This window comes from Macaca nemestrina, chromosome 14, assembly GCF_043159975.1.
Source record: "Macaca nemestrina isolate mMacNem1 chromosome 14, mMacNem.hap1, whole genome shotgun sequence".
In the NCBI taxonomy this organism is placed as follows: domain Eukaryota; kingdom Metazoa; phylum Chordata; class Mammalia; order Primates; family Cercopithecidae; genus Macaca; species Macaca nemestrina.
Genome location: NC_092138.1, coordinates 34,521,307 through 34,809,664, shown reverse-complemented (window position 1 = coordinate 34,809,664; position 288,358 = coordinate 34,521,307). Strand labels below are relative to the sequence as shown.

The following is a 288,358-nucleotide window of genomic DNA, read 5'->3' as shown; positions in this document are numbered from 1 at the left end:
GCTTCTCTAGTTCTTTTAATTGCAATGTTAGGGTGTCGATTTTAGATCTTTCCTCCTTTCTCCTGTGGGCATTTAGTGCTATAAATATCCCTGCACACACTGCTTTAAATGTGTCCCAGAGATTCCAGTACATTGTGTCTTTGCTCTCATTGGTTTCAAAGAACATCTTTACTTCTGCCTTCATTTCGTTATTTACCCAATAGTCATTCAAGAGCAGGTTGTTCAGCTTCCATGTAGTTGTGTGGTTTTGAGTGAGTTTGTTAATCCTGAGTTCTAATTTGATTGCACTGTGGTCTGAGAGACAGTTTGCTGTGATTTCTGTTCTTTTACATTTGCTGAGGAGTGCTTTACTTCCAACTATGCGGTAAATTTTGGAGTAAGTGCAAGGTGGAGCTGAGAAGAATGTATATTCTGTTGAGATGGGGTGGAGAGTTCTGTAGATGCCTATTAGGTCTGCTTGATGCAGAGCTGAGTTCAAGTCCTGGATATCCTTGTTAACCTTCTGTCTCGTTGATCTAATATTGACAGTGGGGTGTTAAAGTCTCCCACTATTATTGTATGGGAGTCTCTTTGTAGGTCTCCAAGGACTTGCTTTATGAATCTGGGTGCTCCTGTATTGGAAGCATATGTATTTAGGATAGTTATCTCTTCTTGTTGAATTGATCCCTTTACCATTATGTAATGGCCTTTTTTGTCTCTTTGATCTTTGTTGGTTTAAAGTCTGTTTTATCAGAGACCAGGATTGCAACCCCTCCTTTTTTCGCTTTCCATTTGCTTGATAGTTCTTCCTCCATCCCTTTATTTTGAGCGAGCCTATGTGTGCCTCTACACATGAGATGGGTTTCCTGAATACAGCACACTGATGTGTCTTGACTCTTTTTCCAATTTGCCAGTCTGTGTCTTTTAATTGGGGCATTTAGCCTATTTACATTTAAGGTTAATATTGTTATGTGTGAATTTGATCCTGTCATTATGATGTTAGCTGGTTATTTTGCCCGTTAGTTGATGCAGTTGCTTCCTAGCATCCATGGTCTTTACTATTTGGCATGTTTTTGCAGTGGCTGGTACTGGTTGTTCCTTTCCATGTTTAGTGCTTCCTTCAGGGGCTCTTGTAAGACCTGGTAGTGACAAAATCTCTCAGCATTTGCTTGTCTGTAAAGGATTTTATTTCTCCTTCACTTATGAAACTTAGTTTGGCTGGATATGAAATTCTAGGTTGAAAATTCTTTTCTTTAAGAATGTTGAACAATGGCCCCCACTCTCTTCTGGCTTGTAGAGTTTCTGCAGAGAGATCCACTGTTAGTCTGATGGGTTTCCATTGGTGGGAAATCCGACCTTTCTCTCTGGCTGCCCTTAACATTTTTTCCTTCGTTTCAACCTTGGTGAATCTGATAATTATATGTCTTGAGGTTGCTCTTCTCGAGGAGTATCTTTGTGGTATTCTCTGTATTTCCTGAATTTGAATGTTGACCTGCCTTGCTAGGTTGGGAAAGTTCTCCTGGATAATATCTTGAAGTGTTTTCCAGGTTGGTTCCATTCTCCCCCTCACTTTCAGGTACACCAATCAAACGTAGATTTGGTTTTCTCACATAGTCCCGTATTTCTTGGAGGCTTTGTTTCTTTTTCCTCTTTTTTCTCTAAACTTCTGGCTTCATTTCATTCATTTGATCTTCAATCACTGGTACCCTTTCTTCCACTTGATTGAATCAGCTACTGAAGGTTGTGCATTTGTCACATAGTTCTCGTGCCATGGTTTTCAGCTCCATCAGGTCATTTCAGGTCTTCTCTACACTGTTTATTCTAGTTAGCCATTCGTCTAATCTTTTTTTCCAGGCTTTTAGTTTCCTTGCAATGGGTTCAAACATTCTCCTTTAGCTCACAGAAGTTTGTCATTACTGACTTTCTGAAGCCTACTTCTGTCAACTCATCAAAGTCATTTTCCATCCAGTTTTGTTCCATTGCTGACAAGGAGCTGTGATCCTTTGGAGGAGAAAGGGTGCTCTGGTTTTTAGAATTTTCAGCTTTTCTTCTCCAGTCTCTCCCCATCTTTGTGGTTTTATCTACCTTTGGTCTTTGACAATGGTGACCTACAGATGAGGTTTTGGTGTGGATGTCCTTTTTGTTGATGTTGATGGTATTCCTTTCTGTTTGTTGGTTTTCCTTCCAAAAGTCAGGTCCCTCAGCTGCAGGTCTGTTGGAGTTTGCTGTAGGTCCATTCCAGACCCTGTTTGCCTGGGTATCACCAGCGGAGGCTGCAGAACAGCAAATATTGCTGCCTGATCCTTCCTCTGGAAGCTTCGTCTTAGAGGGGCACCCAACTGTATGAGGTGTCAGTTGGCTACTACTGGGAGGTGTCTCCAAGTTAGGCTACACGGGGGTCAGGGACCCACTTAAGGAAGCAGTCTGTCCATTCTCAGAGCTCAAACACCATGCTGGGAGAACCACTGCTCTCTTCAGAGCTGTCAGTCAGGGATGTTTAAGTCTGTAGAAGTTTCTGCTGCCTTTTGTTCAGCTATGCCCTGCCTCCAGAAGTGGAGTCTACAGATGCAAGTGGGACTCTTGAGCTGCAGCGGGCTCCACCCAGTTCGAGCTTCCTGGCTGCTTTGTTTACTAACTCAAGCCTTGGCAATGGTGGATGCCCCTTCCCTAACCAGGCTTGTGGCCTTGCAGTTCGATCTCAGACTGCTGAGTTAGCAGTGAGCAAGGCTCCGTGGGCATGGGACCCGGTGAGCCAGGCATGGGATATAATCTCCTGGTATACTGTTTGCTAAGACCATTGGAAAAGTGCAGTATTTAGGTGGCAGTGTCCTGATTTTCCCAGTACAGTATGTCACAGCTTCCTTTGGCTAGGAAAGGGAAATCTACCAACCCCTTGCACTTCCCAGGTGAGGTGATGCCCCGCCCTGCTTTGTCTCATCTTCTGTGGGCTGCACCCACAGTCTGACCAGTCCCAATGAGATGAACCCGGTACCTCAGTTGGAAATGCAGAAATCACTTGTCTTCCGTGTCCATCATGCTGGGAGCTGCAGACTGGAGCTGTTCATATTTGGCCATCTTGCCCTTCTTTGTATTTTTTAACTGCTTTGGCTTTAAAGTTTGTTTTGTCTGATATAAGAATAGCTACTCCTGCTCACTTTTTGTGTCCATTTGAATGAAATGTCTTTTTCCACCCCTTTACGTGAGTCCTTATGTGAGTTTATGTGAATCCTTATGTGTTAGGTGAGTCTCTTGAAGGCAGCAGATGCTTGGAGGTGAATTCTTATCCTTTCTGCAATTCTGTATCTTTTAAGTGGAGCATTTAGGCCGTTTACATTCAATGTTAGTATTAAGGTGTGAGGTACTATTCTATTCATCGTGCTATTTGTTGCCAGTATACCTTGGTTTTGTTTTCGGTTTTTTTTTGTATTTTTTAAAGGTTCTGTGAGATTTATGCTTTAAAGAGCTTCTGTTTTGATGCATTTCCAGGATTTGTTTCAAGATTTAGAGCTCCTTTTCATAGTTTTTATAGTGCTCTCTTGGTAGCAGCGAATTCTCTCAGCATTTGTTTGTCTGAAAATGACTATCCTTCCTTCATTTATGAAGCTTAGTTTCACTGAATATAAAGTTCTTGGCTGATAATTGTTTTGTTTAAGTAGGCTGAAGACAGGGCCCCAATCTATTCTAGCTGATAGGGTTTTTCTGAGAAACCTTCTGTTAATCTGATAGGTTTTTCTTTATAGGTTACCTGTTGCTTTTGCCTCAGACCTCTTATGATTCTTTCCTTCATCTTGACTTTAGATAACCTGATGACAATAGGCCTAGGCAATGATCTTTTTGTGATTAATTTCCCAGGTGTTATTTGAGCTTCTTGTATTTGAATGTCTAGTTCTCTAGCAAGGTCAGTGAAGATTTCCTTGATTATTCCCTCAAATATATTTCCCAAACTTTTAGATTCCTTTTCTGCCTCAGGAATGCCAATTATTCTTAGGTTTTGTCATTTACCATAATCTCAAACTTCTTGGAGGCTTTATTCATTTTTTGAAATTCCTTTTTCTTTGTCTTGGATTGAGTTAATTCAAAAACCTTGTTTTTGAGCTCTGAGGTTCTTTCTTCTTATGGTTTGATTCTATTGCTGAGACTATCCAGATCATTTTGCATTTCTCTAAATGTGTCCTTTAATTCCTGAAGTTGTGATTGTTTTTTATTTATGCTATCTATTTCATTGAAGATTTATTCCCTCATTTCTTTGATTTCTTGAAATTGGACTTCACATTTTTCTGGTGCCTCCTTGATTAGCTGAATAATCGACCCTCTGAATTCTTTTTCAGGTAAATCAGAGATTTCTTCTAGGTTTGGATCTATTGCTGGTGAGCTAGTGTGATTTTGGGGGTGAGTGTTAAATAACCTTGTTTTGTCATATTACTAGAATTGTCTTTCTGGTTCCTTCTCATTTGGATAGGCTATGTCAGAGGGAGGATCTGGGGCTCAAGACTGCTGTTCAGATTCTTTTGTCTCACAGGGTGTTCTCTTGATGTAGTACTCTCCCCCTTTTCCTAGGCATGTGGCTTCCTGAGAGCTGAGTTGTAGTGATTATTATTTCTCTTCTGAATCTAGTCACCGAGCAAGGCTGCCAGGCTCCAGGCTAGTAGGCTCCAGGCTAGTACTACGAGTTGTCTTTACAGAGTCCTCTGATGTGAACTATCTTCAGATCTCTCAGTCCTGGATTCAGCACCTGCACCAATGGAGGTGGAGTATTTAAACTGTCTCTTGGGTTCTGCAGGAGCAATCAATTTCCTTCAGGGAGTCTGTGGATTCTCTTGGCTTTTCTGGTATATTTCTGCAGTAGTTCTGGAGCAAAAGTTCATGATGTGAGTCTCCACACGCTGATCTGTCCGTCTGGGTAAAAATTTATTTTTTAAATGAGCATATTCTGAATGAATATTGTTTTAGTTCTGTTGCTTATAACAGAACACCTGAAATTGGGTAATTTATAAAGAAAATAAATTTACGTCTTACAACTTAGGAGGCTAGGAAGTGCCAGGGCATGTCCTGGCCTCTCCTGAGGACCTTCTTTCTGGTGACGATTCTCTTCATGGTCTTGAGGTGGTGCAGAGTGTCACACAGCAAAGGCTAGAGCACACTAATATGCTTGCTGAGGTTCCTTTTCCTCTTGTTATAAAGCTACCAATTTCACTCCTATGATAATCCACCAGTCCTTTAATTCATGAAAGGGTTAATCCAGTTATGAGAGAACAGCTGTCATGATCCAATCACCACTTAAAGGCTCCACCTTTTGATACCCTAATATCAAAACTGGATTAACAAATTACAGGAAAAAAGCTGCAGACCAAAATATCTCATGAATGTAGACACAAAAATTCTCAACAAAATATTAGCAGATTGAATTTGATAATATGTAAAAAGAATTGTACACCACTACTAAGAGAGATTTATCCAAGATATGTGAGTCTGATTCAACATTTGGAAATCAATTCATGCAAATTTTCATATCAACAGGCTAGAGAAGAAACATTACATAATCATATCAATAGATGCACAAGAATGTTTTGAACAAATCCAATACTCATTAATAATAAAAACGCTCAGCAAATTAAGAATAAAGGGGAACTTCCTCAATTGATAAAGAATCTCTACCATAAAGCTACAGATACTATCATACTTAATGGAGGGATAGTAGGAAGTTTCCTGCTAAGATAAGGAACAAACCAAGGATATTCTCTCTCATCATTTATTGTCTATATTATACTGAAAATGATACCTAATGTAATAAGACAAGAATATAATATAAAAGATACATTGATTGGGAAGAAAGATTTAAAACTGTCTTTGTTCACAGATGACATGACTTCTATATAGAAACTCTCAGCATTCCTTCTTATTTCTTTTATCATCATTGTCATTCATTTCACTTACACATAAGCATATCTAAGCATGAATATATCCATAATTCAATACAGTTTTCTATTATTATTTCTCTTAGATTAAGAATGAGAAAAATAAAATGCTAATTTCGTTTTCATTTATTTTTTCTCCAATGCTCTTTCTTTATAGAGATCTGAGTTTCCAATCTATATTATTCATCTTTCCGAAGGTTTCATTTGACATTTCTTGCAAGGCAGTTCTGCTGGTAATAACTGCCATCAACTTATTGTTCATTTGAGAAAGTCTTTATTTATCCTTCATTTTGAAAAATAACTTCACAGGTTACAGAATTGTACGTGGATTGTTTTATTCTCTCAACATTTTAAGTATTTTATTCCACTTTCTCCTTACTTGTGTGGTATCTGTAGAGAAGTCTAATGTAATTCTTACCTTTGCTTCTCCAGATGGCAAGGTGTTTTGTTTTTTTTTTTCCACTAGATACTTCCCATATTTTTTCTATGATTTTCTATGATTAAAATATGACATGCTTAGGTATAGTTTTTTTTGTTGTTGTTTGTTTGTTTGTTTGTTTGTCATTGGTATTCTCTGAGCTCCTTGGATCCATGGCTTTTTACCTGACATTAATTTGTGAAAAATCTCAGTCATTCATGCTTCAAATATTTCTTCTGCTGTTTTCTCATTCTTCTCCTTCTTGTATAGCCATTATGAAAAACTATACCTTTTATAGTTATCTCAGAAATCTTCCATATAATGTTCTGTTTTTTTTCAATCTTTTTTCTCCTTGTTCCTCAGACTTGGAGGTTTGTATTGAGATACACTCAAGCTCATAGAAAAATTTCCCAACTCTGTCTAGTCTATTAATGAACTGTGAAAGACATTTTTCATTTCTTTACATTTAATGTATAGAATTTCTATTATTTTTTCCCCAGAATTTCTATCTCTGTGCTTACATTGCCCATCTGTTTAAAAACCCTATGTATTTAATTGTTTTCTTTGTCTAAATTTATGGGTGCAAGTATTGCAGGAACCTTGGGATGTCACTTTTCTGGACAGAAACCTGTGGCCAGTGGTGCCTTTGCCTGAGTTTTGCTTGGGCCCACTGGGCTCCTTGTGCCCACTCAGCCTGGCAAGCTGTGCTCAGCTCACACTACCAGCCTGGATCCCAAGCTTCCAAGGGCAACTGCTGGAGAGTGAGCAGCAGCCTTCATAAGCTGGAGCTCCTTGCTTTTATTCAGTACAGACATAATGCCAAAAGCCTGGAGCCAATATAATCTGTGGGTAATTAACATTATTGTTCCCCCTTTCTGGGAGCAGTTGCACCGATGATCAAAGATGTGTTCCTGGTTAACGTAAGTAAACAAGCCTGTTTACACTCAATTCCCCTTCCTTGTACCTACTCCTTGCCCTCTGCCTCAGGGTAAGAGAAGAGCTGCCTTCAGCTTATTCTCCACTGAAGCTTTGCAGAGCCTTCTGACCTTTCAAAAGGCCTGCTTCTTTCCTTATAGCTTTTCCCACCACTCTGACCAATCCCCCACTGCTCAGGTCTGGGTGGGGGCAGCAGGTTGGGGAGTCCAGTTCTAGTGCCAGAGGCTGGAGTGCATGTTATGCTGACTTCTTAGTTCTGGTGCAGAGCCCCACTCCTGCTCACGACTGAGTTCCACAAACTGCAGCCCAAGTCTCCCTAATACCAGAATGGCACTGCTAGTTTTCAGGACGGCCCACAGTTTGTGGGACCTAGGATTGAGAATGGCATCTTAGTGCTTCTGCTTAGACCTGAGAGACTGCATTGGACACTCCCTGGAGAGGTTCTTTTTCACACTCTGAGGCTGCTCCCTAAGTTAGATTCAGGACTTGTGAGAACCAAGGTGCTCTCCTGTGGCCTGAATTGTATGATTCCCCAGTGGAAAAGTGTACCTCAAAAAGATACTCATGCAATCTCTTCTATGTTGGGGATTCTCTCCCAGTTTTCTTTTTGGTTGGTCTTGGTCACATGTGCTGCTTGTTTTCCTTCTCCCTCCCAGAATTTGAAGTTTCCTTTCACTTTTCTGTGAACTCCTGTGTTCCATCTTGGGTAATGAATTTAAAGTGTGATTATCTGCATGCTATTTTGGTTCTTCTAAGTTGATGAGGCCAGCTGGAAATGCTTCTAGTCAGCCATCCTGGAAAAACAAAAATCCTATGTACTTTATTTATTGGAGCCAGGCATATTAATCATGGTTATGTAATTTTTTCCAGCTTAACTTAAGCTCATATTAAGGGAGGAGACCACCCCTCACATTGTCTTATGCCCAATTTCTGCCCCAAAGAAAGAAGTAAAAACTAAAAGGTAGAAATGAAATCCATAGGCAGACAGCCTGGCGCCTTGCCCTGGACCTGGTAGTTAAGGATGACCTGACCTAACTGGTTATGTTATCTGTAGATTCCAGACATTGTATGGAAAAGCACTGTAAAAATCCCTGTCCTGTTCTGTTTCGTTCTGATTACCGGTGCATGCAGCCCCCAGTCATGTACCCCCTGCTTGCTCAATAAATCAGGACCCTCTAACGTGGACCCCCTTAGAGTTATGAGCCCTTAAAAGGGACAGGAATTGCTCACTCGGGGAACTCAGCTCTTGAGACAGGAGTCTTGCCTGATGCTCCCGGCAGAACAAACCCCTTCTTTCTTTAACTTGGTATCTGAGGAGTTTTGTCTGCAGCTCATCCTGCTACAATATAGTTACATTAAATTTCCAATCTGTTAATTCCAACATTTCTGCCATATCTGGGTCAAGTTCTAATGGTTGGTATGTCACTTCAATTATGTTTTTGCCTTTTGTCTTGTAATTTCTTCTGGATTGTCAGACTGGGTAAAAGAAACTATAGTAAATTGTAAGAATTGTGGTGGTAAGGTGTCAGGGGAGGGGAAGCATTGTATGGTTCCATGATTAGTTTCAGTCTCTTAGCAAGCCTGTGCCTCTAGACTGTGAACTTCACAGGTGCTGTTCAATTACCTCCTTCCCTCTTAGGTGTGACCAGATGGATAGAATGGGCTGGAGTTGAGTATTTCCCTTCCCCCTGATCAATTAGACTCTGGGGAGAAAAACCCAATAGATTAGGCTCTTGTACTATAATTTCTTTTGAGAGCAGGCTTTGTTAAGAGAACAGAATGTTCTGGCATCTTTTAAAAGGCTACATTTCTTCTCCTCCAGCCAAAAGCACAAGATTTTTCACTGATGTTCACAGTGGAGTCCTGGCTGAGCTCTTGGAAGTAATGATGTATAAAGTGTGCAATACTCCCTAAAACTAAGATCCCTTGGAGCTCTTAATTCTCACACTTGTGCACACTGAACCTCCAGCAATTCTTCAATTAAAGTTGAGGTTTCCTACCCTAATACCAGTTCCCCTGGAGGTGTCTGCTCATGGGTTTCTCCTGTAGTAAGTTAGTAAGTAGTTAGTAAGTTAATCTCTATATTTGCCTATCAGTCTCTCCACTTCTGGGAGATAGCAGTTTGTTCTGTAATCTCACTACTCTGACAGATCTAAGAGGAGTAGCTTTTTCAATGTCTTTGTTTTTTTTTTTTTTACTTGTTCTAAGGATGGAAGGATGACTTCCCAGCTCCTTATATGCCAAACCAAACACTGGAAATCTCCAAAAAGAATTTCTTAAAAAACAATTTTAATATAAAATGGAGATTTACTTGGAAATTCAGTTTTAAATACGTAATCGTTTGTTATTCAAGGTTAGTCACTCCTTGTAAATACCATGCAAACCTCAACTCTGAGAAGCCTCTCCCAAATACGGAAAATATCCAAAAGCACTGACTCCAACCATCCCCTAGATAAGACAAGTACTTAAAGAGTTACATGAGGCCCAGGGTTTGTCAAATGACGACAAGGCCCTCTTCCAAGTTGCTGAAACTACGTGGTAGTTTTAATTTGGAACTCAAGGTATTTACTAGTTTATTTCAAAAGTGCTTGGTTACATCAGGTTCTAGGGCTTCCCTGAGGGAACAGAACAAATATGACTAGATTTTGAACACAACGAATCAAGTTATAAACATGTGATCTTATTTGCAATTAAAAGTTCAGTGCATAATTTCATAGTTATCTACAGGGACCATTGCCTAGAAACCTGTATTAATTTGTTTACAATTGTTGAAACAATAAAAATTTATTCTCACATGCACACAAAAAACAAAAAGAATACAGGAAAGTGATTATAAATGTATTAATTATTTTGAAAGAACATATGTTACCAATATACTCTCTGCAGATTGTGGGATTCTACTGCTTTTTGCTTTACAATGACTGTGTGTGTGTGTGTGTGTGTGTGTGTGTGTGTTTTCTGTTTCTAGAGATACAGAATACAATCTCAAATTAAAATATTCATGTGCTAACAATCAGCCATTCATCCAGAGGAGTGAAAGAGTGAAAGAAATGTAAGTAATTGGTAGAAACTGAAAAAATCTGATATCCCACCACTGTAAGAAACCTATAGTTAGTGCTCTCTGAAGACATGTGCAGCAACCATAGAGGATCCTGAGTTTTCTCATCTTTGTCAGGATCTCTGGAGAGCAGATATAAGTACCAACATTTACAGTTTCCACTAAGCTTAAGGTTCCAGTTCTGCGGTATTGAATGGGACAGTGTGGTGTAAATTTAAACTTTATTATGTGACCCTAAAGTGATGTTATTGGGAACTTTAATATTTTTTGCAGGGTGTGATTCAAACATCATCAGTTTTCTTTTTATTTAGCAAAAAATTTATCAGTTCACCCAACTCAATATTATGAATGAATACATCAGGTACTATATGAGTGTAATTATAATCTCTTAATGTTTTGAAGAAATATAAGTAAATGTAAGAAGAGTCAAAGGAAGAAACAGAAGTTTATACAGTAAGTATTAACCAAGATAAACTCTAGAAGTATAAAATTTGTTATTTTTATAACAAAATTATATAAAAATCAGATTTATATTTGTTCACCTATATTTTCTATAATAACAATGTCATACTTTTGAGATTTAAAAAAAAAAGCTCCCAAAAGATACAAATATTTGAGTAATCACAAAAATATTTGTAGTGGGGGAAAGGCCTGGGAAAAGAAGGCAATTCAAACTTTAATACAAGCAAAGAGTAGAAGAACATTGGGAGCATGAAGGGACATGGGACGTGAAACTGGAGTCCTGAGGGAAAATACAGCCGAGGGAAAACATTCTGTGGAGGTAGGTGCGAAAGGGGTGAGCTGGGACCATTGACTCAGGAGCTGACTGCTAGCCCAAGGGATATACAAGTCTCATTGAGCCAGGTAGGGGAAGCAGCCTCAGGTCCAGGATAGGCACACAGGCTCAGGTTGATAGGCAACAGCAGCAGTAGTCCCCAGAGAAAGGCTGAAAAGCCCAGAGCAGGAGAGACCAGGCCCTGGATACAGCTCCTGTTCTTGTCCAACCTGCTAGGAGTCTTGCTGCAGCTGAGCCACTCCCCAGTGAGACCTCAGCAAGCTCTAAAACGTCAGCCTAAATGCTTATTTAATGACTTGATTGTCAGTAGCCTAGAATCCCTCTGCAGGAAAGTCAGGAGGATTTCCAAAGTCCAGGACGAACTCTCACTGGAACCTGTACCACTCTCAGATGAGAGCTCCCACTGCCCAGGTCATGTTGCACTTCCCATTGGTTGTCATCAGAACCACTGCTCACAGGCTCAACTAGGTATCTCATTGGCTGCCAGCTTTCAGTTCCCAGTCTGCTGTGGCTGGTGCCCAAAAGTTTAGACTTTTCCTTTGTAACTTGCCTTTAACATTTAAAAAACATTTTTGTGGGTACCTGGTAGGTATATATATTTATGGGATACCTGAGATGTTTTGACACAGTCATACAATGCGTAATAATCACATCATGTAAAATGGGGTATCCGTCCCTTCAAGCATTTATCCTTTGTGTTACGAACAATCCAATTATACTCTTTTAGTGGTGTTAAAATGTAGAATTGAGCTATTATTGGCTATAGTCACCCTGTTGTGCTATCAAATACTAGGTTTTATTCATTCTAACTATTTTGTTGTACCCATTAACCAACCCCACCTACCCGCTCACCTTCCTACTACCCTTCCCAGCCTGTCATAGCCATCCTTCTACTCTCTATCTCCATGAGTTCAATTATTTTGATTTTTAGATCCCACAAATAAGTGAGAACATGTGATGTTTGTCTTTCTGCAACTGGCTTATATCATTTAATATAATGACCTCCAGTTCCATCCATGTTGTTGCAAATGACAGGATCTCATCCTTTTTATGGCTAAATAGTACTCCATTGTGTATAAACATCAAATTCTTGTTATACTTTCATCAGTTGATGGATACTTAGGTTACTTCCAAATTTTGGCTATTTATTTATTTATTTAGAGACAGAGTCTTGCTCTGTCACTAGGCGGGAGTGCAGTGGGGTGATCCTGGTTCACTGCAATCTCCACCTCCCAGGTTCAAGTGATTCTACTGCCTCAGTCTCCCGAGTAGCTGGGATTACAGGTGTGTGCCACAACACCCAGCTAATTTTTGTATTTTTAGTAGAGACGGGATTTTAACATGTTGGCCAGGATGGTCTCTATCTCCTGACCTCGTGATCTGCCCTGACCTCTCCTGACCTTGTGATCTGCTTGCCTGGGCCTCCCAACCAAATTATGGATATTGTGAACAGTGCTGCAACAAACATGTCTCTTTGATATTACTGATCTCCTTTATTTTGGGAATATATCCAGCAGTGGAATGGCTGGATCACATGGTAGCTCTACTTTTAGTTTTTTAAGGAACCTCCAAACTGTTCTCCATAGTGGTTATACTAATTTACATTCTCACCATCAGTGTATGAAGGTTCCCGTTTCTCCACATCCTTGCCAGTATTTGTTATTGCCTATCTTTCAGGTATGAGCCATTTTAACTGAGGTGAGATAATATCTCATTGTAGTTTGGATGTGCATTTCTCTGATGATCAATGATGTTGAGCACTATTTCATATGCCTATTTACCATTTGTATGTCTTCTTTAAAGAATGTCTACTCAACTATTTTGCCCATTTTAAAATCAGATTAGATTTTTTTCCTATAGAAAAATCTATGTTTGAGCTCCTTGTATATTAATTCCTTGTCAGATGGATAGTTTGCAAATATTGTCTCACATTCTGTGGGTTGTCTCTTCACTTTGTTGATTGTTTCCTTTGTTGTGCATTAGCTTTTTAATTTGATGTGATCCCATTTGTCCATTTTTGCTTTGGTTGCCTGTGCGTATTGGGTATCACTTAAGAAATTTTTGCCCAGTCCAATGTCCTGGATATTTTCTCCAATGTTTTCTTCTAGTAGTTTAATAGTTTAAGGTCTTATATTTAAGTCTTTGATCCATTTTTATTTGATTTTTGTATATGGTAAGAGGGATCAAGTTTCTTCTGCATATGGATATCCAGTTTTTCAGCACCATTTATTGAAGAGACTGTATTTTCCCCAACATATTTTCTTGGCATATTTGTCGAAAATGAGTTTACTGTAAGTGTGTGTATTTCTTTCTGGGTTCTCTATTCTGTTCCACTGGTTATGTGTCTTTTCTTATGCCAGTACCATGCTGTTTTGGTTACTATAGCTCTGTAATATAATTTAAAATCAGGTAATGTGATTCTGTCTGTTTTGTTTTTGTTTTTATTTTTTGGCTTAGGACAGTTTTTTGGCTATTCTGGGTCTTTTGTGGTTCTATATAAATTTTAGGGTTTTTTTTTTTCTTCTATTTCTGTGAAGAATGTTATTGCATTGAATCTGTAGATTGCTTTGGGTAGTATGTACATTTTAACAATATTGATTCTTCCAATCCATGAACATGGAATATCTTTCCTTTTTTTTTTGTTTGTTTTCTTCAATTTCCTTCATCGGTGTTTTATAGTTTTCTTTGAAGATCTTTCACTTGTTTGGTTAATTCCTAGGTATTTATTTTATTTGTGGCTATTGTAAATGGGATTTTAAAAAATGTCTTCAGATTGTTCACTGTTGGCATAAAGGAATGCTACTGATTTTTGTATGTTGATTTTGTGTCCTGCAACTTTACTGAATTGGTTTATCAGTTCTATAGGTTTTTTTTGTGGAGACTTTAATTTCTTCCAAATACAAGATCATATCAATTGCAAACAAAACAACAGCCTAAATGTCTGCTTTCTTTTCCTTTAGATGTCCTTTATTTCTTTCTCTTGTCTGATTGCTCTAGCTAGGGCTTCCACTACTATACTGAATAACAGTGGTGAAAATGGGCTTTGTGGTGTTCCAGATCTTAGAAGAAAGGCTTCCAGTTTTTCCCTATTCTGTAACTTACTTTTATTGGAAGAGTCTCACTGAGAATGTCATCAGAGGGAGAGAGAGAAAACACTGCTGAAATAGCAAACAACCTCACTTGACAGGCCCTTCCCACTTAGTAGCCAGGACAACAGGGTGGAGTAAATGGAAAAGCATCAGAAGACATGATACTATACAAAGGCCTGCAGGAGGCACTCTGCTGTCCTGCACTGTTTTGATGTTGCATTATATTGAGGGAATGCTGTCATTTTTAAATATGAAAACATAATTTTCCTGACTCTCCTTGACATTAATACTTTTTTCACACCTATTTCCCCCTCACTTTTTTAACCTAACAGAATTCCTGTAATCCTCCATCCACAAAAATGCAGAAGCCATAAATATTTTGGTGGAATTCATTCCTAATTTGCCACAGGAAATTAATATACTTTATGACAGCCAGTTATTATTGAGGAACCTGTAATATTCAAGGGGATTTCTGCCTTTTCTTCTCCCATTTGGTTTAATTTTCTGTACAGTAAATTGTGTCAGAAATTTTAAAAATAAATTATGTAATGATAATTCATCATAGTAATTATTGATTTCTTATATATTTTCCCTTTGCAATCTCTATTATACTTTGCGTGACATCCAAGTCAGTCGCCACAGGTTATTAGAAATATGAAAAATCAAACCTACTGTTTGCATTTTCATTTTTCTGTAGGAAACAGTTTTCCCCAAAGCATAATTTGTATCAACACTTTTTGCTGTAGTTTTATCTTTTTAATTAAATGGTACAGTGACCTTAATCATTTTTAATTATATTTACTTAAAATAATTATAAAGTCTTTACCACATTAACCAATATAACTTTTATACACCTAACACCAGGTACATAAAATGGAACAAAATTATTTCATGGACCTTTTGAATTTAGACCATATGGACATAAAACTACAAATCTTGCAATTTTCTACTTGAGTTAGATACATGGTGTTATTCACATATTCTTTGCAAACAATCAGGTTGGACAGAAAATCTATTTCCTTTGGATTTTGTGCCCAAGTAAACATGATTGTCAAAATAGAATTCTTTTATGCGTCTAAGAGATCCAGATATGCATTTTAAGTGATAAACTGATTAGTCCCAACAGAGTATTTCTGTGTGTAATAAGCATGAATTTATTAGCAAAGTCTCTGCTGTGCAAAATAAAAATAAAAATTCTACTTCTTCATTTTTAACAAATGAACAAATACGAAACTCTGCCACTAAATGGGAAATTAATTCACAGAGATTATTTTATTACAGTTATTCCTTTTGAGCTGTATGTTGAATCCTGGGGTCTTAGCACCAAAGCATCAAAGCTCTCAGGGCCCATAGTGCTCAACGGTTCCTACTGCAACACACTGAGGGCTAGTCTGCATGGTCCTCTCATTTGCGGCTTTCTCTTCCTGGGTGCAGGGAAATTTTGCCAAAAGTTGCCATCTATTCTCTAGGGTACTACACATCTCCCACCCTGGAGTCTTCAACTCTCAATGGCACCACCACTGAGCAGTGTACAGCGGAAACCAAGACCTGAACTAGATATAGATATAGATATAGATAGAAAAATCAATCCCTTTATCTGTACTCTCTCTTCCTCTCTTTTTCTTATATCTTGTTAGAGATACTTGGATAACCTTTTGGCTTATCAAGTGTTTGTAAATGATGGGAAAAGTAGCTTTAAGAAGATTCTCTTTGACTGCTCTGTGTTAGTTTGCCCATTTGTGCTAATGATTGGTGTATGTATAAAGGTTGTAACTTTATCAATTCTTGAGAGATGTATAGGCAACAAAAACAATTGAAGTACTCTTAATACATTGCAATGGGGTCATTGGGCTGTGGCTGTGCATTGGCTTTTTGACTTTCAGTGTACTGGAGACAACTGGGGATCTTTCAAAATAATGATGTCTGTCTCTGACACCAGGACATAATGATTTGATTATTTTGGAATGCAACAAAGGCATTGGGATTTTGTTAAAAGCTTCTCGGGGAATCTAATGTGCTGTAACACTGGAGAATTCCCTGGGCGGGAGTAGTGCTTAGTATGGGAGGGGGGACAATGGACCACTGAGGAAGAGTGTCCAGGTTCACAGGATGGCCTTTACTATTTTGTTTCTAACAAATAATTGTGGATCAAAAATCCGGTGAGTCATTCAACAAACTGTTATATCCATATCATGGAATGGTAGTCAGTGATTAAAAAAAAAGTAACCAATTAATTAACCAACTAATACACACAACTTGGGAGAACCAACATAGAATTGGCTGAGTGAAAAAAGCCAGTCCTCAAAGGTTACATATTTTATGATTGCTTTACAAACTAGTATTCAAATAAAACATTTTAGAATTAGAGAACATTTTTGCCATGGGTTAAGGCTAGAGGATGGAGCATGGGAATGAAGTGAGTGTGACTATGAAGATTCTTGTGGTATTAGGATGGTTTTATATCATGGTTATCATTGTCAATAACCCAGTTGTTATATTTTAGTAAGTTATCATTAGCAAAAAACAGGTAAAGCATAGATATGATTATTTTGCATTATTCCAGATCTTCACATGTGTGATTCTACCTTATCTTAAAATTCAAAAATTAATTTCAAAACTTCCTCAAAGTCCTAAGAGGCACTGGGATTAGGTGTTGGTTAATTGCTGTTGGCAGTCACATAATATAGTAGGAATTCATACGAGATATGAGGTAGTTGGAGAGATATTAATTGTGACATAAAAAAGAGAAGCATACTCACTCTTTAGAACATAAAATTCAAGTGCTACTAAACTATGCCTAAGACTGTCACAAGAAACTGATACGTGTAAGCTTAATTTATTTCACATATAAAACCCCACCATTACCATAACTCTCAATGATGAAGAACTGAAAGCTTATCCCCTCAGATCAGAAACAGGGCAAAGGTGTTCACTTTAACCACTTCTATTCATATAGTATTGGAAGTCATAGTCAGACAAACTAATTAACCAATTAATAAGAAAACATACGAAAATTAGAGAGAAAAAGTAAAATACTGTCTGCCTTCAGATGATATAAACTTATATGTGAAAAGAACAAAGGCTTTGAAAACAAGTGTTAGAACTAATAAATAATTTCTGTAAAGAAGCAAAATAAAAAATCAGCATGCAAAATTGATTGCCAATGAACATCCAGAAACAAAATTAAGAAAACAATTTTATTTTTAATAGCATTAAAAACAATAAGATACTTAGGAATATACTTAAGGAGAACCTACAATGTATTGCTGGAACATACTAAAGAAGACATAAATAGCAGAAAACAGATATATTCACAGATTTTCCTGAATTAAATGACTTAATATTGTTAAGATGTCAATACTACCCAAAGCAATGTACAAAATTAATGTTATCCACATCAAAATTCCAGGGATGTTTTTCTGTAAAAATAGGAAAACCCTTCCTAATATTAATGTGCAATCTCAAGAGACTCCTAAAGAACCAAAACCATCTTGATAAAAAAAGAATAAAGTTGGAGAACTCACCCTTTCTGTTTTCAAAACTTTCTACAAAGATCCAGTAATCAAAAGAATGAACTATTGGCATGAGGACAATTATATAGACCAATGGAATAGAACAGAGAGAATAGAAATTAGTCGCTGTTATTTAGTAAAATGATTTTTGAGAAGGATGTCAACACCATTATGGGAAAAGAACAGTTTTTCAACAAGTGGTGCTGGGAAAACTGGATATACACACACAAAAGAAGGACTTGATCCTTACCTCACACCATATATAACTTTAACTTAAACTGTATCAAAGACAAAATGTAAAAGCTAAAAATAAACTTCTTAGAAGACACCATAAAGGAAAATTATCCTGACATTGGATTTGTCAATGATTTCATGAATATGACATGAAAAGACCAGGAAATAAAAGAAAACATACATATTTGACAGTGTCAAAATTTAAAACTTTTGTGTCAAAGGATACTACCAAAGAGTAAAATGAAAATTTACAAAATGGTGAGAAATAATCATAAATTATATCCTGGAGAAAGGTTGAATATACTGCACATATAAAATAGAAAATAATTTTTAGAAAGGAATAATATGAGACACCTAGAAATTCATTTTTATGTAATCCATTATGTTGTAGAACAGCATTGCACATAGAGTATTCTCCAAAGTTCATCAATCTGTATAAAGAAATGTGAAACACCAGTTTTGAGAAGCCTCTTGCAAGCACCTTTTCTTAGTGAAAACACAGCTAAAATCACTTATTCTGACCATCGTGTAGTCCTAGCAGGTGTTGTTTGAAGAGTTATATAACATCAGTGTTTGATGGGTAATGATTGAGACTTCCTCCAATATGAGGAGCATAGATCATGTTTTTTATTGAGAAGAAAGAGGATTTATTAATTTATTTCCAAAATACCATAGTGTCCATCAATCCCTCAGGCTTACTTGAATAGAACAGATCTGGTCTGACTAGGTTTTGTTTTCAAACAATGCATATAATCAAGTGGTACTATTTGCATTTAATATTTACCAATACTTTGAGAGTTTTCTAATAAGCTGATTGCCCCAAAATTGTGTTGACTTGTTTTTAAATTTAAAAAATAAAATTTCTGTTCATGAATTACCACACACAGAGTATGTAGTAAATCAATCATAGAGATAAATTTTTGTGCATGAAAATGTGTATCAGTAATAATTAGATTATCAAATTAAAATATTTAGATAACCAAAACAATTCACCAATCACCAAGAGAGTTCAAAGAAATAAATTGGTAGAAACAGTCCAATTTTCCCCAACTTTAAGAAGACTTCCATAGGTGCTCTCCCAAGACTTAACAGTCAAGCCTCTATGGTCTCTGTGTTTTCTCAGCCTTGACAGGATTTCTAGAGGGTAGATAAAAGTATGGATCTTTGAAATTCCCTGTAAGTTGAAATCTTAAAGTTTATCCACAGTGAGATGCCATCTCAACCAGTCAAAATGATGATTACTAAAAAGTCAAAATACAACACGTGTTGGTGAGGCTGCAGAGAAAAGGGAATGCTTATTCATTGTTGGGGGGAATGTTAATTAGTTCAGCCACTGTGAAAGCAGTTCAGAGATTTCTCAACGAACTTAAAACAGAGCTACCATTCAACCCAGCAATCCCATTACTGGGTATATACCCAAAGGAAAAGAAATCCTTCTACCAAAGAGACACATGCACTTTTATGTTCATTGCAGCATTATTTACAATAGCAAAGATATGGAATCAACCTAGATGCCCCTCTGTGATTAACTGGATAAAGAAACTGTGGCAAATATACACCACAGAATGCTATGCAGCCACAAAAAAGAACAGAAATGTCCTCAGCAGCAACTTGGATGCAGCTGGAGGCCATTATCCAAAGTGAGTTAACGCAGGAACAGAAAACCAAATACCACATGTTCTCACTTATAAGTGGTAGCTAAACATTAAGTATACATGGACATAAAGATGGGAACAATAGACTCTGGGGACTACAAGAGGAGGTAGACAAGTAGGGTGGCATGGGCTGAAAAACTACCTTTTGGGTACTATGCTCACTACCTGAGTGATGGGATCATCCATACCCCAAACCTCAGCATCACACAATATGTCTGTGTAACAAACATGCACGTGTGCCCTCCGAATCCAAAATAAAAGTGGAAAAAAGAAGATTTCAGGTTTATACAATTGTGAATGGGAAATTGCCTTGTAAACCTTAAACATTATTATATACAAGCTTAAAGTGATGTTATTGAAATTTTAATAATGTTCACAGGACTTGGTTTAAATATCATCAGTTTTCTTTCTTTTGTGAGCAGTTGCTCCATCCACTCATCACAATACTGCAGATGCATAAACAAGGCACTATAGAAATCGATCTAATTATAATCTCTAACTGCTTCGAAGAATAAAAACAAAATGGGGGAAGTTAGGAAGAATAGTAAATGTTATACAGCAAGTGTTAATGGAGACAGTCTCTATCTGATGAACTTACATTTCAATTTCACTTTTATTTTACCTGAATTTTCCATAATGACCAGGACATACCTTTAAATAAGCAAATGACATTTAAATTACAAATATTTTGGTAAACATAAAAATACTCATGGAGGAGGAAAGAAAAAAGAAGTAGAAAATTTAAATTAAAATCGAGCAAAGGGTAGAAGTTGGGAGCATGGAGATGACAAGGGATATGAGGAGTGGAGGTAGGGAGGGTGAATAAGAACTGAGGGAGAAAGTTCTTTGTGGGTAGGTGGAAAAGTGGTAGAACTTGGACCATTGACTCTAAAGGTGAGTAATAGCTCTAGGAAGACATATAGAAAGTAGTCTGAAGCCCAGGTTGGTACATAAGCACAGGCTGTTAGGCAACAGCAGTGACACTCCCTAAAGAAAGACTGAAATGCCCAGAACAGGACAAACCAGCTCCAGCATGCTCAACTGTTCTGGTCCTGTATGCCAGTATTCTGGCTACTGCAAAGTCAGCTTCAGAAAGAACCCCATGAAGTGGGTGAGTGATGAAAAGGTGAAGTTAAGTGGCATTAAATTCCAAGAGACCACAATGTACAAGGATCCCCAGGACAGAATCTCGAGCATCCAGGAGGAGCTTCTGCAGGTATCTGGACAACGCACAGGCAAATGGCCCCCCAATCCCTGGCCATCCCACACTTCTTATTGGTTGCCTTAGGGCAAACAATCAATTGGAACAGCGGCCTGCAAGGCCTGGCTCCACAGCTCTGTAGCTGCCCTTGCTCAGTCCTTACTCCACAGATGTTGATACCTGAAGTTTGGGCTTTTCCTTTGTAATGTACTTTTATTGAAAGGGTCTCAGTGGGACAGTTGGGAGGAGGTAGGACCTGGGTGGGGGGCAGGGGAAGGTGCTGGGAGAGAGGAGGACAGGCACCTGGACAGCGAATTTCGAATTGAGAGAAAAGTGAGCAAGCAGAGAGGTGGTGCACTGGTTATCAAGCTGCTTTACATGCCAGACAGGCACAGGCACTCTGAGACCTGTTAGGGTCCTCGAATGGAAGACAGAAAGGGCCTTAGATTTAATGACTCTTCTTTTGTCCAAAAGCTAGACTGTGGCCTAAGCAATTAAAAGCGTCTTCCTTCTCTCTCTCTTTTAATGGTTTTAAATGCACTCCAAGACAGCCTTGCTTCGCATATTTTTAAATGGGTCTTACAGGGTGTTGAGAGACAAGGGTTGTAAGAGAAAGATGCCTGGATCATTACAGGAGAAACTGGAGAGGACCAGAGACAAGGGAAGCTACCCCTTCAGACCACTGTAACTGAAGATCTGATTAATGTTTTCAACATTTGAAGCTGCAATGGATTTTAAAAGTGAAATTTCAGAGTTGAGAATAGTTCAATACCAGAATGGTGTTTAAACTTTACCAAGTCATAGGGTAGTCATAAAGATAAATTGCAAGTTAAGTCAGAATTAGCAAGGGCATCTTTCAAAAGCTATAGAGGCTACTCTAGTCGGTCTAATAGGTTGTATTAAATTCTGAGAAGCCAAGGCAAATTACTAATTATTGTTTTACATTTAATGTAGAGGAAACAGGTTTTGAAGAGGCAATGTGTGAATCCAAAATTACATCTTGTAAGTGCATTGGTGGTATAGTGGTGTACATGGATGCCTTCCAAAATTACATCTTGTAGACTATATGCATAACCTATATTAAATCACTAAATGACCCCATTAAAAGTCATCATGGACAGCAAACACTTGCTTCCTTTTTATAGGATTCACAGCGTGATTTCAAAGTTATTTACTTTTCCTACATTGTTGGTCAGAGTTTGTTTATCTTATTATAAAATAGGGAAAAACAACACAGTTTAGGAAAATTACTAATGCAAATCAAGAAAGAGTAGATTATAGTACAATTTGTGTTTAATTTTCACTTTTTCTGAATAAATTAGTAAAAATGCTCATTAAAAATCTTTGAAAACTAGATGAATTTAACAAGAAAAATGGGAAGTACACATAGAAAATCAATGTTAAATGTCTGGCATTGGGGTGGATGTAGATATAGATGTAGAGTTGTATGTGAATAGAGACTTGAATATGTGAGTCTTTCTACTGGAAAATTTTTGATTATGAAAGAAATTTCCTTATCGTTATCTAGTCGATAATGCAGTTGGAAGTTATCAATCAAAATAGCATTAGAGAGAGTCAAAAGTGCCATGATGCAAGCATTTTGATTGTCATGGAAAGAGTCCACAGACAGGAGAGTGAAGTTAGCAGATCCTTAATAATACTGTAGTACTTCAAGGTGCCCAACTCTAAGTAAGCTAAGTTGTTTAGATGTTAGGATACTTGCTGATTCTCTTTGGTGTTTAATTACATTGAGGCAATGGTTATAATGTGATCCAGGCAAAATTCTGTAATTTTTCTAATCCTCTTTGACATGAATAGTTTTCCTCACCTTCCACCCCTCCTTTTTGACTTCACAGAGATGATGTCATCCACCATTAACAAAGATGCAGAGACCTTAGATATGATGTTGGGATTCATTCCTAAGTTGTCACAGGAGCTGAAGGCAATTCTGTCTGAGGGGCAGCTGTCATTGAGAAAGGTACTACTTTCCTGACCAAAGAGAAGTGAAGCTGATGATGCCAGTAAACTATACTGTGAAGAATGTTGTGACAAAGGGACTTTTCTGAAAGTATGCACAAAGTAGGTAATTGTGAACTTCTCACCTAACCTCCTATGTATTCTCCACGAAACATTCACTGATGTCCAATTCAGTCACCACTGATTGTTAGAATGTGAGAAATCATTATTAATGCTTACATGTTTCACTTGCTCTGTAACAATAGTCTTTCCACTATTGTACTTCTATGAAATTGATCTTTTTTCTGCTGAAAAAGTCTTTTTCTTTTTTATTAATAGTATATTTAGATCAATTGCTTTTGAATCTTATTAACTATATAATGTTTATAAAAGCTTTATTATTTTAACCAACATAACTTTTTATACACAACTGACACCAACCACATATAACAGTTATACATTATTGAATCAATTTTGTCAACATACACTACATGAACACAAAACCACACACATTGTAATATTTTACTTCATTGGAAGTGGGAGGGTTTGGGGCTTAGTGAAATATTATTTGAAAACAATCTGAACTGACAATAAATATATTCAGATTTTTGTGCACAAATGAACTCAACTGTTTCTTTAGTAAGGCTTTTTTATGCTTCTAAATAAATATATCATCATATAGATAACTGAATAAATAACTCATTTTTTGGTGTTAGAACTGGTAAGGAAATGGATTCAAGTCTACCATTTTAGAACTTACAGAACATTTATGTAAGTAAAATAAACCATGAAATAATATGAGCATTTCTTAGAGTTGGTAAAGCATCATGGTATCATTTTTAAATTTAGTCAGTTTCTTCAACCTCTGTATCCATACATTTTAACTAGCCTCTACAGAGAAAATGCACTTTAGAAAAAATTTACTTTAGAAAAGTAAATTGCTTCAATCAAATGTCTGTAAACAGAATTATAGGAGATGAACACAGAAGTTCCTATATTCCAAAGTTCCATACATGGTCAATCATAACCAAGGCTCGGAGGTTTATCATGTCCTCTCCTAGTCCCTCCTGGAGAGCTTCTTCTCACTGAGAGAGCAAAGAATGACAGAATGTAACTGTTCGCGCAGATAGCCAACATGTTTTAAGAGTTGTGCTTTCATGGTGGAACCCTTGTTGCTCATTGTAACTCTTGCATTCAAACTTATTTATCCACAGTATGCAGCTCACTGTCCATTACAGAACACATTTTCTCCAAGTTTGTCCTTAACTGATAACACTGAGGACTATCACTATTATCTATCTATTATCTACTGACATAGTTGCCTCAATCTGTACCAGTATATACTCCTACTACTAGCCTATCTTTCTCTCCATTTTTCCCTCTCCTTTCCCAGTTGTGTCATGACCCCTACCTTTCTTATTCCCAAAGACTGTTTTTGTGCAACAGGTATGAATTTTAAGGCACGGTCTCTCACATGCAGAAAATATCCACCTTTCTTCTTTACCAAATCAATAGCAATCCCAATTCTGTAACCTAGTAGAGAATTCAACATCAGACATTGTTCTAATGGGGACACCCATGAAGGTGTGCACTGAACCCATGGTCTTAGCACTAAAGCACCAAGACCCTTGGGCTGCACTATCCTCAATGGCTACCACTGCAACACTCAGTGCAATCCCACATAGTCCTCTCACTTCTGTACCTGTGTCCCTCAATGGGGACAGAAAGAATGCTGACAAGGATGATATCTCTTCCCTTGGATAGGGAAGTTTCAACCCCAGGGTAGTTTAAAGAAATAATCATATTATCTCCCTTCTGTCTCTTTTTCTGTGTCTGTCTCTGTATTTCTCTCTCTCTGGCTCAAGTCCTATCAGGGTTACTTGCATAACTTTTTACCTGTCTTTGGGCATTTATAAACAATTGGCCGTGCAGTGTCAGGCATCTCCTTTCTAGTATAGCCCTTCAAAAGTAAGCTAGACAGGCAAAAACCAAGGCCCAGGCAGCCTGCTTGAGCTGGGCTAGGGAATGGAAATGTGAGATGGAATAGTACAGTATCACGCCAAACCAGGATAACATCTCAAGAAATTATCCTAACACACACACTGATCACTAACCTTTTCAGCCTTTCCTTCTCCATGGCATTAGTCCTGGTTTTCTAATATTTTTTCATAAACAAACACCAATCATTTCCCCACCAAACTCTAAAGTATCTCTGAAATTCTATACTTCTCATTACCGCTGGGTCCCACTGTAAATGGGCTTCCCTCTCACACTCTGACTCTGTCAGATGCCACAATGGCCCCCACTGCCCAAATCCAGTGGTGACTCTTGCCTCTTGTTCTCCTTTACTCTTTCATATTTCACCCTGTGTTGCTAATGATTGGTGTACACAGTATATAAAAGTTGTAACATTACGAAATGCAAAGGGATAGACAATAGATGCGATTGAATTACTCCTAAAATCTTCCTACAAGGTCTTTGGGGAATAGCTAGGTAATATTTCTCCTACTTTTAGCACACTAGAAACCACTGGGGATCTTCACAAATACTCGGGACTGGCTCCACACCCAGAGATATGACTTCCTTGTTTCAGAGTGCAACAGCGGGAAAGGGTGTTCTTAAAGGTTCCCATGTGATTCCAATGTGCTGCTATTAATACACCGGAGAACTACTGGGGCGGGGTGTGGGGTGAGTTAGCACAAAGAGTGCAGTGGGGGCCAGAAATGACTGGCTGATTTGAAGGAACAGTCACTTTTTTTTTTTTTTTTTTTTTTGAGGAAGAAATGTCAGGATTATATGTGATAAGACTTTATTGGAAAGTTAATTTTTGCTCATCAGGATGTATAGTTCCTAAATCTTGTGGAAATGTGACCATTTGATTATGAATGTGGACAAAATATGCAGGAAATAAGAACCAAAAACTACTAGAAGGAATTTTTTGAAGCCCTAAACATATTCACAAACAGGTAGATCTCAATATATTCCGCCCTCTTTAAAGTAGAAAGCAGGCAAGAGCTAAAGGAGCTACCTTCTCTAGTTCAACACCAGACTAAAGATTATAAAAGGAACTAAAAGATTGGTTTGGTGGTATGAGGAATTAGGCATGATTACCTAGGAGAAACCCCATACACATCTTGAAAGCCCTGCTGCCCTAGATTTTGCCCATAAAAACCCTCTAACTCCCTTTCGGTCCCCTACCTTCTAACCCACAGTCCTCTGTGAATTGTACTTTTATCCATAGTGACTATACCAGTTAACTTCATCAAAGAGGTGAATCACCCTAGGATGGGTCGGGTCCTCCTGTTGCATCCCTGACCTCATCCCTGTATGGCACAGGATCACTAATCATAGAGGCTTTGCCTTTTTCTAGTTCTACTAACCTGAGCACTCAGTGCATTTTTTACTCTGTAGCCAGGTTCTACGGTTCCACCATCCTCCTATCCTCCAGCCCCAGAGTCTGCAAATATCTTGTGATGAAGTGCAATTTCCTTTAACTAATATGATGTGTTGAGCAGCTACCATGTGCGTGCAACTGACCTTACAGCGAGCTCACAGAAGCTCATAGTCAGTCTAGTGTGGGAGGCCAATAAGTAAGGGGGAATAAGGGCTATAATATCAGTAAAGCATCACTGAGAATGTAATGAACACACAGGGAATGGGGTCTACTTTATTTCCATCATGGGAAGGAGAAAACATAGAGGAAGCAACATAAGGGAAGAGAGTTTGTGGTAATTTCCCTAAAGGAAGTAATGTTGGATCTGAATCTTAAAAGGTATCTGAGCAAATGAGAGGGCAACAAGGGACAGGGAAAGACATAGAGAACAACAGAAAGCACAGTATGTGTGAACCTGCCCAGAAGTCAGTAGGATAGGAGGCCAGTTACTGTAAAGGGGATTATCAAGGTATGGCTGGAGATGGAGGCAGGAAGAGGGATTCGTAACTCATCTAGTTCATCCTGGATATGGAGTTTAGATTGCATCCTTATGTGTTCGGGAACCACTCATGATTACAATTTCTCTTGCATAGAAAATGTTTTCCATCAATACTGGACACAGAATGAGAAGGAATCTTGGGACCATTAGGGCAGAGAACCCAGGAATCATAGAATATATTGCACACTTTGAAATAAATCCTCTGGTTTGCCCAAGTTACTCTACCTTCTTCTGTGAGAATAAGGAGTAGGATCAGATATGTTATATGATTTGACATTAATAATGATAAATAAATTATCAATATTTGGGGGATCCTATTCATTTATTCAGCAAACAATTATCAACCTCCTGCTCTTACATGCCTAGCAGTGTCTTATGTCCTTAGGGTTTAATAGTTGGGGGGAAACCCACAAAATTGCTGCTCACATGGAGCTTCTACCTAGACACATAACTGTTTCTCAACTTTCCCTTGCCATATGCACTCTATATATAACCCTGCTATTATTATAAAAAATAAGATGTGAGGGAAAATAATAATAGATGAAGTTTCATAATTTTACTAGTGTATATAATTTTAAATCTCTTAACCAAGAAATGTTCAAAGCTTTGCTTCCTGGAGGACATTTGCAAGATATAAATTTCCCTTTATTCTTAGTTTTAATATTCCTTATAAATCAGTGTGACAACTGAAGTAAAAGGACAGACTCCTAGAGTAGCTCTAAGGCCCTACTGTGAGATTCCCAGGTTGGATGTAACCAAGAACCTAAACTGGTTTAAAACAAAAGAAATTTTTTTTCTCATAGTTCTGAATGCTGCAAGTTAAAATCCAGGTGTTGGCAGTGCCAATGTTGTTCTGAAACCTTTGGGGAGCATCCTCTTTTCTTCTTCCTAACTTCACATGGATTGCTGCTGCTTTTTGGCATTCCTTCGTTGCAGCTGCAGCTCTTCAATGTTATCCCTCTTGACACATGGTGCTCTCTGTTCCTTTGTCTTCACATTATCTTTGTGTAAGGATATCCATCCTACTGAATATAGGGCCCAGCTCCAGAGGGACCTCATCCTAACTAACTACATCTACAGTCACACTAGGGTCTATAAAGGTCCCATTCTGAAATACAGGTATGTATGGTTTCAGTGGATCACTTCGGGGACACAATTCAATGCATAACAGAGCCTGAGGAGAAATCCAGACAGGACAGTCAGGGCGGCTGAAAGAATACACTCATTTACCTCTCTTCCCTCCCTTGATACACAGAAATAAAAATAAACCACTCTTCTGAGAAAACATAGAGGCAAAATTTTCTCCTGGGACTACAAAATGGTACAGCCACCCCAGAAAATATTTTGGTGACTTTTTAAGAAAAACTAAAATGTAACCACCTTACAAAGCAGAGATTACATTACTGAACATTTTCCCAGGAATTTAAAATTAATGTTTATGTAAATTCTGTGCATGAATGTTTATATAGGCTGATTTGTAATTGCCAAACACTGGAACTAAACAAAATGTTTTTTATGCGTGTTAGTTAAACAAACTGTGGTATATCCACGCCATTGAATAAGACTCAACAATAAAAACAGCCAACTAGTGACAAATGCAATAAGCCACATGACTACCCAGAGAATCAGGCTGAGTTTTTTCAATAACTCCAGAAAGTTACATGCTGTATGATTTCATTTATAAAACATTCACAAAATGACAAAATTTAAAAATGGAAAATCTCTTTTTCAAAATTTAAGGACTGGGTTAGGGAGCAGGTTGGAAGTTGGTATGACTTTAAGGAATCCTTATGGTGGTGGAACAGATTTATATCATGACTATTCAACTGTCAATATCCTCATTTTGATATATGCTGTAGTTTCATAGCTGTTACCTTTTGGCAAAACTGGAAAGGGTCTAGTAATTATTTATTATATTGGCATGTGTCAATCTGTAATTATCAAAAAATTTAAAATTTAATTTGTTAAAAATCAGAAACTTCAGTTTTAGAAGTTGTTAGGGATTGAATGTAAATTGTTTGCTGTTGTCAAGTCAGGCAAAACAGTGAGGAATTCACAGAAAATATGAAGTTGTTACTAAGAAATTGGTCATGAAATTAAAAGAGTGGCAGATATGATCTCAAATCAAAATGAGTTTATCTAAGAACCTCTGACTGGATGAAATGGAGACTGGAAGATGGTACAGATAGAAGGCTATGAGCAACAGAATACAAAAAAGAGCTTCAGAACCTCAGAGACCATCAGCTACCTGGGATAAAGCCAGTGAGAGTGCTGTCTGAAATACTGATTCTAATCCAAAAGGATGAGAACAATGCCCAGCAAAGTTAATGCTAGAACAAGACAAACATGCTGCCCTAGAAATAAAGGGCAGCTTCCTAGATCGAGCCTGTCCCTGGCCCATATCCCTCATCTCTTCCTCTGCAAAGTTATAATTCAAGATGATATTTGGGTGGGGACACAGAACCAAACCATATCAGCAGTATTAGGTAAGTGCACCTTAAGTAGGTAGAAAGAGAACAAGCCAGAAGAAGGAAGAAAAAAAAATGAAGATTACAATGGAGCTAAATAAAACAGAAGATAGGCAAATTCCTTGAATCCCGGAGCAGCCAAGATGGCGGAACAGAAACGGCTCCACTCTGCAGCTCTTACCTAGAAGGATGAAAATGGAGAGTGAATTCTGCATTGTCAATTGAGGTACCAAGGTTCTCTCACTGGGACTGGCTAGGTAGTTGGTGCGACCCACAGAGGGTGAGAAAAAGCAGGGTAGAGTGAGGGCCCACCTAGGAGCTGCATGGGGCAAAGGGAACTCCCTCCCCCAGCCATCTGGGGTAGTGATGGATTGTGCTACCCTACCCTGAAAACCACACTTTTCCCATGGATCAATGCAACCTGCAGATCAGGAGGTCCCCTTGTGAGTCCATGCCACGAGGGCTTTGGGTCACAAGCACAAAGCTGTACACACTCATGATGGTGGCTGGGGTGGGTGGCCAGTAGAGCAGGCACTGAGACACAGGAATATGTGCATATTTCAGCTTTGGAAACTCCCGCAATGCAGGAGATCCATCCACTCCCATCGGAAGGGAGCGGAAGCCAGGGAGCCAAAAGGTCTTGCTCCCACAGAACCCCACAAGCTAAAACCTGCTGGCTTGGAATCCTCTCTGGCCAGCATGGCAGGCTAGAGACTGCCTAAAAAGACTGAGTTCTTGGGGGTGCTGCCATCACTGTGGCTCCAGTCCACAGTTTTCCCATGCCACTGGTGCCAACGAGACTCAGCAGTCTGAATTGGGAGGGACTCCCCAGAGCACAGCACAGCAGCTGGGTCAGTTTGTAGCCAGACTGCTTCTTTAAGTAGGATCCTGATCCACTCCTCCTCACCAGGCAGGGACCCCCTGTGGGAATCTCAGCATCCCAGTCAGTGGTTCGTGGACAGAACTCTGATATCCCCGAGAGGAGCCCCTGGGAGGAGAAGTGGCTGTGGTATTGTGGATCAGCGATCTTAGTCTTTTCTGCCTGCTGGCTCTGAAGAGTAAGGGCAGCCCAGACGAGGGGGATTCCCACCAGTGCAGCACACCCACCCTGCCAAGGGGCAGTTAGATTGCTTATTTAAGTGGGTCCCTAATCCTGGTCATCTTTTCAAAGAACCAACTTTAGTTTTGTGAAACTTTTCTATTGTTTTGCTAGCCTCTATTTTTAAATTTTTTTGTCTGACTTTTGTTATTTCCTTCTTTCTGCTAAATTTGGGCTTACTTTGTTTTTCTAGTTCCTTGAAATACAATGTTAAGTTGTTGATTTGAGATCTTTTATGACATAGGTGCTTATTACTATAAACTTCTCTCTCAGCACTGTGTTTGCTGCATACCATAAATTTTGGTATGTTGTGTTTCCATTTTGGAGTTTTTGAGATGGAGTCTCACTCTGTCACCCAGGCTGGAGTGCAGTGATGCAATCTCAGCTCACTGCAACCTCCGCTTCCCAGGTTCAAGCGATTCTTCTGCCTCAACCTCCTGAGCTGCAGAGATTACAGGTGCCTGCCACCACACCTGACTAATTTTTTTGTATTTTTAGTAGAGACAGGGTTTCACCATGTTGGCCAGGCTGGTCTTGAGCTCTTGGCCTCAAGTGATCCACTCGCCTCAGCCTCCCAAAATGCTGGAATTACAGGCATGAGCCACTGAGCAGCCTGTCTCAAGATATTTTTTAAATTCCCTTTACATTTCTTCTTTGACCTATTGGTAGTTAGGAACATGTTCTTTAATTTCCACATATTTGTGAGTTTTCAAAAATTCCTTTTATTGATTTCTACTTTCATCCCATTGTGGTCAGAAAAGATATTTGATATTATTTTATTATCCTAAATTTATTAGGACTTGCTTTGTAGCATAACATATGATCTATTCTGGTGAATGTTCTGTGTGCATTTTAGAAGAATGTGTATTCTGTTGCTGTTGGATGGAATGTCCCATAAATATCTGTTAGCTCCACTTGTTCTAAAGTATAGTTCAGGTCCCTTGATGAGTCTCTTGTAGGCAGTATATAGTTGAGTCTTGTTTTTTAAATCCATTCAGCCTTGTTTTTTTAATCAAATAACATAATCCATTTACATTCAAAGTAGTTATTGATGGGTTAGAATTTACTACTGCCATTTTGCTAATTGTTTAGTGGTTATTTTGTAGATTCTTTGTTCTTTTCTTTTTCTCTTGCTCTCTTTGTGGTTAGATGATTTCCTGTAGTGGTATGCTTTGATTTCTTTTTTTAAAATCTTTTATATATCTACTATAGGTTTTGCCTTGTGGGCTTACATTTTTTACGTTTTGCCACTATAGTGGGCTTACATTCATCTCAGTATGATTAATATTTTCCTTTCTCAAAAACTTTAGCTGATAAAGTTCTGACTAGGACTCGTGGCCCACTATAGTTCGGACATAAGTTGTTTTTCAAGGAAGGTGATTAAATTTTACTAATCTATATTATATCAACCATTTAAAAAATCCAATGGGCAGTTAATATAACAGCATTCATAGATGCCACTGGGAAGCAAGGAAAAGATGGGGAAATGGAAAATGAAGAAAAAGACAGAGTCAGAAGACAGAAAAGAAAGGGAGAAAAAAATAAAATTGTGTAGGGAAATGGTAAGATCACTGATAAGCTGGCACCTGTAGCTTCAGCATCCTGAAGCTTATTCCTGAGACAGCCCCCGAATGCCCTCTTGTGGCCGATAGTACATCCTTCCACACCAACACACTAATAACGCAGAACTTCATTTAAAATGATAAAGCTACCTACGCCGATTGTGCTTCGCTTCCATGCCCCTTCCCTACTGAGCAAAATTATCTCACCTAAATGAGCATTTCATGCCGCATGCTGTTATTCTTACAAGGCAAATCCTCTAGGGGTCCCTGTCACAAGTTAATTTGGTAACAGACAATCCTCTACGTTCTCTAACCGAAAGAACCACATTTCTATCCCAGGTACCTCAAGACAGCATCCCTACTTCTTTTTTCCGGAGATTGAGGCTAAGGCCTATGCCTCCCTGTGAACCAGTAGGATTTTTCTGAAGAATCTTTGAACCTGACTAAATGCACATGCCCATATGCAACACACAAACGTTTCACCACATATTTGATTGCCAGCTAAATGCTAGCCCCCGGGGTACAGTGGAAAGCAAGAACAGACGCAGGCCCTGCCTTCATGAAGCGGGGGTCTCAGGAAAGAGGTCACACGCCCACAAATGGAAACAGGTCGATTAACACCGTGAAAGAGATGAGAGGGGGTTTCTGTGAGGGAGACGAAGCTTCATTAACAACCCGGCAAACAAGAACAGGAAACGCAATCCAGGTGGAGGGAGCAACACCTTTCAACGTAGGTTATCAGGTCACAGGGGTCCTATGCTCTCTCGCTTGGTGAGGAATCTCCCATTGGGGAACGAAAGAAAAATGAATCAAACCGGAGGGTAGCGGGGTACTGAGGGGATTTTGGCTTTCATTTTAGGAGCCAGGGCCTGCTACCTTCGACCACCTGAGACCCCTGGGAAGGCGGGAAAGCCTCGGCGCCGCCAGCGCGCGCCTTCCCTTGACGTTCTCGCGAGGCCCCCACGCGCTCGGAATTCCGCAGGGTTTGTGCGCGCGGTTCGGCCTGGCGCAGGCGCAGAGAGGGAGCAGGGTCAGGCTGACCGCCATTGCACAACGCGGAGGACTCGCCTGCGGTCACAGGAATGCTGAGGCGCTTCTGCTTGTGCATGCTGTGGCTTGGACTCTTGCTGGTTCGGTTTTCCCGTGAACTGAGCGACATCAGCAGTGCCAGGAAGCTGTGCGGCAGGTACTTGGTGAAAGAAATAGAAAAACTCTGCGGCCATGCCAACTGGAGCCAGTTCCATTTCGAGGAGGAAACCCCTTTCCCACGGTTGATTGCACAGGCCTCGGAAAAGGTCGAAGCCTTCAGCCCCTACCGGTTCGAAAGCCCGCAAACCGCTTTCCCGGCCCGGGGAAGAGGCACAAACCCAGGTAAAAATCTAAACCGAAGGCATGTTTGTTCACCTCTGTACATTTCTTATTCCTGTATTTGCTTTGCCAGAAGGTAAGCTTCCCCAGGAAGTGGAATTTGTGCCTAGTATACAGCTTTTTTTAAAAAATGTAAAAAACAGTGTATTGAAAATATACAAGACTTCAGCGAAGCGCTTTTTTTTTGTTTTTTTAAACTTAGAGGAAATAAGTGTACACTTGTAAGTCTACAATTTATGTAAGAATGTTGTTCCTTTCAGGAGTGCCTGTCATCTGGCAAACTCCTTTTTGTCCTTCAAAGCCCAACTTAAGTATCATTTTCCCTGTGAAGTCATCATTGACCTTTTCATATCCAATAGCTCCATTGTCCTTTCTACCAAAGTATCTAGCACATAGTTCTATTTGACTGTCGTCACTGGCTACAGAATGAGCCAACCTTGTAGAAGATAAAAATGCAGATACCTTGTTCAAAAAAGCAGGAAAGGGCCATTAAAATAAAGGTGATAAAATATAAAACTGTTTTGTTTACTTGTTCATATCCCCTGGTCACGCACCAGGAGATAGGCCTGGTTCATTCTATCAGGCTTCATTTAAAAGTTTACGTACTTGTATTTCATTCACTTACAGTTTCAAAGGTAAATTTATTGAGAATTTCTACTACAACAACGGAACATTTAAACCAAATGCAAGGCCTGTGTGACTACACAGGTTTCAGTCCCATGAAGTCAGCCTTATATACCATACTATATTATAGGGACTATTTCATGCATATTTTTGTCTGAAATGCCTGGCAGATGGCCTAGCACGTAGCATGTGTTTAATATGTGTTGAATTTATACTTAATGCTTTCAAGCAGTCTGCAGGAAGAATATTCTTGTTTCAGATTCATTGGTATCATCTTACTATGTTTTTACATTTGTGACTTAACATATTTTAGTCCCAATATGATTTGCCATTTTAAAAGAAATTGCACTTTGTTTATAGTCTATCCATAGGAAGAAAATTACTGCCTTTTACAGTAATTCAGTTTATTTGATTCAGACAAAGGTTGCAAAAGTGAATATTTCTGAAATTAAGGAAACGAGTAAACTATCATGCCAAAAAGAGACCCTAATGTAGAGTACTGAAAAAAGTCAAACAGTGCACATTGTAGGCACTCATTAACTTTTTTGAAATAAATGAATACAATTTATAAAATCACTGTTGCTGAGAGAATGAAAACTTTTAAAGACAGAAACCATGAGACTGATTCTTGATCATTTTCAAACTGACCGTCAAACTAACCCACATACAAACCTCACCTTGTCCTTCTGTTAGAATGAAGGAAGTGTCTCTCCCCAGTCTTCTACTTTTACTTTAGTTCAGTGACTCTCACGCTTTAATGTGCGTATGAATCATTTGGGAATCCTGTTAATTTACAGCCTCTGAGTTGGTAGGCCTGGGGTGGGGCCTGAGATTTTTCATTTTTAACTAGCTCCCAGGTGCTGCTTGTTGGTGGCCCACACTTTTGAGTAACAAGGTCCAGCTTACTCTCTCTCTCTCTTTTTTTTTTTTAACTCCTCTTTCTTATTCTTTTCTCCCAGGAGTGCAAGAAGAGCCTTCCCTTTCTGCTTTATGTTGGGTGGGCATTTCTCTTACATCAAATACTGTGCTCTCACTACCTGTGCTATAATACTGTAGTCAAAATTTTATTTTTAGACCTCCAAGCTTGAGGCTGTTATTTAAATAGAGGTTGGAATGCCTTTTCTCAACAAAGTGCTCTAATGACAATTTTCTTAATAAAAATGTTCAACTTTAAAACTCAGCTTGTTAATGATCCCTTTGTTTTAGGTATTATTCACACTCCCCTGGAAGAATAAATGTCGTTAACAATAAGCAGGGAGCTGCAATGAAACAAGACTTGTAGAAAATAAAAATGTGTCTGACAATATTTGAAAATTGTTATACACACAAAACCTGCTACTATGGAAACTATGTAAAAGACAATTTGCTGAAGTGGAAATACGGTGTAGCAGTAAAACCACAGTTGTATTGAAATATGTAGAGGAAGGAAAAATGAGTTAGGTTATCAATATGAATTGTATTATTTTAAAAATTGTTAATCCATAAGGGAAGATGACATTTATTCTGTCCTGTTAATTTCTAGGAAATAATTTAGAAGTTGCAGAGATGTATGTGTTTCTAATATAGAATACATAATTATGCCGTCATTTTTATATATGAATGTGGCTGGAAAGTTGGTTACTTTTTATTTCGCTTTTACCAGCAGGACAAGTTGTTGTGTTAAATCAAGTCAGTTGTCTGAAATTTTAATATTCTGATGATCTGGCCGGGCGCGGTGGCTCACGCCTGTAATCCCAGCACTTTGGGAGGCCGAGGCGGGCTGATCACAAGGTCAGGAGATCGAGACCACGGTGAAACCCCGTCTCTACTAAAAATACAAAAAACTAGCCGGGCGCGGTTGTGGGCGCCTGTAGTCCCAGCTACTCGGGAGGCTGAGGCAGGAGAATGGCGTGAACCCGGGAGGCGGAGCTTGCAGTGAGCTGAGATCCGGCCACTGCACTCCAGCCTGGGCGACAGAGTGAGACTCCGTCTCAAAAAAAAAAAAAAAAAAAATATTCTGATGATCTATTTGAGTCTGACACAGAAAAATATAATTTGCTACGCTGCTATTAAAAAATGCTTTTTTTCAAAGCTACTCATACATAACTTGAATCTGTAATTGTGTGCTTCTTGTTAATGAACCCTGAAGGTGGAGGCAGTATCTCCAAGACCTACCCATAATGTGGCACCATGAAGTTGACAACATATTTCTAAATTACGACTGAGTATTGTGCTTCCCAGATATTAGTGCCAGGTGAAATCATTAATGTTTCAAAATCAGCTTTTCATAATCTGTAACCTCTATTCCAGTTAGATTAATCATATTCTCATATTCTTGGTCTTCATGTCACATATTCTTGTTTTTTTTGTTTCTTTATGTTTCAGATATCACAACTAATCTGTAAACGGCCTTTCCCTTTATATATTAGTTTAACAAAATTTGAGTGCCTATTATGTGTTAGGCATTTTTCTTGGTGCTTGGGATGTTAAACAGTGAAGGCTCCTACCCTCATGAAGCCTACAGAATAGTAAAGATAGACAATAAACATAAGTAAATTATAATTTACAGAAGATGATTGTCCTCTCTTAGCCCCTTTCTGCACTTCCATTCTCCTCCTGTCATTGACAGTTGTAATGTGTTCATTATATATTTTTTGTCTGTATAAGTTTTTGCAAATTATGCTTCTTTCCTGTGCATATGTTTTTAAGATATATCTAAATGGCATTTAAGATCTACATCTTATTGTTGCCATGTGAACATTTAGTCCATTGCTTCTAACTACTGCGTAGTACTCATGTGCATTCCTCACATTTTACTGATTTATTCAATTATGAACACAATCTATATAGCCTTGAACTCCCTACCACTATAAATAACACTGCCATGAACATCATTGTATGTGTCCCCTTATGAACCTAGAAGTGTTTCTAGGATACACATCTAGAGTGGAATTACGGTGTCATGAAGTATGTGTATGTTTAATTTGCTTGAGGAGTGTCAGATTGCTCTTCAGAATGACTACACCAACGTATAGTTGTACCACTAATCCTATGTCCTCGTATCTATGTCAACAATGAGCATTATACAGTTATTAACTTTTACCAGTGTAATAGACATAAAATGACATTATATATCTATTTTAACTTGCTCTGGGTCTGAACATCTTTTCATATATATGTTAGCCTTTTGGATTTTCTCTTAAAATTTCCTGTTTATATATTTTGCCCAATTCTTGTTGGAATTGTTATCATTTTCCAGTTGATTTGTAGGAGTTAATCAAATCTAGATACAATAATAACTAGTTGTTGGTTTTAGATGTCACAAATGTGTTCTCCCATTTTGACATCTGTCTATTGGTATTGCTTGACTGAAAGCCTTAACTTTTATATAATTAGGCAGTAAGTGTTTTGCCTTATGTATTAGAGGTCCTTTTCTGTCCTTCTGTTAACTTTTCAGTTTTACTTTTCACATTAAGTCCTTAATTATTAGGCCAGTTTTTAGTTCTGGTGTAGGTAGGAATATTACCTCAGTTTCTCAATAAGTCTTATTTTTATTTTTCTCTACATAGGGAGCTAGTTTTCTGAACACTTTCTACTAATCAACTATTTTTCTCACTAGTTTGTGGGATTACCGTTATTGATAAGTTTGAGCTTCCTATTTTAATTGGTTATTTATTTGACCTTGTATCATTACTATTTTTGATACTGTGACTCTATAGGATGTGATTTATCTGGCAGGACAAGTCTTCAATGTTTATTTTTTCCCTTAGGATTGACTAAGCTAAATCTTCAACCTTTATTCTTTCATATATATTTAAAAGTATGCTTATTGAATTTCTTTTTAAAAAATCCACATGGTATTTTATTTGGGATGCATGGAATATTATCGGGGGAAACTGCCCCCAATATTTCAATGTAGGTTCTGTTTTCCATAAGTGTTGGCCAGCTGAGAAATAAAGAGAGAGAGTACAAAAAGAGGAATTTTACAGCTGGGCCGCCAGGTGTGACATCACATATTGGTAGGACTGTGATGCCCGTCTGAGCCTCAAACCAGCAAGTGTTTTATTAAGGGTTTCAAAAGGGGAGGGGGTATAAGAACAGGGAGTAGATCACATGCTTCAAAGGGCAAAAAGCAGAACTACTAATAAGGGTCTAACAAAGATCACATGCTTCTGAGGGAACAGGACAAATGGCAAAAGCAGAACTACTGATAAGGGTCCAACAAAGATCACAAGGCAAAGGGCAAAAGCAGAACTACTGATAAGGGTCTATGTTCAGTGGTGCACGTATTGTCTTGATAAACATCTTAGATAACAGAAAGCAGGATTCGAGAGCAGAGAACCGGTCTGATCATAGATTTACCAGGGTGGAGTTTTTCCCCACCCTGGTAAGCCTGAGGGTACTGCAGGAGACCAGGGTGTGTCTCAGTCCTTATCTCAGCTACGTAAGACAGACATTCCCAGAGCAACCGTTTATAGACCTACCCCCAGGAATGCATTCCTTTCCCAGGGTATTAATATTAATATTCCTTGCTAGGAAAAGAATTGAACGATATCTTCCCTACTCGCATGTCCGTTTATAGGCTCTCTGCAAGAAGAAAAATATGGCTCTTTTTGCCTGACCCCGCAGGCAGTCAGACTTTATGGTTGCCTTCCCTTATTCCCTAAAAATTGTTTTATTCTGTTCTTTTTCAAGGCGACTGATTTCATATTTTCAAACACACATGTTTTACAATCAATTTGTACAGTTAGCACAGTTATCACAGTGGTCCCGAGGTGACGTACATCCTCAGCTTATGAAGATAACAGGATTAAGAGATTAAAGACAGGCATAAGAAATTATAAAAGTATTATTTGGGAACTGATAAATGTCCGTATTAAAATGAAATCTTCACTATTTATGTTCCTCTGCCGTGGCTCCAGCCGGGGTCCCTGACTTCCCACGACATCTCTCCCTTTTTATATAAATGTGTCATGGTGATGAAGGCTTGTTCGTTCTCTCGGTTTTGACGCAGGATTCTTTGACTGGTCCAGCACACTAAAAACAAGCTGATTAAACAGAAACATGATTCCAAAATTTACTATGATGGAGCCCCCAGTAGACTTAATCCAAGTTGTGGGGTTTAGTCCAGAAAGACTTTCTGCCACCCTATCTAACGCCTCAGGTCCAGGCACAATGGATAAATGAGCTGAGAGGCTTCAAAAATTTGTTTCTTTAATTTAGTTAGTCCAAAGATAAATTATCTTCCCTACCTAGAAGGTGTCCTTTGACCATTTCCCATGAATGGTCAGTCTCATTGTAGGAATATGGTGTGATACAGAAATCAAAAGTATTCCAATTGCACTGCATTTGCTTGCAGTGTTCGAGACTCATTAGCCAGTCTCCAAGCCAAATAACAGACTGTCTTAAATCATTAATTTGATTAGCTAATATTTGATCGATGCCCTGCTGAGAATTCCACATTTGGGTGGAATTGCCTTGCCATTCCTTAACAAAGTGAGCCATTTGAATAGATTGGTGTAATGCCACTCCGGCAGTGGTGGCCAGCGCAGTCACTAGGCCCATGATCACAGCAATTAAAGTGAAAACAAATCTCTTGATCTTTTGAGAATTTGTTGTAACACGTCTTTAATTAAATTGCTGAGGGGGAATATTCCTAAGGTCTGGGTAAAGTTACCAGTATCCAGATTCCTTCTTACGCTTGAACCAACATTACAGTTTTCCTGAAGTCAAAATGGGAGTTAACACAAGTGTATGAATGACAATTAATGTATTGGACAGTTTGATTTTTCGTCCAAATTTTGATATTTCCCACTAACAGCATGTAAGGAGGCTTAACACAACTCTGTACAGGAGTGGTCAGGCTGGAGGTAAACAAAGCAGAATGTTTGAATCTACATTGATACTGAGGGAGAGGAGCGGCGGTGGCAACACCCAATGTTCTCCACCGTAAAGAAGCAATCCGAGGTGCCCGGGGATGCCAAAGAGGTAGAGGGGCATACCTGGGTCGAAAAGAATTATAAGGCCAATTGGAGTCCCATAAAGGAGGATCGGCATCAAAAAGAGGGTAAGAGTTCAAAGGGGATTTATCATGGGGTTCAGAATCACGTATGTGAGGGGCGATAGTTGGGACAACAGACAGAAAAGCTTCCAATTCCCATACTCGCAGTCCGGACATGGCAATAGCCAATTTCCACAGTTCTGGATGTTCTGGACTCAGAATGGGGAATATCATATGAGGCCTTGGCGGGGGTGGGGGGTGTGTGGGTAATGCCATTATCTTCCCGTTTTAAGGGAAAGAACGAGCTGAACCTTCTATGCAAAGTAGGATGATGATCCTTGTCCTCCCAATAAGAAATAAAATAAGTAGCCTCTAGGCATTCCTTTCAGCCAGAGGAGCAACTGTTTTTAAATAGCCCTTTAGTGCCCAGTCTATTACTAAACCATATGAATCATTTTTTAAATACTACTGCATGTGAACTAACAGTCTTCACAAATTAAAGTTTTAGATAGGCTTTCAAAATTTTTAGAACATGGTTTTCCTACAGGTTTATATTGAAAATATGGGGATCTCCTATTACTCCCCTTTTCATTTGTCTTAAAGGAGAAAGGGAGAGGCCGGGGACCAAATGTCCCCATTCCCCTGTGGCTAATCTCTCTGGAAGATAAGCAGCCCAGACTTGAGTTTCTAGATGGATACAACCAGGTGCATGTCTGAGGCACAGATGAGGGTATTTATAACCCACAGTAACATTAAATGCAGTGCCTTCTTCTCCTCGTTGAGCAGGGCAATGGTCATCTGTAGCTCCAGGCATCCACACACTATTGTTAGTATACCTTTCTGCAGGAGCATCCATCCAGGTGAGAGGTTGGATAAGTGGAGGAAAAGGCACATAAGCCCAATAAGAATAATTTTGTGTAGCAGGTAAATCAGTTTGAGGGAAAACCGGTGAGACAAAGTATAAGGAAGAGAATTATTAAGTAAAACCTATTGTAAGCGAGATCTAGTGCTGAAGGAGGAACAGAAGAACAGGGGGATATTATTTTCAGGCTAGTAGAAATGGTGAGATTTTTTAGGTTCGTAAGGAGAAAAAGGGAATTAGGAGAAGTGGGATTAGTTAGAGGGGTCTCTGTTGCCATTAGGGAGGATTGAACCAGACCCATTTTGATTTGGTGTGCCAGCTTATGAGGAGTTGGCACAGATCTCACCAGGTATGAGGGTGGTCTCTGATGCAGACGTCTCTTCCCTGTGGTTTTCATTGTCAGTATTCACACGAAGTTTAAGTCTTTTAGTGGGCACCCAGACAGGGGATTGATGATCTCCTGGTGAAACATAAGCATACCCTCTTCCCCACATTTTAATTGTTCCAGGTTCCCAGGTATTGGTTTGGGAGTTTTTCCATAACACTGGCTTGCCTTCATTTAGGGAGAATATTTTTGCCTGTATAATGGTGTTCAGCTGCAGTCAGAGTATTGTATCCAGGAACATTTAGAAAGTTTAAACAATGCTAAATGTAATTGAGGTAAATTTTGTCATTGGAAGCAACACATGGCCATTTTACACTCACAGTTCGCAATCTCAAAAGCTAAAATATGAAGGAGAAAACCTTGAGCGTGCTCATCAGAGACAGATTTTTCAACAGCATCTTGTAATTTAGCCAAAAAATCAGGGTATAATTCATTGTGACCCTATTTAACAGTGGTGAAAACAGGAGCTTGGCCGGAGGTGTGTAATTTATCCCAAGCTCTCATACACACCTTTGTTACTTGTTCTGTGGTGAGAGCATCAAAGCCTAATTGGGCAGTAGTGTCAGAGTAATAGCCAAGCCTGTGAGCTGAGCCTGAGTCATTGGAATGCCATCAGCCCGATTTAGCTGAGCCTGCAGATGGGCCTCCTCTGACCACCAGGTACAGAATTGTAAATGCTGAGATGAAGTTAGAACAGCTTTTGCCAAAAGGTCCTAGTCTAAAGGAAGCAAAATGACCTCAGTACAAAGAGTCTGTAATACCATTTTAGCATATGGAGAAGTAGGACCATACTGAGTACAAGCATCCTTGAATTCTTTTAAAAAGGTAAGACTGGCACATATCAACACACTTGTGCTCCTTGAGCATTCGGAGGTTCCAGTGCGACGGGATAAGCCCATGCCTCTAATCCACTTGTTTCTTTGTTCTGGTGTAATAAGTGTTGCATGGTAGTTTCAAGAACAGGCACATGAGACAGAGTCGGCATAGAAGTGACAGGAAAAGTATATGTAGATAAGGGAAACTGAGGTTGAGGAGGTCAGACCGGTATGAGAGTGTGAGAAAGGGGCATTGGGGGAGAAGAGGCAGATGCATACTGATGATTATTGTCCCAATCCTGTGCAACCAGAATGGCAGGGGCATCCATGTGTGAAGAAGGGTAGAGGAGCAGGTTGAGTGGATGGCAAAGTGACCGGTTGAGGGACTGAAATGACAGGAGGGTGAGGGGCTGTGGAGGATGGGGGAGGGCCTGCAGAATTACAGGTAAATTGTAGTTTGGTCCCGGAGCCATTAGATGGCTCTGGAGGCAAAGGCTGCAAAGGTTTGAAGAGGGAAGTTAGCATAGTTATGGTCCCGGGCTGTCCAAGTCAGGGCCATGGGAGCCCTTATTTCTTTCTGAAAAGAAATAAGGTCATCAGGGGGTGACGTTAAGCCAAAGTCACCAGAGTTAGATATTGAATCCTCAATATCGTCAGGTCGGGGAGGAGTAGGTGAAGGGAGAGGCTGAGCACATAACGAAGGCCGAACGGGAGAGGAAACCCGAGAAAGAGGTAGAGGGTCACCAGATTCAGAAAATTGTAACTGCAGGGGATCATGGGATTGGTATGTCATTAGGATGGCATGTACCAAGGCCCAATCACTCCAAACAGTGACAGGAACATAATTCCCTGTTGGGACCAGTTCCCGGAATTTTGTACCAACACGATCCCATAGTTCCACATCTAATGTTCCCTTTTCAGGAAACCAAGGACAGTGTTCCTCCACCGCCCTGAATAGGGTGACCATATTTTCCATGGGCTCTTGAACTCCTGCCTGTTTTAACAGGAGGTTAATATAGCAGAGATAAGCATAATGTTTAGACTCTTCATGACCCATTGTTACCCCGGACAATACACAGACAGCTCACCAATTGTCAGGGATCCAAACAAGCATTTCTGTGGACTGGACTGATGAATGTTTCTAGGCTCTCTGCAAGAAGAAAAATATGGCTCTTTTTGCCCAACCCCGCGGGCAGTCAGACCTTATGGTTGCCTTCCCTTGTTCCCTAAAAATCGCTATTTTTCTGTTCTTTTTCAAGGTGCACTGATTTCATATTGTTCAAACACATATGTCTTACAATCAGTTTGTACAGTTAACACAATTATCACAGTGGTCCTGAGGTGACGTAATCCTCAGCTTACGAAGATAACAGGATTAAGAGATTAAAGACAGGCATAAGAAATTATAAAAGTATTATTTGGAAACTGATAAATGTCCACATTAAAATGAAATCTTCACAATTTATGTTCCTCTGCTGCGGCTCCAGCCAGTCCCTCTGTTCAGGGTCCCTGACTTCTGGCAACATAATGTATACACTAATTTGAAGAGGATTGACTTCTTTTTTTCCTTCACCTTTTAAGTTCAGGGGTACATGTGCAGGATGTGCAGGTTTGTTACATAGGTAAATGTGTACCATGGTGGTTTGCTGCACAGATCATCCTATCACCTAGGTATTAAGCCCAGCCTCTATTAGCTATTCCTCCTGATACTCTCCATTCCCCCAGGCCCCCTGTCAGGCAGGCCCCATTGTGTTGTTCCCCCGCATGTGTCCATGTGTTCTCATCATTCAGCTCACACTTACAAGTGAGAACATGTGGTGTTTGGTTTCCGTTTCTGCATTAGTTTGCTGAGGATGATGGTTTCCAACTCCATCCATGTCCCTGCAAAGGACATGATCTCATTCTTTTTTTATAGCTGCATAGTACTCCATGGTATATATGTATTGAGTTTTCTATATTCAGTCTATCATTGGTGGGCATTTAGGTTGATTCCATGTGTTTGCTGTTGTGAATAGTGCTGCAGTGAACATATGCTTGCATGTATCTTTATAATAGAATGATTTATATTCCTACACCCAATAATGGATTGCTGGGTCAAATGGTATTTCTGCCTCTAGGTCTTTGAGAAATCACCACACTGTCTTCCACAATGGTTGAACCCCACCAACAGTGTAAAAGTGTTCCTTTTTCTCCACAACCTTGCCAGCATCTGTTGTTTTTTAACTTTAATAATAGCCATTCTGACTGGCATGAGATGGTATCTCATTGTAATTTTGATTTGCATTTCTGTAATGATCAGTGATGTTGAGCTATTTTTCATGTTTGTTGGTCACGTATATGTCTTCTTTTGAGAACTCTCTGTTCATGTTGTTTGCCCACTTTTTAGTGGGGTGGTTTTTTTTCTTGTAAATTTGTTTAAGTTACTTATAGATGCTGGATATTAGAGCTTTGTCAGATGGATAGACTGCAGAAATTTTCTCCCATTCTATAGGTTGTCTGTTCACTCTCATGATAGTTTTTTTTTTTTTGCTGTGCAGAAGCTCTTCAGTTTAATTAAATCCCTTTGTCAATTTTTGCTTTTGTTGCAATTGCTTTTGGTGTTTTTGTCTTGAAATCTTTGCCTGTGCCTATGTCTTGAATGGTATTGCCTAGATTTTCTTCTAAGGTTTTTATGGTTTTGGATTTTACATAAGTCTTTAATCCATCTTGAGTTAATTTTTTTGTAGGGTGTAAGAAAGGGATCCAGTTTCAATTTTGAGCCTACAGCTAGCCAGTTCTTCCAGCACCATTTAATAAATAGGGAATTCTTCCTTCATTGCTTGTTTTTGTCAGGTTTGTCCAAGAGCCTATGGTTGTAGGTGTGCGGTGTGTGGTTTTGAGTTCTCTATTCTGTTCCATTGGTCTATGTGTCTGTTCTTGTACCAGTACCAAGCTGTTGTGGTTATTGTAGCATTGTGGTATAGTTTGAAGTTGGGTAGTGTGATGCAGAAAACCACAGACATGGTGGCTGCCTCTCCCCACAGGAGCTTTGTCCCAGAGTGAGATCAGAGCTCTGTCTGTATAACCCTGGCCGGAGTGGCTGAAGCCTCCAGATGGAGGTCCTGCCCAGTGAGGAGTAATGGATCGGTGTCCTGCTTAAAGAAGCAGTCTGGTCACAATCTGCCAAAGCAGCTGTACTGCCTTCTGGGGAACCCTTTCTCATGCCAACTGGCAGGCTGGAACAGCTGAGTAAAGGGAACTGCAGAGATGGTGGCAGCCCCTCCTCCCCAGGAGCTCAGTCCTAGGGAGAGATCACGTCTCTGTCCCTGTGCCCCTGGCTGGAGTGGCTGAAGCCCCCACAAAGAGGTCCCACCCAGGGAGGAGGAATGGATTGGGGTCTCACTTAAAGCAGCAATCTGAGCGTGGTGGCTCACGCCTGTAATCATGGCACTTTGGGAGGCCAAGGCGGGCAGATCACTTGACATCAGGAGTTCGAGACCAGCCTGGCCAACATGGCAAACTCTGTCTCTACTAAAAATACAAAAATTAGCTAGGCATGGTGTCACGTGCCTGTAATCCCAGCTACTCGGGAGGCTGAGGCAGGAGAACCGCTTGAACCTGGGAGGTAAAGGTTACAGTGAGCTGAGATCACACCACTGTACTCCAGCCTGGATGACAGAGTGAGACTCCATCTCAAAAAAGAAAAAAAAACCATTCTGGCCACAATCTGACACAGCAGCTGTGCTGAACTGTGAGGTACCTTCCTCCTCTGGACTGTTTGGATTCTCCAAAGTCGGGAGGCTGAAAAGGCTGAGTTGACCTTTCCCAGAGATGGCGGCTGCCCCTCCTCCCAGGAACTCTGTCCCGTTTCAGGCAGACTCCAGCTTTTGCCTTGGCTGGCTGGAATTCCAAATCAGGTCTTAACTTGTGAGGTACTGTGGAAGTGGGACGTGCAGAACAATGGCTTGGCTCCCTGGATTCAGCCCCCTTCCTTGGTATACGCACTGTTGTATCTCCCGCCTTGCCGGGATGCCGGGGCCAGAGTCTGTAAAACTCCTGGGCCTCGGTGTGTGCCTGAGCGTCTGCTCTGCTGAGACTCCACACAGCTCTGTGTATGGAACCCAAGGCCCTAGTGGCATGGGCTCATGATGGGATCTCCTGATCTGCAAAGATCAGGGATCAAAGATGGGATTTCCTGATCTGGGTTTCAGAGATCTCTGGGAGAAACGTGGTTTCCCGGGCGGGGTGACGCAATCACTCACCACTTTCCTTGGCGGAGGGTGGGGTTTGGCTCCCTGCTGTTCCCTGGTGGGCCATTCATTGCTCCACCCTGTATTTCTTCATTCTTTTTGGGTCAAGTCATTTGCCTAGTCAGTCCCAGTGTGAGAACCTGGATCTTTCGGTTGAAGGTGCTGAATTCACTCTTTTATTCCGCTCCCTGAGTGCCACGGATCACAGCTGCATCTAATTGGTCATCTTGTTCCCCTCCCCGCTATTGATATCTTTATTACATAAAGTCATCCTAATCAAAGTCATGAAATTACTTATATTCTATTATTAGGATTTTAAAGTTTTCTTTATGGAAACTTTTATGGTATTGGGCAAGTTCATGCTTAATAATTTTTTTTTCAGCTATTGTAAATACCTGTGAATTATATTTGCTAGTTAGTGACTTGGCTAGAGAAATGCAATTTACTTTTATAGGTTGATCTTTATCCAGCAACCATGCTGAACTATCTTCATAGTTCTAATAGTTTTGTTGATTCTGTAGTTTTTTTTTTTATCATTTGAAAATGATAGTTATATCACTTTCTTTCTGAACTTATACCATTTTTTTGCTTCGATTTCTTGTGTTATTCCCAGGCTTAAAGGGCGTACATTAAAATATCTCCATTAGGTATGATGTTTGTAGGTTTATGCTATATAATCTTCACTAAGGTAAGGAAGCTTGCTAAGAGATTTTTTTTTAATCATTGTAAATAGGGCTGTACTTTATTAAGGTCTTCTTTTGGCATACTTTTGCATAGTCTTACGATTTTTTCTTTCATTAATTAAGCAAATACTCATTGGGTACCTACTAAGCACCCAGGCACAATTTTAGATTCTTGGGAATATATCAGTGGACAAAACAGACAAAGATCAAAGGCTTTATGGAGCGCTCTGAAGTAATAAACATAATAAGTAAATATTAGAATGTAGTAAGAGCTACAGAAAAATGAAAAAACAGTATAAGGGAGATAAACAGAGCAAGGAGTTGAAAAGTGGGGTATAGTATTAAACAGTGTGGTAAGGGTAGACCAATTATTGAAAAGGTGAGATATGAGAAAAGAAGTGGTAAGGGAATTAGCCAAGCGGATATCTGAAGAAAGGACATTCACGCAGAGGAAACAGTGGAGCAGATACCCTTCTGCTTGATGTATACAGGGAATACCTAAGAGGCCAAGTGTGGTTGGAGCAGAGAAAGTGAGGAAAGTAGTAAAAGATAAGGTACAAGAGGTAATAGGCAGACATGATAAAATAGAGTATTTTAGGCCAGTAGTCCCCAACCTTTTTGGTACCGGGAACCAGTTTCATGGAAGACAGATTTTCCTTGGACCAGGAAGGGAATGATTTTCAGATGATCCAAGTGCATTACATTTATTGTGTACTTCTATTACTATTACATGATAATGTATAATGAAATAATTATACAACTTACCATAATGTAGAATCAGTGGGAGCCCTGAACTCGTTTTCCTGAAACTAGATGATCCCATCTGGGGGTGATGGGAGACAGTGATAGATAATCAGGCGTTAGATTCTCATAAGGAGCATGCAACCTAGATTCCTGGCATGCGCAGTTCACAATAGGGTTCACGCTCCTATAAGAATCTGATGCTGTCCCTTGTCTGACAGGAGGTGGAGCTCAGGTGATAATGCGAGCAATGGGGAGCAGCTGTAAATACAGATGAAGCTTTGCTCGCTCCCCTGCCCACTGTTCACCCCCTGCCATGTGGCCTGGTTCCTAACAGGCCATAGACCAGTTAAGTCCCCAGGGGTTGGGGACCCCTGTTTTAGATCATTTTAAAGACTTTGTTTTGGGGTGATGCAAGGAGTCATTAAGATTTTTTAGCAGAGAAGTGACATAATTGACATCTTAAATGGATCACTCTGGCTACTGTGTTGAGAATAGACTGTAGAAAGGCAAGAGTAGAAACAGACTTGTTAGGGAGGGTCTTAGATAAGGATGATAGAAGTGGAGGTAGTGAAAACTTAAATTCTGGTTATACATGGGCCATATTTGATGTGAGATATGAGGAAGATAAATCAAGAATGACTCCAAAACATTGTTGATTCTAAAATTTTGTATATGGAACACCTAGAAGGATAGGATTGTCATAAATGAGATAGGAAAGGCCTCAAAGTGGAACAGGTTTGGAAGACAGTATCAGTAGTTCAGTTTTGGACATGTTGAATTTCATGGCGTTTTTTAACAATGTTGAGTTTGAAACATTAATGTGGAGATGTTGAATAGGAAGTAAGGTATATAAATCTGGAGTTTGAAAGAGTAATCTTGTTTGCAGGTAGAAGTTCAGGAGTCATAGGTAGATACGTAATTTTTTGAGCCGTAAGACTAGAGGAGATCACCATAAGAGTAAGTGTACATAGAAAATAGTACTAAGAACTGAGTCCTCAGAAACACCAACATTAAAAAGTTGGGGAGTGAGAATTGTAAAGGAGACAGAAAAGGGACAGCTACTTAGGTTGGAAGAAAAGAGAGTGTGGTGCTGTGGAAACCAAATGATGAAAGTATATCGGGAAGAGGTGTATTTGATAAATCAATTAAGATGTGAATGGCTGTTGAATTTAGCAATATGTTTGTGACCTTCATAAGAGAAGTTTCGGTAGAGTGATGAAACAAAAGCCTGATTAGAGTGGGTTTAAGACAATGAGAGAAGAGGAACAAGTTAGTAAATGTAGAAAACTCTTATCAAGGAGTTTTGTCACAGAAAAGAGAAAATAAATATGATGGTAGCTGGCAGGGTAAGTGGGGCCAAGAGAAATATGTATGGGTTTGTGTGTGTGTGTTTTTGTAAGTGGGAGAAATAACAGGTTTTCTGATAAGAGTGATTCAATAGAAGTTAAAAACTGATGAAGAATACAGAGAAGGATTGCTGGAGTAGTGTCCTAGAGTGGGCAAGAGGAGATGAGATGTAATATGTAAGTGCAGAAATTGGCTTTAGAGTGTATAGTTCATCTGTAGAAATAGGTAGAAAGGGAGAGTATATGGGTGTACATGTTAAGAGATGAAATTAAAAATTTGGCAAAGGGAGTTGATGCAAGTTCTTTTTCAGATTGCTTCAATTTTCTCCTGAAGTAGAAAGCAAATCCAGCTGTGAGTGAGGATGGGAGTCTATTAACATGGTAAACTACATTGATAGATTTTGTGATCTTGACCTATCCTTGCATTTCTGGGATGAACCCTTTCATTCTTTTTTTTTTTATTTTAATTTTATTTTTAAGTTCAGCGATACATGAGTGAGATATGCAGGTTCATTACATAGGTAAACGTGTGCCATGGTGGTTTGCTATGCCTATCAACCCATCACCTAGGCATTAAGCCTAGCATGCATTAGCTATTTTTCGTAAATGCTAGCCCTCCAACCCCACCTTCTGACAGGCCCCATTGTGTGTTATTCCCCTCCCCATGTTCATGTGAGCTCATTGTTCACCTTCCACTTATAAGTGAGAACTTGCGGTATTTGGTTTTCTCTTACTGCCTTAGTTTGCTGAGGATGATGACTTCCGGTTCCATCCATTTCTCTGCAAAGGACATGATCTCATACCTTTTTATGGCTACATAGTATTCCATGGTGTATATGTACCACATTTTCTATATCCAGTCTATTATTGATGGGCATTTGGGTTGAATTCATGTCTTTGCTATTGTGAATAGTGTTGCAATGAACATATGCATCTTTGTAATATAATGATTTATATTCCTTTGGGTATATACCCAATAATGGTATTTCTGGGTCAAATGGTATTGCTGGGTCAAATGGTATTTCTGGTTCTAGATCTTTGAGGAGTCACCACACTGTTTTCCACAATGATTGAACTAATTTACATTCCCACCAACAGTGGCAATTAGTTCCTACTTCTCTGCAACCTCAAAAGCATCTGTTGTTTCTTGACTTTGTAATAATTGCTATTCTGACTGTTGTGAGTTAGTATCTCATTGTAATTTTGGTTTGCATTTCTCTAATGATCAGTGATGTTGAGCTTTTTTTCAAATGTCTGTTGGCCGCACGAATGCCTTCTTTTAAGAAATGTCATTTCATGTCCTTTGTCTGCTCTTTTTTTTCTATCTTTTGAGATGGAGTCTTGCTTTGTCGCCCAGGCTGGAGTGCAATGGCATGATCTAAGCTCACTGCAACCTCTGCCTCCTGGGTTCAAGCAGTTCTCCTGCCTCAGCCTTTCCAGTAGCTGGGACTACAGGCACACGCTACCATGCCTGGCTAATTTTTGTACTTTTAGAAGAGATGGGGTTTCACTACATTGGCTAGACTGGTCTCGAACTCCTGACCTCAGGTATCTGCCCACCTCGGCCTCCCAAAGTGCTGGGATTACAGGCGTGAGCCACTCACTGCACCCGGCCTGCCCACTCTTTAATGGAGTTGTTTGTTTTTTCTTGTAAATTTGTTTAAGTTCCTATAGATTCTGGATATTAGACCTTTGTTAAATGGATAGATTGCAAAATTTTTCTCCCACTCTGTAGGTTATCTGTTGACTCTGATGATAGTTTCTTTTGCTATGCAGAAGTTCTTTAGTTTAATTAGATCTCATTTGTCAATTTGGGCTTTTGTTGCAATTGCTTTTGGTGATTTTGTCATGAAATCTTTGCCCATGCCTATGTTGTGAATGGCATTGCCTAGATTTTCTTCTAGGGTTTTTATAGTTTTGGTTTTACATTTAAGTCTTTAATTCAGCTTGAGTTAATTTTTCTATAAAGTGTATGGAAGTGGTCCAGTTTCAGTGTTCAGCATATGGCTAGCCAGTTCTCCCAGCACCATTTATTAAATAGGGGATCCTTTGCCCATTGCTTGTTTTTGTCAGGTTTGTCCAAGATCAGATGGTCATAGATGTGCAGCCTTATTTCTGAATTCTGGAACAGAAATTCTATTGGTTTATGCTGTTTTGGTTACTGTACCCTTGTAGTGTAGTTAGAAGTCCAGTAGTGTGATGCCTCCCTTCAGCTTTGTTCTTTCTGCTTAGGATTGTCTTGGCTATTTGAGCTGTTTTGGTTCCATATGACTTTTTAAATAGTTTATTCTAATTCTGTGAAGAATGTCAATGGTAGTTTGATGGGAATAGCATTGAATCTATAAATTACTTTGGTCAGGATGGCCATTTTCACGATATTGATTCTTCCTATCTGTGAACATGGAATTTTTTTTGTTTGTGTCCTCTCTGATTTCCTTGAGCAGTGGTTTGTAGTTCTCGTTGAAGAGCTCCTTCACTTTCCTTGCTAACTGTAATCATAGGTGTATTCTCTTTGTAGCAATTGTGAATGGGAGTTCGTTCATAATTCAGCTCTCTGCTTTCTTGTTCTTGGTATGTAGAAATGCTGGTGACCTTTGCACATCGATTTTGTATCTTGAGACTTTGCTGAATTTGCTTATCAGCTTAAGAAGCTTTTGGGCTGAGACGATGGTGTGTTCTAGATGGGGTGTCTATGTTTGCATGTCATTTGCAAACAAAGACAATTTGGCTTCCTCTCTTCCTATTTGAATACCTTTCTTTCTTTCTCTTGCCTGATTGCCTTGGCCAGGACTTCAAATACTATGTTGAATAGGAGTGATGAGAGAAGGCCTCCTTATCTTGTGCCAGTTTTCAAGGGGAATATTTCCAGCTTTTGCCCATTCAGTATGATATTTCGCTGTGGGTTTGTCATAAATGGCTATTATTTTGAGGTATGCTCCATCAACACCTGATTTATTGCCAGTTTTTAACATGAAGGGATGTTGAATTTTTTGGGAGACCTTTTCTGCATCTATTAAGATAATCACGTGGTTTTTGTCTTTAGATATGTTTATGTGATTAATTACATTTATTGATTTTGTGTATTATGAACCACCCTTGCACCCTGGAGATGAAGCCAACCTGATCATGGTAGATAAGCTTTTTGATGTGCTGCTGTATTTGGTTTGCCAGTATTTTATTGAGGATTTTTACATTGATATTATTCAAGAATATTGGCCTGAAGTTCTTTTTGTTGTTATATCTCTGTCAGGTTTTGGTATCAGGATGATGCTGGCCTCATAGAATGAGTTAGGAAGGAGTTCCTCCTTTTTGATTGTTTGAAATAGTTTCAAAAGAAAGAATATTAGCTCCTCTTTATACTTTTGGTAGAATTCAGCTGTGAATCCATCTGGTCCTGGGCTTTTCTTTGGTTTGTAGACTATTTATTACTGCCTCAATTTCAGAACTTTTTATTAGTCTATTCAGGAATTCAACTTCTTCCTGGTTTAGTCTTGCAGGGGTGCACGTGTTCAGGAATTTATCCATTTCTTTTAGATTTTCCAGTTTATTGGCATAGAGGTGTTTATAGTATTATCTGATGGTTATTTGTATTTCTGTGGAGTCAATGGTGATACCCCCTTTATCATTTTTATTGTGTCTATTTGATTCTTCTTTCATTTCTTTATTAGCCTAGCTAGTGGTCTATTTGATTAATTTTTCCAAAAAAAAAAAAAAAAACCATCTCCTGGACTCATTGATTGTTTGAAGGGTTTTTTGTGTCTCTGTCTCCTTCAGTTCTGCTCTGAGCTTGGTTTTTTCTTCTCTAGTTTTGGGGTTTGATTGCTCTTGGTTCTCTAGTTCCTTTAGTTGTGATGTTAGGGTGTCGATTTGAGATCTACCTTTTTGATGTGGGCAGTTAGTGCTATAAAGTTTCCTGTTAAGACTGCTTTAGCTATGTCCCAGAGATTCTGATATGTTGTCTCTTTGTTCTTTGGTTTCAAAGAACTTCTTGATTTCTGCCTTAATTTTACTGTTTACCGAGGAGTCAATCAGGAGCAGGTTGTTGAATTTCCACGTACTTGTGTGGTTTTGAGTGAGTTTCTTAATCTTGAGTTCTAATTTGTTTGTGCTGTGGTCTTAGAGTCTGGTTGTTATGATTTCAGTTCTTTTGCATTTGCTGAGGAGTGTTTTACTTCCAATTATGTGATGTGCCATGTGGTGCCAAGAAGAATTTATATTCTCGTTTGGGGTTGGAGAGTTCTGTAGATATCTATCAGGTCCATTTGATCCAGAGTTGAATTCAAGTCTAAATATCTTTGTTAATTTTCTGTCTCAATGGTCAGTCTCGTGTTGACAGTGGAGTGTTAAAGTCTTCCACTATTATTATGCAGGAGTCTAAGTCTCTTCGTAGGTCTCTAAGAACTTGTTTTATGAATCTGGGTGCTCCTGCATGTTTGCATATATATTTAGGATAGTTAGCTCTTCTTATTGAATTGACCTGTTTACCATTATGTAATGTTCTTCTTTGTCTTTTTTGTCTTCGTTGGTTTAAAGTCTGTTTTGTCAGAAACTAAGATTGCAACCTGTGCTGTTTTCTGTTTTCCATTTGCTTGGTAAATTTTCCTTCATACTTTATTTTGAGTCTATGTGTGTCTTTGCATGTGAGATGAGTCTCTTGAATTCAGCACACCAATGGATCATGACTCTTTTTCCAGCTTGCCCTCTGTGTCTTTTAATTGGGGAAGTTAGCCCATTTACATTTAAGGTTATTATTGTCATGTGTGAATTTGATCCTGTCATCATGATGCTGGCTGGTTGTTTTGCAGTCTTGTTTATGTAGTTGCTTCATAGTGTCACTGGTCTGTGTACTTCAGTGTGTTTTTGTAGTGGCCGATAATAGTTTTTCCTTTCCATATTTACTGCTTCCTTCAGGAGCTCTTGCAAGGCAGGTCTGGTGGTGATTAATTCCCTCAGAATTTGCTTGTCTGAAAAATGTTTTATTTCTTCTTTGCTTATGAAGCTTAGTTTGACCAGATACAATATTCTAGGTTAGAAATTCTTTAAGAATATCAGCTTGGTGCAGTGGCTCATGCCTGTAATCCCAGCACTTTGGGAGGCCAAGGCAAGTGGATCACCTGAGGTCAGGAGTTTGAGATCAGCCTGGCCAACTTGGTGAAACCCTGTCTCTACTAAAAATACAAAATTAGCTGGGCATGGTGGCATATGCCTGTAATCCCATGGACTTGGGAGGGTGAGGCAGGAGAACTGCTTGAACCCTGGAGGCTGAGGTTGCAGTGAGCTGAGATGATGCCATTGTACTACAGCCTGGGTGACAAGAATGAAACTCTATCTCAGAAAAAAAAAAAAAAAAAGAAAAAATATCAAATAAATATTGGCCCCTAGTCTCTTCTGGCTTGTAGGGTTTCCACTGAGAGGCCTGCTGTTAGTGTGATGGGCTTCCCTTTATAGGTGACTCGACCTTTCTCTCTGGCTGCCCTTAATGTTTTTTCCTTCATTTAGACCTTGGAGGACTGATAATTATATGTCATCGGGCTGATCCTCTCATGGAGTATCTTACTGGGGTTCTCTGGATTTCCTGAATTTGAATGTTGGCCTGTCTTGCTAGTTTGGGGAAATTCTCCTGCATGGTATCTTGTAGTGTGTTTTCCAACTTGTTTCTGTTCTCCCCATCTCTTTCAGGTACCCCTATCAGTTGTAGGTTGTCTTTTAACATAATCCCATAGTTCTCAGAGGTTTTATTCATTCCTTTTCATTCTTTTTTCTCTAATCTTGCCTGCCTGCCTTATTTCAGCAAGATAGTCTTCAAGCTCTGATATTTTTTCTTCCACTTGGTTTGTTCAGTTGCAGACTTCAAACTTGCATTTGCATCATGAAGTTCACAGGTTGTATTTTTCAGCTCCTTCAGGTTATTTGTCTTCCTCTCTAAACTAGTCATTCTTGTTAAACAGCTCCTGTAATGTTTTATCATGGTTCTTAGCTTCTTTGCAGCAAGTTAGAACATATTCCTTTAGCTCAGGGATGTTTGTTATTATCCATCTTTTGAAGCCTACTTCTGTCAATTCACCTATCTCTGACTCAGCCCAGTTCTGTGCCCTTGCTGGAGTCATGTTACAGTCATTTGGAGAAGATTGAGTTTCCAGCATTTTTGCATTGATTATTTCTCATCTTCATGGGTTTATCTACCTTTGATCTTTGAGGCCAATGACTTTTGGATGGGGTTTTTGTGAGGTCTTTCTTGTTTATGTTGTTGTTGTTGCTCCCTGTTTGTTTTTCTTTTAGCAGTAGGGCCACTCTTCCATAGGGTTGCTGCAGTTTGCTGGGAGTCCATTCCAGACTTTATTCACCTTGGTTTCTTCTGTCCCTGGAGGTATCACCGTGGAGGCTGCAGACCAGAAAAGATGGCAGACTGCTCCTTCCTCTGAGAACTTTGTCCCAGAGGGGCGCTGATCTGATGCCAGTGGAACACTCCTGTTGGGAGGTCTCACCCAGTTTGGAGGAATAGGATCAGGGACCCACTTAAATATAGCAGTTGGCTGCCCCTTGGTGGAGCGAGTGTGCTGTGCTGGGAGAAATCTCCCTCTCCAGAGCCAGTAGGCAGAAAAGACTAAGATGGCTGATCCATCCCCCTCCTAGACCCTCTTCTCAGGGATATCAGAGTTCTATCCATAAACCCTCCACTGGGGATGCCAAAATTCCCACAGGGAGGCCCTGCTCTGTGAGGGGGAATGGATTGGAGTCCCACCTAAAGAAGCAGTCTGGCCACAAACTGTCCCAGCTACTGTGTTGTGCTGGGGAACTGCACCCCATCCAAACTGCGCTGGCATCATGGTAAGGGAAAACAGTGAACTGGAGTGGAGACACAGTAATGGCAGCCGCCTCTTCCCCCCACCAGGAACTCGTGATCTCAGTGCCTGCCCACCCGAGCAGCCATTACCAGTCTGCACAGCTTAATGCTTGGAACCCAAAGCCCTGGTTCATGAGGGGAGCTCCTCATCCCCAGGTTGCAAGAATTCGTGGGAAAAGCATGGTTTTCAGGGAAGGGTAGCACAATCCCTCTCTGCCTCCCTTGGCTGGGGAGGGGAGCTCCCTTTGCCCAATGTGGCTCCCAAGTGGGCCCTTGCTCCACTCTGCTTTTCCTTGCTCTCTGTGAGTCACACCAACCTCCTAGTCAGTCCCAATGAAAGAACATTGGTAACTCAACTGAAGATGCAGAATCCACTTGCCATTTTCGTCCTTTTCAGTGGAAACTGCAGAGCAAAGGTGTTTCTATTCAGCCATCTTGGCTGCTCCCCCGAACCCTTTCTTAATATATTTGTAAAACATGTTTATGGATTCAGTTAACTAATATTTAGGAGTCTGAAATCAACATTTGAAAGTGAAATGAGTTTTTAAATATTTTAAAATCTCATATTGTTCTTATCTAGTTTTGGAATAAAGATTATGCCAACTTCATAAAATGAGCTGGGCAACTTTTGCTCTTTTTCTGGAACAACTTGTATATGATTAGTATTTCCTATTTTTTAAAAATAGGTGGAACCATCCATATATGTGATTTTTTGAAGGTGATAACTGACTAACCCTTTTCATTTATTTGAATGTTGTTGGTACATTTAGGTTTTCTGTGTAATTGTGTACCAATTAAGGCATCTTGTATTTTTCTAGGAATTCATCCATTTAATCTTTATTTTTAAATGTATAAGCATTCATAATATTTATTTTAAAACTTTATTATGTTTTAAATTAAAACAATATTTGTTTTAAAAATTTAAAAAACATTTGTTAAGATATTTGCTTTAAAACTGTATGTACTTATTTCTTTTTTTCTGCTGTATTTTGTTCATTTCCATCTTTTTTGTTCCTGATTAGTCTGGATAGAGTTCTTATTCTTTTAAACAAGCAACTTTTTAATTAAATAAAAAGTTATCAAAGAGTGCTCTAATAGGCCTCTAACTGCAAAGGACATAGATTCACCTAAATAACCTCAAGATAAAAGGGGATAGTAGTTATTACAAAAAAAAAAAAAAAAAAAAAAAGGTATAGAAGTGAACCTAGAAAGACTTGGTAAAGCCTGGGGAATCATATTAGCTCTAAAAAACAAAAGCAAAAAACTTCTGCCTTCGTCTCTCTCTCTCTCTGAATCTTTTCTTTTCTATGTTCCTTTATGATTTTAGCTTGTCATGACAAACCTCGTAGAATCCTTTTAGCTTTGGTTCTCACTAACTCATTTTTTTATTGTTACTTATTCTAGTTTCAAACTGAGGAAATCTAATTGGGTCGATTCATGTTTTTCACATGACATAGCTTGCTAGCCATTGTGACAGATTGGTTTCTTTGGGGTCAGGTGCCAACCTCTAGTTTGTTCAACTGTGGCTAGAGAATAGTCACATGGTTCAGAACATGGCTGCCTAAGAGCTGGCACTACAGTAGAGGCTATTGGCAAATATATTCTCCTAGAAGGTACTGTGTATGAGCAAGGGCCATAATGGAAGCACAGTAAGTCTTCAAATAATTACCTTCTGGAGTTATTTTGGTTTCCAGTATCCAGTATTGCTAAGTGAGTTAAGAGCAGCATAACAGTGACAATCAGTTCATTGTACCTAGAGCATATTACCACTTCTCTATTTCTTTATTAAAATAAAGAACAAAATGGTTTCTACTGCTCAGTTATAAGATGTGCATAAGAAGACAAATGATAAAATTTGAAAATGGGCAAAGGATTTGAACAGACATTTCTTCAAAGAGGATATATAATAAGCATATGAAAAGATGCTTAACATCATTAGCCATGAGGTAAATGCAAATCAAAACTACAGTGAGATACCACTGTGCATCCGTGGGGATAATTATAATCAAAAAATGGAAAATGTCAAGTTTTGATGGGGATGTGGAAAAATTGGAACTCTACTATATTGATGCTGGGATTGAAAACTTGTGCAGCTGCTGTGGAAAAGTTTGGCAGTTCCTCAAAACGTTAAACAAAATTATATCATGCAGTGCTCCTTCCATCCCTAGGTTACACCCCAAAGAATTCAAAACATTTGTTCACACAAAAACTTGTATGTGAAAGCTCATAGCAGCACTATTCTTTTTTTTTTTTTATTTTTTGAGACAGTCTTGCTCTGTCATCTAGACTGGAGTGCAGTGGCGCTATCTCAGCTCACTGCAACTTCTGCCTCCCGTGTTCAAGTGTTCCTCATGCCTCAGCCTCCCAAGTACCTGGGATTACAGGAGTGCACCGCCACGCCTGGCTAATTTTTTGTGTGCTTGTAGTAGAGACAGTTTCACCATGTTGGTGAAGCTGGTAGTGAACTCCTGACCTCAAGTGATCCTGCTGCCTCGGCCTCCCAAATTGCTGGGATTACAGGCATGAGCCACCATGCTGGGCCATCAGCACTATTCATAATGATCAAAAGTGGAAACCACTCAAATGTCCATTGATAAATGAATAACCAAAATGTGGAATATCCACACAATGGAAAATTATTCAGCCATAAAAAGATACATGCTACAATGTAGGTGAACCTTGAAAATACTATGCTAAGTGAAAGAGACCAAGCACAAAAGGTCATGTATTGTATGCTTTCATTTATATGAAATATACGGAATAGGCAAATCCATAGAAACAGAAAGTAGATTGGTGATTGCCACGGAATAGTGGGAGAGTGAAATGGAAATGACTGCTAATGGGCATAGGGTTTCTTTTTGGAAACAGATGTTCTGGAATTAGATATATAGTTTCACAACCCTGTGAATACACTAAAACCCACTGAATTGTATACTTTAAAATGACTAATTTTATGGCATGTGAATGATATCTCAACTTCATTTGTTAATACAAAATATACAAACGCGTACAGCCTTTTTATAGGAAAACACTACACCTGCTTTAGTTAAAAATAAATATTGCTTTTGAATAACCATACTTTCCATTCTTTATTTAAAATGTGATTGTTTTTTAATAATTAGCTGATTTTACTGATCCAATATTAAATTTTCATCTAAAGGAAGATTTTAATAAAGGAGCATTTCTTTTCTTCTCTCTCAACAGTGTCTACTTCTGCCTCTTGGAAAGAAGCAGTAAACAATTGGGAAATGCAGTCACTACCTGAGTATCAGGATAAAAAGGCATATTCACCCCTTGATAAGGAAAGAGAATTTTCTTCATCACATAATATCAATCTATATATTCATGAGAATGCAAAATTTCAGAAGAAAAGTAGAAACAAAATTAAAACCTTAAGCAATTTGTTTTGGGGGAATCATCCGCAAAGAAAACGCAGAGGATATTCAGAAAAGTGTTGTCTTACAGGATGTACAAAAGAAGAACTTAGCATTGCATGTCTTCCATATATTGATTTTAAAAGGTTAAAGGAAAAAAGATCATCACTTGTAACTAAGATACACTAACCATTATAGAAATTTTTCTAACCTAATAAAAGCTTAATACATTTATTTTACTCTTTTTATTTTTTTGTAATTGTGCTTATAAGTGATATGCTGTGAACAGTGTCTGAATGCACTTGCAAGCACTTGACCATACCTTACAGTGGTAATAGGAATCTTAGTATTTTATTTGGTAACCCTGTTGTTTTCCTTAGTTTTCATATGCTTTTTGAAGATGTTTCTGGAGGTGGTTTGACCCATGCAGACATCTAAGACTTACCTGTTCACTTGTCATTATCATTGAAACTCTCTTAAACCGTATTTTAAGAAGGATTATGGAACCTTCTGCTTTCCATCTGTATGACATGCAAACTGATGCCCATGACAGTTAGGCCTACCCCAAAATGCTGACCCATCTGTCCCACCAACTTAAAAATAACGAATCAACTACCATTCCTGGTAGAAGCCCTCGTACTGTAATAGTAGTTACACTTCTGATTCCTTGAGTTTTATTATAGTAATTTCTCTTCACAATTTCTACTGAGGACTTAAAAGAGACTTTTGTGAATCTAAACTAAAATCTCTCCAACATACCCTGTCTTTGCTTTGAATCAACGTATAAATCTCAATATTTGATTGAGAAATCTGTAGAAAAGGTTCTTAAAGTGTGGTCCCTGACCAAATCGGCAGCATCAGCATCACATGGGAACTTGTTAGAAATGCAGTTCTAAAGTCTCATCTCAAACCTACTGAATCAGAAACTCTAGTTATGGGGGCCAGCAATCTGTGTTTAATAAGCCTTCTAGGCTATTCTGAAGTAGGTTAAAGATCAAAAACCACTGGTAATAGAGTTAATGTATGCATATTGTTGAAGTCCTACTATTCAAGTGCTTGCATATCTCAAGTCAGTATACAAGTTATAATACTAAATTTTTGGTGTTTTTTTTTTCCTGTCCACACATGTAATAATTTTAGTACTGCAAATTAGAGCAAAACAGAGCCCAGTGAACCCAAAATGGAATTCCTACTTCATACCCATTAATTAGTTGATAAGCAGCATTTGAGATTGTTCTCTAGTTTCTTTCCCAAATATGTACAATAATGTTCTTAAATTTTTTATTTCTATTTGGCTTTGTTAATTCTTAGGACAAAGGTTCCACTTATATCTATGTCATACATACTTTGAATGCAATAATAAATATTTTTGGGAGGGAGCGCCCAAGATTGCCAAATAGGAACAGCTCCAGCCTCCAGCTCCCAGCATGAGCAACACAGAAGACGGGTGATCTCTGCATTTTCAACTGAGGTACTGGCTTTATCTCACTGGGCCATGTGAGACAGTTGGTGCTGGTCAGTGGGTACAGCCCAACCAGCAAGTGCTGAAGCAGGGCGAGGCATCACCTCCCTTGGGAAGTGCAAGAGGGAAGGGAATTCCTTTTCCTAGCCAAAGGAAACCGAGACACACAACACCTGGAAAATCGGGTAACTCCCACCCTAATACTGCGCTTTACCAAGGGTCTTAGCAAATGGCACACCAGGAGATTACATCCCACGCCTGGCCCGAAGGGTCCCACACCCACGGAACCTCCCTCATTGCTAGCACAGCAGTCTGAGATCTAACTGCAAGGTGACAGCGAGGCTGGAGGAGGGGTGCCTGCTATTGCAGAGGCTTAGTAGGTAAACAGAGCCACCGGGAAGCTTGAACTAAGTGGAGCACACCACAGCTCAAGGAGGCCTGCCTGCCTCTGTAAACTCCACCTCTGGGGACAGGGCATAGCTAAACAAAAAACAGCAGACCTCTGCAGATGTAAATGTCCCTGTCTGACAGCTTTGAAGAGAGCAATGGATCTTCCAGCATGGAGGTTGAGATCTGAGAATGGACAGACTGCTTGCTCAAGTGGGACCCTGACCCGTGAGTAGCCTAACTGGGAGACATCCCCCACTAGGTGCAGACTGACACCTCACACCTCACACGGCAGGGTACACCTCTGAGATGAAGCTTCCAGAGCAAGAATCAGACAGCAACACTTGCTGTTCAGTAATACTCTATTTTCTGCAGCCTCCGCTGCTGATACCCAGGCAAACAGCATCTGGAGTGGACCTCAAGCAAACTCCAACAGACCTGCAGCTGAGGGTCTTGGCTGTTAGAAGGAAAACTAACAAACAGAAAGGACACGCACACCAAAACCCAATCGGTATGTTACCATCATCAAAGACCAAAGGCAGATAAAACCACAAAGGTGGGGAAAAAGCAGTGCAGAAAAGCTGGAAATTCAAAAAATCAGAGTGCATCTCCCCCTCCAAAGGAACGCAGCTCATCGCCAGCAACGGTAAAAAACTGGATGGCGAATGACTTTCACGAGTTGAGAGAAGAAAGTTTCACTTGATCAAGCTTCTCAGAGCTAAAGGAGGAACTATGTACCCAGCACAAAGAAACTAAAAACCTTGAAAAAAGAATGGAAGAATGCATAACTAGAATAATCAATGCAGAGAAGGCCATAAACGAACTGATAGACATGAAAACCATGACACAAGAACTACGTGACAAATGTACAATCTTCTGTAACCAACTCAATCAACTGGAAGAAAGAGTATCAGTGATTGAAGATCAAATGAATGAAATGAAGCAAGAAGAGAAGTTTAGAGAAAAAAGAGTAAAAAAAAATGAACAAAGCCTCAAAGCAATATGGGATTATGTGAAAAGACCAAATCTGTGTCTGATTGGTGTGCCTGAAAGTGACAGGGAGAATGGAACCAAGTTGGAAAGCACTCTGAAGGATATTATCCAGGAGAACTTCCCCAACCTAGCAAGGCAGGCCAGCATTCAAATTCAGGAAATACAGAGAACACCACAAAGATACTCCTCAAAAGAGCAATTCCAAGACATGTAATTGTCAGATTCACCAAAGTTGAAATGAAGGAAAAAATGTTAAGGGCAGCCAGAGAGAAAGGTCAGGTTACCCATAAAGGGAAGCCCATCAAACAGCAGATCTCTTGGCAGAAACTCTACAAGCCGGAAGAGAGTGGGGGCCAATATTCAACATTCTTAAAGAAAAGAATTTTAAACCCAGAATTTCATATCCAGCCAAACTAAGTTTCATAAGTGAAGAAGAAATAAAATCCTTTACAGACAAGCAAATGCTTAGAGATTTTGTCACCACCAGGCCTGCCCTACAAGAGATCCTGAACGAAGCACTAACACGGAAAGGAACAACAGGTACCAGCCATTGCAAAAACATGTCAAAATGTAAAGATCATGGATGCTAGGAAGAAACTGCATCAACTAACGAGCAAAATAACCAGCTAATATTATAATGACAGGATCAAGTTCACACATAATAATATTAACCTTAAATGTAAATGGACTAAATAGTCCTATTAAAAGACACAGACTGGCAAATTGGATGAAGAGTCAAGACCGATCAGTTTGCTGTATTCAGGAGACCCATCTCACATGCTGAGACACAAATAGACTCAAATTTAAAGGATGGAGGACGGTCTACCAAGCAAATGGAAGACAAAAAAAGGCAGGGGTTGCAATCCTAGTCTCTGATAAAACAGACTTTAAACCAACAAAGATCAAAAGAGACAAAAGAAGGCCATTACATAATGGTAAAGGGATCAATTCAACAAGAAGAGCTAACTATCCTAAATATATGAACCCAATACAGGAGCCCCCAGATTCATAAAGCAACTCCTTAGAGACTTACAAAGACACTTAGACTCCCATACAATAATAATTGGAGACTTGAACACCCCACTGTCAACATTAGACAGATCAACAAGACAGAAAGTTAACAAGGATATCCAGGAATTGAACGCAGCTCTTTACCAAGCAGATCTAATAGACATCTACAGAACTCTCCACCCCAAATCAACAGAATATGCATTCTTCTCAGCACCACATCGCACTTATTCCAAAATTGACCACATAGTTGGAAGTAAAGCACTCCTCAGCAAATGTAAATGAACACAAATTATAACACACTGTCTCTCAGACCACAGCACAATCAAACTAGAACTCAGGACTAAGAAACTCAATCAAAACCGCTCAACTACATGGAAACTGAACAACCTGCTCCTGAATGACTACTGGGTACATAATGAAATGAAGGCAGAAATAAAGATGTTCTTTGAAACCAATGAGAACAAAGATACAACATACCAGAATCTCTGGGACACATTTAAAGCAGTGTGTAGAGGGAAATTTATAGCACTACATGCCCACAAGAGAAAGCAGGAAAGATCTAAAATCGCCACCCTAGCATCACAATTAAAAGAACTAGAGAAGCAAGAACAAACACATTCAAAAGCTAGCAGAAGGCAAGAAATAACTAAGATCAGAGCAGAACTGAAGGAGACAGAGACATAAAAAACACTTCAAAAAATCAGTGAATCCAGCAGCTGGTTTTTTGAGAATATCAACAAAATTGATAGACCACCTGCAAGACTAATAAAGAAGAAAAGACAGAAGAATCAAATAGACACAATAAAAAATGATAAAGGGGATATAACTACCAACCCCACAGAAATACAAACTACCATCAGAGAATACTATAAACACCTCTACACAAATAAATTAGAAAACCTAGAAGAAATGGATAAATTCCTGGACACTTACACTCTCCCAAGACTTATCCAAGAAGAAGTTGAATCCCTGAATAGACCAATAGCAGGCTGTGAAATTGAGACAATAATTAATGGCCTACGAACCAAAATAAGTCCAGGACCACACGGATTCACAGCCAAATTCTACCAGAGGTACAAGGAGGAGCTGGTGCCATTCCTTCTGAAACTATTCCAATCAATAGAAAAAGAGGGAATCCTCCCTAACTCATTTTACGAGGCCAACATCATCCTGATACCAAAGCCTGACAGAGACACAACAAAAAAGGAGAATTTTAGACCAATATCCCTGATGAACATCGATGCAAAAATCCTCAGTAAAATACTGGCAAACTGAATCCAACAGCACATCAAAAAGCTTGTCCACCATGATCAAGTGGGCTTCATCCCTGGGATGCAAGGCTGGCTCAACAAACACAAATCAATAAATGTAATCTAGCATATAAACAGAACCAAAGACAAAAACCACATAATTTCAATAGATGCAGAAAAGGTCTTTGACAAAACTCAACAGCCCTTCATGCTAAAAACTCTCAATAAAATTCGGTATTGATGGAACGTATCTCAAAATAATAAGAGCTATTTATGACAGACCCACAGCCAATATCATACTGAATGGGCAAACACTGGAAGCATTCCCTTTGAAAACGGGCACAAGACAGGGATGCCCTCTCTCACCACTCCTATTCAACATAGTGCTGGAAGTTCTGACCAGGGCAATCAGGAAGAGAAAGAAATAAAGAGTATTCAGTTAGGAAAAGAAGAAGTCAAATTGTCCCTGTTTGCAGATGACATAATTGTATATTTAGAAAACCCCATCGTCTCAGCCCAAAATCTCCTTAAGCTGATAAGCAACTTCAGCAAAGTCTCAGGATATAAAATCAATGTGCAAAAATCACAAGCATTCTTATACACCAGTAACAGACAAACAGAGAGCCAAATCATGAATGACCTACCAATCACAATAGCTTCAAAGAGAATATAATACCTAGGAACCCAACTTACAAGGGACGTAAAGGACCTCTTCAAGGAGAACTACAAACCACTGCTCAGTGAAATAAAAGAGGACACAAACAAATGGAAGAACATACCATGCTCATGGATAGGAAGAATCAATATAGTGAAAATGGCCATACTGCCCAAGGTAATTTATAGATTCAATGCCATCACCATTAAGCTACCAATGACTTTCTTCACAGAATTGGAAAAAGCTGCTTTAAAGTTCATATGGAACCAAAAAAGACCCTACATTGCCAAGACAATCCTAAGCCAAAAGAACAAAGCTGGAGACATCACACTACCTGACTTCAAACTATACAACAAGGCTACAGTAACCAAAACAGCACGGTACTGGTACCAAAACGGAGATATAGATCAATGAAACAGAACAGAGCCCTCAGAAATAGTACCACACATCTACAGCCACCTGATCTTTGACAAACCTGACAAAAACAAGAAATGGGGAAAGGATTTCCTATTTAATAAATGGTGCTGGGAAAATGGGCTAGCCAGAAGTAGAAAGCTGAAACTGGATCCTTTCCTTACTCCTTATGTGAAAATTAATTCAAGATGGATTAGAGACTTAAATGTTAGACCTAAAACCATAAAAACCCTAGAAGAAAACCTAGGTAATACCATTCAGGATATAGGCATGGGCAAGGACTTCATGTCTAAAACACCAAAAGCAACGGCAACAAAAGCCAAAATTGACAAATGCGATCTAATTAAACTAAAGAGTTTCTGCACAGCAAAAGAAACTACCATCAGAGTGAACAGGCCAAACACTGCATGTTCTCACTCATAGGTGGGAACTGAACAATGCAATCATTGGACACAGGAAGGGGAACATAACACACTGGGGCTAATGTGGGGAGGGGGGAGGGGGAAAGGATAGCGTTAGGAGATATACCTAATGTAAATGACGAGTTAATGCGTGCAGCACACCAACATGGCACATGTATACATATGTAACAAACCTGCACATTGTGCACATGTACCCTAGAACTTAAAGTATAATAAAATTTAAAAAATTTTTGAATGTTTTTAATCAGTTCCAGGGTACAGTCTGCATTCCGTTATCTGTAAATATAGGGAGCTCCCCATGTAGATATAAAAACAGATAATATTATGGTTCAGTGGTAGAGTAGGTCTGCTAAGCGTTAGATGAAAATGCTGCTTGTTGTCTATGTTTTGGCTAAAATACAGCCATGTACATGATTCAGTTTGAAAGGGTGTGGTTCTGTACTTGTAGTTGAAGAATAAAGTTAGCTTACTTATATACACACATCAGAAGTCCCAATTAGAAAATTATATTAACCAAATGTGTTATTTGCATAGCTATATACTTCCCTACACACTAATAATTTGTATTTTGGGTTCTATTTAATTTGCTTTTTGGTTTGACATCTGCCTTTTAATATTTAAAATTGCACTAATCATGTGGTACATTTTGATAGAATACTTACATTTATAGACTCCTTAGAGCAATCCCAAATTGAAAAAAAGAAATCTGAGATACCTTGATATTAAGCAACTTATTGAGGCTCCATGTTAAGTTACTTGTTAGTGGTAGAAGTGGATCAAGATTTTAATCCTAACAGGACTACTGCTCAGGACTACTGATGTCAATAAAATCTTAAGTAGAAATTATCCTTTTTTTTTTTTTTTTTGAGGCAGGATCTGTTGCGTAGGCTAGAATGCAGTAGTGTGATCACAGCTCACTACAACCTCAACCTCCTGGGCTCAAGTGATCCTCCCACCTCAGCCTCCTGAGTAGCTAGGACTACAGGTTCATACCACTCCACTACCTGGCTAATTTTTTACATTTTTTTGTAGAGACAGAGTCTTGTTGTGTTGCCCAGGCTGGTCTGTGGGCTCCTGGCCTCCCACCTTTGCCTCCCAAAGTGCTGGGTTTACCTTCATAATTTCTTTTTCATATTGTTTGCTCTTCATATATAGAAATGGTTGTTATTTTTGTCTATTGATTTTGTATCCTGCAACTTTACCGAATTTGTTTATGAGTTCTAATAGTTTTGTGTGTGTGTGTGTGTGTGTGTGTGTGTGTGTGTGTGTGTGTGGAGTCTTTAAGTTTTTCCCAATGTAAAATCATGGCACCTGTAAATAAGGATGGTTTTACTCACTTCTTTCCAATTTGGATGTCCTTTGTTTCTTTCTCTTGTCTGATTGCTCTAGCTTGGACTTCCAGTACTATGTTGAATAACAGTGGTGAAAGTGGACAACCTTGTCAGGTTCCAGATATTCAAGGTTTTCAGTTTTTCCCTATTTCCTATTTCATATTCCCTATTCAGTGCGATACTAGCTGTGGGTCTGTCATATATGGCTTTCATTATGTTGAGGTATGTTCTTTCTGTACTCAATTTTTTGAGGGATTTTAGCATGAGAGGTTTTTATTTTTATCAAATGCTCTTTGTGCATCAGTTGAAATGGTCATATGGTTTTTGTCCTTCATTCTGTTGATATATCACGATGATTGATTTGCAGATGTTGAACCGTTCTTGCATTCCTGGAATAAATACTCCTTGGTCATGATGAATGATTTTTGAATGTGTTGTTGCATTTGGTTTACTAGTATTTTGTTGAGGATTTTTGCATCAGTGTTCATCAGAGATAATGGCCTATAGTTTACCTTTTTTTAATGTGCCTTTATTTGGTTTTGGTATCAGAGTAACATTGGTCTCATAGAATGAGTTTGAAAGTATTCCCTCCATGTCTACTTTTTGGATTAGTTTGAGTAGAGTTGGTATTAATTTTTCTTTAAATGTTAAAATTAGCAGTGAAACTATTGGTCCTGAGCTTTTCTTTGCTTGGAAAGTTTTTATAGTAGCTTCGATCTTATTACGTGTTACTGGTCTGTTCACAGATTTTGGATTTCTTCATGTTTTAATCTTGGTAAGTTGTATGTGTATAGGAATTTATCCATTTCTTGTAGGTCTTCCAGTTTGTTGGCATATAGTTGCTCATTGTGGCCTCTAATGATCCTTTTAATTTCTGCAGTATCAGTTGTAATTTCTCCTTTTTTATCTCTAATTTTATTTATTTGTGTCTTGTCACTTTTTATCTAAGTTAGTCTGGCTAAAGGTTTGTCAGTTTTGTTTGACTTTTAAAAACCAACTTTTTGTTTCATTGATCTTTTGTATTCATTTCAATTCCACTTATTTATGCTATTATGTTTATTATTTATTTATTTTCTTCTATTTAGGTTTGGCTTGCTGTTGCTTTTCTATTTGTTTAAGATGTATCATTAGGTTGTTTAAGTTTTGCCTTTTTGATGTAGGCACTTCACTTTTAGCTGTATTCTTCTCTCTTAGTACTGCTTTCACTATATCACATAGGTTTGGTATATTGGGTTTACATTATTTTTGTTTCTGGAAATTTTAAAATTTTGTTTTTAATCTCTTTGTTGACCCACTGGTCATTCAGGAGCATGTTGTTTATTTTCCATGTGTTTGTATAGTTTCCAAATTTCCTTTTGCTTTTGCTTTCTAGTTTTATTTTACTGTGGTCAGGGAAGATACATGATATAATTTCAGTTTTTTGGAATGTTTTAAGATTTGTTTTGTGGCCTAATTTTTTTTTTTTTTTTTTTTTTTTGAGACAGAGTTTTACTCTTGCTGCCCAGGCTGGAGTGCCGTGGAGCGATCTCAGCTTACTGCAACCTCCACCCCCTGGGTTCAAGTGATTCTCCTGCCTCAGCCTCCTGAGTAGCTGGGATTACAGGCACCCACCACCACACCTAGCTAATTTTTGTATTTTTTGTAGAGACAGGGTTTCACCATGTTGACCAGGTTGGTCTCAAACTCCTGACCTCAGGTGATCCACCCGCCCTGGCCTCCCAAAGTGCTGGGATTACAGGCGTGAGCTACCACACCTGGCCACATGTGGTCTGTTCTTGAGGATGATCCACGTGCTGAGGAGAGGAATGTATTCTGTAGCTGTTGGATGAAGTGTTCTGTAAGTACCTATTAGGTCCATTTGTTCTATAGTGCAGATAAAGTCCAATGTTTCTTTGTTGATTTTCTGTCTGGATAATCTGTCCTGTTGATCTTCTGTCTGGATGATCTGTCTAGTGCTGAAAGTGGGGTGTTGAAGTCTTGAAATTTTAATGTATTTTGGGGTCTCTCATTACCTCCAACAATGTTTGCTTTATACATCTGGGTGCTCCAGCGTTGGATGCATATGTGTTTACAATTGTTATATCTTCTTACTGAATTGACCCCTTTAATATTATATAATGATCTTCTCTCTTTTTATAGTTTTTATTTTGCAACCTAATTTGTCTGCTGTAAATATAGTTGCTCCTGCTTGTTTTTGGTTTCCATTGGCATGGAAGATCTTTTTCTATCCCTTTATTTTGAGTCTATGTATGTCTGTGTACATGAAAGTGTGTTTCTAGTAGGCAAAAGATTTTTATATCCTTTAAAAAAAAAAATCCATTCTGACACTCCATGTCTTTTAAATGGGGAGTTTAGATTCACATTCTTTTTGTTTTTGTTATTGTTATCACATAATTTTGTTATTGATAAGTAGGGACTTACTCCTACCATTTTGTTGTATATTTTCTGGTTGTTTTGTGGTCTTCTCTGCCTTTTCTTTCTTCCTATCTTCCTTTTAGTGAAGGAGATTTTCTTGGTTGGTATATTTTAATTTCTTGCATTTTGATTTTTTGTGTATCTGTTGTATGTTTTTAGATTTTAGGTTACCATGAGGCTTGCAAATAATATAATCCATTACTTTAAAGTCATGACAATGTAATACTGATGCATAAACAAACAAGCAAAAGGAAAACTAATAATTCTGCACTTTAACTTTGTGTACTCACTCATTTTTTGTTGTTTCTATTTATATCTTATCATACTGTCTGTGTCTTGAAAAGTTCTTGTCATTATTTTGATCATTTTATCTTTCATCTTTCTACATATGAGTAGTTTGTACACCATAGTAACAGTTATAATATTCTATTTTTTTCTGTGTACCTACTATTACCAATTAGTTTTGCATGTTCTTCTTGGTCATTAACATCCTTTTAGGTTGAAGAATTTTCTTATTTTTTGTGGGACAGATCTTGTACTGATGCAGCTCCTCAGCATTTTTTTTCTTCTTGTATTTTTTTTTGGCTGGGAAAGTATTTCTCCTTCATGTTTCTAGAATATTTTGGCAGATATACTCTTATAGGGCAAAAGGTTTTTTTCCTTCGACACTTTAAATATGTCATGCCACTCTCTCCTGGCCTGTAAGGTTTTCACTGAAAAGTCTGTTACCAGACATGTTGAAGTTCCATTGTATTAATATCTTGTTTGTTTCTTTTCTCTTGCTGCTTTTGAGACAGCGTGCTGGCAGCCCTCTCCAGCCCTCACCCGCTCTTGGTGCCTCCTCAGCCTCAGCGTCCACTCTGGCTGTGCTTTAGGAGCCCTTCAGCCTGCTGCTGCACTATGGGAGCCCCTCTCTGGGCTGGCCAAGGCTGGAGCCAGCTCCCTCTGCTTGTGGGGAGGTGTGGAGGGAGAGGCGCAAGTGGGAACCAGGGCTGGTGGGCCAGCGTGAGTTCCGGGTGGGCATGGGCTCGGCAGGCCCCCGCACTTGGAGCCACTGGCTGGCACTGCCAGCCCTGGGCAGTGAGGGGCTTAGCACCGGGACCAGCAGCTGCAGAGGGTGCACCGGGTCCCTCAGCAGTGCTGGCCTGCCAGCACTGTGCTCAAATTTTCCCCGGGCCTCAGCTGCCTCCCCACGGGGCAGGGCTCAGGACCTGCAGCTTGCCATGCCTGAGCCTCCCCCTCCCTCTGCTGTGGGCTCCTGGGCAGCCCGAGCCTCCCCGACAAGCACCGCCCCCTGCTTCACGACGCCTGATCCCATCAACTGCCCAAGGGCTGAGGAGTGCATGTGCACGGTGCAGGACTGGCGGGCAGCTCCACCTGTGGCCCTGGTGCGGGATTCACTAGGTGAAGCCAGCTGGGCTCCTGAGTCTAGTGGGAACTTGGAGAACCTTTATGTCTAGCTAAGGAATTGTAAATACACCAATCAGCACTCTGTATCTAGCTAGTCTAGTGAAGACTTGGAGAAGTTTTCTGTCTAGCACTCTGTGTCTAGCTAAAGGATTGTAAACACACCAGTCAGCACTCTGTGCCTAGCTTAGGGATTATAAATGCACAAATCAGCACTCTGTCAAAACGGACCAATCAGCTCTCTGTAAAACAGACCTATCAGCTCTCTGTAAAATGGACCAATCAGCAGGATGTGGGTGCAGTCATACAAGGGAATAAAAGCAGGCTGCCCGAGCCAGCAGTGGCAACCTGCTCAGGTCCCCTACCGTGCTGTGGAAGCTTTGTTCTTTCACTCATTGTAATAAATCTTGCTGCTGCTCACTCTTTGGGTCTGCACTGCTTTTATGAGCTGTGACACTCACTGCAAAGGTCTGTAGCTTCACTCCTGAGGCCAGCAAGACCACGAACCCACCGGGAGGAATGAACAACTCCAGACGCACTGCCTTAAGAGCTGTAACACTCACTGCGAAGGTCTGCTGCTTCACTCCTGAAGCCAGTGAGACCACGAACCCACCAGAAGGAAGAAACTCTGAACCTGTCTGAACATCAGAAGAAACAAATTCCAGACACACTATCTTTAAGAAGTGTAACACTCACCGCGAGGGTATGCGGCTTCATTCTTGAAGTCAGTGAGACCAAGAACTCACCAATTTTGGACACACTTTTAGGACCCTTTATCCTTGACCTTTGGGAGTTTGATTATTAAATACCTTGAGGCAATCTTCTTTGGTTTTAATATACTTAGTGTTCTGTAATCTTCTTGTACTTGAATACTGACCTCTTTCTATAGGTGTGGGAAGTTATCTGTTATCTCTTTGAAAAACATTCTACACTCCGCCCCCTCCTTTTAAGGCCAAGAACTTTTAGATTTGCCCTTTTCGGGCTATTTTCTAGAGCCTGTAGGCATGATTTATTTTTTTAAATTCATTTTTCTTTTGTCTTCTCTGACTCTGTATTTTCAGATAGCCTGTCTTCAATCACACTAATTCTTCTGCTTGATCAAGTCTGCTATTAAGAGACTGGCGCAATCTTCAGTATGTCAACTGCATTTTTCTACTCCAGAATTTCTGCTTTATTCTTTTTATTTCAATTTCTTTGTTAAATTTATCTGTTAGAATTCTGAATTTCTTTTCTGTTTTATTTTTAATTTACTTGAGTTTCCTCAAAACAGCTCTTTTGAATTCTCTATCTGAAAGGTCACATACTTCTGTCCCTCTGGGATTGGCCCCTGGTGCCTTATTTAGTTCCTTTGGTGAACTCACGTGTTCCTGGGTAGTCTTGATGCTTGTGGATGTTCATTAGTATCTGAGCACTCAAGAGTTAGGTATTTATTGTAGTCTTCGCAGTCTGGGTTTATTTGTACTAGTCCTTCTTGGGAAGTCTTTCCAGTTATTTGAAGGAACTTGGGTGTTTCACTTTAAATTTTAGCTTATTACAAATTTCTTAAGATTTTCTCCCACATTTTTTTCTGGAAGTTTTATAATTTTAGCTTTTATGTTAGGTCTGTGATACATTTGAGTTCATTTTTCTGTATGGTGAAAATGGAAATCAGGGTCTTTTTTGTTTGTTTGTTTCCTACAAATTCTTAACCAGTAGTTCCAGTAAATTTATTATAAAGGCTATGCCTTACAAAAGTCGGTTGACAATATATGTGAGTGGGTTTATTTCTGACATTCTTTTTTTCATTAATCTTTACATTAATATTTATGCCAATACCACACGTTCTTGATTACTGTAGATTTATATTACATCTTTAATAGTGTAAGTTCTCCAACCCTTTTCTTCTTTTCCAAAGTTGAATTGGCTATTCTTGGGCCTTTGTATTTTCATATAAATTTTAGAAACAGTTTGCTATTTTTTACAACACTTTTTGGGGATTTTGATAGGGATAGCATTGAATCTACAGATCAATTTGAGGAGAATTGAGCCTTGAGATCCATGAACATGGTATTATATATTTTCCATTTTTGCAGGTCTTTTTTTGGTTATTTCATATTTCCATGTTCTTCTCTATTTCTTTTATTTATATATATATTCATGTATTTATTTTATTATACTTTAAGTTCTAGGGTACATGTGCACAACGTGCAGGTTTGTTACCTATGTATACGTGAGCCATGTTGGTGTGCTGCACCCATTAACTCATAATTTACATTAGATATATCTCCTAATGCTATCCCTCCCCCCAACCCCCTCCCCACAGTAGGACCTGGTGTGTGATGTTCCCCTTCCTGTGTCCAGGTGTTCAGTTCCCACCTATGAGTGAGAACATGTGGTATTTGGTTTTCTGTTCTTGCGAAAGTTTGCTGAGAATGATGGTTTCCAGTGTCATCCATGTCCCTACAAAGGACACGAACTCATCCTTTTTTATGGCTGCATAGTAGTCCATGGTGTATATGTGCCACATTTTCTTAATCCAGTCTGTCACTGATGGACATTTGGGTTGATTCCAAGTCTTTGCTATTGTGAATGGTGCCGCAATAAACATATGTGTGCATGTGTCTTTATAGCAGCATGACTTATAATCGTTTCGGTATATCCCCAGTAATGGGATGGCTGGGTCATATGGTATTTCTAGTTCTAGATCCTTGAGGAATCGCCATACTGTTTTCCACAATGGTTTACAATCCCACCAACAGTGTAAAAGTGTTCCTATTTTTCCACATCTTCTCCAGCACCTGTAGTTTCCTGATTTTTTAATGATTGCCATTCTAACTGGTGTGAGATGGTATCTCATTGTGGTTTTGATTTGCATTTCTCTGATGGCAAGTGATGATAAGCATTTTTTCATGTGTTGTTGACTGTATGAATGTCTTCTTTTGAGAAATGTCTGTTCATATCCTTTGCCCACTTTTTGATGGTTTTTTTTTCTTGTAAATTTGATTGAGTTATTTATAGGTTCTGGATATTAGCTCTTTGTCAGATGAGTAGATTGCAAAAATTTTCTCCCATTCTGTAGGTTGCCTGTTCACTCTGATGGTAGTTTCTTTTGCTGTGCAGAAGCTGTTTAGTTTAATTAGATCTCGTTTGTCAATTTTGGCTTTGTTGCCATTGCTTTTGGTGTTTTAGACATGAAGTCCTTGCCCATGCCTGTGTCCTGAATGGTATTACCTAGGTTTTCTTCTAGGGTTTTTATGGCTTTAGGTCTAACATTTAAGTCTCTAATCCATCTTGAATTAATTTTCACATAAGGAGTAAGGAAAGGATCCAGTTTCAGCTTTCTACTTCTGGCTAGCCCATTTTCCCAGCACCATTTATTAAATAGGAAATCCTTTCCCCATTTCTTGTTTTTGTCAGGTTTGTCAAAGATCAGGTGGCTGTAGATGTGTGGTATTATTTCTGAGAGTTCTGTTTTGTTCCATTGGTGTGTCTCTCTGTTTTGGTACCAGTACCATGCTGTTTTGGTTACTGTAGCCTTGTTGTATAATTTGAAGTCAGGTAGCGTGATGTCTCCAGCTTTGTTCTTTTGGCTTAGGATTGTCTTGGCAATGTAGGGTCTTTTTTGGTTCCATGTGAACTTTAAAGCAGCTTTTTCCAATTCTGTGAAGAAAGTCATTGGTAGCTTAATGGTGATGGGATTGAATCTATAAATTACTTTGGGTAGTATGGCCATTTTCACAATATTGATTCTTCCTATCCATGAGCATGGTATGTTCTTCCATTTGTTTGTGTCCTCTTTTATTTCACTGAGCAGTGGTTTGTAGTTCTCCTTGAAGAGGTCCTTTACGTCCCTTGTAAGTTGGATTCCTAGGTATTATATTCTCTTTGAAGCTATTGTGATTGGTAGGTCATTCATGATTTGGCTCTCTGTTTGTCTGTTACTGGTGTATAAGAATGCTTGTGATTTTTGCACATTGAATTTGTATCCTGAGACTTTGCTGAAATTGCTTGTCAGCTTAAGGAGATTTTAGGGTGAGACGATGGGGTTTTCTAAATATACAATCATGTCATCTGCAAACAGGGACAATTTGACTTCTTCTTTTCCTAACTGAATACCCTTTATTTCTTTCTCTTGTCTGATTGCCCTAGTCAGAACTTCCAACACTATGTTGAATAGGAGTGGTGAGAGAGGGCATCCCTGTCTTGTGCCAGTTTTCAAAGGGAATGCTTCCAGTGTTTGCCCACTCAGTATGATATTGGCTGTGGGTTTGTCATAAATCATTCTTATTATTTTGAGATAGGTTCCATCAATACCAAATTTATTGAGAGTTTTTAGCATGAAGGGCTTTTGAATTTTGTTGAAGGTCTTTTCTGCATCGATTGAGATAATCATGTGGTTTTTGTCTTTAGTTCTGTTTATATGCTGGATTACATTTATTTATTTGTGTATGTTGAATCAGCCTTGCATCCCAGGGATGAAGCATTGGGATCATGGTGGATAAGCTTTTTGATGGGCTGCTGAATTCATTTTGCCAGTATTTTATTGAGGATTTTTGCATCGATTTTCATCAGGGATATTGATCTAAAATTCTCTTTTTTTTTGTTGTATCTCGCTTTGGTATCAGGATGATGTTGGCCTTGTAAAATGAGTTAGAGAGGATTCCCTCTTTTTCTATTGATTGGAATAGTTTCAGAAGGAATGGTACCAACGCCTCCTTGTACCTCTGGTAAAATTCGGCTGTGAATCCGTGTGGTCCTGGAGTTTTTTTGGTTGGTAGGCTATTAATTATTGCCTCAATTTCAGAACCTGGTAATGGTCTACTCAGGGATTCAACTTCTTCCTGGATTAGTCTTGGGAGAGTGTAAGTGTCCAGGAAATTATCCATTTCTTCCAGGTTTTCTAGTTTATTTGCATGGAGGTGTTTATAGTATTCTCTGATGGTAGTTTGTATTTCTGTGGGGTCGGTGGTGATATCCCCTCTATCATTTTTTATTGCATCTATTTGATTCTTCTGTCTTTTCTTCTTTATTAGTCTTGCAGGTGGTCTATCAATTTTGTTGATCTTTTCCAAAATCCAGCTCCTCCTGGATTCATTGATTTTTTGGAGAGTTTTTTGTGTCTGTCTCCTTCAGTTCTGCTCTGATCTTAGTTATTTCTTGCCTTCTGCTAGCTTTTGAATGTGTTTGCTCTTGCTTCTCTAGTTCTTTTAATTGTGATGCTAGGGTGTCAATTTTAGATCTTTCCAGCTTTCTCTTGTGGGCATGTAGTGCTACAAATTTCCCTCTACACACTGCTTTAAATGTGTCCCAGAGATTCTGGTATGTTGTATCTTTGTTCTCATTGGTTTCAAAGAACATCTTTATTTCTGCCTTCATTTCATTATGTACCCAGTAGTCATTCAGGAGCAGGTTGTTCAGTTTCCATGTAGTTGAGCGGTTTTGATTGAGTTTCTTAGTCCTGAGTTCTAGTTTGATTGTGCTGTGGTCTGAGAGACAGTGTGTTATAATTTGTGTTCATTTACATTTGCTGAGGAGTGCTTTGCTTCCAAATATGTGGTCAATTTTGGAATAAGTGCGATGTGGTGCTGAGAAGAATGTATATTCTGTTGATTTGGGGTGGAGAGTTCTGTAGATGTCTATTAGGTCTGCTTGGTGCAGAGCTGCGTTCAATTCCTGGATATCCTTGTTAACTTTCTGTCTTGTTGATCTGTCTGATGTTGACAGTGGGGTGTTCAAGTCTCCCATTGTTATTGTATGGGAGTCTAAGTCTTTTTGTAAGTCTCTAAGGACTTGCTTTATGAATCTGGGTACTCCTGTATTGGGTGCATATATGTTTAGGATAGTTAGCTCTTCCTGATGAATTGATCCCTTTCCCATTATGTAGTGGCCTTCTTTGTCTCTTTTGATCTTTGATGGTTTAAAGTCTGTTTTATCAGAGACTAGGATTGCAACTCCTGCCTTTTTTTTGTTCTCCATTTGCTTGGTAGATCTTCCTCCATCCCTTTATGTTGAGCCTATGTGTGTCTCTGCATGTGAGTCTCCTGAATACAGCAAACTGATGGGTCTTGACTCTTTATCCAATTTGCCCATCTGTGTCTTTTAATTGGACCATTTATTCCATTTACATTGAAGGTTAATATTGTTATGTGTGAATTTGATCCTAATTAGCTGGTTATTTTGCTCGCTAGTCGATGCAGTTTCTTCCTAGCATCGATGGACTTTACATTTTGACATGTTTTTGAAATGGTTGGTACCTGTTGTTCCTTTCCATGTTAGTGCTTCATTCAGGATCTCTTGTAGGGCAGGCCTGGTGGTGACAAAATCTCTAAGCATTTGCTTGTCTGTAAAGGATTTTATTTCTCTTTCACTTATGAACCTGATTTTAGGTGGATATGAAATTCTGGGTTTATAATTCTTTTCTTTAAGAATGTTGAATATTGGCTCCCACTCTCTTCTGGCTTGTGGAGTTTCTGTGGAGAGATCTGCTGTTAGTCTGATGGGCTTCCCTTTGTGTGTAACCCGACCTTTCTCTCTGGCTGCCCTTAACATTTTTTCCTTCATTTCATCTTTAGTGTATCTGAAAATTATGTATCTTGGAGTTGCTCTTCTCGAGGAGTATCTTTGTGGCATTCTCTGTATTTCCTGAATTTGAATGTTATCCTGCCTTACTAGGTTGGGGAAGTTCTCCTGGATGATATCCTGAAGAGTGTTTTTCAACTTGGTTCCATTTTCCCCGTCACTTTCAGACACATGAATCAGACGTAGATTTGGTCTTTTCACATAATCCCCTATTTCTTGGAGACTTTGTTCATTTCTTTTTACTCTTTTTTCTCTAAACTTCTAGCTTCATTTCATTCATTTGATCTTCATTTGCTGATACTCTCTCTTCCAGATGATCGAGTTGGTTACTGAAGCTTGTATATTTGTCATGTAGTTCTCGTGTTATGGTTTTCATCTCTATCAGTTCTTTTAAGGACCTCTCTACATTGGTTATTCTAGTTAGCCATTCATCAAATCTTCTTTCAAGGTTTTTAGTTTCTTTGTGGTTACATAGTTCTTCCTTTAGCTCTGAGAAGTCTGATCGACTGAAGCCTTCTTCTCTCGACTCGTCAAAGTCATTCTCCCTCCAGCTTTGTTCCATTGCTGGCGATGAGCTGCATTCCTTTGGAGGGGGAGATGCGCTCTGATTTTTTGATTTTCCAGCTTTTCTGCACTGCTTTTTCCCCATCTTTGTGGTTTTCTCTGCCTTTAGTCTCTGATGATGGTGATGTACTGATGGGGTTTTGTTGTGGGTGACCTTTTGGCTTGTTAGTTTTCCTTCTAACAATCAGGACCCTCAGCTGTACGTCTGTTGGAGTTTGCTTGAGGTTCACTCCAGACACTCTTTGCCTGGGTATCAGCAGTGGAGGCTGCGGAAGATAGAATATTGCTGAACAGCGAGTGTTGCTGTCTGATTCTTGCTCTGGAAGCTTCGTCTCAGGGGTGTACCCAGTTGTGTGAGGTGTGAGGTTTCGGTCTGCACCTAGTGGGGGATGTCTCCCAGTTAGGCTACTCAGGGGTCAGGGACCCACTTGAGCAAGCAGTCTGTCCGTTCTCAGATCTCAACCTCCATGCTGGGAGATCCACTGCTCTCTTCAAAGGTGACAGACAGGCGCATTTATCTCTGCCAAGGTTTCCGCTGCTTTTTGTTTAGCTATGCCCTGTCCCCAGAGGAGGAGTCTACAGAGGCAGGCCAGCCCCTTGAGCTTTGGTGGGCTCCACCCAATTCGAGCTTCTGGGTGGCTTTGTTTACCTACTTAAGCCTCAGCAATGATGGGCGCCCCCCCGCCAGCCTCCCTGCCGCCTTGCAGTTAGATCTCAGACTGCTGTGCTAGCAATGAGGGAGGCTCCGTGGGCGTGGGACCCTCTGGTCCAGGTGTGGGATATCATCTCCTGGTGTGCCATTTGGTGAGACCCTTGGTAAAGTGCAGTATTAGGGTGGGAGTTACACGATTTTCCAGGTGTTGTGTGTCTCGGTTTCCTTTGGCTAGGAAAAGGAATTTCCTTCCCCTTGCACTTCCCAGATGCAGAGGTGCCTCGCCCTGCTTCAGCTCTTGCTGAACGGGCTGCACCGGCGGACCAGCGCCAACTGTCCAACACGACCCAGTGAGATGAACCCGGTACCTCAGTTGAAAATGCAGAAATCACCTGTCTTCTCTGTTGCTCATGCTGGGAGCTGGAGGCTGGAGCCGTTCCTATTTGGCCATCTTGGGCACGCCTCTCTTGCAGGTCTTCTTTAATTTCAGCAATATTTTGTAGTTTAATGTACAATTTAATACATATGTTGTTAAATGTACCTCTAAGTATTTTATTATTTTACTTTATTTTTTCATTTTTTGAAACAGTCTTGTTCTGTCACCCAGGCTGGAGTGCAGTGTCGCAATCTCAATTCACTGCACCTTCTGCCTCTCAGGTGCCAGCAGTTCTCCTACCTTTAGGTATTTTATTTTTAATGCTACTATAAATGGTATTTTTAAAATGTAATGGTCTCATTGTTGCTGTTAGTACTTCTCTCCTGCAACATTGTAAATTCACTTATTCTTGTAACTTGTTAATATTTGATTAGATTGCTTGGGATTTTCTTTACAAACAGTCCTGTTATTGTAAGTAGATACTTTTATTTTTTCTTTTCCAATATAATGTCTTTAATCTCTTTTTATTAACTCATTGCATTGCCTACAACTTCCAGTGCAACATTGACTAGAGAATGCAATATTAACCAGGGAAAGTTTTGGGGTTTTTGTAGATACTGTTTCTCTGACTGAAAACATTTCCTTTTATTTTCTGTTTGCTAAGAATTTGTTTTTAACCATGAGTAGGTGTTGAGTGTTGTCCAATACTTTTTCTGCATATATGGAAATCTTTATATGGGCTTTCTTCTTTATTCTGATCATTTGAGGAATCCAGATATGTTTGCTAATAGGCATGGGGTTTTGCATCAATATCCACCGAGATATTCATTTATAGTTTTATGTCTTTATCTGGTTCTGATATCAGAGTAATGGGGGACTCCTAATGTGAGTTGTGAAGTGTTGCCTGCTTTATTTTCATAAATAATCTGTTTAGGATTATATGATTTCTTCCTTGTTTGCTAGAATTCACCAATAAAGTTATTTTGGCTTGCAGGTTTTAATTACAAATTCAATTTTTGAAAAGTTATAGGTCTGTTTAGATTTTCTGTATCTTAAGTTCATTTGGCCTTTTTTTCCTTTTAAGAAATTTGTCAATTGAATGAAAGTTCTTAGTCATATTTATTGGCATAAAGTTTTTCATCATATTCCCTGACCGTCCTTTAAATGTCTGTAGAATCTGTATAAATGCTAATGCTTCTTTTATTACTGATTTTGATAACATGTGGTTTTTCTTTTTCTCTTGATTATTCTAGCTGAAGTTTACAAATGTATTGGTCTTTTTTTTCTTTTTTTAAATTTACTTTAAGTTCTGGGGTACATGTGCAGAACATGCAGGCTTGTTCCATTGGTATACAGGTGCCATGGTGGTTTGCTGCACCCGTAAACCCATCATCTACATTAGGTATTTCTCCTAATGCAATCCCTCCCCTAGTCCCCCACCCCACAACAGGCCCCAGTGTATGATGTCCCACTCCCTGTGTCCATGTGTTCTCATTGTTCAACTCCCACTTATGAGTGAGAACACCCAGTGTTTGGTTTTCTGTTCTTGTGTTAGTTTGCTGAGAATGATGGTTTCCAGTGTCATCCATGTCCCTGCAAAGGACATGAAATCATCCTTTTTTATGGCTGCATAGTATTCCATGGTGTATATGTGCCACATTTTCTTTATCCAGTCTATCATTGGTAGGCATTTGGGTTGGATCCAAGTCTTTGTTATTGTGAACAGTGCTGCAGTAAACATTCGTGTGCATGTGTCTTTATAAGAGAATGATTTACAATCCTTTGGGTATATACCCAGTAATGGGATTGCTAGTTCAAATGGTATTTCTAGTTCTACATCCCTGAGGAATCACCAGTTGTCTTCTACAATGGTTGAACTAATTTACACTCCCACCAACAGTGTAAAAGCATTCCTATTTCTCTACATTCTTTCCAGCATCTGTTGTTTCCTGACATTTTAACGATCGCCATTCTAACTGGCGTGAGGTGGTATCTCATGGTGGTTTTCATTTGGATTTCTCTAATGACCAGTAATGATATGCATTTTTTCATATATTTGTTGGCTGCATAAATGTCTTCTTTTGAGAAGTGTCTGTTCATATCCTTTGCCCACTTTTTGATGGGGTGGTTTTATCTTGTAAATCTGTTTACGTTCTTTGTAGATTCTGGATATTACCCCTTTGTCAAGTGGATAGATTGCAACAACTTTTTCCCTTTATGTAGGTTGCCTGTTCACTCTGATGATAGTTTCTTTTGCTGTACAGAAGCTCTTTAATCAGATGCTATTTGTCAATTTTGGCTTTTGTTGCCATTGCTTTTGGTGTTTTAGTCATGAAGTCTTTGCCCATGCCTATGTCCTGAATGGTATTGCCTAGGCTTTCTTCTAGAGTTTTTATGGTTTTAGATTTATGTTTAAGTCTTTCATCCATCTTGAGTTAATTTTTGTATAAGGTGTAAGGAAGGGATCCATTTTCAGCTTTCTGCATATGACTAGCCAGTTTTCCTAACACCATTTATTAAATAGGGAATCCTTTCCCCATTGCTTGTTTTTTTCAGGTTTGTCAAAGATCAGATGGTTGTAGATGTGTGGTGTTATTTCTGAGGCCTCTGTTCTGTTCCATTGGTCTATCTCTCTGTTTTGGTAGCAGTACCATGCTGTTTCGCTTACTGTAACCTTGTAGTATAGTTTGAAGTTAGGTAGTGTGATGCCTCCAGCTTTGTTCTTTTTGCTTAGGATTGTCTTGGCTATGCAGGCTCTTTTTTGGTTCCACATGAAATTTAAAGTAGTTTTTTCCAATGCTCTGAAGAAAGTCAAAGGTAGCTTGATGGCAGTAGCATTGAATGTATAAATTACTTTGGGCTGTATGGCCATTTTGACGATATTGATTCTTTCTGTCCATGAGCATGGAATGTTTTTCCATTTGTTTGTGTCCTCTTATATTTCACTGAGCAGTGGTTTGTAGTTCTCCTTGAAGAGGTCCTCCACATCCCTCATACGTTGTATTCCTAGGTATTTTATTCTCTTTGTAGCAGTTGTGAATGGGAGTTCACTCATGATTTGGCTTTCTGTTTGTCTGTTATTGGTATATAGGAATGCTTGTGATTTTTGCACATTGATTTTGTATCCTGAGACTTTGCTGAAGTTGCTCATCAGCTTAAGGAAATTTGGGGCTGAGACAATGTGGTTTTCTAAATATACAATCATGTCATCTGCAAACAGAGACAATTTGACTTCCTCTTTTCCTGATTGAATACCTTTTATTTCTTTCTCTTGCCTGAGGCAGTCGGGCCACAGTGACCTTGCTGAGTTGGGTTGGCTCAACCCTCTTCAAACTTGCCCAGTGGCTTTGTTTACACTGCAAGGGTGAAACCACCTTCTCAAGCCTCAGCAATGGCAGATGATCCTCCCCCCACAAGGTTCAAGTGTCTCAGGTGGGGTTTAGACTGCTGTGCTGGTGCAATAATTTCAAGCCAGTGGATCTTAGCTTGTTGGGTTCTGTTGGGGTGGGACCCAGCAAGCCAGAGTACTTGGCTCCCTGGTTTTAGCCCCCTTTTTGGGGCAGTGAACAGTTCTGTCTTGCTGACTTTCCAGGTGCCACTGGGGTATGAAAGGAAAAAACTCCTGCAGCTAGCTCAGTGTCTGCTCAAACAGCCACCCAGTTTTGTGCTGGAATCCCAGGGCCCTGGTGGTGTAGGCACTGGGAGGTATCTCCTGGTCTGTGGATTGTGAGGACTGTGGGAAAAGCGCAGTATCTGGACTAAAGTGTATGCTACAGTTCCTAAGGGCTTCCCGTGGCTTGCAGAAGTTGTTTCCTGACCCCTTGCGCTTCCCGGGTGAGGCGACGCCCCACTCTGCTTCAGCTTGCCCTCCTTGGGCTTCACCCACTGTCCAGCCAGTCACAATGAGGTGAATATGGTACTTTAGTTGGAAATGCAGAAATCACCCACCTTCTGTGTCGATCTTGCTGGGAGTTGCTGACCGGAGCTGTTCCTATTTGGCCACCTCACCAGCAACTCTTGGTCTTTTCAAATCATCACCTTTTGCCTTTACTGATATTCTCCATTTTCTTTTTCTCATTTGCTGATTTATGCTTCTAGCTTTATTATTTCCTCCTGATTACCTCCGTAATAGTCTTATTAAGACCATTTTCTAGTTTCTTAAGGTATTGGTTTTATATCCTTTTTAAATAGAAGCATCTAAAGCTATAAATTTCACTGTACTCACAGCTTTAAGTTTAATGTTTTTATTTTCATTCTTTTTTTTGTGATTTTTCTTGACTCATGGGTTATATAGGTTTGTTTTAAAATTGCTGTTTCAGTATTTACTAGATACCTTTCTTATGTTAATTTCTAATTTAATATTTTGACAGTGAATATTAATATTTTAAAATTTCTTGAGAATTGTTTTATAGTCCATAAATAATAATTTGTGGTAATTATTCCATGTGTGCATGAAACAAATGTGTATTCTGCTATTTTTTGATGGAATATTCTATAGATGTTAGGTCAAGTTGGTTGACAGTGTTATTCATTGTTCTGTGTCTTTACTGATCTTGCTTTCTTGTTCTCTCAGTGAGTGAGATATAAGTATTGAAATCTCTGTAATAATGGATTTGCCTATTTGCCTTCTCAGGTCACTTATATTTTTTTCATGCATTCATTCATAATGTATTTCAAAATTATTTTGCTAGCTACATATCTTTTTTTGGTAAGTTGATTCTTGTGTCATATCTCCTTTTATCACTGCTAATATTCCAGCTTTGTTATGATTAATGTTTCCATCATATATCATTTTCCCACTATTTATTTTTAACCTATATGTATCTTCATGTTTAAAATTAGTTTCTTGTAAACAACATGTCATTGGTTCTTGCTTTTTCATCAAGTTCACAGTATTTTTTTTATTGGAGTGTTTAATATTGTATTGATGTAATTATCAATATGATTTGTGTTTAAATATACAGTCTTGCTTTTTATGTGCTCCATCTGATCTGTTGCTTTTTGTCCTTTTTTGCATTCTATTGGGTTGAATTTTTTTTATAATTTCATTTCATTTCTTCTATTGGTTATTTATCTTAACTTTAAACTTTAGTTTTTAGTGATTGTTTCAGGGTTTACAATATACATCTTTATATCACAGACTACCTTCAAATAATGAGATATCACTTCACAGGCAGTTTAAGACTTTTACAATAGTATACTTCAATTTTCTTTCCGTCCCCACCCCCTGCTCATTTTTTTCTGGTGTTTGTGCCATACATTTTACTGCTGCATACATTATAAACCACATGAACATTTTTATTACTTTGTTTAAACCAGTTATCTTTTTATTTATATACTTTTAATGAGATTATTGCCATTGCACACATTTTCTTATTTTTCATTCTTCCAAATGAAAATACTTCTTCTACTAGTATCAAATTTATCCTGCAATGTCTTTTTCGTGCTTTTCTACTTATACAATCATTTTATTGTTAATATTGATTTAGGGGGTACAAGTGCAGATTTGTTACATGGATATATTGCATAGTGGTGAAGTCTGGACCTTTGGTATAACCATCACCTGAATAGTGTACACTGTACCCATTAGTTAATTTCTCATCGTCCACCTCCACCCCCCCCCCCCACTCTCTCACACTTCTGCATTTCCATTGTCTATCATTCTACACTTTACGACCATGTGTGTACGTTATTTAGGTCCTATTTTTAGGTGAGAACAGGCAGCATCTAACTTACTGTTTCTCAGTTATTTTACATAAGATAATAGCCTCCAGTTCCACCCATGTTGCTGCAAAATACATTTTATTCTTTTTATGTCTGGGTAGTATTCCATGATGTGTTGTGTGTGTGTGTGTGTGTGTGTGTGTGTGTGTGTGTGTGTGTGTGTCCTTTATCCAGTCATCTGTTGATGGATACTTAGGTTGATTTCCTATCTTTGTCTTTGTGAAGAGTGGTCCTATAAACATTCAAATGCAGGTATCTTTTTGCTATAATGATTTCCTTTAGGTAGACATGCAGTAGTGAGTTTGCTGGATTGAATGGTAGTTCTATTTTTAGCTTTCTGGGAAATCTCCATACTATATTACATAGAGGTTGTACTAACTTAGTAATAAGTAAGTAAGTGTTCGCTTTTCTCCACATCCTCATCAATATCTGTTATTTGTTGATGATTTAATAATGGCCATTCTGACTAGTGTAAGATATCATCTTATTGTAGTTTCAGTTTGTTTTTCTCTGAACATCAGTGATGTTGAGCATTTTTTCATATGCTTATTGACCATTAAAAATGTTCATGTCCTTTGTGCACTTTTTAACGGGATTATTTGTTTTATCCTTGTTGAATTGTTTGAGTTCCTTGTAAATTCTGGATATTAATCTTTTATCAGATTCATATTTTATTTTGCAAATATTTTTCCCATTCTGTAGGTTGTGTGTTTGTTGATTATCTCTTTTGCTGTGCAGAGGCTTTCTAGTTTAACTATGTCTCATTTGTATTTTGTTGTTTCTGCTGCATTTGCTTTCAAGGACTTTGTCATGAATTCTTTGATTAAACCTATGTCCAGGAAAGTTTTTCTGAGATTTTCTTCTAGAATGTTTATAGTTCAGTTCTGACATTTAAATCTTTAATCTATCTTGAGTTAATTTTTGTATTTGGTGAGAGAGATGGGTCTAGACTGATTCTCCTGCACAGGGCTATCCAATTCTCCCAGCACCATTTTTAAACTAGAGTGATCTTTCCCCAGCCTATGCTTTTGTCAACCTTGTTAGAGATCAGTTGGCTGTAGGTATGTGGCTTTATTTCAGGGTTCTCTATTCTGTTCTGCTGATCTATGTGTCGTTTTTATATGAGTAGCATGTTGCTTTGGATATTATAGCCTTGTAATATAATTTAAAGTGACATAATGTAATACCTCCTGCTTTAAATTTTTTATTTTCTTGTTTGCTTAAGATTGCTTTGGCCACGTGGGCTCTTTCTGGTTCCTTGTGAATTTTAGTATTTTTTTCTAATTCTATGGAAAATGACATTGCTATTTTGATAGGAATTGTATTTAATCTGTAGATTGCTTTGAGCAATATGGTCATTTTAAAGATATTTCAGTCCACGAGCATTGGACGTTTTTCCATTTGTTGGTATCATCTATAATTTCTTTCACCACTGCATTATAGATTTCCTTATAGAGATCTTTCATATACTTAGTTAACTGTATTTGTAGGTATTTTTCTTTGTAGCTATTGCAAATAGGATCACATTCTTGATTTGGTTTTCAGCTTGATTGTTACTCGTGTATAGAAATGCTGCTGAAATCATGGGGGGTAGGAGGGTAAGCAAAATGGCTGAGTAGATGCAGCTGGGAAAAGTAATTCACACAGAGACTACACCAACAAAATTTGAATAGATCTTCAGAAAGAAAACACTGAAGGTGAATAGAAAAAAGATACAGTTGCTGAGCCTGAAAACAAAGGGAGCTGGGAATCCCGTGTGGGTTGCCTAAATGCTATGGCTGATTCCTGGCCCCAAAGGGCACCCGAGGAAGGGGTGAGTCAAGGGACTGGGGGTCTGCTTACTCTCGCCATGTACCTCTAGGATCTTAGCTGCTACAGGGGACCCCACACTCCCACAGATGTGTGAGATGGCAGGGGGATCTCCCCAGAGATTTGACAGAGATGGAGTTAAAGCAAGCTCAGAGCCAGGGACCTTTGAGTTTGGGGCAGCTCTGGCAGAGACTGGCCATAAGTGCCTACTGCTCAAGGCTGCCTGTCTCCCTCTGAGAGACTCTGGCCTCAGCTAACTGCTGGGGAGAGAACAGGGCCTACTTCTCCACTGGACACAGCATGTCTGTTCTGCAGGCCAGCTTACCCACCAGCACCTCCCAGGGTCCCTGCCTAGCTGCCCTGTGGGAGTATGTAGTGTTCTCAGTGAAGCTCTGATGCACAGCCTGGTGGCTTGCTCTACCCGAATACATTCTGACAGCCTGGGAAACCTTTGGATCTCCCATCACACTGGGAACCCAACCCCAAATGTCTGGAAAAGGGAGCCAGGAGCAGGTCCTGGTGCCCCAGGGCTGTAGTCTGTAGCTCAGGAGTGCCAAGCCAGGAACTGCTGGACACTTGAATTGGGAAGGAGCCCACACTCTTAGAAAACGGAGAGATGAGTTGCACAGGTTTGCAGGCTGGTATGGGGCCTAGGCATGCCTCCCTCCACAGGGCTGGTCCTGTAAGGCTGTGGCCTATTTCCCTATCTGACCTCTCCCCACGGGAGCTCTGTGGCCCAAAAGACCTAATAATAATGACAGCAAAATTGTGAGCACAGTGCCAGTGATCAGAGGTGTCTCTCCCAAGGTCCATGAGCCGACCGGGTGAGGGGGGTCACCTTTCTCTCCCTAACAGGGCAGAATACAGCTGCAAAAGCCAGGAACTTTGTGACTAAGAACCTATTGCTCTCAAGCACCATCTCCTGGATCACAGCCAAAACAGTACACCAAAAATCATTAATTCTCCCCTCTACATAACTATGTGCAAAAATTCAAAGACCCTGTACAGACCCTTAGTCTTATGAAAACTTCCAGATATGTAGCCAGTGGACTATACTCAGTTTACACCACAATTAAAGGAATACCAGCTCTCCCAGATGAGAAAGAATCAGCATAAAAACTTGGGCCATTAAAAAAGAGTATCCCCTTAACCTCCAAAGGAGCCTGTTAGCTCACTAGCAGTTGGGTTCTTAACCAGTCTGAATTGTCTGAAATGACAGATGTGGAATTCAGAGTCTGGATGGCAAGGAAGCTCATCAAGATTGAGAAAATTGAAAATCCAAGGAAGCCAAGCCATCCAGTGAAACAGTTTAACAGCTGAAAGACAATACCCATTTTAAGAAAGACTCAAACTGAACTTCTTGAGGAGAAAAGTTCACTACAAGAATTTCATAATACAATCAGAAGTATTAATGGAAGAACAGACCAACCTGAGGAAAGAATCTGAGAGCTCAAAGACCAGTTTTTCAAATCAACACAGTCAAAAATAAAAAGGAAGTAAAAATGAACAAAACATCCAAGAAATATGGAATTATGTAAAGACACTAAATTTACAACTCATCAGCATTCCTGAGAGAGAAAGAGAGAATAAGAAACTTGGAAAATATATTTGAAGGTAGTCTATTAAAATTTCCCCAATCTCGTTAGAGAGATTGACATGTTAAGTACAAGAAATACAGACAAGTCCAGCAAGATACCCCATTCTGAAATCTCCTCACCAGGCAGGTCTTCCAGACCTGGACCTCTAGCTACCCCTTGCCAGAGTTATCAAGCCAGTAGCAACTTGGCAACTCCCTAGACAGAGCCTCCAGGGGCAACTGAAAATCTCTCTGCCATTGCCTCTGCAGCGGAACCTTCCTTGCTACCCTTGGAATAACAAAGGAGCAAAAACCCTAAGCACCTTATCCACACCTCCAGCCATCTGCAGTCGACCCAAGGAGAGGAGTCTAGTCTGTCTCCTGTGGGCCCCACATATCCCCCACTGCTTGTCATCAAACAGGGAACCCCTGGTTTCATTCCACAGCACAGACCCTCCATCTTGGACTGATTGCACTGAGGAATTGCTGACCCACGTCACTCTGGGGTAGAGCCCCCAGGAGACAAGCAAAGTGGTAGAGTAGCAGCCAACTGATGTGCTGCAGGAGCATCTGTAGCAGAATGTGGCCAGAGATGACCACCTCTCTAGGCTTGGCTTGCTCCCATAAGAGACGTTAGTTCTAGGGAAACTGTTGGACCTGATCTCTGAAGGGTGATACTGCAGATCAGATATGGCTGGTCCGACCTGAACACTCCTTGGTGTTGGCCTCTCCCGGGGCCCCATCCTGGTCATACCTGCTAACAGGGAAGTCTCAGGTGCCCTGGAGGCCCACACCATAGCTTCTGCACCAGTGGACCATGCCTGACTGGTGGACAGCTCCAATGAGGCAGTGCCTATGGCTGTGTACCAGCCCACACATTTCATCCCCATACATTAGCTTCCCCCAAACCCACACAACTGCCTGCATCACTTTGCTGGCCCATGTCTGCATGGGCAGGTTTTGCTTTACTTGCCCCACCAGCACACAGGAGTACAGTACTCCCCTCAACCTCTGATGACTGCCATTGCAGATGTAGCCTTGGCAGGCACAGAGCCAGCAAGCCCCACCCCCACCAGTGCTCCGCCCTTGTGTTAATGCTGCACAGAGAACAGGGTATCCTCTCACACCCTGAGTGATCACTCCTGCTATGGGGCACAGAGATGGCACCCACACCTGTGCTGTCCAGCACCCCACCTCAAACCAACACTACCTCCAGTGCAGCAGTGCACACAGTCTCCAGGAGGGGCCCCTTGCTCCCCACCAACACTTTGCTCCCACTACTGTGGTGAATGCCTGCAGGGAGGCAGGCACCCCTGAATCCACTAGCACTCTGATGCAGCTGCCACATGTTAGTCTACTTAACATAGTAGACTCCAAACGTTGAGGAGCCAGAGAACAATGTTGGGGCCCAATTCAAGTCCCTCAGACTTACAGCACACAGTCCAGGATTTGGGAGCTGAACACTGGCCCCCTAAAATCTTCCAGAAACAAGGCCAATTGGTTGAATTCACTTTATGCCACAATCAGACACTCAAAGTCATCAAACAGGATAAAAGAAAAAAACCCGAAAGGTTAACAACCTCAAAGATTGAAAGTAGATAAGCCCACAAAGATGAGAAAGAATCAGCACAAAAATGCTCAAAACTCAAAAAGCCAGAGTACCTTCTTTCTTCCAAATGACCACATCACCTCTCCAGCAAGGGTTAAGGACTGGATTGAGGCTGAGATGGCTGAAATGACAGAAGTAGAATTCAGAATATGGATAGGAATGAAGTTCACTGAGCCACAGGAGTACATTGTAACCCAATGCAAGGAAGCTAAAAATCATAATAAAAAGAGCTGAAAGACAAAATAGCCAGTTTAGAGAAGAATGTAACCATTCTGATAGAGCTGAAAAACACACTACAATAATTTCATAATGCAATCCCAACTATTAATAGACCAAGCAGAGGAAAGAACCTCAGAGCCTGAAGACTGCCTTTCTGAAGTAATGCAGGCAGACATGAATAGAGAAAAAAGAGTGAAAAGGAATAAACAAACCTTCCAAGAAATATGGGATTATGTAAAGAGACCCGACCTGCAACTGATTGGTGTACCTGAAAGAGCTGAGAGGAATGGAACCAACTTGGAAAACATATTTCAGGATATCACCCATGAGAACTTTCCCAACCTAGCAAGACAGGCCAACATTCAAATTCAGAAAATGCAGACAACCCCAGTAAGATACTCCACAAGAAGATCAACCCCAAGATGCTTAATCATCAGAATCTCCAAGATCAAAATGAAGGAAAAAAATATTAAGGCAGCTAAAGAGAAAGGCCAGGTCATCTACAAAGGAGAGTCTGTCTTACTAACAATGGACCTCTCAGTGGAAACCCTTCAAGCCAGAGGAGATTGGGGGCCAATATTAAACATTCTAAAGAAAAGAAATTCCAACCCATAATTTCATATCTGGCCAAACTAAACTCCATAAGTGGAGGAGAAATAAGATCCTTTTCAGACAAGCAAATACTGAGGGATATTGTTACCACTAGACCTGCCTTACAAGAGCTCTTGAAGGAGGGACTAAATATGGAAAGGAAAGACCAGTACCAACCACTACAAAAACACATTGAAGAATACAGACCAGTAATACTATGAAGCAATCACATAAACAAGTCTACAAAATAACCAACTAGGATTATAATGACAGGATCAAATCCACACATAGCAATACTAACTTCAAATATAAATGGGCTAAATGCCCCCAAAGACACAGCATGGCAAGCTGGATAAAGAACCAACACCCATTGGTGTGCTGCCTTCAAGAGATCCATCTCACATGCAAAGACACACATAGGCTCTAAATAAAGGGATGGAGAAAAATCTACCAAGGAAATGGAAAACAAAAATTAGAGGTTGCAATCTTAGTTACTGACAAAACAGACTTTAAACTAACAAAGATTTAAAAAGACAAGGGCATTACATAATGGTAAAGAGTTCTATTCAGGAAGAAAATGGAACTATCCTAAATATGTATGCACCCAATACAGGAACACCCTCATAAAGCAAATTCTTGGAGACTTTCAAAGAGACTTAGACACCACCCCCCCCACAACAATAGTAGGAGACTTTAACACCCTACTGACAATATTAAATCAAGACAGAAAATTAACAAAGATATACAAGACCTGAACTCAGCACTGGATCAAATGGATACTGATAGATACCCCAAAACAACAGAATATACATTCATCTCATCACCACTTGGCATACTCTAAAAGCAATCACATAATCAGAAGTAAAACGCTCTTGAGCAAATACAAAAGAACTGAAATCATACAAATGGTCTCTTGGACCACAGTGCCATAAAATTCGAAATCACAACTAAGAAGTTCACTCAAAGCCATACAATTATGTGGAAATTGAATAACCTGCTCCTTAATGATTTTTGGGTAAATAATGAAATGAAGGGAGAAGTCAAGACATTCTTTGCGACTAGTGAGAACAAAGATACAACGTATCAGAATCTCTGGGACACAGCTAAGGCAGTATTAAAAGGGAAATTTGTAGCACTAAATGCCCACATCAAAAAGTTAGATCTCAAGTTAACAACCGAACATCACAACTAAAATAACTAGAGAACCAAAAGCAAACAAATTCCAAAGCTAGCAGAAGACAAGAAATAACCAAAATCAGAGCTGAACTGAAGGAGATACAGACAGGAAAAATGATTCAAAAGATCAACCAATTGGCCAGTGCAGTGGCTCATGCCTGTAATCCCAGCACTTTGGGAGGCTGAGGTGGGTGGATTAGCTGAGGTCAGGAGATCGAGACCAGCGTGGCCAACATGGTGAAACCCTGTCTGTATTAAAAATACAAAAAATTAGCTGGGCACAGGGGCAGGTGCCTGTAATCCCAGCTACTTGGAAGGCTGAGACAGGAGAATTGCTTGAACCCAGCAGGTGGAGGTTGTAGTGAGCTAAGATCATGCCACTGCACTCCAGCCTGGGCAACAGAGTGAGACTCCATCTCAAAAAATAAAAATAAATAAATAAATAAATAAAGATTAACAAATCTGGGATCCAGGAGCTGTTTATTTGAAAAAACGAGTAAAATAGACCAGTAGCTAGACTAATAAAGAAGCAAAGAGAGAAGATTCAAATGCGCACTATCAGAAATGACAAGGGGGATATTACCACTGACCCCACAGAAATACAGAAAACCATCAGAGAATATTATGAACACCTCTGTGCAAATCAACTGGAAAACATAGAAGAAATGGATAAATTCCTGGATACATACCCCCTCCCAAGACTGAACAAGGAAGAAATTGAATCCCTGATCAGACCACTAACAAGCTCTGAAGTTGAGGCAGTAATAGCCTACCAACCAAAAAAAGCCCAGGACCAGATGGATTCACAGCTGAATTATACCAGATCTATAAAGAAGAGCTGGTACCATTTCTACTGAAACTATTCAAAAAAAAAATTGAGGAGGAGGAACTCCTCTGTAACGCCTTTTATGAGGTCAGTATCATCCTGATACCAAAACCTGGCAGAAATACAATAAAAAAAAAAAAAAAAAAAAAAAAAAAAAAAAAAAACTTCAGGCCAGTATTCTTAATGAACATCAATAAAAAATCCTGAACAAAATACTGGCAAACAGAATCCAGCAGCACATCAAAAAGCTAACCAATCACAATTGAGTAGGCTTTATCCCTGGGATGAAAGGTTGGTTCAACATACACATACCAATAAATGTGATTGACCGCATAAACAGAGCTAAAGATAGAAACCACATGATTATCTCAATAGATGCAGAAAAGGCTTTCGAGAAAATTTAACACACATTCATGTTAAACTCTCAATAAACTAGGTATTGAAGGGAATATACCTCAAAATAACAAGAGCCATATATGACAAGCCCACAGCCAACATCATACTGAATAGGCAAAAGTTTGAAGCATTCTCCTTGAAAACTGGCACCAAACAAGGATGTCATCTGTCACCACTCCTATTCAACATAGTACTGGAAGTTCTGGCCAGGGTGATGAGGCAAGAGAAGGAAAGAGTATTCAAATAGGAAGAGAGAAAGTCAGATTATCTTTGCTTGTAGATGACACGATCCTATATCTAGAAAACCCCATAGTCTCAGCCCAAAAGCTTCTTAAACTGATAAACAGCTTCAGCAAAGTCTCAGGATACAAAATCAATGTGCAGAACATCACTAGCATTTCAATACACTAACAACACTGAAGTCAAGAGCCAAATCGGGAACAAACTCCCATTCACAGTTAGAATAAAATACCTAGAAATACAGTTAACTAAGAAGATGAAAGATCTCTGTAAGGAGAACTACGAACAACTGCTCAAAGAAATCAGAGATGACACGAACAAATGGAAAAACATTTTAGGCTCATGGATAGGAAGAATCAATATAATTAAAATGGCCCTGCTGCCCAAAGCAATTTACAGATTCAGTGTTATACCTGTTAAGCTGCCATTGACATTTTTCACAGAATTAGCAAAAACTTCTAAAATTCATATGGAACCAAAAAAGCCCTAAAAGCCAAGGCAATTCTAAGCAAACAGAACAAAGCTGGAGGCATCGTGCTACCCAATTTTAAACTGCACTAAAGGGCCATAGTAACCAAAATAATATGGTACTGGTATAAATACAGACACATAAACCAATGGAACAGAATAGAGAACAGAAATAAGACTTCACACCTACAATTATCTGACTTTTGATAACCTTGACAAAAACAAGCAGTGGGGATTACCTATTCAATAAATGCTCCTGGGATAACTTGCTAGCCATATGCAGATTAAAACTGGACCCCTTCCTTACACCACATACAAAAATTAATGCAAAATGGATTAAATACTTAAATATAAATCCCAAAACTATAAATACTCTGGGAGATAACCTAGGCAATACAGTTCAGGACATAGGCATGGGCAAAGATTTAATGGTGAAGATGACAAAACCAATTGCAACAAAAGTGAAAATTGATAATTGGGATCTAATTAAACTAAAGAGCTGCCCAGTAAAAGAAACTATCATCACAGTGAACAGACAGCCTACAGAATGGGGGAGAATTTTTGCAAACTATGCATCTGACAAAGGTCTAATATCCAGCATCTATAAGGAACTTAAATTTACAAGAAAAAAACCCATTAAATTTACAAGAAAAACATTAAAAGGTGGGCAAAGGACATGAACAGACACTTTTCAAAAGAAGACATACATGTGGCCAACAATCGTGAAAAAAAGCTCTACATCACTGACCATTAGAGAAATGGAAATCATAACTACAATGAGATACCATCTCATGCCAATAAGAGTGGCTATGATTAAAAAGTCAAAACACATGCTGGCGAGCTTGTGGAGAAAAAGGAACACTTTTACACTGTTGGTAGGAGTGTAAATTAGTTCAACCATTGTGGAAGTCAGGGTGGCTATTCCTCAAAGACCTAGAGGTGGAAATACCATTTGATCCAGCAATTCCATTACTGGGTATGTACACAAAGAAATATAAATCATTCTATTATAAAGACACATGCGTGCATATGTTCATTGCAACATATTCACAATAGCAAAGTCGTGGAATCAACCTAAATGTCCATCAGTGATAGACTGGATAAAAAATAAATGTGGTACATGTACACCATGGAATACTATGCAGCATAAAAAGGAATGAGATCACGTCCTTTGCGGGGACATGGATGGAGCTGGAGGCCATTATCTTTAGCAAACTAATGTAGAAACAGGAAACCAAATACCTCATGTTCTCAGTTATAAGTGGGAGCTAAATGATGAGAATACATGGACACAAAGAGGGGAACAACACACACTGGGGCCTATTAAAGGGTGGAGGGTGGGAGGAGGGAGAAGACCAGGAAAAATAACTAATGGGTACTAGGCTTAATACCTGGGTGACAAAATAATCTGTACAGCAAAACCCCCATGGCACAAGTTTACCTGTGTAACAAACCTGCATATGTACCCTGAACTTAAGGCAAAAAAAAAAAAAAAAGTCAAGCCCCGCCCCAGGTTTCCTTCCTATTGAAGTTAATATCTGGCCCTGCCACTGGTGACAGTCTGGGATGTTGGACTTTATCCTGTAGGAAATGGAGAACATTGGAAAACTTTTGAGCAAAAGAATGATATGGTTATAATAGTGCTATGGGAAGAATGACCTAACAGTGATGTGCAAGACTAATGAGAGAAGGTAGGAAGACTAATTAGAAGGTTATCATAATAATCACAACACAAAATTATGGGGGAGTGTAAAAGCAGAGACTGATGAAGCGTTGAAAGAGAATGGAAAGAAGGTGCAAGTAAAAAATGAGTCAAAAGTTTTTACTCAGGATTTCGGAGCTCTGATGACTAACAGAAGTGTGGTGTCATTATTATGATTAGGTACATTAGGGATGGAGGCTGTTTTTTGGAGAAAATATGATGAGTTCTGCCTGAGAGTTCTGATCTGATAGCTGTGAATGTTAGTTCTTATATATGGCTTTAGTTGGTGTCATTCTCTTTCATACAAAATGGTTTTGCAGTCTTGATTCTAGGTTAATATTTCCCAGGTTACTGATTGGACTTAAATAAATGTATTTGCTAAATGCATAACTGATGCTGCTTCAATTTTACCTGTCATTTTCTTCTGTAAATTCATCAGAAGAAACTTCTTTTTTGAAATGTACTATTTAATGTTCTGGGTTTTTTCCTAGTTATTTGCAAGTCACCTTTGTAATGCTTTCTAAAGATACATTTCAGTCTATTTTCAACTAAAAATCCCTTGAAAAGACATCTGAGCATCTTTGTTCACCAAAAGCATTTAGCAGTGCCATGTTCACTACAAGCTTTCAAAAAAGATTTGTTAAATGATTAAAGTTTGTGGTTTGTTTACAACCTAGGCTCATTTCTTTAAAAATAAAATAATTTAGCATGCTGTTGTATAAAGAGTACTAATCAGAATCAGAAGAGCTGGGCTCTAGCCTGCTGTGTTCCTGAGCAGATCTGTGATGTGAGCAAGTCAAGCTAACCTCTTTAGACTTAACTTCTTCAGCTAGCTTATAAATGGTTTCAACTAAATCTATGATTCTCTTCTACCACTCCAGTAGCACTCTTCTGGGTATATTTCATGTAGCAGATATGACACCTTTTAGAAAACATGGTTCCTTTCCTCAAGGAACCAGGGATGTGTCTAGACTTGAGAGTGTCTAATTTAAATAACACTTTTTTATTTTCACCTAATACTCTGAGGCAAAAGTCATCCAGTCTAAGCTTTTTAAAAATTCATTTACTTTCAACTTTCCTTGTCATCTAGCAAAAGGCAGTATTATCCCCTACATTGCTCCTTCTACAAAGACTGTCAACATTTTATCAAATTGCTGTGCAATTAATGTGTTTGATGGATAGGATGTAGTAATCCAACTATGAACAAATGGCCAATAAACTGCACGTGAAAAAATTGCTTATTAAAAAATATACTTCAAAACCACAATGTTATACTACTTCATGCCCATTAGAATGCCTCCAATGTTTTTAAAAGGTAGCTAGCATTTTTTAAGTCAAAGAAGAAGAGCACATTGTTTTCTGGGTAAATTTCATAGCAAATATGTGACCTTTATTTGGCATTGTTAGTTTCCTATTTCTCAAAAAAGTTGTTTGAGGAAATTTTATTTTTACTTTAATACACGGCAATATAACATATGGTTTTAATAGTGAAAAGTACTTTATTATCTCCTTGAACAACCAAGAAATGTTTTTCAACATGCTGCATATTGTTAAAATCTGTTTTTTTAGAGATATATTTATTTTTTGTGACTATATAAAAACAACCTGACAGAACAGTACTTGGGGATGTATTTCAATTGAAAAAAGAGCCACTTTTGCATCTAGGAAGGAAATCTTTACATTCTAGAGACTGAAATTAGGTAACTATTTTTTTTTAGATATTAAAGCAGTGGGATTCAGTACTTTTATTTTTTATTATACTTTAAGTTCTGGAGTACATGTGCAGAACGTGCAAGTTTGTTAACATAGGTATATATGTGCCATGGTGGTTTGCTGCACCCATCAACCTGTCTTCTACGTTAGGTATTTCTCCTAATGCAATAGCTCCCCTAGTCCCCCACCCCCGACAAGCCCCAGTGTGTGATGTTCCCCTCCCTGTGCCCATATGTTCTCATTGTTCAACTCCCACTTATGAGTGAGAACATGTGGTGTTTGGTTTTCTGTTCTTGTGTTAATTTGCTGAGAATGATGGTTTCCAGCGTCATCCATGTCCATGCAAAGGACATGAACTCATCCTTTTTTATGGCTGCATAGTATTCCATGGTGTATATGTGCCATATTTTCTTAATCAAGTCTATCATTGATGGACATTTGGGTTGGTTCCAAGTCTTTGCTACTGTGAACAGTGCCACAGTAAACATATGTGTGCATGTGTCTTTATAGCAGCATGATTTATAATCTTTTGGGTATATGCCCAGTAAGGGGATGGCTGGGTCAAATGGTATTTCTAGTTCTACATCCTTGAGGAATCACCACACTGTCTTCCACAATGGTTGAACTAGTTTACAGTCCCACCAACAGTGTAAAAGTGTTCCTATTTCTTCACATCCTCTCCAGCACCTGTTGTTTCCTGACTTTTTAATGATTGCCATTCTAACTGGTGTGAGATGGTATCTCATTGTGGTTTTTATTTGCATTTCTCTGATGGCCAGTCTGTGCCACATTTCTTTATCCAGTTTATCACTGATGGGCATTTGGGTTGGTTCCAAGTCTTTGCTATTGTGAACAGTGCCACAGTAAACATATATGTGCATGTATCTTTATAGTAGAATGATTTATAATTCTTCGGGTATATACCCAGTAATGGGATTACTGGGTCAAATGGTATTTCTAACTCTACGTCCTTGAGGAATTGCCACACTACTTCCACAACGGTCAAACTAATTTACACTCCCACCAACAGTGTAAAAGCATTCCTATTTCTCCAGATCCTCTCCAGCATCTGTTATTTCCTGACTTTTTAAATGATTGCCATTCTAACTGGCATGAGATATCTCATTGTGGTTTTGATTTGCATTTCTCTAATGAGTAGTGATGATGAGCTTTTTTTCATATGTTTGTTGGCTGCATAAATGTCTTCTTTTGAAAAGTGTCTGTTCATATCCTTTACCTACTTTTTTGTGGGTTTTCTGTTTTGTTTTTTTTCTTGTAAATTTGTTTAAGTTCTTTGTAGATTCTGGATATTAGCCCTCTGTCAGATGGGTAGATTGCAAAAAGTTTTTCCCATTATATAGGTAGCCTGTTCACTCTGATGATAGTTTCTTTTGCTGTGCAGAAGCTCTTTAATTTAATTAGATCCCATTTGTCTATTTTAGCTTTTGTTGCCATTGTTTTTGGTGTTTTAGTCGTGAATTCTTTGCCATGCCTGTGTGCTGAATGGTATTGCCTAGGCTTTCTTCCAGGGTTTTTATGGATTTAGATCTTACATTTAAGTCTTTAATCCATCTCAAGTTAATTTTTGTATAAGGTGTAAGGAAGGAATCCAGTTTCAGCTTTCTGCTTATGGCTAGCCAGTTTTTCCAACACCATATATTAAATATGGTTTTTCAAAGATGATTTGATCAGATGCTTATAGATGTGTGGTGTTATTTCTGAGACCTCTGTTCTGTTCCATTCGTCTATACATCTGTTTTGATGCCAGTACCATGCTGTTTTGTTACTGTAGCCTTATAATGTAGTTTGAAGTCACGTTGTGTGATGCCTCCAGGTTTGTTCTTTTTGCTTAGGATTGTCTTGGCTATGCAGGCTCTTTTTTTTTTTTTTTTTTTTTTTTTTTTTTTTTTTTTTTTGGTTCCATATGAAATTTGAGCAGTGGTTTGTAGTTCTCCTTGAAGAGGTCCTTCGCATCCCTTGTAAGTTGGATTCCTGGGTAGTTTAGTCTCTTTGTATCAATTGTGAATGGGATTTCACTCATGATTTGGCTCTCTGTTTGTTATTGGTGTATAGGAATTCTTGTGATTTTTGCACATTGATTTTGTATCCTGAGACTTTGCTGAAGTTGCTTATCAGCTTAAGGAGATTTTGGGCTGAGATGATGGAGTTTTCTAAATACACAGTCATGTCATCTGCAAACCGAGAGAATTTTACTTCCTCTTTTCCTAATTGAATACCCTTTATTTCTTTCTCTTGCCTGATTGCCCTGGCCAAACTTCCAATACTATGTTGAATAGGACTGGTGAGAGAGGGCATCCCTGTCTTGTGCCAGTTTTCAAAGGGAATGCTTCCAGTTTTTGCCCATTCAGTATGATATTGGCTGTGAGTTTGTCATAAATAGCTCTTATTATTTTGAGATATGTTCCATCAATATCAAATTTATTGAGAGTTTTTAGCATGAAGGGCTGTAGAATTTTGTCAAAGGCCTTTTGTGCATCTATTGAGATAATCATGTTGTTTTTGTTATTGGTTCTGTTTATGTGGTGGATTACATTTATTGATTTGAATATGTGGAACTAGCCTTGCATCCTGGGGATGAAGCCGACTTGATCATGGTGGATAAACTTTTTGATGTGCTGCTGGATTCAGTTTGCCAGTATTTTATTGAGGATTTTCTCATCAGTGTTCATCAGGGATATTGGCCTAAAATTCTCTTTTTTTGTTGTGTCTCTGCCAGGTTTTGGTGTCAGGATGATGCTGGCCTCATAAAATGAGTTAGGGAGGATTCCCTCTTTTTCTATTGTTTGGAATACTTTCAGAAGGAATGGTACCAGCTCCTCTTTGTATCTCTGGTAGAATTGGGCTGTGAATCCATCTGGTCCTGGACTTTTTTGGTTGGTAGGATGTTAATTACTGCATCAATTTCAGAAGTTGTTACTGGTCTATTCAGGGATTTGACTTCTTCCTGGTTTAGTCTTGGGAGGGTGTATATGTCCAGTAATTTATCCATTTCTTCTAGATTTTCTAGTTTATTTGCATAGAGGTGTTTATAGTATTCTCTGATGGTAGTTTGTATTTCTGTGGGGTTGGTGGTGATATCCCCTTTATCATTTTTTATTGAGTCTATTTGATTCTTCTCTCTTTTCTTGTTTATTAATCTGACTATCCGTATATCTATTTTGTTGTTTTTTCAAAATACCAGCTCCTGGATTCATTGATATTTTTTTAAAGGTTTTTTGTGCCTCTATCTCCTTCAGTTCTGCTCTGATCTTAATTATTTCTCATCTTCTGCTAGCTTTTTAATTTGTTTGCTCTTGCTTCTCTAGTTCTTTCAATTGTGATGTTAGGGTGTCAATGTTAGCTCTTTCCTGCTTTCTCTTGTGGGCATTTAGTGCATAAATTTCCCTCTACACACTGCTTTAAATGTGTTCCAGAGATTCTGGTACATTGTTTCTTTGTTCTCATTGGTTTCAAAGAACATCTTTATTTCTGCCTTCATTTTGTTTTGTACCCAGTAGTCATTCAGGAGCAGGTTGCTCAGTTTCCATGTAGTTGTGTGGTTTTGAGTGAGTTTCTTAATCCTGAGTTCTAATTTGATTGCACTCTGGTCTGACAGACTGTTTTGATTTCTGTTCTTTTGCATTTGCTGAGGAGTGTTTTACTTCCAATTATGTGGTGCAGAGCTCTGTAGATGTCTATTAGGTCTGCTTGGTCCAGAGCTGAATTCAAGTCCTGGATATTAATTTTATGTCTCATTCATCTGTTTAATATTGACAGTGGGGTGTTAAAGTCTCCCACTGTTATTATGTGGGAGTGTAAGTCTCTTTATACATCTCTAAGAACTTGTTTTATGAATCTGGGTGCTCCTGTATTGGGTGCATATATATTTAGGATAGTTAGCTCTTCTTGTTGCATTGATTCTCTTTACCATTATATAGTGCCCTTGTTTGTCTCTTTTGATCTTTGTTGGTTTAAAGTCTGTTTTATCAGAGACTAGGATTGCAACCCCTGATTTTTCTTGCTTTCCATTTGCTTGGTAAATATTCCTCCATTCCTTTACTTTGAGCCTATATGTGTCTTTGCATGTGAGATGGGTCTCCTGAATACAGCACACTGATGGTTCTTCACTTATCCAATTTGCCAGTGTGTGTCTTTTAATTGAGGCATTTACCCCATTGACATTTAAGGTTAATATTGTTATGTGTGAATTTGATCCTGTCATTATGATGTTAGCTGATTATTTTGCCCATTAGTTGATGCAGTTTCTTCACAGTGTCGATGGTCTTTACAATTTGATGTTTTTGCAGTGGCTGGTATCGGTTATTCCTTCCATGTTTAGTGCTTCCTTTAGTAGCTCTTGTAAGGCAGTCATGATGGTGACAAAATCTTTCAACATTTACTTGTTTGTAAAGGATTTTATTTCTCCTTCACTTATGAAGCTTTGACTGGATATGAAATTCTGGGTTGAAAATTCTTTTAAGAATGTTGAATATCGGCCCCCACTCTCTTCTGGCTTGTAGGGTTTCTGCAGAGAGATCTGCTCTTAGTCTGATGGGCTTCCCTTTGTGGGTAACCCGACCTTTCTCTCTGGCTGCCCTTAACATTTTTTTCCTTCATTTCAACCTTGGTGAATCTGACAATTATGTGTCTTGGGGTTGCTCTTCTCGAGGAGTATCTTTGTGATGTTCTCTGTATTTCCTGAATTTGAATGTTGGCCTGTCTTGCTAGGTTGGGGAAGTTCTCCTGGATAATATCCTGAAGAGTGTTTTCCAACTTGGTTCCATTCTCCCTGTCAACTTTCAGGTACACCAAACATAGATTTGGTCTTTTCACATAGTCTCATATTTCTTGGTGGCTTTGTTCATTTCTTTTCACTCTTTTTTCTCTAATCTTGTCTTCTCACTTTATTTCAGTAAGGTGATCTGCAATATCTGGTATCCTTTCTTCTGCCTGATTTGGCAGTGTATGCTTCATGAAGTTCTTGTGCTGTTTTTTTCAGCTCCATTATGTCATTCATGTTCTTCTCTAAACTGGTTATTGTAATTAGCAATTTGTCTAACCTTTCTTCAATGTTCTTAGCTTCCTTGCTTTGGGTTAGAACATGCTCCTTTAGCTCAGAGGAGTTTGTTATTACCCACCTTCTGAAGCCTACTTCTGTCAATTCATCAACCTCATTCTCTGTCCAGTTTTGTTCCCTTGCTAGCGAGGAGTTTTGATCCTTTGGAGAAAAGAGGTATTCTGGCTTTTGGAATTTTCAGCCTTTTAGTGCTGGTTTCTCCCCATCTTCATGGATTTATCTACCTTTGGTTCATATTGGTGACTTTTGGGTGGGGTCTCTGAGTGGACATCCTTTTTGTTGATGTTGATACTGTTCCTTTCTGTTTGTTAGTATTCCTTCTAACAGTCAGGCCCCTGTGCTGCAGGTCTGCTGGATTTTGCTGGAGGTCCATTTCAGCGCTGTTTGCCTGGGTATCACCAGCAGAGGCTGCAGAATAGCAAAGACTGCTGCCTGTTCCTTCCTCTGGAAGCTTCATCCCAGAGGGGCACGCACTAGATGCCAGCCAGATCTTTCCTGTATGAGTGAAATTAGGTAACTTTTTAAAAAGATTACATGTAAACTTTTTTTTTTTTTTTTGGCTCAGTAACATTAAGTATTTATTTAAAGATCAAGTACTCTTAGCTTTTCTGACACTGTCATATCTGCCCTATCTTATTGAGGTTATTTCTGAGGTAGTGCTAGTTTGACCTGTGTCCATATGAGCACACTCTAAAGTAGTGTTTCTCAACTTTTTTTTTGCATTAGCCTCCCCCAACTTCCCCACCAGGAACATTTTAGACATCTTTCCCTAATTTCCTCTACCATGACACTCTAATACCACTGCGTATCTGTTTTTGTACTGTATTTCTGTGCTTTATATGATTTTTTTCATCCTCCAACATCAATTTTCACACTCTTGGAGGTATAACACGTCTGCTGAAAAAATCATGCCCTACAGAGAATATATGAAATTCCAACTCTCACTACCCCAGGTCCAAGATAACCTTTCTCTGGGATCTTTATGGATGATGAGATTATTTGAGGCCACACCAAATTAGGCTCCCTGAAAACTATGATTAGGGCTCATATTCCCAGAGCTGCAGTAGAACTGAAAGTTGTAATCTTCTAATTTTGTCTGAATGTTTAACAGGGAATTCTAAATTGATACACCATCAGGATTCACCCTCAAGTAAGATTATCCAGGATTCCTTTGCTACATCCATAATTAGTTTATCTATTCTTCTTTATTATTAATATGTTGAACAAGATTTAGGACTTTATAAATATACTTTGGAGATCATACTTTCACTACTATACCCATTAATATGAGTTATCTGATGCAACCTGAAGTTGTACATAGCTTGCACTGTCAGTATTGATGGGTGAATGCATATGTAGAAAAGTCTGAAGTGGTATGCAATATGGATAGTCTTTTTTTTTAAGAAAGAGAAAAATGTTTTACTAAGAATCTGATTGTTAAATAGCTAAGTTGTTGGAGCAACTATGAGAGAATGGCCTAGACAATTACTAGAACCAAGGTATTTTTGGCATTTGATTGTGTTGTCCATACTCTCACCTTCCACGTTTAGGACAGTAGTTTTAAAATAAGAGAAACTGAAGATGTTGGAAAAAAATTCCCATTAAATGTGAATGATCTTAGATGATAGAAACTGAAATTCTTTTTTCCTAGCACAATGTTCATCATTCTTTAGATTTCAGATTTCCAAACTATGTTTCAGAAAAGGATTGTCCTGTATAATAAAGTCTCAATTTTTAGAATTTTCTTTCTCTGAAATAACTTTTAAAATGAATGATGCCTTATTAAGGAATAATGGTATGCTCAGTGTTCTAGGATTCAACTTCAACATTTTTCTAAGTCCTTCAATAAGAAGGTAAAACTCAGTTTCAAGTTTGTCAACAACCTTTACTCTTATTATCAAGAGTTTCTATTCAACAAACTGCAAAGCACTGTTATAAAAGTAATAAAGGTAAAAAAGTGGTACCATGAGATTCACACTGTCTTCAAAATTATTGATAGGAGTAAGGATTTATAACAGCTTTTAAAAAAACAATTCTGACAATTTATGGGAAATACTATTTTAATTTTTTTTTTTTTTTTTTTTTTTTTTTGAGACGGAGTCTTGCTCTGCTGCCTAGGCTGGAGTGCAGTGGCCGGATCTCAGCTCACTGTATTTTAATTTTTAAATGCCTCTTAACTGTAGTCAGTAAGTGCTAACAATCAACACAATCCAATTATTGTCATTTAGCTGTGGGCTCCCTACAACCTGCACATGATGGCTTATATACCTTGGTTATGCAGATTAAAATTGTTAACTGGGCTGGGTGCAGTGGCTCACACCTGTAATCCCGGCACTTTGGGAGGTCGAGGCAGTTGGATCACCTGAGGCCAGGAGTTCAAGACCAGACTGACCAACATGGTGAAACCCCGTCTCTACTAAAAATACAAAAAATTAGCCAGGCATGGTGGCGGGCACCTGTAATCCCAGCTATTCAGGAGGCTGAGGCAGGAGAATTGCTTGAACCCAGGAGGCGGAGGTTGCAGTGAGCCAAGATCGCACCATTGCCTGGACAACACAAGTAAAACTCTGTCTCAAAAAAAAAAAAAAAAAAAAAAATTGTTAACTCGTGGTATTAGAGAATTCAGTTATTTTTTCTTAAAAATCAAGATGAAGTCTTTGATTCTGTAAATAACTTTTTTCTCTAATCAAAAATGAGGGGTCTTAAATGTTACTAAGGACATAATAATAAATTTTGTTCTAATATACTTAAAATTTAGGATAGCCAATAAAAGCCCATTGTAATAACAACCTTCAACAAAATTATTAAGCAGAGGAAGAAAGTATGATATGTATACTTCAAGTAGTATTCCACTAAGTATTTTCATTATTGAGTGCCTTGTTAGGTTATCTTTCCATTTGCTTTAGTATCTTTGATTTCTTTAACTTCATTGTTTTTCATTTCAGTAAATAAATTCCAACTCACAATCTTATATTACATGCTCCTAGAAAATTCATACCCTGAGTATCCATAATACATACCTCAAGTATTTGAAGGACCTTAAACTTTTTTATAATTAAATACCATATATTTAATTATCTGTGTATGAAAAGCACCTAAACATTTTCATCTATGTATACAATTGTGCTTGAAAAGATAAATAACTGATCAATAGATTTTTCCATTTCACACTTTGGGTTTTTAGTGTTTGACAAGATCTTATCATCTGCAATGGATAATTTGCCTTCTTAGCTTCCTGTTGTCTCTATAATATGCCTGCTCTACCATTTTCCCATACCACCTTGATTTATTTGTTGTTATTTACCAATCATTCAGATCTAAAAGCTATGCTTCTGTCTGTTCACACTGCTCAAAGATGACTTTACCTCAATAAATAGCGTGTATATGCGTGCTTCTACTGCCATTATCTTCCTACTACTGGTATTAAAATTAAAACATTCACAGAAGCTTGTAATGCAAATAACTAGAACAGGGACTCTTAGAGCTCTTTTGAAGGTCTCATTTTAAAAATCTGTTACAGTTATGTTAAAAATAAAATGTTAAACAATTTGTTATATAAATAAAGGCCTTATAATAGAAAATGACCATTAACAACTTTTAAAACCGTATTAGTAAGACTGGTGTTTCAGTTGGAGGTAAGGCTTTTCCTTAAAAATGTGAAAGAGTATAAAAAAGAATGAAACGTATTGAGAGCCTGCAGCAATTAAGCAATGCCATCTGGCATAAACACAATTGGAATTAATTTTTTAACCTAAGAAGAATTTTATTTATATTATAGTAAAATAAAAGGTAAGATTATAAAAGTAAATATTTTAATATTTAGGCATATAATGTGCATTTTACTAAGAATCTGATTAATGTAAAAAGTTAAAGGCTATATGACATACATACATGGATTTGACTAATGTAGTTTTTCCATTCTCTTGGTGTCATTTTGAAATCTAATATCACTGTCAGAATTATGAAACATTTAGCAGCTAGTTATCTTGATATTAAATCCAACCAGCTACAATTTGAGAGTAAACACACAGTATTTCTGATATTCATACTTTGTTTTTTTCTTAAATCAAGCTTATCTCATAAAACCTAGTCTTTTGTTTGGATAATCCTGCTGACTTACTGTTATTATTTATTCTAATATACAGCAAACTGATTCTTAGTAAATTATTCCCCAAAATTAGAGAAACTTTCATTAGAAATATTAGAGAAACTTTCATGAGAAATAATTTGAATACAAGAATTAGGGTGGGATACAACAATGTTCATTAAAGACAGTACAGTGGTTGATAGCAGTTGTAGGAAGCATTTCTTAAAAACTGGAAGGTAAACTATCATAACATCCCTAAACCAATGTGTGTGGCCCGTTTCCTTGATTAGGTAAAAATGCAAAAGAAAATCACTTCTGAATATTTACTACATCACTATTTCAATTTAGGGGGAACATGGTAAAGAAATTAACATAGTCTCAATAAATTGAGCACATAATGCCACACCCACCATGGAGACTGGCTCTACAGATATAGAACTGTAGGTATTTTCTAACTATTTTCTAGCTGTTTAAATAAAATTCAAATACTAGAAGTTATAGTTGTAATAAAAATTACACTTGACTGTAAAGTAGCAGTCTTAGGTTAAAAGAATGCTCTTTCACAGCAAATTACAGTGTTACTGGCAGCATGTATAAATAGCATGAAAAAGTGACTATTTTCCAAGCAAGTACCCATGGAAAAAGAAAATCATTTATAGAAAGATTGTATAACTTAATATACTGTAAAGTTACAGAATTACGTAATTCTAAGAATACCTTTACCCTTGTTTCTGAAGAATATTAATGTGAAAAAATATTTTGGCATTAACTGCTACGATAATTACTTACCTGTTTCTTGTACAAAACCAACTTAATAGCTATAGGGTTAGCTTATTTTTATGTGTAGTCAGAATCAAAATGGAAAACTTTACGAAGCCTCAATGAAAAGAAGTCTCTTGGAAACTTGGAATTTTATAATAAGGTAGTCATCCCATTTTAAAAACAAGAATGTACATGTGGGATTCTTTATATAAAACTAAAAGATGAAGCATTTTTTAAAAACTTTAAGAAAAGTTAGTTCACATCTTGTTTTAAAAAACAGAATGTTAGAGATCCTTGAGAAGAACCTACTTTTAAGTATGTACTTAAGTTTTAGTATAAAAATCTGAAATCAAGCATATTATATGATAGGCTATTTTTCACTTGCAAGGTAGTAAAATGGAAAATCTCTTAACTGTGTTGCATATACAAATCCTTCAGGAGTCTTTACAAATTAAATAAAAATTAAATTTTCAAAAAAATCTAAAATCTTTTTTAAAACCTAATTCACTGTCATTTTAGATTATTTCTGCATCCAGAACTATTAAAATGCTTTAAGTATAATGAATGTAAAAAACATTTCTTCCTTTTCCTTCCCTTCAACCCAAAATGAGAAGTCTTCAGTACAAGTTTTAAAAAAGTAGAACATACCACTAAAAATAAAGTAAGAAACTATTTTCTTTTTAATCAAAATAGCAAGTATTTTAAGTTTTGTATGAATAACCCACACACACACGAAAAACCCACCATATTTTATTTTAGGTATGGTGTCTAAAGTGGAGTAGCAATATAACAAATGACAACAACGAACAACCCCTTATACTTAATTGGAAAGATGTATGCTCTCATTTTTCTTAAAGATACACATTATGAATTTTCTACTGGCATTCTTGAATAAAATTAACAAGCATACTTTTTCACTTACCTCATTTTCCCTCTAAAAAGGAAATAAATCTCTTCTATGACTGCAACGCAAAGTTCTGAAACCCCTCAAATATACAATCTTTAGGAAAAAATTCTTAACCTGCTACACTTCTTAATGTGCTATCCATTTTAAAAACAATATATTTCATGGCTTATGCTTAAATTTAATTCATGAGCATAGATCTCAGAGATTGAAGAATCTTATTGGCAGTCAGCAGCTCAAAGGATGACAATGTTCCTCGCATTCTTAATCTCAACATTTTAAAAGAAAACTGTTCACAGTAGTCTTAGAAAAATTTGGAGATAGTTCCATTTAAAAAACACATTCACCACAAATAGATACAAGGGAAACCATAAGAAAATAGATTATATCTTTCTAAGCTTGTTTCATTTCAAAATGTATTCTTTAGGGTCAGGGAAATTTCCTATAGAAATAAAACTAGACATTTGTTCCCTTTACTTGAAAAATATTTACAGTACACAAGCTAAAAGTATACACCTGCTTATAATGCTGGCCAGTGATATAAGTGAACAAGGACACAAAGGTACTTATTCAATTATCTGAACATCTAATTTGTTTGTATAGTGAAGTAGTTATAGATAAACTATGGAAAAATTAGAAAACAGTATTAATGAACACCAGCCCTCATGTGTATAAAACATCACACAAGATGCCAAGGTATTATACATCCACTGTGGTAAAAACTATACATACATATTCTGTGCATCTTTAACATCACAAAATTTACATAATAATTTTTTCACATCTCAAAAAGCTGAGTTGAAAGTCTTTTTTTTTTCTTTTGCCAGACATGAGTGATGTTAACTGACAATGTTTAAGAAACTTCTTACAAAACTCCTTGCTAAGGAATTCTCATTAATGTCTTTTACTGGTGACCTCATGAAGAAAAACTTACTAAACTTTGAAAGTTTTGAGCAGATATTTTCACATCTTTGCTGGCTAGCATCATGATTTATATAATAATGATATATGTAATAATAGTCCACCGCAATGTGAAATAGAAAACTTTGTTCTATAAATATACTTTGTTCTCAGAATGAAGGACATTTCTTTCATCCAGCCATGTTATCCCTTATTTGATCCACTCGAAGAGCTAGATCTCTAAAGGAGGGGCGTAGATTTACATTATTGTTCCAGCATTCTGTCATGATCATATAAATCTGTAAAGGAGAAAATAAACCAAAATTACAAGGAACACTAAGGACCATCTTTTAATTGGTGGAAGACATTAATTTTCAATACAGGGTACATGTCATAACTATGCCTTGTTCCACAGTCATCTGATTATGCTGTTTATCTGGAAGCTCCGCAAATTAAATTTCAGAAAGTGAACTGAAGTCTTTGAGTAAAAAGTAAAATGAAATGCATGATTACCATGGATTTTTAAAAAAAAATGTTTACCTCATCTGGGCATCCATCTGGTCTTGGTAATCTTCCATTATTCTTCAAAAGTTCTATCAAATGGAACACGATCATCTGTCCTTGTTTATCATTGCCAATCATACGCATAAATTCCTAAAACAAACCCATTTTCAATATTTTTTGTACACAATTTCCTCCAGTCAATGGGAAAAATTTAGTATATGTGTGCTTTTGTATGTTTTCAAACCTTTTCAAAAGAGGCTACTTTTAGGATCAAAAACATAAGGCTGTTAAATACGGAACTTCTATAATTTCCATTTCCATAGCTGTAATAAACACCACAAATCCACTGAGAAGGGCTCAAAACACATGAACTAAAAACATATTTCCTTTGAGTTTTTTGTTGTTAAAAAACTCACATTTTTATATTACATTTCAATTGAAATAAAAACAAATATAAAACAATATAAGAAAAAATGAATAAGTATAAATGCAACAGAAAACTTTCATATGTCAAAGTTTATAAAATTAAAATCTGAATTATAAGCTAGGAAAGGCTGGGCGCGGTGGCTCAAGCCTGTAATCCCAGCACTTTGGGAGGCCGAGACGGGCGGATCACGAGGTCAGGAGATCAAGACCATCCTGGCTAACACGGTGAAACCCCATCTCTACTAAAAAATACAAAAAACTAGGCGGGCGAGGTGGCGGGCGCCTGTAGTCCCAGCTACTTGGGAGGCTGAGACAGGAGAATGGCGTAAACCCGGGAGGCGGAGCTTGCAGTGAGCCCAGATCTGGCCACTGCACTCCAGCCTGGGTGACAGAGCAAGACTCCGTCTCAAAAAAAAAAAAAAAAACAAAAAAACTTAATCATTTATTTTCAATATAGAGAGATCTTATAAATTGGTTAAAAATATATATATATATATATATAAAAATCACAGAAGACATACTTCACATATATACATACTCGCCCTAAACACCCAACAAATACATAGTCAATCACATTAATAAAAGAAATGGAAATTAAAATATATATAACCTCTCCCCTATCAACTTGGCAAAAGTACATAAAAATATAATGACCAATACTGGCAAATGATGAAATGTACATCCCTATGCATTGCTGCTGAGATATAATCTGGCACAGCTTTTCTAGAAAGCATTTTGGAATTAAAACCTTTAAAATAGTTCATAACTTTTATTTTTATTCTAAGATACTTACCAGAGATAAATATAAATATGCATGAGGATATTCACTATGTTCACTAAAGTGTTACTTAAATGACTGAAGAATGGAAAATGATTGTTCAGACATATATAGCCTTATGATGGAATGCTACTCAGCAATTAGAAAACACATTTGCAGTACATTTTCCTAATATAGTAAATTATCCATGCTGTAATACTTCATGAAACAGCAGGAGAGCAAACTGCACAGTATGACCTTAATTTTATAAAATAATATATATTTATATATAAAAGTGAACTTTTATAAAAGTTATAAAAGGTTCATATGCCAGGCGCGGTGGCTCACGCCTGTAATCCCAGCACTTTGGGAGGCCGAGGCGGGCGGATCACAAGGTCAGGAGATCGAGACCACGGTGAAACCCCGTCTCTACTAAAAATACAAAAAATTAGCCGGGCGCGGTGGCGGGCGCCTGTAGTCCCAGCTACTCAGGAGGCTGAGGCAGGAGAATGGCGTAAACCCAGGAGGCGGAGCTTGCAGTGAGCCGAGATCGCGCCACTGCACTCCAGCCTGGGTGACAGAGCGAGACTCCGTCTCAAAAAAAAAAAAAGTTTCATATAATTTTTTGTATATACTTTTATACACAAAATAAAAAGAAGCCTGAAAGATAACATACTACAGTATTAAGGTGGTCTTCTCTGAGTAATTGCATTAGAGATGATTTTTATTTTTTCATACTTTTCCATATTAAAAAAATTCTATGATGACCCAGAGAAAAATTACTTTGGAAGGTTTATTTTAACTTATGCAATAATTCCTACAATGAATGAGCTAACTGGATTTAATAAAAATAATATTAAGAGACTATACTAAGTTTCCCAATACTCCCTTTTTAAAAAATTCAAGCTACTTTGTGAATAAGTTTGGGGTTATTTTGTTGGATATTGCCTTAAAAATAAGCAATAAGAGCTCTAAAATAAGTCCTAGGCTTACTGTTCTTTGGATAAATCCTTTCTTATGTTAAAAAACTTCAATGTGGCTGTCTAGGAAACCGCGGCATCGGCGGACAGGGGCTGGCGGCCAGAGCTGGGCAGGGGGCGGAGGTGGGGGCTTGGCTGTCTCCAGGGCTGCCACACAGAGCGCGGGCTTCGTGGCATGGACATACCTGTTTGTTTCTAATGTGGCTGTAGTTGGCATTCTATCCCATACCAAGATACCTTTTGTGATGAAGAAACCGAGGCACAGAGGGATTAAGTAGCCTGCTCAAGATCACACAGCTAACTAAAAGTGAATCAGAAAAATAAAGAACCAGCATCAAATTTGAAGTGGCCACAAATTCTATTAAAGCAGAATAAATAGTGTGAACCATAAAAGAGAACCAGTTTCCTCTCTACTCTGCAATTTAGAAGAAAAATTTTCATCCAAGGACAGATCAGAAGATGGCCGAATAGGAACAGCTCCAGCCTCCAGCTCCCAGCGTGAGCGACACAGAAGATGGGTGATTTCTGCATTTTCCACTGAGGTGTAGACCGACACCTAACACCTCACACGGCTGGGTACACCCCTGAGATGAAGATTCCAGAGCAAGAATCAGACAGCAGCACTCGCTGTTCAGCAATATTCTATCTTCTGCAGCCTCCGCTGCTGATACCCAGGCAAACAGGGTCTGGAGTGGACCTCAAGCAATCTCCAACAGATGTACAGCTGAGGGTCCTGACTGTTAGAAAGAAAACTAACAAACAGAAAGGACACCCACACCAAAACTCCATCAGTATGTCACCAGCATAAAAGACCAAAGGCAGATAAAACCACAAAGATGGGGAAAAAGCAGGGCAGAAAAGCTGGATATTCAAAAAATCAGAGCGCATCTCCCCCTCCAAAGGAACGCAGCTCATCGCCAGCAACTGATCAAAGCTGGACGGAGAATGACTTCAACGAGTTGAGAGAAGGCTTCTGTGGATCAAATTTCGCAGAGCTAAAGGAGGAACTACGTAACCAGCGCAAAGAAACTAAAAATCTTGAAAAAAGAATGGAAGAATGGATAACTAGAATAATCAATGCAGAGAAGGCCATAAACGAACTGAGAGAGATAAAAACCATGACACGGGAAATACGTGACAAATGCACAAGCTTCACTAACCGACTTGATCAACTGGAAGAAAGAGTATCAATGATTGAAGATCAAATGAAGGAAATGAAACGAGAAGAGAAGTCTAGAGGAAAAAAAGGAAAAAGAAATTAACAAAGCCTCCAAGAAGTATGGGATTATGTGAAAAGACCAAATCTATGTCTGATTGGTGTGCCTGAAAGTGAGGGGGAAAATGGAACCAAGTTGGAAAACACTCTTCAGGATATCATCCAGGAGAACTTCTCCAACCTAGTAAGGCAGGCCAACATTCAAATTGAGGAAATAAAAAGAACGCCACAAAGATATTCCTTGAGAAGAGCAACCCCAAGACACATAATTGTCAGATTCACCAAAGTTGAAATGAAGGAAAAAATGTTAAGGGCAGCCAGAGAGAAAGGTCAGGTTACCCACAAAGGGAAGCCCATAAGACTAACAGCAGATCTCTCGGCAGAAACTCTATAAGCCAGAAGAGTGGGGGCCGATACTCAACATTCTTAAAGAAAAGAATTTTAAACCCAGAATTTCATATCCAGCCAAACTAAGTTTCATAAGTGAAGGGGAAATAAAATCCTTTACAGACAAGCAAATGCTTAGAGATTTTGTCACCACCAGGCCTGCCCTACAAGAGACCCTGAAGGAAGCACTAAACATGGAAAGGAACAACCAGTACCAGCCATTGCAAAAACATGCCAAAATGTAAAGACCATTGATGCTAGGAAGAAACTGCATCAACTAATGAGCAAAATAACCAGCTAATATCACAATGACAGGATCAAGATCACACATAACAATATTAACCTTAAATGTAAATGAACCAAATGGTCCAATTGAAAGACACAGATGGGCAAATTGGATAAAGAGTCAAGACCCATCAGTTTGCTGTATTCAGGAGACTCACATGCAGAGACACACATAGGCTCAACATAAAGGGATGGAGGAAGATCTACCAAGCAAATGGAGAACAAAAAAAGCAGGGGTTGCAATCCTAGTCTCTGATAAAACAGACTTTAAACCATCAAAGATCAAAAGAGACAAAGAAGGCCATTACATAATGGTAAAGGGATCAATTCAACAAGAAGAGCTAACTCCTAAATATATATGTGCCCAATACAGGAGCACCCAGATTCATAAACCATGTCCTTAGAGACTTACAAAAAGACTTAGACTCCCATACAATAACAATGGGAGACTTGAACACCCCACTGTCAACATTAGACAGATCAATGAGACAGAAAGTTAACAAGGATATCCAGGAATTGAACTCAACTCTCCACCAAGTGGACCTAATGGACATCTACAGAACTCTCCACCCCAAATCAACAGAATATACATTCTTCTCAGCACCACATCACACTTATTCCAAAATTGACCACATAGTTGGAAGTGAAGCACTCCTCAGCAAATGTAAATGAACACAAATTATAACAAACTGTCTCTCAGACCACAGTGCAATCAAACTAGAACTCAGGAGTAAGAAACTCAATCAAAACCGCTCAACTACATGGAAACTGAACAACCTGCTCCTGAATGACTACTGGGTACATAACGAAATGAAGGCAAAAATAAAGATGTTCTTTGATACCAATGAGAAAAAGATACAACATGCCAGAATCTCTGGGACACATTTAAAACAGTGTGTAGAGGGAAATTTATAGCACTACATGCCCACAAGAGAAAGCAGGAAAGATCTAAAATTGACACTCTAACATCACAATTAAAAGAACTAGAGAAGCAAGAGCAAACACATTCAAAAGCTAGCAGAAGGCAAGAAATAACTAAGATCAGAGCAGAACTGAAGGAGATAGAGACACAAAAAAACCCTCCAAAAAATCAATGATTCCAGGAGTTGGTTTTTTGAAAAGGTCAACAAAATTGATAGACCGCTAGCAAGACTAATAAAGAAGAGAGAAGAATCAAATAGACGCAATAAAAAATGATAGAGGGGATATCACCACCGACCCCACAGAAATACAAACTACTATCAGAGAATACTATAAACTCCTCTACGCAAATAAACTAGAAAACCTAGAAGAAATGGATAATTTCCTGGACACTTACACTCTCCCAAGACTAAACCAGGAAGAAGTTGAATCCCTGAATAGACCAATAGCAGGCTCTGAAATTGAGGCAATAATTAATAGCCTACCAACCAAAAAAAGTCCAGGACCAGATGGATTCACAGCTGAATTCTACTGGAGGTACAAGGAGGAGCTGGTACCATTCCTTCTGAAACTATTCCAATCAATAGAAAAAGAGGGAATCCTCCCTAACTCATTTTATGAGGCCAACATCATCCTGATACCAAAGCCTGACAGAGACACAACAAAAAAAGAGAATTTTAGACCAATATCCCTGATGAACATCGATGCAAAAATCCTCAATAAAAATACTGGCAAACTGAATCCAGCAGCACATCAAACAGTTTATCCACCATGATCAAGTGGGCTTCAACCCTGGGATGCAAGGCTGGTTCACCATACGCAAATCAAAAAACGTAATCCAGCATATAAACAGAACCAAAGACAAAACCCACATGATTATCTCAATAGATGCAGAAAAAGCCTTTGACAAAATTCAACAGCCCTTCATGCTAAAAACGCTCAATAAAATTGATATTGATAGAACGTATCTCAAAATAATAAGAGCTATTTATGACAGACTCACAGCCAATATCATACTGAGTGGGCAAAAACTGGAAGCATTCCCTTTGAAAACTGGCACAAGACAGGGATGCCCTCTCTCACCACTCCTATTCAAAATAGTGTTGGAAGTTCTGGCTAGGGCAATCAGGCAAGAGAAAGAAATCAAGGGTATTCAGTTAGGAAAAGAAGAAGTCAAATTGTCCCTGTTTGCAGATGACATGATTGTATATTTAGAAAACCCCATTGTCTCAGCCCAAAATCTCTTTAAGCTGATGAGCAACTTCAGCAAAGTCTCAGGATACAAAATTAATGTGCAAACATCACAAGCATTCTTATACACCAGTAACAGACAAACAGAGAGGCAAATCAGGAATGAACTTCCATTCACAATTGCTTCAAAGAGAATAAAATACCTAGGAATCCAACTTACAAGGGATGTAAAGGACCTCGTCAAGGAGAACTACAAACCACTGCTCAGTGAAATAAAAGAGGACACAAACAAATGGAAGAACATACCATGCTCATGGATAGGAAGAATCAACATCGTGAAAATGGCCATACTGCCTAAGGTAATTTATAGATTCAATGCCACTCGCATCAAGCTACCAATGACTTTCTTCACAGAATTGGAAAAAACTGCTTTAAAGTTCATATGGAATCAGAAAAGATCCCGCATTGCCAAGACAATCCTAAGTCAAAAGAACAAAGCTGGAGGCATCACACTACCTGACTTCAAACTATACTACAAGGCTACAGTAACCAAAACAGCATGGTACTGGTACCAAAACGGAGATATAGACCAATGGAACAGAAGAGAGCCCTCAGAAATAATACCACACATCTACAGCTATCTGATCTTTAACAAACCTGACAAAAACAAGAAATGGGGAAAGGATTCCCTATTTAATAAATGGTTCTGGGAAAATTGGCTAGCCATAAGCAGAAAGCTGAAACTGGATCCTTTCCTTACTCCTTATATGAAAATTAATTCAAGATGGATTAGAGACTTAAATGTTAGACCTAAAACCATAAAAACCCTAGAAGAAAACCTAGGTAATATCATTCAGGACATAGGCATGGGCAAGGACTTCATGTCTAAAACACCAAAAGCAATGGCAACAAAAGCCAAAATTGACAAATGAGATCTAATTAAACTAAAGAGCTTCTGCACAGCAAAAGACACTACCATCAGAGTGAACAGGAAACCTACAGAATGGGAGAACATTTTTGCAATCTACTCATCTGACAAAGGGCTAATATCCAGAATCTACAAAGAACTCAAACAAATTTACAAGAAAAAAACAACCCCATCAAAAAGTGGGCAAAGGATATTAACAGACATTTCTCAAAAGAAGACATGTATACAGCCAACAGGTACATAAAAAAATGCTCATCATCACTGTCCATCAGAGAAATGCAAATCAAAACCACAATGAGATACCATCTCACACCAGTTAGAATGGCAATCATTAAAAAGTCAGGAAACAACAGGTGCTGGAGAGAATGTGGAGAAATAGGAACACTTTTACACTGTTGGTGGGATTGTAAACTGGTTTAACCATTGTGGAAAACAGTATGGCGATTCCTCAAGGATCTAGAACTAGAAATACCATATGACCCAGACATCCCTTTACTGGGTATATACCCAAAGGATTATAAATAATGCTTCTATAAAGACACATGCACACGTATGTTTATTGCGGCACTATTCACAATAGCAAAGACTTGGAATCAACCCAAATGTCCATCAGTGACAGACTGGATTAAGAAAATGTGGCACATATATACCTTGGAATACTATGCAGCCATAAAAAAGGATGAGTTCGTGTCCTTTGTAGGGACATGGATGCAGCTGGAAACCATCATTCTCAGCAAACTATCACAAGAACAGAAAACCAAACACCGCATGTTCTCACTCATAGGTGGGAAATGAACAATGAGATCACTTGGACTCTGGAAGGGGAACATCACACACTGGGGCCTATTATGGGGAGGGGGGAGGGGGGAGGGATGGTATTGGGAGTTATACCTGATGTTATATATGACGAGTTGATAGGTGCTGACGAGTTGATGGGTGCAGCACACCTACATGGCACAAGTATACATATGTAACAAACCTGCACATTGTGCACATGTACCCTAGAACTTAAAGTATAATAAAAAATAAATAAATAAATTAAATAAATAACGTGAACAGAATTAAAGTTTTAGGCTGAGCACGGTGACTCACGCCTGTAATCCCAGCACTTTGGGAGGCCAAGGCTGGCGGATCAAGAGGTCAGGAGTTCAAGACCAGCCTGGCCAACATGGTGAAACTCCATCTGTACAAAAATACAAGAAAACAAAAATTAAAAAAAAAAAAAATTCAATGTATGTTCTTGTCGATTTTGTCAAAGATCAATTGGCTATAAATATGTGGCTTTCTTTCCGGGTTCTCTATTATGTTCCATTGGTTTATGTGTTTGTTTTTTACATGAGTACCATGATGCTTTTGTTACTGTAGCCTTCCTTATAATATAATTTGAAGTCAAGTAATGTGATGCTTCCAGCTTTGTTCTTTTTGCTTAGAATCGCTTTTGCTATTAGGGCTCTTTTTGGTTCCATGTGACTTTTAGGATTGTTTTTCCTAATTCTGTGGAAAAATATTGGCATTTTGATAGGAACTGCATTGAATCTGCAGATTGCTTTGGGCAGTATGGGAAAGGACACCCTTTTCAATAAATGGTGCTGGTAAATTGGATTGCCATATGCCGAAGAATGAAACTGGACCCATATTTATCACCATATACAAAAATTAACTCAAGATCGATTATAGACTTAACTGTAAGATCTGAAACTATAAAAATACTAGAAAAAAAAACCTAGGGAAAACTTTTATGGAAATGGGTATAAACAAAGAATGGCAAAGACCTCAAAAGCGTAGGCAACAAAACCAAAAACAGACAAATGAGACTTTATCAAACTAAAAAATTTCAGCATAGCAAAATAAATAATCAACAGAATGAACAGAAAGCCTGCAGAATAGTAGAAAATATTTGCAAATTTTGTATCTGATAAGGAACTACCATTCAGAATTTATAAGGAACTCAAGGAATTCAACCAAAACCCCCTAGTAATCATGTTAAAAACTGGACAAAGGAGATCAGTAGACATTTTTCAAAAGAAGACACCCAAAAGGACAAGAGGCATATGAAAAAATGCTAATCACCAGAGAAATGCAAATTAAAATTACAATGAGATATGCCTTATTCCAGTCAGAATGACAAAAAAAAAAAAGAGAAAAAAATTACCACAGTGAGATATGTCTTACTCCAGTCAGAATGGGAAGAAAAAAAAAAAAAGAGAGAGAGAGAAAATAACAGATGTTGGCAAGGGTGTGGAGAAAAGGGAACTCTTATACACTGTTGCTGGGAATGTACATTTATACAACCTCTATGGAAAACATAAAGATTCCTGAGAGACCCAAAAGTAGAACTACCATTTGATCCAGCATTTCCACTATGGGGTATCTACCTGAAGGAAAAGAAATGACTGTATCAAAAAGATACCTCCACCTGTATGTTTATTGCAGCATTATTCACAAAAGCAAAGACATGGAATCAACCTAAGTGTCCATCAATAGATGACTGGATAAAGAAGATGTGGTATACATACCCAATGGACTACTACTCCGCCATAAAAACAAATGAAATTATGTCTTTGGTAGCAACATGGATGGAGGTAATTATCTTAAGTGAAACAAATCAGCCATAGAAAGACAAATACCACATGTTCTCACTTATAAGTGGGAGCTATATAATGTATACACATGGACGTAGAATGTGGAATGACAGACAATGGAGACTTGGAAGGGTGAGCCATTGGTGGGGTAGATGCTGAGAAATTATTTAAGGGTACAATGTATGTTATTAAGGTGGTAGATACCCTAAAAGCTCTGAGTTCACCACTATGCAATGTATGCATGTAGCAAAATTGTAATTGTACCCCATAATTTATAAAAATCAAACGAACAAACAAAAAACTGAAAGTAAATAAAAAGCACACTGACCGCTGGTGGACTTTTACTCTTCTCAATGTATGTGAAAAGTTCATACAGAACCACTCCAAAGCTCCAAACATCTGAGGCCACAGAAAACTTGCTCTCTGTCAGTGATTCTGGAGCATACCTGTAATATATGAAGAACACTTAAAAGACAGTTAATTTGATATGTGGACTCTTGATTTTACCTGCAAATCATTGTATAAATAAATTTTTAAAAAGTGTAGAGAAAAGAGTTATCACAGCAGGCCTGAGGCTTCTATGATTAAAAGGACCTTTTTGCCTGGCACCTGTGAGCTTAGATTTCAGGAGGGATTCAACAATTCCCTGAATAAGAGTGACTCACTATGCCTAGATTATTTGTGCAAATAATACGGTTTATACTAACATCTACTTTTCTTCTGGGAGTCTGTAAGTTTAGTATGTGCCAGGCAGAGAGTGCCTAATTTTGCTTTGTGTTATTTTCCTATAATGAATCATAACCATGAATATGGATATATGCTGAGTCCTGTGAGTCTTCCTAGCAAATCGTCAACCTGGGGGTGGTCTTGGGAACCTCTGACATAGAAAGATAACTAAAATCCAAAGAAATTTATTTTTGTCTCTATAGACAGCACCAAGGTTAACTACAGGGTACCTTCTAAGAAGTGAAAATAAGCTGCCCTTTGCAAGTTAAGCTTTAAATGAATCCATATAAGTATCCTGCAGAAAAAAAAAAAAAAAAAAATGGTTCCAAGGCAAGACTTAAAGCTGTAAAAGAAAAAACCTGTTAATCAGAAGAGGGGGTGACTATGAGAAGGAATACAGAAAGTGAAAAGTCACAGAAATGGTGCCATTGTTCACTCAAGCATTAACACTATCCAAGGGAAAGTTTTGGCCCAGTGGACTGGGAGTATCATGGTTCCATTGCTAAGTTTATCTTTATTATAGACACAGCTACAGAGATGTGTTTTGGACTGATGAGATTAAAAATGTGAATTACATAGGTTTAATCTCTCCTTCAAAATACCATTTAAGTTTCCTTATTTCCACAAATCCTTCCCTGCCTACTCCAGGTCTTATTGCCCTCAGGCCATAGGTTTCCTATAATACTGGCTGTCCACACTACATAATTAAACACCCTAATGCTATATTCTTTTTATATTTAGTCTTTACAAATTTTACATATCTAGTTATGTTAGTATCAAATGTATGTTAATTTTATCCGACAAGGGGAAAGTAATGTTCTTGAAGACAGCACTATTCCCTCACTCCTTGTAAAATACGCTTTTCCTCTGGTTTTCATATAGCACTCATTGTAATTTCCCGCACATTTCCACAGCTGTTTTTTTCTGTCTGTTCTATCACATATGTAAGGGTAAATACAAATTTAAAAAGAAACAAAATTAATTCCCCCTGTTGAAAATAAGAAAAGAAAGACTCTTCCTTCTTTGTTCTTAGAGCATTCAGAAAACTTGCAAATTCTTTATCTTTTTGAAATGTATGTAAATCTTTTAAAAATCTCTTGCTTCAAAGCCTCTTGCCAGCTTTATGGCATGAATGACCCATGAATGTCTTTCTCAAGAACCTGTAACCATCTCTTGGGAATACAGTCATCAAGGAAGATAGCGCCCTTAATCCCAGTTTCTGTGGGAGCGTAGAAGCCTCACTTCAGCAGGGGCCTCCTTCCAAGCTGCAAAACTATCTCCTGTCATGAAGATATGAAAAGTGTTTTTTTACCTTTATATAAAACCAATTACCAAGTCACTCCAATTAGCAAGTGAATTTAGAATAAACTACGTATGCGACAAATAGTGCTGTCAAGTCTTACTTGAGGACTAGTTAATGTTTATCCTAAGAACTTCAATGAAAGGGATTGTTATATCAGGTTGGCTATATAAAAGGGTAAGATTTCCTTCTGTCTTTGCAGTCTCTTAGGGGACTACTTGTGATACACATCACATCCTGCTCTAATGCTTACTCAATCATAAAATTGTTTTCCTTCTCTTCTATCTTTGTGGAAAGGTTTCCTGGGTTGGGAGATTTTGTTTTCCATCATACTTTTCCAACACTACTCTTTTCTGCCTCTTCTAATTTGAAGATTTCCCAAGGTCTCATCATCAGATTTATTCCTCTCTTGGTTAAAAGCTTTCCCTTAGATAGTATCATCCACCTATATACTAAAGTCTCCCAAATTTATAACCATATCTTTGAACTTTCTTTAGTGCTCCAGACTTTCAGAACATTTCCACATTAAAGATCTATAGGCAAACAGAATTCCAACCTCTTTCCAAAACTTGATTACTTTATGTTTCTTATGCAGTAAATAGCATCACAATCTATTTAACTGCTCAAGCTGAAAATCTTAATTATTTTTGACTCATCTTTCACTCCAGTGTCTAATGACCCACCAAGTCCCTTTAGAGTATAGCTTAGAAATATCTCAAATCAGTCTCCTAACCCATCGTTACAGTTTAGGTCACATCCTTATCTCATGACTAGTACAGAGGTCATCAAACAAGGTGAAGAATAATGTACGAAGATCATCCGATGGGTACTTCTGTAGTAAAAAGAGTATAAGGATCCTCTAGGAGTCCAAAATCCTGTTTCACCAATTTTTTAAAACATTTAAGCAGAGGCACTGTTTTCCCCTAGTTATTAGCATCAACCCCTAGGACATGCCATAACATATTGTTAGCTTAAAACAAAAGAGCATTTTTGAACAAGAAAAACAATATAGATAACAAAGTTTCTTTTAAATGAAATTGAGTTTTTAAAAAAATGATATGATGGGCCAAATCCTGTGAATAAAAATTATGTGAGTTCTTTCATACTTCAGATTTAGTGTTTGCTATGTGTCTCCTCCAAAATTCAGGGTGTCAATGTGACGGTATTAACAGGTGGGGCCTTTAAGAGATGATTAGGCCATGAGGGCTTCTCCCTCATGAATAAGATGAAGGCCCTTTTGAGAGGCTTCATGCAGCATTTGGCCCCTCTTGCCCTTCCACTTTTGTCCATGTGAGGACGTGGCGTTCCTCCTCTCTGAAGGATGCAGCAGCAAGGCTCAATCTTGGAAAGCAGAGAGCAGCTCTCACCAGATGCCTGAACCTGCCAGCACCTTTTTCATGGACTCCTAACCTCTAAAAGTGTGAGAAATAAATTTCTGTTCTTTATAAATTATCCATTGTCAGGTATTCTGTTATAGCAGCATAAAAGCACTAAGACAGTGTTTATTATTCACTAAGTTAGCTAAAACCTATTTTATTAACTCATATTCCAAAATATTTACACAAAATTTAATGAACTTCATTGCATTGTATAAAATATTTATTCTACTTGCAAATATAAAAATAAAACTATATGCTAATTGCCTGATTTGATTTTAGCAGTATATATTTTTTGTTTTCATTAAATACATAGGAAAATTTTGATCATGATGAAAAATAAGTTATTTCTGATTTTCATATAAGTTGCTTCTAATTATTCCCCAAAGTCATACATCAGTATTCACTTCCTACCTTCCCCTAACACATTTACTGAAGGAATAACCATGTCTTTTACCACATACCCTACACTTCATAAGTTATAATCTTAGTCATATTTTACTCTGTATTATTTATTGCAAATTAAGTAATGAGAAATTATGTTTTCATAATATGAAATTAATTATGCCAGATATGTATCATCTTAAGCTTATCCTGACTGCCCTCATGATTTTTTCACATGTATAGGCAGAGATACAGGTCCCAAAGCTTATATAATTTGAAGTCTTTTTTTTTCAGGCTTTCATTATGACAAATAATACAAAATTATACATGAAAGTACATAATTTTCTATGTAAAATTAGAAAGGAACCTTGGAAGGAAGGAGCTCTGGATATGCTTCACTGGCTTCATAATAAACATACCTCCATGCGTTTGTTCTGTCATTTGTTTCTCAGGTTTTAAATCACATATTATTAATATAGTCAGTGACTTGAAAAATGAAGTCCGAGTTTTCCTGCCAGAAATTGTCATTTGTTTGATGCCTGGCATTACCAAATGGGTTGTATGAAGGACATTCTTCACAAAATCTACTCAACCTTTGAGGTAGCTCAGAGGTTTGCTATGTTTAAATCATATATTTAAAACATAAAATGTTAATAATAATGTATTAATAATATTCTATTTTTCCAAACTTTTCTGAATGTATTAGTTTAAACAAGATACCTCCACGTGAAAGTGTAACATATAGTTGGAATTAATTTTAAAAACTTTTTGGTACACTTTTCATAAATTGAGAAAACAGATGAACCTGATGACTGGTTAGTAAACTCATTTTTGAAAGTCAAGTGGTTTTAATTCTCTGCTTTTAATAAAATTGAAAAATAATGGATCTGATTGAATGAAACTGCCAAATAACATAATTTTAATGGTATATTACTGTACTTTTTTCCTACATATCTCAGAAGGAGTCATAGAAATGAATGATACTGTTAAAACTCCTTCCATTCATGTCCACTTATTTACACAAACAAGTTTTCTCAGTGTTGACATCTGTAAAGTGCAAAATGAACGCAGATTTATGCTTAATCTTGTCCCATTATAGAAATAAATAATATTCACCCAAGGATATACAAACCAATTGGAGGGGAGGGATTGCTCTATTCACCAATAAAATTTTTAAAGCAATTATCCAAATGTGTTATTTACATTGCTTTGGAAAACTGTATCCTAGTAACTTCAATGATAACCCAGAAGAAAAATGTGAATAGTTACAAGTTTGTTGGTCACAGGAAAATTTTTAATTAATTTCAACTTATATACCTATTTTGGTTACAAAGAAAATAGGTGATCATAAGATTATCCAAATACAAAATGTAACACATTATGCAAAATTTGGAATGAGAAGGGAAATGGAAATACAATTTTAAAGAGAAAAAGGAATGATACAAAGTTTGTAAAAAAAAAAAGAAAAAAAAAAGTCTGTTCATATATATTTTTAAGTGGGTGATAAGTGGGTATCAAATTGATGCACAATTTATTTTGAGATGGAGTCTTGCTCTATCGCCCAGGCTAGAGGTGCAGTGGCGAGGTCTCGGCTCATTGTGAGCACCATTTAGATTCAGTTGGACACATTTAAAAGATTGACATAGCTGCTATTTAAATGTCAATATTTAAAATACATTATAACTACTTAAACTTAAAAAAAATTAGCTATCAATTTAAAAATGTATGAGGATGTGGTTTTTCAAAATTCTTTTAGTGAGTATATATACTTAAAAGGTTTGAAAACCAATGACCTAGATCCTTGTAAAATCTGTCTAATTAGCTGTTTCTCTACTATTAGCCTCTCCTTAATACAATGTCCCCTCTACGTCGGTAGTTCTCAAAGCTTTTGATCTCAGGCTTCCCTGTACACTCTTAAAAATTACTGAGGTTGCCAAAAAACTTTTGTTTCTGTGAGTTATATCTACCAGTATTTACCATATTAAATATTAAAGCTAATAAAATATAAAAGTGTTTATTAATTTATCTAAAAACCATTACCTGTTAACATAAATAATGTGTTTTATGAAAAATAACTATTTCCAAAATAAACTTTGATAAGAGTCACATTGTTTTATATTTTTGCAAGTTTCTTTAATGTTTGGTTAAATAGAAAACATATCTTGTTGCCTCTGGAAGACTATACTTATGAAAAAATGAGTGAAAAGAGCAAATAACATCCATTATTATGAAAATACTTTTTACTTCACAGACATCCTAAAAGGGAGTCCCAGAGGTCCCCACACTTTCAGAACTGCTGTTCTATAATAAAAGTAGAGCTATCTTTCTAAAATGTGAATCTCACCATGTTATTCCACTGGATAAAGCCTCTGATTTCCCACCTTACACACTGTCTACTAAAGAACGTCTGAACTCATTAACGTGGTCTACTGGGTTTGTGGTAGTCCATGTACACTGCTATAACAGAGTACCTGACAATGGATAATTTATAAACAAATTTATTTCTCACACTTCTGGAGGTTGGGAGTCCATGATAAAGGTGCTGGCAGGTTCAGGTGTGTGGTGAGGGCTGCTCTCTGCTTCCAAGGGGAGCCTTGTTGCCGCATCTTTCAGAGGAGAGGAACGCCGTGTCCTCACATGGACGAAAGTAGAGGTCAAGAGGGGCCAAATGCTGCATGAAGCCTCTTATAAGGGCCTTAATCCCATTCATGAGGGAGAGGCCAACTCAACCAATCATTGAAATGTCATCTTAGTTATCTTACATAAACCTTCAGCTGAATTACTTGTACTGTTATGTTTTCCCATTACCTTAATTATTGTACTTACACACTACATTGCAATGATTTGATTATACATTTGATTTTTCCTAATTATGAGCTCTTAAAGGGAAGGGGCTATGGGTAGTGGACCTGTCAGTTGAATTTGCCTATCACATCAAACTTTTCTTTTTAGTTCAGCCTTCCAACTAAGGGACAGTCCTTCTTTTCTGATGCGAATCCTATCTTCATATCCCTAGCTCCCTGTATAGTATTTGGAGCACAGTAGAGTCTTAATATGTATTAGCTTGTATTCGTTAAGTATACCCAAATCTCTGGATCTTCATATACAAATATTTCTTGATTGTCAGCTAATTTTAACCTCTTTAATTTTTCATTCTGAAAACAATAAAAAGAATTAAATTCATGTATCACTGGAGATATGGCCAAAAGAGATGATTATTTTTAGATGAGTCTTACTTTTTAGTTTCACTCATACTCTAAAAATAATTAGATGAAGGCAGTTCTAATGATTATGAGGACATTCCTCCAGAAGTATTTTTAATATTATGAAAAAATCTCAAACCTACACAAATTAGAGAACAATTAATGCCAGATTAAAGCATTATCATGGTTAGGAAGGCTTACAAGCATGAACTCTGGGATCAGACTTTTTGGGTTTGAATCCCAGTCCAATGATTTACTAGTCATGCCACCTTGGGTAAGCTATTCAGTTCTCCATGCTTAAAATAGAGATAATAATCATACATGTTCTCCAAGGGTTGTTATGAGGATTAAATGAGATTATCCATAAAATACATTGAGCCCAATGTAAGCCTACAATACATGTTCAGTTTTTTTTTGTTTTTTTTTTTTTTAAATTATACTTTAAGTTCTGGGATACATGTGCAGAATGTGCACGTTTGTTAACATAGGTATACACATGCCATGGTGGTTTGCTGCACCCATCAACCACATTAGGTATTTCTCTTAATGCTATCCCTCCCCTAGACCCCCACCCCTGGACAGGCCCTGGTGTGTGATATTCCCCTCCCTGTGTCCATGTGTTCTCACTGTTCAACTCCCACTTATGAGAACAAGAGGTGTATGGTTTTCTGTTCCTGTGTTAGTTTGCTGAGAATGATGGTTTCCAGCGTCATCCATGTCCCTGCAAAGGACATGAACTCATCCTTTTTTATGGCTGTATAGTATTCCATGGTGTATATGTGCCACAATTTTCTTTATCCAGTCTATCATTGATAGGCATTTGGGTTGGTTCCAAGTCTTTGCTATTGTGAGTAGTGCCACAATAAACATACATATGCGTGTATCTTTATAGTAGAATGATTTATAATCCTTTGGGTATATACCCAGTAATGGAATTGCTGGGTCAAATGGTATTTCTAACTCTTGATCCTTGAGGAATTGCCACACTATCTTCCACAATGGTTGAACTAATTTACACTCCCATCAACAATGTAAAAGCATTCCTATTTTTCCACATCCTCTCGAGCATCTGTTGTTTCCTGTTTAATGATCACCATTCTAACTGGCATGAGATGGTAACTCATTGTGGTTTTGATTTGCATTTCTCTGATGACCAGTGATGATGAGCTTTTTTTCATGTTTGTTGGCCACATAAATGTCTTCTTTTGAGAAGTGTCTGTTCATATCCTTCACCCATTTTTTGATGGGGTTGTTTTTTTCTTGTAAATTTGTTTGAGTTCTTTGTAGATTCTGGGTATTAGCCCTTTGTCAGATGGATAGATTGCAAAAATTTTCTCCCATTCTGTAGGTAGCCTGTTCACTCTGATCATAGTTTCTTTTACTATGTAGAAGCTCTTTAGTTTAATTAGATCCCATCTGTCTATTTTGGCTTTTGTTGCCATTGCCTTTGGTGTTTTAGTCATGAAGTATTTGTCCATGCCTATGTCCTGAATGGTATTGCTTAGGTTTTCTTCTAGGGTTTTTATGTTTGTTTGTTTGTTTGTTTGTTTCTGAGCAGGCACTGTTTATTGGGGGTGGCCTCCTGGGGTCGTTGCAACAGTGGACAGAAGGTCAGCTCTTCCTACCAACAGTGGCCAGCTCTTCCTACCACACAGCTGGACAAAGCCCTAGTGGGGAGGAAGGCAGGAGGACCTTTAATGGGATTTACAGACACCAGCTTCTTGACGGTCTGTGAGCCAGTCACCATCTCATGGACCACAGGGCAGATGAACTCATTTTTCTGTTCCCATTCGGCCCTGGTCACCTCCAGGCAGCTGAAGACTAAGAAGCCAGAGCCCTTGGTTTTGCAGGGCTGCGTCATGCTGTGCCAGGCGTCTGGGAGCTGCACCTTGTTGTGCAGCAACTGCACCAAGATGTCCTTGGGCTAGAAGTTCTGGATCAGGCAGGTGAGGGTGCGCTTGTCTGGGTTCCTCGGCTCTTCTAGCATTGCAAACCCGTAGACCTCTGGGGGAGCACAACGGTCGCTGATCTTGGTCATGGACTGCACAAGGGCCCTGGGCAGGTGGAGGTGGGTCACCCTGCACTGGTAGGTCTCCCCCTCGATCCAGTCTCTGGTGCCCACCAGCAGAGTGGACGTGATGATGAACGTGCCACTGCACTGCTTCTCTTGCCTTAGGAGGACCTGGGCCACGGACTTCCCACTGGCCTGGGACCAGGTCAGCTTCACGGTCCCCTTGCTAGGTGCCAGGTCCACCACCAGACAGGTGATTGTGGGCAACTTGCGGATGAACAGGTAGAAGGGGCTGGGCTAGCTCAGGTAGGCACTCACCCCTTGCGGGTTGGAATCTGCATGCTTCTTGGCACTGTCCTCAAAGGCATTACCTTGATAGGTGACCTGGCAGGTGTAGGTGTGGTTGGGCAGCCAAAGCTTCTGGGTGAGGGTGAGCTTGCTTTGTGTGGAGGCCAGCTCGCCCTCCAGCATGGGAGAGGCAATAGAGCAGTTCACATCCACAACCTGCCCATCCTCCAGCCAGGTGATGGCACCTGGGGTGTACCCGGAAATGAGGCACAGGAAATGGATGGTCGGGGGGAAGTGTCCACTGCCATCACAGGACTGTAAGATCTTCATGGTGGGCAGGGCGAAGTCCCTAGAGTAGACGCTGAAGGTACTGACCTGGTCTGCAGACCACAGAGTGTGTACCACGCTACAGGTGAACATTTGCTTGGTCCATGCACCTGAGGTGGTCAGATGGCTGGTGGTGGCGTAGTGGCCAGAGGGTGTGAGGGTGGTGGCTGGGAAGGTCACAGCACTCCTGTTGAGGTAGCCTGTGTCCTAGGTCACAGTCACCGGCTTCAGGAACTAGCCTGTGGCCAGGCAGCCCAGGGTCATGGAGGTGGCATCGGAGGCAATGTCTTTGCAGGAGGGGAACAAGGGGAAGACAGATGGGCCCTGTCTGGAGGCAGGACAGTGAAGGTCAGCTGAGACTGGCCTACCAGGGGAGTAGCCCTCTGAAGTCCTCTAGGCCAATCTGGTCCAGCCTGGCCCAGGTCAGTCCAGCTTTTTTTTTTTTTTTTCCTTGATAACTAATGTTCTTTTCATTTTCCTTAAATTATGCCTAGGCACAATTTGCTGCTGGCTTTTGAAGAATAAGCCAAGTTTTCACAGCATCTCCCTCAAGTGATATGTTATGATGTCTCCACATTTTATAGTTAAGGCATTTTTTTTCTTTTCTGACAAACTGTATGTTCTGTTACTTGCTTTCAGATTTTGTTTACTGAAAAAAAAAAAAAGCTCCTGTCAGCCCAGACAACAGGGCTAAGACGCAGTTTCAGGATCCATGGGGCAGGTCACAGGGTGACATGGTGACTGAGATTTGGGGGCAAGGGGAGCAAGGCCAGTGGGAGGTGAGCCAGGGTCCCAGGGAGCTCCTGGACCCAGAGTCACCTTCCTTGCCCCCATCACTCCGAGCCTAATCAGGTCGATGTTGGCTCAATGCTGAGAACAGTTGTGTGAGGTGGGGATGTGGATGAAGCCCAGGGCCTCCAGTAGGCGTTCTGGGCCCAGCCCACCGGGCTGAGGGCCAGTGGCTTGTCCCACAGAGGCGTACCTTTCACATGTGCCCGGTGGGGTTGTGGGCTTTGCTCAGGCCCAGGTGCGCAGCTGAAAGCACCATCTGGGGGTCTCCGAACACGCCCGACACCTCACCATTTCAAACAGGCTGTTTTGGATTCACGTTCTGCTCTCGCACTTGCTGCTCCAAGTTCAGCATGACCGAGAGGGCCTCGTGCAGGATAAGCAGTTTGGTCTGGGGCTTCTCGCTGTTGAGTCCAGTTGCTACATGTGCCCCCAGCTCCTTAAGAGGCCTCTCAAGGGACCCGCAGTTGCTCCCTGGCGTTATTGGCCACCTGGCGCTCCTTCTCGTGCTCGGCCTTCTGCTCTCGGGGGAGAAGGTCATCTTTGTCCTCGTCCTCGTCTGGGCTGGTCCGGACCTGGGGGTCCTTCAGCTCCTTCTCCTCGAGTGGTCAGCCGCCGATGTATTCTCCTCATCCTCCTCCTCTGGCTTGATTTCGCCAGTGGCCTGCTTGCCCTAGCCCACTGTAGGAGTTGGGAGGCCAAGAGAGGTCGGGGAGGGCGCCTGGCTAGCTGGAGAGGGCCATGTGGATGTGCATGAGGCTGGCGCTGCCCACAGGGCCGTCCTCAGGGTGTCAGCCTCTGACCAGGCCTGCGTGCTGCCCCCACTAGCAGCATAGGGCCGGCGAAGCCTAAGCCAGCGCCCTGTGGCCGGGCAGCAGCATAGGCCCGTTGCCGGCCGTGCCCACGGTGTGGCTGCAGAGCACGTGGATGGCCTTGTTCAGGTGGTCTTCTGTCTTACTCTGCACGCCATGGAAATCCCCGTCGTAGCTGGGTGATAAGGCACCGGGGACTCCTGTTCCGGGCCAGTGCGACGTCCCTCCCAGACCCTGGGGGTAGCCCACAGCAGTGGAGGAGCTGGACGAGAAGCTATTGCTTGAGTGATCCGGGGAGTAGATTGAGGACATGCCTGCCTGAGGGCGTCCCCGGAGCTGCCAGCTGTGGTCCCTCGTGAGCCCAGGAATATGTTGGCCCCGCTGACAGGTGGCCTGTGGCTGGAGACGCTCCAGCTCCAGGGGGCCAAGGAGAAGGTGGATGCAGCTGGGAGACCACCGTTCACCTCTGCTCTGTGCAGCTGGTAGCCCATGCGCTCGTGCTGGTGCAGGCCACCAAATGTGCTGCTGCCTCTGCCACTGCCCACAGGGCAGCTGCTGGGCGGGAGAGGCGGGGGGGATGAGCCCCCACCCAGCATGGGGCCAAAGCCCGCCTGACCCGGGCAACTCCAGACCTCGGCTGAGGGGCTGAGGGGTGTATGCTGCCTGCCATCTGCCATGTAGAAGGGGGCGGGATAGGCCCTGCTGGGGGTCTTGGCGGACAGGTAGGCGGCGGCATCCCTACCTTAGTCCTCACCTGAGCTGGGCAGGTACACCGAGGATGGAAGACAGGCAGGACCTTCTGGACCTTTGTGGACTGCGTGTCCAGGCCGCCGTCCGCCTCTCTCCGCCGGAGCTGCCGGCGTAGGAGGGGTAGTACTGGGAGGTCGCCTTCATGCCCGAAGGGAACAGGGGTCCGGGGCTGCTGAGGGCCAGCTCGCCCGGCAGGAAGCCAGCCTGAGTCAGGCCGCCCACGCCTGCATCTCTCCCAAAGGAGGCTTAGCCGTCCGGCAAGAGAGTCACAGTCTCAGGAATGTGGATGAAGAGAGGCTGCTATGCGACTCAGCAAGGTGAGCGCCTTCGCTGAAGGTCCAGCTGGGGTCAAAGGAGGAGCTGTTCTGATCGCCACTGCCCCAGGAGCCTGAGCTGGGCCGGTCCTCAAGACCTGAACCTCTGAATTGCGACCCGGCCAGGGAGGCGGGCCGGCCCTTCCCGTTGGCGACGGGCAGCGGGAACATCATGCTGAAGTCCAGGAGGTTACTGAGCTTCTTGTCCGTGTCCACGGACGCCATCCTCTGCGGCTGGTTCATTCTCTTGGGGCCAGGGCGGGCACCTCAGACCTGGAAACCCTGCTGGGCAGGGCAGCATGAAGCGTCTCCCCCTGCCCCCAGAAAAAGGGGCTTTGCAGCAGGGCCCCCAAGCGTCGCGCGTGGGCGGCGGCGGCAGCCCGGGCGTGGCCCAGGCCCTTCCCACCCCCGCGTGGCCAGTCCTCGGAGCAAAAAAAAATAACACGGGTACTATAGTCAGCTGTTAAGGAGGTGGCAGTAAGAGTAATAGAAGGGGTTCAGGCGTTGGTTGGTATATGACAGTATTTGCAGTTTCGATAATAAGGTCTTTGAAAGCCTGTGAGGAAAGGCATACCTGTAAGTGCAAGGCTATCAATAATAACGGAAGAGGAAGTGAAGGGTAAAGTCTTGAATAGTCCTATTTTTTAATATCTTGTTCATCATTGAGATTGTGGATGATGGAGCCTGAGCATATAAATAATATAGCTTTAAAAAAGGCATGGGTGCAGATGTGAAGGAATGCTAGGTGTGGCTGATTAATGCCAGTTGTGACTATCATAAGGCCCAGCTGACTTGAGGTGGAGAATGCTATGGCTTTTTAAATATCACTTTATGTTAGAGCACAGATTGCTGTAAATAAGGTGGTAATAGCCCCTAGAGATAATGTAAAGGTTTGGGTTCAGAGGTTATTTTCTATTAAAGGGTAGAAGCGGATGAGTAGGAAAATTCCTGCTACAACTATAGTGCTGGAGTGGAGCAGGGCTGAGACTGGGGCTGGGCCTTTTATGGCGGATGGAAGTCAGGGATGGAGGCCGAATTTAGCTGACTTTCCTGCTTCTGCTAAAAGAAGGTGAATTAATGGAAGGGTAGATTAGAGGTAGGGTTTAGAATGAATGCTTGTTGAATCTCTCATGTGTGGGAGGAAAAGAGGAATCATACTATAGCTAAATAAAGCCAGTATCACCCATGCGATTGTGCAGGACTGCTTGGAGAGCTGCTGTATTAGCATCTGCTCGGCCGTATAATCAGCCAGTTAATAAGAAAGACATGATTCCTACACCTTCTCATCCAATAAAAGAGTTGAAAGAAGTTGTTGGCGGTAACCAGAATATTGTAATGAGGAAAATATCTAAAAAACTGATTAATGTTAGGGTCTGAGTTTATATATCATATTGAGAATTCTACAATAGATCAGGTAACAAATAGTGCTACTGGGATAAATATTATGGAGAAGTAGTCTAAAGCTTAGTGAGACTTTGGATTGTCATTCAATGTCAGTCTGAGATAATGACTTCTTCGTCTGTATATATAAACGTTGTTGGGATGAGGCTAATAGTGAAGGCGCATGTGATGGCTATTTTTACGTAATTTGGGTATGAATCTTTTTTGCAGGGGCTGACTAAGGTAATAATAATTGGTGTGTTTAAGGGGATTAGGGCAATTATAGTAATGGAAAAATACATATTTGTTACTTTTATTTGGAATTGCACCAATGTTTTTGATTCCTAAGACCAATGGATGACTCCAATCCTTTAAAAGTTAAGAAAGCCATGTTGTTAGGCATGGGAGCATGAGTTAGCAGTTCTTGCATACTTTCTCAGTAGATAAGAAGTTGCAGGCTTCTATTATTAGATCCACAATTTAATGGTTTGGTTAAACTATAGCTACAGCATGTAAAGCCCATAAGAATTTTAGGATTTAGGATAATAGAAGAATAGGTGTAACATGTATAAATATTAATGTATTTTCTCATGTAAAGGAAGGTTTAATACTGTTAATGTAATATGTAAGTGTCCCTTGTTGTGTCGTGATTGGTATACATAGGGAGTAGAGGGCTGTAATTAGCATATTAAGTCCTGTAAGCATAATAGTGATGTTTGATCAGGAGAATGAAGCCATGATCACAGACTTCCTCTGCTAGATTTAATGGTAGTGGTAAGGCAAGGTTAGTGAGATTTGCCAGAAGTCATCATGAGGCTATCAGTGGAAGTAGTATTTGAAGGCCTCGGGTAAGTAATATGATTCCACTGTGGACTGGCTCATAGTTGGAATTTGCTAGGCAGAATAACAGGGATGAAGTGACTCCATGGGTAATCATAAGGGTGACTGCACCTGTAAAACTTCAAGGGGTTTGGATGAGGAGAGCTATGATGACAAGTGGTATATGGCTTATGGAGGAGTAGGCAATAAGTGATTTTAGATCGGTTTGTTGTAGACAAATAGAGCTTGTCATAACTATCCCTCATAGGGACAGTATGAGGAAGGGGTAGGCTATATATTCTGTTAGGGAGCTGAGGATAAGGGTAAGCCGTGTTATACCGCAACCGCCTAGTTTTAGGAGTACTGCTGCAAGTACTATTGAGCCGGCAATAGGGGCTTCTACATGGGCTTTAGGAAGTCACAGGTGAAGTCCGTATAGAGTTACTTTGACTATAAAGGCCATAATACATGCTAGTCATATAAGATTATTGGATCAGGAGGTCAATAGTTCTTGGTCAGTAAATATCATTACTAGCATATTTAGTGAACCTGAAGTATTTAAAGTGGTAGACAAGTGTAACAAGTAGAGGAAGGGACCCTACCAGTGTGTAAAATAGGAAATATGAGCTTGCATTGAGGCGTTCTGGTTGGTTCCCTCAGCAGGTAATAATAATTAGGGTAGCAATTAGTGTGGCTTCAAAGAAAATATAAAATATAATTAGTTCTGTGGCTGTGAATGCTATAATTTAAAAAAAATCTGTAGGGAAATCAATATAGAAATATAGAGCTTTTTTCGTGGGGGTAATTCACTGAACAGATAATATTGGTTTGCTAGGATTCTAAGAGCTGTTAGAATTAGGAGGGGTAACATTAGCAGATCAGAAGAGAAAACTAGTGAGAAGTTGGATGAGTAATTGTTGAATTGGTTACAAACAATAGGGTGATGAGGCTGATGAGTAGGCTGTGGATGGTCATGTTAATTCAGATTTTATAATTTTTAGAGAATCATATTAGTGGTAACAGTATAATTGTTGGAATAATTTTTAGCATTAAGGTAAATACAGATTTTGTGCATAATCTAGGCCGTATGTGTTGGACACTGACACTAATAAGGCAAGGCCCACTGCGGTTTCACAGGCAGCAAATACTAGGAGGATAATGGGTATTATAGATGCTAGAGTAAAATGCATATTTAAAGTTATAAGGGTAATTATGATAAATATTGACAGTATTATGCCTTCTAGGCATATAGGGATGATATTAGGTGGGATTCATAGATTAATATTCCCAGTAGTGATATGGTATATGCTAATATTGATGTAAATAGAGGGCATTTGGCAAATATGGTTTATCATAATCTAATGAGTCGAAATCATTTGTTTTGACTTAAACTATTTACCAATTCAATCTAACCCTTTTTGAGTTCATTTGTAATTAAGCCTAGGATTAAAATGATAACTAGTATAAGGCCTGTGGTGATTATTAGTATTAGGTAATTTGTTTGAACAGCTCATGGCAGGGGTAGTAGTAGAGCGATTTCTAAGTCGAAGAGGAGAAATATGATGGCTACCAGGAAGAATTTTATGGAAAAGGGGAGGCGGTTGGAGGTTATTGGGTCAAATCTGCCTTCATAGGGACTGGATTTATCTATATAAATATTAAGTTGTGGAAGTCAAAATGTAATTATTATTACTAGTAGGGTCAGTAAGGTGTTGGTTACTAAGGCTAGTGTCAGGTTAATCTGTTTCAGATATTATCGAAACTAGTTGATTGAAAGTCAATGGTGCTGTTTATACTAAAAGAGTAGGATCCTCATCAGTAGATAGAGACGTATAAGAATAGTCACACTACATCTATGAAGTGCCAATATCAGGCAGTGGCTTCAAAGCCAAAGTGGTGGTTGGATGTAAAGTTTATTTATATATATATATTAAATAAAATACTGTAAGTTCTAGGGTACATGTGCACAATGTGCAGGTTTGTTACATAGATATACATGTGCCATGTTGATTTGCTGCACCCATTAACTCATTTACATTATGTTTTTCTCCTAATGCTATACCTCCCCCTGGCCCCATTCCACGACAGGCCCCTTTGTGTGATATTCCCTGCCATGTGTCCAAGTATTCTCATTGTTCAATTCCCACCTATGAGTGAGAACATGAAGTGTTGGGTTTTCTGTCCTTATGATAGTTTGCTGAGAATGATGGTTTCCAGCTTCATCAATGTCCCTGCAAAGGACATGAACTCACCCTTTTTATGGCTGCATAGTATTCCATGGTATTTTTGTTCCACATTTTCTTATCCAGTCTATCACTGATGGATATTTGGGTTGGTTCCAAGTTTCTGCTATTGTGAATAGTGCTGCAATAAACATACATGTGCATATGTCTTTATAGCAGCATGATTTATAATCCTTCGGGTGTATACACAATAATGGGATCGCTGGGTCAGATGGTATTTCTAGTTCTAGATCCTTGAGGAATCACCACACTGTCTTCCACAATGGTTGAACTAGTTTACACTCCCACCAACAGTGTAACGTGTTCCTATTTCTCCATATCCTCTCCAGCATCTGTTGTTTCCTGCCTTTTTAATGATCACCATTCTAACTGGTGTGAGATGGTATCTCACTGTGGTTTTGATTTCCATTTCTCTGATAACCAGTGGTGATGAGCATTTTTTTCATGTGTCTGTTGGCTGCATAAATGTCTTCTTCTGAGAAGTATCTGTTCATATCCTTTGCTCACTTTTTGATGGGGTTTTTCTCTTGTAAATTTGTTTAAGTTCTTTGTAGATTTTGGATATTAGCCCTTTGTCTGATGGGTAGATTGCAAACATTTTCTCCCATTCTGTAGGTTGCCTATTCACTCTGATGGTAGTTTCTTTTGCTGTGCAGACGCTCTTTAGTTTAATTAGATCCCATCTGTCTATTTTGGCTTTTGTTGCCATTGTTTTTGGTGTTTTAGTCATGAAATCCTTGCCTATACCTATGTCCTGAATGGTATTGCCTAGGTTTTCTTCTGGGGTTTTTATGGTTTTAGGTCTAACATTTAAGTCTTTAATCCATCTTGAATTAATTTTTGTATAAGGAGTAAGGAAGGGATCCAGTTTCAGCTTTCTACCTATGGCTAGCCAGTTTTCCCAGCATCGTTTATTAAATAGGGAATCCTTTCCCCATTGCCTGTTTTTGTCAGGTTTGTCAAAGATCAGATGGTTGTAGATGTGTGGTGTTATTCCTGAGGCCTCTGTTCCGTTCCATTGGTCTATCTCTCTGCTTGGGTAGCAGTACCACGCTGTTTTGGTTACTGTAACCTTGTAGTATAGTTTGCCTCCAGCTCTGTTCTTTTGGCTTAGGATTGTCTTGGCAATGTGGGCTCTTTTTTGGTTCCATATGAACTTTAAAGTAGTGTTTTTCAAATTCTGTGAAGAAAGTCATTGGTAGTTTGATAGGGATGGCACTGAATCTATAAATTACATTGGGCAGTATGGCTATTTTGACGATATTGATTATTCCTATCCATGAGCATCGAATGTTCTTCCATTTGTTTGTGTCCTCTTTTATTTCATTGAGCAGTGGTTTGTAGTTCTCCTTGAAGAGGTCCTTCACATCCCTTGTAAGTTGGATTCGTAGGTATTTTATTCTCTTTGTAGCAATTGTTAATGGAAGTTCACTCGTGATTTGGCTCTCTGTTTGTCTGTTATTGGTGTATAGGAATGCCTGTGACTTTTGCACATTGATTTTGTATCCTGAGACTTTGCTGAAGTTGCTTATTAGTTTAAGGAGATTTTGGACTGAGGTGATGGAGTTTTCTAAATACACAGTCATGTCATCTGCAAACAGGGACAATTTTACTTCCTCTTTTCCTAATTGAATACCCTTTATTTCTTTCTCTTGCCTGCTTGCCCTGGACAGAACTTCCAACACTACATTGAATAGGAGTGGTGAGAGAGGACATCCCTGTCTTGTGCCAGTTTTCAAAGGGAATGCTTCCAGTTTTTGCCCATTCAGTATGATATTGGTTGTGAGTTTGTCATAAACAGTTCTCATTATTTTGAGATACGTTGCATCAGTACCTAGTTTATTGAGAGTTTTTAGCATGAAGGGCTGTAGAATTTTGTCAAAGGCCTTTTGTGCATCTATTGAGATAATCATGTTGTTTTTGTCATTGGTTCTGTTTATGTGATGGATTACATTCATTGATTTGCGAATGATCAACCAGCCTTGTATCCTAGGGATGAAGCCAACTTGATCGTGGTTGATGAGCTTTCGGATATGCTGCTGGATTTGGTTTGCCAGTATTTTATTGAGGATTTTTGCATCGATGCTCATCAGGGATATTGGTCTAAAATTCTCTCTTTTTGTTGTGTGTCTGCCAGGCTTTGGTATCAGGATGATGCTGGCCTCATAAAATGAGTTAGGGAGGATTTTCTCTTTTTCCATTGATTGGAATAGTTTCAGAGGGAATGGTACCAGCTCCTCTTTGTACCTCTAGTAGAATTCGGCTGTGAATCCATCTGGTCCTGGACTTTTTTTGGGTGGCAGGCTATTAATTACTGCATCAATTTCAGAAGTTGTTACTGGTCTAGTCAGGGATTTGACTTCTTCCTGGTTTAGTCTTGGAAGGGTGTATGTGTCCAGGAATTTATCCATTTATTCTGGATTTTCTAGTTTATTTGCATAGAGGTGTTTATAGTATTCTCTGATGGTAGTTTGTATTTCTGTGGAATCAGTGGTGATATCCCCGTTACCATTTTTTATTTAGTCTATTTGATTCTTCTCTCTTTTCTTCTTTATTAGTCTTGCTAGCAGTGTATTATTTTGTTGATCTTTTCCAAAAACCAGCTCCTGGATTCACTGATTTTTTGAAGGGTTTTTGTGCCTCTATCTCCTTCAGTTCTGCTTTGATCTTAGTTATTTCTTGCCTTCTGCTAGCTTTTGAATGTGTTTGCTCTTGCTTCTCTAGTTCTTTTAATTGTGATGTTAGGATGTCAATTTTAGATCTTTCCTGCTTTCTCTTGTGGGCATTTAGTGCTATAAATTTCCCTCTACACACTGCTTTAAATGTGTCCCAGAGATTCTGGTGTGTTGTGTCTTTGCTCTCATTGATTTCAAAGAACATCTTTATATCTGCCTTCATTTCTTATTTACCCAGTAGTCATTCAGGAGCAGGTTGTTCAATTTCCATGAAGTTGTGCAGTTTTGAGTGAGTTTCTTAGTCCTGAGTTCTAGTTTGATTGCACTGTGGTCTGAGGGACAGTTTGTTGTGATTTCTGTTCTTTTACATTTGGTGAGAAGTGCTTTACTTCCAATTATGTGGTCGATTTTGGAATAAGTGCAATGTGGTGCTGAGAAGAATGTATATTCTGTTGATTTGGGGTGGAGGGTTCTGTAGATGTCTATTAGGTTCACTTGGTGCAGAGCTGAGTTCAAGTCCTGGATATCCTTGTTAACCTTCTGTCTCATTGATCTGTCTAATATTGACAGAGAGGTGTTAAAGTCTCCCATTATTATTGTGTGGGAGTCTAAGTCTCTTTGTAGGTCTTTAAGGACTTGCTTTATGAATCTGGGTGCTCCTGTATTGGAAGCATATACATTTAGGATAGTTAGCTCTTCTTGCTCAACTGATCCTTTTACCATTATGTAATGGCCTTGTCTCTTTTGATCTTTGTTGGTTTAAAGTCTGTTTTATCAGAGACTAGGATTGCAACCTTTGCTTTTTTTGCTTTCCATATGCTTGGTAGATCTTCCTCCATCCCTTTATTTTGAGCCTGTGTGTGTCTCTGCACATGAGATGTGTCTCCTGAATACAGCACACTGGTGGGTCTTGACTCTTTATCCAATTTGCCTGTCTGTGTCTTTCAATTTGGGCAGTCAGTCCATTTACATTTAAGGTTAATATTGTTATGTGTGAAGTTGATCCTGTCTTTATGATGTTATCTGTTTATTTTGCCCATTAATTGATGCAGTTTCTTCCTAGCATCGATGGTCTTTACAATTTGGCATGTTTTTGCAGTGGCTAGTACTGGTTGGTCCTTTCCATGTTTAATGCTTCCTTCAGGAGCTCCTGTAAGGCAGGCCTGGTAGTGACAAAATATCTCAGCATTTGCTTGTCTGTAAAGGATTTTGTTTCTCCTTCACTTATGAAGCTTAGCTTGGCTGGATATGAGATTCTGATTATTGAAAATTCTATTTGATGGTTGGAAATTCTTTAAGAATGTTGAATATTGGCCCTCCCTCTCTTCTGACTTGTAGAGTTTCTGCTGAGAGATCCGCTGTTAGTCTGACGGGCTTTCCTTTGTGGGTAACCCGACCTTTCTCACTGGCTGCCCTTAACATTTTTTCCTTCATTTCAACCGTGGTGAATCTGACAATTATATGTCTTGGGGTTGCTCTTCTCGAGGAGTATCTTTGTGGTGGTCTCTGTATTTCCTGAATTTGAATATTGGCCTGCCTTGCTAGGTTGGGGAAGTTCTCCTGGATAATATCCTGCAGTGTTTTCCAACTTGGTTCCATTCTCCCCATCACTTTCAGGTACACCAGTCAAATGTAGATTTGGTCTTTTCACATAGTCCCATATTTCTTGTAGGCTTTGTTCATTTCTTTATACTCTCTTTTCTCTAAACTTCTCCTCTCACTTTATTTCATTAATTTGATCTTCAATCACAGATACCCTTTCTTCCACTTGATCAAGTCAGCTATTGAAGTTTGTGCATGTGTCACGTAGTTCTCGTGCCATGGTTTTCAGCTCCATCAGGCCATTTAAGGTCTTCTCTACACTGTTTATTCTAGTTAGCCATTCGTCTAATCATTTTTCAAGGTTTTTAGCTTCCTTGCGATGGGTTTGAACATCCTCCTTTAGCTTGGAGAAGTTTGTTATTACCGACCTTCTGAAGCCTACTTTTGTCAGCTCGTCAAAGTCATTCCCTGTCCAGCTTTGTTCTGTTGCTGGCAAGGAGCTGCGATCATTTGGAGGACAAAAGGCCCTCTGGTTTTTAGAATTTTCAGCTTTTCTGCTCTGGTTTTTCCCCATCTTTGTGGTTTTATCTACTTTTGGTCATTGGTGCTGGCAACCTACAGATGGGGTTTTGGTGTGGATGTCTTTTTTGTTGATGTTGATGCTATTCCTTTCTGTTAGTTTTCCTTCTAACAGTCAGGTCCCTCAGCTGCAGGTCTGTTGGAGTTTGCTGGAGGTCCACTCCAGATCCTGTTTGCCTGGGTAACAGCAGTGGAGGCTGCAGAACAGCAAATATTGCAGAACAGCCAATATTGCTGGCTGATCCTTCCTCTGAAAGCTTCATCCCAGAGAGGCACACACCTGTATGAGGTGTCAGTCGGCCCCTACCAGGAAGTGTCTCCCAGTTAGGCTATACAAGCATCAGGGACCCACTTTAGGAGGCAGTCTGTCCATTCTCAGAGATCAAATACCATGCTGGGAGAACCACTGCTCTCTTCAGAGCTGTCAGACAGGGACATTTAAGTCTGCAGAAGTTTCTGCTGCCTTTTTTTCAGCTATGCCCTGTCCCCAGAGGTGGGGTCTACAAAGGCAGCAGGCCTTGCAGAGCTGTGGTGGGCTCCACCCAGTTCGAACTTCCCTGGCCACTTTGTTTACCTACTCAAGCCTCAGCAATGGCAGATGCCCCTCCCCCTGCCAGGCTGCTGCCTCGAGGGTCAATCTCAGACTGCTGCACTAGCAGTGAGCAAGGCTCCATGGGCATAGGACCTGCGAAGCCAGGCATGGGATATAATCTCCTGGTGTGCCGTTTGCTAAGACCGTTGGAAAAGCACAGTATTTGGGCGAGAGTGTCCCGATTTTCCAGGTACAGTCTGTCATGGCTTCTCTTGGCTAGGAAAGGGAAATCCCCCAGCCCCTTGTGCTTCCCAGATGAGGTGATGTCCTGCCCTGCTTCAGCTCGCCCTCCGTGGGCTGCACCCACTGTCCAACCAGTCCCAATGAGATGAACCAGGTACCTCAGTTGGAAATGCAGAAATCACCGTCTTCTGTATCGATCATGCTGGGAGCTGTAGACCGGAGCTCTTCCTCGGCCATCTCGTAAAGTGATATTTTAATTGGTGGAGGAAGCAGATAGTGAGAAATGTTGATCCAGTAATAACATGAAATCCATGAAAGCCTGTGGCTAAAAAGATTGTTGAGCCGTAGATCCCATCAGAGATAGTAAAAGCGGCCTCAAAGTATTCTGAGATTTGTAGGAGGGTGAAGTAAATACCTAAGGTAATTCTGATGGATAGTGCTAGAATTATTTGCTTTCGATTACCTTCTATCAGGCTGTGATGAGCCCAAGTAACTGAAACTCCTGATGCAAGTAATACAGATGTATTCAAGAGGGGTACTTCTAAGGGGTTGAGGGGAAAAATGCCTGTTGGGGGTCACTGTCCTCCTAATTCTGGCATTAGGGCTAGACCAGAGTGATAGAATGCCCAGAAGAAACCAGCAAAGAAGAAACTTCTGAGATAATAAATAGAATTATTCCATATTGGAGGCCTTTTTGGACAACTGTTATATGGTGGCCTTGAAATTTACTTTCTCGGATAATATTACATCATCATTGGTATACAGTTAGTGTGTTGATTAATAAGCCTAGGGTTAAAAGAGTAGTAGAATTAAAATGAAATCACATGGCCAGGCCAGATGTTGTTAGTAGAGCTGAGAGAGCTTCTGTTAGTGGTCAGGGGCTGGGTTTGACCATATGGCAAGCATGTGTTTGGTAGGTCATTATGTGTTGTCATATAGATAAAGGCTTACTAGTAGTGTGAAGACATGAGCCTAAATAAGGTCTACGGCGAATTCGAGAATAGTCAGTAGGATTAGAATAATGAAAGCAACTGAAGCTGTGAGAAAACTACTAGTTAATAGTACTAGTGTGGCTCCTGCAATTAAATGTGTTGCTAGATGACCAGCTGTAATGTTGGCTATTAATCGCACAGCTAATGCTATTGGTTGAATAAATAGGCTAATGGTTTCAATGATTACTAATATAGTGATAAGTGGCATAGGTGTGCCTTGTGGTAAAAAGTGAGCCAAGGAGGTTTTCATTTTAAAGCGGAAGCCTGTAATTACTGCGCCTGCTCACAAGGGGATTGCTAAACCTAGGTTTATTGATAATTGGATACTTGGTGTAAATGAATGGGGTAGAAGCCCAAGGAGGTTCGTTGAGGCAGTGAAGATAATTAGGGATATTATTATAAGGGATCAGGTTCGTCCTTTAATGTTATAGGTAATTATTAATCTGTTTTAGTGCAGGTTGGATTAATTATTGTTGAATAGAAAATAATCGGTTACTAATTTGATGACTGGAGGTTGGAAACAGTGGGAAATAGAATGATTAATACTACTGCGAGTAGGCCTAGAATTGTAGGGGTAGCAAAAGAGGTGAATAGATTTTGTTCATTTTAATTCTCAGGGAGCCTTGTGTTTTTGTTTTGATTATTTTTGGTGTAGGGATAATATAAGTGTAATTTAATTTTAACTGAATAATGGAGAATAAAGTTATGATTATTGACAGGATAATAATGGATCATGTGGAAGTATCTAGTTGAGGCATTCACTGCAGAAAGGTGTAGACCCCCTCAATCTTTAACTTAAAAGGTTAATATTGAATAGCTTTACAGTGATATTACAATGTGGATGTGGATCAGGTGTTGAAATATTTTAAGGGGATTAGTTCTACGACATTAATATAAAACTGGTTAGATTCACAAATTTCTGAGCACTGTCCATAGTAAAGACCTGGTCATGTAGTGGTTAAGGTAGTTTGATTTAAGCGTCTGGGGATTGCATCTGTTTTGAGGCCTAATGAGGGGATACGAGTGCAGGATGTTTTCAGACAGGATTAACGTATGGATGGGTATTTCTGCTGGGAGAATTGTTCGGTTATCAACTTCGACTCCTCAAAGTTCTCCTGGCTTTAAGTCTGGTGTTGGGGTTATATAAGAACTGAAGCTTAGGCCAGGTGCCGTGGCTCATGCCTGTAATCCCAGCACTTTGGGAGGCCGAGGCAGTCGGATCACGAGGTCAGGAGATGGAGACCATCCTGGCTAACACGGTGAAATCCCGTCTCTACTAAAAATACAAAAAAATTAGCCAGGCGTGGTGGTGGGTGCCTGTAGTCCCAGCTACTCAGAGGGCTGAGGCAGGAGAATGGTGTGAACCCGGGAGGCAGAGCCTGCAGTGAACCGAAATCACGCCACTGCACTCCAGCCTGGGTGACAGAGCAAGACTCCATCTCAAAAAAAGAAATAAAAAGAATTGAAGCTTAATTCTTCACAGTCTATATATTCATAGCTTCAATATCATTGATGACCAATGGCTTTGACGGTAAGAGAAGGATTATTAACTTCATCTGTTTTATATAGAATACGTAGGGATGGAAAGGCTTAAAATTAAGACAATGGCAGGTAAAATAGTTCCGACGGTCTCGATTTCTTGGGCATCTGTGGTGCTAATATGAGTTAATTTTGTTGTATTAGAGAAATAATATATAGAACCAGGGAACTAATTAGGAAAATAATTATAAGAACGTGGTCATGGAAAGTGAGTGGTTCTTTTATGATAGGGGATGTAGCATCTTGAAGGCCTAATTGAACTGGATGAGCCATTAAGACATATAGGATTTAGCCTATAACTTAACTTTGACAAAGTTATGTAATGAGTTTACTAATATCTTATCGAGAAAGTCATAGTGGTTATTGATTGGCTTGAAACCAGTTTCTGAAGGTTCAATTCCTTCCTTTTTCATTTAAAGATTTAATGTAGGTTGGCTCTTCGAATGTGTGGTAAGATGGTGGACAGCCGTAAAGTCACTCTAAATTAGTAGATGGTTGTTCAGTTGTTATAGTTTTTCTTTTAGAAACAAAGGCTTCTCAGATTATAAAAATTGTTAGCATAACTGCTGTTAATGAGATAAATGAGCCTAAGAATGAGATAATATTTCATGCAGTATACGCATCAGGATGATGGGAATAATGTTAAGGCATACTGGATAGGCCAAGGAAGTGCTGTGGGGAAAAGGTTAAATTAACACCTATGAATATAATGGTGAACTGAATTTTAGTGTAGGTCTGATTAAGCGTATAACCTGAGAATAGGGGGAACCAGTGGTTAAAGCCTCCTATGATGGCGAACACCGCTCCTGTTGATAGGATGTAGTGGAAATGAGCTACAACATAGTGTGTATCGTATAAAATAATATCTAGTGATGAATTAGCTAGTACAATGCCAGTGAGACCTCCTACTGTGAAAAGGAAGATGAATCCTAGGGTTCAGAACATTGCAGGAGATCATTTGATGCTACTGCTGTGCAGTGTAGCTAATCAGCTAAAGACCTTGACACCAGTAGGGATAGCAATAATTATGGTAGCAGAGGTGAAGTATGCTCATGTGTCTACGTCTGATCCTACTGTAAATATATGGTGTGCTCATACGATAAACCCTAAGAAGCCAATAGATATTATGGCTCATACTATGCCCATATACCCAAATGGCTCCTTTTATCCAGAGCAATACATCACGATATGGGAGATCATCCCAAATACTGATAGAATAAGGAAACAAACTTCAGGGTGACTAAAGAATCAGAATAAATGTTGATACACGATAGGATCACCCCCATCAGCAGGGTCAAAAAGTAATGCCAGCGGCTAGGACTGGGAGAGAAAGGAGTAGAAGTACTGCTGTAATGAGGACTGGTCGGACGAAAAGGGGTGTTTGATATTGGGATATGGCTGGGGCTTTATGTTAATAATTGTAGTAATAAAGTTAATGGCTCCTAAAATAGAATACTTGCCAAGTGAAGTGAGAAGATGGTAAGATCCACAAAGGATCTTGCATGTGTTAGGTTTCCTGCTAAAGGGGGATAAACTGTTCAGCTGGTTCCAGTGCCGGCTTCTACTATTGAGGATGCAACAGGAGTAGGAAAGAGTGGGGGAAAAGTCAGAAGCTCATATTATTTATCCGTGGAAATGCCATATCGGGGGCACCAATTATCAGAGGGACTAGTCAGTTGCCCAAACCCCCAATTATAATTGGTATGACCATAAAGAAGATTATGATGAATGCATGGGCAGTAACAATAACATTATAGATCTGGCATCTCCTAGCAGAGTTCCTGGCTGACCTAATTCTGCTTGAATTAGAAGGCTTAAGGTGGTACCTACTATCCCTGCTCATGCACCGAATAGCAGGTATAGTGTTCTGGTATCTTTGTGGTTGGTTGAAAACAATCAACAATTGATGAACATAAGTGGAAAAAAGGGTAAAATGGCTGAGTAAGCATTAGACTGTAAATCTAAAGACAGAGGTCAAGACCTCTTCTTACCAGCCTTGAGATAATTTTTTATGTTGAATTGCAAATTCAAAGGAGCAGCTTCAATCCTGCCGGGGCTTCTCCTGCCTACCACCCTCCCCCCACTTGGAGGGAGAAGTAGATTGAAGCTAGCTGATTAGGGTATTTAGCTGTTAACTAAATTTTTGTAGGTTTGAATTCCACCAATCTAGCAAGGGCTTAGCTTAATTAAAGTGGTTGATTTGCGTTCAACTGATGCAGAATAGAGTTTTGCAATCCTTGGGTTTGTTACAGAAATTAAGTATAATTCACTTACTAAGGGCTTTGAAGGTCCCTGGTCTTATTTAACCTAAACTTCTAAGTTATAACTAGAATCAGTGGAGAGATGGGTAAGAGGAAGGTAGAAGAAATAAGTGGAGGGAGGCGTAATATGGGTTTTGTGTTTTTGAATTGTCATTTTATTTTTGTATTACTGGATGTGGGGAATACTGTCACTGAGATGGAGTAAATTAGGCGTATATAAAAGTACAGGTTGAGTCGTGTTATGATAGCTATAATGGTTGGCGTAATAAGACTATTGTTTTTTGAAAATTCTTGAATGATGACTCATTTAGGCAGAAATCCTGTTAATGGAGGTAAACCTCCTAGGGATAGTAGAATTAGTGAAACTATAGGTGGTAATCATGTTAATTTGTTTCAAGTGTGAGACAGTGACAGGGTTGTAGTGCTTATACTTAGGCTAAGTGCTAGAAATGTGGTAATTGTTAAAATAAGGTAAATAAATCAGATTTATAATGGTAATGTTTGGATTATAAGTTAGTACTGGGGTCATTCAACCTATATGAGTACTTGAGGAGTAGGCCAAGATTTTGCAGAATTGTGTTTGATTAACTCCTCAACCACTTACTATAATGGATAGTATTGTAATAGATAGGAGACTGGTTGTGTTTATTGATGGGAAAATTTGAAATATAATCAAGATAGGGGCTAGTTTTTGTCATGTGAGGAGAAGTGTGCCAGACATTAGAGAAGTTCCTTGGGTTACTTCTGGGACTCAGAAGCGAAAGAGGGCTTTTCCTAGTTTTATTACTAGGGCTGTTATTATTAAGGATGAAAACTGATTAATAGTGTTTATTATTGTCCATTGCCCGGAGGACAGGTTATTGAAATGGATACCTATAATGAGAATTATAGATGCAGTTGCTTGTGTAAGAAAATATTTGGTGGCTGCTTCTGTAGAGGGGAGATTTATTTTTTTAATCAAGATTGGGGTAAGAACTAGTATATTTATTCCTAGGCCTGTTCAGGTAAGAAATCATTAGCATTGTGATAAGGGTTCCTGTGAAAACAGTAAGGGAGATAATAAGTTGAGCTAATGGATTAATTAGTATGGGAAGGGTATAACCAACATTTTCAGGGGTATGGGCCCAATAGCTTATTTAGCTGAACTTACTTTAGGATATGGTTTAATACATAGCACGGAGAATTTTGGAGTCTCAGGGATGGGTTCAATTCCTATAGTTCTAGAAATAAGAGGATTTTAACCTCTATTGTTTACTCTATCAAAGTAATTCTTTTGTCAGACTTATTTCCTATTTTGGGGTGGAATGCTGGAAATTAGGACAGGCATTGAGACATATCATATGCAGAATGCTAATGTAAGTGGTTGGAAATTTTTTCATAAAAGGTATACAAGTTGATTGTAGCGGAATTGGAGGTATGCTGTTCGGATTCATAAAAACTGGGCAATTAAAAGGAGGGTCTTGTAATGAAATTTATGGTATCTAGTTCTGGTGAATACATAGTGTGTAGTGCTCCTAGAAAAATAGTAGTAGGGCATTTATTACGATAATATTCATATATTCTGCTATAAAGAAGAGGGCAAATGAACTTGCAGCATATTCGACACTGAAGCCTGAAACTAGTTCTAATTCTCTCTCTGTCAAATCAAAAGGGGTTCGGTTAGTTTTTGCTTGTGTGGAAATAAATCATATTATGGCTAAGGGTCATGATGGTAGGAGCAGTCAGAATAATTCTTGTGTTGTGATGAGTGCATATAAGTTGAATGAGCCACTTATTAGTAGTACTGATAGCAGGATAATGGCTAGGGTGACTTCATATGAAATTGTCTGGGCCACATTGTAATGTACCAATTAGTATGTAATTTGAATTGGATGCTCATCCTGATCATAGACTGGAATAGACGGCTAGGCTTGATGTGGCTAGAATAAATAGGAGGCCTATATTAAAATTAATTAGGGGATCGGGTATAGGTAGGGGAGTCCAGAAGAGGAGGGCGATAGAAAGGGCCAGGTTTAGGGCAATGATATAAAGCGTAATAGAAAACGTTGAGGGTCGTAAGGGTTCACTGAAAAGTTTTACTGGGTCAGCAAATGGTTGAAGCAGTCCATAGGGGCCTACAGTATTAGGTCCTTTGCATAACTGTATATAGCCTAAGATTTTTCACTCAGTGAGAGGAATGCTATAGCGATTAGAGTGGGAATAATAAATAGGAGAAGGTTAATTACAGACACATTGTTAAGAAGAGGAGTTGAACCTCTGATTGTAAAGTTTAACGTTTTATGCTATTGCCAGGCTTTGCCATCTTAAGAAACCCTGTTCTTGGGTGGGGTATGTGGTGATTTCCTAGATTGAGATAGCATCATTTATGGGGGGAGGGTGCTTTATGAAGTTGGCCCTGTTTCTCTTGTCCTTTCATACTAGGAGAAATGTTAAATAGATAGAAACCGACCTGGATTACTCTGGTCTGAAATAGATCATGTAGGACTTCAATCGTTGAATAAACAAACCTTTAATAGTGGCTACACCATTAGGGTTTACGACCTCAATGTTGGATCAGGACATCCTATTATCGATATGATAGAATAGGATTGCACTGTTATCCCTAGGGTAACTTGTGCTGTTGATCAAATTATTAGGTCAATGTGTATTAACTCGCTTAGACTAGTGCGGTCTTAGTTTAGGTTGTTCAGAGGTTGAATATGCTATGAGGTCACCCCAACCAAAATTTTTAATGCAGAGATAGTAGGTTAAGGCCTGTAGGCTCTTTGAGTTTTTATTTGCATTAATTAATTTAAGCTCCATGGGGTCTTCTCGTCTTATTTGCTTGTAACTGCCTCTTCACCAATAGGTCAATTTCACTGATTAAAAGTAAGAGATAGCTGAACCCTCATGTGGCCATTTGGTAAGTCCCTATTTAGGGAACAAGTGATTATGCTACCTTTGCATGGTCAAGGTACCGTTAAACATATGTCACTGGGCAAGCAGTGCCTCTAATACTGATAATGCTAGAGGTGATGTTTTTGGTAAACAGGCAGGGTTAGATTTGCTGAGTTCCTTTTACTTATTGTAATCTTTCCTTAGAGCATGCCTGTGTGGGATTAACAGTATAAATAATAGGGTGCTTATTGTAAAATATTTGGCTGTTAACTGTCAGTGGGTTATTCCGGTCTGATGTAAGCTTATGCAGTGGAGAATATTTTCATGTTATTTATATTAACATTATTGCTTCTATTAAATAACGGATGTTGAGTTTGAACGCTTTCTTAATTGTTGGCTGCTTTTGGGCCAACTATGGAGATATTATTTTGTACTCTCTGTAGGAAGGTTGATTCCTAGGACCTAAAGAGCTGTTCCTCTTTAGATTAACAGTTAAACTTACAGGGAGATTAAGTAATTCTGTGGGTAAATTTAAAGTTGAACTAAGATTCTCTCTGGACAACCAGCTATCACCAGGCTGGGTAGGCTTAGCACTGCTACTCATGAATCTTCCCACTATTTTGCCACATAGGTGAGTATGCTCTTTTAGCCATTCTTGTGTAGCTCGTTTAGTTTCGGGGGACTTGGCTGTGGTTCTCTGTGTAAAGTTATTTCTACTTAATACTTTATGCAGAAGGTATAAGGGCTTGTCTTTGCTTTTTAATGCTTGGCTCAGTTCTTTCATCTTTCCCTTACGGTACTGTATCTATTGTGCCAAGATAAGAATTTCTATTGCCTATACTTTTGTCTAAGGTTAATGGTTTAGGATGGTTTAATAATATTTTTAGTGGGGCTAGGGTTGGCTCAAAGTGATCAGGTTGTGATGAAATCTTTCAGGTGTAAGCTGGATGCTTTAGGTTAAACAAGACTTTGGTTTGTCCAAGTGCACTTTCCAGTACACTTACCATATTATGACTTATCTCCTCTATTCATGCGTAGAGAATTTAAATATTTCTAGAATGATATTTGAGGAGGGTGACGGGTGGTGTGTGCGTGCTTCATGGCCTTATTCAACCAAGCACTCTACTCTTGGTTTACTGCTAAATCCTCCTTGAGCTCTTAGATTTCATAAAGGTTGTCATGAAATTTTCTGGGGTAGAAAATGTAGCCCATTTCTTGCCACATCAGGAGCTACACCTTGACCTAACGTTTTTATGTATTTACTTGTGCTTACTTTATAACCTTAGGGGATTATTATCATTAATAACAATCAGAGTTGTAAAACAAGGTTATCCTATTAGAGCACCTAATTAACTCAATTAAGCACCTAGCAATCGGCAGTATCTTCACCAGATTCCTCATCATTAACAATATTATTCCTACTTCATCCCCCAAACAGATATACCACTCCACCTAAAGCTCACAGCCCTAGGTGTAACCACCCTAGGTCTTTTACTAGCAATGGAGCTTAATTTCATAACTAATAACCTTAAAGTACTCATTATAGACATTTAATTTCTCCAATATACTAGGTTTTTATTCAGCTACAATTCACCATTCAACCTTCAGAAGCCAAAATCTAGCTTCACTTCTAGACCCAGTTTGACTAGAAAAGTCTATACCAAAAACCATTTCACGAACCCAAACTTCAGCCTCTGTTACTGTATCTGCCCAAAAAGGCCTAACCTCTACTATTAATTATCTAATCTATTACCCTGAGTAATTTCAATTGCAACAAAAATACTCACAATGATCAACCAGCAACCACCACTAACCAACACCCATAACTATACAAGGCAGCCGCACCTACAAAATCCTCATGAATCAACCCCTCCCCCTCAAAAATTAATCAACTCCCTACACTATTAAAATCAACTGTGATCACCACCCCATCATATTCAACTATTCACCAAACCAACATCAACTCTATTAATAATCCTAATAATAAAGCCTCTCAAATATCAGTACTTGACCTTCATGTTTCAGGATACTCCTCAATAGCTATCACCAGAGAATAACCAAAAACAACCATTATACCATCCAAGTAAATCAAAAAGACTATTAACCCCATGAAAGCCCCACCAAAATTCAACACATACCACAACCCACAGCACCACTAATAATTAGCCCTAAGCCTCCATAAATAGGAGACGGTTTTGAAGAAAAACCTACAATCCCTATAAACAAGAAAATACTTAATAAAAATAAAGCACATGCCATTATTCCCATGTGGACTATAACCATGACTATAAGACCTAAAACAAAAAGGTTAAATGTAAGACTTAAAAGACCTAAATGTTCACTGTTACTGTAAATACAGAAATGGCAAACTATTAAATAACAACAATAAAGTTTGAAGTCTGTGCTGTAAAATTTCATTTATCATACTGAAATATACTCACCAGAATATGGGACTTTCACCAGGTTCTTTTACTTTATAGTATTCTTTGTCTTGTGGCAAGACTTTGGTTAACCCAAAATCTCCAATTTTAACTCTGTTCTCATTCTCCACCAATATATTTCTTGTTGCCAGATCCCTGTGGATATACCTTTTTGTACCAAGATACTCCATACCCTATGGATAAAACATGTTTCTTTCAGCTAGTTTTATAAACATAAACAATTTAAATGGTCTTAACCCTATATATTCCCTTTATTATCTATGAAAAAGTCTAGATGATTTCCTAACATTTACTTCAATATGGTTGCTTCATCTACAGCAAATAATCAGGATATTAGGTACCTTGCATATCTGAGATGTGTACTGCAGAAGTTTTTTGTGATCTATCCGTTCTTTATGTTTTTGAAGATAGTCTCGTAAACTTCCATATGGTAAATATTCCATAATTAATTTTAGATTACGCCGACCTTTTAACATAAAGGTGGAAACAATATTTTACTCTGCCATATTATACTGATTAAATATTAGAAAACTATCATACATAAATGACTTACACATATATAAAATCTAAGATGACAAAACTTTATTATACATTAAAGGTGATATAGTTGTTAAGAACATAGTCTTTTTGAATCAAAAACTTGAATAAATAACGAAAATAAATTTTGAATAAAAGCTTTGAACCTGCTTGCGTTTCAGTTTTCTATAACTCTAGGCAAACCAAAATAAACTGATGAGAAAACTTCCTTTCTCCTCATTTATATCAAACAAAAAACATAAAATTCAAAAATATTTTTATAGAAAATGTAAGCAAAAACCATTTCTCTAAAAATGATGCTCTCTTGGTAAACTTAAGCAAGAGGTGAAAAGAATGTTTAAACAACTAGCCAAATACTTCCTATAGTTATAGTTTATAATCACCAAACACAATCTCCAGTCATTATAGACTAATGCCTGTCCCTCTGGGCATTGGCATAAGTCCAGATCATTAGACACCGTACGTTTCTATTACACAGGATGCCAAAGACATATCTTGAATTTCAAATAGGTTTCAATGGGCAGCTTACCAGCACTGTAGCACACTCCCTTGTACTTTACAATGTTGTCATGCTGTAGGGATTTCAGGATTTCAATTTCCCTTTCAAAGTCTCTCAGGTGCTCTTCAGTACTATGCTGAAGCTTTTTTACAGCCACCACCTCCCCAGTGTTGTCCTGTAGAGGGTCATACCGGCACATCTCCACACTCCCAAAGTTACCCTAAATGACACATCACATTAGGATGGAAATACCAAGTTTTCAAGGCAAATTACAAATAAATTATATAGAAAATTCTAGTAGCTGGAATTAGCAGACATATCTTTAAGCTTAGATTAAGGAACTCTTAGAACAAGAAAAGGAAATACTATCTCAACAGGTGCATAGTAAACCTATAAATTTAATTTCTTCAAAAGGAATTACAGGCTGAAATATAAATTACTTCAAAAAAGCATTTAAATAAATGATAAGCATTAATTATCAAGATAAGCCAAGGGACATGCTGAGGAATTCCTAAACTCTTGTCACTAACTTCCAGGAAGAATTTTCCTTTTTTACAAAATACCTTTTGATATCACTGTCAGTGATCTGGATGGAATGTGTCTGTTATGGGCTAAATGTCTGTGACCCCCACCCAAAATGTATATAATAAGCCTTAACCCCATTATGACTGTATTTGGAGATAGCGCCTTGTGAGGAGGTGATAAAAGTTAAATTAGGTTATAAGGGTGGAACCCTCATGTGACAAGGCTAGTGCCCTTATAAGAGGAAGAGACATTACAGCAATCTCTCCCATGTGAGGACACAGCAAGAAGACGGCCATGTGCAAGCCAAGAAGAAACCTCACCAGAAACCAACCCCTGCCAGAACTTTGAACTCAGACTTTCCAGGCCCTAGAATTGAGAGAAATAAATGTCTGATGTTTAAGCTACCCACTCTATGGTATTTTGTTATAGCAGCCGAAACAAATTAAGAAGTAAGAAACTTTTAGCCTATGGGATGACTCTACTCTTTTTTTTTTTTTTTTTTTTGAAGATGTCTTTAAAGAAATCCACTCTTTTACCTAAGACTCATTAACTACATAGAATTGGTAAGTTGCTATAACATTTAAATAAATTATAGGTTTTTGATATTAATCAAATTAGTGTATTTTGGATATTATTGCATTCTTACAGGATAAAACAATGTAGTTCTTGAGTTACAAGATTCTAAGTGACTATATTTTCACTTATATACTTGAAGTCAATTTTTAAAAAAACCTAGACCACATAGGCTCAGAGTTAAATCTATAATTACACAGTTTAGAAGGCCACACAACAAGGTGGATAGACCCAGGACTCTCAAGTCAGATTGGAACTAGAATATTGATCCACAACTTGCTCTCTCTGTGACCATAGACAATTCACATCTCCCTAAAATGAGGCTTTTCTTCCTTAAAGTAGAGAATTATAAAATGTCTATCTCATGAGGCTGTTGTGAGAAATTATTCCAAAACATATTTTAGAAAACAAAAGTAGGAAATGAGTTTTATCTTCTTTCCCTCTACTTAACAGTGTGTTCATAAAATTTATTTTCCAGTGCCACTATATATTCCTTGAAATTAATGATTTTTAATTATTGTATAGTCACATGAATGCACTAATTTTTAACATTGTAAACATAAATGTACACTAAGAAAATTTTTTAAATACAGTCATGTCATTGCAATAATATTCTTATAAATAAATATTTGTGTATATCTCTATTAAAGATACTTAAATAGCTGTTCAAAAGATAAGAACATTTCAAAGGGCCTTGATACACACTGCATTAGAAGCTCTCTGGCAGTGGTTACCATTTGATGTTCCAATAAGCAGTGGGAAAATGTGTATTTCATCACATCTCTGCCAACGATGGTCATTATACTTTTTATAAATCTTTATCACTTTGATAGGCAAAAATCAGTCTCACTTTTAACTTGGAATGCCTCTATTTTTCTTATGGAAGAAGGAGATGAAGAAAAATTCAGTGAAAAGAAAGATTTAAGATAGAAAACCAGAAGAGTCTGAGATAGGACCAGAAAAGAAATCAAATAAGGGAGAGTAAAAGAACTACCAGTGATATGGTTTGGCACTGTCCTCACCAATATCTCATTTTGAATTGTAAACCCCATAATCCCCACATGTCATTGGAGGGACCCGGTGGCAGGCAACTGAATCATGGGGGTGGTTTCCTCCATGCTGTTCTGGTGATAGTGAGTGAGTTCTCATGAGATCTGATGGTTTTGTAAGTGTCTGGCATTTCCTCTGCTGGCACTCATTCTCTCTCCTGCTGCCCTGTGAAGAGGTGCCTTCTGCCATGATTGTAAGTTTCCTGAGGCCTCCCCAGCCATGGGTAACTGTGAGTCAATTAAACCTCTTTCCTTTATAAATTACCCAGTCTCGGGTACGTCTTTATTAGCAGCATGAGAACAGACTAATACAACCAGTAAGAGTCTTAAGTGCCTAACCAATGTTGGAAATCAGTTTTCAATGAAAACAATCAAGATTTATATTTGATTTTTTTCTTACAGTGTTTGAGGGATGGAAGCACAATTTTAAAAATGCTAAGTTGTATTGTTCCCGTACTAGGAAAAGTGAAGCAGATAATCAAGGGAAGGGGGGGGGGTAATATAATTGTAGATACCAGTGAAAGTAGTTTAAAAGATATGAACATTTAAAGGCCCTTGATACAAACTGCTCTATGAGAAGCTCTCCAGAAAGGGTCACCAATTTACGTTCCAATAAGAAGAAAGTGTGAAAGACACTAGCAATACCAAAGATATCAAAAATAAGGCATTTATGTTGAAAAAAGCCAAAGGCTATAAAGTTATAGTCAGACAGGGAGATTTCAGGATAGGAAATTTCCTAAGGTTATTACAGGGGATTATAGAATTCAAAATGAACTCATTTAATGTAATCATAAGTTTGGGGTAGAGAAGCCAAGGAATCTTTTTTTTTTTTAAGTATTGGAAGGGCATCCAAAATAACGGCAGGAAGTAAGGTGACCAGAAAACAATGAGTACTGAAAGTATTCAAGGAATGTGGGCCAAGATGTTAGCTAATGATGGGAAGAGAGGAAAATAAAAATCATATTCAGAGAAGATTAAGAGTGATGCTGATAATTTCAAAGTAGTCACACTAAGATCCTGATTTCTGAATCCCAGATCTGCACCACGGAGGAAAAAGGAATAAAGAGGATTTCAAAACAGCTGGGAGTGAAGTGAGAAGGTAAAGGATATAAAGAACATAAGAGGTTTCAGGCTCCAGGTCCCAGGAGGAGGATCACAGGCCAGAGGTGGAGCCGCCGTCTTGCCACGACTTTCAGACCATGGCCTGGCGCTGGTGGCGTGGCAGCGCGGGGCTGTTCCTGGGGCCAGCGGCGTGGAGACCTGGGCCCGGCTCCCCGAGCCTGGCGGGGCCGCCGCTGCCAATGCCTAGTGCAGGCTCATAGGCGGAAGGGACTTGACTTGTCCTATTTTAATCTTGTGACGCATTTAACACCGGCCTGTCCAAATGTATACAGTATATCACGGTTTCATCACACAACCCCGTACACTAAAACACACAGTGGTGAGAAATACCGATCCTTTCAAACTCGGTTGGGGAGACTTGAAAGGTCTGTACGAGGACATTAGAAAGGAACTGCTCACAGGGCCGGGCGCCGTGGCTCACGCCTGTAATTCCAGCACTTTGGGAGGCCAAGGCGGGAGGATCAGGAGGTCAGGAGATCGAGACCATCCTGGCTAACACGGTGAAACCCCATCCCTACTAAAAATACAAAAAATTAGCCGGGCGTGGTGGCCGGCGCCTGTAGTCCCAGCTACTCAGGAGGCTGAGGCAGGAGAATGACGTGAACCCAGGAGGCGGAGCTTGCAGTGAGCTGAGATCTGACCAGTGCACTCCAGCCTGGGCGACAGAGCGAGACTCCCTCTCAAAAAAAAAAAAAAAAAAGGAACTGCCTGTATCAACAACAGAACTTAAGGAAATGTCTGAGTACTACTCTGATGTAAAAGGAAAAGCCTTTCGACCAATTATTATGGTGCTAATGGCCCAAGCATGTAATAGTCATAATAACTTCTGACATATGCTAGCTAGCCAGCGCGCCACAGCCTTAATTGCAGAAATAATCCACACTGCTAGTCTGGTTCACGATGACGTTATTGATGATGCAAGTTCTCGAATAGAAAAACACACAGTAAGATCTGAGGTGAAAAGAAGGCTGTTCTTGCTGGAGATTTAATTCTTTCTGTAGTATCTATAGCTCTGGCACAAATTGGAAATACAACTGTTATATCTATTTTAACCCAAGTTATTGAAGATTTGGTGTGTGGTGAATTTCTTCAGCTTGGGTCAAAAGAAAATGAGAATGAAAGATTTGCACACTACCTTGAAAAGACCTTCAAGACGACTGCAAGCCTGATAGCCAACAGTTGTAAAGCAGTCTCTGTTCTAGGATGCCCGGACCCAGTGGCGCATGAGATCTCCTATCAGTACCGAAGAAAATGTAGGAATAGCTTTTCAGCTAATAGATGATGTACTGGACTTCACCTCATGTTCTAACATGGGTAAACCAACATCAGCTGATCTGAATCTCGGGTTAGCCACTGGTCCTGTCGGGTTTGCCTGTCAGCAGTTCCCAGAAATTAATGCTATGATCATGAGATGGTTCAGTTTGCCGGGAGATACAGACAGAGCTCCACAGTATGTATTACAGAGTGATGGTGTGCAACAAACAACCTACCTCACCCAGCAGTACTGCCGTGAAGCAGTAAGAGAGATCAGTAAACTTTGACCATCCCCAGAAAGAGATACCCTCATTCAACTTTCAGAAATTGTCCTCACAAGAGATAAATGACAACTCTTTCTGTTCTTTCTGGCAGCTATCTCACCAGACTGTGCCTAAAAAATGTGGAGAATACACTTTGTTTGCTTCATCTGCAGATAACCAAAAATCATTTTAACAGATATCAAACTTATTGATGGGCAATTTATTTTTTTATTGCAAAAGTTTTTTCAGAAAACTTTTAAAATGTAATTAAACCATCTGAATCTGTCATTCTAGTCCTATAAATTCTAATTGAGGTATCTTGATGGTTATATGTGGTACTGTTTACACTGTTAACATCCACATGTAAGGCTATTACACAAATAAATAATCCATGTTAAAATTAAAAAAAAAAGAATATAAGCATGAGGATAAAGGAAGAAAGCAAAAACAATCCAGATTTCAAGTAGCAAAAGAAAATATTTCACAATAGTTTCTTGGCTCCTTTTACAAACAGTATGAAAATATTTTTTTAAAAATAAAAAATATATACCATTATTTCTCTTGGCTTAAAAAATATGAAAATAATTTTAAATATACATCCCTCTTTGGAATATTTTCACCATACCACTAATTGAAAAGGATAACTTAAAGGGATACAGTAGCTAATTTTTATAAAATGAAAAGGTGACATGCAATCATTTTTGTAGGAATGGCTTCAATAAGGCAATACAAATAGCTAGACAAACCATGGAACACATCAATTACTTCAAACAAACAAAAGATGAAAGTAAAATTATGATGTTAAATGCAGATAGGAAATATCCACATTAAAATATCTATGACTGACTAATGATTACACCATTTTCCTTTCATTTCCTACAAACTAAATTACTAAGAAATATATTTCATTGTACATATATTTTGAAAATCCCTTTTTAGACTCTCTTCAATTTACTTATGTTTAAAAGAATTTTAAGCTCACAGAAAAATTTTAAAAAGCAAAAGAAAATTAACTCAAAATTACAATAATGGGGAAATGTTGTAAATAAATTATGGTGTATTCACTTTTAAAATTATGTCTCAAAAGAATATTAATGGGAAAATCTTGATATATGAAAAATAGCAAGTATAGAATTGTATATATAGAATGGTTTCACTATTGAAAGAAATTGTGTAGTTGTTCAGAGACTACAACAAATGGAATGTATCTTCATCGTAATATCTTCCAATTTCTCTAAAAGCAGTATCTATATCACTTTCATAACTAGAAAAAAAATACTTGAAAAGATAACTTTATAATTTAGTCTGCTGTTTCCCTTTTGTTAATCTAAATTAGTGATCTTTTGATGTATTCTTTGTTATGTCTACTTCTTAAATACCAGTATGTATTCCATTGTTTTGACAATATATGACAAAATTGTGTGCCTAGTAATCTGTTGGGATCTAAAGGAACTTTTTTTAAGTCAAGGAAAAAAAAGGCACGCAAACAAAAACCAAGATCTAATAAACAACAAAAGACTATGTGATTAAGTTGTATAGAAGAAACAATAAATGCTGTAAGTTCCCAGAAAAGAGGAAAATCAATGACATCTGGAGATATGTCAGGAAAATATGAATTTAGGAATAGCTGATAATAACAGACAACATTAATATGGTACTTACTAGTGAGAACCTTATCCTAGCAAGCTTATGTGAAAAAGAGAGAGCTTACCGCTATGGTTGGACCTACTAAGAACTGAGCATTCCCTGGTATCTTACTTACAATATGTAGGTTATACATGACTGTATGACCTTTTAATAGACAGAGCCTCTGCTAGTGAATAGGGCACAGTCAAAATCCTAGACCCTAAGCAATAAGATTAATTCTCCCTGAGATGACTAAAGGCAGAAAGGCAGGTAGAAAAGCTTATGTATTCCTTTCTCTATTTCACTGAATCACTTACAATGAACTCCTGCTACCAAGAAACAGTCTCTTGGTCAAGTCAATTTGAGTAATACTGCCTAATTCATCATCCTCTTGAAGATGTTCCATGCACATTACATGTTAAAGCCTCTGAAAAGTTCTTCAGTTGTAGGGAAAAGAAAGAGAGATCAGAGTGTTACTGTCTATGCAGAAAAGGAAGACATAAGAAACTCCATTTTGACCTGTACCCTGAACAATTGCTTTGCCCTGAGATGCTGTTAATCTGTAACTTTGCCCCAACCTTAAGCTCAAAAAAACACGTGTTGTATGGAATCAAGGTTTAAGGCTAGGGCTGTGCAGGATGTGCCTTGTTAACAAAATGTTTACAGGCAGCATGCTTGGTAAAAGTCATCGCTATTCTCCAGTCTCGATAAACCAGGGGCACAATGCACTGCGGAAAGCCGCAGGGACCTCTGCCCTGGAAAGCCGGGTATTGTCCAAGGTTTCTCCCCATGTGACAGTCTGAAATATGGCCTCATGGGATGGGAAAGACCTGACCATTCCCCAGCCTGACACCCCTGAAGGGTCTGTGCTGAGGAGGATTAGTAAAAGAGGAAGTCCTCTTGCAGTTAGACAGAGGAAGGCCACTGTCTCCTGCCTGCCCCTGGGAACTGAATGTATAAAACCCGATTGTACATTTGTTCAATTCTGAGATAGGAGAAAAACCACCCTGTGGCGGGAGGCGAGACATGTTGGCAGCAATACTGCTTTATTATTCTTTACTCCACTGAGATGTCTGGGTGGAGAGAAGCATAAATCTGGCCTACGTGCACATCCAGGCATAGTACCTTCCCTTGAACTTACTTGTGACACAGATTCCTTTGCTCACATGTTTTCTTGCTGACCTTCTCCCCACTATCACCCTGCTCTCCTGCCACATTCCTCTTGCTGAGATAGTTAAAATAGTAATTAATAAATACTGAGGAAACTCAGAGACCGCTGCCGGTGCGGGTCTTCCATATGCTGAGTGGTGGTCCCCCCGGCCCACTTTTCTTTCTGTATAATTTGTCTCTTATTTCTTTTCTCAGTCTCTCATCCCACCTGATGAGAATTACTCACAGGTGTGGAGGGGCTGGCCCCCTTCATTCAGTAAAGATAGCTGTTTATTTAACACAGCATTTCTCCAACATCTGACAACCAAACCTTTTTTTTTTTCTACAAGCACTCTTTAAAATGTTGTAGAAAGTGAACTTTAGAAACACTCTAAGTTTTTCCTAAATGAAAGGATTATACTCTATTTGAAAAACTTCTGACAATTTACCTTGCCAAGTTGCTGTAGAAATTTCAAATGTCTCTCTTCAAACTGTGTAGGATCCCTGTCTTCAAAGGCACCAGAAAACCCTAGGGCACCTATCCTCATATTTGGTAACATGTCATTTTCTGTTAATAGTTCATAATCTGGAGAAATAAAGAATATTACCACCTTAAGTTAGCAAATAAAATTCTCTGGACTAAACTGATATACATTCAAGTTGGCCAAAATAATCATGAGTTACAAATACTAAATGATACAGGGAAACTCAAATAATTTAGATTATATTAATGGGAGCCTTTAATCATTACCCATAATCTGAAAGGCTTTCAAGAGAGACTTTGCAAAGGATAAATATTTGTTTTCCAAAATAAGTAGTTTTCATATTCATAAAGTAAGGTAATATACTGATATTTATTGTGAGAAAGGTGAGTAGTACTAGGGTAGAAAGCACCTATAGGTCAAACACATGCATTTCAGCTCAGTATTTTGAAAAACGAGAGAACAAACCAAAACAAATACAGCTCATGTTTAGAAAATCAATCAATTATAAAATATGAGAAACGTTAAAAAGAATTGATTTTTTTAAAGTCAATTTAAGCAGAAAAAAAAACAACACTATAATTTACAACTCATTAAATGGAAAACTAAAATTAGGTTACTGAAAGAGAAAAGGTCTTTTTTTAAAAAAGGAAATAATTCTCACTCAAGGAGATTAGAATATGTATAAAGCATGAAAAGCCATATGAACATAAGAAATTAAGAGGGCCTAAATGACATCAAGAAAATGTTTTAAAGGAATTAAAAATTAGTAATGATTCATTAAATACAATAAAGATAGAAAGCTGGAAAATCAATAAGATCACTCCATAAATACATACCTGGAGTAAACAAACTGTTAAGATCTCGTATGACGGCTCTGAAAGAAGGCCTGAAATCGGGTTCATAATCCATACAATTATTTATAAGGTTTGCTAATTCTGCCCACTTTGGTGCAGGAAGCTGGTGCCTATCTTCATAAAATTGCAGCTTCTATAATTAAAGAACCACAAAGAGAATAAATTGTGTAATGCCACACCAACCTTCTTTTAAAAATTAGATGGGCTAAAAAATACAAATCATGTGAAAGTAATATGAAAGTTCAGAGATAGAGTAATTCTAACTTAGTCTATATATAAACTTACTCTTTGAGAATCCAGGGCACTTAGAGGTTTATCTCCTCCACTGCAGATTTCCCACAAAGTGGTACCAAAACTCCATTTGTCTGTTGCCAAATTTAAATTTTTAGGATTTTCAATGCATTCAGGTGGTACCCATGGTATTCTCTCCTGAAGAACTTTTAAATGATAAGAACAGAGTAGGGTTAAATAATTCACAAGTAAACCAATCTTTTATATGTAAATAGCTTTAAAGTTCAAATCATTTGAATAATCAGGTCTATTTTCTGCATTTTGGAGGGGGTGGATGTGTAAGTGCACATGACTGCATAAGCTTAAGAGCCAGAAGGGACCTTCAAGGTCATCTAGTTCAATATCTCATCTTCAACGATGACAACATGGAGACACATGATTAAGTAATCTGCCCGAAGCCACACAATTTGTTAGCAGCAGAGACAGAATTAGAATCCTGTACAGTGAGTTCTGAATCAATTAATCTTTCCATTAAACCATAGTGTCTCAACTGGCATACCATTTTTCGTTAGTTTTACCTTCAAAAAAAAAAAATTTTTTTTTGAGACAGGGTGACACTCTGTCACCCAGGCTGGAGTGCAGTGGCACAATTGCAGCTCACTATGCTTTGACCTCTTGGGCTTAAGTGATAAAGCAATCAGTCTCCCAAAGGGTTGGAATTACAGGCATGAGCCACTGCGCCTGGCCAAATCTTTTTTTTTTTTTAATATAGTTTATCCTAAAATTGTCCCATGATACTTTTTGGTATTTCTTCATAAGGTAATGTTACATCATTCAGAGATGTTCTACTGATTTAATAGCCTTGGCAATTCTCACTTGCAGATGATAAAAAAAACCAAGGACCAACAAGCGTTTATAGCTGAGGCATGGCTAAATTGCACCAAAATATTCTAGGTATATGGAATTGATACAGGTGGGCTCTGCTCAAATCGTGGAATTTCTCAAGCAAAGTTTCTGTGGTCTTTGATTCCACCAGAAGGACTGTATTCAAGAAAGGAAGCAGCAATATAACCCTACTTTCTAGTATTCTGACATAGACAGACAAATTGATTGATTGAAAACTACGTTCACCATATGAATACATTTTTTTCCATCTTCACTTCTGATTCCAAAGGATAAAATTTCCCAGAATACCAGATGTAAGACCCTGTAAGAATTTTGTGCCATACTCTTGTACTACTGCCCAATTATCACTGTCTTCACTGTCAGATAAGTCATTATGTACTATTGGCTTAAATTGATCAATTTAGAATCTAAATTTGGAACATCCAATTAGACAAATTAGCTAAGATAACAAAATTCATTTATAATTATCTAGACCCCCCAAAAAACCCCTCTCAACTATCTGACTGAAATTTGTATTTTTAACCCACTGTGTTAAGTAGTAAAGATTAACAAACACAAATGAAAGTTTTTTAAGGTTTTAAAAAGTCAGAATTAGCTGGATAATTAAACTAATTTCTTCACAGAGGGTAGAAAAAAATCCTAAGATCTCAGGCTAGATAAATTTTTATTTAGTGATGAGAAGAAAAAAATATTTAGAAAATGTACTTGTGGCTCAAGGAATATTAGAAAACCTCATATTAAAAATAGATAAAATCCTATCCTTCATATATAGAGATTAAAACTGTTTTTAAAAAATCACCTCACAGTCCATAGTTATATGCTTATAAGAAAAATAGAGACTAAGATTTAACTAACAATTTAAATGGCTAAAAGTGATAGATACTTTTATTATTAATCAGGAACATATGAATTAAGTGGAGTTCAAGGAAAATTAACAACATGCTCTTTACACCACTGCCCAAGTAAAGTTTAGTAACATTATATATAATCCCTCTAGAACTTACTGTCCTTTGGCAAAACTGTAATACTAATGCCAGGATCACTAAGTTTGATGAAAGGAGGATTTCCTGTCTTCCTGTCTTCTTCTCTGATAAGTAGAATATTTTTGGCGCACACATTCCCATGAATAAGGGTGTTTTCTTCCTATTAGAGTTAAACGCACATATATTCAAATATCAATCCACAAATATTTGAGCATTTAGTAGTTCAAGCCCCCAAAACAGATTTAAAGAAGAAAAATATATAAGATAGTATAATAAATATTAATTTGGAGGCATGCATTGAGAAAAAAGGAAATTTATGACTCCTAACTATGCTTCCTGTTTTACATTTTAAATAACACAATAATCTATGCTTGTGATGAAATGAATAAATTAAAACTACCCAATGCCACTTAATGTGAGTTCTAAGGCTGAGATGGTTTGTGTTTCTGGATGGGAGCTGACATTAAGAAACACTACTTCAGTTCTGCAGCAGAACATAGGTGGCACCCTGAGGGGTCTGATCACTGGCAGGCCCTCTGGTACTCTTCTCTGTCAACGCTGCTTTCTCATGGACCATAATGTACAATGGCCCAAAAATAGAGAAGCACATGTTGCTGCATAATTTTTGGTTGGATTTTCTAAATCCAAAAGACACAAAATACAGACTATTAGTAGTTCTAAGATATTGATGGGATGACAAAACTTTTTTTCAAAAGTGATTTTACATACATAAACATATGCCTAAAGTAATCTCTTTTATCACCTAACACAGACTGTTTTACATGAATTGGCATCCAATTACAGATTTATTTTTTGTTTCCAGGTAAAGATAATTTGTATATTGTTTTATAAAATAAAACAGTGTCTTTTTGATAAAATGGATATACTACTTACTAGAAAATGCATGGCCCATGCCAACTGTTTCGCAACTTCAAGTTTCCATAATATATTTATACAATTTTTATTCTTTTTCAGGTATGTATCTAGTGATCCAAATTTTACAAACTCCTGAACCAGAATATCTGCATTAAAATATAAGTAATAATAAGGCTTAAGTATAAATATAATTAAATATATGTAATTTAAATCTTCATATACTTACATGTGACTATTATAGGTAAAGAAAGTAAATTAGGCAAAACTCAAAACTTCAAAGAAAACTTAGTGGATACACAGCATTATATTTTTGGTTTTTAGTTTACTTACAACAGCAAGAGTAGGAGTCTAAACAATTATATGTTATTTTTTATATATATATAACGTAAATGTATAATATATAATATACCAGCACACCTTTATATATTAGTACTGAATTATGGCTGTTTTTTTTAAAAAAATGAAAATTTCTCACTTAATTTATCATCCACATAACATTTTAGACATTCAAACCTTCCTGAAGTTCTTCTACACACAAAAATTACTAACAATGTCTATAGTATTATAGACATAAAGGAGAATTTGAGTTCTAGCTCCATTTAATCTTTTAATTTATTCTGCAAAAAATACAAAAATGTTTTGTGCTGCTTTATCTTTAAAACTTTTTTTAAAAAAAAAATATAAAACATATTTTTCCAGAAAAACAAGTGTTGGCTTCCAAAAACAATCCTGGACTCCTTCGTGGTCCACAGGAGCCTCTCAGATACCTCCATATAACAGGTTCCAAACCACTGCTTTTGAAAATACTATCAATTTTCAAAGATATGAAAAAATGTTATACAAGTGTAGATGTGGATTTAATCTGCATTACTAGTGGAAAATAGGGAATTATATAAACAATTTTCTTGAATGTAAACTTTGTGAGGCACTAAAATACAGGCATACCTCGAAGATATTACCAGTTTGGTTTTAGACTACCATAATAAAGCAAGTCATTAATTTCTTGGTATCCCAATACATATAAAACTTGTATTTACACTATAATGGAATCTATTTAGTGTGCAACAGCATTATATCTTTAAAAAAAAAAAAAAGAATATACTTTTAAAAAATACTTTATTGCCAAAAAAGGTGCTAATGATAATCTGAGCCTTCAGAAAGTTGTAATCTTTTTGCTTGCGGAGGATCTTGCCTTTTGATGTTAATGGCTGCTGACTGATCATGGTGGTGGCTGCTTAAAGTTCAGGTGGCTGCAGCAGTTTCTTAAAATAAGACAACAATGATATTCACTGCAGACTCTTCCTTTCATGAAAGACTTCTCTGTAGCATGCAATGCTGTTTCATAGCATTCTACCCACAGTAGAACTTTACAGGGTCAGTCCTCTCAAACCCTGCCACTGCTTTATCAACCAAGTTTATGTAATATTCTAAGCCTTTTGTTGTCATTTCACCATGTTCACAGCATCATCACTAGGAGTAGATTCCATCTTAAGAAACCACTTTCTTTGCTGATCCATAAGAAGCAACGCCTCATTCTTTAAGGGTTTAATCATGAGATTGTAGCAATTGAGTCACATCTTCAAGCTCCACTTCTTAGTTCTCTTACTGTTTCCACCACCTCTGCAGTGACCTCCTTCATTAAAGTACCATATCCCTCAAAGTCATCCAGGAGGGTTAGAATGAACTTTTCCAAATTCCTATTAATGTTACCATTTTGATTTCCTTCCATGAACCATGAATGCTATTCCTGGCATCTAGAATGGTGAATCCTTTCCGTAAGTTTTTCTACTTACTTTACCCAGATCCACCAGAGGAATCACTATCTATGGCAGCTTAGCCTTACAAAATGTATTTCTTAGATAATAAGACTTGAAAGTTGAAATTACTCCTTGATCCATGGGCTGCAGAACGGATGTTGTGTTACCAGGCATGAAAATAATATGAATATCCTTGTACATCTCCATCATAGTGCTTGGGTGACCAGGTGCATTGTCAATGAGCAGTAATACTTTGAAAGCAATCTTTTTTTCTGAGCAGATCTCAACAATGGGCTTAAAATAGTCAGTAAACCATGCTATAAACAGACGTGCTGTCATCCAGGCTTTATTGTTCCATTTATAGAGCACAGGCAGAGTAGACTTAGCATAATTTGTAGAGCCCTGGGATTTTTGGAATGGTAAATGAGCACTGGTTTGAATTTCAAGTCACCAGTGGCATTAGCCCTTAGCAAGAGGGTCAGCCTGTCCTTTGAAGCTTTGAAGGCAAGCACTGACTTCTCCTCACTAGCTGTGGAAGTCCTAGATGGCATATTCTTCCAACAGAAGGCTGTTTTGTTTACATTTGAAAATCTGTTTGTTAGTGTCACCATCTTCATCAATGGTCCTTGCTAGATCTTCTGGATAACTATCTGTAGCTTCCACATCAGCATTTTCTGCTTCATCTTGCACTTATGCTGTGGACATGGCTTCTTTTCTTAAACCTCATGAACCAACCTCTTGTAGCTTCCAGCTTTTCTTCTGCAGCTTCCTCACCTCTCTCAGCCTTCATAGAACTGAAGATCAGTAAGGTCTTGCTCTAGATTGGGCTTTGGCTTAAGGGAATGTTGTGGCTGGTTTGATCTTCTATCTAGAACTTTCTCTGTATCATCAATAAGGCTGTTCACTTTCTTGTAATTTATGTGCTCACAGTAGTAGCACTTTCAATTTCCTTCAAGGACTTTTCCTTTGGATTCATAACTTGCCTTTTTAGTGCAAGAGGCCTAGCTTTCAGCCTGTCTTGGCTTTCAGCATGCCTTCCTCACTAAGCCATCTTCATCAGTGGTCTTTGCTACATCTTCTGGATAACTTGCTGCAGCTTCCACATCAACATTTGCTGCTTCATTTCTAGCTTTCGATTTAAAGTGAGAGATGGGTGAATATTCCTTTCACTTGAACATTTAAAGACCATTATGGGATTACTAAATGGCCTAATTTCAATATTGTTGTCTTGGGGAATAGGGAGGCCCCAGGAGAGGGAGAGAGACAGAGGAATGGCTCATTGATGTAGCAGTCAGACCACTCACTGCATTTATCTATGAAGTTTGCCTTCTTATATTCTCTCTGTTTGAGACACCCCAGAATAATTACAATACTAGCATTAAAGATTACTGATCACAGATCACCATATGGTTTTTTTTAAAGTTTGAAATGTTGCCAGAATTACCAAAATGTGACACAGAGACATGAAATGAGCACATGCTGTTGGAAAACTGTTGCCGACAGATTTGCTAGACACTGGGTTGCCAAAAACCTTCAATATGTAAAAAATACAATATCTAAGAAGCACAATAAAGCAAGGTGCAATAAAATGAGGCATGCCTGTATACTATTAAAGCTTGGGGTATGATTTATACTTTTAGTAGTTTCTATGAACAACCTAAATTTAACCAAAAAATATATCTAGTATCATATCAACACAATATTTTCAGTCAGTTCCATTAAAAATTAAGTGTATCATTTATATGCTTTGTCTTCATAATTCCAGAGAAGTTTGTAATGAAAAGGCCAGTTATTCCAATGCTATGTTGAACCTGCCATAATCTCTTTTGCTGTCATGAACACAAAATATTATAGACATTTGTTTCCTATAATACTCTATTGTTTGGGCATTGTAACCTTCTACTTTTAACTTTATTCATTGGTTTCCTTTTTCACAAGATATAACTGAACAGTCCTACAGTGTTTTCAGTTTCAAAAATATTTAATTCCTGTTAAATTATGGGTTACACTGACACCTAGCTGTGATCCTGAAACTGAATTTTCTATATAAACAAAAATAGATGATCTGAGAAAGGCATTAGAAAGCCTGTAGTTTTACTTACTCTCCTCTCCACAGACACATACTCCATAATTTAAAACCAAATGCTTGTGAGAAAGCTTGCTCATCATGCTTGCTGCTTCAAAGAAAGACTAAGGAAAAGAAAAACAAAAAGTACAAAGAATTGTTGTTTGACTGTTGTCCATAAGTACTCAGTTCAGAAAATTCTCTCTGCCATAATAAAGATGCACTTTCTCCTACTCTCAGCATGACTATAGATAAGGATACAATGTGCTTTGGTCCCTTTATATGGACCTGCAACGACCATCAACGTTCTGAGGAAACCCCTGTGTAAGTCTGGAATATGGAGATCAAAGTGAGAGACAGCAAGAGTGGTACAGGAATCATGAATGATGCCAGTCAAACAGGCTTGATGCTTAACACCTGAAATAGAGGACAGATGTACAACCAGAGGTAGACATCAGAGATAGATATAGGGAACTGAGTTAGATGGATGTAGCCTTTAAATAATACTTCCTAAAGAATTAAAAATGTGCAGATAAAATATCATGACATCTGTGTTAGGACACTAGCATAGTTTTAACATCACTCCAATTCCACTAGACATTGACTAGAACCACTGGGTATGACTGTTTAGTGAATCACGATCACCAATACTGTGGTGTTCTGGATTAGAACAACTCTTTGGCTTGAACTTTTCACATCATCTTCCACTAACACCCTTTAAGATATTGTAAGTATCATATCTTGCTGTGTTCGGAGCTCTGGCAACTGGCCACAGGGTCTGCCAGCTAGCATCTCTGGATGATGCCCAGAGGCATCCAGATTTCACTAAGTATGTTCCTTAGTACAGTGCCTTTGAAACTTTTTTTTTTTTTAAATAAATGAAATTGTAGAAGAACCTCTGTGTAACCCATAAAGCTCTGGGGAGCCAAGTTTGAAAATCATGGCCACAGTATATGCAGAAATGTAATAACACTCCTAACATGCTAAACATAATTAGTTTGGAATTAATTTTTTGTAATCCTGTAATTTTCAAACCCTGTAATTCTATAGCCCCACAAGAATATATCCTCAGAGAAGTCCTTGATACATTTAAAACTTACAATTTTGAAAAGCTGCACACGAGTATGTTGTATGAATATGAGAGTACATCTTTAAACAGCATAAACTACATGAACTAAAGAACATACACACCTCTGAATAGTTTCTATGTGCTTTATCCAGAACTTTTAAAAGAACTTCTGTTTCATGAAGTTGACCATAGTCTCCTACTTCTCTTCGTATGCCTTTAAAAATCTTTGTGAAAGTGCCTTGGCCAAGGCTTTCATTCTTCAAGAGAAAAAGGTAAAAGTAAAGAATGAGTAAAGATGGAGAACAAAGTAGGAACAAGAAAATACGTTCAACGAGGAAGAATTTTTTTTTAATCCATAAGCAAGTATTTTCCTTAGAGTCTAAATCCAGATTTGAGACTCCAAATTAATTCTTTTATTCTGCTTCCTTAAATATTAATGAGAGACAGAAAACAAGGATTAATGAATTAAGTGTATTTTGGCTCTACTTGGTTTTGAAATCTCCTGAATGGGCTATAATTATCACTTTTTAAAAACAGAGTCAGTGTTTACCTACATTTGCTTACATGAGAATCATTTTGTTTGCCTTTCCTACTAGTACAATAGAGAATGTGGTCTGCAGAGGCAGAATATCTGACTTTTTCTTATTACCACTTTTATGACCTTGTACAGGCTATTTAATCTCTGTGCTGCAGCTGTCTTGGTTTCTTCATCTGAAAAATGAGAAAAGTAACTATTTTCCCATAGGATTGTTATAAACAGTAAGTGAATAAATACAAAAAGCCCTTAGTACAGTCCATGACACATAGTAAATGTGCATTAAGTATTAGCTATTACTACTAATACTAGTATTTCTTGCATATCTTTACAAAGTAATTGTTGAAAGCCTGCACTCTGAAGTAACGCTGCTTGTGTTCAAATCCAAGGTCTACTATTTATTAGTTTTGTAATGTTAGTCAAGTTACCTGGCCACTCTGTTTCCTATTATTCACATGAGGACTTGTCTCCTTAAAGAGCTCAGATATCAGTTGTTCTTTCTCATTCTGCCTAACGCCCCTTAATCCCTCTTTCATATAACCCATTTCTTTCTCCCTAACCCCTACATTCTTAATAATTTCTTCAGATCTAGCTTGCAGTTCACATCTCTCTTCAGCTATAAGTAATTTCCTTTTCATCCTGTATATTCTGTTTTAATGTCAGTGACGGTATTTATCATTTCTATGTTTTCCTGAAATCTTTTTTGTTTGTTAAAACAATGTCTTATTTCTCCATGGTTTCAATTCCTTTTCTATCTTTAAACATGTATATGTATTTTATAGTCTGTATCTGAAAATTCTGTGATAGGAAGTTCCTGGAGTTCTAATTTTGATGTTTGTTGGTCTACTGACTCTTACTTAATCCTGCATTATTTCCTTGTATGCTTCTAAATTTTCTATTAAAAGCTCATGTTTGGAATGGTTTTATCTGTGGGAATCATGGGTTGCCTAGGTTAAGAGTATTTTTTTGTTTCTTCTAAGCACCACACAATATTAGGAGAGGACCACATTTAATTTAGAGTTTCTCAGTCTATGTAGGTAGTATAATGAAACCCAAATTCAAAAGCTTGTGATGACAAATTCTTAGGAGAGACTGCTTTTCCTCACTAGAAACCCAATTAAAAATGACAAAATTCCTTTTCTTCTCTGCTTGCCAGTGGGTGAATTTTTCACATTCTATATATTGTTTTACTGAGGATGTATTTACTTAAGGGTCCTAGTTTTATTCAGGGATAGTCTCACTTTTAACTCCTTGCCTTGTGCAGGTCTGAGACCTGGCCCTTTTAAATTGCTTTTAAGTCTTAACCCCCTTGATAAATGTGGCTGATCACCAGTCTCACCACCTGGCAGCCAAATTATCAGATCTTATGGATTACAGTTGACTCTTGAACAGCATGGGTTTGGACTGCACAGGTCCATTTATGTGTGGATATTTTTTCAATAAATCCAGTGGGCCCTCTGTACTGGCAAAGCAGGTTCTGCATCTGCAAGGAAACTCAGATGGAAAATATAGTATTTCTGCACTCCAGTCTGGGCGACAGAGCAAGTCCTCCTCTAAAAAATAAATAATTTTTAAAAATAATTACTAGTTACTTTTTAAAAGAAATACAGTGTTCATAGGATGTAAAACCCGTGTATATGGAGGGCCAACTTTTCATACCCACAGGTTCCACTTAAGTATCCTCACATTTTGGTATCCATGGGTAGTCCTGGAACCAATCCCTCATGGACACTGAGAGATGGCTGGATTTTTGTCTCAGTTTCTTCTTTATTTTTAACCCCTTGAATTTCCCTTATTTTCTTGATAACTTGAGAGTAACAATATAGGTCTTTGTATATTTTTAATTTTTAATTTTTGTGAAGAATCATTTTTAAATTTCCAAAAAGAAAATTAAGATTCCATTCTTAGGATAATTAAGATAATTAATTTTGCTAACATCTAACACAAGGTTGGTATATCTTTCAAAGGAAAAATACTTAAATCACAACTAAATTTGTATATGTTAAAACAAAATAATTCCAAATGACACATGAATGTAAATCAAGAAAACAGATGTTGTTTTAAAAGGACAAAAAAGACAGTAATCAGTATCTAATGACTTACAAATATCAAATCTTCATTTCTGATTTTGTGAAACACCATTTGGTTCATATGAGTAGGCCTCTGTAATGTTGGTGAGGTTGGTACATCAGAAACACCATTCGTTCTGAAGACTAGAAGGTTTGATTTATCTGAAAAAATAAAATACATATATATCACATCAAAATACACTGAAAATATGAATTGCGCCAAGGAGGAGTAAAATGAAATGTGTTCTATATATAAGAAATGCTTAATAACTCCTCATTGTTCTTTTTTATAATAGAAAATTATTTTAGGGGTTAACTCATTGAACTTTGATGTATTATTCTTAGTTACTTCATATATTCAAAATTATAATCACTTTCTTAACTAATGTAATTTGAATTTTGATGTATTCCTGCCAGTTATTTCATTAATTCAAAATTATAGTAACTTCCTTAACTCATACAATTTTTCAGAAATTTTAATAATTTTTAATAGTAAGCCTCATTATTTCAAGGAATTTCCAACTTTACTATCTTTATTTTTAAAATACAGCAATTAAAATCCTCAAAGTATATGAAAATTTTTACTTAAAACAACATGAGAATTTAGTAGTGAGATCTTACTAGTTCAATAAATGACATCATACCACAAAATTATTATGTTTAAAATCTCATTTTAGAATAATTGAACTTCAAGTCACTTCTAGACCACCAAAACCAAAGTAAACAATCTTATTTGATGATGCTTGTACAACAGAATAAGATAAAATTAACTTTTAGAGCTGCTTCTTTCATATATCCTTTGAAATCAATGTACTAAAGATACTTCACACCACATACACAATCCATGACCAGTAATTTAAAAATAACTAGAAAATTATCTTACCTTTTGGCTTTGGGGGACAGCACTTAGTAAACTGGAAAATTATATTGTCTGAGCGAACGGTTTCCATCTGGTAACAATTCAAAAGATCTTTAAGACTGCTGAAGTTCTTCTTTGTCCCACTGAGGTTGTACTCTTCATTCTCATTTTTTGTAATCAAACAGTGTTTATATTCAATGACATTTTCTCGCTGTATAAGTTTAGTTATAAAGAAAGGGAGGGATACTCACAATGGACATCATAGTGATTATTCTGACAAAATGATATCACAAGAACAAGCAACGGAATAAACATTTGAACCAAGAATCCAATGTAGTGCCAGTATAGTAATAGAAGTACTTAGTTCCTCAAAAGGGCAATTTACAATTTCTCAGCCTATAAAAGTGGTTTAAAAGTTGATTTTATGAAAACGTATGGAAGAAGGCAATGATAATTAATAGCAATAGTAATACCATCCTTAATAGCTTCCCATCATTTGTAAGATAAAGCCTAAAACAAATGTAGCATATAGAGCCTTCCATGAGCTGGTTTCTGCCTCCATCTCCAATCTCAGCTCCTGCCACTGCCAACATACAACCTATGTTCCAGCCATATTAAATGACTTAAATCACTTCAAGCAAATGCCATGCTGCTTCATGCCTTGATAACTCTTCATGCTATCTCTCTACCTAAGAATGTATACCCACTTCTTCTGAGCAGTGAACCTTTCTTTATTCATTCATCAAAACTCAGTTCAAGTACCACTTTTTCTAAGAGGTCCTCTCTCATGCTCACCTCATTGCACAAGCAAAGGTGAACATTCAGACATTCCACTGCACCACCATTGTATTTGTATAATTATCTTTAATATGACATTTTTAATATTTTGCAGTTTTTAAATATTTGCCTTATGCACTATATTATGAACTTGTTCATCTATTTTTTTAAGGTGCATTTTATAAACATATTCATTCTACTCAGAAACATTTATATAAAATCTACCAATACCTCAAGGTCAATCAAGTTCTTCCTATGCCAAATGACCTTTCTTGTTTTTTTTTTTTTTTTTTTCTGAGACAGTGTCTCACTCTGTTGCCAGGCTGGAATGCAGTGGGACAATTTTGGCTCACTGCAACCTCTGCCTCCCGGGTTCAAGCGATTATCCTGCCTCAGCCTCCCAAGTAGCTGGGACTACAGGTGTGCACCACCATGCCCAGCTAATTTTTATAATTTTAGTAGAGACAGGGTTTCACCATTTCACCACGTTGGCCAGGATGGTCTCGATCTCTTGACCTCGTGATCCACCCGCCTTGGCCTCCCAAAGTGCTGGGATTACAGGCGTGAGCCAACACACCCAGCCAACATTTCTTAATAATTGTAAACCTGTCTGTTACTGTCTATATTTGCCTATGCTAGATAATTACATGTTCGATTTAGAATTTTTTGTATACTTGAAAATTTTTGTTTGTCCAGTAGATAAGTTTCTTGAAGATAGGGCTGTAGCATAAACTCTCTAATATATAGCTCTCATATTAGGATTGGCACATACAGTGAACATAAAATATATATATATAGTTTTTGAATTGATACTTGAATATAATGTACTATTATCTGTTATAGTAAGAGGATACTTTGAAATTAGGATAGATTACCAGTTTTACACAAAGGTGAAGTGATGGTGTAACCTACTTTCTGTAATCTACCCTCTACATATGCCAAATATAAGTTGCATTTTATAAAAATTAAAATAATTGAATAACAAAATTCTTATTTTCTCTATTTTTAAAAATCAAGATAAATTTGGAAGCTTCTATAAATGTTCTTAGGATTTATACTATGAAATTGCCTCATAAGTGATAGTAAATAATCACAGATGAGATCCAAGATGATCTGTATTAACAGTGGGGTTTTACCTTTAAAACATGCATTGTAGACCACTATTCTTAATATTAGAAAATCACCAGTTAAAAGTGCTTCAATGTGTCTGTTTCTTTGTTATTGCCCTATTTTTCTCTAATTCTGTTTCCTGTAATTCTGTAACCACTGTTAATAAACAGAAAATTTGCTTCCAATTTATTTTGTTCTACATCATGTGCAGGGATTTCCAGTTTTGCAAAAAAAAAAAGAAACATCAAGACACTTGATGAAATACCTTTTGACACACTGGTAACACCAAAACATCAGAAAATAAAATAAATGCAAAATAAAAAGATAGACATAAATTATTTTATATTTTTATATAAACCCTGGGAATTGTATCTTATTTATTTGTACAGAATCTCTGAGGAAATTAAGCATTATACTAGTTATATCCTATATATAGCTATAATTCTGAGTATTAAAAAGGAAATATGGTAAATAATATGCAGAGGAAATTAAATGAACTAAAGTGTTACTATTAATAAGTGTGACATACTAACCTCGACAGCAAAAGTCAGAAAATATTTATTAAAGTCCTTAGGACTGCATCGAAGTACATACAGTCCAGTCTGATTACCTGCTTTCTTCAGTTTACTAATGGCAAAATCCATCCTAAAGGTAAAGAAGAAGCAATTTGAATGATAATATAGCAAGCACCATAACATTATGACCAAGTGTCATCTAAAAAAATCAAAAGTCAAATCTAAAACTGTCAGAACTGTCTCCTCTACTTTATATGTTTAGCAATAATCCTTCAAAGGAAAAAATCAAAGTACCAAGCTATTTTGCATAAGTTCAAACCATTTCAAGGGACAATTATATAGCTTTAAAAACCAATAAAAATAAGACAAAATCACAAAGAACAATTTGTTCATTTGATTTTTCTGCCTGCTGATTACAAAGTTAGTATTTTTAAAATCATATTCTCTGAAAACTTCATTTAACCATAAAGATAATATGTCAGAAAATATTTATATCTCTTCTACAATAGCAGTTACTGACATAGAAATCTGAATGCATGATTTTATTATTTAGTATGATAACAAAGTCTAAGAGAAGAACCATGGCAACTGACAAAGACAACTGATTTTTAAAATTTTCTGTTTTTTGAAGCTGCACACCTTGAAAGAAAAGCAAAATCTAATCTATACAAAAGCAAGAATCATTCTGTTTCACTTATCACCATATTTCTAATATATAAACCAATGCTTGCACATAGTAGTTACTCAGTAAATATAAATAAAAGAATGTTTGAATGAATTTATGGATACATGAATAAAGGCAAGGAGTTTTAAAAATATTTAACATGTAAATTACAGACGAAGTTCAAGTAGTACAACTTTTTCACAGCAACCATATTCATTACTAAAAAAATATTAAGCACAGACTAAATCAAGTCTTTATATTACCCAAGATGTATTTTCTCAAATACTTAGGGGTAGGTTAAATGCAAAGAACATAGTATGCTCACGATCCCAGATTTTCCCTTTGCTCAAGTTATTCAAATCTGCTGTCAATATAAACCACATCCCACCTAAGAGATCATTAGGACTTAAGCTAAATAGATGTTATGCATGTTATACATGATAGCTGGCTTTACCCAGTATTAAAATAAGGATCTACAACCATGTGAGCCAATATGATAGTTACTAGCCACATGTAGCTATTTAAATGTAAAGAAATTAAAATTCAGTTCCTCGGTTGCACTAGCCACATCTCAAATGCTAAACAGCCACATGTAGCTAGTGGCTACTGTGTTACACAGCACAGATACAGAATATTTTCATCACTGCAGAAAGTTCTACATAGCACTAGTCTAGAAATGTGGACATCATATACATCTTGTGTTTGAACCTTTCAGTAGGAGATGGACTATCCAAAAATAAAGCATTTTCAAATTTTGCACTGTGGCTTCCTTACAGTATTTTAAAATTAATAACACATAAATTGGAGGTCTTTTTTACTAACATTCAGGAGCGAATCACACATAGGCATGATTAACAAATGTTAAATTTGTACAAGTTATAAATATTATAGATTGGGATACAGATGGTAAATTATATACTAAATAATTCTAATTATTATGTAATCTGATTGCAAATAGCCTTTTGTTTAAAAAAACTTGTCAAATTAATGTTTTTTCCTAAACATACATGTATCACTCTGTTAAATCTTCTTTGTAAATATATCATTTACTTTTCTAAAAATTTACTTTTAAGTCTGTATTACTCACGAAATTGGGCCATGACAGTTGCTTTGTATATTTTCAAGCACTGTTGGAGGTGCTACTTCTTTACAGAGGTAATGATGTGCATCTGCAGTTAATCTATAATATCCATCAATTAATGACACGAAAGACAAAGCTTCCCTTAATGAGCTAAGTTCAATTTCCTAAGCAGAGAAAAGAAAAAGAAACAGCACGTTTTAGAAAGTCAACTCCATGTTAAATATTGAAAAATTTTTTCATTCCATGTTTTTAGAGTAATTCACCTAAATACATTTTCTTCTAAATTGCTCACATGTCTTTTATGGCTCAGTACTCAATATGAATTACAAATTCTTATGTCTGATATTTAAGATCCTCCTAAATACAGATTATCATACCTTCCCAGTTATAGTTCATTCTATATCCATCGTTTTACTTTATTTTCCAATGTCCTTCTTAGACTAATATACCAGTTATCTCAGCTAGAAATCTATTTAATACAATATAAAAGTTGAGATTAGAAATCATGAGCATTTCTTTTCTTTTCTTTCTTTTTTTTTTTTATTATACTTTAAGTTCTAGGGTACATGTGCACAACGTGCAGGTTTGTTACATATGTACACGTGCCATGTTGGTGTGCTGCACCCATTAACTCGTCATTTACATTAGGTATATCTCCTAATGCTATCACTCCCCCACCACACACAATAGGACCCAGTGTGTGATGATTCCCTTCCTGTGTCCAAGTGTTCAATTCCCACCGATGTTCAATTGCTCATTGTTCAATTCCCACCGATGAGTGAGAACATGCGGTATTTTTGAGGGTCTTGCTCCATCGCCCAGGCTGAAGTGCACTGGCACAATCTTGGCTTACTGCAACCTCCACCTCCCAGGCTCAAGCAATCCTCCCACCTAACCCTCATGAGTAGCTGGGATTACAGGCGTGTGCCACCATGCCCAGCTAATTTTTGTATTTCTAGTAAACAAGGTTCTCGCCATGTTGGCCAGGCTGGTCTCCCAACTCCTGACCTCAAGTGATCCACCCACCTCGGTCTCCCAAAGTGTTGGGATTACAGGCGTGAGCCACAGACTACATACCAATTATATACTACTAAAGTATTCATGCTACAAACTAAAATGTTAGGAAATGTAGCTATGCTATGATTTTTTTTGTCCCCCCGCCTCCCCATCAGAGTCTTGCTCCGTCGCCCAGGCTGGCATGCAATGGCGCGATCTCGGCTCACTGCAACTTCTGCCTCCAGGGTTCAAGCAATTCTCCTGTCTCAGCCCCCCAAGATGCTGGGATTACAGGCACACGCCAAGACGCCCAGCTAATTTTTGTATTTTTAGCAGAGACAGGGTTCCAACATGTTGTCCAGGCTAGTCTCAAACTCCTGACCTCATGATCCACCCGCCTTGGCCTCCCAAAGTGCTGGGATTACAGGCGTGAGTCACCATGCCCGGCCTGATTGTATCTTAATACATATGTGAACATATAATCAGCCTAAAATGCAGCATGTTACTTAAATGCGAAAATATATGTACATATATAAAAATATTTATATTTTTACATGCAAAAAGTCAGTTATATAAAGAAAAAAGCCCCATTTGTAACAAAAAGGATGCAATATCAATAATTAACAAAAACTTCAAAACACTCTTATACAACTTTTTATTTAAATATACAGAAGATTAACCATGTTCTTGGTAGGAAAATCCAATATGAGAAAAATGTAAAATTCCTCTCTAAATTAATTTTCTAATTTGTCTCAATCACATTAAAAATACCAACAGATACCAGAAGCTGTACCTAGAAAAACAGGGCAAACATGAGATTCAGAAAATCAGATCCAATATAAGATAGATGAAAACACAGTTACCAGGATGAGAAAGGAATGACCAAAAATTACAGCTGTACTAAATAATAGCTGTACCTAGAGAGCTTCCAGTCCACACTATAAAGTAAGACACTGTGATCGAAGAGGTACTTCTCCTGAAAAGAAGTAAAAACACTATCATATGTGACAGGTTTGATGACGTGAAATTTTGTATTGAGAAGTCCACTACTTTACAGAGTTCTTGTAGAAAATGAAAATAAAGCTAGATACAAAGGAAAAATCATAAAGCAATAATTAAACCCTGGAAAAAGTTATATAAGAATGAAAATGTGATTACAGCATATTTCTTGGCCCAGCCATGAACAATATTTACATAATTTAAAAAAATACAGAATAGAGTCCTAAATCAAAAATTATAATAAAGAGAAAAGCGTATGACATGTTTGAACGATAAAAGGTATTTAGTGGCCAGGCGTGGTGCCTCACACCTATAATCCCAGCACTTTGGGAGGCCAAGGCGGGTGGATCATGAGGTCAGGAGATCGAGACCATCCTGGCTAACATGGTGAAACCCTGTCTCTACTAAAAATACAAAAAATTAGCCAGGCATGGTGGCGGGCACCTGTAGTCCCAGCTACTCGGGAGGCTGAGGCAGGAGAATGACGTGAACCCGGGAGGGGGAGCTTGCAGTGAGCCAAGATCGCACCACAGCACTCCAGCCTAGATGACAGAGCGAGACTTCATCTCAAAAAAAAAAAAAACAAAAAAAAACAGGTATTATAAAAGATATTCTAAACAAAATTAAAAGACTTGGAGGTTACAAACATGTACAACAAAGGAATATACCTAACATACATTGTGGGAATAAAACCTATAAAACAATTAAAAATAAAAAAAGAAAACTAGTCAAAGGATGTGAAAAGGCAGTCCACAGAAGAATAAATATTAAAGCTGACCTATAAACACGAGGTATTGCTCAATCTCAGGTTCTAATTAAGGAAATGAAATATAACAGGAGAGCATTATTTACCCATTGATTTGGCAGAAAAATTAAAAGATTGATAACATCCAATGTTGGCAAAGGGTACAAGAAAAGAGGCGTACAGATACATTGGAAACACCTTTTGAGAAGTATTTTAATAATCTATCAAAGTTGTAAATAGTCATACCCTTTGAACTAGCAGTTCACTAACTGGTATCCCTCTTATTGATATACAGGCACATTTTGTTTACTACACTTCCCTTTATTGCTCCTTGCAGATATGACTTTTTTTTTTTTTTTTTTTTTTTTTTTTTTTTACAAATTGAAGGTTTCTGACAAACTTATGTGGAGCAAGTACAAGTCTATCAGTGCAATTTTTCCAATAGCATATGCTTACTTCCTGTCTATGTGTCACGTTTTGGTAATTTTCACAAAATTTAAACTTTGTTATTATTATACCTGTTATGGTTATTTGTGATCAATGACCTTTGATGTAACTATTGTACAGTTGTCCCTCAGAATACAAGGGGAATTAGTTATAGGACCCCTGCATATACCAAAATCTGAACATATTCAAGTCCTGAAATCAGCCCTGCAGAACTCATATATGCAAAATGTCAGCCCTACATATATGCAAGTTTCGCATCCTGTGAATACTATATTTTCCATCAATGTTTAGCTGAAAAAATTGCATATAAGTGGACCCACACAGTTCAAACCTGTGATGTCCAAAGGTCAACTGTAATTGTTTTGGGGCACCACACACTGGGCCTATATAAGATGGTGAACTTAAGTGATAAATTTCTATATGTTCTGATTGCTCCATCGAATAGCTATTTCCCTTTCTTTTTCCCTCTCCTCAGGCCTCCCTATTCCCTCAGATACAACAATAATGAAATTAGGCCAATTAATAATCCTATAGTGACCTCTAAGTATTCAAGTGAAAGGAAGATTCACCCATTTCTCACTTTAAATCAAAAGCTAGAAATGATTAAGCTTAGTGAGGAAGGCATGCTGAAAGCCAAGACAGGCTGAAAGCGCTAGGCCTTTTGCACTAAAAAGGCAAGTTATGAATCCAAAGGAAAAGTCCTTGAAGGAAATTGAAAGTGCTACTACTGTGAGCACATAAATTACAAGAAAGTGAACAGCCTTATTGATGATACAGAGAAAGTTCTAGATAGAAGATCAAACCAGCCACAACATTCCCTTAAGCCAAAGCCCAATCTAGAGCAAGACCTTACTGATCTTCAGTTCTATGAAGGCTGAGAGAGGTGAGGAAGCTGCAGAAGAAAAGCTGGAAGCTACAAGAGGTTGGTTCATGAGGTTTAAGAAAAGAAGCCATGTCCACAGCATAAGTGCAAGATGAAGCAGAAAATGCTGATGTGGAAGCTACAGATAGTGATCCAGAAGATCTAGCAAGGACCATTGATGAAGATGGTGACACTAACAAACAGATTTTCAAATGTAAACAAAACAGCCTTCTGTTGGAAGAATATGCCATCTAGGACTTCCACAGCTAGTGAGGAGAAGTCAGTGCTTGCCTTCAAAGCTTCAAAGGACAGGCTGACCCTCTTGCTAAGGGCTAATGCCACTGGTGACTTGAAATTCAAACCAGTGCTCATTTACCATTCCAAAAATCCCAGGGCTCTACAAATTATGCTAAGTCTACTCTGCCTGTGCTCTATAAATGGAACAATAAAGCCTGGATGACAGCACGTCTGTTTATAGCATGGTTTACTGACTATTTTAAGCCCATTGTTGAGATCTGCTCAGAAAAAAAGATTGCTTTCAAAGTATTACTGCTCATTGACAATGCACCTGGTCACCCAAGCACTATGATGGAGATGTACAAGGATATTCATATTATTTTCATGCCTGGTAACACAACATCCGTTCTGCAGCCCATGGATCAAGGAGTAATTTCAACTTTCAAGTCTTATTATCTAAGAAATACGTTTTGTAAGGCTAAGCTGCCATACATAGTGATTCCTCTGATGGAGCTGGGTAAATAGAAAAACTTATGGAAAAGATTCACCATTCTTGATGCCAGGAAGAATGCTAGTGATTCATGGAAGAAGGTCAAAGTGTTAACATTATCAGGAATGTGGAAGAAGTTGATTCCAACCCTCATGGATGACTTTGAGGGGTTCAAGACTTCAATGGAGGAAGTCACTAGGATGTGGTAGAAATAGCAAGAGAACTAGAATTAGAAGTAGAGCTGAAGATGTGACTGAATTGCTACAATCTTATGATAAAATTTGGACAGATAAGTTGCTTCTTATGCATGAGCATTAAAAGAATGGTTTCTTGAGATGGATCTAGTCCTGGTGAAGATGCCGTGAATGTTGTTGAAAATACAGCAAAGGATTTAGAATAAAGTTTAGTAGATAAAGCAGTGGCAGGGTTTGAGAGGACTGACTCATTTTGAAAGAAATTCTACAGTGGGTGAAATGTTACCAAACAATGTCACATGCAACAGAGACATCTTTAACGAAATGGAGGGTCTATTGATGCAGTAAATGTTGTCGTTATCTTAAGAAATTGCTTCAGCCAACCCAACCTTAAGCAACCACCACCCTGATCGGTCAGCGCCATCAACATCAAAGTAATACCCTCACAAGCAGAAAGATTATAACTCTCTGGAGGCTCAGATTATCATTAGGATTTTTTAGCAATCAAGTGTTTTAAATTAATTTTTAAGACATAATGCAGTTGCACACTTAGTAGACTTGATTATAGTGTAAACATAACTTTTATATGACTGAGAAACCAAAAAATTTATGCAACTCACTTCATTGCAATATTTGCTTTATGGCAATGGTCCAGAACTGAACTAGCAATATCTGACATATGCCTATATACATTTTTCAAACATCCTACAAAAGACTTAGAATCTACAGAGACTCTACAAATTGATCAGAAAGTGACAAGCCAATGAAAAATGTGCAAAAGACTGTCACAGGCACTTTGTAAGAAGGATATTCAGATGAACAATAAGTAAGTGAAAAAGTACTCAACATCATTACTCATCAGGGCAATGAAAATAAAAACTACAATGAGCTACCAGTACACATCCACCAGACACACAAGACATTTTTAGACTGACAAAATTAAGAGTTGATGGGGATATGAGACAACTGTAATTATCATGCATAATTGAAGGAAGAGTGAACTGACAGAAGTACAAAAAATTGTTTGGCAGTATACTAAAGCTATAACTATGACTCAATAATCCCATCTCTAGGTATATATACACAAAAAAATGAGTGCATGAGTCCACCAAAAAATATGTAAAAGAATGTTCATAGTAAATTTATCCCTAAAAGCCCCAAACTGAAAGCAACCCAAATGTCCATCAACAGAATAAATTTAAAATTTGAGATATAGTCAAACAATTCAGTACTACCCAGCAATAAAAAGGAGTGAACTGACACATGTAACAACATAAATGAATCTTCAAACATTATACTAAGTAAAAGAACCTAGATTTTAAAAGAAAACATACAGTATCATTCCATTTATACAACCTTTGTTAATAGATAAAACTAAGTGATGGTAGATGATAGGTACCTTAAGTTAGGGGTGGAGGTGAATAAGTGGGAAGATGCATGTGGAAACCTTCTGGAAGTAAGAGAAGTATTCTGTTCTTTGAGGTGGGTATGGCTACAAAGATGTACAAATATGTAAAAATTCATTGAGCTATACACATAAGATTAGTGTGCTTTACTGTGTTCATGTTATAGCTCAATAAAAAGTAAAAAGAAAAATAGGCAACAAAAGTTGAACTAGCTAAAACTACAAAACTACTGTGCATCAAAGGACACAAGCAACATAGTGAAAAGCAATCTATGGAATGGGAGAAAATATTTGCAAATCATATATTTGAAAAGGGATTAATATCCAGAATACACAAATAATTTCCATAATTCGGCCAAAAAACCTGATTCAAAAAATGAGCAAAGGACTTGAATATATATTTCTTCAAAGAAGATACACAAATGGCAATACATATATTAAAAGATGCTCAGTAACACTAATCATTAGGGAAATGTGAATCAAAATCGCAATGAGATACTACTTCACACCCATCAGACGGCTACTATCAGAAAACAGAAGATAACAAGTTTTGATGAGCATGGGGAGAATGTACTCCTGGTAGGAATGTAAAATGGTGCAGCTACTGTGGAAAACAGCATGATGGTTCCCTAAAAAATTACAAGTAGAATTACCATATGATCCAGCAATTCTACTTCTAGGTATGACATGGTTTGGTTCTGCATCCCCACCCATCTCTCATCTCGAATTGTAATCCCCATGCGGCAAGGGAGGGACATGGTGGGAGGTGATTGAATCATGGGGATGGTTTCCCCCATGCTGTTCTCATGATAGTGAGGGAGTTCTCATGAGATCTGCTGATTTAAAAGTGGCACTTTCCCCTGCGCACTCTCTCTCTTCTGCTGCCATGTAAGACATGCCTTCCTTCCCCTTCACCTTCTGCCATGATTTTAAGTTTCCTGGGCCAGCTATGCAGAACTGACTCAATTAAACCCTCTTTTTAAATAAATTATCCAGTCTCAGGTAGTATCTTTATAGCAGTATGAGAACGGACTAGTAGAAGGTATGTATCCAAAGGAATTGAATGCAAAGTCTTGAAGAGATATTTGTACATCCATGTTCACAGCGGCATTACTCACAATTGTCAAAAAGTAAAAAAGCGACCTGAATATTCACTGATGGATGAATGAATAAACAAGTGTGGTATATGCATGACACAGAATACATGTATATATTAAAAATGAAGGAAATTCTGATACATGCTGTAATACAAATGAACCTTGAATATATTATACTAAGTGAAATAAGCCTGTCACAAAAAGACAGTATTGTTTGATCCTGCTTTTATGAGGTATCTAGAGTCGTCAAATACATAGAATAAGAAAGTAGAGGGCCTGGGCACAGTGGCTCACGCCTGTAATTCCAGCACTTTGGGAGGCTGAGGTGGGCAGATCACGAGGTCAGGAGTTCAAGACCAGCCTGGCCAACATGGTGAAACCCCGTCTCTACTAAAGATAAAAACAAATTAGCCAGGCATGGTGGCATGCACCTGTAATCCCAACTACCCAGGAGGCTGAGGCAGGAGAATTGCCTGAACCCAGGAGGCGCAGGTTGCAGTGAGCCAAGATCGCAATGTTCCAGCCTGGATGACAAGGTGAGACTCCACCTCAAAAAAAATACAGAAAGTAGAATGGTGGTTGCAAGGACTGGGAAGAGGGGGAAATGGTGAGTTTTTATTTAATGGGTATAGACTTCAATTTTGCAAGATAAAAGAGTTCTGGAAATTGGATGCACAACAATGTGAAAATACTTAACACTACTAAACTGTACACTTAAAAATAGTTAAGATGCTAAATTTTATATTATGTATATTTTACCAAAAATTATAAAAAGAAATAAATGCTAGAATGAAGAGGAAAACGATAGTAAAAACAAAATGTTACTAACACATAATACACTGGGAAAATGCAATAATAAGCAAAAATTATTTTCCTATATCCAAAAATAATTTGGTAGGAAAATACACAGAGAAAAAGTATTAATCTTAATAAACAACAGAAAAAGCAAAACATATCATGAATAAAATAAAAAGAAACATGATGTGTCAATATGAATAAAATGATCAAGAATTACTGAAAAACATAAAACAATACTTGGGTATAAGGAGAAATACAATATATCCCTAAAACAGAAAATTTAATATGAGACAGAAATGTCAGCTCTTCCCAATTTGTTGCACAATTCCAAAAAAATGTCAGTGTAATATTTTTAAGGAGCTTTACAGATACTCAGCAAAGAAGTTAGTGTCACACTTAAGAGCTTAGGTTTTCAAATCATGCATTTGAGTTTAAATAGCCCTACCACTTAACCAACACCGTGCCCTTGGAAAGTTACTTAACTTCTCTGTATTGCAGACTTAAAATTAAGCCAAGTCCAAATACAGTCCCATAGAGAAGTTCTTTAGGTTACTACAGTTTGTTCACATTAAGATCAATAAACTCTCCCAGAAACATTTATTATAGATCCACATTGAGGTTGATAATTAATCATCCTTTCATGCATCCATAAAATATTTATCAAGCTTTTTCTAAACTAGGCCCTGAGTACACTGTGCAAGGTATAGGGGGTACAAACACACATAAAAATATGATCCTTACCTTCAAAAGGCTCACAGTCTACTACGCACTAGGTGTACTATCTTATTTTTCTCTAAGAACAGAAAACTGCTGAATTAAGTGAGTTGCAAATTAGTTATAATTTTGGTAATATAACCTGGAACAGCCAGACAGGTAAGCCATATAAATACTTAAGATAAATGGATAAATAACATTAATAGGACTAGTTTAAGCCAGGAAGTGTCAAGAAGCATCTGAGTTAAAAAGAAGACAGAGCAGATAAATGAGAAACTTAAGAGCAAAGTATAAAATAATTCATTTCTTCCATTTATATTAAAATAAATTCGATTTCTGAAGCTATTTAAAAAAGAGAAAGGGTTAATCTTTTAGAATCAACTATGTCTTATAGCTTGGGTGGGGCTGACCTGGGATTGATTTACATTTTGTTATATAAGTTCCAGACATCATTGTTTTATTTTTCTCCTTTAATTAGGCAGTATAACTGGCACATATACATCCCTATTGATAAAATATTTTAGTCAGGGGTGAGCGTTACATCAGAGAACTAGTATAATCTAGAGAAGAGATAGGGGAGAAAGTAACTGGTGCTTTGCTAATCATAAAAATGAGTAAAAAAAGTATGGTAATGTACAAGAAACTCTGTAGGAAGATGGTGTTGATAGTAATACAAAAAGCTAGATGTTATCAAAAAGTTTACTGAACTGATGTTTATGTTTAGAGTTATATTTAAAACTACAATCAAAATTCCTACCAGAAAATAATTTTGGTACTAAGATTCTAAAATACATATTTCTGAGAATTATAAAATGAAACCATTATTCAACCATAAAGCAAACTTACCAGATTTTTACCATCTTGCTTATGGATAGTTACAACTCGGCTTTCATCTGAACCCTCTTGGTTTGCTTGCTTAATACTGACATCAATAATATTAGGAAAATCGCAATATAACTGTAAATCCTATAATTTAAAAGCATGTAAAATTAAAAATGTAGAATTTATGGAGCCATTTTAAAACAAGACTTATGAAGAAGACAACATTCATTCCAAATTCTTTAAAATAAAAAAGGTATTGATAACAACAGATAAGCATTAAATATGATTTCCTCTATCAATCTAACCCTAAGACTATGCTGTATCTTGTTTGACTTAAAAATGAGAGCATTAAATGATGCCAGGAATCTAAAATGTGCTATGGCACTCTTCAATTCAATTAACATTAGTAGAAACCACTGCCAGAAGACTGGAAATGAGACTACCAAAGATGAAAAATTAAAAAATCATCCCTCTAAATCTCTAGTAACAATCTGTGAACAACATGGATACTAATAAATTTAAAACTTGCAATGCAAACCTAAAAAAAAATTAATTAATTATTTAGCAGGTATATATTATCATAAAATCAATTAATATTAATCTTTTCTAGTTAACGAGTTTTATAATTATGCCTTCTGTTATCACTAATAGTGAAAGAAAGGCAAAACTCCTTTAAAATCACTATTAGAATTGGATACCTTTCTGAAACTGTAATATAGTCATTGCTAATTATTTTGTCATAAAAAATTAAATGAAAAAACCATTTAAGAATAGCAGGCAAAGAATTATATGACCTTGATAGCTTCACACTATTAAAAACTTCCACTTCTATCAAATGGGAGAAGTGCAAGACCATGTTGCAAATGATTAAAATTACTTTGTTTTTATTTCCATTCTACTTAAAATAACAAAAGAACAAGAACATATCATTAAGGATTACCTGTTCTGTCAGTGTCTCACTTTCTTTATGTTTCCCTCTTGACCACTGAATTCCACCGTTTCCAGTTATTATAATGGTTGCAAAAATCTCCTCACCTGAAGGACCACTTCCAGGTTCTTTTACTTCAAATTTCTCTGTGTAGAAGGCAGACTGCAGGGTTTCCAGATTTATAAGATACTTAAGTTTCAAGTTTCTAGCAGTGGCTTTGCATTGGCTGAACTGCTGAATAAATCTGCGAAATCTGTACCTTATTCGCTTCCTTGTCAAAATATGATAGTCTTGGATCTTTGCTCGAATACATTCTGGTAAGAATGTCTTGTAGCTGCAGATAAAAAAGCACATACAGAAAAACAAAACAAAAATTAGAAGATAAATCTAAAAATTGAAAAAGAAGTTACCACCTTTTTCCATGGTTAAGTAGGCATTACAACACAGTGGCCAAGTGGAGTAAGTTGCCATAACCCCCATCCATACAGTATAAAACTTTAAGATTTTGTTTGATGATACAAATATATCCACACACTGAAGTTATCATCAATGTTTACAAAAGAAGATGTTAATCTTCTTGCCCTAATGAAATGAATCCTCAGTCTAGTTAGTAAGAGCCTCTAAAAATTCCTGTTCTTTATTTCACATACCAGAGTTAATGGTTGATAAGATAATATTTTGGCACATATTGAACTGTGCTACAAATATTTCCTATGATGCTGTGCTCCAAAATTTACCTGAATTTTGGAAATTGTTACATTCTGTTGGAAGCTATTTTCATTATGGAAACATACTTCTGTATATTATTTTGTTAGGCCAGCTTCAACTCCTAATAATTCCCTTGTGATCAAAACAATTCCATTTAGAAATGTTCTGACTTTTCTGTACATTCATCTCTGTGCAATATTCTAAAGAAGGTTATTTCTCTGCTTCTAAGGAACATTTTATTTCTAAAGTACCAATAAATAATTTTCCATGCCTTAATATATGCTAATCTTTCTTCCAATCATCCATCTCCTATCTAGTTACCCATTCTACAAGGCTCAGCTCAAGCATCATCAAATCCAGGAAACCTTTCTGGACCTCATTCTATGACATATTAGATGTGGAATCCACAGATACAAAGGACTTGCTAAATTAATGTCCTTCCCATCTAAAATGTAAAACCTCTTAATCCCACATTTCCCTCTAGCCACAGCCTATCTGGCCTCTTTTTGAAAGAATGTACATAGCCATTTCCATTTTCTTGCCTTCCATTTATCCCTCAACTCATTCCAATTTGGCTCTGTTCCATTATTTCAAGAGAAACTGCTCTTGCTAAAACCAAGAAAGATACCCATGTTGCTAAAACCACATTTCCACATGGCACAAGACACAAAAGAAAAATCTGGCAAATTAGACTGCTTCAAAATTAAAACTTTTGTGCTACAAATGATACCTTCAGGAAAGTAAAACAACAATATACAGAATGGGAGGAAATAGTGGCAAATCATAAATATGATTATATGTGGAGACTTGTATTCAGAATATAAAAAGAATTTTTTAAACTCAACAATTAAAAGACAACTAACCCAATTAAAAAATGAGCAAGGAATTCAAATAGACGCTTCGCTAATGAAGGCATACAAATGGCCAAAAAGTACATGAAAAGATGCCAAACATCAGTAGTCATCAGAGAAATGAACATCAAAACTAGAATGAGACAGCTTTTCCACCCACTAGGATGGATAAAATAAAGACAGACAGAAACAAGTGCTGAAGAAGTTGGAACTCTTCATGTACTGCTAGTGTGAATGTAATGTGGCACAGCTGCTTTTGAAAAGTTAAGCAGTTCCTCAAAAAGTTAGAGTTACCATATGTTCCAGGAATTCCACTCCTAAATGTATGCACAAGAAAAAATGAAAAAATACATCCACAAAATTACTCATATACAGCTGTTCATAGCCGCATTAGTCACAATAGCCAAAACATGGAAGCAGCCCACATTTTCATAAAGTGAAGAACAAATAAGCAAAATGTGGTATATCTATATAATGAAATATGATTCAGCAATAAAAAGAAATGAAGTACTGATACATTCTACAACATGAATGAACCTTGGAAACATCATACTAAGTGAAAGAAGTCAGACAAAAAAATGCCACACCACATTTTGCATGATTCTATTTATATGAAATGTTTGAGACAGGAAAATCCACACAAACATAAAGTGATTTCCAGAGGCTAGGGGAAAGTGGGATGAGGACTGAATGCTAATGGGCATGGGGTTTCTTTCAGAAAGAATGAAAATGTTCTAAAATTAGATTGTGGAAATCTTTATACAACCCTGTGAATATAATACAAAATATTAAATTGTACACTTTAAATGGGTGAGATTTATGATTTGTAAATTATCTCAATAAACTCTTAAAATATCACAGAATCTTATATAAGTGTTTAATATCTACACTATTTTTAAAGTAAAGCAGTAAAAAAGAATGATGCAGCATTTTGCATGGCTAAGAGCATGAGTTAAAAGAATCAGATAAATACAGTTACTAAATAGTCATCAGGTTTAGAACACTAGACTAAATAATGTAGGGAGAAGAGTAATAGATGACATGATTCTCGACCTGGAAGAAACTACAATCTACATAGAAAGATTGTGCCGAGACTTTGGATGACATCATGGTTTCCAAAGCAGAAATATTCCACGATAGCATAAGTCTAGAGATGGCTTCATATTTATAACATTCATCTTCAATGGGTCAAAGCTTCTGTTCTTCAACTGTGTTCCCCTCAATTCCTTTGGTTTCTATGTAACGACATCTAAGATACTCTTCCTGCGACTATGTTCTACTATAACCTGGCATACAGCAAGTATTCAATAAATAGCTACCAAATGAATGAATGAATATGTTTTTTTTTTTCCTTTGGGCTTTGGAATCTTTTAGATTCCTGAGTTCCTAAAATTATACCCTATGGCTTACACCGTTGAGTTAAGGCCAAATAGACATCTGAAAGTAAAACAAGAATATTTAAAACCAAAGAGAGAAATACAGAAATTGATACTCTGCAAATTGGGTATGTAACTGTTTTGATGACAGGGCAAAGAAATGACTAAAGCCAGTTATTGGGAGAACTATTTCAAAAAAGGAAGCTTTAAGCACATTCATGACATACTCAAATTTTTAATCTGGTAAAGTATGTAATATATAAAATACATATTTAGCCTTCAAACTTAAAAGTCAAACCATTCTTATATATAACTTTTTAAAAAGTAGTTTTATAGCCTGTAGAGTTTCAGAAAACTGTTATTAGCCATGATTGTCAAGTTCAATATGCAGAAGAATAATTTGAAGAATGCAGAGTTTGGATCACTTGTATAAGAATACCCTAGAGCACCTGTAAAAATTCACATTTGTGGGCTTCAACTCGGATTTACTGAATCCAAATCTCTTGGATTAGGACCCAGAAATCTTTGATTTTAACAGACACCCCCATGTGATTCTAATGCAAATAAAATAATACACCACCATTTGGGAAATACTTATTCAGGTCATTTATATAGCCAGCTAGAGGATCTACTATCAAAAAGTATGCCTCCAGGTGTTTCTTCCATTCCTCTGAACTTACCTAGCCTTCTCAGAATAAATGAAATCAAATAATAGATATTTAATACCTATGATATTTCCTGTAATACAACTCTTTCAATAATTTCACCTTACAAAGTGTGTGTTACTCCCAAGATATAAAACTTACCCGTATGATTTTTTATTACAGGTTGACTATCCCTCTTGCAAATATCTGAAATCTGAAATGTTCCAAAACCCAGAACTTTTTGAATGTCAACATGATGTTCAAAGGAAATGCTCATTAGAGCATTTTGGATTAGGGTTGCTCAACTGTTAAGTTCAATGCCAATATTCCAAAATCTGGAAATATCCAAAATCTGAAACATTTCTGATTCCAAGCATTTTAGATAAGGGGTACTTAACCAGTATTACAAAATCAAAAGGCATGGGTAAACACAGAAAATATATAGGAATTATATAAAATCTCTACTCACACTTATGTGTAAGGATTTGCAAAAGAAAATTACCTGATAGAATTATAGATGGCCAGTGGGGTTTGATCATTTTCTTTGGCTATTCTCATCATATCTAACACTGCCATCCCAAGACATTCTTCCTGTGTTTCATGAGTCACAGGTACTTTTATCCATCCATGCACAAAATCATGCCGCCACTGAAACCAGAAATTTAGAAGGAAATATCTCATCATAAGTTTCATTAACATGTTTTAATCTATGATTGTATTTTAATCATAATTTTCAGAACATGTGCATTTACAAGCTACAAATTGGCCAGGCTCAGCAGCTCATGCCCATAATCCCAGAACTTTGGGAGGCCAAGGCATGAAGATCACTTGAGTCCAGGAGATTGAGACCAGCCTGGGCAACATAACAAGATCTCGTCTCTACAAAAACTTTAAAAATTAGTCAGGCATGGTGGCACAAACCTGCAGTCCCAGCTACTCGGGGGGCTGAGGTAGGAAGATCTCTTGAGCTATGATCACACCACTGCACCCCAGTCTGGGTGACAGACCAAGACCCAGTCTCTAAAATAATAAATAAATAAATTCCTCCTTTAATTTTCATTCATTTTGCAATACAATTTTAATAAAAGTTCATTTGCAAATGAAAACTGATTTACACTGGGTTCCCAATTACAAAGTACATACAACACTGGCCTATTTCATTGCATATATCTTCAATTTATATGTTCTACATAAAAATTACCTAAATTAAAATAGATATTACTGAATTAAATATATACTGAACTCCAATTATGTTGGAAGCATCATACTACAAATGGTGTTGGATACAAAGAAATAGCCATGTGCCCCATAACAATGTTTTGGTCAATGGCAGACCACATATATAATGATGGTTCCATAAGATTGTAATTCTGCATTTTTACTGTACCTTTTTTATGTTTGTATATGTTTAACTACACAAATACTTACCATTGTGTTACAATTCCCTACAATATTCAGTATAGCAACATGCTATATAGGTTTGTAGCCTAGAGCAATAATAGGCTATACCATATAGACTAGGCATATACTAGGCTATACCATATAGGTTTGTGTAAGTACAATACATGATAATCACAGAATAATAAAACTGCCTAATGACTTATTTCTCAGAATATATCCCCATAAGTAAGTGACACATGACTGTATAAGATGTGGTCTCAGTCATCAAGGGGACCAAAATTTAGCTTAGAAGCTAAACGGAAGCAAATAATTAAAATGCCAGACATGATATAGGAAGCACCACACAAAAGCTCCTTCAGGAACTTGGAGACGGTTAAGATTATATTCAGTTGGAGTAATCAAGGAGGGTTTCATGGAAGATTTGAAACTTCACAGTGTGTTTAAAAATAAAGAAATGTATGATGGACACAAAACAGGGTAAAGAAATAGAAGGAACAAGACACACAAAAAAGCACAAGGTATGTTCAGATGCATAAACTAATTTGATTAGGGACTGAAGTTTATGTGAAGAAATAATGTGGATTAAAACCTAGAAAAGTAAGTTGGGGTCAGACTGCAGGTGCCCTTGAATGACCTAATCCTAGGAACTATGGAGATCTATTTTCATCATGTCTCTTCCATTGGTAGAGTAGTAGCAATGACAGAAGTGCTTGAAGAAAATAAAGTGTATGCAGAGAGGCTCTTTAAGAGGCTGGTGTATGGCTCAGATATGAAATAATAAGGATCTGATCCAGGAAACATAAGATACTAAAAGATTCTGAAAAAGGCTGATACTTTATTAACTATATATTGTATAAAGAATGAAGAAGAGAGAAACACAGAGGTTCTAAGATTTTGACCTGAAGGATTTAGGAATGCAGATAAATCAGACTGAACATGTAATGGGAGAAAGAAAAAGAAAGCAAAAGTACAAATATTCTAAACATAATACCAATTTTCTTTGTAGAAAAAAGGTAAGAGCCGTATCACCTAAAATAACAATGTGAATCAAGGTTTTAAACTGGACAAGAGAAATATAGGTCCTTCTATATTCTACATCTGTATTTCCCTTCTTTTGATGTTGATAACTTGTCTCACGAACTTAAAGCTTTACTGGAACCTTTTTAAACTAATTTTATTAAAAGAAACATATATTCAAAAGTATATTTGCTTTTTTATTAATAAAATATAGAAGATATTTTCATATAAGAAAATAAACTATTAAGAAGCACACCATCATATAATCAGTATTAACCAAAACAAAGGCCTAAATGTTGCTAATACAAAATTAATTCAGGGTAGGAGACAGATTTTTGCTCAGTTTTAAACACTTATTTCACCACACTTTTGAGAACAGGCAAGTAAGTTATACTGTTTAAGTAGAAGATGATCAATGACTTGGTAGATTCTTTTTAATAGCTTGCCTTGGTTCCATATAGAACTAGTAGAGAGTCTGGACATGGTGGCTCACGCCTGTAATCCCAGCACTTTGGGAAGCCAAGGTGGGCAGATGACAAGGTCAGGAGTTCGAGACCAGCCTGGCCAACATAGTGAAACCCCGTCTCTACTAAAAATTAAAAAAATTAGCTGGGTGTAGTGGCGGGCACCTGTAATCCCAGCTACTAGGGAGGCTGAGTCAGGAGAATCACTTGAACCCAGGAGGCAGAGGCTGCAGTGAGCCGGGATCACGCTATTGCCCTCCAGCCCGGGCAACAGTGGGAGACTCTCTTGTTGCGGGAAGTCAGAGACCCCAAACGGAGGGACCAGCTGAAGCCGCGGCAGAAGAACATAAATTGTGAAGATTTCATAGACATTTATTAGTTCCCCAAATTAATACTTTTATAATTTCTTATGCCTGTCTTTACTCTAATCTCTGAACATAAATTGTGAAGATTTCATGGACACTTATCACTTCCCCAGTCAATACCCTTGTGATTTCCTATGCCTGTCTTTACTTTAATGTCTTAATCCTGTCATCTTCATAATCTGAGGAGGATATATGTCACCTCAGGACCCTGTGATGATTGCGTCAACTGCACAAATTGTTTGTAGAGCATGTGTGTTTGAACAATATGAAATCTGGGCATCTTGAAAAAAGAACAGGATAACAGCAATGCTCAGGGAACACCAGAGATAAGACTTCTGGCCGCAAGTGAGCAGGACGGAACAGAGCCATATTTCTCCTCTTTCAAAAGCAAATAGGAGAAATATCGCTGAATTCTTTTTCTCTGCAAGGAACATCCCTGAGAAAGAGAATGTGCCCTGAGGGTAGGTTTGTAGACGGCCCCCTTAAGGTGTGCCGTCTTTTATGGTCCAAGCTGAAGGGATGAAAAAAGCCTCGGTCTCCTGTAGCGCTCCCAGGCTTATTAGGACGAGGAAAATTCCCGCCTAATAAATTTTGGTCAGACAGGTTGTCTGCTCTCAAACCCTGTTTCCTGATAAGATGTTCTCAATGACAAATGTGTGCCCGAAACTTCATTAGCAATTTTAATTTCGCCCCATCCTGTGGTCCTGTGATCTCACCCTGCCTCCACTTTCTTTGTGATATTTTATTACCTTGTAAAGTATGTGATCTCTGTGACCCACACCCTATTTGTGCACTCCCTCCCCTTTTGAAAATCGCTAATAAAAATTTGCTGGTTTTACGGCTCTGGGAACATCACGGATCCTGCCAACATGTGATGTCTCCCCCGGACACCAAGCTTTAAATTTCTCTCTTATACTCTTTCCCTTTATTTCTCAAACCAGCCAAGACACCCAGGAAATAGAAAAGAACCCACGCAACCATCGGGAGCAGGTTCTCCTGATACTCTGTCTCAAAAAAAAGAAAGAAAAGAACTGGTAGATAACAAATTCTGCTCATGTGGATATTCTGTGGAACTCATGACCAAAAGACAATAAATATATGAAAAATTAGTGATAGCAATACTAAAAACATAATCAACTATTCACTAGAGAAAAGTTACAAATAGAAGAGTCTCAAATGCCAAAACATAATACTATTCCTTAAATATTATAGTATGTACCATCAAAATTTTCATTTAATTAAAACTACTGAAAATTTCAGGCCAGGTGTGGTGGCTCACACCTGTAATCCCAGCACTTTGGGAGGCTGAGGTAGGAGGATCATTTGAAGCCAGGAGTTTAAAACCAGCCTGGACAATAGAGCGAGACCCCATCTCTACAAAAACAAAACTAAAAAAATTAGCCAGGCATAGTGGCACACACCTGTACCTAGCTACTCGGGAAGCTGTGAGGCTAAAGCAAGACAATCACTTGAGCCCAGGAATTCAAGGCTGCAGTGAGCTATCATCCTGCCAGCCTGGGCATCAAAGACCTCCATCTCTACAAAAAAAATAAGAAAGAAAACCTTCTCATCTGAGTAGCAGACAAAATTTGAGCTTAAGAAATTTACATTGCAGTATTAATGTTAGGCTAAAGTAGCTGAATGAATAGTTTGGGAAAACTTGGCTTATAAATGGGACTTAACTAGCCTGCCCCCAAAATAAACTAGCTCTGCAGGACAGGTGAATAATATACCCGTAAAAGCAACAGAAAGTTGTAACCTCATCATATCCTATTTTCAAAAGGCTATTCTCAGAAGCCTCTCTCCATCCCCCTCTCTTTTTATAATGGCTATAAAGATAAAGGAGCTGTATAAAAAAGTAAGTTGGTGGTCAAATGATTTTCAACAAAGGTGTCAAGACCATTCAATGGAGAAAAGACAGTCTTTCAACAAATGGTGCTAGGAAAACTGGATACTCACAAGCAAAAGAAGTTGGACCCTTACCTTACACGATAGACAAAAATTAACTCAAAATGGACCCAAGGCCTAAATGTAAGAGCTAAAACGATAAAACTCTTGCAAGAAAACAGAAAGAAAGCTTCATAACATTGGATTTGGCAATGATTTCTTGGATACGACACCAAGAACATAAGAAACAAAAAAGAATAGATAAATTAGAATACAGCCAAATTTAAAACTTTTGTCCACCAAAAGACAAGTAACAGAATGAAAAGACAACCTAGAGAATGGGAAAAACTATGTACAAATCATGTATCTTATAAGGAGTTAAGATCCAGAATAATAATTTCTACAATACAACAACAACAAACAAACAACCTGATTTAAAAATGGACCAAGGACTTGAATAGACATCTCTGCAAAGAAGATAAACAAATGGCCAACAAGAGACATCTCTGCAAAGAAGACAAACAGATGGCCAACAAGCATATGAAAAGATGCTCATGATCACTAGTTGTTAGAGAAGTAATGCATCAAAATCACAATGATACCACCTCATACCCATAGGGATGGCTATTATCAAACAAAGCAAAGCATTGTTGAGGATGTTAAGAAATTGGAACACTTGTGCACTGCTGGTAGGACTGAAAAATAGTACAGCCACTACAGAAGACAATGTAGCAGTTCCTCAAAAAAATTATAAATTTACCATATGATCCAGCAATTCCACTTCTGGGTATGTATCCAAAAGAACTGAAAACGGACTCAAGGAAATATTTGTTTACCCATGTTCACAGCAGCAACCCACGTATCCATCGACAGATGAATAAGTACACATATGCAATGAAATATTGTTCAGCCTTAAAAAGGAAAGAAATTCTGGCACATGCTACAACATGGATGAACCTAGCAGACATTATGCTAAGTGAAATAAGCCAGTCAAAAAAGGACAAATGCTATATAATTCCATTTGTATGAGGAACCTAGAAAAGGCAGATTTATAGTCAAAAGTAGAATAGTGACTGCGAAAGGCCATTGGGAGTGGGAAATAGAGTTATTATTTAATGGGTATGAAATTTCCATTTGGGAATATGAAAAATGTTCTGGAGATGGATGGTGGTGATGGTTGTACAACAATGTGTTTGTATTTAATACAACTGAACTGCACACTTAAAATGGTCATTTTTATTATATATTTCTTAACAAAATAAAAATAAAGTTTGTTGGTCTCATACCCCAATAGAGAAATATTTTTCCTTTTGTTGTTCATAAACTGAACTAGCCTTACTAGGCTTCTTCTCGGAAATGCGAGCCATGAGGATTTGTGGGCTTATGTCCTACAATATTAGCAAATCGGATTTAGAACTCCTGATACCTTGGGGATACCAAGTGCATATTTCTACCCAAGAGCACTAATATATTTTCTTCCTTTAGTTTCTATTCATACTAGTCTAGCAGCACATAAAAACAAGTTATTTAATGACAAAATATTTTAATTACTGTTTAAATCAAGGTACTAGAGAAGAAAGCATTATGAAATACCAACACAATACCAAAATTTGACATAACTGTATTAGTGAACAAATAACTTGAATATAGCTCTTAGACTAAGTATCAACATCCAGTCACCTTCCTATAAACAGCTACACAAACTATCATAGCTTATTTTTTATGTAGCCTACTTCCTCTACAGTTCATTGTCCATTGTGTAAGCCTGAAATTATCCAAAAAATTTTTTAAAACCCTAAAGAAATGTTACTAATATTTTAGCCACATATGCCTATATGAATCATTCTGTAAATAAACCTCAGTCTATACCTTGTGAAATCCTTAAAATGATCTAAAGTCCTAAAAAAAAAAAAAAAGAAATTCAAAAGGATCAATCCAAAAAAAACTTTATAAAATAGATTCTATTATCCATAAACCATGGGATTAAAAACTAGTGATAAAAAGACTCAATTTTGTTACTTCTCTGCACCTGCTGTGCAAGACAGAACTGCAATTTTCCCATATGTGAAGTTTTTCCTGATTAAGTGACTTACTAAACAGCAAAATATTTATCATTTAATACATGTACAAGTAAGATAGTATAATCATACCTGAGCAAAGAGGTAAGACATGACAAAGTCATCAAGAAGAGGAGCTTCAGCACCTCGAGATATTCCATGCCGATAGGCTCTGTTGCTGCCGCTGCAATACCAACGAGGAAAGTAAAATCTACAAGACAATAAAAACATTTGGTCAGCTTCCAAACAGTTAATATACAAACACACTATCTATATATAGTCACCTACAGCATACTGAAAGGTATTATCCCATACTTAGAAAACACAGCTAACAGTATTAAATATAAATTCGAGACAAAAGGATATGTGGATAACACTAATATAGGCAGAAAGTACAAGAAATGTAAGTGTAAAATCAATATACAACCTCCTTCAGTGCACAAAATGTAGAAGCAATAAGAAACAAAAAATGTAGAAATAAAACCTTAACAAAAAGTAAAAACATAATTTAATCCAGTAACACCATTAGAGAATCTGAAAATGCTAATTTGGCATAAAAACAAATAATTGCTTCTTTGGAGAAATAGAAGTTAAAAACTTGTCCTTCAAAGAAACAAAGAATACTCTATATTGAGTCTTTTAGTAACACCTTTATTGAGATATAATTTACATGCCATAAAGTCCACCCACTTAAAGTGTAAAATTCAATGTTTTTAGTTTATTCATAGCATTATACAAATATCACCACACTCTAATTTTAGAACATGTGGCCTGTCTACCTTCTTTCACTCAGCATAATGTTTTCAGGGTTCATCCACATTAGAGCATGTATCATTACTTGATTCCCTTTTATTGCCAAATTAATATTTCATTGTATGAATATACCACTTTTTCTGTATCCATCGCCGGACAGACATTTGGGACTGTTTCTATTATTTTGCTATTGTGAATAATGCTGGTATGAAGAGTCATGTACAAGTTTTTGTGGATATATGTTTTCATTTCTATTGCATATATATCTAGAAGTAGAATTGCTGGGTCATATGGTAACTCTGTGTTTATCCTTTTGAGGAATGGCCAAACTGTTTTCCAAAGTAGCAGCACCACTTTACATTCCCAACAGCAATATATGGCTTCCAAACTAGTCCAAATCCTCTAACACTTGTTATTTTTGTCTTTCTGATTTTTGCCATCCTTGTAGATCTATGATTATCCCATTGTGGTTTTGATTGGCTTTTCTCTAATGACCAATGATGTTGGGCATCTTTTTTTTGGGGGGGGGGGTTCATTTTTCTTTTCTTTTCTTTTTAAAAAGCCCCTAAGTTGTATGGCTTCAAAAGAGCATCAGAGAAACATAAATGCCATTTCTGTACACTTGGTAAAGCAAAAACCAGATTCACGGCCACCGCTCTGGGCACGGCCTCAAGCTGACCCGCTGGGGGACCACCAGCCAGTCCTGAGCCGCCCCCAGGCCCCTGCACATACACCTACGGGGCTGAGCCGGGGGCTTTAAGGCATTTTGTCTGCGGCTGCTTGCCGGGTGGCAGAGCACAGAGACAGGAAGCCCCCTGCCTGCGCGCCCCCATGCAGCAGAGCCCAGGGGCCGAGCAGGGAGACGCCAGCCGGCCCACCCGCCTCAGGTTCTGAGGGTCGGAGCACAGCCTCCGGGAACAGGTGCCTCGAGAAGCACCCTCCTAGCAGGGCCCACCTGCCCCTCGCCGGGACGAGGCTGGGAAAGGCTGCAGTGGCCGTGACTGCGGCGCTTCAGCTTTGGTGCAGCATTTTGGGTGCGGAGCTGGCTTCAGCCGCGGCCCCACCCCTCCCTTCCCGTTTAGTTTTGGGGGAGCCTGGGGCACAGCCTCACCCCTGGCAGCAATGCCTGTGTACCTCCCAGGTGGGCCTGGGCAAGATGGCCCCACAGCACCACTCCAGGCCAGGCCTGCCCTCCCCTCCAGAAAACGGCCTTTGGATCGAGGGAGAGAAGCTAGACTTTATGAAGCTAACGGGGGCGGATGGCGGGGCTGGGGCCGGGGCCGGGGCCGGGGCCAGAGCCAGGCCTCAGCCCTGAGGGCCTCCAGGATCGCACTACTCACTTCAGCAAAGAAATGGAGGGGCAGGGTTGGGGGTAGAAGGGGTCTTCCCCCCCAACTTTTTTCCTTGTTTTAAATAGTTAATGCTCTTGGAGGGGCGGACTAGACACAGGTATAGAAATTTTGGCCAGTTTTATGTGAAGGAAGTGACCCCTCGTCTACGGGATGGGGCCACCGGCCGAGACAGGCGCAGGCCCTTAAGTCTGCGTCCCGGCTTCCAGCCAGAGTCTGGCCCTGGGCTGCTGTGGGTGGGCCCCAAGGGCCTCACACAAGCTCACGCCCCAAGGGGCTGCACGGAGAAGATTCAAGGGGAAGAAACAGCAGCATTTGGTTTCATCGCCCACCTCCATCTCTGCAGGCGCCGTAATAGGCGCGGGACTGGCCGGCCATGGGGTCGTCCACATTCAGCTCCCCATTGGTGGAGGTCAGCACCTGGTTTTTGCTGTATGGCTGATCTTTGTCCCAAAGCTGAGGCTGGGAGGGTTGGTTGGTGTGGACGGTGCCGATGGGGGTCGCCAAGGGCTTCCTGGGCCAGTGGTACTCAAAGTCGAACACGAAGCCGCTTCGGTCAAAGAGGTCGGTGGAGAGGTCCACAGGTAGTCACAGTCGGGTTTCTCGAAGTCCAGGCGCCGCACGTAGTGCAGGTATGTGGCCATCTCCTCTGGAAAGTTCTAGCAGAGCACTTTGATGGGCGTGGTGCGCTTGGTGTTCCCGATATTCTGTACTGCTCATGATCGTGTCGGCCTTGAGCCCCTGCCAGGGGAGGCTGCAGCACAGGAAGTACATGAACATGTGGCCCAGCACCTCCAGGTCACTGCAGTGGCTCTGCTCCTTGCCCAGCTGCATGTTGATGTTCATGTAGCGCGCCCTGCCTGTCAAGCTCTTGTGCTCACGGTACGGGATGTGCTTCTTGGTCTCAAGGCCAATGTACCCCTTGGCCAGCCTGAAGTTGATAATGTGGATGGCGAGCTGCCGCTTGGTCCCCGGGCGCCACACCACGAAGTTCTCGGACTTCGCGTCCTGGTAAATGAGGCTCTTGGTGTGCACATACTCCATGCGTGCGATCAGCTGGATGGCAATCGGGAGCACTGTCTTCAGCGTGAAGGTTGAACAGGTCCTTCAGGCTGGGCCCCAGCAGCTCCAGCACCATAGCGTTGTACTTCCAGCACAGGCCGAAGTAGTAGGTAGTAGACCTGAGGGGCGCCCTCAGTGGCGCTGAGCCGCTTGTAGAACCAGTACCCCAGGTGCAGCTGTGGGGCCCGGGACTTCATCAGCTCCAATTTGACAGCCACGTATTTGTTTGTATAGAGATCCTTTCCTTGGCTCTGCCATGGCCGGGCCGCAGGCAGTGTCTGGGCGGCCGGCCAGGCTTCAGCAGCGCGGCGCGGATTCCCGCTCCAGCCCTTCTCCCACTTCCGCTTGGGCTCGGACGCCCACTGGGGCCCTGCTCCAGCTCCTGTGCCGCCTGGGCCAGCCTCCGTATGTTCCCGGCGGGAGGCGCCTGGCATGCCACACTCCCCTGAGCCCGCTCTGGGGCCCGCCTGTTGGGCATCTTTTTACATGCTTATTGGCCATTTGTATGTCTTATTTGGAAAAATGTCTATTCAAGTCCCTTGCCTACTTTTTAGATTAAGTTGTATTGTTGAGCTGTAAGAATTCTTTTATATTCTGGAGATAAGACAGTTATCAGAATGTATGATTCCCAAACATTTTCTTCCATTTTGTGGGTTGTCTTTTCACATTTTTGATAGTGTTCTTTGACGCACAAATGTTTTTAACTTTGATAAAGTCTAACAACTATTTTTCTTGTCACTTGAGCTTTTGGTGTCATATCTAAGAAACCACTGCCTAATCTAAGTACACAAAGACTTGTGTTTCTTCTTGGAGTTTTAATAAGTTTAGCTCTTATATATAGGCCTATGATCCACTTTAAGCTTTTTTTTTTTTTTTTTTGTATATAGTGTGAAGTAGATGTCTTACTTCATTATTTTACATGTGGATATCCAGTTGTCCCAGCACTATTATTTAAAAAGACTATTCTTTGCCCATGAATTGTCTTGGCACCCTGATCAAAAATCAGTTACCATCAATGTGAGAAATTATATTGAGACTGTCAATTCCTTTCCATTAATCTGTATATTCATCCTTAAGTTAGTACTACATTGTCTTGATTACTGTAGTTTTGTAATAAATTTTGAAATTAGGAAGTAAAGTCTTCAAACTTTGTTCTTTTTCAAGACTGTTTTAGCTATGCTAAGTCCCTTTGCTTTTATATAAATTTATGATTAACTTGTCAATTTCTGCAATAAAGAAAGCTAGGATTTCAGTAGGAATTGCACTGAACATACAGATCAATTAAGGAGTATTGCCATATTAAAAATATGAAGTCCTCTATAAGATATCTTTCCATTTATTTAGGTGTTTCCTTAATTTCATTCAATAATGTTTTATATTTCTCAGTGTATACATTTTACACTTTTTGTTAAGTTTATTCCTAAAAATTTGTTATGCTATTGTTAATGAAATTTTTTAAATTTCATTTTTGGATTGTTCGTCTGTGTATAGAAATACAACTGATTTTTATATATTGATCTTCTATTCTGCAACTGACCTGAGCTCATTTATTAGTTCTAATAGTTTTTTATTAATTCCTTGGGATTTTTAATATGCAAGGTCATGTAATCTGTGACTACACAATCATCCTTTGGTATCTATGCAGTACTAGTTCCAGAACTTCCCACACATACCAAAATCTGCAAATACTCATGTTCCTGATATACTATTTGCATACAACCTGTGCACATACTTCAGTATACTTTAAAATCTCTAGACTACTTATAATATCTAATACAATGTAAATGTTATGTAAATAATTGTTATACTGTATTCTTTAAGGAATAATGACAAGAAAAAGTCTGTACATGTTCAGTACAAGCACAACTTTTTTTCCATATATTTTCAATCTGCAGTTGGTTTAATCCATGGATGTAAAACGCATGGATACAGCGGGATGACTACAGTTTTACTTCTTATTTTCCAATATAAATGCCTTTTATTTCTTTTTCTTATTTCCCTACCCTGAATCTACAGTATAGTGTTAAATCAAAGTGGTAAGAGTAGCTATCCTCATCTCATTCCTGATCATAGAGAGAAGGCATTCAGTCTTTCACCATTAAGTACGACATTACTTTTGGATTTTTTTATAGATGCCCTTGAACAAATTGAGGAAGTTCCTTGCCATTCCTATTGTGTTGAGATTTTTTATAATGATGGGATGCTGGATTTTATCAAATACTTTTTCTGTGTCTATTGGGATGATCATGTGGTTCTGGTCATTTATTCTATTAATGTGGTATATTACACTGATTGATTTTTGGAAGTTGCACTAACCTTGTATTTCCTGGGATAAATCCCACCTGGTCATGGTATTTAATATTTTTGTAAACACACTGAGCATTCCTAATCTGAAAATCTGAAACCTGAAATGCTCCAAAATCCAAAACCTTTAGAGCACTAACCTGATGTGCAAAAGAAATATTCATTAGAGCATTTCAGACTTTAGATTTTTAAATTAGGTATGTTCAACCAGTGTATACTCTGCAAATATTCTGAAAATCTGAAAAAAAATCCAAAATCCAAAACATTTCTGGTCGCAAGCATTTCAGATAAGACATATTCAAGCTGTATTGCTGGATTCAATTTGCAAGTATTTTGTTGATTTTCTACCTACAACATTGGTCTGTAGTTTTCTTTTCTTCTAGACATCTTCGTCTGAATTTGTTATCAGGGTAATACTGAACTCAGAAATAGTTGGGAAATCCTCCTTCCTTTGCTATTTTTTGTGAATAACTGGTAATAATTCTTTTAATGTGTGACAGAATTCACAAGTGAAGCCACTTGGGCCTGGGCTTTTATAAAAATTACTAATTTGATATCTTTACTTGTCATAGACCTATTCAAACTTTCTGTTCTTTCTTTTAGCAGTTCCCATAACTTGTGTCTTTCTAGGAATTTGTCCATTTCATCTTGATCCTCTAATTTGTTGGCATTAAAAACACTATCCATTAAACAATTACTTAACATACATGAAGAAATATTTAACAAAAGAAGAACAAATCATTAATGGCGTTTTCAAAAAATTCTCAGCATCACTAGTTATGAGACCAACAAATAGTTGTAACTATGTGCATTATTCTCATAACTAGTGACACTATTTCTTCATGTACATTAAGTAATTGTTTAATGGATACTGTGTTTTTAATTTTATACTTATAAGAATACTAACCTTTTATCTGATTTGTTGAAACAATCTTTACAGTTTGCCTTTTCATTTTAAGAGGAAACCTTCAGACATCTGAAAATTTTTATAGTCGACAATTGCAATCATTCCCATAAGATTTCTTCTGTTGTTTTGCAGCTTAAATGGTATTTTCCCAAGGACCTGAATTCAGTTCCAATTCAGACTTTTATAGTTTGATTTTCTTTACATTTCTATTTACATATCAATCTGATCTTTAATCAATCTATAATTTATCTGATATACATTATAAAGAAAGAAGCTAAAATTTTTCAAACAGCTAATCAACTATCCCATCCCCATTTATTGACTAATCTCTCCCTTCCACATTAACGTGAAAAGATTTCTTCATATATTATGTTTCTATATGTATGAAGGAGTACTTTCAAGATATACTGGCCCCAACATTCTCATTATTTAGGTTATGATTCTGAATTTAATTATGTGGCTTTAATAATAGATACCAGGCCGGGCGTGGTGGCTCAAGCCTGTAATCCCAGCACTTTGGGAGGCCGAGACGGGCGGATCACGAGGTCAGGAGATCGAGACCATCCTGGCTAACACGGTGAAACCCCGTCTCTACTAAAAAATACAAAAAACTAGCCGGGCGCGGTGGCGGGCGCCTGTAGTCCCAACTACTCGGGAGGCTGAGGCAGGAGAATGGCGTGAACCCGGGAGGCGGAGCTTGCAGTGAGCTGAGATCCGGCCATTGCACTCCAGCCTGGGCGGCAGAGCGAGACTCCGTCTCAAAAAAATAAAAAATAAAAAAAATAAAATAATAGATACCATTTTGCAGTTTCATATAATGTGAAAATATCTCCTGGGACAAAATATTTTACAATTCCCAGATAAGTCTTCTTTCTCATGGCTATCTTATTTAATAATTCTAAATTAACATAGTAATGTGTCCAATTCCCTAAAATGCCTTTTTTAGGATTTTAATTGGCTTAGAGCTAAGCACATAGTGTAAGAGAAATTGATCTTTGTCATATTCCATCTGCCCATTCCAGTATTATGTCCTAATTCTTCATATTCTTCAAATAAGTTTCTAATTTTCCTATACCGTCTTGTGTTTTCTCTTATTAAAACCATTCCTGGTTAGTTAAGGGTTTTTGTAACTATATTGAATAGGATTTTCTTTATCTAAGTGGTTGCTTGCATATAATAATGTTATTGATTTTTGTACATCTATTATTTATTTGAACATTTATTGATTTTTTCACCGTCTTTTCAATAATTATTTCAAAAATAATTTTTTGAACTCAGTGCAAATTATACATTAGATATCAGTAAATGCAAACACATCCAATTGCATATTTGTATATAGAATAGAGGAAGGGAAAGAAGCAAAACAATACTAAAATTTACTGAGAGAGCACGAAGTGATAGGCACAATAATAAATACTATATATACATTATCTCTTTAATGAAGTACACATGAGGTGGTTAAGAGGCAAGCTTATGAAGCAAACTAGGCTTGGATTTGAACCTGACTCCCAATTCCTAGCTGTGTGACCATGAATAAATTTGAGTAATATTGTTTCTCAGTGCTCTAAATTCTTTATCTTTAATGTGGAAATCTTAATACCTCCTTAAGTTATGATGAATTTTATGTGTGTGTGTGTGTGTGTGTGTGTGTGTGTATATATATATAAATGCTTAGAAAAATCACAGGTATTTATGAGACACAAATCAAACATATCTTTGTTTCATCCTTTCGAGTAAAAAAATACTATTAGATTTCTCTAAATAGGCATGACACATTACCATAAATTATATAAATTAACTTACAATTTGAAGCTGCAAATACACACTGGGAAAAGTCTCTTTTCTTCACAACAACTTTTTAAAAAGTTCTTTATAAAGATAAGATGTGAAATTGAATTTTATTGCACAAAACATTGCACAAACCAGCAATATCCCAAACATTTAGGATTTTGTTAATAAAGCCCATTCTGATTTTTGTTTTACTTATTTAATTATAATCATAAGGAGTTAAGTGGCATCCCACCAAAACAGCTTTATTCTCAGACTATTCTACTTAAACAACATGTATGAACAGTTTCTCTGATGGAGAAACAGAATCTTAAGTGAAATCTTAAAATGAGTGCTAACTAATTCGTTCAGGTCTCTGGTATTAACTACCTTGCAATTTAAAAATATTTGATAATTTCTCCCATTTTGCCTTTCAGCACTAAGTAAGTTACTTTACTGAAGAAAGTACCTTATTCTGTAGAGTACATTATGCCTGGTTGACTCATCTATATGGAAGACGTGGTTGGGTGGATACCAGATCCTTTCTGTTTCACTCATTAAAGCAAACATATTATGATACACAGGTGTGATACCTAGAAAAGAAGCAGAGAAAGGAATTATTAAAGATACACAACAGAACATTTACATAGCACCTATAATTTGTAATGAGGCTAAAGTAACAACTCTTAAAATCAGAATGAAATGCAGTAGCAGTCGAAATCTTTTGATATTCCACTCCCTACAACTGAATTATTAATCACAATCTTTTTTTATACAAACATACTTCGTTTTAGTGCACTCTGCATTATTGTACTTTGCAGATATTGTGGGGTTTTTTCCTTTACAAAATAAGGATTTACAGCAACTGTGAATCTGGTAAGTCTGTCAGCACCATTTTTCCAACAGCGTGTGCTCACTTTGTGTCTCTATGACACATTTTGCTAATTCTTGCAATATTTCAAACTTTTTCATTATTATTATATCAGTTATGATGATCTGTGATCAGTGATCTTCGACATTACAATTGTAATCGTTTGGGGCCGCCATGAACCGTGCCCATATAAGATGACAAACATAAGCAATAAATGCTGTGTGTGTTCTGACTGCTCCAGCAATAGCCATTCCTGTCTCTCTCCCTCTCCTTAGGCCTCTCTATTCCCTGAGATACAACTGTATGGAAAATAGGCCAATTAATAATCCTACAATGGCCTCTAGGCATTCAAGTGAAAGGAGGAGTTTCATATATTGAAGAGTTTCATATCTCTCACTCTAAATCAAAAGCTACAAATGATTAAACTAAGTGAGGAAGGTATATCAAATGCCAAGATAGACTAAAAGCCAGGCCTCCTGCACCAGTCAATTAAGTTCTGAATGCAAAGAAAAGGTTTCTGAATGAAATTAAAAGTGCTACTGCAGTAAATACATAAATGATGAGAGCAAAACAGCCTTATTGATGATGTGACAAAAGTTTGAGTGGTCTAGATAGAAGATCAAACCAGCCACAATATTCCCTGAAGTCAAACCCTAAACCAGAGCAAGGCCCTAATTGTCTTCAAATCTGTGAAGGCTGAGAGGGGTGAGGAAACTGAAGAAGAAAAGTAGGAAGGTAGCAGAGGTTGGTTCATGAAGTTTAAGAAAAGAAACCGAGGGGGCGCACCCAAGATGGCCAAATAGAAACAGCTCCAGCCTCCAGCTCCCAGCATGAGCGACACAGAATATGGGTGATTTCTGCATTTTCAACTGAAGTACCAGGTTTATCTCACTGGGGCGGGTCGGACAGTTGGTGCTGATCCGCTGGTTGGAGTGCAGCCCAACCAGCAAGAGCTGAAGCAGGGCGAGGCATCGCCTCACCTGGGAAGCGCAAGAGGGAAGGAAATTCCTTTTCCTAGCCAAAGGAAATTGAGACACACAACACCGGGAAAATCGGGTAACGCTCACCTAATACTGCGCTTTACCAAGGGTCTTAGCAAACGGCATACTAGGAGATTATATCCCACACCTGGCCCGGAGGGTCCCAAGCCCACGGAGCCTCCCTCATTGCTACCACAGCAGTCTGAGATCTAACTGCAAGGTGGCAGCGAAGCTGGGGGAGGGGCGCCCGCCATTGCTGAGGCTTAAGTAGGTAAACAAAGCCACCGGGAAGCTCGAATTCGGTGGAGCCCACCACAGCTCAAGGAGGCCTGCCTGCCTCTGTAGACTCCACCTCTGGGGACAGGGCATAGCTAAACAAAAAGCAGCAGAAACCTCGGCAGAGGTAAATGTCCTTGTCTGACAGCTTTGAAGAGAGCAGTGGTTCTCCCAGCACAGAGGTTGAGATCTGAGAATGGACAGACTGCCTGCTCAAGTGGGTCCCTGACCCCTGAGTAGCCTAACTGGGTGACATCCCCCACTAGGTGCAGACCGACACCTCACACATCACACGGCTGGGTACACCCCTGAGACGAAACTTCCAGAGCAATAATCAGACAGCAACACTCGTTGTTCAGCAATATTCTATCTTCTGCAGCCTCCGCTGCTGAAACCCAGGCACACAGGGTCGGGAGTGGACCTCAAGCAAACTCCAGCAGACCTGCAGCTGAGAGTCCTGACTGTTAGAAGGAAAACTAACAAACAGAAAGGACACCCATACCAAAACCCCATCAGTACATCACCATCATCAAAGACCAAAGGCAGAGAAAACCATAAAGATGGGGAAAAAGCAGTGCAGAAAAGCTGGAAATTCAAAAAATCAGAGCACATCTCCCCCTCCAAAGGAACGCAGCTCATTGCCAGCAACGGAACAAAGCTGCACGAAGAATGACTTTGACGAGTTGAGAGAAGAAGGCTTCAGTCGATCAAACTTCTCAGAGCTAAAGGAGGAACTACATAACCAGCGCAAAGAAACTAAAAACCTTGAAAAAAGATTTCACGAATGGCTAACTAAAATAACCAATGTAGAAAAGTCCTTAAAAGAGCTGACAGAGATGAAAATCATAACATGAGAACTATGTGACAAATGCACAAGCTTCAGTAACCGACTCGATCAACTAGAAGAAAGAGTATCAGCGATTGAAGATCAAATGAATGAAATGAAGCAAGAAGTCAAGAGAAAAAAGAGTAAAAAGAAATGAACAAAGCCTCCAAGAAATATGGGATTATGTGAAAAGACCAAATCTACATCTGATTGGTGTGCCTGAAAGTGACAGGGAAAATGGAAACAAGTTGGAAAACACTCTGCAGGATATCGTCCATGAGAACGTCCCCAACCTAGTAAGGCAGGCTAACATTCAAATTCAGGAAATACAGAGAACGCCAAAAAGATACTCCTCAAGAAGAGCAACTCCAAGACACATAATTGTCAGATTCACCAAAGTTGAAATGAAGGAAAAAAATCTTAAGGGCAGCCAGAGAGAAAGGTCGAAATACCCACAAAGGGAAGCTCATTAGACTAACAGCACATCTCTCGGCAGAAACTCTACAAGCCAGAAAAGAGTGGGGGCCGATATTCAACATTCTTAAAGAAAAGAATTTTCAACCCAGAATTTCATATCCAGCCAAACTAAGTTTCATAAGTGAAGGAGAAATAAGACAAGCAAACGCTTAGAGAGGCCTGCCCTACAAGAGGTCCTGAAGGAAGCAATAAACATGGAAAGGAACAACAGGTACCAGTCATTGGTACCTGCCAAAGTGTAAAGTCCATCGATGCTAGGAAGAAACTGCATCAACTAACAAGCAAAATAACCAGCTAATATCATAATGACAGGATCAAGTTCACACATAACAATATTAACCTTAAATGTAAATGGACTAAATGGTCCAGTTAAAAAACAGACTGGCAAAATGGATAAAGTCAAGACCCATCAGTTTGCTGTATTCAGGAGACCCATCTCACATGCAGAGACACACATAGGCTCAAAATAAAAGGATGGAGGAAGATCTACCAAGCAAATGGAAAACAAAAAAAGCAAGGGTTGCAATAGTAGTGTCTAATAAAACAGACTTTAAACCATCAAAGATCAAAACAGACAAAGAAGGCCATCAGATAATGGTAAAGGGATCAATTCATCAGGAAGAGCTAACTATCCTAAATATATATGCACCCAATACAGGAGCACCCAGATTCATAAAGCAAGTCCTTAGAGACTTACAAAGAGACTTAGACTCCCATACAATAATAATAGGAGACTTTAACACCCCACTGTCAACATTAGACGATCAACGAGACAGAAAGTTAACAAGGATATCCAGGAATTGAACTCAACTCTCCACCAAGCAGACCTAATAGACATCTACAGAACTCTCCACCCCAAATCAACAGAATATATATTCTTCTCAGTACCACATCACACTTATTCCAAAATTGACCACATAGTTGGAAGTGAAGCACTCCTCAGCAAATGTAAATAAACACAAATTTTGACAAAATGTCTCTCAGACCATAGTGCAATCAAACTAGAACTCAGGACTAAGAAACTCAATCAAAACCGCTCAACTACATGGAAACTGAACAACCTGCTCCTGAATGACTACTGGGTACATAATGAAATGAAGGCAGAAATAAAGATGTTCTTTGAAACCAATGAGAACAAAGATACAACATACCAGAATCTCTGGGACACATTTAAAGCAGTGTGTAGAGGGAAATTTATAGCACTAAATGCCCACGAGAGAAAGCAGGAAAGATCTAAAATTGACACCCTAGCATCACAATTAAAAAAACTAGAGAAGAAAGAGCAAACACATTCAAAGGCTAGCAGAAGGCAAGAAATAACTAAGATCAGAGCAGAATTGAAGGAGACAGAGACACAAAAAACCCTCCAAAAAATCAATGAATCCAGCAGCTGGTTTTTTGAAAAGATCAGCAAAATTGATAGACCATTAGCAAGACTAATAAAGAAGAAAAGAGAAGAATCAAATAGACACAATAAAAAATGATAAAAGGGGATATCACCAACAACCCCACAGAAATACAAACTACCATCAGAGAATACTATAAACACCTCTATGCAAATAAACTAGAAAACCTAGAAGAAATGGATAATTTCCTGCACACTTACACTCTCCCAAGACTAAACCAGGAAGAAGTTGAATCCCTGAATAGACCAATAGCAGGCTCTGAAATTGAGGCAATAATTAATAGCCTACCAACCAAAAAAAAACTCCAGGACCAGACAGATACACAGCTGAATTCTACCAGAGGTACAAGGAGGAGTTGCTACCATTCCTTCTGAAACTATTCAAATCAATAGAAAAAGAGGGAATCCTCCCTAACTAATTTTACGAGGCCAACATCATCCTGATACCAAAGCCTGGCAGAGATACAACAAAAAAAGAGAATTTTAGACCAATATCCCTGATGAACATCAATGCAAAAATCCTCAATAAAATACTGGCAAACCGAATCCAGCAGCACATCAAAAAGTTTATCCACCATGATCAAGTGGGCTTCATCCCTGGGATGCAAGGCTGGTTCAACATATGCAAATCAATAAACGTAATCCAACACATAAACAGAACCAAAGACAAGAACCACATGATTATCTCAATAGATGAAGAAAAGCCCTTCATGCTAAAAACTCTCAATAAATTCGGTATTGATGGAACGTATCTCAAAATAATAAGAGCTATTTATGACAGACCCACAGCCAATATCATACTGAATGGGCAAAAACTGGAAGCATTCCCTTTGAAAACTGGCACAAGACATAGATGCCCTCTCTCACCATTCCCATTCAACATAGTGTTGGAAGTTCTGGCTAGTGCAATCAGGCAAGAGAAATAAAGGGTATTCAGTTAGGAAAAGAAGAAGTCGAATTGTCCCTGTTTGCAGATGACATGACTGTATATTTAGAAAACCCCATTGTCTCAGCCCAAAATCTCCTTAAGCTGATAAGAAACTTCAGCAAAGTCTCAGGATACAAAATCAGTGTACAAAAATCACAAGCATTCTTATATACCAGTAACAGATAAACAGAGAGCCAAATCATGAGTAAACTCCCATTCACAATAGCTTCAAATAGAATAAAATATCTAGGAATCCACCTTACAAGGGATGTAAAGGACCTCTTCAAGGAGAACTACAAACCACTGCTCAGTGAAATAAAATAGGACACAAACAAATGGAAGAACATACCATGCTCATGGATAGGAAGAATCAATATTGTGAAAATGGCCATACTGCCCAAGGTAATTTATAGATTCAATACCATCCCCATTAAGCTACCAATGACTTTTTTCACAGAATTGGAAAAAACTGCTTTAAAGTTCATATGGAACCAAAAAGACCCCACATTGCCAAGACAATCCTAAGCCAAAAGAACAAAGCTGGAGGCATCACACTACCTGACTTCAAACTATACTAACAAGGCTACAGTAACCAAAACAGCAGGGTACTGGTACCAAAACAGAGACATAGACCAATGGAACACAACAGAACCCTCAAAAATAATACCACACATCTACAGCCACCTGATCTTTGACAAACCTGACAAAAACAAGAAATAGGGGAAGGATTCCCTATTTAATAAATGGTGCAGGGAGAATTGGCTAGCCAGAAGTAGAAAGCTGAAATGGATCCTTTCCTTACTCCTTATACGAAAATTAAACAAGATGGATTAGAGACTTAAATGTTAGACCTAAAACCATAAAAACCCTAGAAGAAAACCTAGGTAATACCATTCAGGACATAGGCATGGGCAAGCACTTCATGTCTGAAACACCAAAAGCAACGGCAACAAAAGCCAAAATTGACAAATGGGATCTAATTAAACTAAAGAGCTTCTGCACAGCAAAAGAAACTACCATCAGAGTGAACAGGCAACCTACAGAATGGGAGAACATTTTTGCAATCTACTTATCTGACAAAGGGCTAATATCCAGAATCTACAAAGAACTCAAACAAATGTACAAGAAAAAAACAAACAACCCCATCAAAAAGTGGGCAAAGGATATGAACAGACACTTCTCAAAAGAAGACATTCATACAGCCAACAGACACATGAAAAAATGCTCATCATCACTCGCCATCAGAGAAATACAAATCAAAACCACAATGAGATACCATCTCACACCAGTTAGAATGGCAATCATTAAAAAAATCTGGAAACAACAGGTGCTGGAGAGGATGTGGAGAAACAGGAACACTTTTACACTATTGGTGGGACTGTAAACTAGTTCAACCATTGTGGAAAGCAGTGTGGTAATTCCTCAAGGATCTAGAACTAGAAATACCATTTGACCTGGCCATCCCATTACTGGGTATATACCCAAAGGATTATAAGTCATGCTGCTACAAAGACACATGCACACGTATGCTTATTGCGACCCTATTCACAATAGCAAAGACTTGGAATCAACCGAAATGTCCATCCGTGACAGACTGTATTAAGAAAATGTGGCACATATACACCATGGAATACTATGCAGCCATAAAAAAGGATGAGTTCGTGTCCTTTGTAGGGACATGGATGCAGCTGGAAACCATCATTCTCAGCAAACTATTGCAGGGACAGAAAACCAAACACCACATGTTCTCACTCCTAGGTGGGAACTGAACAATGAGATCACTTGGACACAGGAAGGGGAACATCACACACCGGGTCCTATTGTGGGGAGGGGGTAGGAGGGAGGGATAGAATTAGGAGATATACCTAATGTAAATGACGAGTTAATGGGTGCAGCACACCAACATGGCACATGTATACATAGGTAACAAACCTGCACGTTGTGCACATGTACCCTAGAACTTAAAGTATAATTTAAAAAAAAAAAGAAAAAGAAACCATGTCCCTAACATAAAAGTGAGAGGTAAAGCAGCAAGTGTTGATGGAGAGGATGCAGCAAGTTATCCAAAGATCTAAGAACGATCACTGATAAACAATAGATTTTCAGTGCAGACAAAACAGCCTTCTGTTGGAAGAAGATGCCATCTAGGAGTAGTTTCATAGTTAGAGAGAAGTCAATGCTTGCCTTCAAAGTTTCAAAGAACTGAATGACTCTCTGCTGAGGAGCTAATGCAGCAAGTGACTTTTAGTTGAAGCCAATGCTTATTGACCATTCTGAAAATCTATGGGCCTTAAGAACTATGCTCAATTACCCTGCCTGTGCTCTATAAATGGAATGACAAAATCTAGAAGACAGCACATCTGTATACAGCATGGTTTACTGAATATTTTAAGCCACCGTTGAGACCTAAAGCTCAGAAAAAAAGATTCCTGTCAAAGTACTATTACTCCTTGACAATACACCTGGTCACCCAAGAGCTCTGATGAAGATGTACATTGAATTTCATGTTGTTTTCATGCCTGCTAACATAACATCCATTCTGCAGCCCATGAATCAAGGAGCAATTTGACTTTCAAATCTTAGTATTTGGGAAACACATTTTGTAAGGTTATGGCTGTCACAGTGTTTCCTCTCACGGATCTAAGCAAAGTAAATAAAAAAACTTATGGAACGAATTCACCATTCTAGATGTCATGAAAAACATTTGTAGTTCATGAGAAGAGGTCAAAATGTCAGCATTAACAGGAGTTTGAAAGAAGCTGATTCTGACTCTCGTGGATCTCTGACGGATTTAATCTTCAGTGGAGGAAGTCACTGCAGATGTGGTAGAAGTAGCAAGAGAACTAAAATTAGAAGTGGAGCTTGAAGACGTGACTGAATTGCTGTAATCTCGTGATAAAACTTGGACAGATAAGGAATTGCTTTTTAAGGATGAGCAAATAAAGTGGTTTCTTGAGATGGAATCTATTCCTGGTGAAGATGCTGTGAATATTGTTGAAATGACAACAAAGGATTTATAATATTATATCAGCTTAGTCAAAGCAGTGGCAGGGTTTGAGTGAATCAACTTCCCATTTTCAAAGAAGTTCTATTGCAGGTAAAATGCTATCAAATAGCATTGCATACTACAGAGACATCTTTCATGAAAGGAAGAGTCCATTGATGCAGCAACCTTCATTGTCTCATTTTAAGAAATTGCCATAGCCACCCAACCTCTAGCAGTCACCATCCTGGTCAGTCAGTAGCCATCAACATCAAGGCAAGACTCTCCACCAACAAAAAGATTACGACTCACTGAAGGCTCGGATGATTGTGAGTGCTTTATGACAATAAAGTATTTTTCAATTAAGGTATGTACTTTTTTGGACATAATGTTATTGCATACTTAACAGACTACAGAATAATTTAAACATAACTTTTATTTGCACTGGGAAACCTAAAACTTCATGTGATTTGCTTTATTGCAATATTTGCTTTACTGCGATAGTCTGGAACCAAACCCACAATGTCTCTGAGGTATGTCAATATTTTAAAATATAACTGCTGAGACTCTTTGAAGCAGATATTTTTTTTTTAATTTCATCTGTTTTTTCAGTTGTCCTCTGCAGAAAGGTTGGTTCAAATTTTCAAGTTTCCCTGAACTGGAGGTATAATAAAAATCCATGCTTGTATGTGGTTGTGGGGAGGGAGTTGTTTTAATTAATAGGTATCAAATTACAAAAATATTTAGAAGTCATGAATACTCTTAAAAGAACAATGTGTCAAGTTTTACACAATACACTAATAATTATATCCTTTGCGCTATTTTAATTTACAATGAAAGATTTTTAATGTCAACTTAAAATGTGAGTGCATACATAATTTCTTAAAAGATATTTTTAGAAGGTACATTCACAAATGGTTGAAAGCCACTGAACTAAAAAACCAAGAGAATACCTATACCACACAAGTAAATAATACAAGCTATTTTCAAGCATATATAGAACATTCACACATATGCATACATGTACAGACACAAGCACAAACACAACAATCATGTGAACTCAAAACAAGTCTTTAGAAGTTCCACAGAATAACCATACATACCAAGTTCTCTGACCATACTTCAATTAAATCAAAAATGAATATGTAAAAAATTTTAATCCTATATATTCAAAACATAATGCTCACAGAACACAGAAGTATTTTATCCTAGCTACGTTTTCACTATTTTCCACTGTAGACAGAAATGACACAAATAACAAACTGACAACAAAGACTTAAATTCTGAATTTAAATTATTAACACGACCGTCTACTTACAGATGGGTAATATTTCAACAAGTTATTTATAATAACATTATTTAGTGGCAACTTTTAAACAGTATACTTGTATTCATTCTTTTATTTACAAATAACTTCCAAATAACTCAGAAGTCAAAGGAAAATACATTAAGAAGCATTTATAATGAATAATGATTACCAATATCATGTATTAAAAATCATGGAATACAACTAAAGTGAAACTCAAGAGGAAACATTGTAGCTTTTAGAAAATAAGAGCAAATGATCTAAGTATCTACTCAATATAGTAGAAGACAATAGAATAATCCCAAAGAAAGGTTACAGATGGACATGATGAAAATCCAATAGGGAGAAGTGACAAAATAAAAGATGATTATTTGCAAAATAGATCTTTGTCAAGGATAGTAAGAAAAAAACAGGCACAGATAAACACTAAGAACTTTAAAAAAACATAATTATAAGTTATGAAGACAAAGAGTGCTAGAACAACATTATGCCAATAAACTTGAAAATACAGACAGATGGACAATTTTTGTAAAAATATAACTTTAAAAAGATTAATAAATTTAAAACTTCAATAGAACTATAACCATTAAAGAAACAGATTCTGGTTGGGTGCAGTGGCTCACGCACTTTGAGAGGCCGAGGCAGGTAGATCACCTGAAGTCAGGGGTTTGCGACCAGCTTGGCCAACATGGCAAAACACTGTCTCTACCAAAAATACAAAAATTAGCTGGGTGTGGTGGCGGGTGCCTGTAGTCCAGCTAGTCAGGAGGCTGAGGTAGATGAATCACTTGAACCCTGAAGGCGGAGGTTGCAGTGAGCCATGATCATGCCACTGCACTCCAGCCTGGGAAACAGAGCAAGACTCAGTCTCAGCACCACATCACACTTATTCCAAAATTGATCACATAGTTGGAAGTAAAGCACTCCTCAGCAAATGTAAAAGAACAGAAATTATAACAAACTGTCTCTCAGACCACAGTGCATCAAACTAGAACTCAGGATTAAGAAACTCAATGAAAATCACCCAACTACAAGGAAACTGAACAACCTGCTCCTGAATGACTACTGGGTACATAACGAAATGAAGGCAGAAATAAAGATGTTCTTTGAAACCAATGAGACAAACACACAACATACCAGAATCTCTGGGACACATTTAAAGCAGTGTATAGAGGGAAATGTGTAGCACTAAGTGCCCACAAGAGAAAGCAGGAAAGATCTAAAATAGAAACACTACATCACAATTAAAAGAACTAGAGAAGCAAGAGCAAACACATTCAAAAGCTAGCAGAAGGCAAGAAATAAGATCCGAGCAGAACTGAAAGAGACAGAGACACAAAAAACCCTTCAAAAAATTAATGAATCCAGGAGCTGGTTTTCTGAAAAGATCAACAAATATGATAGGCTGCTAGCAAGACTAATAAAAAAGAAAAGAGAGACGAGTCAAATAGACGCAATAAAAAATGATAAAGGGGATATCACCACCGATTCCACAGAAAAGCAAACTACCATCACAGAATACTATAAACACCTCTACGCAAATAAACTAGAAAATCTAGAGGAAATAGATAAATTCCTGAACACAAACACCCTCCCAAGACTAAACCAGGAAGAAGTCAAATCCCTGAATAGACCAGTAACAACTTCTGAAATTGATGCAGTAATTAAAAGCCTACCAATCAGAAAAAGTTCAGGACCAGAGGGATTCACAGCCCAATTCTACCAGAGGTACAAGGAGGAGATGGTACCATTCCTTTGGAAACTATTCCGATCAATAGAAAAAGAGGGATTCCTCCCTAACTCATTTTACGAGGCCAACATCATCCTGATACCAAAGCCTGGCAGAGATACAAAAAAAAAAAGAGAATTTTAGCCCAATATCCCTGATGAACATCGATGCAAAAATCCTCAATAAAATACTGGCAAAACGAATCCAGCAGCACATCAAAAAGTTTATCCACCATGATCAAGTGGGCTTCATCCCTGGGATGCAAGGCTGGTTCAACATTCGCAAATCAATAAATGTAATATAGCATATAAACAGAACCAAAGACAAGAACCACATGATTATCTCAATAGATGCAGAAAAGGCCTTTGACAAAATTCAACAGCCCTTCATGCTAAAAACGCTCAATCAATTAGGTATTGATGGGATGTATCTCAAAATAATAAGAGTTATTTATGACAAACCCACAGCTAATATCATACTGAATGGACAAAAACTGGAAGCATTCCCTTTGAAAACTGACACAAGAGAGGGATGCCCTCTCTCACCACTGCTATTCAACATAGTGTTGGAAGTTCTGGGCAGGGCAATCATGCAGGAGAAAGAAATAAAGGGTGTTCAATTAGGAAAAGACGAAGTCAAATTGTCCCTGTTTGTAGATAACATGATTGTATATTTAGAAAACCCCATCATCTCAGCCCAAAATCTCCTTAAGCTGGTAAGCAACTTCAGCAAAGTCTCAGGATACAAAATCAATGTGCAAAAATCACAAGCATTCTTATATACCAATAACAGACAGCCGAATCATGAGTGAACTCCCACTCACAATTGTTTTGAAGATAATAAATACCTAGGAATCCACCTTACAAGGGATGTGAAGGACCTCTTCAAGGAGAACTACAAACCACTGCTCAACGGAATAAAAGAAGACACAAAATAATGGAAGAACACTCCATGCTGATGGATAGAAAGAATCAATATCGTGAAAATAGCCATAATGCCCAAGGTAATTTATAGATTCAGTGCCATTCCCATCAAGCAACCAATGACTTATCTTCACAGTACTGGAAAAAACTACTTTAAAGTTCATTTGGAACCAAAAAAGAGCTCGCATTGCCATGACAATCCTAAGCCAAAGAACAAAGCTGGAGGCATCACGCTACCTGACTTCAAATTATGCTAAAGGCTACAGTAACCAAAACAGCATGGTACTGGTACCAAACAGAGATATAGACCAATGGAACAGAACAGAGCCCTCAGAATTAATACCACACATCTACAACCATCTGATCTTTGATAAATCTGACAAAAACAAGAAATGGGGAAAGGATTCCCTATTTAATAAATGGTGCAGGGAAAATTGGCTAGCCATAAGTAGAAAGCTGAAACTGGATCCCTTCCTTACACCTTATACAAAAATTAATTCAAGACAGATTACACACTTAAATGTTAGACTTAAAACCATAAAAACCCTAGAAGAAAACCTAGGTAATACCATTCAGGACATAGGCATGGGCAAGGACTTCATTTCTAAAACACCAAAAACAACAGCAACAAAAGCCAAAATTGACAAATGCGATCTAATTAAAGAGCTTCTGCACAGCAAAAGAAACTACCCATCAGAGTGAAAAGGCAACCTACAGAATGGGAGAACATTTTTGCAATCTACTTATCTGACAAAGGGCTAATATTCAGAATCTACAAAGAACTTAAACAAATTTATAAGAAAAAAACAAACGACCCCATCAAAAAGTGGGCAAAGGATATGAACAGACACTTCTCAAAAGAAGATATTTGTGCAGCCAACAGACACATGAAAAAGTGATCATCATCACTGGCCATCAGAGAAATGCAAATCAAAACCACAATGAGATACCATCTCACACCAGTTAGAATGGCAATCATTAAAAAGTCAGGAAACAACAGGTGCTGGAGAGAATGTGGAGAAATAGGAATACTTTTATACTGTTGGTGGGACTGTAAGCTAGTTCAACCATTGTGGAAGACAGTGTGGTGATTCCTCAAGGATCTAGAACTAGAAATACCATTTGACCCAGCCATTCCATTACTGGGTATATACCCAAAGGATTATAAATCATGCTGCTATAAAGACACATGCACACATATGTTTATTGTGGCACTATTCACAATAGCAAAGACTTGGAACCAACCCAAATGTCCGTCAATGATAGACTGGATTAAGAAAATGTGGCACATATACACCATGGAATACTATGCAGCCACATAAAAGGATGAGTTCGTTTCCTTTGTAGGGACATGGATGCAGCTGGAAACCATCATTCTCAGCAAACTATCGCAAGGACAAAAAACCAAACACCACATGTTCTCACTTATAGGTGGGAACTGAACAATGAGAACACTTGGACACAGGAAGGGGAACATCACACACTGGGGCCTGTCGTGGGGTGGGAGGAAGGGGGAGGGATAGCATTAGGAGATATACCTAATGTAAATGACAAGTTAATAGGTGCAGCACACCAACAGGGCTCATGTATACATAGGTAACAAACCTGCACGTTGAGCACATGTAGCCTATAACTTAAAGCATAATAATAATTTTTTAAAATACCCATTAAAAAAAGGGAACAGACTCTATCCACTTAAACAAAAGAAGAAAAGAAAGAAGGAGCAGGAAAGAGACAGAAGAAGGGAAGGAAGAAGCATAACAAAGAAGAAAGAAAAACCACCATCAGGCCCAGACAAGATTTATATTTGAGTTCAATCAAACATGAAAGACAATTCCATCTTAAGTATACTATCACAGAGAATAGACCAAGAAGGAACAGAGAAATTGACACATTTTGTAAATTTAGTTTGACGACGATACCAAGGGTAATCTCAACAATATAGATAGAAAAATCTTAAACTTTACTTCCATGATTATAGAAGTAAAAGAGTAACATCAGTGAAAATGGTGGAATAGGTAGTTCCAAGGGCCTATCCTTCTCCACAGCAATAGGGGGGAAAAATGAGTAAAAACCGTCAGAATGAACTTCATATAAACTATAGAAAATAGGCAAAGATATGCAGCAATCAATATAAATGCTGAATCAAGAAAACAGCAACTAAAAATGGCAGGAAAGTTGTGCAGCATTTTTACTTTCCCTTAACCACCCACTACCCCCACATCCTGCCTAGCAACCCCCTGCTTTACTCCCCCTAGTTAACCCTAGTTAAGCAAAGTCTTGAAGATGGCAATTGGTGTTCCCAGTGTGAAACTCTGGTCCCTGGCTCTGGAGTGAACAGAGCTGACCTTAATCTCAAAAAACCATTTTTCTCTCTTTTGACCTGACTGGGGACTGACTGAAGAAATGATGCAAAGAGCACACCTATGTTCCACTTAATTCAGGACTTTCTCGGGGCAGAAAAGCAGCTACACAGAAGACATTCATTGAAAACATTGCAAATGAACAACCTGGGACAGAGGCCTAAAGTTGAGGCAAACAATAAACACACTGAAAACCAAAAAAGACACAAGAGAGGAGAGTTTCTTTGGGAAATGACGGCACTGAAAAGCATCACTATGTATTGGAGAGTAGAAAAGCCACATGCATGCCCAAGGAATGGCACTTAGAAGAAAAGACCCTAAGCTTTCACCTCAAGCTGTTCTTTAGAGTCAGCACAAGCAGGAAAGGAAGGCTAAGGCAGAGTTGTAAATGGACTAGGTAAACACTGAATGAGTGTCCCAACATAGAGCCAATCTGCAAAGACTGAAAGAGTTGTTCTTTTCTATTATTTTCTTTTGGCTCTAGGAATTCAATAAAATCTGTCAAAAAAAAAATCTTACAAGCTAAAAATCAGTCTTACAAGCTAAAAATCTTACAAACTAAAATCTCACAAGCTAAAATCTGACTAGCTAAAAAAAATCTTACAAGCTGAAAAATCTTACAAGCTAAAAAAATCTTACAAGCTAAAATCTTACTACAAGCTAAAGGATCAGAGATTTCAGAGACTACACACAACAAAAAATACAGACTTTACAATATAGTCAAGATCACTAACTAGAGGTCTCTCATATCCACTTCCCCCACTAAAAACTAAAACCATGAGTATATAATCACACTTTGAGTAGATTATCCAAGAGGAACACTGGTATTCAATAGAAAAGCAAGGAAGGAGACAGAACAAGACAGCCTGCTCTGCCGGGAGTGGCAAGAAGCTGGAAGAGACTCCACATACGGAAAGGGTGAGAGATGCCCAATGGTCCACATTCCTACTGTGAACCCCTGCAATTTTAGTCACAGGAAAGACCCTAGACCCTTGCAGGACAAAAAATTAACATAGAGGGCTGCCCAGAGACAGCACAAAAGCATTTCCTATTCCAGTGAGGAAGTTCACTCTGGGTCCCACACTCCCCCTGAGTCCTAAGCAGCTACAGCAAGGTGTTATTTTGGAAGCCCAGCTCACAACAGAATGCGTACTCCCCTGGGGCCCAATGGCACCATAAAAAAGAATGTAATCATGTCATTCACAGCAACATGGATGGAACTGAAGGTCATTATGTCAAGTGAAATAACCCAGGAACTGAAAGACAAATATCACAAGTTCTCATTCATGTGTGGGAGCTTAAAAAGTTGATCACATGAAGGTAGAGTGGATTGGTAGCAGGGACTGGCAAGGTTATATAGGTGGGAAGGGGGAAATGAAGAGACGTTGGTTAATGGGCACAAAAATACAGACAGAAGGAACAAGTTCAAATGTTTGACAGAAGAGTAGGGTAACTATAGTTAACAACAATGTATTGTATTTTTCAAAATATCTACAAGGAACTTGAAATGTACCTAGCTTCCTCCAACTTACAGTTAATGGCTATTCTGACCTATACTGATCTTAAATTAAACAGAATAAATTGATGTCATCATACATTCTTATAAATATTATATTAGACATTTAATTTACCTCTACAAATAAAATCATATTACAATTCTTCAAAACAAAGCTTATGCGTCAACTAGTCTTTCTATTAAAAGAACATTTAAAAATGAGATACCATGATAATAGGCTCTATAGTAACCTCAGTGGTCTAGTAAAATGTATTAGCTCTACAGAAAGAATTCTCTGGTTCATAGTTTTGGTCCACAGATAATACAATCAGGTCTCAAGAGTAAAAATGATTTCAAGATACACCAAAGATGTGAGAAATATATATATATATGAGGAAAGACTGGCAAAGGTCTTCAGAAGCTAACTAGAAGAAAATGATGGTTTGTCAACCATTTAATCAAGATTTTAAATCAAATACATATTTCAAAACATTAATTCTTTGCTTTCATGTTGCTCTCAGGATCTAGCTTTAATATTAACTTATGTCATGAGATAGCCCATGACAGGATGTAATTATATATGTAATTATAAAGAATACTCAGCAAACATTTATGGCCATCAAGTTTGTTTTGACACCTAGCCCAAAGCAGATTCACCATAAGTTGTACTCCAGTAACACTTTCATTGTCTATGCATGTGAAAACACACATGCCAGACATACAAGCATTAAAAAATATATATATATTATGCATGTACCTAGTATTAGCATAGCATAATTAAAACAATAATACATGGATTAAAAAGGAAAAGGCTGTTTTTTAATACTTACCACAAGCTTTAGAAGCAGCAATACAGATTTCTTCTGCAACATACTCCCCAGATGGAAAGGTCAGATAATCTGCCTCAGATTTCCCAAGGGAATGGTAAAGATACACCTGAAGGACTGGATCTATTTGCTTCATAGAATTGGCATTTCCAGAAATATCACCATTCTGATATATAGAAGATGTGGATGTTCCCTCCATTTCTGTCATAGTAAGGCAGGCCATTCCCATGCAGAGTCTTTTTCAGAATATTTGCCTGTAAGAGAAAACAATAAAGTTACAAATGGGCTGGGCGCAGTGTCTTACACCTGTAATCCTAGCACTTTGCGGGGCCGAGGTGGGCAGATAGCTTGAGCCCGTATGTCTCCAACAAGCCTCAGCAACATGGTGAAACCTCATCTCTACAAAAAAAATACAAAAAAAAAAAAAAAACAATTAGCTGGACGTGGCAGCATGCACTTGTAGTCCTAGCTACTCTCCGAGCGGAGCAGAAGAATCACTTGAGCCTGGGAGGTTGAGGCTGCAGTGAGCCTCCACACTCCATCACACTCCAGTCTGGGTGACACAGCGAGACTCTGTCTCAAAAATGAATGAATGAATGAATGAATGAATAAATAAATAAATAAAGTTACAAATGTAAATAATATTGATAAGGCATCCTTCATATACAAAGAAGGACTGCTCCTTGACAGCAATGGCTGTCAAATCCATTAGCTGGATAAATAGCGTGTACTACTACATACAAAGCACAATGCAAGAAATCACACATTTTAAACTTCCTGTGGACAAAGATTATAAAATTCCAGTTAACAACCTAATTGAGGAAGATGATATAAATTCGTAACATGAACAAACAAGCATTAAACTTAGTTACAGACAACAGAAGAAGAGATCTCAAATTGAGGGAAGAGGGGTCCAGAAGGCTGACTAGAAGTATCTGGTACTAGCCTCCTCCACAAAGAAGAACAGAAGTAGCGAGCAGATAATCACACTTCGAATAGGTCGTCTAAGAGAGAACACTGAAATTCAACAGAGAAGTGATAGAAAACACCTAAAGCAAGGAAGGAGAGGGAAGTGGGGCAGCCTGCTTGGCCAGGATCAGCCGGAAGCCTAGAGAGCCTGCACAGTGTGGGGAAAGAGTAAGTGAGAGACTCCCAGTGGCACACATTTTCACCACAAATTCCTGCAATCCCAGACACAAGAGAGTCCTTCAACTTTCATGGGCCCTGGGAGTAACATAGGAGCTGCCTGGAGACTGCACAATGACAATGCCTTAGAGAGGGAGCTTACGCTGATCCAACATACCCCCGATTCCTAAGCAGCTACAGCACAGTGACATTTTTAAAGCCCAACCCCCACCAGAATGCATCCTACCCTGGAGTTCAATAGCCCCCACATATCCACACCCCTAGAGCCCCACTGACATCCTCCACCCACAGTTACCTCCACTGCTGGCTGCTGCCTATGGGACCAAAGCACAAGCCATTGGCAGTAACCCCACTGCTCCCAGCAGAAGGGCTGCCATACATTTGTATGTGCCCTGAGGACAAGCTCTACCACCTACAGCTGCCACCATTGCAGGCTGCTGCCGCTAGTGTCAAAATACATGCACCCTGAGTATAGCTTCATCACATCTGCAGACTCCACCTGCAGCTGCAGTGCACACTCCCCAGCCAGCTCCCTACAACTGCTCCCACTGAGAGCAACCCCACCCCTCCCCAGCATCAGGGCACAGCACAGCCACTGCCGCCCCCACCTGTACATTCCACCAGGAAATTGGAAATCATCCTGCTCCTGCCCACCATAAACAGCACCTGCTCCCACTACTGGAGGACCTGAGGATACTCTCATCCTGCTCAGTTCAGCACCCCACTGCCAAGTACCCAAGCATGTTATCTGGGGGCCTTGGGATCGCACCAGTTTGTCCACATCCAGTGTCAACTGAGCATTCCACCTGGGGGTCTGAGGATGTGACCCACCCAACCTGCCACTACCACTACAGCTGGTTCCCACTCACACTTGCCACCTGCAGGTTTTGGGACTTGCCTACCCAGCCTATCGCTGTCACCGCCAACATAAGCACAGACAATTGGAGAGCCAGAGGATGTCCTACCATTGCTACTGACATGGCCTATGCCATGCTCACTGCCCAGGGGCCTGTGGACCCACTCAGCTGCCCAGCCCATCACTGCCACTGCTGGTACCCAAACAAGTTACCTGGAGACCCAAAAATTGGACTGCCTGGACCCACTAATACCATTACTAATGTAAGCCACCCTGGGGCTAATGTACATGGCTGTCCAACTGCTGCCACCACTGAGGACTGAGGATCGGTCCAGCTGGTGTCACCATCCCCAGCAAAAGTTCACCACAGCCTTCACAACCACACACTATGCCACTGAGGAAATCACAGACACCACTGATGCTGTTTACAGAGGAAAAAAAATCTTACAGAGACTACATTACTGCATGCACTCAGATTCAAACCCAAAGTGCCCTGGCCAACCAACACCCCAAACAAATCTTCAGGAAAAAGTCCTACCCTATGAAAGCAAATACAAAAAAATGGAAGTGACTATTACACCAGATGTGTAAGGTCACAAGAAACATGGAAACAAGAGGAAATATGACATCTCCAAAGGATCACAATAATTTTCTACCAAAAGATTCCAATCCAAAAGAAATTCATGAGATGCCAGAAAAAGAATTTAAAAAATGATATTAAAGCAGCTCAGGGAGATACAAAAGCATACAGATAAACAATACGAAGAAATCAGAAAAAAAAACTCAGGATATGAATGAGAAATTTACCAGAGAGAGATATCATTTAAAAAGAAAACAAGAAACCCTGAAACTGAAGAATTCATTTAATGAAATAAAAAATACATTCTAGAGCATCTATAATAGACTAAATTGAGCAGAAGAAAATTTCTGAACTTGAAGACAGGTCTCCTGAAATAACACAGACAAAACTAAAAAAAAAAGAATGAACAAAGCCTGCATGACGTATGGGATACCATAAAGCAACCTAATATTAGAATTTTCAGTATTCTGGAAGACAATGAAAATACAAAAGGAATAGAAAACCTGGTAAATGAAATAATAGCTGAAAACTACCCAAGTATAGCAAGAGATTTAGACATCCAGATACAGAAGGTCAGAGAGCCCCAAAAAGAAAATTCCAACAGGTTCTCCACAACACATTAGAGTCAAACTGTCAACAGTCTAAGACAAAGAGAGAATTCTAAAAACAGCAAGAAAAAAGTGTCTAGTCACTTCTAAGGCAAGCTCCATCAGACTAACAGCAGATTTCTCAGCAGAATCATTACAGGCCAGGAGAGAATGGAACAACAAACCTGACAAAAACAAGAAATGGGGAAAGGATTCCCTATTTAATAAATGGTGCTGGGAAAATTGGCTAGCCATAAGCAGAAAGCTGAAACTGGATCCTTTCCTTACTCCTTATACGAAAATTAATTCAAGAAGGATTAGAGACTTAAATGTTAGACCTAAAACCATAAAAACCCTAGAAGAAAAACTAGGCAATATCATTCAGGACATAGGCATGGACAAGGACTTCACGTCTAAAAACACCAAAAGCAACGGCAACAAAAGCCAAAACTGACAAATGGAATGTAATTAAACTAAAGAGCTTCTGCACAGCAAAAGAAACTACCATCAGAGTGAACAGGCAACCTACAGAATGGGAGAACATTTTTGCAATATACTCATCTGACAAAGGGCTAATATCCAGAACCTACAAAGAACTCAAACAAATTTACAAGAAAAAAAAAAAAACAACAACCCCATCAAAAAGTGGGCAAAGGATATGAACAGACACTTCTCAAAAGAAGACATTTATGCAGCCAACAGACACATGAAAAAATGCTCATCATCACTGGCCATCAGAGAAATGCAAATCAAAACCACAATGAGATACCATCTCACACCAGTTAGAATGGCAATCATTAAAAAGTCAGGAAACAACAGGTGCTGGAGAGGATGTGGAGAAACAGGAACACTTTTACACTATTGGTGAGACTGTAAACTAGTTCAACCATTGTGGAAGACAGTGTGGTGATTCCTCAAGGATCTAGAACTAGAAATACCATTTGACCCAGCCATTCCATTACTGGGTATATACCCAAAGGATTATAAATCATGCTGCTATAAAGACACATGCACACATATGTTTATTGTGGCACTATTCACAATAGCAAAGATTTGGAATCAACCCAAATGTCCATCAGTGACAGACTGGATTAAGAAAATGTGGCACATATACACCATGGAATACTATGCAGTCATAAAACAGGATGAGTTCATGTCCTTTGTAGGGACATGGATGCAGCTGGAAACCATCATTCTCAGCAAACTATCGCAAGGACAAAAAACCAAACACCACATGTTCTCACTCCTAGGTGGGAATTGAACAATGAAATCACCTGGACACAGGAAGGGGAACATCACACACCAGGTCCTATTGTGGGGAGGGGGTAGCGGGGAGGGATAGAATTAGGAGATATACCTAATGTAAATGACGAGTTAATGGGTGCAGCACACCAACATGGCACATGTATACATATGTAACAAACCTGCATGTTGTGCACATGTACCCTAGAACTTAAAGTATAATAAAATAAAGAAATCAAAAAAAAAAAAAAGTGCTGAAAGAAAAAAAACCTGCAAGTCAAGGATACTATACCCAGCAAAATTATCCTTCATTAAGCAAAGGAGAAAGTTTTTCTGAAGCAAGCAAAAGCTGAGGGAATTCAACACTACTAGATCAGACCTACAAGAAATGCTTGAGGGAGTTCTACATTTGGAAGTCAAAGAACAATGTCAGGGCCAGGCACAGTGGCTCCGGCCTATAATCCTAGCACTTTGGAAGGCTGAGCCAGGCAGACTGCTTGAGCCCAGGAGTTCAAGACTAGCCTGGACAACATGGTAAAACCACATCTCTACAAAAAAAATACAAAAGAATTAGCCAGGCATGGTGGCAGGCTTCTGTAGTCCCAGCTACCTGAGAGGCTGAGGCAGGAGGATCACGTGAGACCATGGAGGTCAAGGCTGCAATGAACCATGATCACACCACTGTACTCCAGCCTGGAGGACAGAACGAGAGCAAAACCCAGTCTCAAAAAAGAAACAAACAAACAAACAAAAAAGGACAATTACTACCATTATGAAAAACAGATGACGAAAGTATCAAACCTACTGGTAAAGCAAACACACACAGACAAGGATTCAAATGTTATCACTATAGAAAACCAACAAACCACAATGCTAAACAATATGAGAGAAAGAAAAGAACAAAGGACCTACAAAACAACCAGAAATCAATTAATAAAATGACACTAATAAGCCTTCACATATCAAGAATAAACTTGAATGTAAACAGATTAAACTTTCCACTTAAAAGATAGAGAATGGCTGAGTGTATTAAAAAACATGACCCAACTATATGCTACTTATAAAACATTGTCTCACCTTTAAAGATATACATAGACTGAAAGTAAAGGGAGAGAAAAAGATATTCCATGCAAAGGTATATCAGATACAACAGACTTTAAGTCACAAACAGTAAAGAGACAAAGAAGGTGATTCTATAATGATAAAGGGATTAATTCATCAAGAGGATATAACAATTCTAGAACTTCTAATATATCAAAACAACAAAACCTTGCAATTACTGTAACAGATATAAAACTACAAGAGTTTTGAAGTTCATCTGCGATTGGATATGCAACTTTAAAGAATTAATTTGTTCAAAAATACATAATTCCTTGAAATCTATTACATCATATAATAGTCAATATTAAATGCAGCAAAAGCAGTTATAAGAGGGAAGTTTATAGCAATAAATACCTACATCAAAAAGGAGGAAAGATGTCAAACAACATAACATTACACCTCAAGGAACTAGAAAAAGAAGAACAAAGCCGAAAGTTAACAGAAGGAAGGAAATAATGAAGTTCAGAGCAGAAATAAACGAAATAGAGACTGTAAAAATGATGGAAAAGATCAACAAATCTAAGAATTGGTTTTCTGAAAAGATAGAAAGTTAATTAAAATGAAGTTCTTAGCAGTAAGGAGTAAATTTGCTAGAATTTTATCAATTTGTGCTCACCATTGACTTTGGATTGTTTTGTGCTCACCATCGTTTTTGGTCTTCCTTCTGGACTCACTTTTTCCTGCTGAAATGTATCTTTTAGTAGAAATTTAAGTGAGGCTCTGTGGGTTTTTAAGTTGTAGTCTTTGAAAAAAAATTTGTTGCCCTCACTCTCAATATCCTCTTTATAATTTTCTTACCCCAGAACTTTAAAGATATTACTGCATTGTTTTGTGGTATCTATTAACATAAATATTGAAGTCTGCTATCACTCCTACATGTCATGGCTTTACCTCAAGTAGTTTAAAACTTGTTTGCATTAGCAGCAATGTTCTGCAATATTTTTGGAAAGGTGTTGATGTTGATTTTTCTTGATCAAAAGTGACAATATACTTTTAATCTAAAGATTCATGTCTTTTTTTTATTCTAGGAAATTCTCAGCTACTATGAAGTCAAATGCTACTTCTTTGTTATTTCCTCTAAATTATTTTACCTGAACTGTTCACTGACCATGGAAGCCTCTCAAGCTCACTTCCATATCCCTCCATTTCTTTCTCATGGTGAAAAAGTTAGGATAATGGTTAGCTTGGCAGGGTTGGGATAGTGGGAGGGCATGGAGAATAACTGGCATGAGGCACAGGGAGACCTCTGGGGTGCCTTCTGCCAGTAATTCTGGTGATATTCTATTTCTTGATCTAAGTAGTGGTTAACAAAGGTGTGTTCACTTTATGAAAATTTGTTAAGCTGTGCATTTATGAGTAGCATACTTTCCTGTTTGTGTGTTACATTTCAATTAGGGGTTTACTTACATTTTTAAATTCTATCAGGAAAAAATTCATTTTTCAATTTTTAATTTTGTTGACTATCTTTCTTAGCACTGCGTTTCTTCATATATTTTGCAATTTGGTTTGCAGGCTTACTGCACCATTCCTCACCTTACCCTCAACACACACACATACACAGTCTGTGGTCACCCTACTCATCTAACAATTTGTGGCTGCCACAACTTAGCCTGCCTGGGCTATCTATATATATAGAACCAGGTCTTATAACAGCAGGTTAAAATTCCTGCCTCGAAGAGGTATCCGATACGATGCAGATCCAGTCAGTCACAAGGCAGGAGATACTTCGCTTTATCCTGGAGTTCCTAAATCATGTCATTTCATCTTCCTAAGCTTGCAACTTATCCAAAGCTATAGCAATAGGCAACATTTGGCGGGAGGTTCCCCTTCCAATAGTCTATTTGGAGGGAAGCAATGGCTGGCAGTAAAAGTAACATCCTGGACCTGCCTCTAGTCGTCCATGTTGTACCACAAGAGTAAAACTGTCTCCAGTGCCTACTTCTGTACAGGAAAGCCAGCAAGCATGGCATAGGCTTTAACCACACTCATTATTTTGCACTTATAATCTATATGTATGTACAGCTTGATCTATTTTTATTCAGGATACTATTTTCTCTTTTTATATTTTAATACGATGCAATCATGTGTTTAGAACAGAAAGGATGTTAACTGGAAATCACACTGCCTTAAACATACACACATACTCCAGAATTCCATAGGCACTCAGTAAATGTTTCCTGAATTTTAATGAATTTAGTCATTTAGAAAATGCACTGATGCTTTTCTACGAAAAAGAATCAAAAGAATTAAGTGACTCAAATTGGCTTTTTTCTTTTCCTGGAAGTACATGACAAGAAAGAAAACAACAGGATCACGTGAGCCCAGGAGGTCGAGGCTGCAGTAAGCAGTGATTGTGCTCATGCCACCGCACTGCACTCCAACCTGAGTAACAAAGTCAGAACTTGTCTCAAAAAAAAAAAAAAGAATACAATGATCACAACTACAGCCAGCATTACTGTGCTAAGGTGCCAGCAGTTTCACTCACTATTACTTCTATACCATTTGTGTATATGTCAACTCAATGAAAAAGACATTTAACATCTTGGCATTATGATGAAAATCATTTTAATTTCATTAAACCCTGAATAGGTTTTTAGGATACCCAGGTATCCTCTAGAGACCATGTTCTGAGAACTGCTACAATTCTTCATCTAGTCACAAACCTCATGCATATTTACACCAAGAAACACATTACAAGAATATTCATTGCACCTCAGCTTCCAATGGCAAAAACTGCAAACAACCCAAACTATCAGGAAAATAGGTAAATACTTTTGTGAATTTATACTATAGAATCTGTTCCTCAGTTGTTAAAATAAATGAACTATAGCTTTATGCAACATGGGTAAATCTTAAAAATACAATGTTGTAAAAGCAGTAAGTTACAGAAAACTGCAAGCTGTAAAATACCGTTTTTCTAAATTTCAAAAACAAGCAAAACTGAATAGTACATTGTTTAGGCATATACATGTGTTAAACCTACCCCCAGCAAAAAAAAAAAAAAAAAAAAATTCAAGGAAATGGGAAATGTTAATCCCAAAATACTCCTGCAAGATAGACAGGAGGATAGCTAGGGAGAAACATGTATGTAGGTGCAAATTGCTGGCAATGTTCTAGTTCCTGGGGTGGGTGGTAGTTTCATGGGTGTTTAACATATTGTCCTTTATAACTCTCATATAAGTTACATCTATTCTAGTTTTACAGGATTTTTCCCTCCTAAATACAATCAAATGCACAAATCTTAGGTGTACCAGTCAATAGGTTTGGACACTGCATATACCTATGTAACCCAAAGCCCTAGGAAATTATCAGCATCCCAAAAAGTTCTTTCGTGCCCCTTCTCCATCAGTTCCTGCTCCGACCACTCAAGTGGCCACAGCTGTTCTGATGTTTTCCCACCATAGATTAGATTATGATTGTGCTCACTGTCTCATACCACTAGAATGAAAGTTTCCTGAAGGTAAGAACCTTAATGTATTATTTACTACTGCATTCAGTGCCCAGGATACTCTCTGACACATGCAAGTTGTTGAATAAATGAAGAGTATATAAAAGCTATAATTAAGTTTCATCAACATGTGTTGATAAGTAAATCTGTTGAATAAAGAGTAAATAAGAGGCTGGGTACAGTGGCTCACACCTGTAATCCCAGCACTCTGGGAAGCCAAGGTGAGAGGATCACTTGAGCCCAGGAGTTCAAGTCCAGCCTGGGCAACATAGTGAGAGCCTGTCTCTACCAAAAAAAAAAGAAAAAGAAAGAGTAAATACAAGTTATAATAAATTTCAGTCAATCTGTACACATACACTCAAAAACCAGTACCTCAAATATCACATTTTAAAAGTTCTTATTTTCAAACTTTACTCATATACTACATAATTCTAAGAGACACAGCTTTTCAGATCAATAAATATACATGAAGAAGTAATGCAGTAGATTAGAAAAATTACTAACCTGGGAGCCAACAGACCCAAAAATAAGTTTCACCCTTTCTTATTGCAAACTAGTTACATGACAAATGAATCTCATCTTCCTCACTTGTATGATAAAATTAATTAAATTTCCACTGTTCTTCCTAACTCTTAAAAATCTATGATTTATAGTAAATTATATGTTATCTAAGTACAAAATAAATTTTAAAAATTAAGTGCTACAAAATGACAAGAAGAAAATGATCATAATTACTAAAAACAAAGAAAGGTTTTAGAAGTTTCACACAATAATTAAAACATAGGCTGAACCTTAAAAGAAAAATAGAATTTTGACAAGTAATGAAAAACAGGGCATTATTGGCAGGGAGAAAAGCATGCAAAACATGGAAAGAGGAATGTACACAGCATGTTCCTGGAACAAAGTAGAGACAAGTTTGGCTGGATTGGAAGGTTCAGATAGGTCAGTGCTTCTCAACTTTTCCACAGAAATGTCCCAAAAGGCAATGGAGTGGTCTGAAGAAGAAGCCAAGAATATAAAATACATTTGAAGTATGTTTACCTTTAATATCCGTGTGATTCTGCATTCTATTGCAAGATATAACCATTTTGATTTACTTTTTTTTAGTATACCAAAATTTTATAGTCTAAGTAGATAAACTATGTTTTTCCTACAATTATTCTTATACTACTTTGGTAAAAGTAAATATGGTGAGGTAAAATGTAAAAGAATTTTGTATTGTACCCTAAAGACCACTCATATGTTTTTATTATAAAAGAAGAAGATACGAGTTATTAGAAAAAAGTGCTTTGGGTTGTTTTCTTACTGAGCAAGAAAGAAAATACAAACAGAAAAGAGGTCTTAACAAGCTTTCATACTTTGAGACAAAAAAGAATTTGGTCAACCTTTATTCTTCTCTTTCTTTCACCCCTATATCCAATCCATCAATATGTACTGATAGTTTTACTTCCAAACTATATTTCAAATCCATCCATTGGCTTTTTTCTCCACAACTACCATCATACACTAAACAGCTATTATTTATTTCCTGAACTATTGCAATGTCCTCCTAACTATTTTCTCTAAGTCTGCTTTGCCTCCCAGTAACCTCATCTCCACACAGGAGCCACCCGCATATTTTACGAATGTTTAGACTAAAATTTCATTATCTGTTTGCTGCCTACCTCTCCAACCTCATCATACAACTCTTGCTATGTGCTCTTTCCACTACTAAATTATAGGCTTCAATACCTTATAACAACTCAACAAAGAACCTCATCTGCCTTGTTGAACAATATAGTCTTAGCAGGTAGAAAAGTCCTGAGATACAAATCTTACTAAATATTTAATTTATTAATGCTATGCTCATAAAAATAACAAAATAATTATTTTATTACACATACAATATAACTTCAGGATCTCCAGACCAAGGCTGGGTTGCCTCCCTTAATGAGAAGTTCAGAAAAATCATGTGCATTCTCTTCTGCCCCAAACACCAAGGAAATGATAAATAATAACAATTTTAAGTAATTTTTAACATATAGATTTTTGATAATGAGAGAGTAGTTTATACTAATGTTCCTGATGATAACAATGATAAACTTTTTAAAAATATATATTTATAAAAACACCATTTGAAGGCATTGTCAAGGAAACAAAAGCAGATACAAATCAGGGGGGATATGACCCTTGAAAGAAGGGGAATATACTGAATGAAGCCCACACTTACTCTTCTTCCATCCTGAGACAACTACACACACATTCTGTTGTGTACAGGCAGGGGCCAGAGGAGGGGACAGAGCTCTTGTAAAAAGCTGCAGTCTTACTGGGTGAAAGTATCAGAGAATGAAGTTTGAAGCTGCTAGAAAAGCTAAAAATTGAGGGCAGAAATCTCAGGAAAATGGGAGTCAGTGGGGCCTGACTTCTGAATCCCCATCCATAGGACGAAAATCCAAGCCCAGGGAGAGGTAATAGCTAGAAATCTGAAAGAACTGGGAAGAGATTTCAACAGCTATCTGGTCCTGGAGAGTCAGGGTTTAGTGTTAGAGGGAACTGGTAAATATCTCAGGCTTTCCACTGAAACTCCTGAAAAACCACACTGGAAGAATAACAGCCACTTACCAGAACTAATGGCAAAACTGAAATACACCTGTCCCAACAAAGCCTAAAACCAAGCCTCCCCAGGATCAAGTTGATCTGCTAGTAATTTAACTGCCTGCTAGAACAAAACTCATTACTTCAGAGAAAGATTGAAATCCACACCATCTGGAGTTTCTACACTATCACCCACAATGTACAATAGTCAGTTGAAACTTATTAAACATGAAAAGAAAAATGGAAGAGTTAAAAGAAAAATATATATATAATAGAAATGGACCCACAGCAGACCCAAATGTTAGAATTTAAAGACTTTGTTTACTATGATACATATGTAATAGAATTTACAGTAAAAAATTAATATAATGCATGAAGGTAAAGAAGCCATATATAAACTCTACAATATCAAGAAATCTAAGCCAGGAGTCATGGCTCATGCCTTTAATCCCAACATTTTGGGAGGCCAAGGCAGGAGGATTGCTTGAGTCCAGGAGTTCAAGACTAGCCCTGGCAACATAGCAAGACCCCTTCTCTATGAAAAAAAAAATTTTTTTTAATTAGCTGGGCATGGTGCTGTGTGCCCGTAGTCCCAGCTACTTGGGAGGCTGAGGTAGGAGGATTACTTGCACTCAGGAGTTTGAGGCTGCAGAAAGCCATGACCACACCACTGAACAACAACAAGAGCAAGAAAGTCTGATACATATAAGTGGAACAGAGGACATACTTGAAAAAATACTGGCTAAATGTTTTCCAAGTTTGTTTTAAAAAAATCAAACCACCAATCCAAAAAGTTCATCTGAATCCAATCTATATAAATCCATACTTACTCACATTATAGCCAAACTGCTAAAAACCAAAGACAAAAAGAAAATCTTAAAAGCAGTCACATACATACAGGAGAACCAAGACAAGAAACAGAACTGACATCTCTTCAGAACTAATGGAGGCCAGAAGACAAAGTACTCATAGGGAGTGGGGGAAAGCTGTCAACCTAGAATTCTATAATCCTGAAAAATAATTCTCATACTACTGGATCTGTTGTATTATAAAAAATAAGAATTTTCAAAATTCAAGGCAAAACAAATATGTTTTCAGATAAATGGATGCTAAGAGAATCACCAACAAATTCACATTACAAGAACTGGTAAAGAAAATCATTTGGATTAAAGGAAATATTACATGTAAACTCAGGTTTACAGAAAGGAATGAAGAGCTCAAAAATAGTAAATATGTGAGGAATTAAAATATTATTATTCTTCCATTTCTTAAATGTATTAAAAGACAATTGACAGTCAGGCATGGTGGCCCACATATGTAATCCCAGTATTTGGGAGGCTGACGCAGGTGGATCACCTGAGGTCAGGAGTTCGAGACCAGCCTGGCCAACATGGTGAAACCCGGTCTGTACTAAAAATACAAAACTTAGCCGGGCATGGTGGTACACACCTGTAATCCCAGCTACTCAGGAGGCTGAGGCAGAATTGCCAACCCTGGAGGCAGAGGTTGCAACGGAGGTCATGCCACTGCACTCCATCCTGGGTGACAGAGCGAGACTCCGTCTAAAAAAAAAAAAAAGACAATTGACAATTGTTTAAAGCATGAATAATAACAGTGTATGGTAGGGCTTAAAATAAATATAAAAGTAAAACAGGTAACAACAATAGGTAAAAGGAGTAAAATTAACAGTTTATATAAACAAATTCATGACAGCTCTGACAAATAAGAAAAGGTGCTATCAGCAAATCAGAAATTTAAAGGGAAGATCAAAAGTAGATAGGATTAGAATGACAGAGTAGAGGAAACAGACTCTATTTAAAACATACATAGGCTAGGTGCTGTGGCTTACGCCTCCAATCCCAGCAATTTGGAAGTCCAAGGCAAGAGGATCGCCTGAGCCTGGAGTTCAAGACTAGCCCCAGCAACATTACGAGATCCTGCCTCTACAAAAAAGAAATCTAAAAATTAGCCAGCATGTAGTGTGCACCTGTAGTACTAGCTACTTGGGAGGCTGAAGTGGGAGGATGGCTTAAGCCCACGAGTTTGTGCCTGCAGTGAGCTAGGATGGTGCCACTTCACTGCAGCCTGGGCAACAGGGCAAGACTATGACTGTAAAAAAATTCTTTTAACTGAAGAAAAAAAAATGTACAGAAGAAGGCATCTATAAGCATAAAAACAGTTGTCTGCACACACATGAAAAGCATAAATATGCAATGATAATCAAAGATTATTATACAGTTAGGATGGAGATGGGGCAGGGGTGGTAGGCATAAAAGAGTAAGACCAAAATGGACCAGAAAACAACTGACCCCAGAAGAAACAGATAATGCAGGGAAGAGAACTTGGTTTAAAATCTTTCTTGGTATTCTCAGAGAGATTTAAGAATATTTTAAAAACATAAAGCATCACTAGATTATGAAAAAGGAGCAGAGAATAAAAAAAGTTTACAAAATTTTTTTTAAAGTCCTGACTAGTAATGAAGAGAGCCTGGGCATTTCATAGTGTTCCTGTGCTGCTCTATCCTGGTTCTGTTTCCATTCTATATCAGATGTACCCACTATACACAATTTTGTGGATATTCTTTATGGCTTAATTCTTTATCATGAAGCAGTATTTTTCTTAATTTTGCCTCTTTTGCACTTCCTATAGAAAAAAACAAATGGATCGTTCTCTCTTTCCTTTCCCACAGGTGTTTAACACCTGCTGATGTCTGAGCCTTGGGCCACCCAATTTGCTCATTCATTCCAGTTATTTTAAGATTTGTGTTGTTCCAACTTATGTGCTACTGTTATAGAAAATGCTGCTCTAATCATGCTTGTTAAAGTTTGCAAGTGGCTATGCATAATACATTCTCTATACATTAAAGAAAAAAAGAGGCCGGGCACGGTGGCTCAAGCCTGTAATCCCAGCACTTTGGGAGGCCGAGACAGGCGGATCACGAGGTCAGGAGATCGAGACCATCCTGGCTAACACGGTGAAACCCCGTTTCTACTAAAAAATACAAAAAAAACTAGCCGGGCGAGGTGGCGGGCGCCTGTAGTCCCAGCTACTCGGGAGGCTGAGGCAGGAGAAGGGCATAAACCTGGGAGGCGGAGTTTGCAGTAAGCTGAGATCCGGCCACTGCACTCCAGCCTGGGTGACAGAGCAAGACTCCGTCTCAAAAAAAAAAAAAAAAGAAAAAAGAAAAAAAGATAGATGACAATTCAGTGAAAGAGTTGAATAATACAACTCAAAGGACTAAATTAGTAATTTGGAAGACAGTCAAGACAAACTCCCAGTTCCTAGACTCAGAAAGAGACAAAGACAGAAAGAAAAAAATATGATGAGCATAAAAGTAAGAAATATGAGGATCAATCCAGGGAGCACAATTCTAAAGAGAAGCTCTAGATGCAGGAAGAATGAGAACACAGGGAAGAAAAATAATAGGAGAAATTTTATTGGTGTTAAAGATGCCTGGGTTCATACTAAAAAGATCTGCTGAGAGAAGGTAACATTTAATTTTTTAAAAACTACTGACACAAATCAAAGCTAAGGGTCCAAACACCAAAGATAACAAAGAAACTCTAAAAGAGTTCAATTTATCTCTGTCTACTCAGAGCTTCACCCACACATATAAAACTCACTGATGAAAACACATGCATTCAGATTGGTCCCTCTTTCGATTCATACCCAAATGGGCCCTTAGTGCTGCTCAACTATCATTTTATATTTCTTTAGATCATTTACTCTCCCACTATCCGTGACAACTATCTCATACTTTCTCTTCCTTGATCACCAAAACTGCCAGCCCTTTTCTTAAGCTCCACTTCCTACATTTGACTGAGAAATACAAGCAATCAAAAGCAAATACCAAACAACTGAAGAATGCATAACCTTTTCAAATGAAGCTGGAATATTTTAGAAAGTAGACCACATGTTAGGCCATAGAATTATCAACCAATTCTTAATGAAATCATACAAAATATAATTTGTACTCAAAACATAAACAATGGAACAAGCAAACATTTTATATATTTGGGACCCATAATATTGACTCAATGTTGCATAGACCATAAAAAATTTATATAATTCTTAAAAGTATTGAACAAATAGGAACACTGAAGAATATTGCATAAAAATGTGAAACTCAGCTTCACCATTACCCATTCATTTTATTCTGTGTAAACAGTTTGATAAGAATTCTCATTATTAGGGCCAAGCATGGTGGCTCATGCCTGTAATCCCAGCACTTTGGGAGGCTGAGGCGAGCAGATCATTTGAAGTTAGGAATTCCAGGCCAGCCAGGCCAATGTGGTGAGACCCTGTTCTCTACTGAAAATATAAAAATTAGCCGGGCTTGGTGGCGCACGCCTGTAATCCCAGCTACTTGGGAGGCTGAGGTAGGAGAACTGCTTGAACCTGGGAGGCAGAAGTTGCAAGAGCCAATACCACACCACTGCAGTTCGGCCTGAGCTACAGAGTGAGACTCCACTTCAAAAAAAAAAAAAGACAATATAATAATAATAATAATTCTCATTATTAGGCTGGTGCAAAAGTAATTGTGGTTTTTGCCATTAAAGTATGAGCAAAAATGCAATTACTTTACTTCCAACCTAATAAAAAGTATATTAAGTTGCAAAATAGGACATATTTTGCATTCAATGATTACTTAATATTTTATAAATTTATGCTATTATTAATACCGCAACAACAACAAAAAACTCATGTATGCATTGAAAAATGTGAAGTTCTGCATCTGAGTTAATGGAAATTTGCCAATGGCACCTAAATTAAAAATCTCTCATGGAAAATATAACCACTAACAAAAGTATCACAGCATATACAGAAAAAAAAAAAAACTAGAAACCCCGATATATTTGTAAATTAATCAATATACTTTCATAGAACCCATGGTACAAAGAATAACTTAAAAAATATTTTGAATCAATAATGAAAATGAGGAAAATGCAGTAAAAGTGTATACTAAGATATTCATAATCTTAAATTCATACACAAGAAGAGAAGAAAGGCTGAACAATGTTATTAAATAAATTTTCATTTCAAGAAGTTGTGAATGGAACAACAAATTAAGTCAAAAATCATAAAAATGAAAATACTTAAGAGCAGAAATCAGAAAAATAAAAAGAAAATAAAAGCAAAGTAAAAAGTTGGCTTTTTAAAAGCATTAAAATTGATAAAACACTAGCACTGATCAAGAAAAAAAGAAGATAAAACATAAATTAATAATATCGGGAATTAAAAAGTAGATATTACCAGAGCTTACAATATTGAAACATATAAAAGACAACAGGAATATTCTCCAATTTAAAAACAAATGAAGTTTCTTTTAAAACAATTTACTAAAACTAGCACAAGAAGAAATATAAAATTTCAAAAATTTTATATATAATTGATATGGTTTGGCTCTGTGTCTCCACCCAAATCTCACATTGAATTATGATCTTCAGTGTTAGAGGAGTGGCCCGGTGAGAGGTGACTGGGTCATGGGGTGGGTTTCCCCTTTACTAGTCTCATGATAGTGAGTGAGTTCGCATGAGATCTGTTTATTTAAATTTTTGCAGCATGTCATCCTTTGCTGTCTCTTTCCTGTTGCTATATGAAGATGTACTTGCTTCCCCTTCACCTTCTACCATGATTGTAAATTTCCTGAGGCCTTCACAGCCACGCCTTTTATACAGCCTGTGGAACTGTGAGTCAATTAAACATCTTTTCTTTAAAAACTACCCAGTCTCAGATAGTTCTTTAGAGCAATATGAGAACAAACGAATACAGTAATTTAAAAATTGAATATACCATTTAAAACTTTTCCACATAGAAAATTTAATGCCCAGTGACTTTGCTGGTAAATTTTTCCAAATGTCTGAGGAAGAAACATTGTGCTTATACAAACTCTCTCAGAAAATAGAAAATAAAAAACACTTCCCCACATTCTTAAGAGGAGAGTACAAACATGATACCAAAATATATAAGGACATGAAAAAGGAAAAAAATTACACTGGAATCTCTCTCATAAACATATTTGGGGAAAAAATGCTAAACAAAATACTAGCAAATTAAATCCAATAATATTTTAAAAGAATAAGTCTTGACCAAATGAATTTACCCCCAGAAGTGCAAAGTTAACATTTAAAAATCCATCATTATACCAGATTTAAAAACATGTGCACAGCAAGGGAAACAATTAACACAGTAAAGGGACAACCTATGAAACAGGAGAAAATATTTTCAAGCCATCCATATGATAAGGATATGATAAGGATAAATAGATAAGAAATGCAAACAACTCAAAAGCAAGAAAACAAGTAACTGATTAAAAAATGGACCTGAACAGATATTCCTCGAAGGACAATACAGGCCGGGTGCAGTGGCTTAACCCTGTAATCCCAAAACTTTGGGAGGCCAAGGTGGGAGGATCACTTGAGCCCAGGAGTTCAAGACCAGCCTGGGCAACATAGTGAGACCCTGTATCTAAAAAAAAAAAAAAAATTAGCCAGGCATGCTGGCACATGCCTGTAGTCCCAACTACCCAGGAGGCTGAAGGAGGAGGATCACTTGAGCTTGGGAGGTCAAGGCTGCAGTGAGCTATGATCACACCACTACACTCCAGCCTGGGCAACAGAGCAAGACTCTGTCTCCAAAAAAAAAAAAAAAAAAAGACAATATGTAAATGGACAACATGTTCATGAAAAAATGTTCAACATCACTGAAAGCAAATTAAAACCACAATGAGGTCTCACCTCATGCCTGTTAGAATGATATTTATCAAAAAGATGTAAGGATAACAAGCATTGGTGAGTATGTGGAGGAAAAGAAACCCTTGTATACTCTTGGTGGGAAAATGTAAATTTTTACAGTCACTATGGAAAATGAATGGAGGTTCCTCAAAAAATTAAAAATGGAGGACTACCATATGATTTAGCAATCCCACTTCTGGGTACTGGAACTAAAAATAATGTCAAAGCAATATCTACACTCACATGCTCTTTGCAGCATTATTCATAATAGCCAAGATAAAGAACCTAAGTGTCCATCAACAGATGAACTGATAAATAAAATACAGTATATGTACACAATGGAATATAATTCAGCCTTAAAAAAAAGAAGAAAATCCTGTCTTTGGAACAACATGGATGAACCTGGAGGACATTATATTAAGTGAAATAAGCTAGGCACAGAAAGACAAAACTGTATGATCTAACTGATCCACAGAATCTAAAAAAGTAGAACTCATAGAAGCAGAGAGCAAGTAGAATAGCAGTCAGCAGAGGCTGAGGGTCCCATTAGGAAGAACGGGAGATGTTGGTCAAAGGATACGAAATTTCTGCTAGATAGGAGGAGTAAACTGAAGAGATCTATTGTACATCATGGTCATTACTGCTAATAACAATATATCATATCCTTGAAAATTGCTAAGAGTAGATTTTAAGTGTTCTCACCACAAAAAAATAAGTATGTGAGGTGATACATATGTTAGACTGATTTTGCCATTCTGCAATGTACACATATAACGAAATGTCATGTTGTACACCACATATACAATTTCTATGTAATTTGGAAAAAATTTTTTTTTTTTTTTTTTTTTTAAGACAGAGTCTCGCTCTGTCGCCCAGGTTGGAGTGCAGTGGCGTGATCTCGGTTCACTGCAAGCTCCGCCTCCTGGGTTCACGCCATTCTCCTGCCTCAGCCTCCTGAGTAGCTGGGACTACAGGCGCCCGCCACCACGTCCGGCTAATTTTTTGTATTTTTAGTAGAGGGGGTTTCACTGTGTTAGCCAGGATGGTCTCGATCTCCGGACCTCGTGATCCGCCCACCTTGGCCTCCCAAAGTGCTGGGATTACAGGCGTGAGCCACCGCACCCAACCACAAGAAAAAAATTTTTAATAGTCAATATATTTTACATTAGAGCTATGAGAAAACACAACATATGATCATTTCAATAGATGCAGAAACTACCTCTAATAAAATTTAACCAATGTTCATGTTTTTAAAATCTCAACAAACTAGGAATTCAAGCAAACTTCCTCACTCTGATAAAGGGTAAGAGTAAAAAAACTTAATATACTTAATGGTAAAATATTGATCTTGTTCTTCTAGAGTTCAAAAACTTAACAAGCATGTCCAAAATCATGATTTCTATTCAACACCATAGTGGAAATTGTGGCTAGTGCAATAAGGCAAGAAAACTAAATCAAAGGTATAATGATTAGAAAGGACAAGTAAAATTGTCAGTATTCATAGATGACATGTCTGTCTATGTAGGAAATTTACAAGAATCTACCAATCAGTAAGTGAATTTAGCAAAGTCACAAGATACAAGACCAATATATAAAAATCAACTGTATTTCAGTATATCAGAAGCAAGCAATTTTTTAAATGAACACTTAAAAAGAGTATCATTTATAATAATAACAAAACATCGAATACCTAGGAATACATCTATTGAAATATCTGTAAAAACTCTGCAATAAAAACTATAAAACATTTCTTCAAAAAATAAATGCTAGCTAAATAAGAGAGGGATAGACCATGCTGATATAAGAATATAGAAAAACTCAGTACGGTTCAGATGTCAATTCTTTTCCAAATTAATCTATAGATTCAACCTACTTCCAATTAAAATCCTAGCAGTTTTTGTGGAAATTTACAAGTTGATCCTAAGTCTGAAAAACAAAGGATTTATAATAGCCAAAACAATCTTGAAGAGTAAACTAAGGATTTATATTATCAGACATCAAGATTTATATTAAAGATAGAACAAGTAGATTGGTATTAGCACAAAAATGAACAAATAGACAAATGGAACAGAATAGAGTTCAAAAAAATATACTCACATACAGTTAGCTAATTTGGAATAGATGTGCCATTGCATTTCAGTGAAGAAATATTGGTCACTTCAAAACATGTTGCTTAGTCAATTGGCTATTCATATGGGGCAAAAAAATAACCTTAACCTCTACTTCATACCATACACAAATATTAATTTAAGATGGAAAACAGACCAATGTGACCACTCTTAAGCAGGATATAAAAACACTAACCATCAAAGATTTATTTATAAATTAGACTTCTTAAATATATATGCACACAATAATAGTTTCCAATTACATGAATCAAAAATGTAAAGAGGGAAATAAAACAACTATTACACTAAAAATTTTAATACTCATTTCTCAGCAATTAACAAAAAAATTTTTTTAAATCAGTAAAAATAATGAAGACCTAAACATCAACCAACCAAACATAAATGACATTCACAGAACACAGTGCCCAACAACTGCAGAATATACACCCTTTTCAAGTGTTCACAGAACATTCACTAAGTTATACCATAGGTTAGTCCATAAACCAAGTCTCAATAAATTTGAGAAGATTGAATTCATATGAATTATATTCTTGGCCATAGCAAAACTGAATTAGAAATAAATATTTTAAAAAATCTAGAAAATCTCCCAGTATTGCAAAATTAACATAGTTCTAAATAATCCCAGATTCAAAGAAGAAATTAAAAGGGAAATCAGAAATTATTTTCACCTGAATGATAATGAAGAAACAATAAAATTTGGGGGAATACAGCTAAAATAGTGGTTAGAGAGAATGTACAGCTATAAATGCTTATGTTGGAAAAGAAGAAAGATATGAAATTAATTATGTAAGCTTTCTAGGTAGCTAGAAAACAAAACCAGAGAATGAAGAAATAATAAAGAACAAAAATTACTAATACATAAAACAATAAAGAAAAATCAAAAAAACCACAACTTTGTTTTTAGAAAAGATTAAGAAAATTGATAAACCTCTAAGATGATGAATTTACAAACAGAAAAGAACACATATTACCAATAACAGAAATAAAAGCAGGACATCAGTACAGATTTTATAAACAGTAAGTGGATATAAAAGGATAGGAGCAACTTCATGCCAATGACTTTAACAAGTTAGATTTGATGAACAAATTCCTTGAAAGACAGAAATTACCAAAACTGACATAGGAAGAAACAGAAACCTTGAATAGTATCATATCTCTTCAATAAATGGAATTCTTCATTAAAAACATACTCACAAAGAAAATTCTTGGCCAAAGTGACATCCCTGGGAAAGTCTGTCAACTATTTAAGGAAAAAACAGTACTGATTCTGTATAAACTCTTACAGAAAACAGGGGCAGAAATAATTTCCAAATCATTTTGTTATCCTAATACCAAAACCTGGCAAAAGCATATCACACACACACACACACACACACACACACACACACACACACAAATTACAGGCAAATGTTTCTCATGAACATAACAAAATAATAGAACATAGAACCAGCAGCATATAAAAAGGTCAGAACTCCATCACCAAGTGGGGTTTATTCCAGTAGTACTGGTTGCTTTGACATTTAAAAATGAATCAATGTAATTTACCTTATTAACAGAATAATGGAGCAAAACCATAAGATCGTCTCAATTGTTGCATGAAAAGCATTTTACAAAAGTCAACACCAATTCATGATAAAATTTCTGGAAATGAATTAGAAAAAGAAGGGAATTTCCTCAATAAAATAAAGATCATCTACAGACAACCTTCCATTACTTAATGATTACATATTGAATGCTTTCTCCATAAAATCAAGAACAAGGAAAGGACACTCACCACCACCATTTCTATTCAGCACTGGAGATTCCACCCAATGCAATTGGGTAAGAAAATTAAATAAAAGACATAGAGATTGAAAAGAAAGAAATAAAACTTTTTATTTGCAGACATGATTGTATGTATTGAAAATGCTGATGATTCTACCAAAAAGTTACTAGAACTTATAAGTGAATTTACCAGTATCACAAGATACATCACAAAATAAACAAAACCAATTGTATTTCTACATACTGTACTAAGCATGTCTTTTTATTCTGTATTTTTGATGCTTTGACATCTTGGGAATTTGCTGACCAATTCCTAGAAACAGGAAAGAACCTGACAGTGAGGGCATCTTTTCATATGCAAACCAACCAATACCTTATCAAGTTCTTACCTGATATTTATACATATCCCAACCACCTCCTTTATCCAGTTCTTACTTAATACCTATATAAATATATCAAACAAGATGGTCTCTCCAATACACAAAGAGCTCCACTAACTAATTTTTTTAAAGCCACTGGAGAAATTACAGACATATTAAAACCTTCCACTAAAAAAATGTTTTGAACATATATGGAAAATTTATAAAAATTGGCCATGATGAAACATAAGCTCAAAAATTTTAAAAAGAAAACTCCTAAAAGTTGGCATAACAGAGCCTAAAAATAATTTCAAAGTTGGTATAACTGTTACTAGAAAACCATCTCCACGATGACACTATATATGTCTTTATTTCATTTTTATGTTATGCTTCTCTTTATATTTGAATCAGTCCTTTAAACTACATAAACATTTTCAAGTGTTTGTAAATACCCTTTTAAAAATTACTGCTGTTAGCTGTTCTTTATGCTTTTCTTACTGGTCCCCTTACACATTCGAAATTGGACATTTCTGACTATTTCTTTGGTATGTTTTATATCTAACTATGTCGGTTATTTCTATACCAGAAACTCTGTCAGATTGTGTACCTCCTTTCTAAACCCAATATGTAAGTGAAAAATGACAGAGGAAATAAAAGATGCATAAATTTGACTACATATTATAAACACTATAATCAAAACTAAAAAAAAAAAAACCAGAAAAATATATACTACAAAGGTTTAATATATTTATACAAGTAACTCTTACAAATTAATATGACAATGAACATAAATAGGTATTTCAAAAAAGAAATGAAAACATGGTCAACATAATGACGAATCAGAGAAGAGTACATAAAAATGAGATATTGTTTCCTCCTTAGCTGACTGGTAAACAAGAAGAATGCCAATACCCAGTGTTGGCAAAGATATGAGAAAAACAAGAATATCTAATAATTGTCCTTTCAAAAATACAAAAATTAGCCGGGTGTGGTGGCGGGTGCCTATAATCCCAGCTACTTGGGAGGCTGAGGCAGGAGAATCGCTTGAACCGGGGGAGGGGGCAAAGGTTGCAGTGAACCAAGATCGCACCACTTCACTCCAGCCTGGGTGGAAGAGCGAAACTCTTTCTTAAAAAACAATAAAATAAATGTTTTTAAAAAATGATGTATGTTGGCTTACATTATACCCTTAGTACTATATTCTCTGCATAGCACAATATGGACACTGAATATTTGTTGAATAATTGATAATTAATAATTTATTTAATGAAAGATTGATTAAAGACTGATCTGTTGAGTAAGTGGGTGAGTGATTCACTGGGAGAGAGTGTGACTGACTGATAGACCAACCAACCAAAATGCTGAGTGAGCAAGTGACCAATTAAGAGAGCAACCAACCAAATGAGTTGTGACCCTCTGAGAGAGAGTCACAGAATAAATAACTCTTCAAATGACTGAGTGACTAACAAAATAAATGAGCTGATGAGTAATCATGTTATGAGTCAGTGAGTGATCGATGACTGAGTGCTTGACGAATGAAAAAAAGGAATGAATGAATTTTTATCAATGAATTGGAAAGATCTCCACAATACACTGTTGAGTTAAAATGGCTCAATTTAGAATGAACAGGATGATGCTAGTGTTATAAAACCGTATCTCAATTTGTCACTATGCAGACATTCCGAATGATACTAAAACTTGTTAAGTGGCCAGGCGCAGTGGTTCACACCTGAAATCCCAACACTTTGGGAGGCCAAGGTGGGCAGATCACTTGAACTCAGGAGTTCAAGACCAACCTGGACAACATGGCGAAACCCCATCTCTACTAAAACTACAAAAATTAGCCAGGTGTGGTGGCTTGCGCCTGTGGTCCCAACTACTCAGGAGGCTGAGGGTTGAGCCCAGGAGGCAGAGATTGCAGTGAGCGAAGATTATGCCACTGCACGCCAGCCTGGGTGACAGAGTGGGACCCTGTCTCAAAAAAAGAAAAACTTGTTAAGCATGATGGTTAATACTGAGTGTCAACTTGATTGGATTGAAGAATACAAAGTACTGATCCTGGGAGTATCTGTGAGGGTGTTGCCAAAGGAGATTAACATTTGATTTAGCGGGCTGGGAAAGGCAGACCATTGAGTGGGCACAATCTAATCAGCTGCCAGCAAATATAAAGCAGGCAGAAAACACATGAAAAGGAGAGACTGGCCTAGCCTCCCAGCCTACATCTTTCTCCCGTGCTGGACGCTTCCTGCCCTTGAACATCAGACTCCAAGTTCTTCGGTTTTGAGATGCAGCCTGGCTCTCCTTGCTCCTCAAGCTTGCCAACAGCCTATTGTGGGACCTTGTGATCATTTAAGCTTATACTTAATAAACTCATATATATATCCTATTAGTTCTGTCCTTCTAGAGAACCCTAATACGTTAAGCAAGTTCTGTCAATCACAAGAAGCATTTGTAATCTTTTTTGCCCCTTTGATTAACGTCATTTTTAAATAACTTTTTATTCACTTGAATTTTTTATATGAAGAGACATTTGGCCAAAGCTTGTATAGTACTATTGCCTATTAAAACGGCATATAAAATGCATGCAAATAAGATATTTTAACACAATGTCATGATTCTTTCACTTAAGAAACAAGAAATCTAAGATGAATACTAATTCAACTTTTAGACTTTGGAAGAGAAAAGATTAAGAACAGCCATACATCTAAGGGCTACCGAAGTCAAATGTAATCATTTTACCTTGGGCCAGTGTCAGAAGTACATACATGACAGGCAAAAGCTTAAAAGACCTCCTGAGGAGCGGGGGTTGGCTCATGCCTGTAATCCCAGCACTTTGGGAGGCCGAGGCGGGCGGATCACGAGGTCAGGAGATCGAAACCATCCTGGCTAACACAGTGAAACCCCGTCTCTACTAAAAATACAAAAAAATTAGCCAGGCGTGATGGCGGGCACCTTGTAGTCCCAGCTACTCGGGAGGCTGAGGCAGGAGAATGGCATGAACCCGGGAGGCAGAGCTTGCAGATCACGCCACTGCACTACAGCCTATATGACAGAGGGAGACTCCATCTCAAAAAAAAAAAAAAACCTCCTGAGAAAACTGATGCCAAGAATAGAAGAAAATATAAATTATTCTGCAAAATGTATCCCTTTTCTGGTTTTGGTTTTTGGGGTTTTTTGTTTTGTTTTTTGTGGGTTTTGGTCTTAGGAGTAGATTTTGAGCTACTTCTTAGAATCATGCTTAATGATGACTACATAGGAAAAGCCAGATTTATAATTCATAACACACATAAAGAAAAAGTGTGAACAAAGATGGGAGAGGTGCTTTAAATAGGCTTTAAAGTTGGGAGTTTTTGGCCGGGCATGGTGGCTCATGCCTGTAATCCCAGCACTTTGGGAGGCCAAGGTGGGCAGATCGCGAGGTCAGGAGTTTGAGACCAGCCTGACCAACATGGTGAAACCCCGTCTCTACTAAAAATACAAAAATTAGTTGGGTGTGGTGGTGCACGCCTGTAATCCCAGTTACTCGGGAGGCTGAAGAAGGAGAATCGCTTGAATCTGGAGGCGGAAGTTGCAGTGAGCTGAGATCATGCCACTGCAGTCCAGCCTGGGTGACAGAGCAAGACTCCGTCTCAAAAAAAAAAAGTTGGAGTTTTTTTTCCCTTAAGATCTCATTTCAAAATCATCATATTCCAAGCCTGTATTACCAAGACATTTTTTAAAGATTTTAAGCAGTGATGAGTTTGTCTATAAAAAATAAAATTGCACAGGAAATTTAATTAATTCTGCTGGTGAAATATTTAACACTACCCTCTGCTATTGATATTCAAAAAAATCTAGAAGTTGTTTAAATCAGTATGAATTTAAGTTCATAATGATTTTTAAAATACTGCCATGCTAGAAGAACACTGAATATTTCAGATATTCTGAAATAATTAAAGATTATCATAATGCATTCAGATAAAAAATAAAATTAAGCATCTATGGATAAACCAGGAAAGAATAAGGAATACATAAATATGGAAATGAAACAATTCTGCAGACACTGAGGCATTATGTTTGGAAGGTTTTCCAGTTACTCATCAATCAGATAGACTTATACTATCATGCACTATTTTCTTCTCTGAGTCATTCCCCAAGTCCTAAAATCCACTCCTGATGAATCCTTCCATATCAAACCTTTATAAAACCAATATATTCAATTCTTGCCTATAAAATGAGGCTGAGGGATACAGCAAGGTTGATACAGTTTGGATGCTGTCCCCTTTAAATTTCATGTGTTGCACTGTAATCCCCAGTGTTGGAGGTGAGGCCTGGTGGGAGGTGACTGGATCATGGGGGTGGATTTCTCATGAATGGTTTAGCAACATCCCCCTTGGTGCTGTCCTGAAGATACTGAGTTCTTGCAAGATCTGGCTATTTAAATGTGTGTGGCATCTTCCCCCACACACATTCTCTTTTGCTCCAGCTCTTGAAATGTGGTATTCCTGCTCCCTCTTAGCTTTCGCCAAGAGTAAAAGCTCCCGGAGGACTCCCCAGAAGCTGAGTAAATGTCAGCCCCATGCTTGTAGGCCTGCAGAACCATGAGCCAATTAAACTTCTTTTCTTTATAAATTACTCAGCCTCAGGTATTTCTTTACAGCAATGCAAGAACAGACTAACAGGCCATGTGCAGTGGCTCCAGAACCATAATCCCAGCACTTTGGGAGGATGATGCGGAAAGATCACTAGAGCTCAGGAGTTCAAGACCAGACTGAGCAACACGGTGAAACCCCATCTCTACAAAAAAAAATACAAAAATTAGCCAGGCATAGTGGCACTCGCCTGCAGTGCCAGCTACTCGGAAGGCTGAGGTAGGAGGATCGCTGGACCCCAGGGAAGGCAAGGCTGCAGTGAGCCATGATTGGGCCACTGTCCTCCAGTCTGAGGACAGAGTGAAACCGTCTCAGAAAAAAATAATCAACAAACTAACAGAAGAGTAAAAGGACAGAACTCCCATCATGAAGACTGTTCCTAATACAGTGTTACTTTTACAGACCACCATAACCAGAGGCACTGTGAATCAAACTTACTACAATGAAGGTGTATGTCATTCTACTTCTAATAATTTTAAAATTTCATAATTGTAAATATAATCCAATTATTGCAGAATACTTACCTTTAAAAGTCTGTGGCAGGGAGGGGTAGGGGCGAAACCAAGGATAATGTTTTTTTAACAAGACAAGGTCCTAAATGTAGGATTCCAGCAATATCATTACAACTGAAGATCTGATGCAATGAAAACTGTATTTCCGAGGGGGCGGAGCAAGATGGCCGCATAGGAACAGCTCCAGTCTCCAACTCCCAGCGCGAGCGACACAGAAGACCGGTGATTTCTGCATTTTCAACTGAGGTACTGGGTTCATCTCACTGGGGAGTGCCGGACGATCAGTGCTGGTCAGCTGCTGCAGCCCGACCAGCGAGAGCTGAAGCAGGGCGAGGCATTGCCTCACCTGGGAAGCGCAAGGGGGAAGGGAATACCTTTTCCTAGCCAGGGGAACTGAGACACACAACACCTGGAAAATCGGGTAACTCCCACCCCAATACTGCGCTTTAAGCAAACAGGAACACCAGGAGATCATATCCCACACCTGGCCGGGAGGGTCCCACACCCACGGAGCCTCCCTCATTGCTAGCACAGCAGTCTGTGATCTACCGGCAAGGCAGCAGCGAGGCTGGGGGAGGGGCTCCCGCCATTGCTGAGGCTTAAGTAGGTAAACAAAGCTGCTGGGAAGCTCGAACTGGGTGGAGCTCACAGCAGCTCAAGGAAACCTGCCTGTCTCTGTAGACTCCACCTCTGGGGACAGGGCAATAACAAACACAGCCGAAACCTCTGCAGACGCAAACGACTCTGTCTGACAGCTTTGAAGAGAGCAGTGGATCTCCCAACACGGAGGTTGAGATCTGAGAAGGGACAGACTCCCTGCTCAAGTGGGTCCCTGACCCCTGAGTAGCCTAACTGGGAGACATCCCCCACTAGGGGCAGTCTGACACCCCACACCTCACAGGGTGGAGTACACCCCTGAGAGGAAGCTTCCAAAGCAAGAATCAGACAGGTACACTCGCTGTTCAGAAATATTCTATCTTCTGCAGCCTCTGCTGCTGATACCCAGGCAAACAGGGTCTGGAGTGGACCTCAAGCAATCTCCAACAGACCTACAGCTGAGGGTCCTGACTGTTAGAAGGAAAACTATCAAACAGGAAGGACACCTACACCAAAACCCCATCAGTACATCACCATCATCAAAGACCAGAGGCAGATAAAACCACAAAGATGGGGAAAAAGCAGGGCAGAAAAGCTGGAAATTCCAAAAATAAGAGCGCATCTCCCCCGGCAAAGGAGCGCAGCTCATCGCCAGCAACGGATCAAAGCTGGACGGAGAATGACTTTGACGAAATGAGAGAAGAAGGCTTCAGTCCATCAAACTTCTCAGAGCTAAAGGAGGAATTACGTACCCAGCGCAAAGAAACTAAAAATCTTGAAAAAAAAGTGGAAGAATTGATGGCTAGAGTAATTAATGCAGAGAAGGTCATAAACGAAATGAAAGAGATGAAAACCATGACACGAGAAATACGTGACAAATGCACAAGCTTCAGTAACCGACTCGATCAACTGGAAGAAAGAGTATCTGCGATTGAGGATCAAATGAATGAAATGAAGCGAGAAGAGAAACCAAAAGAAAAAAGAAGAAAAAGAAATGAACAAAGCCTGCAAGAAGTATGGGATTATGTAAAAAGACCAAATCTACGTCTGATTGGGGTGCCTGAAAGTGAGGGGGAAAATGGCACCAAGTTGGAAAACACTCTTCAGGATATCATCCAGGAGAACTTCCCCAACCTAGTAGGGCAGGCCAACATTCAAATCCAGGAAATACAGAGAACGCCACAAAGATACTCCTCGAGAAGAGCAACTCCAAGACACATAATTGCCAGATTCACCAAAGTTGAAATGAAGGAAAAAATCTTAAGGGCAGCCAGAGAGAAAGGTCGGGTCACCCACAAAGGGAAGCCCATCAGACTAACAGCAGATCTCTCGGCAGAAACTCTCCAAGCCAGAAGAGAGTGGGGGCCAATATTCAACATTCTTAAAGAAAAGAATTTTAAACCCAGAATTTCATATCCAGCCAAACTAAGTTTCATAAGTGAAGGAGAAATAAAATCCTTTACAGATAAGCAAATGCTTAGAGATTTTGTCACCACTAGGCCTGCCTTACAAGAGACCCTGAAGGAAGCACTCAACATGGAAAGGAACAACCAGTACCAGCCATTGCAAAAACATGCCAAAAAGTAAAGACCATCGAGGCTAGGAAGAAACTGCATCAACTAACGAGCAAAATAACCAGTTAATATCATAATGACAGGATCAAGTTCACACATAACAATCTTAACCTTAAATGTAAATGGACTAAATGCTCCAATTAAAAGACACAGACTGGCAAACTGGATAAAGAGTCAAGACCCATCAGTCTGCTGTATTCAGGAGACACATCTCACACGCAGAGACATACATAGGCTCAAAATAAAGGGATGGAGGAAGATTTACCAAGCAAATGGAGAACAAAAAAAAGCGGGGGTTGCAATACTAGTCTCTGATAAAACAGACTTTAAACCATCAAAGATCAAAAGAGACAAAGAAGGCCATTACATAATGGTAAAGGGATCAATTCAACAGGAAGAGCTAACTATCCTAAACATATATGCACCCAATACAGGAGCACCCAGATTCATCAAGCAAGTCCTTAGAGACTTACAAAGAGACTTAGACTCCCATACAATAATAATGGGAGACTTCAACACTCCACTGTCAACATTAGACAGATCAACGAGACAGAAAGTTAACAAGGATATCCAGGAATTGAACTCATCTCTGCAGCAAGCAGACCTAATAGACATCTATAGAACTCTCCACCCCAAATCAACAGAATATACATTCTTCTCAGCACCACATCGTACTTACTCCAAAATCGACCACGTAATTGGAAGTAAAGCACTCCTCAGCAAATGTACAAGAACAGAAATTATAACAAACTGTCTCTCAGACCACAGTGCAATCAAACTACTACTCAGGACTAAGAAACTCAATCAAAACCGCTCAACTACATGGAAACTGAACAACCTGCTCCTGAATGACTACTGGGTACATAACGAAATGAAGGCAGAAATAAAGATGTTCTTTGAAACCAATGAGAACAAAGATACAACATACCAGAATCTCTGGGACACATTTAAAGCAGTGTGTAGAGGGAAATTTATAGCACTAAATGCCCACAAGAGAAAGCAGGAAAGATCTAAAATTGACACTCTAACATCACAATTAAAAGAACTAGAGAAGCAAGAGCAAACACATTCGAAAGCTAGCAGAAGGCAAGAAATAACTAAGATCAGACCAGAACTGAAGGAGATAGAGACACAAAAAACTCTCCAAAAAATCAATGAATCCAGGAGTTGGTTTTTTGAAAAGATCAACAAAATTGACAGACCACTAGCAAGACTAATAAAGAAGAAAAGAGAGAAGAATCAAATCGACGCAATTAAAAATGATAAAGGGGATATCACCACCGACCCCACAGAAATACAAACTATCATCAGAGAATACTATAAACACCTCTACGCAAATAAACTGGAAAATCTAGAAGAAATGGATAATTTCCTGGACGCTTACACTCTTCCAAGACTAAACCAGGAAGAAGTTGAATCCCTGAATAGACCAATAGCAGGCTCTGAAATTGAGGCAATAATTAATAGCCTACCAACCAAAAAAAGTCCAGGACCAGATGGATTCACAGCTGAATTCTACCAGAGGTACAAGGAGGAGTTGGTACCATTCCTTCTGAAACTATTCCAATCAATAGAAAAAGAGGGAATCCTCCCTAACTCTTTTTATGAGGCCAACATCATCCTGATACCAAAGCCTGGCAGAGACACAACAAAAAAAGAGAATTTTAGACCAATATCCCTGATGAACATCGATGCAAAAATCCTCAATAAAATACTGGCAAACCGGATTCAGCAACACATCAAAAAGCTTATCCACCATGATCAAGTGGGCTTCATCCCTGGGATGCAAGGCTGGTTCAACATTCGCAAATCAATAAACATAATCCAGCATATAAACAGAACCAAAGACAAGAACCACATGATTATCTCAATAGATGCAGAAAAGGCTTTTGACAAAATTCAACAGCCCTTCATGCTAAAAACGCTCAATAAATTCGGTATTGATGGAACGTACCTCAAAATAATAAGAGCTATTTATGACAAACCCACAGCCAATATCATACTGAATGGGCAAAAACTGGAAAAATTCCCTTTGAAAACTGGCACAAGACAGGGATGCCCTCTCTCACCACTCCTATTCAACATAGTGTTGGAAGTTCTGGCTAAGGCAATCAGGCAAGAGAAAGAAATCAAGGGTATTCAGTTAGGAAAAGAAGAAGTCAAACTGTCACTGTTTGCAGATGACATGATTGTATATTTAGAAAACCCCATTGTCTCAGCCCAAAATCTCCTTAAGCTGATAAGCAACTTCAGCAAAGTCTCAGGATACAAAATTAATGTGCAAAAATCACAAGCATTCTTATACACCAGTAACAGACAAACAGAGAGCCAAATCAGGAATGAACTTCCATTCACAATTGCTTCAAAGAGAATCAAATACCTAGGAATCCAACTTACAAGGGATGTAAAGGACCTCTTCAAGGAGAACTACAAACCACTGCTCAGTGAAATCAAAGAGGACACAAACAAATGGAAGAACATACCATGCTCATGGATAGGAAGAATCAATATCGTGAAAATGGCCATACTGCCCAAGGTAATTTATAGATTCAATGCCATCCCCATCAAGCTACCAATGAGTTTCTTCATAGAATTGGAAAAAACTGCTTTAAAGTTCATATGGAACCAAAAAAGAGCCCGCATCTCCAAGACAATCCTAAGTCAAAAGAACAAAGCTGGAGGCATCACACTACCTGACTTCAAACTATACTACAAGGCTACAGTAACCAAAACAGCATGGTACTGGTACCAAAACAGAGATATAGACCAATGGAACAGAACAGAGTCCTCAGAAATAATACCACACATCTACAGCCATCTGATCTTTGACAAACCTGACAAAAACAAGAAATGGGGAAAGGATTCCCTATTTAATAAATGGTGCTGGGAAAATTGGCTAGCCATAAGTAGAAAGCTGAAACTGGATCCTTTCCTTACTCCTTATACGAAAATTAATTCAAGATGGATTAGAGACTTAAATGTTAGACCTAATACCATAAAAATCCTAGAGGAAAACCTAGGTAGTACCATTCAGGACATAGGCATGGGCAAAGACTTCATGTCTAAAACACCAAAAGCAACGGCAGCAAAAGCCAAAATTGACAAATGGGATCTCATTAAACTAAAGAGCTTCTGCACAGCAAAAGAAACTACCATCAGAGTGAACAGGCAACCTACAGAATGGGAGAAAATTTTTGCAATCTACTCATCTGACAAAGGGCTAATATCCAGAACCTACAAAGAACTCAAACAAATTTACAAGAAAAAAACAAACAACCCCATCAAAAAGTGGGCAAAGGATATGAACAGACATTTCTCAAAAGAAGACATTCATACAGCCAACAGACACATGAAAAAATGCTCATCATCACTGGCCATCAGAGAAATGCAAATCAAAACCACAATGAGATACCATCTCACACCAGTTAGAATGGCGATCATTAAAAAGTCAGGAAACAACAGGTGCTGGAGAGGATGTGGAGAAATAGGAACACTTTTACACTGTTGGTGGGACTGTAAACTAGTTCAACCATTATGGAAAACAGTATGGCGATTCCTCAAGGATCTAGAACTAGATGTACCATATGACCCAGCCATCCCATTACTGGGTATATACCCAAAGGATTATAAATTATGCTGCTATAAAGACACATGCACACGTATGTTTATTGCAGCACTATTCACAATAGCAAAGACTTGGAATCAACCCAAATGTCCATCAGTGACAGATTGGATTAAGAAAATGTGGCACATATACACCATGGAATACTATGCAGCCATCAAAAGGGATGAGTTTGCGTCCTTTGTAGGGACATGGATGCAGCTGGAAACCATCATTCTTAGCAAGCTATCACAGGAACAGAAAACCAAACACCGCATGTTCTCACTCATAGGTGGGAACTGAACAATGAGATCACTTGGACTCAGGAAGGGGAACATCACACACAAGGGCCTATCATGGGGAGGGGGGAGGGGGGAGGGATTGCATTGGGAGTTATACCTGATGTAAATGATGAGTTGATGGGTGCAGCACACCAACATGGCACAAGTATACATATGTAACAAACCTGCACGTTATGCACATGTACCCTACAACTTAAAGTATAATAATAATAAAAAAAAAAAAAAAAAAAAAAAAAAAAAAAAAAAAAAAAAAAAAAAAAGAAAACTGTATTTCCCATCACCTCTGCCCCTCCTCAAAATAAACCAAAAAATATACAATACCTCATGTATTTAAAAAAATAAATTATGCATATAAATAAGTATAAATAAAATAATCAGAATAGTATTTCTATATATTTATTTATCTATTTTATTTATTTATTTTTTTGAGACAGAGCTTCGCTCTTGTCGCCCAGGCTGGAGTGCAATGACACGATCTCAGCTCACCGCAACCTCCGCCTCCCAGGTACAAGCAATTCTCCTGTCTCAGCCTCCCAAGTAGCTCATATTACAGGCATGCGCCACCACACTTATTTTTTTTTGTATTTAGTAGAAACAGGGTTTCACCATGTTAGTCAGGCTGGTCGTGAACTCCTGACCTCAGGTGATATGCATGCTTCTACTTAAAAAGCTTAAAAATATTATTCTAAATTTGACCTTCTAAAATAATAAGTTGTAAAATCCAGACTTACCTGTAATTCTGTCTTCTCTAAACTGGCCAATTAACTACAGATCTAATAATTCCATGTTGAATGAACTTATCCTTAATGGTTCCAATCTCAAATGACCTGACCTAGCCTATGGATTGCCATTATGAAATGACAAGCTTCCCTCAGTACGCAAATTTGATACAAATAAAACTATATTGTGAATTTTTAACAATTTAAGGCCAAAAATAGATTAATAAGAGCAGACTCATAAGTCAGCAAATGCCCAGTAAGTACAAAAAATAACTTAATACTTCAAAATAAAGTTTAAAAAAAGTAACATTAAAATGGAAAACCAAGGTTAAATTCAAGTTTAAAATCAGAAATAAACAGAGAAATTAAATAGAAGTAATAACTAAATTGAAAAACTGGCAAAAGAACTGCTTCTATTCCTAAACGCTTGATTTATTCATTTTATTTTCAAGTACTTGAATGCCTCCTATATGCTAATAAATATTATACAGGACTTGGAAACAAATAAATTAATGGAAATGTTCACTATCCAATAACTCACAATATAGTTTCACAGGAGCCATTGTTAGAATGAAACAAAGTCCAGAAATAGATCCAACTACATACACAATTTAAAACACCAGCATTTCATAGTAGCAGAGAAAAGGATTATCTGACAAATAGTATTAAAACTGGACAACCATCTAGGGGAAAAAAGTTGCATTCCATCTTATATCTTGCATCAGTATAAATTCCAGATGGATCAAGAAAACAAGGGAGAGTCTCAAAATACAATTTCAGGGTTGAGAAGGGACCTACCTAGATGCACAACAACAACAACAAAATCACACTATCTACAGAATCAAAAAGATAAAAAGACAACCTAGGGAAAACAACTCATTTCACAAACGCAAAGCTATCTTCCTTAGTATAAGAGCTCCCACAAAGCAAAGTGAAAGGACCACAAATCCAATAGAAAGTGGGCCGAGATATGAGTGAAGAGTTCCCCAAAAAAGGAGAATAAAAAGCAAATTAAAATTATAATGAGATTCTATTTTTCATGTCTCAAGTTGGCAAAGATCAAGTCATCTGAAACCACAATGTTAGTAAACGTGTAGAAAAGCATAAATTGGTATTTCTATGTCAATTTGGCAATATTTGTTGAACTTAGTAACATATACCACTTTTGAATCAGCAATTCCTCATCTACTTAATCTTTAGTTATGGTTACACACACACACGCCCTGACAAATGTACAAAGATATTTACTACTTTTTGAATTCTAAGACATTTAAATGTGTTCAAAAAATAGATAATTTTTTTAAAGAAAGAATAAAGAGACAAATACAGACAACTCTCAAAGAGTTTTGTTCCAAAGAGGAGTGAAAAATGGGGCGATAGCTTGAAGAGATGTGGAGTCAAGTAATGATTTAAATTGGGAATTGGCAGAGCACAGTTCACACATACCATATTTAGCCAGTTGCCTGTTTTGTAAATAAAGCTTTATGAGAACACAGCCATGAGCCATGTCTGTTCATTTATGTATTGTCTATAACTGCTTTTGCACTACAAAGGTGGAGTTGAGTATGTGCAAGAGAAACAATCTTGCCCACAAAGTCTAAAATATTTTCTTTATGATCCTTAATAGAAAAATCTTGCCAATCCCTGGTTTAAATCAGTAATTCTCACAATCTAGGCCCCAGATCAACATTATCAGATCACTGGGAACTCACAGATGCAAATCTTCAAGTCTCACTCCAAAGCTAATGAAACAAACTCTGGGGTGGGGCCCAGCAATTTGTGTTTCAACAAGCCCTTTAGGTAATTCTAATAAGAACCACTGAGTTAGGAAACAGTTCTAGTACAGTTAATCCTCACTGTCTTCAACAGGTTCTTGGAAACTGTGATTTTAAGTCAAACAATGTGTAACAAAATCCATTTTTCCATAGGCTAATTGAGATAAGCAAGTTCCTATGGCATATTTATGGCCACAAAAACATCATCAAACTTCTAAATAAAGACCCCAAACACTTTGATTATTAAACACTAAAATAAATGTGAGCTGTACACACATTTAGGAAAGACTAACAAAAACAAGTAAGATAATTATTTACCCAATTCAGTTCAGTCACAAGTGGCTACAGCCTATTCTAGCAGCTCAAGGCACAAGGTGGGAACCAACCCTGGACAGGACACCATCCACTGCAAGACACACTCATACATACATGATCACTCAGACTGAGACCATTTAGACACACCGATCCGCCAACATACACATCTTTAGGATGTGGGAGGGAATTGGGGCACCCAGAAAAACCCACACAGACATGGGGAGAATGTTCAAACTCCACACAAACAGTGGCCCCAGCCAGGAATCAATTTTTTTTTCTTATCAACATTACGAACAAACAACAGTTATTCAAGGACCTGCTGTATAGCCAGGAACAGATAAGGATGCTTTGTGTTCACACATTTAAAGGGTCTTGAGGAAACTTCATGGGAGCCTAAAAGCCCTCAAGCAGACTGTCAGTGAGAACTTCAAGGAAAGTGACAGAAATGATAGTGAAAGCTGAATAAGAGGAGACCCTTGTTACATACTAGGGCAAAGTTTAACAAAACTATCACCTACATTAACATGTTAAATAAAATACATACCTGACCTAATGAATTAAGGACATTCTCCACAAGAACTTAAAGCAATTTGGCTTCTTCTAGCTGCCCTTATAATTGAGAGAACAGACAGATGAACTAAAGAATGAGCTATTCACTTTTTGAGTAGAATTTCAAGGAGAGGTAATGGACTCAGAACAATCTTTTCGGCCAGCAGAGTGTCAAATAAAAAGGGCCTCAGAGCAAAGATCCAATCTAGAGTGTGACTATAAGATCCTTTCTCAAGGTCTAAATCAGTACCTCATAGATCCTTTCAGACGAAATATTATCTAAGGATCTTAAGGGTGTTGTTCCACAGCAGCCTCACACAGAGCTTAGGGGAGGAAAGAGTTCCTCTCAAGAGACTTGTGGGTATGGCGGTACAGATTATAAACTTATACACAGGAAGTCCACAAAGTTTTTAAAGGAGTTGTATTAGCTTGGAATGAAAGGGACACGTGCTATATTTTAAAAGAGGGCCTTTGGACCCTGAAGCACTACAGGCAGGAAGCAAGCTCAGGAAGTTACTCTTACAAATACAAAGCACTTTATATGGGTGGGATGTGGGGGTAGGGAAGATAAATAATTCAGAAGATAAACCCAAAAAAAGAAGAAGCCTATGTCCCATTTAGAACAACTTCCAGGAAGCAGGACTGAGACCTAATCAAGGAACTGGTAACATGTGCCCAGTGGGGTTGCAGAATTGCTATAGATTGTGCCTACCTTGTGCGCTTCTTGAGGAGGAATGTCTACTGCAAATAACCTGTGCCTTTTCAATCTTGTAAAGTATGTGGGGGACATATAAACTGTCTCTTCATGGGTCCTCAGTTCAAGAAGAACCATATCCAATTAACCATACCCAAGAAAATTATTCTGTACCTGGACCGGATTTATATGATGAGATGCTGGACTCTGAGTTACTGTCATGATGGGATGTGAATTAGGGACCTTTGAGGAGAAGCTTAGTGTATTTTGCATGTATTTCAGATACAGGAGGGATGTGAAGTTTGGCAAAATGGCAAGCTGTGGCAATAGTATTAATAATTGTCCAGAGATGGCCATTACAATATTTCCCATCTCACATGTTTTTCTTCTACAGTGTGAACTTGCCACTCCCCCATCAAATCTGGACAGACTTCTGACACTTACAACCAGTAGAACATGGCCGAAGTTATACTGTGCAACTACCAAGGCTAAATCATAAAGATTTATGCTGAGACACACTGACACACTCACTTTCAATTCTCTACTCACCACTATGAAAGGTGACCACCCTGAAGCCACCATATTGTGAGGAAATCCAGGCCACATGTACATGCTCCAGTTAACAGCCCAGCTAACATCCCAGTCAAGAACGAGCATCAACTACCCATCATGTGAGTGAAGACACCTCCAGATGATTCCAGTCCTTTGCCTTCAAGTCACCCCTGGCTGGCAATTCTTCCCAACTCACGTCCTAGTAGCCACTGTGGAGCAAAAACAAAGTCATCCCTGGGTGTGCCCTGTCTCAATTATTGATCCATGGTATCTGTGAGCCTAATAAAGTAGTTGTTTAAAATCACTAAGTTTTGGGGAGTTTCTGTTACACAGCAATAGCAATCACTGATGGAAATAATCCAGTAGAGGGAAGAACTGAGAAGGCAAGAAAAAGAGGAAAGAAATATAATGGTAAAGCCTTTGAAGGCAAAGGGGATGAGCTCTTCTACACAACTGAATGGAGAGGCTTTAGAAGGGATGCTAAAACATTCATTGTAGAGGGGAAAAGGGCAATGTACAGAGGACAGGTGGTTGCCTGGTGAACAGGAATCAGAGACTAGAAAAGGAGATGTGGGGGGGTGGTAGGAAAGAGTTTGCTGGTTTTTGTCATAAACATTGGTAAACCATTTCTTTTTTAAACTTTATACACATTTTACCATGTGATCCCATCTTTTTAAATTCTCTAAAAAAGATTTAGTCCATTCCCTCAATAGACAAGACTCACTGATTATGTGAGTTGCTTGAAATCGTATACCACGTTGACAGCAGGGTCAGTCCTTTATCCCCTGATTTCCAAAACAGTGCACTTACACATGGCCCTTTATATTATAAAAATATTACCTAATAGCATTATATTTCATAATCATAATTTATTAAACTAAAATCACTTAGTAAGAACTAATGAGTACTCTGTTTCCAGTAACATACCAACAAGATGAGCAGAAGAATGTTCTTGGGAAGATCAAAATAAACATGCAAGCAAAGTAAACGGCCCATGGACCATTCTAACCTAGTTAACTCCTTGTAGCTATACAGAAAGGCTTCAAAATAGATAATGCTTCTCTTTGTTCTTTCCAGTACCCCTAATTTCATCAATCATTCAACCCTCAGAGTTATAAGTCACCTACCAAGAATTTATCCTTCCTTTTAGAAATAAATATTTTATCACTTTATTCAAATTTTACCAGCACAGAAGCACCCACAGATGGCTTGTCTAACCTATCATTCAGATAAAACACAGAACCAATGCACATAGAAAGAATAGTACCTAGATAGTGTGATATGTAAGAGGATACAAACAAATGACAATCTGTTGAAAAATACCTCCCAGGTTTTATTATGCCTAAAATTCTCATCCTTAGTCCTAGTGATGGAGAGCTTTGGAAAAGTCTTCACTGATCATCCAACTGTCAAATCCAAAGGTCTTTGGTTAAACCAAAGAGAACAAAATATTAACAGTGGTTATTTCCACATAGGGAAAGTATAAGCAATTTTCTTCTGTTTTTATAGATTTCATATTAGCAAAAACACTAGTACATATTTTTAAGACCATTTATTGGATCTGATTCTTCTCATTTCTTGCCAATGACCAACAGGTTGATCATTCCACCTCCTAACCTATCCACTAATTTGCCTCTCTCATACTAACTGTTTTTTCTTTGTCTCCTTTACCCATTTCTCTCCTTTCACCCACCTGCTAATTATGCACAATCCCCAAGGCTCAATCTCAGGTCCACTACTCTTTTCTCTTAAGTACCACAGCACCAGCCTTAATTTCGCTAACAAATTCTAGTCATATGTCCCACTGTAGGCTATCAATTTTCACTTGCCCATCCCACGGCCACCGCAAACTCAACATATCCACAATATAGGCTCAACTGTCTACATCCCCTCTACCAGCTACTAATACTGCCATAACTATTTTTGTTACTAACTGCCATTAATCAAATGGCAGTTTCTTTGTCATTAACTGAGTAACTTTGGACACATTTTAAGTCTCTCTGGTCTGAGTCCTAATATACAAAGTATATAGACTGACTTAGATGTTCTAAGCTGTCTTGGAGTTCCAACACTCTTTGATTTCCTCTGTCACTGAAGAGCAAACCTTCAAGGTAAGGTAATCTTTAATCACTCTTCTCCCGTCCATTCTCCCTTTTTATTCAATCCATAATAATGTCTTGTGACATCTCTGCAATCTGACTTATTTCTACTAAGTCCAAGTCCTCATTACTTCAGGGCTCAATTATTTTCCTACCTCTCTCTACCACTTCTCTTTCCAATTCATGTGAGATCTAGCACTGGTGCTGCTTTGATTTTCCTAAAATATTTATTTCAGCAAACTCTTTCTCAATTCAAAACTTTTAAAGCTTCTCCGTATCTACAGGTCAAAGTACATTCTTCTCATCCTAGCATTTAAAGACATCCATAATCAAATTCCAACTACATTTTTAACACAATTTCTTACTACTCTTTCACACAAACCTTCATTTCAGTCAAGTTGTTTATGTACTGCTCTCTGAACATATCATACATATATACATATTTTGCCTTTGCTTACCCCCTCTACCAGTTCCTTCCTATTATACAAAATCTCTGCTCAACTCGAAGTGGTCTCAAATATCTGTAACTTTTATTATTTAGCTTATCTGCCCAATTATACTGTAAGTCCTTAGGGAAAGGAACCTCTTTTGTATTTCTTTGTTTCTCTTTTGGATACAGCCAAGTACCTTTTACATTGCAAATATTAACAAATATTTGTTTGGTGACTACAGTTCCTTATCACACAATCAACATGTATTATTTCTTGAATGCTGCCCACGTGCTCTCCATTGTGTGTGTGTGTGTTTTTTTTTTTTTAATCTAAGGTACTGTTCCTCAAAGAATACACAATCAACTTGAAAAGATATGGCTAACACTAGGGAAATAACTATCATAAACAACTAAAGCATGGCATATAATTAAACCATGTGAAGATGTTCTAAGACTAAAGAGCTACAGAAATAGAGGGAAAAAAGAGGGATGGAGAACATAAGCAAAAATTAAAGGATAGAAGAAACATATAGCTTGTTACTAGAAAGTGTGGAAATCAGCTTATAAGCTGAAGGATTAGAGATCCTTAGACAAAAGACTAAATAAATAGGGCAGGGATTGATAATAGACTATCTTAAAAGACAGGAAAATTTAATAAATAGAAAATGGTAAGCCACTGAAGATTTTGGGGCAAGGGAATACTATAATAAGGAGTATTAGAGTGGAATCTCTATTGAGGATAAACGAAAGAGACACTGAATTCTCATAAGTTCAAATGACTTTCAATATTCGAGGCTCAGGAAATGTGTCCTGGGATTCACACAGTAAAGGAGGGAAAGCAGAGATACGAGAAAGAAAGGAAATATGGACATTTTGAATGGGAATAAGACGTAAATGAAAAAAGTAGTTTAAAGATGATGCCTAATTTAAAGCCTACATGATTAGAAGAAAATTAAGAGGTAGAAAATGGTAACTTTCACTTTGGGCATTCTGAGTTTAAGGAGATGAGCAGAAATAGAAGCAGAAGACCAGTACAGGAAAAATCAGGAAGTGACTAGTACAACAAGTTAGCAATAGGATTAGTTTTAAAATCAAAGAACCGGGCAGAAGTTATAAACATATTACACAGGAGATGAAATATATTAAGCCATGATCAGCTGATACTAGCTTTATATCAATAATTTTATCAGAAAAGCAAACTAAAAGCTAAGGCAGAGGTTTCCAAACCCATTCAGGGAGCCCTGAGTCTTAGCAAATTTTTCAGGACACCTCTAGGCCAAAAGAAATAGGTTCGAACAACTTACTTAGTAGTTATGTCCTTACAACTTAGTGTCTCTTGAGCACTGTAGAACTTATCAAACCTTAGAATCAAATTGGACAATACCACACAGTCATTTCCTGTTCTACATTCATTTTCATGTACTAGTTGCTTTTTATCAGAGCAACCTCTGAAAATACATCTTTACAAAGACATGACACTGTGGAAACGGATGTAGGTAGCTAATGTTGAAACCATGAACTACCTCAAAACAAAAGTTCAAGCCTAAGGCGCTCTGGGCACCTTGGCACACAGTTTGGGAAACTGGTAGCTAAGAGGAGGGGTCTAAAAGGGAGTGGGGAAGGGTGAGAAATGTAATGGGGGAGGAGCAAAAGAAAGTTCTTAGCACAGTTAACCACAAGGGGGCAGCACAATAATTGCTAGGGGCAACACAATGGGGGTTTAAGCAGAGAGACAAAAGTCAAACCTGGCCGGGCGCGGTGGCTCAAGCCTGTAATCCCAGCACTTTGGGAGGCCGAGACGGGCGGATCACGAGGTCAGGAGATCGAGACCATCCTGGCTAACATGGTGAAACCCCGTCTCTACTAAAAATACAAAAAACTAGCCGGGCGAGGGGGCGGGCGCCTGTAGTCCCAGCTACTCCGGAGGCTGAGGCAGGAGAATGGCGTGAACCCGGGAGGCGGAGCTTGCAGTGAGCTGAGACCTGGCCACTGCACTCCAGCCTGGGCGACAGAGCGAGACTCCGTCTCAAAAAAAAAAAAAAAAAAAAAGTCAAACCTTTCCATACAAAGGCTACAATACCCCCTCACCAGCTTAAGACCTTAAAGTCCTTTATCTCTTTATACTAGAAAGGAAGAAACAAGAAACACTAGTTACTGGCAGATCACCTTATGCAGTCATTCTGGCCTTCTCTGAATCTCCTTTGCCTCCCAGCCACGATAGTAGCCAAGACTTTTATGAGAGCCAAGCAATTTACCACTTGGCATGTGTCTTACCCAGTTCTCACAACAATCTGATAAGAAAGTGCAGCTAAAAGAGTAATACAACTCTTTTTTTCTTTCTTTCTTTTTCTTTTAGACAGAGTCTCACTCTGTTGCCCAGGCTGGAGTGCAGTGGTGCCATCTCGGCTCACTGCAACCACCAACTCTCAGGTTCAAGCAATTCTCCTGTCTCAGCCCCCCGAGCAGCTGGGATTACAGGTGTGCACCATCACACCTGGCTAATTTTTGTATTTTTAGTAGAGATGGGCTTTCACCATGTTGGCCAGGCTGGTCTCGAGCTCCCGACCTCAAGTGATCCTCCTTCCTCAGCCTCCCAAAGTGCTGGGATTACAGGCGTGAGCCACCATGCCCGGCCGCAAATAATACAACTCTTAAGTGGCAAGAACACCAGGATTCAAATCCAGATCTCACTCCAAAGCCAATGCACTTTTCTATTCTGCCTCAAAAGCATCCCACCTTTCAGCAATAGCCAGGTGAAGCAAAGAAACAATGTCATATTCCTTTCCCGTATCTGAGACACCTGTCTCAAATCACCAAAGGCACACACACAAAAAAAACCCTAATGAGTCCCTAAAACATGCTATAAATTGCAAATACAGGATATTCAGTCAGAGCAAAAACAAGCATGGTGTGCTCTTCTAGCCAGCAAGTACTGCAGTTTTCCTATTCAGGTAAATACATGTACTATTAAGGCAAGTGCCGGATACATCCAATCTGTACATACATTACACACCAACAGACAAATGCATGTACAAGCAAATAATTCTCACACTTAAAGTGGTATACGGTGAGGCGGATGGGGGAAGGGAGGCCAAAAATTGATTATTCATCTTCAAATGTTCTGGGTGTTATATCAAAATACAGGTTGAACATCCCTAATCTGAAAAGCTCCAAAATCTGAAACATTTTGAGCACCAACATGATGCCACAAGGGGAAAATTCCCTGCATAAGTACTTAATACAAACTTTGTTTCATGCACAGATGTAAAAATATTGCAAATGACTTAGTGGCTGTGTGAATAAGGTGTATATGAAACATGAATTTCGTATTTACAGTTGGGTCCCATCCTTGACATAGCTCATTTTGTATATGCAAACATTCCAAAATTAAAAAAAAAAAAATCCAAAACACTTCTGGTCCCAAGCATTCTGGAGAAGGGATACAAAATATTTATTTGCAGTAGCCCAACTCACTGTAAAAACTTATTATGAAACCAAGAGCAATCATCTCCCTTATTCCCACTTCTAGTTTCCTTCTCCATACTAAGCCGCTACTATCCTTTCATTCAGAGAAATGGAGTTTCTCCTGACAGATTAGTATTTACCGGAAAACAAACTGGGTAAATTCAACCGACACAACAAGCTTAGGCAGATAAAACCATCACGAAGCATTCAGTGTGGTAGCAGAAACCCCAGCAAGAATAGCTAACGTGTTCTCACAAAAGCTATCTCTTATTGGTTGGAAATATTCCTCTTTGAAGGATTAAGAACCTCTGGCTGTTTAAGAAGAAAGGGTAATGGACAACGTTTTACATTTCTCTGCAAAGTCATGTTATGTGTAAAGCCAACAAAAAAAAAAATGTTTCTTAAAGGATCCAAGACGAACAAAACACCCCAAAATTACTCTCGCATATCGACATTAAAAGTTTAGCACTGACATTTTCAGAGTAAGCAAAAATGAGCCCTGCCTGTCTTCACACGCTTCCAGCCTTCCTACGCACGCACTCCCAGCTCGCGACACCTTCTTCGCCTTTACTGCAGCGATAAAGGACAGCACACCCACCGTCGCGGGAGGAGGAGGAAGAGCCTCTTTTTCTGCAGAAGAGAAACAGCTCACATCTTGTTCCTGTTGCCTTCTTCTGAAACCTAAAAAAAACCAAAAAAGCAGCAGTTACTACTACCACATAAGTCCAGGAGAAACAGATGCTTTCTCTAGGCTGTTTAAGTGTCTAGAAAATTTTAAAAAGGAATAAGGAGGTGGGGGGTGCGGGAATTACAAGACACAAACGGAAGCAAATATCACTAGCAAGACTCGTTCTAGGTGTCGTCTTAAAGAGGAAGATTTTTCTGGCTCAGAAGTTTGCTGCCACTAGCAGGGGGGAGGCGGGATCAGAAGGTAAGAAGGGGGTGGAGAGACAACTGCTGCCCCCCACCCAGAAGCCAGGCAGAGATAACACCCACCAGTTACACAGATGGGGCGACCAGAGTGCGCCCTTGAGCCCGCAGGGGCGGCTCCTACCCGGCGGGCCAAGGTCTGCGAAGCCCCGAGGCGGGCACGGCTCTGAGCGACCTCCAGGCTGGGCCCTCGGGGGCCCTCCAGGGTGGGCTCAGCTCCCACTCACATCCCTCCGCGGCGAGGACCAGGCCTCTCCCTGAGCCGCGGCAGCCCTCAGCCCCGACGCGCGCCGCAAGCCCGGGCCGAGGGGCCCGAGCGGCCGAGAGGCCGAAGTGACGACGAGAACACCCGAGCGAGCCGAGAGCCGGCCCAGCCTGTCAGCGCTGAGGGAGGCCGTTAGAGGCGTCCGCTGCTGCCCCCTTCTGCTCCTCTTCCTCTCTCCTTCCTGCAGCCCCACACCACTCCCACTTCGGGCAGCCGGGAAGCCCGTCACAGTTGTCTCCACCCTCTCCTGGGCCAAACCGTCTTCTCAACGCCGCGGGCGACACTGACTTGGTCGCCCTATTAGCTTCGAACTCAGCCTCCAGGTTGGCCTGCAGTCTCCCCGACTGGCAGGAGACTGGGCCGGATAGACGCTGGGGGAGAGCCGGACGCGTGTTCCGCAGTGCGCGTGCGCCCCTCGGTGCTGGCCGCGGGACCTGCGGGCGCGGGCCACGCAGGGCGGCGGCTTCTCGGGAAGCCGGCGGGCGTGCGTGGAGATTCCTGGGACTGCCCCTGGGCGTGAGCGCGCAACGAAGTTAAGGCGGCGGCGCCGCCTCGCAAAACACTGGTGCCTGGCTGGAGCTAGGTGCCAGCGCTGGGCCCGGGCTTCACTAGATGGGCGGGTGTGTGTGTGTGGCCGCCGCCCGCCAGGGAAGCGGCCGGGAGTGAGTCAGCCTGACTGGCGCCCGCCCCTCCAGAACACAGCCCGCACCGGAGGAGGCCGGGCTGCCTCCGCACGGAGACTCCCCTCCCGCACACTTGTCCGCTTTCTGCTTTTCCTTCCACTTCCCGGGTACAGCAGACCTGTACTTCCCCAGTCCAGGCTGCTAGGCGGAGGGGAAGTGGCGCCGGGGGCCGGGGACAACAAGCTTACACGCGCTGTTTCGTGGCAATGCGACCTCCAGCGCCTGACTCCGATCAGGCACCTGGCTGGAAAGGGGTGAAGGTGGGATGAAGCGCCCAGCTGTCTGCGGGTTGGCGACAAGGCCTAGCGAATGTTTCTCCTAGAGGAGAAATAACTTTACCGGCGTAGCCTGGTGTAGCCCAGGAGAGGGTGGAGACAATGGCTGTGACGGGCTTCCCGGCTGCCAAAGGACCTTATTCATTTATTCAGATATTTACCGAGTGTCTACTAGGTGCCAGGCTGTAAGTCCCCAAAGATACTAAGTGAACACTACCCCACACACTCCTTGCCCTACTGGATTGTATTCTGATGGAAGCGACAAAATAACAAACAACGCTTTAAATGCATAATGTGCGGGGTGTGTAATTGCCACTAAGAAAATGCGTAATTTTCTGCTGCCATATACATAATAACAAAGAAAAGGAGTAGAAAGTGAAGCGGGGCTGTGCTGTTTCATGGTGGCCAGGAATGATTTCCTAGAATAAATGACATTTGAGCAGAGATCTAAAGGATGAGAATGAACCAGTCCCATGACTATCTGGGAAAACAATTTCAGGCAGAGGGACTCCTGAAAGCAAAGACCTTGAGAAGGGAATGTGTTTGGCAGGTTCAAGGATCAGGAAAGAGATCACTGTGGCTGGAGGACACTGAAGGGGAGGGGGCAGTGGTAAGAAGTGAGGCCAAAGAAGTAGCCTGGCAACAGATCGTGTAGGGCTTTTTTCAAGTATTAGCCCTCTTTCTGTCAACCTAAATGAAGTGACGCATTCATAGCTCCTGTTTCCCCATACACAAGTGATGCTGCTATTCAGGTCTGTCTTGTACTTACTGGTTTCTTTAAACCTCACCAAAGCAACTCCTGCATTTCTTCTTACATAAGACCCATTGCAAAAGGTCTTTAAGCAAATGATAGCAGCATAGGAAATGACTTGAATTCACCCTGACTCTTTTAAAGTAAATAATGAACTAGAGCTGTGTAAGAGGGAGGGATTTACAGGAAAATTGCATTCCTACGGCAACTGCTTCATAGGCAATATATGGGCAAAGTTAATTAGAATTTCTAATTATTAATTGTGACTCAGTGGCTTAGAATATCAAGGCTGCAATTACAAACAAAGACTACCAAAAGAGTTCTTTTTATTTTCCTGCAAACAAAAACTGTTACTGGGGTAAAAGCTAGAACACAGACCCACACAAGGAAGGAGAGCTGAAGATGACCTTAATGTCATGGTTAAATGAAAAGCATCAGAACTGTAGAAATGGAAATGTGATCTTTTGTGAGGGGAAAAAAATGCTTGTTTTAGAACTCTGAAACAGTATTATTTCCATTATAAGTGATGTTTCTATATTTTGCAGTGATATGCTTATGTAACTAGGCATGGTATCTGTTACTATCCACAGCCTGTTTGCAGGGAGAAGCCATTTAGAATTGGTGAATATTGAGGATATTTTTGTGGGGGAGCAGAGTATTTTCTTAATATTACAGACGTGGGTATGGAAGACAAGGTAGACAAGGGGTATATTATTCATAAGCCTATAGAATTGAGAAATCTTCTGTCTACCCACAGAGAAAGATGAAGCAACTTGCCTTCTGTCATTCAGAAAGTGAAAGCCTCCCTCATCACTAAGACATGATTTTAAGTCAATGCTACCCTGGAATGTTGAGCTTTTTTCACTCTGGGTATTAACAGAACTTTTGAGCTCTTTATGTGATTCCTGGTAGTGACATCACTAGAAATTTGCTCCTCAAGGCAAACATTTCAGGAAATTTCCCCTATTCTTTGATAATGATGGAAAGAATTCCAAGGAATTTGACCAAGTCTTTCAGAACATTCACACAATATGAAGAAACAAGAAATATGAGCTGTAAGGTAACACATTTAGATTCAAAACTTTGTGGCAAGATCCAATGGGAAAAATTAACAGCTAGCTGTTGACTATGGGGCTGTGTGTAGTGTCTTGAGCTTTTGTCTTTCCAGTGTTGGCCAGCATGGCAGCGGTGATTCTTGACTGCTATGCCCAAACCCGCCCCCAACCACAACGGGACTGCCTCAGTAAGTGTGAGATGGCATATTGGCTTCTATATCTTTTTAACATTTTTAGGTGGTTTGACATAAAGCCACAGTTGGAAATCCATGGCCAAGAGTTTAAGAACTTACGCTTTAGAGTCCAGATCACCCAGGTTTCTTTCAATCACAGCTTTTGCCAGGAAAGTTTATTTAGATTTTCTAAGCCTCTGTTTCCTCATCAGTAAAATGAGGATAATAATCTCCCCTGTAGAGAGATTTTGAAGATTAGGTGAAAAAGTATTTTAAAACCCTTAGCACAGTTATCAAATGCCTATTATATCTGTGGCAGGACCAATTTACAGATATAACCAAGCTGGGAGGTGTAAGAAATTTGTTTAATTTTATTAGGAAGATTGAAGTATGTGTCACAGTTTATTGCACTACACAGGAAAGTGTGGGCTGGTAGGATAAGGGCTGAGTTGTAATAGAGATAAATGTGAAGATCTCCATCTGAATTTTAAAAAATAGAACTATATCATTAAATAATGAGATTGTGAAAACATATTCTTAAGGGGGGACATAAATTGAGCATACAAAAAAAAAGATGCAGGAAAGTCCTTGGAAAGGGAAACAGGCTCAAAACCAAAGGGCTGGGGAGAGGCCAGGAGTTAGTTTCTTTCCAAAACAGGGAAGGTGTACTTTTCTGAAGGCAGAAAGGAATAAACTATGGAGAGAGGCTTATTTATTCCAAATGTAGGATTATAAACCAAAAGACAAAGGCAAGGGGTATTAATCAAGTAGACAGACATGCAAGCAATGTTTTTTACTACAAATCATCCAGATATTTTAGTACCATTTATTCCAAAATTTGGTTGGCTATGGCAAAGGAATTTTCCAAAACCTCCTTTGTACTTCAGCATATCCTTGTCTCTTACCCTTCCTTTCAATCACAAAAAGGAAAGGAAAAAAAAAAAAAAAAAAAAAACTATATTCCTAGTGAACAGATCCCTCATTCCCTTGAGATAACTGGATGTATTAAACTTTGGTGCTTGAAAACCAAAACAGTTTTCCCTTTGTAAGCCAAGAATTAATAACCTCTTTCAAGTGAGGATAATTATTTGGCAAAATATGTAAAATGTCAATTATAACTATGCCCTACTTTAAAAAAATAAAACCGGTAGACATATAGTTGCCTATTCACTAAAAACATTTTTTGTGTGTGTGAAAGGATTTATACCAACATTCACTCTTAAAAACAAAATTTCGGCCAGGCGCAGTGGCTCACGCCTGTAATCCCAGCACTTTGGGAGGCTGAGGCAGGCGGATCACAAGGTCAGGAGATCGAGACCGTCCTGGCTAACATGGTGAAACCCTGTCTCTACTAAAAATACAAAAAAATTAGCCAGGCATGGTGGCATGTGCCTGTAGTCCCAGATACTCAGGAGGCTGCAGCAGGAGATTCACTTGAACCTGGGAGGCGGAGGTTGCAGTGAGCTGAGATCACGCTACTGCACTCCAGCCTGGGCAACAGAGCAAGACTCCATCTCCAAAAAAATTAAAAAAAAAAAAAAAACCCTAGCATAATTGTTAGTTTACAGAGACTCAGAGACTTAATTCCTGAGTCCTAATTTAGATTAAGGATTCTGTCCTCTTTGCTGAGAACGGTCCTCTTCACCCAGAGTAGCCAGCCTCTGGCACCTATGTTCTAGTTTGTGACCCTGCTTCCCACACCCCTTGACTGGACCAAGCTGAGCCATCAGAGTCTCGCTCCTGGGGAATTTGGAGTTGGGATTCAAAAACAGCAAATCAGACTTTTCTGTTCACTTGAAATGAGGTTACCCATGCTGTAAAGTTAATGCTGCCACTATGAGGTTACCATCTTCATTCTTGCACAGAAAGCTGATTTGCTGTAGGAGAAAAGAATGCCACAGAAGAAAAGAGAGAGAGTGTGTGCAAACTATGGGTCCCCATAGCTTTTCAGTTCCCTCTTCCTTATAAGGCCCAGCAAAACTTCCTGCATTTGCTATCTTGAAAATACTTCCTTATGACAAATTTCTCCTTTTGACTTAAGCTAGATCTAGTAGCGTCAGCATACTGGCAACTGAAATAACCAGGAGTAAGAGAGACATCATAGAAAGCTGATGAGAAGATAAAAACACTCTGTCAAATTACAACAGGGAAAATGTATGTTGTTTTTTTAAAAAAAAAAAAAAAAAAAAAAAAAAAGTATGATTCACCCACAAAGTGTGGAAGTCTATTTTCAATCATAAAGCCAAGCAGAACTATACAAGTCTGAGTCACAATCTGAGATATTATATATAACCCATAGGTTAGCAGAAGATAAGCTCTCTTTGATTATGATGGATATTTACTACAGTGAAATTTTTCCCACCCACACCTCCTTCTCCCAACCAGCACACTTTTCACCCCTGTTCTGTTTTCTTTTCTCACTTGCTTCACTCTAATTTCCCTGTAACTTAACACTTTTGTCAATTTTCTGGGCTGTGGCTATAGGAATTGCTGTGTTCATTCCACTCTAGCTATGCTATTAACCAAAGGAAAATCTGATTTGATATTAAAGTATTATACTGATGTGGTGGAATATTGTGTATTTCCATTTCAACTACAAAATACACAACTGGACCAGAGAATCTGCAAGAAACAGTTTTCCATTTTAACTTCTACTCCTGCTTGGCCATATACCTCCAAATGTCCATAATTTGTCCTTAACTAGACATTTCTCTTCTCCTTCCCCCTTTTTTTCCCCTTAATGCCTTATCTTTCTGAGGTTTGAGGCTGTACCTCTTTATCTCTATATCATGAGAGTTGGTCAGAGGGAAAGCAGGTGTTTTCCTCCTAGAAAAGGCAGCTGGTATTAAGGGAGCATCCTTATTAGGGTGGTCTTACTTTATCCACATAGTTTTAGGTTTCCCATCCACATCTAATAGTGTCTCCCACTGAACACTGATATAACTGTCCATTTGGAGGGGAAAAACAGTTCTTTGCTTTCTCCTTTTGTGTAATGGTGCTTTGTTTGTCTACTGTCACCTCCACCTGTTATAGATCAAGCATAAAATGATGTCACAGTGCTAAGGCAAGCTCTTTTGGCTGAGCAGTCTAATGCTACAAGAATTTTAGTATCAAGTGCTTTCCACTCAGATGCTAATTTAGCTCTTTTACTACTCATAGGAAATATTCTGGGAATCAACAGCACTACAAGTAATAAAATTTTAGTAACGATGACTTTGGAGGTTTCTGAAAACGAGTGCTTATTACCAGAATAGATATGTTTCAATGCTCATGAAAACTTACTGTTGTACATATTAACATCTATTATACTTATTAAAGGGCTTTTAAGTATATTTGCTGAGCAAACTACTTTTTTTCATTTTTAATTTCACAAGTAAACATAAATACATAGTAATTGTGGAAAATCCAAACAATATAGAAGATAAAATGTACAAAGTAGAAATTTCTCTTGACCGTCTTTCCCAGCCCTCTTCAATTTCCAGAGGCTACCATTAATAACTGTCCGAGATTTACTCTTTCAAACTTTTTCCAATGCATTTTCTTATATATTTCCTATATAGTTTTGAGCTTAGTAAATAAATAAAATGGATTATTCTACACGTTTTTCTGTTACCATTTTTTTCACTAAGAATATCTTCGAGATACTTCATGTCAATATATATTGCTTTCTCATTCATTTTAACTCTTATACTGTGTCAGTAAAATAGGTGCTAATAATTTATTAAATTATTTATGAACATTTAGGTTTCTAATTTTTCCCAATTACACAGTGTTAAATTTGAACGGCATCGAACCTGCATTTCATGGGCAAAAATGTATTTCCTGGGATAGACACTTAGACTCTCTGTACCAAAGGAAATACAAATTTAAAATTTGTTGACTACTATCAAATCAACTTCCAAAAGTTCCATAGTAGTATATCAATGCTCATTTCTCTATAATCTCATTAACTCAATATTATGAATCTTTAAGTTTAAGTAATTTGAGTTCCAAAAGATATTCATCCCAATTGTTTGACTAGTATTTATTAAACATCTATTATGTAATGGTACTCTGTAAATGCTAGATACTCATTAGTGTGTTACACAACCACTCTTTTACCCATCCTTGCCTCCATTATTTGCCTTGATTACATTTTAAAGTAGACATAATAATATTGACTATAAAATTCATCAACCATACTGATCAAGTAATTATCTAATTACCTCCAAATATACTTTTGAATTGTACAGATTTCCTGAACCATTTTTCTTACAGGAGGAAATGATTCCTTTGGGAAAATGCTGGTAAAATACAAAGACCAGAGATTGTTACTAGCTGGGAGATTTTAATCTGTTATTCAATTTTTCTAAACTTCTGTTTCCTAGTCTCTACAATGAGAATAATAGGGGCACTTGCATTTAGGATTGATTTGAGGTTATAATGAGATAACATGTAGAAAACACTCAACAAACTCCTGATAACAATAATAGGTAACATCGGAGTTCATACAACGTATCAGGCATCTTCAAGAGTTTTATACGTATCAAATCATTTGAGCCTCACCACAAGGCTATGAGGTGGTTACTTGCATTGTCCTCATCTCAAAAGAAAGTGAGGAACAAAAGGCTAAACGTCTTTCAAGTGTCTCTCAGAAATCCTGCTGGGCTAAGACTGAACCCAAAAGGGCCTGGCTGCACAACTAACTCCTCTAACAATCACACTCTACTATCTCCTAAACAGACAAGCAAGCAATAAATATTATTTCCTTTACTCTTCTTGCTTTTAGCTGAGGCTATCCAAGTATACACCCCAACCCACAGAATTTTAAACATGGTGATGGAAGATGATTCATTAAATTCATAAACTTCGTATTAACATATAGGCAATCAGATAACAATATTTATGCATAATATATAGCAAAGGGTTCTATCCATGGATAGATTTCTTATTTGTTGGAATGTCTCCCAGATGCTATACTGTAGAGCAGTGGGTCTCAAAATGTGGTCCATGGACAGGCAGCATCAGCATTACATGTTAGAAATGTACATTTTTGAGCCCCAACCCAGACTTCCTATATCAGAAACTCTGGAAGTAGGGTCCAGCCGTTTGTGTTTTAACAGGCCTTCCAGACAATTCTGAGGCATACTAAAGTTCAAGAACCACTGTTGTAGAGAATCCTTGAAATGGGTAAAGTAAAAGAAAATAAATAAGCCAAAGAACTTAGGTTGTCTTTCATAACAGGTGATATGGTGGGGAGGGGGTGGGGAATAAAATATAAGTGAGGCACAGATGCAGCACCTTGACTTGAAGAATGAACAAAAAGAAGAGATCTTTTTTTCAAGTTGCTGTAGTATGTAGATGGGACTAAGAAGTGGATAGCAATAGAAAATTGAAACATTTTGCTTTAAGTTATAAAGTGGACCTACTTTCATGCCCTTTATATAAAACCTTAAATTTTTACTTCAAGTATTCTTGACTATAACGCTTGTGTTTTTAATGCAGTTACTGTATATGCCAGACCACATGGGACCCAGTTTTATCAGGGCTACATTAAGTTGCAATGCAACAAATTTAAGTCAACTAGCATTGAGTACACTTATTACAAATCAATCAAATTCTAAAATCACAAATGTTGCTGCTGAAAGACCTTACAAATCATAGAGATAATTGATTAGATACAATCATCAGACATAAATACATGTACAACAAGTATGGAGTGTGCAAAGATGAGGCAGCCCAAGAAATATACCTATTTGTTATCTGGTAGGGTAGGCGGAAGAAGAGTGTATTTTATAAGAGTCCAAAGAAACCCTTGTAGACCATGAGGGTAGAACTATATTTGTTTTATTCCCTATTGTATACCCAGTGTCAATCCAAGTTTGACACATAGTATGTGCTAATTAAGTGCCATTGTATAAATGAATTAATGAATAAGAACAATGACAGGACAAAATGAGGATCAGTGGCCAAATCATCTGTATTAATAATCTCTCTAAGCTATCAGGAAACAGGTTACCACTTAACTCCCTGGGCAGAGGTCTGGCTATAGAAAAAATTCACCTTAAGGGAGGAATTTGAGGTGCAGAACTTAGCCTGGATAAAATGACTGGGTATTAGGAGGTATGATGAGTGATAACTGAGTTCAACATAAGATGGTATTGCTCAAGATTGCCTTCCAGCCTAGCCATCCACTACCTTCCAGCAGCCAGAAGGGGAATGGGGAGAGAGGGCTATAATTAAGAGCATACCAAATAAAATACAGATATATCTAGAACCTTTATAAGAAAATAAGAGCTCAAGACAGGGCTCTTCGTGTCTCAGTTATAGAATGCAAAGAGGAAGGCACTTGACTGGGACACCTTGGTCTGAAATTGTAGAAGGACACAGTTGGTGTTTCAGGGAAGCCGACATGCATAATTACAAGAGATATGGCAGTAATCACAGCTGCAGCCAGGAATCAGAACAGTGACTCTCCCTGGCCCCTCTCCCACATCCCACATCCCCATGGCTCACTTCATCACCTCCTTAGGTGAGATGCAATTGTAATTGAAATTTCAATGCCTCTCCATCCTCAACACTCCCTACACCAAACACGTAATTTGTTTATTTCCATTGCACTTATTACCACTTCACATACAATATATTTCATTTATTCATTTGTCTGATTCTTTCAAGGAGAGGGTGAGTTCCAGCTCTATTTTATTCATTCCCATATACCTAACACTTAGGGCAATGCCTAGTACAATAAATATTGAAATGACTGAAATTTTTATTATTTGGTTTTATACCCTATTAGATAAGTTTTATTATCTCTATTTTACAGAAAATAAAGTACAGAAATTGCCTGAATTTCATTTCAAACCCAAACTGACATAACCTCTAATATTAAAGTTGCTATTTGAATCTAGATCTGTCTCCCCACAAAGTATGTTCGCTTAAAGTAGATGTCATTTGAGTTTTAAAAATGAATAGTGCCAGGCACAGTGGCTCACACCTGTAATCCTAGCACTTTGGGAGGCCAAGGTGGGTGGATCACTTGAGGCCGGGAGTTTGAGACCAGCCTGGCCAACATGGCGAAACCCTGTCTCTACTAAAATACAAAAAACTAGCCAGGTGTGGTGCATGCTTGTAGTCCCAGCTACCTGGGAGGCTGAGGCACAAGAATTCCTTGAACCCAGGAGGCGGAGATTGCAGTGAGCAGAGATCATGTGTCACTGCACTCCAGCCTGGGTGACAGAGTAAGACTCTGCCTCAAAAAAATACAAATAAATAAATATAAACAGAATAATATTGGGGCTACTTTTGTAATTTACATCATTTCTAAAAACTTGCATTCTGTTCTGTAGCTATAATCTCCACATTTATTTTATTCTTAGTCCTGTAAGATAAGACATTCAACATTCATAAGTCATTTTGCTATAGTTTCTCTGTTCATCTTTCAGTTCATCCTTTAATAGTTTATTCAAGAAGGGTTCAGGAGAACTAATCTCTAATTGTGCATGCATGTTTGGAAATGTTTTTCTGTTTCCTTTCTACTTAAGTTTAGCTACATGTAAATTTCTTGATTATGCTTCTTCTCCTTGAGAACTTTGAAGGTACAGTAGTCCCCACCTTATCCGCAGGGGATATATTCCAAGAACCGCAGTGGATACCTGAAACCTTGAATAGTACTGAATCCCATATATACTATGTTTTTTCCTATACATATGTACTTATGATAAAGTTTAATTTATAAATTAGGCACAGTAAGAGATTAGTAATAACTAAAAATAAAAGAGAACAATTATAAAAATATGCCAGCATCACTCCTCTTGAGCTTTAGGGCCATTACTAAATAAAACAAAGGTTACTTGAACACACACACTGTGATATTACAACACTCTGATAACCAAAACAGCTATTAAGGGACTAACAGGCAGGTAGCATGTACAGCATGGATATGCTGGACAAAGGGATAATTCACTTCCTGCACAGGTCAAGGTGGGACAGTGGGGGAGACTGAGTAGAGATTTCATCATGCTACTCAGAACAGCACACAATTTAAAACTTAATAATTGTTTATTTCTGGAATTTTTAATTTAATATTTTCAGACCAAGGTAACTGAAATCATAGAAAGTGAAACTGCAGGTAAGGGGGGACTACTGTATTTCCCTAATCTCTTCTATTATCCATAATAGTATTAAGCCCTCCTCAACCTATCATTCACCTTCATAGCTATCAACATTTTGCCAATCTTGTTTATTATGCTTCCACAAAAATTTTTGCAGACCCCTGATATCGTGATTTTTTCCTATAAATGCTTTAGTATGTATGTCTAACTACATGCATTTAAAACTAATAAGCACTTATTAAAAACATAATTACCATAAATTATCACAGCCCCCAAAATTAACAATTATTTCTTTTTATCTATAGGGACCAAGACTATAGGGACAAAGAGTAGCAACAAGACCAATGCGGGGCCTGTTGAAATAGCTAGTTGGAAAATACTTTGGATTGGACCTGGGTGATGTCCTTGGATGCAGTGAGAAGTAACAGGATTTAGAGTATATTCCAAAGATGGTCAGCAGTATTTGCTAATGGATTGGATCTAGGGTGTGAGGGAACTAAAATAGTCAAAGATGACTCAACTCTGAGGTTTTGACCCAAGCTACTGTAAAGATAAAGTTGTCTTTAACTGAGATAAAGAAGACTGGATAAGAAGCAAGTTTAAGAGCTTAGTTTGGACAAAATAAGTATAAGAAGCTTATTAGGTATGCAAGAGGAGAAATCAGATAAGCAGTCAAATATATGAGACTGGAGTTCAAGAGAGATGACTGAGTTAGAGATATAAAACTGGCAGTCATCAGCATAAAAATAGATACTTAAAACCATGGAATGGGGTGAAGTCACCAAGAGACTGAGTGTAGATATAGATAGAAAGAGAAGAGATCCAACGACAAAAACCTGCGATAGTCCAATGTTCAGAGTTTGGAGGCGTTAGAAGGAATCAGCAAATGAGATTGATGAGGAGCCAGTATGCTAGGGAAAAAAATCAATAATATTGTCATCTGAAGGCCAAGTTTTTTATTTTATTTTATTTTATTTTTAGCCAACACGCAGAAGGCGAAATATTTTAAAGAGGAGGGGAATTGACTGCATCAAATATTGCTGTGTCAAATAAGATAAGAATCATCTATTGTGTTGAACCGTTGACAAAAGCAATTATAAACTAGTGGGTCAAGATATTGAGTAAATACAGAGTGTAGATAACTATTAGGGAGAAGTTTTTATTAAAGGAGAAGAGAGAAATGTGGAAAGTGCTGGAAAAGGAAGTGGAGCCAAGAGAAAAATTGTTCAATGAATTAAACAATTCTGAGAAATAACATGTAAGTTATATAATGATCCACTGGAAAAGTAACAATTAATGATGAGGCAAGGAGAGGAGGAATTGCTGGAGCAATTCCTGAGTAGGAAAAGGTGATCTAGGCCTTAGATGGGAGCACAGAGTATTCATCCAGGATGTGTAAGTGTGGGTGCTATGAGAAGCAGATGTCAGGATGGAATTACATGTGCAAGAGATTTTGGGAGAAACACCTGTGAAGAATAAATAGAAAAGAGAGCAGGTGTAGGTTGGGGAGATCCTTCACACTATGATGTATGTCTGAGACTTGTAAATGAAGAAAGGGAATAAAGAGGACTGGGTAGCACTTCCAAATGTTAAACATACAGTTGTCATGTGAACCAACAATTCCACCCCTCAGTATACACCCAAAGAAATGAAAACAAATATCCACACAAAAACCGGTACACAAATGTTCACTGCAGTATTATTCATAATAGCCCCAAAGTAGAAACAATCCAAATGTCCATCAACTGACAAATGCATAAATAAAATGTGATATAGCCATACAATGGAATATTATTCGTCAATAAAAGGCACAAAGTACAGATATATTCTGCAACATGGATGAACCTTGAAAACATCACGCTAACTGAAAGAAGCCACTCACAAAAGACCACCTATTGTATGATTCCTTTATATGAATTATCCAGAAGGAACAGATTTATAAAGACAGAAAGTAGATTAGTGGATGTCTGGGGCCATAAGGGTTTAGAGCATGGAAAGCGGGGAATTGGTTAGTGACAGCTAAAGAGTATGGGTTTCTTTTTTGGGTGATAAAAATATTCTGAGATTGATTGTGGTGATGGTTGCATAACTCTGATTATAGTAAAAACTAGTATTGTACACTGTAAATAGGTGAATTGTGTGATATGTGAATTAAATCTCAATAAGGCTTAAAGAATGAAAATGGAGAAGAAAGACTGGATAGGAAGAGACTTAGACCATAGTGCCACTGTGGGAAAGTCTTTATCAAATCAATAAGAAACAGCAGAACAGAGGTTGCCTGTTAGGAGAATCACATGTGAGGCAAAAATTACCCAGCTCTAGTATTCTGACTGGGAGGGGCTTGAGAGTAATGTGGGAAGAGGAAGAAAGAGCTTTGAGTATAAACCCTGAAAAGAGCTTTGAGTGTAAAACCACAGGTTCATCAGCGGGAGGCTGTCAGCCAGCTACACACCTCATAGCACATTCTCTGAAGCAGAGCACCTCCGTGGCTGCCAAAGAGTAAGAGAAGATAGGTCACAAGGTACAAGACTGACATCTCATTCTTCCACTTGTTGATAGATTCTCTTTTTCTATATATAGGAAGCAAGTTCATCAACTGACAGTAAATTTTGGGGGGCTTGAGGACAATAGGTAGAGTCGTTGGAGTGTAAAGGTAAAAGTGAAAACCTGAAGTCATTAGAAGAGCAGGAGGTGAAAGGACCAAGAATATGTACTCTGATTACCAAGCAGCATTCAGAGCCCACCAGATGCCTCAGCAGCACGGTTGAGACACAGCAGCACGGTTGAGACACAGCAGCACGGTTGTGGGGTTTTCTCCACCCACATTCACCTGCACAAGTCAAAGCTCAGAATCTAAGATAAAGCAGGGTTGGAATTTTCCCTGGTGAGTAAGAAGAAGTGAAAAAAGGGTAAGGAAATTAAGAATGTATGCAAATAACTGATAAAATAATTGATCAAGAAATTTAAACTGGGTAAACCAGAAAGGTGATATGAGGTGGGTGAGGGCAACCAGAAGAGAATGAATGGTTTGTTCCAGAAGGGGGTGGTTAGAAGGATTCTTGGAGTTAGGGTACTTAAGAGAGTGACCTAGAAATAGTGGAGATAAAACTGCAGAAGACAGTGAGGTTGTAGAAAAGTTTCTGCTGCCAGCTTGCCCACCATATTTCTATCATTCCAAACACGTTGTTGCCTCTCAAATCGAGGTGTGCCTCCTACTTTGGAGAACTATACTCTGCTGGCTTAATCTAGACTCTGCAGCCGTGAGGATTCTTCTCTCCCATAGTCCCTCCTTGTATTTTGTGGTTCATAATTATAGTTATCTCCTAGATTTATCAAAAATGGCATTTACTTTTTTTTTTTTTTTTCAGACAGAGTCTTGCTCTGTCACCCAGGCTGGAATGCAGTGGCACAATCTTGACTCACAGAAACCGCTGCTTCCCAGGTTCAAGTGATTCTCATGCCTCAGCCTCCCAAGTAGCTGTGATTACCAGTGTGCACCACTACACTCAGCTAATTTTTTGCCTTTTTTAGCAGAAACAGGGTTTTACCATGTTGGCCAGGCTGGTCTCAAATCCCTAGCCTCAAGTGATCTGCCTGCCTTGGCCTCCCAAGGTGCTGGTATTACAGGCATGAGCCACCAGCGGAGCCAGAATTTGCATTTTTTGTTTCTCATTTTCCTTGTTGTGTTTGAATGATTATCAAGGACAAGGGTGGACTTTGGTCTTTCTTCCACCACCTTTTTTAAATGGAAGGTAGTATTTCAATATGTATTCTCTTTACACTGTAATATTCCTTTAAGATTTAAGAAAGCAGCTTCTTGTATGGATGTTATTGTCTGGAATGTTTAGTCTTGTCTGAAGGATGTTGATGGGAGAGAGGCCAGGAAAAAAGAAGCCTAATTCATCCCCATTTTCTTGTGAGCTTTGACAATGAATGTACTAAAAGGAGTGGAGTTGGTCAATCTAAGTGGATTGGAAAGAGAATCACTTTTAGTTATTAGTATGTGTGAAAAGAATGACGATAAAAAACCTCAAGAGAATAATGGAGGTGTGAGAAACAGTAAAACAAAGTTTTTGATTGTTTGCCCAATCTCACACAGGTTAGTCAAATTTATCCTTCCAGACTGGCAGTGATGGCTCATGGAAGGGGTCTAAAAGCGACAATCTAGTTGGAAGGGCAGTGCCAGTCCCACAAGGGAATTTATACTGAAGCAACATTGTTTAGCAAGCACTCTGTTTTTACTTGAACGAAGTATTTATTGGGGTACCTTTTACTTGAACAAAATATTTATTGGGATGCCTGATACAGTTTACTGGGAGGCTAAAGCCGCCACCACCACCTCTAAGCTACCATGTAGCAATGCACTAGGATCAGGCTAATCTAAAATTTGAGGTCTACGACATATGATTGAGTAAAAGCAGCAGGTTGCAGAGCAACACACATGGTATCATCTCACTTAAAAAAAAGAGAAATGAAAGAAGAAAAAATGAAAGGAAAAAATGTGTACGTATATATGAAGAAAATCTAGAAGTATATTTCTATTAAAAGATGTTAACAGTGGTTATTTCTGAGGGATTACATTATAGGTAACTTAGTTTCTACACTGTGCATTTTGTGTAATTTTCTGAATTTTTCCATAATTAGCATAAATTTCAATTTAAGGATAAAAAAGTTATTTCTTCTGTCAATTTTGAATAGATCTTCCCATTGTTATTTTCATTTCCTAGAACTATGACTGACTTATAATAAGTCAACAATGAAAGTTTTTTAATGAATTATGAATGACTACATTAACCTTTTGACCACAAGCCATATCATGTAAATGAAGATTTCATATTTAAACTTAACGTAAGCCTAATTGAATTCTCAGGATAGATTTCTTATATTCTCCATACATTGAATCACAGGGTTGCAGCCCATTCTCTGAGGGACAAGAGGTTGTGTAGAAATAGTTCAGGGTTTCCAGAAACAAGGACATATTCTCCCATCAAACAGATACATATATACATATATACACATACATATGGAAAAATATGTGCCTGTTTTGTAAGTAAAATGGGATGGATCTGATAATTAAATTTGTTTTAATAAAAAGAGGTCCGATATTGCCAAAAATTTAAAAACACTGCTCTAGTACATGGAACTAGTCAATGCTTCAATCTTTTTAAATTCTTTCTGACACATGGTTCTATCTGATACATTGCAGGATTATCTGGGACTACACAATCTCCTTAATTGTCTTATTAAATTACCTAAATAAAATATGATCTCTTGGGCTGGGCATGGTGGATCATGCCTATAATCCCAGTATTTGGGGAGGCCAAGGCAGGTGGATCATTTGAGGTCAGGAATTTGAGACCAGCCTGACTAACATGGTGAAACCCTGTCTCTATTAAAAATACGAAAAATTATCCAGGCATGGTGGTATTCGCCTGTAATCCAGTTACTTGGGAAGCTGAGGGAAGAGAATAGCTTGAACCCAGGAGACAGAGATTGCAGTGAAAACAAGATTGCATCACTGCAATCCAGCCTGGGCGACAGAGAAAGACTCTATCTCAAAAAAATAAAAATAAAATAAAATAAGATCTCTTACCAGAAATCTAAGTGCAGGCTAATCCAATATAATTAACTATTTTTAACTGTGGGTCTCTATATGAACTCCTATATTCCATTTTTTAAAAATTATTAATTTTTTTAAAAGGTTCATTCAGATGCCATTTTTCAGTGGCAAAACTCATTGCTAATCAAATTGTGGTCACTTAGCCAGCAGCATCGGCATCACCTGGGAACTTGTTAGAAATGCAGACTCTCAGTGACATCCCTCTTGAATCAGAATCTGCATTGAAACAAGATCCCAAAGTAATCATATGAACATTTATGTTTGAGAAGCACTGACATAATTCACTCGTGGCCAGGGGCATATTTGTATTAGGTGTGAACTATTACATGGAGCGAAAGGATGCTCACCAATGGTTCTCAAACGTGTCCCCATATTGTGATTGTCTGGGGGGTGTTAAAAATTACTGATTTAGTTGAAAAAAATGCTCCGCCACAAAAAAAAAAAAGAAGGAAAAAAGCCTGATGTCTGAGCCTCAACCCCCATAGATTCTGATTCTTAATGGGACTGGGGCACAGCCTGGGTATCAGGATATTTTTAAATTCCCAAGTGGGTCTAATGTGCAGCTGAGTTTGAGAACCACTGCTCTACATTAAAGGTTCCTAGTCTGTGGTTGTGTATGAGAATCACTTGAGGAACTTTTTAAAAATCTCAGCACTTTAGCCTTACCCCTAGGGACTGTGATTCAATTGACCTGGGGAGGAGGCAAAGCGTTGTTTTATAAAAAGTTTCCGAGTTGATTCCAGTGTACAGATATATTGAAAGACACAAATCTACGTGATGCTGACAAACCTACCATCAAATGAAGGAGAAATTCATAAGATTGGACTGGAATTGATAAACTATCCTCATCAGCCCTTGCCCTGTAAGGTATAGGCATCCAGCAGGCATAAAAAGACACTTATGAACACTCATGTTTAATCTCGGGGGCCCTGCATAAACAGAAATGTCTGCTGTATAGAGGTCTGTAACGGTGGCATATATTTAGTGTGGAGACTGGTTCATTCACCAGTTTTTGAAAGACTTGAGATTCACACGGAGTCCACCTGGTTTGTTTAAAAAGAGCCACACAGCTCAGAAAATTATTCACCAGAACTTACTCTGATGAAGCCTCCACCCTTTTCCTTAACAATTCTCAGCACCTTGCCTGCCTCACTACAGGAGTCCCCGGCACCCCTCACTGTGAAGGTCCAGGTCTACAAGGCAAAAATCAGGGGTTCTTGGAAGAGCATTCAGAGTAAATAAAGGTATATAAAGGCAGGAAGAAGAAACTAAAACCTTCTGTAGAATGATTGACTGAATAAAAAGAAATAGAGCAAAAACATTCTCACCTCCATTTATCTTGCAAGTATTAAGGATAAATTGTACTAAATGAAACTTGAAGCCACCAATGCCTATACCAGCAAATTAAACTACTTTTAGGGTATGACTCTTAATATTGACATGACTCTTAAAATTAGGCCTAGATGAAGTTATTTAGAATTACTCACATGTTTAAAATACTTGATATTAAAACTTAACACTGGGTGGCTGTGTGTTTGTATGTGTGTGTCAATTTTATGTTTATTAAAAAGGGCCATAATTAACCGAGCACTAGTGGCGTGCACCTGTAATCTCAGGAGACTGAGACAGAAGAATCACTTGAACCCAAGGGGGTGGAGGTTGCAGTGGGCAGAGATCACGCTGTTGCACACTGCCCTCCAGCCTGGGCGACAGAGCGAGACTCCATCTCAAAAAAAAAAAAAGAAGGACCATAAGTTACCGGCTGAGAAACGTCACTCGAGAATCTGTCCTCACCATTTCAACATAGTGGTAAGTCACTTATAAAAACATTGAGCATCTGAAGATAGCTCTAAATAAAAAATTTGACATTTGTTTGTGTAATCAATAAAAATTGGCCTGAAAATGGTGGCATTCAATTTTTTTCACTTTACGATGTCTAATGCTTCCTATAAGCCTCAACCTAAAACAACTTGCAGAACCCCAAAAGGTGGACTATCACAACTATTTGTGTGCCACATTTCCCTCTGAAAAAGATTATGTGGTAATTATTTCACAGTTAAAATAATTTGGAAACAACTGAATGGTAAGGACTTTTTATCTTATAGTTGTAGTTATCAAAATGCCTAGAACAAAAAAATGCTCCCTCAATAAATACTTATGAATTGACTTGAGACATAGACCAAATGGTGTGTCCAGGTCTTCCATAGGGAAAGAGAGAGTTCTTTCATGCCACTCTTCTAGAATTCCTGTCATAGATAACAATAAAGGTAGTTCCTCTATTATATTAATGATGATAATGTATAAATAAATTATAGTATCCAATGATATAAACTTAAAATAATTCTTATAGTATTTTATCCTTTGTTTTCCAGGACACAAAATAGATGACT

General features: G+C 38.3%; 3 protein-coding genes and 4 pseudogenes across 6 annotated transcripts; 3 read left to right on the top strand and 4 right to left on the bottom strand.

Annotated features, from left to right (window-relative positions):
• Positions 1-32,805: 32,805 nt before the first annotated feature.
• LOC105491843 (insulin like 6) lies at positions 32,806-59,298 on the top strand. The gene is made up of 2 exons (XM_011758562.2): positions 32,806-33,181; positions 58,895-59,298. The coding sequence occupies exons 1-2, from the start codon at positions 32,893-32,895 to the stop codon at positions 59,251-59,253; spliced, it is 648 nt and encodes a 215-aa protein (XP_011756864.1). The 5' UTR covers positions 32,806-32,892; the 3' UTR covers positions 59,254-59,298.
• Positions 59,299-107,670: 48,372 nt separating this feature from the next.
• LOC105491847 (Janus kinase 2) lies at positions 107,671-269,704 on the bottom strand. Of its 4 annotated transcripts, none has more exons than XM_011758564.2 (25): positions 269,120-269,704; positions 268,722-268,804; positions 223,792-224,042; positions 206,869-206,992; positions 198,351-198,468; positions 191,569-191,714; positions 187,500-187,821; positions 186,584-186,703; positions 176,760-176,917; positions 175,027-175,138; positions 172,631-172,817; positions 171,782-171,909; positions 169,266-169,400; positions 168,112-168,199; positions 164,271-164,398; positions 163,398-163,536; positions 161,542-161,693; positions 161,239-161,389; positions 160,367-160,503; positions 152,387-152,576; positions 151,662-151,786; positions 151,321-151,493; positions 119,246-119,363; positions 109,281-109,394; positions 107,671-109,039 (listed from the first exon to the last, which is right to left on the bottom strand). In XM_011758564.2, exons 3-25 carry the CDS (start codon positions 224,015-224,017, stop codon positions 108,932-108,934), a joined length of 3,399 nt encoding a protein of 1,132 aa, XP_011756866.1. In that variant the 5' UTR covers positions 224,018-224,042; positions 268,722-268,804; positions 269,120-269,704; the 3' UTR covers positions 107,671-108,931. The 4 variants fall into 4 exon arrangements, with proteins under 4 accessions (XP_011756866.1, XP_024651838.1, XP_011756868.1 ...); XM_024796070.2 differs by having other exon boundaries at positions 187,595-187,821; positions 269,120-269,702; XM_011758566.3 differs by lacking the exon at positions 269,120-269,704 and having other exon boundaries at positions 268,627-268,734.
• LOC139358268 (immunoglobulin heavy constant epsilon-like) lies at positions 127,528-129,366 on the bottom strand (annotated as a pseudogene).
• On the bottom strand, positions 128,921-131,440 carry LOC105491844 (transcription factor 3). Its single transcript, XM_071077760.1, is given in 8 exon segments — positions 128,921-129,779; positions 129,781-129,925; positions 129,928-129,983; positions 129,985-130,444; positions 130,447-130,920; positions 130,923-130,985; positions 130,988-131,131; positions 131,134-131,440. Coding segments are annotated over 8 exon segments (1,911 nt in total). The 3' UTR covers positions 128,921-129,517.
• LOC112428478 (all trans-polyprenyl-diphosphate synthase PDSS1 pseudogene) lies at positions 156,329-157,704 on the top strand (annotated as a pseudogene).
• Positions 159,312-162,089, top strand: LOC139358130 (uncharacterized; annotated as a pseudogene).
• LOC105491846 (casein kinase I pseudogene) lies at positions 198,476-206,862 on the bottom strand (annotated as a pseudogene).
• Positions 269,705-288,358: the final 18,654 nt, after the last annotated feature.

Coding starts and splice junctions, on each gene's coding strand:
- LOC105491843 (XM_011758562.2), top strand. CDS start 32,893: ATGCTGAGGCGCTTCTGCTTGTGCATGCTGTGGCTTGGACTCTTGCTG. Junction 33,182..58,894: donor GGGAAGAGGCACAAACCCAG/GTAAAAATCTAA, acceptor CTCTCTCAACAG/TGTCTACTTCTGCCTCTTGG.
- LOC105491847 (XM_011758564.2), bottom strand. CDS start 224,017: ATGGGAATGGCCTGCCTTACTATGACAGAAATGGAGGGAACATCCACA. Junction 176,918..186,583: donor AGCAAGATGGTAAAAATCTG/GTAAGTTTGCTT, acceptor TTCTCTGCTTAG/GAAATTGAACTTAGCTCATT. Junction 152,577..160,366: donor TTCTACAGCAACTTGGCAAG/GTAAATTGTCAG, acceptor TGTGTCATTTAG/GGTAACTTTGGGAGTGTGGA.